Source organism: Rhinichthys klamathensis, unplaced genomic scaffold (assembly GCF_029890125.1).
Source record: "Rhinichthys klamathensis goyatoka isolate OS25496 unplaced genomic scaffold, OSU_Roscu_1.1 h1tg000098l_1, whole genome shotgun sequence".
NCBI lineage: Eukaryota > Metazoa > Chordata > Actinopteri > Cypriniformes > Leuciscidae > Rhinichthys > Rhinichthys klamathensis.
Window position 1 is genome coordinate 6,474,545 of NW_026606637.1, and position 288,358 is coordinate 6,762,902.

The 288,358-nt window shown below is 39.7% G+C and overlaps 7 protein-coding genes across 14 annotated transcripts; 4 read left to right on the plus strand and 3 right to left on the minus strand.

The window, feature by feature from the left end:
* Positions 1 to 224: 224 nt before the first annotated feature.
* Positions 225 to 30,746, plus strand: si:ch211-247n2.1 (calcium-activated potassium channel subunit beta-2). 5 transcript variants are annotated; one of them, XM_056252818.1, is made up of 6 exons: positions 225 to 430; positions 25,764 to 25,880; positions 27,004 to 27,177; positions 28,148 to 28,343; positions 29,869 to 30,149; positions 30,235 to 30,746. In XM_056252818.1, exons 2-6 carry the CDS (start codon positions 25,828 to 25,830, stop codon positions 30,317 to 30,319), a joined length of 789 nt encoding a protein of 262 aa, XP_056108793.1. In that variant the 5' UTR covers positions 225 to 430; positions 25,764 to 25,827; the 3' UTR covers positions 30,320 to 30,746. The 5 variants fall into 5 exon arrangements, with proteins under 5 accessions (XP_056108793.1, XP_056108791.1, XP_056108792.1 ...); XM_056252814.1 differs by lacking the exon at positions 225 to 430 and adding an exon at positions 14,750 to 14,912; XM_056252815.1 differs by lacking the exon at positions 225 to 430 and adding an exon at positions 14,751 to 14,912 and having other exon boundaries at positions 27,007 to 27,177.
* A 31,463-nt stretch (positions 30,747 to 62,209) lies between these two features.
* On the minus strand, positions 62,210 to 66,177 carry arpc4l (actin related protein 2/3 complex, subunit 4, like). The gene is made up of 6 exons (XM_056252824.1): positions 66,070 to 66,177; positions 65,049 to 65,167; positions 64,845 to 64,956; positions 64,662 to 64,757; positions 62,902 to 63,072; positions 62,210 to 62,800 (listed from the first exon to the last, which is right to left on the minus strand). The coding sequence occupies exons 1-6, from the start codon at positions 66,070 to 66,072 to the stop codon at positions 62,795 to 62,797; spliced, it is 507 nt and encodes a 168-aa protein (XP_056108799.1). The 5' UTR covers positions 66,073 to 66,177; the 3' UTR covers positions 62,210 to 62,794.
* A 558-nt stretch (positions 66,178 to 66,735) lies between these two features.
* tada3l (transcriptional adaptor 3 (NGG1 homolog, yeast)-like) lies at positions 66,736 to 72,928 on the plus strand. The gene is made up of 10 exons (XM_056252811.1): positions 66,736 to 66,830; positions 67,346 to 67,579; positions 67,666 to 67,916; positions 69,551 to 69,656; positions 69,820 to 69,952; positions 70,050 to 70,153; positions 70,275 to 70,375; positions 71,515 to 71,706; positions 72,029 to 72,767; positions 72,800 to 72,928. The coding sequence occupies exons 2-9, from the start codon at positions 67,370 to 67,372 to the stop codon at positions 72,219 to 72,221; spliced, it is 1,290 nt and encodes a 429-aa protein (XP_056108786.1). The 5' UTR covers positions 66,736 to 66,830; positions 67,346 to 67,369; the 3' UTR covers positions 72,222 to 72,767; positions 72,800 to 72,928.
* Positions 72,929 to 74,215: 1,287 nt separating this feature from the next.
* Positions 74,216 to 78,810, plus strand: hmces (5-hydroxymethylcytosine binding, ES cell specific). 2 transcript variants are annotated; one of them, XM_056252813.1, is made up of 6 exons: positions 74,216 to 74,404; positions 74,482 to 74,625; positions 75,643 to 75,822; positions 75,910 to 76,064; positions 76,171 to 76,363; positions 78,019 to 78,810. In XM_056252813.1, the coding sequence occupies exons 1-6, from the start codon at positions 74,216 to 74,218 to the stop codon at positions 78,217 to 78,219; spliced, it is 1,062 nt and encodes a 353-aa protein (XP_056108788.1). In that variant the 3' UTR covers positions 78,220 to 78,810. The 2 variants fall into 2 exon arrangements, with proteins under 2 accessions (XP_056108788.1, XP_056108787.1); XM_056252812.1 differs by having other exon boundaries at positions 75,643 to 76,064.
* Positions 78,811 to 79,547: 737 nt separating this feature from the next.
* Positions 79,548 to 96,276, minus strand: rab7a (RAB7a, member RAS oncogene family). 3 transcript variants are annotated; one of them, XM_056252823.1, is made up of 6 exons: positions 96,201 to 96,276; positions 86,806 to 86,868; positions 84,956 to 85,082; positions 83,919 to 84,137; positions 81,233 to 81,361; positions 79,548 to 79,708 (listed from the first exon to the last, which is right to left on the minus strand). In XM_056252823.1, the coding sequence occupies exons 2-6, from the start codon at positions 86,856 to 86,858 to the stop codon at positions 79,613 to 79,615; spliced, it is 624 nt and encodes a 207-aa protein (XP_056108798.1). In that variant the 5' UTR covers positions 86,859 to 86,868; positions 96,201 to 96,276; the 3' UTR covers positions 79,548 to 79,612. The 3 variants fall into 3 exon arrangements, with proteins under 3 accessions (XP_056108798.1, XP_056108797.1, XP_056108796.1); XM_056252822.1 differs by having other exon boundaries at positions 95,960 to 96,268; XM_056252821.1 differs by lacking the exon at positions 96,201 to 96,276 and adding an exon at positions 90,414 to 90,556.
* A 1,195-nt stretch (positions 96,277 to 97,471) lies between these two features.
* Positions 97,472 to 161,245, plus strand: slc25a26 (solute carrier family 25 member 26). The gene is given in 11 exon segments (XM_056252819.1): positions 97,472 to 97,625; positions 98,662 to 98,818; positions 105,153 to 105,262; positions 112,818 to 112,922; positions 113,112 to 113,159; positions 142,768 to 142,812; positions 149,832 to 149,901; positions 152,325 to 152,389; positions 156,191 to 156,218; positions 156,221 to 156,263; positions 161,096 to 161,245. Coding segments are annotated over 11 exon segments (801 nt in total). The 5' UTR covers positions 97,472 to 97,592; the 3' UTR covers positions 161,193 to 161,245.
* Positions 161,246 to 163,614: 2,369 nt separating this feature from the next.
* Positions 163,615 to 201,991, minus strand: lrig1 (leucine-rich repeats and immunoglobulin-like domains 1). The gene is made up of 18 exons (XM_056252825.1): positions 200,878 to 201,991; positions 189,857 to 189,928; positions 189,001 to 189,075; positions 183,235 to 183,372; positions 182,980 to 183,123; positions 180,954 to 181,097; positions 180,638 to 180,781; positions 177,342 to 177,485; positions 174,290 to 174,370; positions 171,615 to 171,686; positions 171,160 to 171,231; positions 170,272 to 170,435; positions 169,847 to 170,167; positions 168,540 to 168,821; positions 166,961 to 167,392; positions 166,729 to 166,860; positions 164,769 to 165,026; positions 163,615 to 164,535 (listed from the first exon to the last, which is right to left on the minus strand). The coding sequence occupies exons 1-18, from the start codon at positions 201,066 to 201,068 to the stop codon at positions 164,348 to 164,350; spliced, it is 3,054 nt and encodes a 1,017-aa protein (XP_056108800.1). The 5' UTR covers positions 201,069 to 201,991; the 3' UTR covers positions 163,615 to 164,347.
* Positions 201,992 to 288,358: the final 86,367 nt, after the last annotated feature.

The following is a 288,358-nucleotide window of genomic DNA, read 5'->3' on the forward strand; positions in this document are numbered from 1 at the left end:
TACTATAGTATTTGAATTTGGCAATCATTCAGTACCATGTTATTATAAATCACAGTAGTCTTGCCATCTAATGCACGGTATCACCATGCAAGGAATATTATAATCTACTTACAGAAATGTTCACTTTCAAGACAACTACTTGTTTCTTGGGCATCAGAGTGTCTATGTTCACATACAGACATTGGTTGAGAGAGCAAGTGAGTCTATTGTGCCTGTCACTCTTGTTGCACCAGCAGCTATCTGAAACATTTTGAGCACACAGGCTTACGCTCAGGGTTAGCACGTCTCTCTCACTAATAATGCTCCTCACAAACGGGCTTAACCAATGGAACACCTGCAGAAAAGTTTAAACTGCCACCGACAGACACAATCGCCTGCTGGGAATGGGATTATCGGCCAGGTAACCCAGAAAGAACAAAGACACCTGAAGGTAAATACAATTTATGTTTGTCAAACGCTTAAAGGAGTTTGGTTCGATTCATGATGCCAGTGCTTTATCTAGGATAAGTTTAACTTTTGACTTTCTTTTAACATCTATAAATGGATTTGTTTAAGTGGGCAGCAGTTCGTTTGAGGGGCAATAACGGTTAGCCGGTTACTGAAAAGGGAAAAAGAGAGAGAGAGAGAGAAATAATGCACTTGAGTAAACATCCACAGAAATTGAACTTCTAGCCTCAAGACACTGAGGCGTTATCCTTTTCATTTTTAAGTCGTGTCTTGTTTGTTAATCGAACTTTATCGAGTCTTTGAAAACAGCTAGGATTGCTTGACTATTACAGCAGACCCTTCGAGCTGATTTAATAAAATTACCATCAACAAATCCAAACATACTATTTTATCATATAAAACAGATGACTCTATACTGTTACGTTGGTTTATTTGTGTGTAGTTTATCATCCAGCTGTAGCAGCAGGGTATGTGAATTCCTGCCCTGACCTCTTGACCTGTATTTGGTGAAGCCCCACCGACCGACCTTCAGCGAGAGCCCGCAGCCTCTCTGGTGCCGCTGTTTTCAGACACCATATCAGATCCCAAGCCAGCAGGCAGCAAAGCCACGTCCCATTAGCACTTCACACACATGGGAGTCAGAGGCGCTCGCTGAGGGGTGTGTCAGGGCTCCATCATGCTTTCTAACTGGCTGTGAATCAATGTAACTTTAAAGACAACAGATGCACCATGGGTGTAGATTTTAATTTGGATGACCCTGGCAAAGTTGAGGGACTACTGAATAATACTAATATAACAATTGTAGTTATATATAGTGATTAATCAGACAGACAGACAGATAAAAAGACTGATTAATAGATAGATAGACAGAATGACAGGCAGAATGACATATTATATAACAATTGATAGAATAGAAGGAAATGATAGACACAAAGACAGACAGGCGGAATGGAACATTAAGGCCCCGACATACTCACGCAAAGATCTTTTTCGTTCTTCATTTAGGGGTAGAACGAAGTTCGAAATACGTGAGCAGCGATATACTGTTGTTAGCGAACATCCAACGCCCCCCACACTGCTGAAAGCGACGTTTAGATGAATATGTAAATATGCCTTTCTCTCAAGAACAAAATAAACACACAAAATTGAGAAAACAGCAAACATTTTTTAATAAGGCATAAGAAAAGCATCTGATCATAGCAACGTGGATATATTTGCATGAGCTCTGCAATTCGCCACTCTAATAGCCACGTCACGTTTATTTTTATAGCACTTTATCCACTAGATTGCTTAAAATCAAGCAGATTTACTGTATTAAACATGAAAAACAGTGTCAGTGTCTCCTTTCACCAGAAGTACAACTTCATTTTCTACTATAAAGCAGCTCCTCCAGTGTGTTCATGTTTTTACTCGTGGACGTCTGAACTCCACGGATTGAACAGAAGAAATGGAAGGGAAAAGACGTCTACGTGAAAGAAGGCGGAGCCTCCGCGCACACTTACCTATTACATAATCCCCACGGACCAATGGTAGCACAAAGGTGTTTACCAGCCGGAGCAAACTTTTCCGGAAAATGCGCTGTTGGCAAGCTGTTTCGAACTCCCAAAACAAACCTTTGTTCGAAATGATGTCATATCAGTTCTTTCTTCGATTTCGCTTGAAGTATATCAGGGCCTTTAGAACAACAGACTGACAGAACATTGGAACGACAGAAAGAAAAGTATGACGACAGACAACATTAGAACGAAAGACAGACAAAACATTAGAACGAAAGACAGACGGACAGAACATGAGAACAGACACAACATTAGACATCTAATGTTCTGTTCTAATGTTCTTTTGAAGGAAAGAGACAGAGCATTAGAACAACAAACAGAACATTAGAACAACAGACAGAACATTAGAACGACAGACAAAATATTAGAACAAACAGAACATTAGAACAACAAACAGAACATTAGAACAACAGACAGAACATTAGAACGACAGACAAAATATTAGAACAAACAGAACATTAGAACAACAAACAGAACATTAGAACAACAGACAGAACATTAGAACAACAGACAGAACATTAGAACAACAGACAGAACATTAGAACAACAGACAGAAGATTAGAACAGCAGACAGAACATTAGAACAACAGACAGAACATTAGAACAACAAACAGAACATTAGAACAACAAACAGAAGATTAGAACAGCAGACAGAACATTAGAACAACAGACAGAACATTAGAACAACAAACAGAACATTAGAACAACAGACAGAAGATTAGAACAGCAGACAGAACATTAGAACAACAGACAGAACATTAGAACAACAAACAAAACATTAGAACAAACAGAACATTAGAACAACAAACAGAATATTAGAACAACAGACAGAACATTAGAACAACAGACAGAACATTAGAACAACAGACAAAACATTAAAACAACAGACAGAACATTAGAACAACAAACAGAACATTAGAACAACAGACAGAACATTAGAACAACAGACAAAACATTAAAACAACAGACAGAACATTAGAACAACAAACAGAACATTAGAACAACAGACAGAACATTAGAACAACAGACAGAACATTAGAACAACAGACAGAACATTAGAACAAACAGAACATTAGAACAACAAACAGAACAACAAACAGAACATTAGAACAGCAAACAGAACATTAGAACAACAGACAGAACATTAGAACGACAGACAGAACATTAGAACAACAGACAGAACATTAGAACAACAGACAGAACATTAGAACGACAGACAGGACTTTAGAACAACAAACAGAACATTAGAACAACAAACAGAACATTAGAACAACAAACAGAACATTAGAACAACAGACAGAACATTAGAACAACAAACAGAACATTAGAACAACAGACAGAACATTAGAACGACAGACAGAACATTAGAACAACAGACAGAACATTAGAACGACAGACAGGACTTTAGAACGACAGACAGGACTTTAGAACAACAAACAGAACATTAGAACAACAAACAGAACATTAGAACAACAGACAGAACATTAGAACGACAGACAGGACTTTAGAACAACAAACAGAACATTAGAACAACAAACAGAACATTAGAACAACAAACAGAACATTAGAACAACAGACAGAACATTAGAACAACAAACAGAACATTAGAACAACAAACAGAACATTAGAACAACAGACAGAACATTAGAACAACAGACAGAACATTAGAACAACAGACAGAACATTAGAACAACAAACAGAATATTAGAACAACAGACAGAACATTAGAACAACAAACAGAACATTAGAACAACAGACAGAACATTAGAACAACAAACAGAACATTAGAACAACAGACAGAACATTAGAACAAACAGAACATTAGAACAACAAACAGAACAAAAAACAGAACATTAGAACAGCAAACAGAACATTAGAACAACAAACAGAACATTAGAACAACAGACAGAACATTAGAACAAACAGAACATTAGAACAACAAACAGAACAACAAACAGAACATTAGAACAGCAAACAGAACATTAGAACAACAGACAGAACATTAGAACAAACAGAACATTAGAACAACAAACAGAACAACAAAAGAACATTAGAACAACAAACAGAACATTAGAACAACAGACAGAACATTAGAACAAACAGAACATTAGAACAACAAACAGAACAACAAACAGAACATTAGAACAGCAAACAGAACATTAGAACAACAGACAGAACATTAAAACGACAGACAGAACATTAGAACAACAAACAGAACATTAGAACAGCAAACAGAACATTAGAACAACAGACAGAACATTAGAACAACAGACAGAACATTAGAACAACAAACAGAACATTAGAACAACAAACAGAACATTAGAACAACAGACAGAACATTAGAACAACAAACAGAACATTAGAACAACAGACAGAACATTAGAACAACAAACAGAACATTAGAACAACAGACAGAACATTAGAACAACAAACAGAACATTAGAACAACATACAGAACATTAGAACAACAGACAGAACATTAGAACAACAGACAGAACATTAGAACGACAGACAGAACATTAGAACAAACAGAACATTAGAACAACAGACAGAACATTAGAACGACAGACAGAACAACAAACAGAACATTAGAACGACAGACAGAACATTAGAACAAACAGAACATTAGAACAACAAACAGAACATTAGAACGACAGACAGAACATTAGAACAAACAGAACATTAGAACAACAAACAGAACATTAGAACAACAAACAGAACATTAGAACAACAGACAGAACATTAGAACAACAAACAGAACATTAGAACAACAGACAGAACATTAGAACAACAGACAGAACATTAGAACAACAGACAGAACATTAGAAAGACAGACAGAACATTAGAACAACAGACAGAACATTAGAACAACAGACAGAACATTAGAACAACAGACAGAACATTAGAACAACAGACAGAACATTAGAACAACAGACAGAACATTAGAAAGACAGACAGAACATTAGAACAACAGACAGAACATTAGAACAACAGACAGAACATTAGAACAACAAACAGAACATTAGAACAACAGACAGAACATTAGAACAACAGACAGAACATTAGAACAACAGACAGAACATTAGAACAACAAACAGAACATTAGAACAACAGACAGAACATTAGAACAACAGACAGAACATTAGAACAACAAACAGAACATTAGAACAACAAACAGAACATTAGAACAACAGACAGAACATTAGAACAACAAACAGAACATTAGAACAACAAACAGAACATTAGAACAACAGACAGAACATTAGAACAACAAACAGAACATTAGAACTTACTGTATTTTTGATCAAATAAATGCCACAAAGAAAAAACATTGTGCATTTGTATAGTTTGATATTAAAATGTCGCTCATTCTTTTGAGGAACAGGCTCTCGTGACAAGCACACAGTGTGCTGCATCTTCAAGTGGTGCAAACTCACAATATTGTGACCTTACCCTCCTCATCATAATAAAAAGTCACAAATTTAAATAAGCAGAGCCTTTTTATTACAGCCAATGCTTTGTCTGGATGGACACAGGCCGCTTTGAAGTGCCAGCTGATCCCAAGACTCTCTGTTCACACAACACGGCTACTCATTCACACACTTTGTCGCTTTATTTGGTTTGGGGAACATTTGGGGATAAAGTCCATCTGTAAACATCTAAACAAGGTTAAAAAAAAAGAAGTACAAATAACCCTCAACTGGTTGACTAAAGGTTATTTTCTACAGTCACAGCGACGTCAAGGAACTTTGACAAATGGCATTGTTTGACCATGCGACATGGTGCTTTCAACATCACAAGCTCAACTGATATTGTTTTGCTTGAAGCTGGCACTGTTATTGAGTTTTTAAGCCGTGTAATTTTCCATACCCCAGTGCATTTGCAAGCTCATACGGAGACCCATTGATCAACAGAATGCTATAATTATTTTGACCTTGGGCCAAAATGTTGGAACATAAAAAGCTAAGTGTGTACTCAGTCAGAAATTTCCACCTGACCCAGCCAGGGCTTGTCAGTAGAGGTCTGCTAGGCATTGACACACTACTCTTTGCAGCATGTATAGCTGGAAGTTTCCAGATTCTGACAGCACCAGAAAGCCCAGCATGACACATAACGTACCATGACTTCCTAGAAATCCTCTGGGTTCTTATGAGAAAGCAAGTGCACAGGCTCATTTATTCATCTTAGGTTACATGAGCCGGGTGTTTCTAGTCCCCTAGAAAAGCACCCTAAACCTGCACAAAGCAGATGAGCATTCTTTACAACGTATGCACTTTTCGCCTGCCGTTGTTGGTCCAGACATGAGGAGAATTGTTTTAATAACACACATATGGCTACAATGTTACCTTCACCCGATGCGATGAAGTGACCTTGACTGGGGTCAAAATGTTTTTGAATGAAGAGTGACTGCTAAAATAAACAGGGCTGTTACGTAACGTAATAACAGTCCGGTTGGCTGATGTGAAACAATGGGTTGGTGATGTTATGGAGTGTTTTTTGTTCATACGTGTGGCTGCGACAATAATTCAGAAAGGGATATGAACCTTGTGTGTGTTTTGACATAAGCTCATGGCTATGTTTACACAAGGTTTTTACACTTTGGCATCTCTCTTTTGTCCGTTATGCAGACATATTGAACAGTATTGTAAGGGAGTAACTGTAGTAACATTACAAAAAGTGTTAGTCTGTTAGACCACAATTTAGCATGTTTTTTTTTTTCAATGAATGTAAAACATACCTGGCAATAAAGAGATGCTTATTGTAGGGAATGTTAAAATTTAACTTAAAAGAATGGTGCACTCCAAAATGACAATTCTGTCATCATTTACCCACCCTTGTGCCATTCCAAAACTGTTGGGAAAAGTTTTCTTTTCAATGAAATGAAAGCATATTTTGACACGGGACTGTTAAGCTAAAAAAGGCACCATATGGTTTGGGATGTTCAGTGAGTAAATACTTCCATTTCAGTCTTTTCTCCATCATATTTAGAAGATTTGGAATACAGCACCCAAGTCACATACACTGAACAAAATTATAAACGCAACACTTTTGTTTTTGCCCCCATTTTTCATGAGCTGAACTCAAAGATCTAAGACTTTTTCTATGTACACAAAAGGCCTATTTCTCTCAAATATTGTTCACAAATCTGTCTAAATCTGTGTTAGTGAGCACTTCTCCTTTGCCGAGATAATCCATCCACCTCACAGGTGTGGCATATCAAGATGCTGATTAGACAGCATGATTATTGCACAGGTGTGCCTTAGGCTGGCCACAATGAAAGGCCACTCTAAAATGTGAAGTTTTACTGTATTGGGGGGTCTGGGGGGGAGATAAAAAAAAAAAAGGTTGTTGATTGTGGCCTGTGGAATGTTGGTCCACTCCTCTTCAATGGCTGTGTGAAGTTGCTGGATATTGGCAGGACCTGGAACACGCTGTCGTATATGCCGTAGGGGTGGGAATCTTTGGTCACCTCACGATCCGATTCGATTTCGATTCTGGGAGTCACGATCCGATTCCAGAACGATTCTTTATCTACCCCCCCTCCCCCCCCCCCCCCCCTCCCTCCTTATTAATTCATTAGTTTACATAAGTAATTAAGAACTTTTTAAAAAATAATTACAAATTAATTGTTTTTTATTAAAACAGTTGTATGTTAAGAATTTTAAACTAATATAGGCTAACTAATATAACAAATAATAAAGAGGAGCATAGAAAAATATAACAAACAACTAACAAAAAGTGCTTTCAGTAGCCTATAGATTATCTGAACGTTTTCCATTCAAGAACTGTGAGTGATTTTTCTTCATCTTTACTGTTGTTTTTTACTATGACATCATAGACTGCGGGAGATCTATTAGGCTGCATTCACGCACGCATCTCTTTTGAAATAAAAGTAGTAATGCGGTGTGTCCTGTCCGTTTAATCCCTTAAGACATAACTGGCTGTGTTTACGTTAATTTTGCACAAGTAGGCTACATTAAACCACTACACGGAGTCGCGGAGTCGCATGCGCGAGCAGTCTCACAAACAAAGCGCGCGTCAGCATTTGAAATTGAAAGCAGCCTTCTGTTAGTGAGGTTCATATTTTAAATATAAAGTCCACTGCATTCCAAACCACATAAATGATGACTTCGTAGAGCATTTGTAAGGAAAATACCGACGGGCGAGACAGCACACTTCAAGTGTAACATCAGAGAAAGCGCGCGTCTCTCACAGCGTATCCTGTGCAGTGAAGCCTGTGAATGTCCTTGTAATTCGCTTCAACCTTTCCGAACTTTATGAAAGATTATTTACGGAAGGTTCGAGTGGTGTATGTGTGTGAGGAATTGGAAGCAAGCAGAATACGGGTGTTTCTAAAGCAAACTCAACGTCATCGCACATCTGGTTAAAAACTAAGCTCAGAATCGATTCTGGAATTCTCAGAATCGATCCAGAATCGTTGGAGAGAGAATCGCGATGCATCGATAGATCGATTTTTTCTCCCACCCCTAATATGCCGACCCAGAGCATCCCAAACATGCACAATGGGTGACATGTCCGGTGAGTATGCTGGCCATGCAAGAACGTGGATGTTTTCAGCTTCCAGGAATTGTGAACAGATCCTTGCAACATGGGGCCGTGCAGAGCCGATCCTGACCTCCCTGGGGCCCTAAGCAAAAATCTGTTAAGGGGCCCTCCTACCTGACCCATGAGCCATGTAAACCATTTGCCATTGCCACACAGTCACACCTAACACCCCAGTTCTCCCACTACAATCCTCCCTCTTTAAGTTAGTACTAATGAAAATGTAATTCCTGATATCAGAAATAGACATATTTTATATAAATATCAATTTCACATTTTAAATAGTACAAATTTTATTATTGATATCAAAAATGCATCCTGTGAATTAATAAAAGCTAAAATGGCTTGCCGTTGCATGTCACTGTTTTAAATGATAAAAGCAATAATTGATAATTGATGGTTATTATTTACTGAGGGATGTGCATCCATATTGACCAGTATGTCCAGCCAATCAACATTTTAAATGCAATATAGTCAATAGATTGCTTTCCGTCTTGCTTTATTGCAGAGTTGTAACTAAACTGACTTGGAGACTAGATAATCATTGTCTTGTTTTAAAAGTATAAGCGCCTAATGAGTGCCATAACGCCCATATTGTACTGGTAACTGGTCCCCATAGATGTTTTACTGGAAAGTGTGCGTTTCATTTCGTGCACGCGCATATGAACTCATGTTAACGCGCGACGCGGTTATCTTTTCTGAGCTGCAGTTTATAAACAAACACCGTTGCCCTTTGTATTATCAAACGTAATCTCATGAAAGTGCATATCTATACCACGAATTTAATTTCTCGTGCTATTTATACGCCAAAAATGTTTTTTGCGTGCATATGCTACGCACTGTAAATCTCTTGGGTAGGATTAGGGGTGTGGAGTGCGTGCATATTACACGCCAAAAAGTGCGTATCATATGCACGCGAAAACTGCGTAGGCCTATCGTTTGCACGCAAAAACTATTTTTGCCGTATAAATGGCACGAGAAATTCGTGGTATAGTTACGCGCTTTCATGAGATCGGGCTGGTTAGATAGACAGATAGAGAGAGATGCACATCAACTTAACTTTACTGTTCTTTGCTGACGTCAAACTTGGAGAGGAGAGAACACAAGTCTGCCTGATCGCTGTTCCCGCAATTCACTCTAACGGTGTTTTTCTCTCAGTCTCTCTTTTCGTGACCAGAAGGATAGTTCCGCTTAATTATCTCATCGATGTTGTAAACTTTGACGCCCTTTGACACGAAGGGGAGGCGGGGCCTTGAGTAATTTGCGTGGCCCTACCCAATTTGCGTAGTGTGCGTATAGGGAGGATCGGCTCTGGGGCCGTGCATTATCATGCTGCAACATGAGGTGATGGTCGTGGTTGAATGGCACAACAATGGGCCTCAGGATCTCGTCACGGTATCTATGTGCATTCAAAATGCCATCAAAAAAATGCACCTGTGTTCGTTGTCCATAACATACGCCTGCCCATACCACTGCCGCTCACCCACACGACGCTGTCTACCATCTGCCCTGTACAGTGAAAACCGGGATTCATCCGTGAAGAGAACACCTCTCCAAAGTGCCAGACGCCATTGAATGTGAGCATTTGCCCACTCAAGTTGGTTACGACGACAAATTGCAGTCAGGTCGAGGCAAAGGAGAAGTGCTCACTAACACAGATTTAGACAGATTTGTGAACAATATTTGAGAGAAATAGGCCTTTTGTGTACATAGAAAAAGTCTTAGATCTTTGAGTTCAGCTCATGAAAAATGGGGGCAAAAACAAAAGTGTAGCGTTTATAATTTTGTTCAGTGTATGGCTTTTATCATGTTTTTTTTTTTGTCCTTTTTGGACAGTAACAGTCCCAAAAAGAGCAGCTCAGACATTCTTCAAAGTATATTTTGTTTTCTACAGAAGAAAGAACGTCATTCAAGTTTGGAACAAAGTGAGGGATATGAAAGAATTTTAAACTCTCTCTAACTCTCTCTTTAAACGAACTCTCTCTTTTTCTGTTTTGCACTGTCATTTAATGGCTCATCTAAAGGATTGGTCTCACTAAACCAGCTTTTACATTATAAAAACTCTCTAAAGTCCAAATAGGGCCAGAGGACAAACAGAACGTCCACTACAGCAGAGAAGAGTTGGAGCTTCATTTTAAGATAACATTGGGGTTTTGGCAGCTACATGTACAATAATAGTTACAGAAACATTGTGTGTACAGAACTTATGCAAGACTCTGAAAAGCTGTTGACAGTTAAATGTGATGATTCTATTTTAGACTTTAGCTTGATTGTTCAGAAAAAGAGCAAAAAGTTAGTGGACAAATATGTTTTTTGACTGTAGGCGAACTCTGATTGCATTAATCAGCATGTGTTCTGACACGTATCAAATCAGACAATCAAAACTCTGAAACCTCCTAGCTAAAAGGTGCACTCAGTATTTTATTATTAAAAGTCCATATTACCGTACTTTTAGATAAAAGTACTATGGACTTTTGACATGGATCAATCACTTCATGGAGGCGGACAATTAAATGACCAACAGAATTCTTGACCAAATGAACAAATATTTGGGTTGTCAATTTAACATGTTCATTTAGTATTAATTATAAATAAAACTCTGCATCTGCAAAAATCATAATGCATAAAATAATGTATTAAGATCAATAATGCTTTTTGGACTACATAAAAATTCTCTAATAATTTTGTTAATTGTCTATACACACACATACCAAAACATTCAAAAGTTTGGGGCAAGTAAGGTTTTTTTTTTTTCAACTTTTGATCAATTTAAAGACTTTCGAACTCCTAAAAAGTTCACTGCACTGCTTTTTAGAACTTTCTATTCTTTCAAAAAAAAAAAAATTAAGCAGCACAACTGTTTATGATAATAACATTGATAATAATAAGAAATGTTTATTGAGCACCAAATCCGCATATTCAAATGATTTCTGAACAATCTTGAAGACTGGAGTAATGATGCTGAAAAATCAGCTTTGCCATCATAGTTGTTACATGTGTGTCCTGTGTTTCCCCCCGTCATTGTGATTTGGTTTAGTCCTGTGTTAGTTTTCCCGCTCCTCGTTTGTGTTCAGTTCCTTCACCTGTGTCTAGTTAATTTGCCCCAGCTGTGTCTTGTTCCCTTGATCCGTTCTCTGTGTATGTAAACCCTGTGTTCTCCCTCACTCCTTGTCGGTTCTCGTTCGTATGTACGTTTGTATTTGGTGTGGTAAATGTTTCCTGGATTCCTGTGTTAAGTTTTATTCAGTAAAGATTATTGAGTTTGATCTGCTGACTGCTGCCTCTCCTTCAACCTGCACCACACCCGTAACAGAAGAACCGACCTTAACATCGATGGATGCAGCAGTCCAAATCCTTCTCCTGTCTCAGGAGGATCAGTCCCTCGAGGCCCACACACAGAGGTATTTGGACTTGGTTCCTCTAGTTCATTTTGATGACACCAGCCTCTGTGTGTTCTTCCGGGCAGGCCTCAACGCTGAGACCAAAGCATGCCTGCCTGGAGATGGGCCTCGGGGGAACTTTGCTGCCTTTGTGGAGTGGGTATTGGCGAGCTGTGGCTCTCCCTTCACCATCGGTCCAGGGGAAGAGGAGGAGCTTATTGACTGGGACACAGAGCTTCCGCCACTGATCCCAGCCAGGCCAGCCAAGCCCTCACCGCTGGTTCCGTCCAGCCCAGCCAAGCCCTCACCGCTGGTTCCGTCCAGTCCAGCCAAGCCCGCACCGCTGGTTCCGTCCAGCCCAGCCGAGCCTTCACAGCTGGTTCCGTCCAGCCCTGCCGAGCCTGAGCTTCCCTGCAGCCCTGCCGAGCCTGAGCTTCCCTGCAGCCCTGCCGAGCCTGAGCTTCCCTGCAGCCCTGCCGAGCCTGAGCTTCCCTGCAGCCCTGCCGAGCCTGAGCTTCCCTGCAGCCCTGCCGAGCCTGAGCTTCCCTGCAGCCCTGCCGAGCCTGAGCTTCCCTGCACGCCTGCCGAGCCTGAGCTTCCCTGCACGCCTGCCGAGCCTGAGCTTCCCTGCACGCCTGCCGAGCCTGAGCTTCCCTGCACGCCTGCCGAGCCTGAGCTTCCCTGCACGCCTGCCGAGCCTGAGCTTCCCTGCACGCCTGCCGAGCCTGAGCTTCCCTGCACGCCTGCCGAGCCTGAGCTTCCCTGCACGCCTGCCGAGCCTGAGCTTCCCTGCACGCCTGCCGAGCCTGAGCTTCCCTGCACGCCTGCCGAGCCTGAGCTTCCCTGCACGCCTGCCGAGCCAGAGCTTACCTGCACGCCTGCCGGGCCGGAGCTTCGCGTCATGCCGGCCGAACCAGAGCCTTCTCCGCTGGTCCCGTCCAGCCCTTCAGAGCCTTCTCCGCTGGTCCCGTCCAGCCCTTCAGAGCCTTCTCCGCTGGTCCCGTCCAGCCCTTCAGAGCCTTCTCCGCTGGTCCCGTCCAGCCCTTCAGAGCCTTCTCCGCTGGTCCCGTCCAGCCCTTCAGAGCCTTCTCCGCTGGTCCCGTCCAGCCCTTCAGAGCCTTCTCCGCTGGTCCCGTCCAGCCCTTCAGAGCCTTCTCCGCTGGTCCCGTCCAGCCCTTCTGAGCCTTCACCGCTGGTTCCATCCAGCATAGCCGGGCCTTCACTGCTAGCCCAGCCAGAGACTTTCCACGTCCCGTCTGCCCACCCAGAGACTGTCCACGTCCCAGAGCCTGTCCTAGAGCCTGTGATTCCCCCCCAAGAAAGTTTTGGGGGGGGGATATAGGCCACCTGAAGGTGCGTCTCCGCCATGGCCGCCCGAAGGTGCGTCTCCACCATGGCCACCTGAAGTGGCCTCTCCACCATGGCCACCTGAAGTGGCCTCTCCACCATGGCCACCCGAGGGACAGTCTCCACCCTGGCCACCTGAAGTGGCCTCTCCACCCTGGCCACCTGAAGTGGCCTCTCCACCCTGGCCACCTGAAGTGGCCTCTCCACCCTGGCCGCCCGAGGGAAAGTCTCCACCCTGGCCGCCCGAGGGAAAGTCTCCACCCTGGCCGCCCGAGGGAGAGTCTCCACCCTGGCCGCCCGAGGGAAAGTCTCCACCCTGGCCGCCCGAGGGAAAGTGTCCGCCCTGGCCTCCTGCACATCCTGCTCCGCCCTGGAGGCTTCCTGCTCAGGGTAGGCCACGCCCTCGTCAGCCTCCAGGGCGCCCGCCCCCCCACCCCTTTTGAAGTTATACGGCGCGAGGACGCGCCTTTTTGGAGGGGGCGTTATGTTACATGTGTGTCCTGTGTTTCCCCCCGTCATTGTGATTTGGTTTAGTCCTGTGTTAGTTTTCCCGCTCCTCGTTTGTGTTCAGTTCCTTCACCTGTGTCTAGTTAATTTGCCCCAGCTGTGTCTTGTTCCCTTGATCCGTTCTCTGTGTATGTAAACCCTGTGTTCTCCCTCACTCCTTGTCGGTTCTCGTTCGTATGTACGTTTGTATTTGGTGTGGTAAATGTTTCCTGGATTCCTGTGTTAAGTTTTATTCAGTAAAGATTATTGAGTTTGATCTGCTGACTGCTGCCTCTCCTTCAACCTGCACCACACCCGTAACAATAGTAATAAATGACAATTAAATTAAATTGTAATTAAATTTCAAAATATATTAAACTAGAAAACAGTTCTTTTTATTTGTAATAATATTTCAGACTGTTATTACTGTATTTTTGATCACATAAATGCCACCTTGAAATAAAATAAAATCTTACCAACACCAACATTTTGAACGGCAGTATACACATGTATACACAATAAAGCACAAGCTTTTTGCAACATCTATTCTTTTTCAGGCATTTCAGAACAAATATTGATATGTGTTATGAATTATGCAATTAGTTATGATTCAATTGATTACTTAATCAGCATATCACTTAATTCACAGTCCAAGTAATAATGTTTGCATTAATGTTACAACCACATCTGAGTGTGCCACTGCTGTAATGGAGTGCAAACAGTAAAACAGATGTCCTATCGGTTCCTGGTTTGTTCAAATTTAGCAGCATGACTTGTTTCCTGTGCTCGTGATTTATTCCTGTTGTTTAGGTGTCATTACCCTGCGGCTGGGGCTTGAGTGAGTGTGATTAACAGTCTGCTGACTGGATCTCTGACCAGTGGCAGAGCTGGAGGAAAACAGCAAGTTTTACATTCACCAATTGATGGCTGCTGTCGAGAGCTCTCCGCTTTCTCACACCAAATGGTATTGACAAACGGACGGGCTGCGCTCTCCCTGAGTGGCATGTCAACCTCTCGCGGCCAGTCAGTCTGCTTTGTTAAATAATCTACTGGCACATGACTGGCCCCATGTTATGGCTGATGCTGAATGCGACGGTTGTCATACCTGCCGGCGAAGCCTTTGTGATTTCAGGTACTTCTAAACGCAGCGCAGCAGACAAACAGCTTGAAACACAGACGAAGGATTTATAGTCTTGATGTGGAAAAAGGAAATTAGCTTTGGTGGCCACTCGTTCAATGCTGAGCAAATATTTGCAACCTGACCTGAAGCTGATGTCTTTGGTGGTAGGTAGAGTGTGGTGTAGTCATCTATGATGAATTTTATTTGCTAAGCTAACAGGGAGATCAGAATAAAATACAATGTACAACATGGGCACCATCATTTCTTCTTGATGTGCAAATTCTGTATGAGAGAACTGATTCATCCATTAACACACTTAATGTGTGAGAGATAAAGTGAGACATTGTGCATTTAAGAACTTAAGCCCTATACGCACGGGGTAAGTATTACCTGGTGACCTCTAGTCATTTGTAATAATTGCGGAGTTTATCTGTGATGTTAATCCCGTGCGAATCGGCCATGTCTGTAACTTGTAAAGTAAAAATTCCCACGCAAATAACCTACCATATTTCGCCGGACACCGAGGTCCTGTGATAATATTAGTCCCGTGCGAATCGGCATCTCTGTGATTTGGCGGGGTCGTTTATAATTTTTTCAAGGTTTTTGTTTCCTGTGCGCTTTTTTATCCATCTTTTACGAAGAATGGAGGCAGCCTCCATTCTTCGTAAAAGATGGATAAAAAAGCGCACAGTGTTTTGATAGTATTTTCAGTAGTTGGAGTGTTTTGATAGTATTTTCAGTAGTTGGAGTGTTTTGATAGTATTTTCAGCCCATTCTCATCCCAAGGCGTCATCTAACTGACGCTTTTGACCATGCGTCAACATGCCGACCCACATGGTACCCCTTAAGCGGCAATATGAGACGGGCCTCCTAGTGGTCTAACCCTAACCCTACCCCAGACCTAAACCTACCCATAACGGAAGCGTCATTTAACTGACGCTAAAGGGTGCCATGTGCGTCGGATTTAGACGCATGGTCAAAAGCGTCAGTTAGATGACGCCCGAGGATAAGCGTCTCATATTGACGCTTAAGGGGTACCATGTGCGTCGGCATGTTGACGCATGGTCAAAAGTGTCAGTTAGATGACGCCTTGGGATGAGAATGTGTCGGTATTTTGGGTACTGGGTCATATCGGTATACACCATACAAATACAATTTGCAGAAAGAGAAAGCTGAAAACCATCATAAGAGCAAAAACAAAAAGAATGATTAGATGGAGATGAATGACATGTATAGCAGCATGTGGTAAGGAACATTCTTCTGTTTATAATATATCATACAGCTGAACCTATAACTACAAGACATTTCCAAGCAATAGCCTATTGACATAATATCCGGGAGATAAGTCAGTAAATTTGAGTAAAATCACAAGCTTTGCTTATTCCGTGCGAATGTGTGGGGGTGGGGGGGGGGTAATTTCAGAGAGTAGGGTGGCCGATATAAAGCCGATATTTCATATATATATACACACACTTTATGTATTTTAATCAATTTTTAATAAATTAGAAATAAATTAGAAAACAAATCTTTAAAATAAACATGCTTATAGGCTACTTTAGATGGCAAGTTCTTGAATCTCCAATCCTATAACACTATTTTTCACAAATAAAGTAATTGTTTAAAAATATATGAATATGTGAATAAAAAGGAAGTAAACACTGTAACAGGGCACTCAGTAATTTGGAGCGCACTGGTAATCATATTATTTCAAATAAAGACAAGGCAACGATATTTTACATACAGCACACAGTGAAAACAATATGAATATGAGACAGTGGACAACTGGATATAGCACAGCATATTTTAAAATGAAGAATTTAAAGTTTTTCGATCACGTCTTCTGTGAAGCTGATCGTCTGTTCGCATTCACTCACTTCGCGCGGACCGACCGTCACTCGCAGTAACACGTTTATGCAGGCTACAAATGCACACTTCACAAGATATCACAGCTAGATTCGATTAAATCTGCAAGGTTTGTGAAATTAAATGTTTATTAGATGTTAAGAGATTTGTTTAAATTATGTAAATGCGCATTTGCTGAATGTTGACGGTAAATGAGAAAGTATTTTAGCCTGATTGTTTGCCTTTTCTGTAACAAATAATATAAAAGCAAACGCTTTACTTTTTCACATACCGTTTACTTTCCTTGTTTACCAGTTCTGTCTAAGAAAGTATTAGAGATATGACCATAGACTGTAAGGGATATGACTGAGTGACAGAGATCGTAAACTAATGAAGACGGAGAATGTGAGTGAGCGCTGTGTTATCCAAGTACTCCTCGCTGCAGACTGTAGCGCGGTGACGTCACGTATATACAATACGTCACGTACGTACGTCACGTATGTGTTACCACGCATGCGCCATATCGCGGCGACAGCGCATGCGCGTTACGCGGTTACGTCACGTGTTTTGACGTCCCGCGTCAATTTGACATAATATTTAACAAAAATGTTATATAAGTAATAATGAAAGCAGCAAAAAGAAGTAAAACACACATCCATAGTTTTAACTATGCCTGATTTAAGGTAAACTTATAAGAAATTTTAGAATGTATTATTGTGTAATATCTGTGTAGTATTTTATTTAAAGTTTATTTTCGAGATGGTGTTAAAAAAAAAAAAAAAAAATTATATATATATATATATATATATATATTTAAGAAGTCTCTTATGCTCACCAAGGCGGTATTTATTTGATGGGGAAAAACAGTAGAAACAGTAATATTGTGGTATATTATTATAATTTAAAATAATCAGTTTTCTATTTAAACATATATTTTAAAATGTAATTTATTTCTGATGGCAAAGCTGAATTTTTAGCAGCCATTACTCCAGTCTTCACAGTATTTTTAGAGCATTTATTTGAAAAAGGAGCATTTATTTATTTTGAAACAAAAGTATAAAAGTGTTTATGGTTACTTTTGACCTATTAATGCATCCTTGCTGAAAAAAAGTATTAATTGTTTTTTTTAACTCTTACTGACCCCAAACATTTGTATGTGTCAGGTTAATGTTCAGTTTGTTGGTGTTTTATGGTGCGTTTACACGACAACAATATACTAAAAACTGAAAAGTTTTTCCTTTGTGTTTTTTCGCCTACAGGCAACAACATTATCAAAATGATTCCCGTTCACACGGATCTGCGAAAACCACTAAAAACGCTGTATTATGCTGCCAGGCCAGTAGATGGCGATGTCACTTTGTAAAGAAACTATGCGACTCTAGACTGAACACGTAATGTGCATCACCTTTTTCACAAATTCGTGTTTTTGTACTTTACACTGCGTTTTCAGGCCCCCAAAACATTGTTGTCATGTAAATGACTGACCAAAACCCATAAAACGTTTTCCGTTTTTAGTTGAAAACGGTGTCATGTAAATGGCCCCTTTGATTTGGTTTTCCCTGCCTGTAGTCCCTTGTTAGTCCCTTTGGTTACTGATTAAGTTATGCACCTGTTTCAGTTTTCTGTTGAACTAGTTTCACCAGCGTATTTAAAGTCCTGAGTTTGGTTCTGTTCTTTGTCGGGTATTGTCTTGTATATTTTAGTACAAGCTGTTACGCTATCACTTCCTGGATTGTGTTGTTTATTTGGATTAAAAGACTTTTGCTTCATCATTGCCTTAAACGTGACAGAACAATAGTGTATGTTAAAATATTAAGTAAATAATCTAATTAAAAAATAATATTATAATTAGAACATTTGATTCAAAAAGTGAATGTAAAAAATTAAAGTTAAAACCTTAAGCATTAATAACTTAGAAAAAGGTCAATAATTGGGATTCAGTAATTCATTAAATGCATAGCAACATTATAAGCGTACAGTATAAACAATAGACAATCACTTTGAAAAAATGATATATCGAATATTGACTGATAAACTCTATCACTTGGCAATAAATCTACAATCTAGTTTTGGCCAACAATAGAAAGTTGAACATGGTGATCTGTGTTTAACTCTGGGTCCATATTGGTAAAATTACTTAAAGATCTGTAAATATATTTAAGGACCTCCTTAATAAAAGGCATGTTCAAATAATTACACTTATCACAATGTTCATCTAAATTCTGCTCTTCTTGAATCAGGATCCTAAAATAGCATCCAGCTGGTGTCACACTTGAAATACCACGTTCCTAAAGTGAGTAAGGCAGTTACTTGGATGTGTTTACTGGGGTAATAAATGTTATCATCTAGACACCATCTTTTCAACACGCAGCTCTGCAAATGACCCATTTGCCCTGTTGTGACACAATAACAATGAACCCAAGTGAATACACAGTTTCTATTTTGTTCTTTCAACCTCAACCACACTTCTCAACCAATATTTACAACCCAACAGAGAGTTCAGCAGAACTCGCTCGTCAAACACGCCCACCGGCACCGGATTCCAGACCCCCCTCCTTCTTCCCACTCATACTTTTAAAGCTAATTGTGGCGGCGATGGCTGTAAATTTCACACAGTAAAATGTGAAGCATGTCTCTGTATTGCTGTGGTGATGTCAGACTCCAGCTGCTGTGGAGCCTCGAAAGAGACGCTGACCTTCTAACACCAAAGTCTTCAGGATACGCACCCTGTTCATACACAAGGCAGTAATATTCTCAGTTGCTCAGACTTTAAATTTCAACGCTAACACACCTAATACTGAAAAGTGCATTGAACTGACATGTTCCCTATCAGTGGAGAAATATTCTACTGTATGAGCCTTACATTCATGTACTGTTGGCCATTTAATGACTTAAGTGACACCTCCTATTTAGACTGTGCATTGTGTTTTCATGCAGTAAACAGAGCCTTGTCACAGACTGTGATGATACTAGGGATTTTAACTCCTTCCCCACTAGTGTTTTTCAAAAGTTGCCAGCCACCGCCGGCGTTTTTGATAATTTTCACAAAAATTTCATGGCCCCCAGAATATTTTATTGTATGAATATCTGAACATGCAATATATATATATATATATATATATATATATATATATATATATACAAGAACATACCCTCTGCTTAAAAAAAAAAAAAACTGTTTTATCCAAGCTTCATGCATCATTTTATCAACACTTGAATGTGGTTAAGTTTCATAAAGAAGCAAAATTTTGAGCAAAAAGCTGAGAAAATTTTATTTTTGTCAAAGACTACATTCAGATCAGATTCAGTACGATGATCAAAACATAGATGGAGTAGATCAACACCCCCAATGCTTCACAGTCCTATAGCTCGTTCTGGGTCGACATTTCATTCAGTAACAGGCAGTTTTGATTTATATGCTGTTCAATTTTACGCATATGATTGCATATGGTATTGCTTGTTTCGGCATCTTCTTCGCATGTGTTTTGATCAGGAGATTCAGTAATCTTTCAGAGTATGCCTAATAGCGCCCCCTATCGTATAACAGTGAAAACACAGAAAGCCAGAAAATTCAGTCAATGGTGGGGAAAGAGTTAAGAGTCGAGAAATCGACTCCCCATTAGTCATTCACTTAAAGTGTCCGGCCAACTGGCTGATAATAGATTTATTCACTTGCCACGTCAAATTTAACTCCCGTTTGGCATTGATAGGTGTAAATTTTGGACTCTTAATACAGCAATTACACCGCAGAGACATCAAAATCATATTCACTGTCTCTCCAAAACAATCAGCATGAACATCTACAGAGTCAATTTCTGGAACTCTTCATTAGACTTGAAGCTTTGGGATTTTATTTTCTCTGACGATCTATGATGAGGGTTGAATGGACAATTAAAACTACAACTGTGGCCGTTATCCAGGACAATTATCCGATGTGTCATGCCAGAAGATCCAATACTAATTTTCGAGAAAGGCACTCTCCAAATAAACCTTATTTACCCCTGAACAGTTTTATTGACCCCATATAAAACATCTTTATATCCCTGGTAGTTCTTAATGTAAATGGTGAGGGAATTTCCTCAGGAGCCATTTACATGTAGTAAATTATTCATTCAGCTTTATAAATAGACTTGGGTGCTTTGGATAGTCACCAAATCTTGTTATAGCAAGCGAAAGTTGTTTCCATAAAGCCTAGGTTTTTTGGATTCAGTTCACAATCACATATTTATGTCATAAACTTACACAGTTTGAGGAGTAACGTGATGTTGTTCGTTTTTTAGTTGCCTTCATCAATCACTTGTCGCTATCCCTGACTATCTCTCCAGTTCGTCTGCATGTATTCGCATCTGCTGTGCAAAGTAAAGCATATTTATATTCCAACGTTCGTATTCTGGCCAGCAGCACTGAAAGATTCCAAAATAAAAATCTCATTAGAGTAATAGACCTGAAAATGCTCCATTAAAAGATAATTATGTTTGCTTGATGAGAGCAGTAAATTAGCACAAAAAGAAACACAGTTGTCAAGATCTGAAACAATAACTGAATGGAGTTTTCAGCACAAACAGAGATCTATCCAACCCTGTAAATGGCCAATGATTAACCAGCCGTGATTTTTTGACATGTTTGGGTCGCGATCCTTCAACCTAATTTAGTTTCTAAACATCAACACAAAAGAATGTGACTGATTTGCTAACTTTAAAATGAGTTTGATCCCTCCCAGAATGCACCATTAAAATACATTTGATTGTATTTTATAATAAGTCAAGTCATTATCTCAAAAATTAACCCCAATAAGCATGATCAGGACCCATACAAATCTGCCTATCAACACGAACATTGCAGTAATATTACAGTAATACAATTCTGAAGTTCAGCAATCGATAACTGAGACGCAAGAAGGCACCAGCTGCGTTAGTGTGATACGAGAGAAATGAGCCTGATATCCAGCGTTGCCATGGACGAAGGTGAATATTTGGAAATATTACACTGCTGAATGTCGCAATCAGAAGAGTATTCCATAGAGGTGTATAATAGGAATTTAGATGATCCTGTCACTCCACACACAGTATATACAAATACACATTTAGCTGAAAATACTCTATATTAGTTTATGTTATTATTGTCTTTCCGATCTTAATTTAACAAATTATGGCATATCTACATGGGCTTGATGACTGACACATTGTTTCAGTCAACTCTGAACATTTAATTTAGCTTGTCTTTAACCTTATCGGTAACGTCGTCCTTTGGAGTTTACCTCTGTTTTTGTCATTAGAGCCATAATTTCATGCAACATTAGGTGTGTAATTGTGTGTTAAATAACAAGGGTGAACAGAGATCATTTTGCTAATGAATGCAACATGGAGAATGATACACAACACACAAAAAAGCAACTTGGACAGTACCGCTCATTCTCTTAATGGTAATGAAGGAAATTAAGCCCTATAATACCACCTTAAAGATTTAGAAATAACTGTTTGAAACGCATTTGTAAAATGTTTGCTATAAATAGAAGAAAGCAATTGAATAAAGTGCTTTAATTCTGGTTTTAGTTGTAGTTGTTTAGCACTGAGACACCTGGGCTTCATCCAGGCAGTTGTGAAGTGAAAGAGCAATAATTATTTATCATTTTCATATGTCAGGCCTCCAGAAGGCAGCATTAGCAAGTCATTTAGCTAAAGGCAGAGGAGCAGCCCACCCTCAAACAACACATTCACATATTGCTCTACCATGCTAAATGGCTTAAAAATATCATCTCATAAAATATAAAAATCCTTAAATGTGTCGCACGGACTTGAATAAGTGATTCTAATCTAAGCTAATTCATTATCAAACCAATTAATAAATAACTACTAAAAACTACAATTATTTATGTAAACTAAATATAATTGAGATGAAAAGCAGTAGCAGTGTTTAACTAAATATTTATAACTAAATGCTATAAAACTTAATTCTTCAAAAGGCACCTGAATCAGTGAATCATTTTCTGAACAAACTGATTCATTAGTGAACCAACTAAAAAAAAATAGAATCATTCTTGTAAACATGTTTAATTGAGATGAAAACAGCAAAAAAATTTAGCAACTTTTAACTAAATATTTAGCTACAAAAAGACCTAAATGCTGCAATGGCACCTGATTCAGTGAATAATAATCTCATTTGATCTCATTTTCAAGACTGATTCACTAACGAACCAATTTATAAATGACTAAAAAAATAATTTCATAAACATTTTAATTGAGATGAAAACAGTTACAAATAGCAATGTTTAACTAAATATTTTGCTATAAAAAAGCGCAAATGCTTGATTCAGTGAATCATTTTCTGAACAAATTCCCCATACCTAAAAATACAACTAGAATTCAATGAAACGTCATAAATAGCAGTGTTTGACTAAATATTGCGCTGCAAAAAAGATAAATACAAAGCAGCACAGGGACTTCGGGAATTCAGAAAATCATTTTCTGAGCAAACAGATTCACTATAGCATAGGACCTCCACATACAATATAAAAAATCCTACATTGCTATTGGGAGTAGTTTGTTACTAGACAAACTTCTGTTTTGAAAACCGGTAAACTTTTATCAACATACTGAAAAATCACAACTTTTAGTTATTTGCTCTCCAACACTGCTTGAGCCAGCCTGTTCTTTCTGATTTTATTCCAACCAAACTAATGTAGAGTATCAACAATGCCTCATAAATCACTGCGGTGACAATATGGGTTTAGTAAATCCCATCATGCGTGGACACATTGGATGAACATTCCTGCTGTTTTGGGTGAATGCCAGATGTCTGTGTTTTTTGCAACAAAAAAGGCCCCTGTAAGGCATTACTTACCCAGCTAAGGTGACCGGAAGGTCAAATACCAACAACTGTCCAGGACATACCAAGCTTTTTAAAGACAGCCATATGAAAAATACAAAAAAATTATCCTAGTGCTATTTTGCCCTGGGATTTTTTAGCAGGTGTTTTATTGGGTGAGGTGGGGACAATGGGTTTCCTTGGGTCAGTGTTTCCTGTCTGCCTCAGCCTCATATCTAGTTCATCATCCTGTGTCCCGCCTCACTCAGCATAGGAAAGAGAGTCAACATGCACAAATATGATATGTGGAATATTCCCATCATTGACGTTTACAGCTCTCCACTGCAGAGCAGAGATTTGCTCACTGTTGCTTTTCAGACTTTCATTTGAGATAAAATGTTGCAGTGCACCTTTGAGGGCAGGTCAGGCAGAGAGTGGAAATTGCTGCAGTCAGTCAACTGAGCGCTAATAAAACATACCACAGTTTACCACAGTACTACAATTTGTTTTGACATGGTACGTTTTGACATGACATTATTTTTTCTGCTTTGTACAGCACTTTGGTCAGCCCTGGCTGTTTTTAAACGTGCTCTATAAATAAATATTATTATTATTACGTTTTAGGCTAGTAGGCTACAAAAAAAGAGTGATCAATATCTTAATTCATTTACAAAGTAAGTAAATGTTTCAATGTGCTTGCGTGACCTGTTGAAATACATCAGTGAATTCATAAAAGTAGTCTCAAATGTTTTATTTTTAAAATAATTTAGTCACACTAATGTGGTCACAATATTGATAAAGTAAATAAATCCACATAATAGAAAACTAGACTATATCACTGTTCCCATTTTGACCCATCTAAAAATCCACCTTTTCTTTCATTTTACCTCATGTAATAATCTAAAATACTGACTAGTACTGTACAGTGAAAGCACACTTCATGCACTGCCTTCACTTTAATATTTCACTAAGCACTTATATGATAAATAATTAGCCAAGATTAAATGATACTATATTACCATTATTCTTATTACTACTACCCGTAATTTTTTTCATTATTTTATCTTCATTTACAAGTAAAAATGTTTTGCAAAACAAAAGGAACACAGTAAGTAAAAAAGTAAAAGAAGTAAAACATTATACAGTCTTACAAGGCTGTTCCAGGTCACACAGGAAACACAACTGCTGTGAATGCAGGAACATATAGTTCACTTTTTGACCAAGTGATGATTTAAAAGAATAAGTTGTCCAAAAATTAATATCCTGAAGAATTGTCAAGCAGCTGCACTCATATATAATGCTTTCAAAGGCTGCATGTATTTGATCAAAAATACAGTGGAAACAGTCATACAGTGAAACAAAAAATATGGTTTTGGAACGACATGAGGCTAAGCAAACAGAATTGTATCTTTTGAGTGAATTAAAAATCAATAGAGACCAGATCCCAACATGTGCTGGACTATAACATCAGCTCTTCACAAGCTCAGTTCTTCGAATCACATTTATATTTCCAGTTAAACGCTTGTTAGACTCTGGGTACATTCAACGACACACATGAGCCATGGACTGGATAGCATATGAGGGCAGGAGTGTGCAGTCAGTCAGTCACAAACGTGTGGCCCAAAACACCTGTGTCACCTTGATGCTACAGGACTCTCCATCAATACCAATCATCAACAGCGTGCAGGGGAGGAGGCGGCTTTGAACGCCACTGCCTCTCCCTTTCCTCTCTCTCTCACTCACTCTCTCCGCCATGGCAGGAGGAAGGGATCAATGCCGTGAATGGTCCTCCTCTCCTTGCTCACTACTCTCATTATTATAGCCCATGAATAGTCAATAACAAACCAACAGGCAGAAAATGAAGGAGAAGATGCTTAGTTCAATGCCTGGTGTGAGTTATTTTTATGGAGAACTGGTTCTTACCATGTGAGACGGACTTATTTCGTTGCTGAGGATTATAGAAACTTACTTTTCCTCTATTTGGATTCTCTTTTTGGACTTACTATGTTTATCAACAACCATGGAGCCATTGGTTTAATACTGCAGTTGTAAAATTTCACCAACCTGTGAGGAGCTGAAACTCAGTGGGGAAGCCAGAACATTCTCCGAAGGCTGTGTTATAAATATAAGACCCAGCTTTTCGTTCAGGAACAGTGTGCAGATGAACCGGTGTGGAGGGAAGCACATGGTCAACTAAGAGTGTGTTTTTTCCATCAGGTCGTCCCTGCAGTCTTTTGCGAGTGCTTCGGAGAGAGCTGCACACAGTGGAATAGCTGGGAGAATGTTTCTGTGGGCTGGAAGCAAAGGAGCTCAAGGATCTGGAAGTGAGAGAAGGTAAAGTACAATGACTCAACTAGCTAACTAAACCACATGTGACAACACTATGCTAACCTTTAATTATCTAGAGTCTCTGTGAGGACAGGAGGTTGCATGTTTGATTTCATGTTGATTTTAAGTACAGAGTGAAAAAATATTATACAAATAATTAGGAAAAAACACTTCAATTCTGATTATAAATGTATATCATAATATATTATATTATAAATATATTTTTTTTTACTTAAAAATGTGTAGATATTAAATTATTTCATTTTACAGCCGATAACCGATAAATGGCTGATCTAAAAATGTGTCTAAAAAAAGTAAAACAATAAAACTAAAACCTAAAGTCAATTGTTTAAAAGTGTTACTTAAATATTAACTATAAGTGAATAATGGATGTCGTCACAAAAGCAATATAAATGAAAAAAAAAACATTAAAAAAAATTTACATGCACAATTAAATAGTGACTGATACATTTACAACAACAGCAACAATAATAATACAAATAATTATTAATTATTAAACAACAACTAATATTTACCAACAATTGCATCCCTAGAAAATGTGCAACATTTATGAAAAGAATACATTAGAACCAATACATCATAGTTTATTTAATGCAAAGAAATTCACTCACCATTATTTATCACGTTTAACTTCTGTTTTGCACTGATTTAGCAGAAAACATACATTTTAATAATCAAACTAATCTTGGATTCTGACGTAAACTGATGACAGGAAGTGTGTTATTATGACTTTGTAACGCTTTTGACCACTGTACTCACAGTAATTATCAAAAGGTCACTGATAAAGATAGACAGGTTAGACAGCTTGCCTTCACACCCATGCATAATCTTCAAAAGCAATGACTGCTGTCAAAACATGATTAAAGAATCATGAGCTAAATATTTGGAAAGGAACTAACTATGCATATGTAATAGGACAGTAGCACGTATCTGTGTCATGGGCTAAGTTTCTGAACCAAACCTAATTCATTCTGGCCCTCCAACCTTTTTTAAGTGATAAGGACCAGTAAAATGATTCTTGAAGCAACATTTTGTTACATTAGGTTTGGCACAGACCTAGTCTTCATTAATCCTTGTGTCTTGTGACTCTTATGTTATGTAATTTAAGCAGGACCATTTATCAGAAGATTCGTGGGTATGATATTTTGGAGAAGAGGAGGACGGTCACAGCGCTGAAGGCTGGAGAGGACAGAGCCATTCTCTTAGGCCTCAGCATGATCCTTTGCTCTGCCATGATGTACTTTGTGTTGGGCATCACAATGGTGCGCTCTTACTCAGACAGGTAAAAATAACCAGACACCCTCACAGGAACAAAACTGTACAAAAGTACATTGAAACCATAGAATTAAAGGTACACTCAGTAATTTATCCCCATTCAAAAGTTGAGTTAAAATGATATTGTTCTCCTCAGCTGGTTATGAAATGTTGACCATCAATGAGTAAAACACTAATTCTACTGTCCACCCTGATACCACGCATTAACAGATTCCATCCTTGTTTGACCGTAAATTGCAGATTGGCTAACATTACAACTTAATCTTCCAAATACCACTGACCTACGATAGATTGCACACAGATAAGAGCTGGCACACACTGCAGTCAAAGGCAATTAGAGGCAGCTGAGCCTTTGGAACAGCCAAAGAACACAAGGCCTGTTATTCATAGAGTAGGAGACAAGAGCCCTGGCACAAAGACAACTACTAACATGCAATCGGCCGCCACATCAGAGGGCCAAATTCAGCCAAATCACCAATATGTACCCTAGTGCAAAGGGTGTCCCTGGTGTTCAAATACTGTGCTTAATGTGAAACAGCTAAATATAAAAGCAGCTTTAACTACAGAACTTGTTGCAAAGGGCAGTTTACATGTTTAAAAGTATATTAGCAAAACCGTGAAGACTTTGACAGCTGTGTCCATTTTAGTAGCATTTCCGTCTGGAAATATTGCCTGCTTTGATGGAATGGTGACTTTAACTCAGATATGCCATTTAACAACTCACCTTTCACCGGTCACAACTCTCCACAGGTTAAGGTTCACATTAAGTCAAGTGTGCTCCATCCTTCTCCTGGAGATCTACCTCCCTTTCCGTTTCATTTCAACTGTAGTCAAACACACTTGAACTAGCTAATTAAGGTCTTCGAACATATGAAGACATCCTGTCTTGGCACATCCTGTGTGATAAATGCATTTAATGCAATTACAAATGATTTCTGGACTTTTTTCCACTTCTGTCCCTATTTATTCTCTCTCAGCGTTTGGACAGAGGAGTCAAACTGCACAGTACTGAACTCCGGTATAGATGCTGAGATTAACTGCAGCTACAGTTGCGGCTCAGAGTGCCGGAAGAGCTCCAGGTATCCCTGTCTTCAGGTATACGTCAGTCTGAACTCCACCGGGAAAGTTCTGCGACTGTCATACAACGAGGAGGCCTATGAGGCCAACCCTGAGGTACAGCACCTCTAGTCATTAACTATAGGGATATATCACATTATCCTGCATGGGCAGTTCTTCTGTGACACTATGTTGTAAAAGCACACATTTGTCTAAAGTATCTATTTACCTAATTTGAATTTAAAAAAATTTGTTGGCGTAACCCAATGTGGTCAGGCTGATTGTCCTTGAATAAAACCAGTTTATTTAGATAAGTTACCAAATAAATATATTGTTTAGGTTACTCAAACAAAACATTGTGTACAAACCACAATGTCAAAAAAAAATAGCACATAAAAAACACTGTTAAAGTGTACAGCACCTTGTCACTGGTAGCCTCAAAAGGTATACCGGTCAGTAAGAGTTTCAAATTATTGAAATGTATTCTTTGCATGTTTATAAAAATGTGTAAAAATCTGATGTGATCATTAAGTACCATCAACCAACATATTGTGGCCTTACACATTATGAAACATGCAAGAGCACACATCTCTATTATTTAAAAAAAAAGTTTTAAAATAAATAAAAGATTATAACAAACTACTTAATACAATAATAACAATAATAATGTTTAATTAATAATATTGATGCTTATTTCTTTGTTAAGATAAGCAACTGCATCACCCTGATATTTGTAACTTGATCAGAAGTCCTTGTGAATTTAACCAAGAAAAGTAAATGGGTAAGGTGCTCTTTGACATCAATCCTGACTTCTCTTAGCTTATATATGGATAAACTAGTACTGAACCTTACAAATCATCAGTTAATGCCATTTTAATGTAATTATCTAATGCTGCCTCCCAATTTGCCTACTTCTATTACACGCCAAAAGTATTTACTCGTTTTGTGAATAAAAAGTAGATACGTTTGAGAGTAGCAGAAGGCAAGCTTTTGTTGAGGGTCTTTCATGCGGAGAACATTGCAAATCATTTATGCATTTTGATACATTTAATATAATGGCCAAACATATCCATTTAACTAATGTTCTATTTGTACCTTTATAAAATTTCACAATAGGGGCTTTCACACCATTGGTGGCTAGTTCCTATAACTGAGTTATAGCTACCCGGTGCCAAATCCCCTAATGTTGTTGCAGATGGAATATAACATAAATAACAAAATTTCACCAGGTTATATATTGATTATTAATAACTCAAACCCCTTTCAGGGCGTTGGTCTCACACACATCCGGCATGTCTTTTCTATTCACGTTTGTATTTCTGACCTGAATTCTTCCCCAAAACACAATGTGTTGTGGGGAATATTAGCCATTAGTGTGCACAGATCCACACTTATTGAAAATCTACCGGAAATGGTAGACCATCCATGGGGCCTTTTCGCATAGTCTTTCCAACATACTTTGCTTTGGGACATACTTATTCTAATCTCACATATTTAGGATGCAGGGTAAAATGATCAAATCACAATTTATCCCCAAGAAGATATGACAGTGTACTTTCTCAGCATGATAAATGTAGTACACAAATTGAACTGGGCTGAACTGAATTGTTTCAAGTAAATGCATTTCTTTCTTTCCCATCAGTGTTTTTACATCCCAAAGTGCCGCAAGAATCACACGCTGATGCACACTATTGTGATGAACATCTCCGAGCGACTGAAGACGCACACACAGGTTTTGTGTTACTACGACCCCTCAGAGCAGCAGGACAGCGTCCTCCTGACACGTCTCTATGGCCGCGGGGCCATCATTAGCTCCCTCCTCTGGCCCACGTGCACGCTGGTGGGGGGCACGCTCATCATCGGAATGGTCAAGCTCACTCAGTACCTGTCCTTCTTGTGCGAGCAGATCGGCCGCATTAAAAGGTGAGACTGACGGTGTGCAGACGGATACCTCAGACCAGTGAGGCCGGTGCTTTTGAGAGAGATCTAATCGCTGTGTTCCTTGCAGGATGGGGCTCTACCCCCTAACGAGAGCTTCTCACAACAAGGTCTGCACTCGGAAGTATAATGGCGGGATCCAGGATGGGGTTTGAAAGTGAATGGAGAAAGCAATGTGCGAATTCGTCAATGGACCTGTTTTCTACCATTCTGTATGCAGCAACAGTGTTTTCGCTTTCATGTGCTCTTCCTCTGATGCTCCATCCGCCTTGTTGTCCTTTCCTGGTTGTGTTGACAAGGCTCAAGTAATGTTGTGAATGAGAACTTCCTGTAACATTGAGAGATCAATAGAGCCTCTAGTGGTCGTAGTTGGATCTTCCTACAATCAGACTGGGTCAAGTCCAATCCTGATGCTCAAGGGTCAAAATACACAGTCATGTTGTGGGGTCTCGATTACACTTTCTGACCACCGGATCGCAGAGACTCCATTCCAAGATGCTACTGTGTAGTGAATGATATGTCTCAACCATCTGACACTTATGTAATTACAGAAATTAAAAGTAGTATACACTACTTCCTTCAGCGGAGACTGCTGTCATTTATGGCTCTTTGACAAACACCTGTGGAGCAACTCAAAGCCAAAGCTCATTTGTTGATTGTTACTATACTGTATCTCTTAAAGGGGTAAATCACCCAAAAATGAAAATACTGTCATCATTTACTCACCCTCATGTTAAACCTGTATGAATTTCTTTCTTCTGTGGAACTCAAAAGATATTTTGAAGAACGTTGGGGTCCAACAACACTGGACCCCTTAGACTTTAGACAAAAAACAGTTCTACCAGAAAGACTCGGGAGAATAAATACTGTAACAATAAATACATTTATTGATAGCCCAGCAAGCAATAAAGTTCTTTGGCGTAGGCCCCGTCCATAGCTCGCAATCCGAGGGTCCGGACTCTGCATTTCCTGCCTGAAGACGAAGGCAGGGGCGCAGCCGACCCCCTGTGAGGTATAGGAAGGGACCATCCTGGTGGTGGTGGGGAGGATGGAGGGGAAGGGACCATCCTGGTGGTGGTGGGGAGGATGGAGGTGAATGAAAGCGTCAGCATCTGCGAACTCAGACATGTGTAAGTACTGGTCTTTTATACCGCAAGTATTAGACACGATTGGATAGATGAGAAGGTAATAAGTGACGTAGCAATTGAGTCTTCCCGGCAGAACTTAACGCTAAAGCTTCCATATACATTTTTCAAAACGTCCTCTTATGTGTTCCACAGAAGAAAATACTTGTACTATTCTGAATGATTTGTGTTTATTTCCACTTTAAGATGAATTACTTGTTGTATTCCTAATATGTATATCGCTTTAGATAAAAGCATCTGCTAAATTAATAAATATCAAGAAAGTAATGCAGGTTTGGAACGCCATGAAGGTGAGCAAATGATGACAAAACTTTCATTTTTGGGTAAACTGTCCCTTTAACTGTTGAGTTTTTTTTTCAGATGAAATTCAGTCTAGTCCTATAGTACACCATTTTTAGCAGACCCAAAAGTTGTGTAACAAAATCGTCTCGGTTACGTATGTAACCCTCGTTCCCTGAGTAGGGAACGGAGACGTTACGTCGAAATGACGACGAAATGGGGGTTTCGCTTAGAAGCCTATCACCTTCGAGTGTTAAAAAACGAGCCAATGGCAAAGAAATGCCATGGGTCTGTGGAATTTGTATAGCGTAACTCCGCCCCACATTGTGGGTATATAAGGAAGAACGCTGGCAGAATGCAGACATGTTTCCCTGCTGAGGTGCCAAGACTGAGCTCGGCGTTCCAGCGGAACAGCGGAAGTGGCAGGAAGACGTAACGTCTCCGTTCCCTACTCAGGGAACGAGGGTTACATACGTAACCGAGACGTTCCCTTTCGTAGTCACTTCGAGTTACGTCGAAATGACGACGAAATGGGGGTACCAGTCTAATCACGCCACCTCTCGGCTGTCTTCCAGTGCCCTGCGTAAATGTGAGCTCCCTGTCGTGAGACTGGCACGGACGAAGGACTCCCACTTAACACAGGAATACCAAGGTACACTAGGGAGCATTTCTCAGTGGAAATATGCAAACCATGCCTGCCCGAAGGGAGGTCTTAGGAATACACGGATGGCCCGAGAGAGGGTAGCATACGGAAGAACACTGGAGTGTCCAGCCCGTAGGGTGGAATCTTTCAACTCCAGGGGTGGCAAGGGGCTTGCCAAGGGAAAGACACATGCTCAAGGAGGCTTACAGTGGAAATACACATGTGGGGGTCACCCAGCGGGGGAACCATGCACAAGGAGGCACCTAGCCAACTGCGAAAGCTGCCGGGGGCATAACCTTGGCGTTGATGTCAACAGTGGGGGAGGAACTCAGGGCTTCTCGGGGAAACTCATCTGAGGAGAATATCGCACGTATCCAGTTCGTGGAGTGGAATGGCGAGCAAGCGAAGACACCTGAGCGTATTCTGGTTACTGGCTAGTTGAAGCGAGTACACGAGAGGACACTGGCTCCACTCGGAGATTATAGAATCTCGCGAATGTGTTAGGTGTCGCCCAGCCTGCAGCTCTGCAGATGTCTGTTAGCGAGGCGCCATGCGCTAGAGCCCAAGAGAAAGCCACACTCCGGGTGGAGTGGGCTTTCACACCAAGGGGGCACGGTCGACCTTGCTGCTGATATGCCAAAGATATGGCGTCCACTATCCAGTGAGACAACCTTTGCATGGAGAGAGCCTTTCCCTTCAGCTTCCCACCATGACAGACAAAGAGCCTGAAACACTGCGTCCTGTCTACGTAAGCACGGAGAGCGCGTACTGGACAGATCAGTGCCAAGGCTGGGTCTGCCTCTTCCGAGGGCAGCGCTTGCAGGTTCACCACCTGGTCCTGAAAGGGAGTGGTAGGAACCTTGGGCACATATCCAGGCCAGGGTCTCAGGATCATGTGAGAGTTAGCCGGCCCGAATTCCAGGCACGCTTCGTCAATGGAAAATGCCTGCAGGTCCCCTACCCTCTTGACGGAGGCCAATGCAACCAGGAGCGCTGTCTTCATCGACAGGTACTTAAGCTCCACTGATTGCAAGGGCTCGAAGGGAGCACTCCGCAGGGCAGTTAAAACCACTGAGAGGTCCCAAAAGGTTACGAGAGGAGGACGAGGAGAATTCAGTCTCCTCTCTCCTCTCAGGAACCTGATGACCAGGTCGTGCTTCCCAATGGACTTACCCTCAACTGCAACATGATGTGCAGCGATAGCGGCAACATAAACTTTCAGGGTGGAGGGAGACAGCCTTCGCTCCAACCCTTCTTGCAGGAAGGAAAGCAAGACACTGATCGGGCATATCGTGGGGTCTTCTCGGTGAGAAGAGCACCAGTTGACGAAGAGGTTCCACTTCAACGCTTAGGCATGTCTCGTGGACGATGGTCTAACGGAAGTGATGGTAGCCACCAACGCTGGTGGTAGGGTACTCAAACCTACCTCGTCCCATCCAGGAGCCACACGTGGAGGTTCCAAAGATCGGGTTGAGGGTGCCATAGGGTGCCGCGTCCCTGAGAAAGGAGGTCCTTCCTCAGAGGAATTGGCCAGGGAGGTGCTGTCGCGAGGAGTACAAGTTCGAAGAACCAGGTCCGGGTGGGCCAGTGGGGCGCAACCAAAATTACCTGCTCCTCGTCCTCCCTGATCTAGCACAGGGTCTGTGCGAGAAGGCTCACTGGGGGAAACGCATACTTGCGGAGGCCCTGCGGCCAGCTGAGCGCCAGTGCATCCGTGCCGAGCGTGCCCTCGGTCAGGGAATAAAACAGGCTGCAATGGGAAGAGTCGTGGGAGGCAAACAGATCTACCTGAGCGCCCTCGAACTGTTCCCAAATCAGCTGAACCGACTGGGGATGGAGTCGCCATTCGCCGGAGAGAGGCTGAATCCATGAGAGCTTGTTGGCTGCACAGTTCAGGTCTCCTGGAATGTAAATAGTATGAAGCGACCTCAGATGCTTCTGACTCCATAAGAGGAGGTGGCGAGCGAGTTGCGACATACGGGGGGAGCGTAGACCACCCTGACGGTTGATGTACGCTACTGACGCGGTATTGTCTGGATGGACTAGTACGTGCTGGTCTTAGAGCAATGCATGGAAGCGGTGCAGAACCAATTGTACTGCCAGCAACTCGAGGCAATTGACATGCAGAAGGCGCTGGGGTCCTGTCCAGGAGCCCGCGGCAGCATGTCAACTGCACATGGCACCCCAACCCGTGGTGGAGGCATCTGTTGAGACAACAACATGCCTGGAAACTCGATCTAGGGGCACACCGGCCCGTAGGAAGCTGAGGTTCAACCATGGGGTGAAGGTTCGACGGCAGGTCGGAGTAACTGGTACTCGGAGCGTGCCCTGTTGCCATCCCCACCTCGGGCAATATGCCCCAGGAGCCTCTGAAATAGTTTCAGTGGAACCGCACTCTTGCTCTGGATTTGACGCAGGCAAGTCAGCAGTGAAGGCCCAGACGAGCTAGGTGCCGAAGCACTAGGTCCCTGTGTTCGCAAACCTGGTCTCGAGAGTGTGCTAGGATTAGCCAGTCGTCGAGATAGTTCAGGACGCGAACCCCGTGTAGCCGAAGCGGCACAAGGGCTGCCTCGACGACCTTCGTAAAGACGCGAGGAGACAGGGCTAGCCCGAAGGGGAGAACCACGTACTGATATGCCTTCCCCTCTAAAGCAAACCAACGAAACGGTCTGTGTCGAGGAAGGAGGAAGAATGGAGACATGAAAGTAGGCGTCCTTCAGGTCGATCGCTGTAAACCAATCCTGTGGCTGAACACATTCGAAAATGCGTTTGGCCGTGAGCATTTTGAACGGAAGCCTGTGAAGGGATCGGTTCAAAACGCGCAGGTCCAAGATTGGCCGTAACCCACCGGATTTCTTCGGTACAATGAAGTAGGGGCTGTAGAACCCGGACTTCATTCCGTCTGGAGGGACAATCTCGACCGCACCTTTTGCCAACAAGGTTGCGACTTCCGCACGCATGACAGGAGCATTGCCACTGACCACAGAGTAGCGGACTCCCCGGAAGTGGGGAGGAGATTGTGCGAACTGAATCGCATAGCCGAGACTGATGGTCCTGGCAACCCAGCGGGACAGTTTGAGAAGCTGAAGCCAGGTTCCCAGAAACTGTACCAGCGGGGTCATGGGGTCACGTACGGGGTCACAGACGTACCCTCGGTGAGACAGCGAGGCGGTATGACTGGTTCGGACTGGGGAGGCATAGCGTCCCTGTGTGGGAGCACAATCATAGACCACGTCCTGACAGAGGAGACCAGGGAAGGACGTGTGTTCCACTGGGGTCTTGTCTGACAGGGGTCTGGCGATAGAGGGGGACGCAAGTGGTGAGGCTCGTAAGCGGCACGCACTGTCATCCAAGAACTCTGTGACAGAGGGGAACGAGAGTGGTGAGGCTCGTAAGCGGCACACACTGTCATTCGCGCACTCTGGGGGCTCAGAGATGGGGGTGTTAGTTCTGTCCTTAGCCACATAAGGGTGCCGCTGACCGGCCGGCCAGCGGCAAGGAGAGTTTCTCCCCCGGCCCTCCACCAGGGGAAGGAGTGGCCCTGCTACCACCTCCTTGGCAGAACTGTAGGCCATCTCTCTGAGCTGTCCGCATCAGGAAGCGGACTGGGGTGGCTTCCTGCGACCACCTCCGCGGCGCGGCCCGGTAAAGGCTGCTGCTGAGGGATGGAAGACACAGGGGGGCGCCCTCGGCGGCGAACAGACTGAGTGAACTGAACCGGCGGCTGGGTAGAGGCAGTAGCTGGCCGCCGGGGCAGTATGTGCTTAATAGCCTCAGTCTGTCTCTGGGTGGCCGAGAACTTTTGGGCGAAGTCCTTGACCGCGCCGCCGAAAAGGCCTGCCTGGGATATAGGGGAGTCGAGTAGACGGGTCCGCTCGGCATCCCGCATATTGGCCAGGTTAAGCTAGAGGTGTCTTTCCTGGACCACAGCTGTGGACATCACCTGACCAAGGGAGCATGCGGTTACCTTCGTCGCTCGGAGAGCAAGGTCGGTGGTGGCGCGCAGCTCATCAAAGAGCTCTTGGTCAGCTCTGCCCTAGTGCATGTCCCTGAGCATCCTGGACTGGTAGACCTGGAGGATGGCCATGGCATGCAGTGAGGCGGCGGCCTGCCCCGCAGCTCTGTAGGAATTCGCCACCAAAGTAGACGAAAACCTACAGGCTTTGGAGGGGTGCTTTGGGTCACCACGCCACATCGAAGCACTCTGCGGACACAGTTGCATCGCAACAGAGCGTTCGACAGGGGGAACCCCAGTATACCCTTTCACCGCGGCCTCATCAAGGGCAGAGAAGGCGGAGGAGGTCGCAGAGCGATCACGGGAAGACAACGGGGACTTCCAGGAGCTCGTGACCTCCTCATGCACTTCCGGGAAGAAAGGAACTGGGGGGGTGCGCCGACGAGTGTCAGCGCGTGCAGCCCCCAAGAACCAATCATCCAACCGCGAGCGCTCAGGAGAGGGTGGAGTGTACCACGCTAACCCGACACTCGCGGCGGCCCGGGAAAGCATAGCTGTCAGTTCCGGGTCGGACTCGGACAATGCCGCGACCCTGGGGGGCGGCAGCACATCCGAATCCTCATCCACAGAAAATACCAGCTCGCCATGTGATGCGGCGATCGACATCGCCTCATCATCTGGAGCACCAAATGAGACACGAGGCACATCCGAAGCCGGCCCCGTGGCTGCACTCGAGGTGCTCGCGGGTTGCTGCACTGGAGAGGGGGGTGTGGCCCGATGATGCATCGTCGGGACAGAGTTCCACACCATAACCCTCTGATCACCCTGGCCACCAACCGAAGTACCAGATCTCGAGGAGGGGGTAGAACAGGATGTGGCAGAGGGGACTCTACCTTTAATAAGGTCACGGAGTCTCGATCTTAGCGCAGCGATGGTCATGTTCCCGCAGTGAGAACATGACTCATCCATGAAAGCTGCCTTTGCGTGTTCTAAGCCCAAACACGCCAGACAACGATCATGCCCATCAGATAATGAGACGGAACGATTGCACCCAGAAATACACGGGCGAAACATCTTGAAAAAGATGTGCCCGTGCAAGCTCTTTTGTGAAAGGACGCTCAGCAGCCTGTGCTGAAGCGGCCAGGGAGAAACACACCTGCTGGATGCAGACCACTGCACAGATCAGCAGGCAGGAATGTGAAACTCGCTGGAAATCGCCTTTTCACCAACACAGACTGGAGAGCTGCTCGTCTCAAAGGATACTCGATGACACTCAGAGAGAATTCAGGCTGTAGGAGTGAAGAGGACCTCTTGGGTCCGAAGCAGAAACATGTCTGCATTCTGCCAGCGTTCTTCCTTATACTGTATACCCACGAGGTGGGGCGGAGTTAAGCTATGCAAATTCCGCAGACCCATGGCATTTCTTTGCCATTGGCTCGTTTTTTAACACTCGAAGGTGATAGGCTTCTAAGCGAAACCCCCATTTCGTCGTCATTTCGACGTAACTTGAAGTGACTACGAAAGGGAACTAGTGTTCTCTCTAGTTAGTCAGCATTAAGTCATTATATACACAAAGTGAAGGCTGTTCTAAAAGGTAGATGTTGTAGTAATCCCAAATTGTAATGGGTTGTTCAGACAGGAAGTGATCTAAACCAGCTAGACACAAGACAGTGGTATTGAACAGAATGCAACATGCATTTTAAAACTTGAACTTCTTAAAGCTTCTTTGAAAAAACATGACACAAATATTCAAATCATCCATCTCTTACATTCATATAGACAAGTAAAAAAAATGGTGCAAAGGGGAAACAAACACTGTGTGTGTGAATGGCACCCAAGGCAGTATTTCAGGGACATTGCTACAGCGTTTCTATTGAATCACTTATACTGTAACTTCAGTTAAGCACTGCATTTTGTATTTGTTTACATTGTTTTTTTCCCCAGAGAGAAATCATTTTTGTTGGCCATTAACCGGGAAATCATGTATTGTCAGTTGTAGATGTATGGATGTAATTCCTCACTTGTACTGAATGATGGTGGACTGAATGATTTGTAGGTTTTTGCACAGAGAGAGAAACAACAGTGCCTCATTTTTTAGATGCGATCTACAGTGAATTAATAAATTCAGTAGCAGTCCTCCAACATATCTATCATCTGATATTATTCTTTGAATAGGGGAAACTGGGGCTAGTTGTCCCGAGGGTTATTCATTTACACAGATGCTTGTATTCTGTATCAGTGGTTTTGTATGTTGGTTTCAAACATCTTGTTTAAAACCCTCCAAAGATAAAAAAAAAAAAAAAATTGTAATGTTTGTAGAACAAAATTGTATATTTCTTATAGTTATTGGGTAAACAACTAAACAATAAAAACATAATATTTTAAGGCAAGATATAATAGATTTTTAACAAAAAGTTTAACCAATGATGTTTGATTGGGGCAAGATGTCATGTTTTAAAAATGTAAAAAATAAATATATATATATATATTTTATTTTTTAGCAAAAACAGCAGTTTGATATTTTATAATTGTCATATTATTATTATTATTATTATTATTATTTTAAAGCCTATAAGTTGGCAGGTTCCAATGTGACAACATGCCCCATAGAATCAAGAAAAAAAATAAACGTTCCCTAGGAAAACAAGACATTTCTTTTAACATGCATTGTAACGTGCCTGTAAAACAATGAATCTCTTTTACTGGCCATCAACAATGAATAACCGTTTTGTAGACACTATTTTAAGTATTCAGGTAAATATTTACTGGAGTAAATAGTGTGAAAACTAGCCTCTGTCTCCTATATAAAACATACCTACCATCCGCATTGCCAATCATAAACATCAATGTTGTTTTTAAAAGCGATGAATATGTCGAAAGATGTCAACATAACACATGGATACTGATCGATATAGGCTGTTTTTATTACACCTTCAGCCACAAATGAGATGTGTTTTATGCTCATTGTTGTCTAACTTAATTCATGTCGATTAGTTTTTCTCAAGACAATCTAAGTTGGTGAAATGTGTTTCGGTGTCAATATGTTTGAACGGATATTAAGATTTACAAGGAAAGCAGCAGAAACTGTCAATACCCTTGGACTTTGCTGGATTATTAGCATACAGTCTCCAGGTCATCTTGTGTGAGTTTGTAACCAGCACATGGAGCAGCGGAGGAACTGATTTGACTGTCCTTGGGAGATGGATTTGGCCTGAATAGCTTCTTGAGAGGAGCACCTTTTTAAAGTGCAATCAGGTGACTGGCTGTGATGAATCAGACTCAGTCTGAAATTAATCAGTCCACAGCCCTCCTCAACCCCCTACCCGCACACACTTACACACACACACACACACACACACACACACCTTTCAACCCTCGCTGACGAAATCCTCATAAATAGAGCCTTCTAATGTCGTTTACCCACCAAAGGAGGGGTTTTTCCTTTTAAATAGATTTAATTTTTAGGAAGAGATCAAAGGCGTGATTGAACACCATCATGGCGTCTATTTTTTGTGTCCTATATGCTGTTTTCTAAGAGAATGAATGATCCATTAGGGACAAATAAGCCAGTGTGGTAAAACCCAGATTATGGCCGTGTGTTTTTTTTTCCTTTGTCTGATTTGGTTTGCAGTGACACACTATTGGTTCTCCTCGGCCCAGGCTGATGGGATGTGTCTGGTGGAGAGTTTTATTGGTAATGTAAAATGAGATATCGCTCATAACGCCAGATTAACTGCCAGTCAAAATGATGGGATATGGAGATGAAATTCACTAGGTCATTAGCTGCTTTGAAGATGACACATTGTTTTAAAGCCTCCTGTCAAACATTTCCACATTATACATCAAATGAAAATTTATCATTTTAAAGTCGACATGAAACACGAGTTGTTATAGTCTTTTCTTCCCTATTTTGACGTATATTCGAGTGTAACGGCTTCTCGAACAAGAAAAAATGTAGGTTGGGAACTGCTTGGATCGTAGGAAGTTGGGCGTTATACTAACTAAATGGAGGCAGATCTGAATGTCAGTTTGCAGTCAGTTGTGGAGGATATTTAGTCCCACCCTCCGTCGAGACAAACGTAAAGAAGATAACAGACGTCGTTTTGAGGGGGAGGGGAGGTGGTACGAGTGCACGTGGATTTAAAAAAATAAAAATGTGCACAGATAAATCATTTATGAAATGTTTACATTCTGTAAAAATAGTAAGAATTGTCAGTTTTAATTTCATCGTGACTTTAAAGGGCCTTAATAAAATGATCAATTATATAATTTTACCTTTTTAAATACAACTTATTTGTGCAGTATGCAGCCATTTGTAATTGTCTATTTTTGGTAGCACATTGTTTGTATATTGTATTTAAACACAATCTTAATTATTTACAGATTTATCATAATTGTAATTAGGAATGCACCAATATTATTCTGGCTGACACGGATAAGCAAATGTCTAATATTAAAACTACATAATATTTTTTCTTAATAATATCAATCAAACACTAAAGAATTAATAAAATATTTTTTTTAAATAAATGCTACAAGTGAATTTAAGCATTGTGACATTATAATGTACAGTATGAGATGTACAAAAATTTTCAAAAATATAATAAAAGATTTATTTCAATATAAGCTTAATGTTACATTGAACATTGTTAAATTGTTTTTTTTTGTTATTATATTTATATTTAAGTGAGTATTAGATGATGGTAAAATGTAATCTTAATGTAAAAATAGGGGAAATGAGCATATATACAATTAAATTGTAAGATATTGATAAATGAAAGATAAATCTCCAATATCGATAATATGCAATATATCATGCACCCCTAGTCATAATTATTTCTATTTCTGTTCCAGCATTCAACTTAGGGTTATTGAATGAGGCTCACACCTGTGCTACAGACATGAATGATACCTCAAACCATGTGGCATGTGGAATATTGTGGTTGGAAGATGCTATTATTATATGTTATTACTATTGCTTTTCAAAGTGATCAGACTTATTATTTGTGCTTGGCTGAGCATAAAACAGGCGGGGTAAAAAATCCCTAATCAATATAATGGCATAAAAGGCCAGCCACATCAGTACATCAGTAGATCAATAGCATCCAGGTATGATGGGTCATCTAATGTAAAGTGTGATTTAGAGAAGCCATTCAAACAACAAAAGAGAAAATGAGCCTGTTCTTAGTGTTCCAACTGCCCTCTTTCACCTCAGCACTCAACAAAAAGGGTCTCTCTTTCTCTCCCCCCTCTCTGGGAACAGGAAACCCCACTTCCAACTGTTCCCCTGGCAACAGTACATAGTCCTGACCTGACGGACACTTCCTGTGCTCAGGCCAGACAGCTGTGCTGTTTGTTAAAAAGGACATCTGTGGGTTTTCTTATGAAGAGCTGAGGACACAAAAGGAGGAAACAGAACTCAATAAAACGGGTGGTGGATTTACATTGATGGAGGATCCTGAGCAATATCTAGGGAAGGGATAAATATCATAATTTTGGGATGGGATGTTTTCATTGGGCCAGTCACTTAGCAATACCCTAGCAACAGCATAGCAACACACTCATACAAATACGGACCCCGCACATGACATGTGAACAAAAATAAACAGATTGTGACCACAAATTGAGAATTCATGCCTTCTCTCATTTCATTAAGTCGTGTCCACAATTTACTTATTTGTTCTCTCGTTTTAGTTCAATTGTGGCCACAAATTAAAAAATAATTTCAATGACTATTAATTTGTTCTCTCGTTTTGATTTAACTGAAACAAGGGAACAAATTACTACAACATGGCCACTATTTACGAAAACAAGGGAACAAACATATTGTGAATGTGCGCACAAATTACTTAAGAGGGAACGAATTAGTAAAACGTGCTGACAGTCGAGGGGACAAACTTTGTTCCTGGGAACAATTGAAATCCCTAAAGGAAGTCAAAACAGAAGTGTGTGTGTGTCACTCAATAATAAGAAATATTGCCACTGGCCATGCTTTATGATAAAAATCCTACTGGACAGATTAATAACAGATTATACGATTGCAGTAATGTGTACACAAACTTTTGGTAAGTGTCTATGACTGTGCTACTGTGCTACATCTAGTATTGCGTTTCTATCCCACAGTGCATCACCTCTGTCCTCTGTGGTTAGTTAGCGCCCTCTGCTGTCTGAGATTTGTACTTCAGCGGCAGTATTGAAAACCTGAGCATATTGACACTTCTGTTTTCTTTCACTTTCTGATTCAACTTACCCATTACAAAAAATGAATAATGCTCATTTTAGTTGTTTTTTAAAATATATGAAGGCACATTTTTAATATTTTTTTTAAAAGTATGAACCTTTAGATTTAAAGTAAAAAAAGTATTTTTTTTTTTTATTAAAAAAAGATTAGAATCAGAAACAATTAGTAATGTGTATGTAACTTTTGACTGGAAGTGTGAATGGATCTTAGTCAGCTAGCTCCATATTCATTTTTTGACAGGAATGAAAATGAGGCTGTGAAGGATTCAATTTTAATGCGTTCAATACTGTTGACCTATACAACAGACCTGTCACAATTCCCTCATGTCTCTGTTTAAGGACTCTTATTTTGATGTTCTTTTGTCTTGATGAGCCTGTGTTCAGCTCTAGTGGTTTGGTTCCCTTGTCTCCATTGTAATCTTGTTAGTTTCCATAGTTACCCTTGTTTATCACCATGTCAACTAATCGTGACCACATGTCCTTCATTTAGCCCCTTGTTATCTTGTGTATTTAAACCTTCAGTCTTTATCTGTTCTTGGTATTGCGTTAAAGTTTTGTGCTGGTATCTATCTCTGTTTGGTTCCTAGTGTTCAGTGTTTATTAAATGTTATTTCGTGATTCTTCTGCATCATTGTTGTGGATAACCAAGTAAAGCCAGCGCGTGACAAAACCAGATTATTCAGCCAACGAAACGTCTTTCCAGGGAGAGGAACTTTCAGTTGACAAAAACTCCATAAAACAGTTTTAAAGTGCATGCCATTGAAAAAGATTAAGTCCATCCCTAACAGCCTCATTTTCATTTGACTAATTTCTATGAAGTACATATATGATATATAGCTACAGATATAATACAGATATTGACAAAACCAAACAATGCCTTGGGGTCTATGTGTGGACTGGGAATGAATATTAAAATGTGTGCATAGGAAAATGTCATCTAGATTTTTTTTTTTCCCTTTTATTTTAAAGGTAGGCCTAAGTTCTGGCATGAAACTCTATGGTACAGGCTAATAGGTCCCTTTATTCACCTGTTCATAATCACATCGTTATCTATATGGCGCAGTTGATTGGTTCCTGCCGTATCAGTAGCCAATGAGCTTGCTGCTCAACCTTCAAATACTTGGCATTTGCCTTAGCAGTGCTGCGCGCTTTCAGAAAATCTCCACCTGTATAAATCTTGCTACGGGTAATTCATGTAGGCTGTATTGTACAGCAGCAGCATGTCTTTCTTGCCCACAGCAGAGTGTCGTGTATGTATTGACAGTAGCAAGTCCCATACTTGCTCTGCCACAGCAGCATAGCAGATCTATTCCGCCAAGACCAAACATACAACATTGTCATATCCATTACCATGCCATTGCCCAATCACTCCGAAAGTTGTCATGGCAGAAATAAGTTTCAGCCGTCCAGTGGTTAAAAAACGTGCAACATGCGACAAATCACCAGATTTGTACCGTAAATCATTTTAAGCCTATGCCAACACAGGACAATACGTCATATGCAAATGTTGTTCATCACGATTTCAAAACAAAAGTTTGTTCTTGTTCAAGAAATTACAGTGGCTGCTGCAGCATTTATCTCATACAAAAGTGGCCAAATATTAAAGATTAAGTGGACATTTGTGTTAAATGTTGCCAATATTAAGCAATGATTTTATCTGCTGTATAGTGTAACAACAACAATCACCAGGCCATTGGCGCTATCATAAGTTGATTAAGTTTATATTATGTATATTACATCATATATTTTAACAGGGCCGTTCAATAAAACCAAATGATTACATTCTTTTGATACTTTATTGTATTTCCTCATTTTTATTACGTATTTATATGTACTTAAAGGCTATCGTTCACCTAGGTCTATTTTTATTACCACACACAAATTATCCGATATAATTAATACTCGTTTAATCATACAAATTATCGCCCAATTACTCAATTAAAATAATCATTAATGACAGCCCTCGATTAGTTAAAACATTCCAAAATGCACCTGCATTGTTTTGCATTTTGTGACTTTCGGACAATTAAAATACTATTGTTCCAGTCATATAATTTGTCATTGAAGATTTCTTAAAATTCTGAAATAGTGTTAAAATATCATCTCGTTCTTGTGAAACCAATATCATCTCATCTTGTGAGCAACAATTTGCGCCCAAAATAGGGTCTGTACACAAACAAACTACATTTACAATACATCTATACGTCATTTTGGGAGCAGATGACCCTGGCAATAAGGGAAAATCAGCCTTCCCTAAAACAGCACTTGGATGACATTTCCACAGTTTCTGGAAAATAAATCAATTTATAAACTGCAAAAGATAACTGTGAAGAATAGATGTACGTGAAGGCATCTGTAGTGAAGGGCATGTGAGCGGGATGAGATGGGTGACGTTCAAAAGCCTGAGATGGAGTATTGACCATAGACTGTAAAAAAAGGTATTGATTTACAAACACCAAAGCCTTGGCCAGAGCCATGCATTTAGAAAAACTACCACAATGCGGTACATTAATACAAGCTTTCTTTCAGACCAGCACATACTCGCCAACCGCTGAAACACAAATAAACCGTTCACATAATAATACCACATCAGATAACAGCAGTAAATGCAAGATGAAAGCTAGATACAAAACTTTAGTAGGCCAAGTAGGCTACTCATATGAGCAATCTCAATTTTTATATACAATCTTATTTTATAATGTTTATTTAAAAAATACAATATTTAAGTTGTTAATAAATAAATATAAAAATAATATAAGATGAATGAATGCATGTATGTTAGGGTTTTAGTTATATATAGCAAGAGTTTCCTTTCTTTCTTTTTGGTTTGTTTTCATGGCCAAAGATCTTTATGTCTTTTAACTCACTCAAAAGAACAAAAATAAGCTGCCCACCGAAACCACCTGCAAAGTATCTCCCTAGGCCTACGTTAATCCTCCATGTGGATTTCTGTGGGGTCAGCTGTGGAATCCCTTTGCACTGATAAGAGAGCAGATTTACCCAGCCCTTGACCTTCATAAGTGCAGACATGATATTTGAACAGTATAATAATAATGCATTGTCAACCAGGATGGAATGATATTCTGTGTTAGTGCGTGACAGACTCACAAGCACGTGGCATCCTGCTGTGTCTGTCGCAGTCTCTTGGCAGGATTCTTTCTCTGGTGACTCTGTGTCACAGAAGAGGAAATAAGTATCACACAACTCAAACGCGGATAGGTGCGAAGATTTAGAATAGAAACTATGGATTCCTGTGGAGCAACTGACTTAGTTTCGACGTTAACAATTTCCCCCCTAGAATGCGAAGTAGGCCATTTTTTTTCTTCGGCGAGTTTCGATTTTTTCGGAATCCGTTCGGCGACTAAATGAGCGCCGACCAATAAGATTTGAGCTGTGGATCACATGACTGGAGCTGCTGAAGAAACACAAAGTTTGGTGGCATGTTTTACAATTGTGATGAAACAAACTAGGGATGTCAAAAGAAAAAAAAAATCATTTACCAATAATTTGTGTTGCTGTTAATGCATAGTTCCTTTTAAAAGTAAAAGAAACTAACGAAACAATCTGAGTAGGAAAACTGTAAAGTATGTAAAGTCACCATAAAATCAAAATTGACAATTCTTGTTTTTTATGGAATATTGAAATATTTATTATAAATTATTTATTCATATGTAACGACAGAGACCAGCTAGTGAGACCTGTGCAACTAAACCTCACTCACACACACGGTGCACAGAGACTGATGCTAGAGTAGAGACTGTGGTCTTTAGCGTCCTTGTTAGCATAAGCATGCCCATGTTGTAGATTTTTCCCTAAACCTAACTACGTACGTGGAATCTTCTGATTACCTGCGTCTACAATCGACACTTAAAGGGCACCTATTATGCCCCTTTTTACAAGATGTAATATTGGTCTCGGGTGTCCCCAGAATGTATTTGTGAAGTTTCAGCACAAAATACCCCACAGTTAATTAATTATAACCATTTGAAAATGTCATTTTTGGGGGCCGTTTTAAAAAGAGCTGTTTTGGTGTGTACCACCTTAAATGTAAATGAGCTGCATATCCCCGCCCTGCCTTTGGATGAGGGCGTAACTTGCAGTCGGTCTAAGCAGAATGAGAGAGACCCGCTCTTTTGACTGCGGTCACGCCATCTGTGCTTCAGAAAAGCGCGGTCACGCCATCTACGCTTAAAAATAAATTGCGCGTCTACACGAGGTTGCGTGGTAGGCTCAAGGTGTATGCGCTTGGTGTCGGCAGACTTTTAAAAAAATATTCATAATAAAATAAATAAAATCAAATTGTTTTCTGCAAATTCCACCAGATTATTGTTCTACATCTCACAGACTACCACTGTGGTGATTTTCATGTTGATCTACTGTTTTATTATTTAATAATTAACTGCCAAAGTCCTATACTGTATACCTGGCTATATAGGCATATTTGATAAATTCATAAAAAATTAAAATCAAATTGTTTTCTGCAAATTCCACCAGATTATTGTTCTTCATCTCACTGACTACAACTGTGGTGATTTTCATGTTGATCTACTGTTTTATTATTTAATAATTAACTGCCAAAACCCCTAGACTGTATACCTTTTTATACAGCAATATTTAATAAATTCATAAAATATTTAAATCAAATTGTTTTCTGCAAATTCCACCAGAATATTGTTCTTCATCTCACTGACTACCACTGTGGTGATTTTCATGTTGATCTACTGTTTTATTATTGAATAATTGCCTGCCAAAGTCCTATACTGTTGTCATGAACTGCTCGGTGGAAACAGACAGTGGTGATCCAAATGCAGGCTTTATTGAGAGGACAATCCAGAAACAGGTACGAGAGAACAGGCAGAGGTCTGAACCAGGTAAGCAGTCCAGATCAGCAAACATATAATGCAAGGATGAGGCAAACGGGAAGACCAGAAACAGGCAGGGAGTCCAGGAACCGTGAAACTAGGAAACACTAAGGAACTAGGAAACACTAAGGAACTAGGAAACACTAAGGAACTAGGAAAACGCTTAGGATGCAGTGAGACACATACAATACTGAGCAATGAACCAAGGGAAAACTCAGGCTTAAGACAGGTGCGCTAAACAAGATAATCAAACACAGGTGCATGAAATCAACCAAAATCAGTCCAGGGTGAAACCTAAAGGAAACAAACTAGGAAGGAGTGCCCCCCAGAGGCTCAAGCGGGCACTCCAGCCGCAGATCGTCACATAACCCCCCCTCTAAGGAGCGGCTTCCAGACGCTCCTAAGAGCTCCGGAGGGAGGTCAACGGGGGATGGGATGGAGGGCCAGGCCCGTGGAGAGGCAGGGGGCCAGGCCCATGGAGTGACCTGGGGCCTGGAGACCAGAGCAGGGCAAGAGACCATGGGTGAGCACACTTGGAAGGGGACCAGGACGGAGCAGACTCGGACGGAGACGAGGGAGGAGCAGACTCAGACGAGGGCGGAGCAGACTCGGAGGGAGACGAGGGCGGAGCAGACTCAGACGAGGGCGGAGCAGACTCGGAAGGAGACGAGGGCGGAGCAGACTCAGATGAGGTCCATGTCAGCGTCACCTCCATGGCCCTCACAGAGTACCTACTGCCCCCCCCCCAAAAAATACTTGGGGAAATTCACAGGTTCAGGAAAGCCCTCCCGGAGCTTGAAGGGCGCAGGCAGGGCGAGGCGCAGAGGCGGAGCCGGCAGGGCGAGGCGCAGAGGCGGGGCCGGCAGGGCGAGGCGCAGAGGCGGGGCCGGCAGGGCGAGGCATCTGGGAACGCCCTCCGGAGCCTGGCGAGCCAAACGAGTCCTCCTCCTCCTGCGACGGCGCTTCACTGGGCTTGAAACTTTCACTTGGCTGGATTCACTTGACTTGGAACTTGACTCACTTGACTCACTTGACTCACTGGAAGACTCAGAAGACGATGCACTTGACCCACTGGAAGACTCAGAAGACGATGCACTTGACTCACTGGAAGACTCAGAAGATTCGGCTGGCACGCGCTCAGACTCAGTAGAAAACTCTTGAGGCAGGAATATAACGGAGCTTACGTGAAGTGTTAGAACGTCGGGATTCACATGTTGCGTGGATACGGCGGACCCTTTACGAAGCGCTGGTTCAAGTGGGCTTTCATGTAGCGCAAACTCGGCGGAGCACGTGTGAAGCGCTGATTCACCGGGAGACACTTGATGCGTGGATTCAGTGGGTACCTTGTACAATGGCGAATCGTCGGATCTTTTGTGAAGGAAAAGTTCCAAAAAATCCACAGTAAAAAGCGAACCGCTCATGGAAAAGGCCAGGTCAATATATTGAGTAAGAGTCCAGCTTGAACTCGGAAACGGTATAGCAGAGCCGAGTGGTTCAGACAGTCCTCCCCGAAAGAACATCATCAAACAGAAATCATTCAAGTAGCCTAAGACTGACGAGCGAGCTTCAAAAAATCTGTCACAAAAACCTTGAGAGGACGTTCTCCTTGACGGAGGCTTACGATCTGCGCTGTGGGATCCATAACGAGGTCCGTGTTCCTCTCAGCCGCTGGATCAGAATTGGCTCAGTATTCTGTCATGAACTGCTCGGTGGAAACAGACAGTGGTGATCCAAATGCAGGCTTTATTGAGAGGACAATCCAGAAACAGGTACGAGAGAACAGGCAGAGGTCTGAACCAGGTAAGCAGTCCAGATCAGCAAACATATAATGCAAGGATGAGGCAAACGGGAAGACCAGAAACAGGCAGGGAGTCCAGGAACCGTGAAATAGTGATGTTACATATGACACTGAAGCTTCGATGTGCGTATCGCGAAAGCGAAGCAATTTCTATTGAAGCCCCGTATCGGGGTGTGTATTGGTTTCCCAAAGGTCACGTGATCGATGACAAACGAAGCCTCACTTTCTGTCCAATCACGTGCGCGTCTCGCTTTGGGTGTCAGAAGCATCTATGGTCAGAAGGCTCGAAGGTCCTTGTTGGCTCAGTCTGGTTGATGGGTTTGTGAGGAGAGTGCTGTACTTTGAAAGTTAATCAATACATTACATTTAAATAACCAAAACTACTTATTATTTTGTTGTTGTTGTTGTGTCTTTTTGTTTTTGTAAGATCGTTGCACTTTTGGTGTTTTTTAGGTAATTTGGTGTTGGTATTTGGGTGTTTGTTGACGGGTTTGTATTTACAGCAATGGCAACAGCCAAAAAAAGGAAGACTTCCCCTAACTGGGAATATTTTGAGCTTATAGCTTCCAATGCATGAATGCATTTCTAAAAAAGAAATAAATAAATAAATATTTATTTATTTATTTAGTATTCTTTTATTTTTTATCATTGTATTGTATAATTGTTGACCGTTGATGTGTCTTATATTCATCAATGTACATGTACAGTCACTCCCAACAAAAAAAATGTATCCTCACACTTCTGAGGTGGAAACCTTTGTCTTCTGTTGGAAAGTGCTGTAGACCAGCGCAAACAAAGCTCAAATGCCACTTCTGATGCGATCGTAGAAGTGGATTAATACCTTACAGAGACAAACATACAAAGAGCTGAAGATCCACTTGGATACTGGAGAATGCAGAAACATGTCTACACCCCTCTATATTGGCATTACAGAATAATTTAAATCTTTATCACCTTTCTGTCATTCCTACAGTTACATAAGCACTATCACTGCCAAGTGTCAGATGAACAGATGATCCTATCACACAATGTCCTTATTCACTATATGTGTGTGAGTGTGTGAGTGTGTGTGTGTGTGTGAAGAGAGAGAGTAGGCCTACATTAGATCTTATTAAATCATATGCTCATTTTATATTTTATTGTCACACTTTATTGACAAATCAAACACAAACGTGTAAAGCTTTTTATTTCTACACATAACATTGAAATTATGCAGTGTGTTGTGGTTGCTTCATCTGCCAGAGCTTCTAACACAGGCTTCTGGCTGCTTTATTTTAAATAAGCACCAGATGGCGCTGTTCTCGACACTCTCGAAGCTTTGAATCTTTTCCCGGAACAGTCAGGGGAAAGCCTCATTGATTCACGAGGCTTCATTTCCCCATCCCTACCGTGAAACTAGGAAACACTAAGGAACTAGGAAACACTAAGGAACTAGGAAAACGCTTAGGATGCAGTGAGACACATACAATACTGAGCAATGAACCAAGGGAAAACTCAGGCTTAAGACAGGTGCGCTAAACAAGATAATCAAACACAGGTGCATGAAATCAACCATAATCAGTCCAGGGTAAAACCTAAAGGAAACAATAAACTAGGAAGGAGTGCCCCCCAGAGGCTCAAGCGGGCACTCCAGCCGCAGATCATCACAACTGTATACCTTGTTATACAGCAATATTTAATAAATTCATAAAAAATGCAAATCAAATTGTTTTCTGCAAACTCCACCAGATTATTGTTCTACATCTCACTGTCTACCACTGTGGTGATTTTGTTGTTGTACTGTTTTATTCTTTAATAATTAACTGCCAAACTCATGAATATTTACATTGCTATACAGCAATATTTAATAAATTAATAAAATATCGAAATCAAATTTTTTTCTGCAAACTCCAACGGATTATTGTTCTTCATCTCACTGACTACCACTGTGGTGATTTTCATATTGATCTACTGTTTTATTATTTAATAATTAACTGCCAAAGTCCTATACTGTATACCTTGTTATACAGCAATAATTCATAAATTCATAAAGTTTAATCAAATTGTTTTCTGCAAATTCCACCAGATTATTGTTCTACATCTCACTGACTACCACTGTGGTGATTTTCATGTTGTTCTACTGTTTTATTATTTAATAACTAACTGTCAAAGTCCTATACTGTATACCTTGTTATACAGCAATAATTCATAAATTCATAAAAAAGTTTAATCAAATTGTTTTCTGCAAATTCCACCAGATTATTGTTCTACATCTCACTGACTACCACTGTGGTGATTTTCATGTTGTTTTACTGTTTTATTATTTAATAATTGTCTGTCAAAGTCCTATACTGTATACCTTGTTATACAGCAATATTTTTAATAAATTCATAAAATGTTTAAATCAAACTGTTTTCTGCTAATTCCACCAGATTATTGTCCTTCATCTCACTGTCTACCACTGTGGTGATTTTCATGTTGTTTTACTGTTTTATTATTTAATAATTGTCTGTCAAAGTCCTATACTGTATACCTTGTCATACAGCAATATTTCATAAATTCATAAAAAATGCAAATCAAATTATTTTCTGCAAATTCCACCAGATTATTGTTCTTCATCTCACTGTCTACCACTGTGGTGATTTTTATGTTGATCTACTGTTTTATTATTTAATAATTGTCTGTCAAAGTCCTATACTGTATACCTTGTTATACAGCAATATTAATAAATTCATTTAAAAAAAATTGTTTTCTGCAAATTCCACCAGATTATTGTTCTACATCTCACTGTCTACCACTGTGGTGGTTTTCATGTTGTTCTACTGTTTTATTATTTAATAATTAACTGCCAAATAATAATAATAAATAATTATTCATATCCCCAAAAACACAGCATAAACATATAGATAGATGGGAAGTACAAAAAAAAAGGTATTTCATTTATATATTAAGAAATATATTTAAGTTGGCTTGAGAAAGCCAAGCTACTGAAATCCTATTTAAACGTATTATTATAAATTACGTACTTATACTTTTTAATATGAATTTATCAAATATGCCTATATGTCAAGGTATACAGAATAGGACTTTGGCAGTTAATTATTAAATAATAAAACAGTAGATCAACATGAAAATCACCACAGTTGTAGTCAGTGAGATGTAGAACAATAATCTGGTGGAATTAGCAGAAAACAATTTGATTTCAAATGTTTATGAATTTATCAAATATTGCTTTATAACAAGGTATACAGTATAGGACTTTGACAGACAATTATTAAATAATAAAACAGTAGAACAACATGAAAATCACCACAGTGGTAGTCAGTGAGATGAAGAACAATAATCTGGTGGAATTTGCAGAAAACAATTTGCTTTAAATTTTTTGTGAATTTATTAAATATTGCTTTATAACAAGGTATACAGTATAGGACTTTGACAGACAATTATTAAATAATAAAACAGTAGATCAACATGAAAATCACCACAGTGGTAGACAGTGAGATGTAGAACAATAATTTGGTGGAATTTGCAGAAAACAATTTGATTTAAAAAAATTATGAATTTATTAAATATTGCTTTATAACAAGGTATACAGTATGTGACTTTGACAGACAATTATTAAATAATAAAACAGTAGATCAACATGAAAATCACCACAGTGGTAGACAGTGAGATGAAGAACAATAATTTGGTGGAATTTGCAGAAAACAATTTGATTTAACATTTTTATGATCTTATGAAATATTGCTGTAGAACAAGGTATACAGTATAGGACTTTGGCAGTTAATTATTCAATAATAAAACAGTAGATCAACATGAAAATCACCACAGTGGTAGACAGTGAGATGTAGAACAATAATCTGGTGGAATTTGCAGAAAACAATTTGATTTAAATTTTTTATGAATTTATTAAATATTGCTTTATAACAAGGTATACAGTACAGGACTTTGACAGACAATTATTAAATAATAAAACAGTAGAACAACATGAAAATCACCACAGTGGTAGTCAGTGAGATGAAGAACAATAATCTGGTGGAATTTGCAGAAAATAATTTGATTTAAATTTTGTATGAATTTATTAAATATTGTTTTATAACAAGGTATACAGTGTAGGACTTTGACAGACAATTATTAAATAATAAAACAGTAGAACAACATGAAAATCACCACAGTGGTAGTCAGTGAGATGAAGAACAATAATCTGGTGGAATTTGCAGAAAATAATTTGATTTAAATTTTGTATGAATTTATTAAATATTGCTTTATAACAAGGTATACAGTATAGGACTTTGACAGACAATTATTAAATAATAAAACAGTAGATCAACATAAAAATCACCACAGTGGTAGTCAGTGAGATGAAGAACAATAATCTGGTGGAATTTGCAGAAAACAATTTGATTTAAATTTTTTATGAATTTATTAAATATTGCTTTATAACAAGGTATACAGTATAGGACTTTGACAGACAATTATTAAATAATAAAACAGTAGAACAACATGAAAATCACCACAGTGGTAGACAGTGAGATGTAGAACAATAATCTGGTGGAATTTGCAGAAAACAATTTGATTAAACTTTTTTATGAATTTATGAATTATTGCTGTATAACAAGGTATACAGTATAGGACTTTGACAGTTAGTTATTAAATAATAAAACAGTAGATCAATATGAAAATCACCACAGTGGTAGTCAGTGAGATGTAGAACAATAATCTGGTGGAATTTGCAGAAAACAGTTTGATTTAAACATTTTATGAATTTATTAAATATTGCTGTATAACAAGGTATACAGTATAGGACTTTGGCAGGCAATTATTAAATAATAAAACAGTAGATCAATATGAAAATCACCACAGTGGTAGTCAGTGAGATGAAGAACAATAATCTGTTGGAGTTTGCAGAAAACAATTTGATTTGCATTTTTATTAATTTATTAAATATTGCTGTATAACAAGGTATACAGTAGAGGACTTTGGCAGTTAATTATTAAATAATAAAACAGTAGAACAACATGAAAATCACCACAGTGGTAGACAGTGAGATGTAGAACAATAATCTGGTGGAGTTTGCAGAAAACAATTTGATTTGCATTTTTTATGAATTTATTAAATATTGCTGTATAACAAGGTATACAGTACAGGACTTTGACAGACAATTATTAAATAATAAAACAGTAGAACAATATGAAAATCACCACAGTGGTAGACAGTGAGATGAAGAACAATAATCTGGTGGAGTTTGCAGAAAACAATTTGATTTGCATTTTTATTAATTTATTAAATATTGCTGTATAGCAATGTAAATATTCATGAGTTTGGCAGACAATTATTAAAGAATAAAACAGTAAAGCAATATGAAAATCACCACAGTGGTAGTCAGTGAGATGTAGAACAATAATCTGGTGGAGTTTGCAGAAAATAATTTGATTTGATTTTTTTATGAATTTATCAAATATGCCTATATAGCCAGGTATACAGTATATGACTTTGGCAGGCAATTATTAAATAATAAAACAGTAGAACAACATGAAAATCACCACAGTGGTAGTCAGTGAGATGAAGAACAATAATCTGGTGGAGTTTGCAGAAAACAATTTGATTTGCATTTTTATTAATTTATTAAATATTGCTGTATAGCAATGTAAATATTCATGAGTTTGGCAGACAATTATTAAAGAATAAAACAGTAAAGCAATATGAAAATCACCACAGTGGTAGTCAGTGAGATGTAGAACAATAATCTGGTGGAGTTTGCAGAAAACAATTTGATTTGCATTTTTTATGAATTTATTAAATATTGCTTTATAACAAGGTATACAGTATAGGACTTTGACAGACAATTATTAAATAATAAAACAGTAGAACAACATGAAAATCACCACAGTGGTAGACAGTGAGATGTAGATCAATATTCTGGTGGAATTTGCAGAAAATAATTTGATTTGATTTTTTTATGAATTTATCAAATATGCCTATATAGCCAGGTATACAGTATAGGACTTTGGCAGGCAATTATTAAATAATAAAACAGTAGAACAACATGAAAATCACCACAGTGGTAGTCAGTGAGATGAAGAACAATAATCTGGTGGAGTTTGCAGAAAAAAATTTGATTTGCATTTTTATTAATTTATTAAATATTGCTGTATAGCAATGTAAATATTCATGAGTTTGGCAGACAATTATTAAAGAATAAAACAGTAAAGCAATATGAAAATCACCACAGTGGTAGTCAGTGAGATGTAGAACAATAATCTGGTGGAGTTTGCAGAAAACAATTTGATTGGCATTTTTTATGAATTTATTAAATATTGCTTTATAACAAGGTATACAGTATAGGACTTTGACAGACAATTATTAGTGTGTGTATCCATACCTGTGTGTTGACCCTCTCGTGAGTATCTAGTGAAGAACTCTGTCTTGTACAATCCTGATCTTGTTGCTGTTATTTGTCTAGTTACCTGTCAAGTCTTAGTCTAGTGTTGTTAGTCTTTGTTTTTGCCCTTCAGTCTTGTTTTACCCCATCGTGGGTTTTGTTTTCCCTTTTTGTCAAATAAACCTTGTGTGTTTTTGCAAACTGTCTGCAATTGGGTTCATCCTTACAAAACCCTCACAGAATGAACCGGCCCGAAAGGAACCCAGCAGACAGTTCGTCTTTCCCTGCCAAGCGACAACCTGATTCCCTTGAGCAGTGGTGGCTGACGACTGCCTGCGACATGAGGAGCGGCAAGGCACCGTTTTCTCCCCAGGGAGAGAGATCTCTGGGTGAGTACACCCAGGCCGTGGAAGAGAGCAGGAGGTTCCTGCCAGAGATCCTCCTCAACTCGTACTACATCGCGGGTCTCAATGGTCCTCCTCCTTTGTCGGAACGGGAGGGGCTGATCCGTCGTCCGTTTCGGGAGGTGGTGGACTGTTTGTGTCGGGAAGAGCTGCAGGACTCCTCCACAAGGTCTTCACCTGCTCGGCTGCCGGTTATCCCTGAGGGTCGCTGGATAGGCGTCGCCACGTTTGGGAGCCCGGTTGACTCTTCCACGACTCCTAAGACTCCATCCACCTCCTTCGGCCTTCGGGGAAAACGATGGAGGCGGACCTCATGGGAGTCCCCGTCAGAGGCATCAGCTACGGAGTCAACCCAGCCTGAGAGAACCGCTCGTCTTCCGCCTGTCACGGATCCTGCAGTGGTTCCCCAACCGAGCACAAATCCACTCATGGCCTCTGCTTCCCGCCCCAGGAGAAAGAGGAGAAAGAAGGGGCCTTCCCGTTCCCCGTCTCTTCCTTCCCTTGAGCCCACGACGGTCCCTGAACCTGCTGCTGAGGGCGCCGCTTCAGCCAGCGCTGCCTCCGACCCAGTCTCTGCCAGCGTGGTCCCCGAGCCTGTTTCTGACAGCATCGTTCCTGGATCTGTTTCCGTCAGCTCGGTTCCAGAGTCTGCTGCGGTCGTCACTGACTCAGACTCGGATATGGGGAGCGCCACTTCTGAGTCCGGTCTAGTCCGCACTGTTACTGGCTCAGTTACTGAGAACCCTGACCCCTTTCCTGCACCAGAGCCAGCCACAGTGTTGCCCACCTCCGTTCCCCAGTCGCCTACTTCTCCCTCTGTTTTTTGTCCTGTATCGCCATCTGCCCCGTCCCAGTCCAGTTTCCCCAACGCTTCTCCACGTGTCACCCCGTTCCAGTCTGGTTTCCCCAAGGTTTCCCCACGTGTCTCTCTGTCCAAACATGCCCGGATTCCTCGCCCTCAGTCCGCTCCTCGTAAACCCAAGTCTCCTACCCCACCTGTTCACCCTGGATCACCCGCTATGGACTCTGTTGTCCCACCACCCCTCCCTTGTTTGTTATTTTTATTGATGCACCCCAACCCTGTTGTTATGTATTCTTGTATGCCGTTGTTGTTGTTTGTCATGTTTTGTTGGTTTGTGTCTGTGTCACAGTCTGTCATGTCCCGTGTTTGACGTTCCCTTGAGGAGCGTCTGGAAGCCGCTCCTTAAGGGAGGCGTTCTGTCATGATTCTGCCATCTAGTTCTTGTTGTTCTTTAATTCTTGAGGCAGGATCATGACAGAACCATGTTTTGTGTGCAAGCACGTGGCCTTTGGTTTGGACCATGTGCTTGTGTTGTCTCGTCCTCTGGCCCCGCCCCCTTGTTATCCTCGTTTTGTCATTATTGCTTTACCTGTGTCACCTGTTGTTATCATTAGTCTCTCTATTTAACCCCCTTGTGTTTGCTGTCTTGTGCCGGTTCATTGTGATTCTCAGTGTGTGTATCCATACCTGTGTGTTGACCCTCTCGTGAGTATCTAGTGAAGAACTCTGTCTTGTACAATCCTGATCTTGTTGCTGTTATTTGTCTAGTTACCTGTCAAGTCTTAGTCTAGTGTTGTTAGTCTTTGTTTTTGCCCTTCAGTCTTGTTTTACCCCATCGTTGGTTTTGTTTTCCCTTTTTGTCAAATAAACCTTGTGTGTTTTTGCAAACTGTCTGCAATTGGGTTCATCCTTACAAAACCCTCACAGTAATATTTAAAGAAAAAAACATCTGCTTAGCATTTAGTATATGGAATATTTGTATTATTATAATAATTTTTTATAAAAACAAAAGTGGCATTATGTAAAGAAACCAGCGTTTAAAGGGTTAAAATTCTGAAAATTAATGTTTGGTAATTATGATTAGAACTGATGCTAGTAAAAAATCTAAGTCAGTGAAAGTGAAAAAAAACATTAATCTATAATATTTTTATGACACTTTTTTGACATGGACATTTTTGTCCTTTATGGGACTGAGTGGTAGTTTTTTTTTAAATCGGATACTGCATAAAAAATATGATTGCATCAAAATAAATATTATTGTTAATCATTGACATATCCAAGGCTGTAATATTTAAAGAAAAAAAATTCTGCTTAGAATTTAGTATATAGAATATTATTATTATAATTTGTATAAACATCAACAGTGGCATTATGTAAAGAAACCGGCATTTAAAGGGTTCAAATTCTGAAAATAAATTAATGTTTGGTAATTATGATTAGAACTGATGCTAGTAAAAAATCTAAGTCAGTGAAAGTGGAAAAAAATATTAATCTATAATATTTTTGACACTTTTTTGACATGGACATTTTTGTCCTTTATGGACCTGAGTGGTAGCTTTTTTTTAAATCTGATACTGCATAAAAAATATTAATGCGTCAAAATTAATATTGTTGTTAATCATTGACATATCCAAGGCTGTAATAATCAAAGAAAAAAAATTCTGCTTAGAATTTAGTAAATTGAAAATAATTACTATTTTTCTTTTTTTCATAAAAAAACAAGTGGCATTATGTAAAGAAACCGGCATTTAAAGGGTTAAAATTCTGAAAATAAATTAATGTTTGGTAATTATGATTAGAACTGATGCTAGTAAAAAATCTAAGTCAGTGAAAGTGGAAAAAAATATTAATCTATAATATTTTTATGACACTTTTTTGACATGGACATTTTTGTCCTTTATGGACCTGAGTGGTAGCTTTTTTTTAAATCTGATACTGCATAAAAAATATTAATGCATCAAAATGAATATTGTTGTTAATCATTGACATATCCAAGGCTGTAATAATCAAAGAAAAAAAATTCTGCTTAGAATTTAGTAAATTGAAAATAATTACTATTTTTCTTTTTTTCATAAAAAAACAAGTGGCATTATGTAAACAAACCAGCATTTTAAGGGTTAAAATTCTGAAAATTAATGAATGTTTGGTCATTATGATTAGAGCTGATGCTGGTTAAAAAAATAATGTCAAAAGAAAGTGGAAAAAAATATAAATATATAATGTTTTTATGACAGTTTTTGGACATGGACATTTTTGTCCTCTATTTACCTATGTGTAACTTTTTTTAATTGACGCACAAGGGTTAAACTTTTTTATGAATTTATGAATTATTGCTGTATAACAAGGTATACAGTATAGGACTTTGACAGACAATTATTAAATAATAAAACAGTAAAACAACATGAAAATCACCACAGTGGTAGTCAGTGAGATGTAGAACAATAATCTGGTGGAATTTGCAGAAAACAATTTGATTAAACTTTTTTATGAATTTATGAATTATTGCTGTATAACAAGGTATACAGTATAGGACTTTGACAGTTAGTTATTAAATAATAAAACAGTAGATCAATATGAAAATCACCACAGTGGTAGTCAGTGAGATGTAGAACAATAATCTGGTGGAATTTGCAGAAAACAGTTTGATTTAAACATTTTATGAATTTATTAAATATTGCTGTATAACAAGGTATACAGTATAGGACTTTGGCAGGCAATTATTAAATAATAAAACAGTAGAATATGAAAATCACCACAGTGGTAGTCAGTGAGATGAAGAACAATAATCTGGTGGAGTTTGCAGAAAACAATTTGATTTCGATTTTTTATTAATTTATTAAATATTGCTGTATAGCAATGTAAATATTCATGAGTTTGGCAGTTAATTATTAAAGAATAAAACAGTAAAACAACATGAAAATCACCACAGTGGTAGACAGTGAGATGTAGAACAATAATCTGTTGGAGTTTGCAGAAAACAATTTGATTTGCATTTTTTATGAATTTATTAAATATTGCTGTATAACAAGGTATACAGTAGAGGACTTTGACAGTTAATTATTAAATAATAAAACAGTAAAGCAATATGAAAATCACCACAGTGGTAGTCAGTGAGATGTAGAACAATAATCTGGTGGAGTTTGCAGAAAACAATTTGATTTGCATTTTTTATGAATTTATATTACACAGTGAGTCTATAGGAATACCAGACTTACATTTCACTGCTCGTTGTATGAACTATAACTGGTATGTGACAAATAAAGAGCAATTGCATAAACGTTAGGTGGCGTTACTCGGTTTAGAACGTAAGCTCCGCCCCTCACTTCCGGTCCTGGCGCTGGTGTTAGAACGTAAGCTCCGCCCCTACTTCCGGTTCTGGCGCTGGGGTTCTGAAACTGGTGGTGCTGCGGGTCTGCAGCTGGATACTATTGGAGGGAGGGGTCTGCCTCAACCACACTGTCAATCAAACCCCTTTCCCATGTTCTACGTCACAAAAAGCTGAATCTTGGAACAGCTCGTTCTGAGACCGTGCTTATGATTTATTGAGATTGTAAAAAAACCACTGGGTGGATTTTTATCATTCTAGGGTGGTTTTGCTCACACACTGCCAACACACATTTATGTTCAAACACCATGTAAAAGTGAATTTTGCATAATAGGTGCCCTTTAATATCTGGGGCGTCTACACATCGACACCCAATAATCTTTATACTCTAGTTCTTGCGTCTACACTCGACTGGTGACTGGTCTTGAGTTCCTTACCCTAACTTACTTGTTGCCTAGTCGCCTCAGAGGTCACGCCCACGGAACGTTGGCCGTCAGTCTGAAGGTCTGGCTACGCGAGACTACTTGTTGCCTAACCTGCTGATTAACCATTTTTCTTAACCATATTTTGTTAGCTTTTAATTTAAGCAGGCGATTGTTTTACTTAGATCTATTTAAGGACCTGTGTAATAAAATCTAACCAAAAAATGTTTGGAGAATCTTTCATTTCTATCCTTAACACAAATATCAATAGTTTTATTATTTTGTTTCAAACAATGTCATTATTTTAAAATTAACTCTGTTCAACCCAGCTCTTGCCATTATAGCCTTAGCTGCTGACATGCCATTTAATAATTTTGTTTAAATTTAACATGTTTGGGTCACATTTCTCTTGGTCTAGGTTTTTAACTTTGTGCCCCTTACATAATTTGTTTAATTTATGCTCTGGGCTGCATTAAAACATTAAAATCGTTAGTAATATGTTGGAAATTTGGTTATGCTCTTCAACTAATAATAATCCAGATATTAAATGTTTCCCAAAATCAATCTCCTTTTGAAAGTTTTTCGTTTGCTATTTCAGCAAATGGAAACACCTATTTAATGTAGTCATTCATTCATTGCTATATATCAGTTTTATTCATTAAAAAAAACCATCACACCCACCACCCATGCCAGCAACTTAATGTTGAACACGCCAAATAACTTCCTCCCCCTCTTACAGCGACAACTCTTCTTCTCTTCTCTGATGACGTGTTGGCGGGACACCCTGGCACATGAGATCTCATCTATAGCAAACCACAACAACCCGATCAATTACAAATTGACAAAATCAAGTTCCACCCTACAGACTTTAAAGTAATATAGTTATGTGCATATACAAAGAGACGACACAGGTAAATTTAGGAGAAAAAATAATATATACTTCACTACCTGTCCCCATTGAGAAAAAGGGCTGATGGCAGGTGTTGTAAATACAAATAACCCTGATAACACTGGCCTTTCTGACCCGAGGTTTGCAAGGTGTCATCACACAATCACAATGCATTTAAAGCCTTGGCTATTCCCCCAACAATCCATGAAAAAAGCACTTTTGTTCAATAAAAACAGCACAGCCGCAAAGAAAAAAAAAAGTAACCGAAAAAGTTGGCGTGGCTTAGGATTGCTTGATTACTTTACTGTAGTCTAACAGTTGTTATCTTTTAAAGATTTCAATAAACGGTGAACCCTACTAACCACAAAATCATTCTCTGCCTAACATTCATTCAATTCATCAAGCCAGGCTGCTTTGTTTCATATTTCTTGCAAATTAATTTGATCGTGTTGTTATTGTGTCCTCACAAGAGCAATTAACATAATAACAAACATTTATCACAGTCAGATTACAATTAATTGACTGGACATCCATTGTTAACAATCTTTTCAAGTCATCATGCTCAAAATGATAGGTCACAAAAGGACTTCTGTATTGATTTTTAAGCATTTTAGGATCAATATCCACTTCCATTCTCATTCTAGCTTTACGATTCTCATCAAATTTTAAGCACAGAATGCACGAGTAACACAATTGATCTAGCAATGTAATAACTTGGCTCAATACATGTCTCAGATGGCATTGTATAAGAAAAAAAAAAGCCGATAAATAAGAACTAACAAAAACTGCAGAAAGATCAATTAATATAAGTGGATTGAGCGCACAATCACAAGAGGAGTAATAACTACACGATAAAGTGCAATTTGAAAAAATGAGCAAGAAAAAGAAGTGAATGCAATTTAGAAATAAATCCAAAGAGGTACAGAAAGCACAATATATTTTTATTGAAATTTTGTTTGTTTTTACGCAGTTTTTTTTTGTATAGTTATCTTATTTGAGTTTTATAGCTGTGCCAACTTTTTATTTTTCCCCCCTCATGATCTCTTTAACATTAAATTGATTATTTTCTTTCTTTGTAACAAAAATTAAGCACATGAGTACATGTATATAAAAGACAACAGAAGAAGAAAAAAAAACTACAGTCCAACAACAAGATTCCTGTGCCCATCAATATTAATTACAGGTAATACTTTTAAGGACCTGCCTTGACTGTGCGTTTTCTTTTTTTTTCTAACATCAGAAAACGAGAGCTATAAATTCTTGACTAAATGTACAATTGTTAATATCCATGGGCACAAGGAGCACCTTGAACAGAAGGCAAAGGGGACTGCATATAGTGCTGCAGGACTGGCCAGTTGTTCCTGTAGATCTTCTTGCTTGGATGCTAACTAATAAACTCTTTTCCCTTTGCTCTGAGGAGATTTTAAAAACTTTGAATGTTTTTGTCCGCAGGAACCAAAGCAACACCAATCTCTGATGGGAATCAGGAATGTAGACAAGCATCCTCAGAACTAGAACAGAAAAAAAAAATATAAAGAGTCAATCTAAAAATGACTTTCTATTCTTCTAAATATGTCTGTTAAAAGATATACATGCAGCATCTCAAACATACGTTCTTGAGGAATTCCTCTGCGACAATTCGGGCCCGAGCGTTGACCGACAGCTTCATCTCGCTGACCTCCTTGTCGATCTCCTCCATGAAATGGATGACAAAGTCCACCAGCTTGTGTTTATACATCTGTTCTGTGTGGAAGTTGGTGATGAGGAAGCTGATGTCATAGCCCTGAAATGCACAAAAGAGGAAATGAGAAAACATGGTAATATCAGTTTGCGTGCGTCACTAACACATTATTTAGCATTTCAAAAATGATTCCATAATTTACAAAAATAGCCTGATGTAGGCATGTGCCGGTATCAAATTTTCATGCTGCGATTAATTGATTGAGCTTTTATCACGGTATACGGTATTATCACGATATTTTAATTGCACAAGAGAAACGGATGGATTGTGGGCATCTAAAAAAAACAACTTGCATCACAATGTGTAAATGTGATTCTCAAAACATTTGGTAACTAAACAGAATTTTATTAAGTTTAGTGACAACATGTTACAATGTTTACATGGTACAATGACTGGTAGGCTACTGTTTGTATTATTGCTTAACACAATTTTCACGGATTTCAATTCAATTCTTGGATTTGATTTCAATCTTGATTCAATATTGACTCATTTGGATAAATATTAGGTATATTATGTTCATTTTTCTCAAGAAAAAATATATCACATAAGCTAATGCTGTAAACATACAGAGAGAAATTAAATATATTGTGGTTTTCATTATAATAACAATTATGTAATGACACAAGTAAAAATATTATAAATATGTAATATAGTGCACATATTTAGCAAAATACTCCTCTTAATAGCTATTCTTTTCTAGTTAACTAATGTGCTGGTCATTAAATGGCTTTCCTGAGGTAAATGTAACGTTCTGTGACATAATTGTTCTCCTGCAGCTTTATTGACCTCTTTCCGTGGTTGAAAAACACTGATTGATCAATATTATATATGAGGCATATACCTTTTGGTAAGTTGTACTCTATCTTTAAATAAAAAGTAACGGATGATCGGTTTACTTGAACTGAGGCTCTACAGCGATCTGTCACGTCACATTTACACGCGCCAAAATTGTCTGAATTTCGTAATGGACAGAACCTGAGAGCTGATATTTTTTTTCATATCAAAAGTAACCTGCTCTGTCTAGTCTGTCGGTGTCAGTGTCCTCTTTGCTCTGCGATTTTTCTCTGCGTTAGAAAATGGATGTGTGGTGTGAGAGCATGTGGAAAGTGTCAATTGCGTGAGTCTCAAGCTGAATGCGTGAGAGTTGACAGCCCTGCTTTTAGAAGGGGGATAAATCGTCGGCAGCGTTCCTCCTTCCGCCATGCTTCTTCTCCATGTGAGGATAACATTAGACTAGAGTGCGCTCTGCGCCGCATGCACACAGTGCTTATACATGTGGGGATTGTTTACATCAGAGTGCGCACGTGTTTTGCGCAGCATATATACGCAGTGTTTTTTTAAGCGGTTGATGGAAAATAAGCTAATGCGCATTCTAAAAATCTAAATTCGGATCTATTATTTTTCACGGTATTTTGAAGTGGCCGCGATAACAATATCGTGCATATTCATTACAGCGATTTATCGCATTACCGAATACCAGCACATGTCTAGCCTGATGTGAAGCTACATTATGCAGCATTTGTTCCAAAATCCTACATGACTCCATCAAAAAGACTTGGATGTTATGCGTGTTTGGTTTAATAAATTGTATATTGCCCCATCCCTTGTTTGTTATTCACAACAGATCTTACCTCAACAGGTTTCCTCCGCAGGATGAAGAAGTTCTCTGCACGCATCATCATGAACCTCATAAATTTATGGCAGAGGATCTTCTCAATCTCATCGGCCTAAGAAGACCATGAATATCTTTAGAAGATGATGGCAAGAAAAAGACTTACATCACTACATCTGTCTTCAGCAGTTCATCTTCATACCTGTTTGACAGCAATGCTGACTCTCACTGAGTTTATAGACCCCTCGATCAGGACCTTCTCCTTGTCATTGCGGCTTATGACCACCGGCTGCAACAGAAGCTCTTTGCTGCTCCTGTATTGAAAGACATACATTGTACACGTTTATCAGTTAAAAACACATCATATATAGAGGGAGGACGTGGGGTTTATGAGTGATTTCCTCACCTAACCTCCACCTCAGGCTTGTTGTGTCGCTCCACCACCTGAGAGGAGAAGTTCTCCAGACACAGGGCTGCTTGAAGAGTGGCGCGCACTGCATTCAGGTAGGGTCGCAATGTTGCCGTCTACATATAAAAAATGGAATATTTAATTAAAGTCTGCATGAAAAGGAAGTTGCGAGTCTTTTCTTCTCTACTTTCTTCTATATCTGAGTGGAGCAGCTCAGCAAACAAGAAAAAAAAAAATGTAGGGCAGGACTTGATTTTGTCCATTAAAATAAATTGGATGGTTGTGGTTTGCTATTGCTTTGATATCATGTGATTGACAGGTTGTCCCGCCCTCGCGCCAGTAAACACGTCACCAGAGAAGAGAAATCGTTGCAAGTGGGAGAGGAAGTTATTTTGCTTAAAGATTACGAGGGCACATAATAAAAATTAAATAAAATAAAAACATTGATGTGCACGGATAAATCATTTAACAAATACTAAAATATTCCTCAAAAAACAAGAACTGTCCATTTCGATTTCATGGCAAGTTGCAACACTTCATTTTATAACCGCACCGACTTTAAAGGTGTCTAATTTGAATTATTAACACAGAAATATGATTGTCTGTGGGTGGAAGAGCTGGTTTGGTCTCGGGTCATTCCATTGACCTCGAGTCAATCATTTAGATGCTAAAGTGTCATTCATCTGCCTAAAATCACTTCTTAACAAGATTGGTTGGTCTGAATAAATAAAACACGCGTCATTTATTAAATATTTTATCTATACAGTGAAATGTGAGCAAAAAGTGCATTTAAATGTTTTGATTCTGCCAAAAAGAGGCTTTGCCTGCAAAACCACTGACGTTAGCCAGCTAGCATTAACCAAGACAGACTAACATCACTCGATCAAATGAACAACAAAAAAACACTGCTGTGATCGCTAGCAATTATTTTACGGATATGCTGTTTATTAGGTCATTTGACTGCTATTGCTATAATAAAAACAATCTAACCAACTTTCTAGAAATGTAAATCTCTTACCATTTTATATGAGGTCTGTGGAGGAAGACGGAAGTCCGCACGCCACGCCTAGAGATGAGAAATCACGCCTCCATTGCGTTCTCACATTTCCGTAATGTACCTATTAGAAGTGCAAACAGTTCAATTATCATACGCTCATGATTTGAATGTATACGAGTGAATGGTGGATGATCAAATGCATTTTCATGCAAATACACGTTCTTATATTTTCTATTTTAAGAAACGGTGAAATTGATCGAAAATGATAAAAAAAACACCAAAACGCCCATGCGAATTTTACATCTATTCTTATACTTACGGTCGAGCCCAGTAGCAATCTTACCTTGATTCGCTTTTTCTTCCTTATATGGCAAATAACACGAGAAGTCAAATACATTACAGCCAAAGAGGCGTTTGTCTAAAAATATTACTGTGCTGAAATAAACATTATTTCTTTTCTGGTTTGAAACAGCACGTAAGTCCCTAAAAAGAAATAATCTTTATTTATACTGCTTGGACGCGCTTCGGTAAGGAATGTACCATTCCATACGCTGCGCTGTAATGTTGTGGACGTTAACTGTCAAGTTTGAGTATTTATCTGATCTTGAATAATGATTTTACAGATGGTACACAAAACTGATCTTGACGTGTTAATTAAACACACGTTGATCATTACCAAAGTACCCGTAATACACATAACATTAAATAAAATGTAATCGGCGAATGTTCTCCCCCGTGCTGAGATAATGGTTTAGTTAGTAATGGATGCCCCTTTATCGGAGGTAAACAATTACATTTTATGAATAAATGCTTTGTACGAATTCAGGTTATCCTCCTGGTTTGACTTTTAACATAATTTTAAATTTTCGTTATAAGCTTTTCATTGCATGCAATGTGAATATGTATTGATAAATGTTACAATTGGCTCTCTGTGGTTTGAACAGCATGCAGCTGCATTAGCATATAGCCGTTAGCTTACAGTTGCTGCTCATGATCTCACACTGCTCTCATATGGTGCTCAATATTACATAACAGTGTGAGAGAGAATACAGGGGTGCAATACATGCAACATTGGCATTGTCACAGATAAAACCTTATGAATAACATCTACAGCAGTCCATCTCTAGCATTATCTCTCTGTAAATGTTTACTAGCAACCATGCCTTTACAACATAAAAAAATAATTTACAGTCTTGTGTTCCTCATTAATAGTAAGGAATTAATCAAACCCTGTTGGATACCTCGCACAACCCTGACTTTATTTATATATATATATATATATATATTTTTTTTTCAGATATAGGTTCCTGTTAATGAGAAGATGAGTGAACTGAAGGACTGTCCCCCTCTGAAGTACTATGACTTCAAACCTGTGGACCATGTGAAAGTGTGTCCACGCTACACCGCAGTACTCAGCCGCTCAGAAGATGACGGCATTGGCATTGAAGAGTTAGACACGCTTCAGCTTGAGCTGGAAACACTCCTATCCTCTGCAAGCCGACGTCTCAGAGCGCTGGAAGAACAGAGACAGGTGAAAAGTAATGTTTTTCTATCTGTCTTTTTCCCACCTACTGCCCCATGTCTAAAGTTATTTATGTTTTTTTTTCTCTGAAACAGATCCTTACAGACTGGCAGGACAAAAAAGGGGACAAAAGATTTCTGAAATTAGGGAAGGATCCAGATCTCGCAGCCTCTTCTCGCCACTCCAAGCCCAAAAAACAGAAGCTTGATGGAAAAGGAAGTCATGGTCCCGGACCTGGGCCTGGTAGACCGAAGTCTAAGAACATACAGACCAAGGTCCAGGACTTTGAATTTGAAGTGGACCCCCAAGATATACCCCGCAATCCTAAAAATGATGCTCCCAACAGGTTTGTTGATAGATTTAGGATACAGATCAGATTTTTGCCAATATAAACGTTAGGTATTAAATAAAATATCAATTCTTTCTCATTTCATGCTTTATTGATTTCAAAGTTATCAGTATCCAGCTAAAGCCTGAACTCAAATTCAGGAAGGATGTATTAAATTGATCAAAAGTGACAGTAAAGACATTTATGTTGTTTCAAAGATTTCTCTCCCAAATCAATGGTGTTCATTTGAACTTTCTATTAGGGATGCACCAATATGAAATTTTGGTCAATATCGATAACCAATAATTCTTTATATTTGAAAGCTTATAATTGATATATTCGCCAATAAATACAGTCAAACCAAAATTTATTCAGACACCTTCAACATTTCTCACATTATCACAGTTTATTCGCTATAGTGTAGAAAATGGTAATAAAATATGACAACTCAGAGTTATCAAATCAGTTAATATTTCTCTGGTTTTGGCCATCCATCTGTTAGACTGTCTCACAAATGAATTAGGTTAAATAGCTGTCAGCTGTTAAATATAAGTACACAATTAGATAATACCAATTTAGGTCGAACAATTACCAAGCAATGCTTGATTTTGTTCAGTCTGTGGTGTAAAAAGTTCGCATTAACAATTAAAGAAAAGACACATAAGCAAAACTTGGTCAGGTCAAACCGTCTGATTAATTTTTGGTCCCAAATTTTTATAAATTTTACTGTATGAAGAATTTTTGGGTATAATATGTAACAGTTTACTTAATTTTGCTATCCTCACTTACATAAATGCACTATTATGTCCTGCACCCACTAGTAAAAAAATATCAAAAATTATATCTGGTGTCTGAATAATTTTTGGTTTGACTGTATACTTCAGAATTTTTTATAATTATTGAAAGCCTGATAACAAAACAAAAGTCTCACCAATAAAAGCCATGTCCCAAGCACACAATTATAATGTTCTCATGATAATTGTGTGTAGCCTATATGACAGACTTGTGCTGCACACTTTACTGTATTTTCCTTTTTGAAGTGATTTCAATCATATTTCAAGCAATTCAAAACCATCATGGTGAACAGTACGCAACTGAAGTGTCTCAGCTGAAGGAAATAATCTATTATTTGTCATCTTTAATATATCGGCCACATTTTCTTATGGGGCCAGTAACAATAACATTAACAATGAACATATATTGACCGATACCGATATGGTGGCCGATATATTGTGCATCCCTAATTTCTATTTATTAAAGAACCCTGAAAACAAAACAAAAATGGTAATAAATATATAATACATATATATATTAAAGACATAAACATTATTAATAAGAAGAAGCACAACTGTTATTAACATTGATAATAATAAGAAGTGTTTCTTGAGCATCAAATCAGCATATTAGAATGATTTCTGAAGGATCATGTGATGCTGAAAGGTTTGCTTTTCCATCACAGGAATGAATTACATTTTAAAATATATTAAAATAGAAAGCAGTTATTTTAAATTGTATAATAACATTTCACAATATTACTGTTGTACTGTATTTTTGCTCAAATACATTTAGCCTTGTTGAGCATAAGAGACTCTTTCAAAATCATTTTTAAAAGAATCGTACCAACCAAGGGTTTTTTTATGTGTGTAAAACAGATTCTGGGCCTCAGTGGAGCCTTACTGTGCAGACATCACAAATGAAGAGATCAGAGTTCTGGATGAGCTGCTCAAACCCCCTGAAGATGAAGCTGAGTACTACAAGGTAAAGATCTCATCTTTTAGAATCCAGTTCCTGCTCTGCATTATTGCAGCTTTCTCGTTCCTTTCCTTCCCTTCAGCTGCTTCTGTATTCAGAGAAATGCCTGTTAAATGGATTTTGTGTTGATTGTTCACTTCTGAACCCTGACTGGGGGTTTTCCTTGCAGATCCCAGCTCTTGGAAAACATTATTCCCAACGCTGGGCTCAAGAGGACCTGTTAGAGGAGCAAAGAGAGGGAGCCAGAGCCAATGACAAGAAAAAAAGCATAATGGGTCCTCTTTCTGAACTGGATGCTAAAGGTAACCGTGTCATTAAAGATGTATCTTGATTCCGTTTGCAGCATTGATTTTTTTTTGTATCTGTTTCTTTAATCCTCTACTGTTCTGGATTGTGTAGATGTAGACGCCCTACTGAAGAAATCAGAGACTCAGCATGAACCTCCTGACGACGGCTGTCCCTTTGGCCCTCTCACTCAGCGGCTTCTACAAGCGCTTGTTGAGGTCAGTGACTCATCATTTGCTAAAATAAGTCATTATATTATTGTGCAACATTTAGTCCGCTTTGTTACAGCTCAGTTTATATCAGTGGTTTGTTTCAGTCATATCCTTTTCATGCATGTAGGAAAACATCATATCTCCTATGGAGGATTCCCCTATTCCAGACATTCCAGGGAAGGATGATGGGGCCGGTACGTCACCTCGTAGCCAGGGTAAAGCCTTCAGGTAAAAACAAAAAATAACATTAAAAGATTTAAATAAATGTTATTACTGTCACTTTTTATGAAATTGAATCTCTTTGCTAACCGACCCGAAACTTTTGAACAGTTGTTTTAACACCTCTTGACTCTCGCTCTGACACTCTAAACCATTTTGTTGTCCTCTGTCGAATGGTATTTGAATACAAGAACACGTCTTATGCAAACAGAAACGTTTCCAAGCGGGTGAACCAGTATAATTATATAGGGCCAGTTAAGATCGATTAGTTAGTTGCTTAGCCAAACAGTCGTATTTGTTCATTGTCTTTGACATTGAAACTGGACATTCGTTGACAGGAAAACAGGAAACTGTGGATTTGGGAATTGATCGGATGGTGAAAAGTGGACATGAACGGGATAACAAGATATTTAGCTATAAGATTATTCAATTGCCTCCATGGCCTGGGTGACATCATCCAAAATTGAAAGTTGTTTCAGAGGCAGAGAAAGCGATTACATTTTGATGAAAGGTTTTCTTTGTAATAATAACGTGCACAATAATTAAAGCTGTAGTCGGCAAGTCTGGCAGATTGAGTGGATTTAGGAAAATTTTGAATGTTAACAACTCTCATGGCCCTCCCCCACTATCAACGGATACCCTCCCACCGAGTTCATGCTCGTCAGTGCGTGTGCACCAGATTTTCAGTGAACGCGCCCGTCTCATCAGCATCCATCAACACCATGGAGTATTTGGAGGTATGCTGTCCTGGCTAATCTACCGATAGATTGCAATTGCTAACGTCATTTATACTCTAAATGAGCTTACTTGATTTTCCGCCATCACTCTTCGTTACTGCGCGAACTTCAGGCGTGTGCATGCCATGTGATTGTAACGTGCGCGAGGGGTGGCGTGTGCCCGATCTGTGATTGACAGTCAGATCTCACACCCCCCTGCGCTGATTGGACATGATGAACCGGGAGCTGTGGATTTTTGCAAAACAAATAACACGCTCCAGGTGGAGTTAGAAGCTCGGTTTTTTTTCTAAAACCACTTTATTTATGTTGTTCTGTCAGATTATAGTGTCGATTTCACTGAATATGATCAAAAAAATGTTGCCGACGGCAGCTTTAAGTTCACAGCATATTTTCTCATTCTGTTTTCCCCAGTGTGCCTCACACACGCTCTCTGGAGGCTCGTATAAGAGAGGAGCTGGTGTCTCAGGGGCTCCTGGACTCTGATGAGAGGCAAGGTGTCGGAGGAGAATCTGAAGACGAGGTGCTGGCTGAGCTGCAGAAAAGACAGGCTGAACTCAAAGCTCTGACTGCCCACAACCGCTCACGCAAGCAGGAGCTGCTCAAGTGAGTCTCACCCAAAGAGCTTCAGATCCAGATCAAGACTGCCGTCAGCACAAGATGAAATCTGGCTTATGAAAATAAGCCTGTAATCTTTCAAAGAGTTAGAGGGAGCAGTCTGATGTGACAAGTTGTGATTTTCTTTTCCATAGTTTTAGTCAGATGAAAACTGTATTGAAGCAGTCAGCTGTGTATGTTTTAGATGTCAAAGAGAATTTTAACTAGAAATATCGTGTGTTGTAGTTTTTTCCCCATATGCATGGTGAAATACAAGGCTTAATGTGATTTTCAAGAAAGTCACATTTCTCTTTTCATCCTGTTCATGCAGGTTGGCACGGGAAGAGATGCGAAAACAGGAGCTTCGACAGCGGGTTCGCGTGGCTGATAACGAGGTCATGGAGGCCTTCCGTCGCATCATGGCAGCCAGGCAAAAGAAACGCACTCCAACGAAAAAAGAGAAAGATCAGGCGTGGAAAGCTTTAAAAGAGAGAGAAAGTATTCTCAAACTCTTAGATGGATAAATATGACTGGCAGCTAAAATGTGATGTGTTTCAATTCATATGTTTGTTGGCTATGGACACTTCATTCAGACAACTTGAAGAACACGTAGATGGACATTTAATATAATTGTTCATATGTTATGAATACTCTCTATCCAAAATAAGACCTGACATGGCTAGTTGTAAATACAGGTGTTTGACACTATGGGTTTCAAGTCCCACTGACTTGCCAGAAGTATGGCACCTCGAGTTTACCATTTATTTTTTGTCTTTCTGTACAGTTCCAAATGCAACTGATTAATGGTTTTATATTGTGATAGGGACAGTTCTCCCAAAAATCACATTCTGTCGTCATTTACTCACCCTCATGTCGTTCTAAACCTGTTTAACTTTCTTTCTTCTTTGGAACATAAAGGAAGATATTTTGAAGAATGTTGGTAACCAAAAAGTTTTGGTGACAATTGACTTTCATTGTATGGACACAAACACTGAGACAATTCTTAAAATATATTATTTCGTGTTCCACAGAAGTGAGTGGAAGAGGGTGAGTAAAAGATGACAGAATTGGTTGAACTATCTCTTAAAAGCTGTTGTCATAGTGTTGATAGTATTTTGTTACTACATTGGATAGAGAAAGAACTCGTTATTTTTGAGTTTTTATATGAGTAAAAGGAAATAAAGCTTGTATAAAGGTATTGTAATTGGAAATATCAGCGTTTGTAAATTCATGATTATGTTGTCATTTGTTTCAGTTCATGTTGAATTTAGACGTATGTATCTGACATTTTATAAACTACTTCTAAACATTGTTGTTGCATGTATGCGTGTTTGAAAATAAAAACATTTTTTGTGTTAATAATTATTATGCAAAGCATTGATTTGAAGTGTTATAACCGGTTGTTCTGACAGAGGGCGCTATTTCGTGTTTACACCATGGTTTACACGCTTGTGAACATCCACATCGTTGCTCTTTCTGCTTTTACATTCTTTACCTCAAAATAAGGACTTCTTCTTGACTGGTGAGAATGTACCTTATGTTAGTAGTGTCTATTATGTGTTAATGCATCTGTATCGTGTTTGCCAGTTTAAAGACGGCAAACTCTGGGTGTACAGAAACCGTTAAAATGTAACTAACGTTAGCAGTCTAGCCGAATCACCTATAAAAAAGCTTTGATGTGAAGTCTTGAGGTAAAATTAAACGGCGTGCAACCTTTTAAGAATTTAAACTACGCATATTTAGAGTAAAATGAGGTAACGGTGATGTTACTGCAGTTTAAACGGCCTGACAGCTACCGTTAGTGCTAACTTTACTGCTTCACGAACGAATCGTTCTTGTGAGTCGGATCTTCTAAATAAAATGGTTGAACCATGAGAACCACTTTTTTTTAAATATGTACGAGCAGTTGTCGATTCAATAATTAAACCGAGAACATTTTTGCCCGATTTGAATCATTGGGTGAGCTAATAGTAACCGAGATTTATAAGAGAAGTAAGGAACTTCTTTCATAACCAAGACAAGAGACGATTCCCTGGGACGTCAGAAAAACGCGCGTTGACGTTTTACGTAATGACGTAAAAGAAACCGTGAATTACTTTTTGCAACAGTTTTTAGAAACGAACCAACTAACGTTAAATGAATCAAATAAAACATTGAGAAGAGATAATAATAAACGAACAAAAAAAGAAAGAACATAAGGGTATATCAGTATTCTGATAAACTAATAGCATATGTGTTGTGCATTGTAAATTAGTATTTTATCAGGTACTTTAAAACGAGTAAAAAGTATGTTTTTCTGTGATGCCCATTGACATTTGTGGATAAAGATTTTTTAAATATATAAATATAATCAAACAAAATATTTGTTTCTCGTTTCATCTTTGTATGTGAGTTGCATTTACTGTTTGTATTCTTTTTAACTAAGAAATGCCAAAGACCACAGTTATTTTGTTTAAGTCATTAAGTAAATGTACCATCTAATGTGTGGTGATGTCATACAGGTTTGGTAAACCCCAGGATGTGCGGGAGAACGGCTTGCACTCTTGCGCCGGATGAGATCAGTCGCGCCTCTCGGTATCGAGACCGAACAGGACAGCGACACCGGCCCCGGTGGAAAGATGGAGACACCGACAAATACCGGCCCTCATACAACAAGAGTCCTCAGTCCTTCAGTCCTGTGCTGCTGTCCAACAGACACTTCAACAAGGCATGTCAATTTGTCAAAACATATACACACAACTTTTGTTGCTGAAGAACAACTCTTAAATAAACCACTTTCCATAGGATGCTCCTGTAGATGAGTGTGTGCTGGCAGCGATGCGCTGGGGTCTTGTCCCGGCATGGTTCAAAGAGAATGACCCCAATAAGATGCAGTACAACACCTCTAACTGTCGCAGTGAGAGCCTGCTAGGAAAGAAGTCTTATAAGGTACATAAGACAACCTTATTTATTCTACATCAGCAGTGAAGCCCCGCTCACAGTGAAATGTTATTGGTCCAAAATTCAACTCTGCATAATAGAGTGTAACAGTGATGTTCCTAAAGAAAAAATCTAATAGATTTTATCTATAGGATACCTGATTTTTATTGTTTAACAGTAACTTATATGAACCATTTAATACAGAACTATTGTAAGCTACAATGTTGTTAAAGGGATAGTTCACCCAAAAATGAAAATTACCCCATGATTTACTCACCCTCAAGCCATCCTAGGTGTATGACATTCTTCTTTCAGACGAATACAATCAGAGTTATATTAAAAAAATGTCCTGGCTCTTCCAAGCTATAGAATGGCAGTAAATGGCCATTTATGTTTTGAAGTCCATAAAGGTGCATCCATTCATGATAAAAGTAATCCACACGGCTCCGGGGGTTAATAAAGGCCTTCTGAAGCAAAGCGATGCATTAGTGTAAGAAAAATATCCATATTTAAAACTTTATAGACTCAAATAACTAGCTTCCGGCAGACGGCCTACGCAAGTCGACTTACGCCAAAAGAGTAACACTTGACGATGTATGACGTAGGTCATAGGATGTAGGAGTAGCGTAAGCTTTGACGCCTCTCGCGGTTTAAATAAACAGGGCTGGGCAACACACTCGAGCTCCTCCGACATTTCTCTTTAAAAATTCTCGTTTTAGACTTCTAATTCGTGACTGGTGTTTTGTTTTGCTCTATCCTCTGCGCTTCCGCATTCGTCAATGCGTCGTGCGTTTTTTTTTTTAATAATATTTCACAATATTACTGTTTTACTGTATTTTTTATAAAATAAATGCGGTCTTGGTGAGCGTAAGAAAAAATAGGAACGATGTATGGGGAAAAATACTTCCAGAAACAAGGCTTCTAAAAAAGTGGGAGAGCACTGTTGCACTCTATTATTAAACATCAAATATCCTCTAATATGCTGTGGACAGACAAATGACTTGTTGCTGGAAATTTATTGTACAGGATCCTCTTTTGAAAGGCCAGCGTTGTGTCATTCTAGCTGACGGCTTCTATGAATGGAGACGACTGGAGAAAGAGAAACAGCCTTTCTTCATATATTTCCCTCAAAGCCAAGGAGGACAAGTGCCCAGTCCACAAAGTGCACAGGAACCGAAATGTGACCCAAGTTTGGACCAGGGCGAGGTTAGCCCAAGTTTGACAGTCATAAGAAGATCATTTGTTCGCTTATGCCAGTCTAACACATCTGTTTATTCCTCCACTTGTCTACAGAGTGATCAAGATGACAGTGACTGGACCGGGTGGAGACTGCTGACAATAGCAGGGCTCTTTGACTCCTGGACTCCTCCTGGTGGTGGAGAGGTGCTGTACACTTACACTGTTATTACTGTAGACGCCTCTCCAAATCTCCAAAGCATCCATGACAGGTTGAGCACATGAATATGATGACTCTTTTCACGTGACATCAAAACAGTGTTGTAAGCTTTATTGTAATGAGTCAAATAAATCTTGATTTAATGTACTTTGTAACAGGATGCCGGCTTTGCTGGATGGAGAGGATGAAGTAAGACGGTGGTTGGACTTTGGAGAAGTGAAATCACTGGAAGCCATGAAATTACTTCAGCCAAAGTCCTCTCTGACCTTTCACCCCGTCTCCTCACTGGTCAACAATTCCCGCAACAACTCCCAAGAGTGTCTGCAGCCTGTAGACCCCACGATTAAGAAGGTGAATAAAAAAACAACAACACTTTTCTCACAAGTTTATTTAACCCTTAAATACATGAATGTTTCACCAATCATTATTACATATTCGGGTCTTTAGCGACCCGGACTATATCTGACACGGATGGATCTCTACCTGTCACGATACTATACAACTCCTGATATTACAGTAACAATTACAGAAGAATAAAATAAAGCACATTTTGTTACCTTTTGGAGCTTGGAAGGGTTCTGTTTGAGCAGATGTTTTATACCATCATCAATTCCCTCATCAGAGCTTGGGCGTTTTCACACCTGAACGTCCGCACCAAGGTCCGAATCAAAGTTCACGTTTTGATACATTTTATACTTTCAGAAAGTTTTGGTTTGGTTTCACACTGCAATTATGCGAGCGCACTAAAGAACTTTACGTGACATACTTGCGTCCTGTCGTCATCATCTATGTGGGCTGCATCTTGACATTGATTGATTTTGTAAATGGACGTGCGTCTGACGTCAGCGTGTTGTCAATTCGGCGGGTAACTTTGACAACATGAATGAACAGACGCATATCGTTGCAACTATACTATATTGTTATTTTTATGGCGTAATTACCTGCAGCACCAACTATACACAAGGCTAGTTCAAATTCGCCAAATGAACGTCCTCGTCGTGCGAACATTTTATCGTCGCTGGCAGGAAAGGAGGAGAAGACTGCAAGTTGACTTCTTATTATGTCATCAGACCATACTTCAATTAAAAACCTCGTCTCCTCCTCTCCCCATGTGCTACCATAGCTCATTTTTCCTGCCACCTTCTGTTTTTTTGGCTATGCGGGAACCACCGGAACTTCCTGTAAAAGGTCTGAAAGTCCGATCCATACAGAAATGCTTTCACACTAGAAACGAACCAAACCTTTGTTCAGTTTGATCCGGACCGAGACTACCTCTTTTCGTCGGACCAAATTTCATCTGTTTGGTCCGGACCGTGGTCCGGGGTAGGTTTCACACCTGTAATTTTGATTCGGACCAAACTAAAAAGTCCGAAAGTCCGGACCAAACAAGGTAGGTGTGAAAGGGCCCTTAAACATACTCTCCTATTCAAAAGTTTGGGGTCTGTAGGATTTTTAATCTCTTATGCTCACCAACTTTGTTTTTTTAAATTTTGTGAAATATTATTACAATTTAAATGAACAGTTTAACAGTAATTTAAAATGTATTTTCAGCAGCCATTACTCCAGTAAATAGTTTTAAGGTTTATAGTCTGGGTCTATACATTGGAGATATTTGAAAAGTGGCAAAAATAAATGAAGGCACAATAAAAACACAGTTATGATCTTCGTTATGAAATTGAAATCTGTTAGATGTGTTTTGATCTTCGTTATGAAATTGAAATCTGTTAGATGTAATAAAAATCAAGCAATGGGAAAAGTGCGTACAGTTAAAAAAACACCTTATATATTGCTTTAACTGTGAATGATAGAGACAATACTGTGTTCTAAATCACTGCAGTTATGAGTTATCACAATAATTAATCTCAGTATTTGTGAAAAATTGGATGCACTAAACGGAAAAATCTAAATCTTTTGACATAGGAATGCAAACTGCTATATAGAGATGCTTATATGTATCATATCTTAATAGATATTCCTATTGATTTAAATCCTTCTGCCCTGTCCAGACCGTTCAACCAACAGCCAGCAGCAAAATGATGATGAGCTGGCTGAAAACTGCCTCGCCAACTAAGAGGAAGAATCCTGATGAAGAGACTACAGCTAAAGGACCTGAAGGAAAACTTGCAGCAGAGAAGCAGACCAAGCCGACCGGGTCTCTCCAACAATGGCTTCTGGGAACGGGTTCCAGCAAGAAACCCAAAATTTGAAAAAAAGAATTACAATGTATTGACATACTGTAGAAGTCCCATCTCTTCAGAATGACCAAAGCGGACTAGTTTAAAGATTGAAAATGCCTGTTAAGACAGATACGTATTCATTGTGTAGATGTGTTCCTTTTTTCATGACAGAAATAAACATTTACATTTAATAGCTGATTTGTGGACACATTTCATTTGTTCATTTCAAACAGTTCCAGTTGATACCACTTCTCCAAAACAAACACTCAGTGCACAACACATTTATTCAACAACTTAATTTTATTTCCATTATTACTTTGAAATACATTTATCTTGAACAATGTATATGCTGTGCATTTTGTTTCATTGATGGTCATGAACAATTCAGTTTTCCCCAAATGTTGTCTAGTTGTGTTTATTTGTATATAATGCAACAAAGATAATAATAATTACAATAATAATGAACAGACAGGAAAAGATCTGAGTGATACTGAGCACTTAAACTCTCTACCATCCTGAGCTACTGGTAGAGTTCAGGCAAGATATGAAATGAAAAAAACAACAACAAAAAATGTTCATGGCAGACTCGCGGTGATTCTTTCATGCTGACATGAGGATTGATGACAAACTAAAAAAGATACAGAGAAATACTAATTGTCAATAGTATGAATTGTAGATAATTTAAATGTAATATCTAAATTTCCCATCACTTGGTTGGGAATTCATGTTTTCGTTTTCCATTTTGAGGACAGCTATTGGGCGTACACTGGATTAATTGCAGTTCTCAGATGTAACAGTGGGGGCAGTGTTAGACCTCCAGTGCTTCGGGACCTCGCCAACTGAAGAGCGTTTTCAGGTTCACGACTTTGAGAGGAAAATGTAGCATGCTTTATGCCAGGCCACCATTTTATTTCGAGCAGAATGATGAAGAACATGGCGGGTAGTTTTGGTTCCAACATACGGCTTTAATGCTCTGATACACACCCCCCCCATCTATCTTTCAGCGTTCACGTCACACATTTTTTCAATTGCACTGCGGGGTGGGATCATATAAAAAGTCTCAAGAGCCATTCAAGTGTTGAGAAGACTTTTTATGTGGGCGAGGTGATGATTCTGCAGAACCGGTGCGAGGTGTCAGGATCCGCGTACGGAAATGGGTGTCAGATTGAGCATATGTGGGTGTGTGTGTTGTGTTGTGTTGTGTCTAAGGCTGTGAATGCGAACTGTGTAGGATACTGAATGAGAGGAAGTCTGCTCGTCTACAAAGGCCAGTGATTATATTGAGGAAAGGGAGGGAGGGAGGGGAGGGGGAGGGAGGGGTGAAAAAGAACGCGATAGAGAGAGAGTGAGGCAGAGGAGAGGGAGTGAGGCAGAGACAAGGCCAGAGAGGCTGAGCATGAAACGTATCGCCCCCTGGAGGTCCTCAGCAGCTACAAGTCTCTGCTGATTGCTTGGCTCTATCGTTCCGGTCTAGTTTAATTGGCTCCGGAAACTCGTTGTATAACTCCACTTCGGTTTCCTAAAAAAAAAAAAAAAACAGGGGTACAGTTAAGCACAAAGTATACTTTGTTTTGACGTGAACGCTTAAGTCCCGTTCACACAAAGGACGATAATTATATTTGCGTCCAGAGCAACCGAAGTTAAGTTTCTGTTTATCAGCGCAGATTACAGTAGTCATCTGCCCCTTTAAAGTCCGCGTGAACAGGAAGTTGCGATCGACTTTACGTCACAGAGTTGTGACGTATTTTTTGAGTGAATCAGAATGATTGAATAAAAAATACAGGGTGTGGCTTGTTTTTTTCTGCTGGGAATTGATTGGATCTAGAAAAGTAGGTGTTCCGTTCAGCTGGCTCGCTGCAGAAGAGAGTTGGAAGGGATGTTCTACCCAAGCCGTCAAACTGACGTCATCAGAGAAGGAAGACCATTCCAGAGGGGAAGTATAATTTCATGCTTTGACTCATTTTTTCTTCGTGAATTAACCTGCACGGATGAGCTGTTCACCACAAGCCTAGTAGTGTGCACTTACAACGTAAATAGGGTTTAATTTTGATTTCATGCCGACTTAAAATGCTCAAGTAGCCTGGGAAAACACAGACAACTTCCTGCAAATTTAGATTTGCTCTGAAAGTTAGTCTGGCAAAGAGCTCATTCAAGCCCATTTCCAATCTGTCGAAATCGAGGCACCAATCAGAAACGTTGGGGCGGGCTTTACACGATGACGACAGCGCTGGGATTTTGAAGCAGATTTTGTGGCCTACATTACAAAGATGGATGCCGCCGTCGAACATCACTCGTTCGAATCAGCTATCGCGTCTGTTTTAAGCGATTTGAACGTTTCCTTTTTGTTAAAAACCGAGCAAAGAACAACACTCGGAGATGTTTCTCGCCGCTCTGCGTACGTCATCTCCTTCATCGCTCTGATTGGTTTTAGGTCTATCCGCGACGTCCGTTGGTGACGCCCCTCTGGAAATGATTTGTCTATGACGCTTTGCCAGACCATAACTCAGTTACAACTGAGAATGGTCTGGTTTTAACCAGGCTAATGCTCAAGCTCTCTAAAGCCTGATTTATTCTGATTGGCTGTCAATCTTCCTATTGTTCATCAGCCGTTATCGTTATAGTTGTGAACTTCACTATTGTCACTATACTAAATGATTATTGAAACTTGATAGTTATCGATAAATCGATTATAGAACCGATAAAATGTATTAAAACTAGAGTTGCTATTATCTGTTATTGATTATCCGTCTATCGTTGCTGCATCTCAGATAGTTTGTTGTTGTTCAATCTCATCGGTTTCTTTTTCGGCAGTGAAACTACAGGCCTGGGTATTGTTGCCCAGTGTAAGCTGAAAGTACATTATATGTGCAGTCAGAAAAATCAGACTGTGCGCGTACTATGTTGATGATGAGATTTGGGTCACATGCACTGTAAGCATATCCTAGCGTACATGTAAAACCCTAAGCATACTTTGCATACAATACAAGGCTTTATCTCTTGGTTTCCACACCTAACGCAACACACATTTCAACAACACATATACCTGTTTGAGTGCATTGCGTGCGATGGTCTGGAAAGCCTGCTCTACGTTGATGGCCTCCTTTGCACTGGTCTCAAAATACGGGATGTTGTTCTTACTCTGACACCAAGCTTGCGCCCGCTTGGTTGTTACCTGAGGGTGAACGTGAAATAAAGAAGGAAAAATCAAAACGCGGACTTCACAGAGGTACTGAGACTGTGAATAAGGTTGTAGGTCACTGATTATATTCAAAACGAGAAAGCGAGTAGAGTTAAAAAATCTCCACCATGATACTAGGCAATATCGCTTAGGTCCTTTAATGCACACTACAATTCAAGAGTTTGGGATCAGTAAGGATGCCTTAATTTGATCAAAAGAGACAGTAAAGACATTTACAGTTCTGCTCATACGTTTACATACACATTGTAGAATATGCAAGATGTTATTTGGTTTATACAATATAAGAAGGATAATAAAAATTGCATGTTATTTTTTACTCATTGCTCTCCTGAACAGTCAAACTGCCCATTGTCCTTCAAAAAGAAATCCTATGATTTTGAACTCCATGTTTTCACACTCGGGATAATTGAGGGACTAGAACACAGCTATTACAAAAGGTGAAACAATTCACTTGTGCAAAAAATGCATAAGGAGGAAACACAATGGCCCTCATTTATCAAAAGTGCGTACACCAAATCTCCAGCGTACACCCAAAACCACGGTGACTGAGATTTATCAATATGGACGTTGGCGTAAGGCACGCTCAAATCCTACGCCAGCTCAGGAGGTGTTGTATGCAGTTTTGAGTTAGTGCGGAAATGCGCAGAAAAACAATTCCTAACACCACAAAACGCACTGACAAACTAAAAGATATTATATATTATGACCAACAACAACAACATAGTAATTATAAACTTCAGTGTTTATTTTTGTGCAACATGGACTTCAATGTTTAATTTGTGTGACTTTACCAAAGCATTTGATTTGTAGCCATATGTATTCCTTCAGTTGCGAGCCTGTGCGCTTTACCCTGACGTTTCATGGTTAGGCCCGGCAGGTGCGCACGGACTGGGTTCGGTAATGAAAGGCTTTCAATGACCAAAAAATAATTCAGACTGACAAAATAATAAAAAATACATTATTCTTCTTTTAAATAATAATACAAATAATAATAACGACGTTCTTCTTCTAAATAACAATAAGCGTCATTAATAATAAAAATCATAATAATGAGAATATTACAAATTGTCATGCAATTATTAATGTGAATGAATGGTACTCCACATCACATCATCATCATCACTATTGTACACCCCAATACATGTGACGTGATTCGAAATTGAATGCTAATTGTTTCAAAAGACGTGCTGTAAAATAATGCATTGTGATAGATCATTTCGGCTCCACGTCGGAGAAGTTTCTCTTCTGTGCCGTCTTCCGTGTGTAAATGGCGTAAAATGAGGGCGTGGGGGAAGCGGAGACTTGAATATATAGGGGCGTGTTATTCTAATGACGATCGTTTTCAGCCACGGGATTTATCAAGGGCAGGTATTACGTACACCTGGATTTCAAAGGTACGCACAGCTTCATAAATCAGGCGGTGAGAGGAGTGTAAGCATAATCTTACGCCAACATATACGCCCGTTTCTACGCAAGAATGATAAATGAGGGCCAATGTATTAAGAGCTGGGGGTGTAAACTTTTTTTGGAAAAATTGTGGAAGAATTGGATGATCAGTATAAATTGTGTTTATTTTATCTTCTGGTAAATGTCTTATGTAGCTTTTGTAGGTTTTGAGTTGTTTTCATCAAATCATAAGTTCAATCATGACAACTCTCGGAATAGTTTTAGCATGTTATTGAATATGGCAATGTTAATGTATTTGGTCTTGGTGGACTTGCTACTGCTAATAGATACACAGACACGCTGCTGTGAGCATGTGAGATATGATGCTGCTGCATAAATAGACTTACATAAATCCCATAGCTAGAACTAGGCAGGTGGAGCTGGGGGAGGTGGAGGTTTTCAGAGCAAACACTGAACCAGACTATTTGGATGTTAAGAAAGCAATCTCATTGGCTGCAGGATCAGCAGAGGCCAATCAGCTTCTGCCATGTGGTAATGATGTGATTGCTTGCAGATTGCATGTAAAGGATCTATCAGCCTGCACCCTTCATGACTGAATTATAAATTTATTTGAAGTATCATTCACTGGAAGTTCAGGGACTTTAAACCTCTCCAAGACACTTTACATGTATATGGAGAGGGTGCAGCTGGTTCTAAATTAGTACCCTTGGCCTCTTAGAATGTGACATGATCTTGATATATACTCCGTACCCATTTCTATACGTACACTAGAATAGTCAATGAATTATTTGTACAGATCTATTAATTTATTCTAAAATACACAAACAATGCAATTCATACGCACAATGATATGAATGCACAATTTATGAGCATGTTTTTAATTGAACTAATTTTCAAAAATATCAGGGTGATGCAACTGTCCTGATATAATAATGAAGACAAATATGTTAAAAAGTAAACCTTAAGTAGTTGTCATGATCTTTTATTATGTACATTACTATAGATAACTAAAATATTAAAAACTAAGAATGAATATGAATTTTTCTAAAAAAAATCCATGTCATAGAGAGGACCCCTTGCAAATAAACCCTCATGAAAGGAATCACTGCACCATAGCACCCACCTGCCTATTCTCCAGATCAATTTTGTTGCCCAGCACCACGAAGGGGAAGTTCTCTGGGTCGCGTGGGCTGGCCTGGATCAGAAACTCGTCCCTCCAGCTGTCCAGTGTCTTGAAGGTGTTGGGGGCAGTGACGTCAAACACCAGCACACAGCAGTCAGCACCGCGGTAGAAAGCCACACCCAGAGACTGGAACCGCTCTTGACCTGCTGTATCCCATATCTGAATGAAAGAAACCATATAGAATATTCACACAAACGTTCATTTTCTGTCAAGCTCTTATTCTGTCTCACAACAGCTGTGTTTCCACCCAAAGTTGCGAATTTAACCTGTGCAAAACTGGAATGTCACATGAATATAATGTAATAAAGGTTGCTGCAATCGGGGAAGCCACTGTTTCGGGACGCAATCATGCGAGACATTTCTGGCAGGTCATTATACCAAATCATTCTGATGATAGACTTTGACATTTCAGAATGACCATGCCAACATTTGAGATGCTGTGCAATGAAAGTTGTCCTCTGGTTAGTCCAGATATCCAATCACATCCTCTGTTGAGCCAAATCACACAAGTTCTTTTGCACAGAGGGATTTATTTGTTAAATGAGTTTCGATCGTAGTTTATGCGCATGTCTACTTATTGTATAAAAAAAATTAAAATAATTATCCACCTCAATTGAGCACATTTTGGCATATCCACCCAGTGTTTTTTTTTATGCAATATCCTGAAATTTGAATAAAAATAGGTGGATGGAAACATAGCTAGTAACATTTGTTATTATTTTTTTTTAAATATTTAAAGAAAGTCAAACAGGTTTAAAATGACATGAGGGTGAGTAAACGACAGAAATCACATTTTTAGCTATTTTCTTTAAAGCCTGCTCTGAGTTTATAAGAAATTGAAAATGAAGATAAAACAAAAATGTAAAACTAGTTGAAGTAATGAGATGACACTCATTGGAATGGGGAAAAGAAAAATGCTTTTCATTTTTGTTTCAAAGCATCATGTGCTTTCAGTAAAAAATATCTGTCATCTCTACCTGCATTGTGACAAGTCGGTCATCAACCATCACTTCTTTTGTCAGGAAATCTGCTCCTATAGTAGCTTTGTACTGATTACTGAACTTCTTATTCACATACTGGTTCATCAGAGATGTCTTCCCAACCCTGTTGGGAAAAAGAACATTTAAACCAGCACCTGGCAGGGAGAAAGGAGAACTAACACTATTTGTGATTGTGCAGAACTACGAGTCATACAAAAAACATTACATAAACAGTAATAATCTAGGCTATAACAAAATGTACATTCCCTTTATGAAACTGAAACCATTTTCTTGAGAATTTATATCCCACCCACAAGCTTTTCCATCTGAAAAGCTCATAAGAGACTACGAGGAAATAAAAGATTGAATATTTGGAGGTTTTGTGTTTGGGTGGTTGACATGACACAACATTTATATGCCCGGTGTGTCATGAACATGTGTTTATATTGTAGGTCAAACAGTGCAATGGTAGGGTGTAACTGAATGTTTTTATAAGAGTGTATTTATAGCATTGTTTGCACTTTTCGATCCACGATTTTGAGCTGAACATCTAAACGCTCTTGTGGAATGACTCTGTGGGAGCCGGGACACGGTTCATTTTTCACTTAATGACAATTGGTCACACTCTTGCCTTGCAGTTTGAGTAATCTTACAATTAACTAGTTTAATTTGAAAATAATAATAATGAAAAAAAAAAAAAACACTCAAATGTGCTCATTCTGAGCATAGCAGGTACAGTACAAAACAGTGAGATTATTATTGCTTTTAGATTTATAAAAAAAGAATTTACAATTTACAATAATGCCACAAAAGAAATGTTTCTTGAGCATCAAATCAGCATATTAAAATGATTTCTGAAAGATCATGTTACACTGAAGACTGACAATTCATCTTTGGCATCACAGGAATAAATTATATTTTTAATATATGAAAATAGAGAACACCTCATTTAAATAAGTAATAACATTTCACATTCTTTGAATTATTTACTGGATTTTTTTATTAAATAAATGTAGGCTTATTGAGCATAAAACAAAAACATTTAAAAAAAAAAATCTTACCAAAACCAAACTTTTCATTTTTTGTCATATAAACATCCTTTTATTGAATAAGTCATATGTTTGTTCGGATTCAGAGAGCCGTTTCAAACAGAGTATGTTTGACTGAGTCATTAAAAGAACTGGCTCATATGTTCTGTTGAAACAGACTTCACAGATCATGATTTATGTTTGTCATCCAACAAAATCAGCAAGTTGCAACAGAACAATGTTTTGTCTATTTACAGGGGTTTTTTTTTTGCGGGAGGGGGACCACACCTTTTTAACGGTACCGCACCTTTTCAACTTCACAACTCAGGCAATACACGTACAAAATAAGTTCTTTCTACACTGCATTGAGTTCAAATCTTTTGGAATCTTTAAAGTTGCCATGAAATGGAAGATTGCAATAATTTTTGATTCCCTATTGTGAGTGAAACAGCTTCTCGAACAAGGTTTGCCATTACAGTGATGTCATGTGATTGACAGGTTTTCTCGCCCTCGAGCCAGTAAACATCATCAGAGAAGAGATGTCGTTGAAAGAGGGAGCGGGGGGAAGTTATTTTGATGGAAGATTACGAGAGCACATGGATGTAAAAAAAGAAGAAATAATGTTGTGCACAGGTAAATCATTTATAATAAATACTGCAATATTCCATTAAAAAAGGTCTATTTTGATTTGATTTCATGGCAACTTTAATCTATACTACTACCATTATTTAACAGAATGCTCTATAATTTTATCCTTTAAAACTGAATGAAATTGGCAGTAGCTCTGACTTTGTTTCCGTGTTGAATGTGGAAACTCACCCGGAGTCTCCAAGGATGATCACCTTCAGAAGAACTTTCTTCCTTGATGTCATAGTGTCACAGCTGAGGGAGAAGGAAGCATAAAGCATGAAGCAAAGATTTCAACATCACGGCTCATACGAATAAAAAAGGAAGTGAAAGCAAAAACTTTGTACTCAGATTAAGCAGGAGCGTTGTAGTATGTAGCAAGCTACAACTACAACAGTACATGCTAAAACCACAATCACCCATTTGATTGAACTTACACACTCTAAGGGGCTATAAAAGCCTTTTTTGTTTCAATGACAAAACCCATGATTCTGCTTGCACTCTCAAATTGGTCATGTGCACTCTAACTACCAGTCACGAGAAACGCAATTTCAGAGATGACATGTACTGTTGACCGGCAAATATTTAACACACAGACTTCCCTTTTTAAGAGGGGGGCTTGAACACATCGTTCACTACACGCTTTCCATCTTTCAAATAATAAGGGTCCATCTGCTGAGGTACTGTTGTTTATCCAGGCCATGAAAGAGAACACAGGGCATTGATCACTGCTAAACACTTCAGATGTTTAGCAGTGATTTTCTCAGTGGCCTGGTTAAACTGACCATTAAAGTTATTCAGTCAAGAGAAGAGAGTATTTTTTTCTTTCTTTTGTCGTTTGATTAACATTAAAAACACAGCGAGCAGGTTTATTAGGCTGCTGTCACTTTAAGCGTTGCACGGATCAAATTTACTGTTACACATGCGTTTTATTTCTCTTCGGTTTACATTCACTTAAGACATAACATAATATGTTGTTTACTACGATACTCACCAATACGGGCGTTTTGAGATAATTTTGCGTGAATATCCGCTTAAACACGAGATGACGTGAAAGTGAATTCATTTCAGTTTTCACTCGCTGTCTGAGACTTGGCTTTATGGGCGCGCGCTTCGGAAGTGTATTATTACACACAAAACCTCTCACACAGCGAGTACCGAATTGGAGTTATCTTATGTGTCTTCTTGCACTTGAACTTTAAATTAGCATTGGCTTAAAAACACATGCAATTAGTTAACTTTCGTGACGATGCAGGACTGGCCCGGTCGGGCAAGTGACAGTTCCGTGTCCCGGGCGTCGTTTACGCTGGCCCCGGGCCGTCCTTATTGTCGAGTCCTGATGTACAGTATGAAAAATGGATATTCATTTTCAGATTTGCTACAGATTACACTTAACAGGTAGTACTAATTATTACCATTTTAATGATTAAATTATTAGAGTTTTTAAGGATAACTTTAAGGGCGCGTTAGATGACAAAGGTAATAAAAAAAATAGTAGGAAAGCATGCACAAGTATCAATATTGACTGATATTAAAAATAATTAAATAAATAAAATCTCCAAAATTATACCAATAGCCTATATTATGTATACGCAATGGTAACATCAGAAATATAAAATTCAAAATGCAAAGTATGGTAGACTGTCACTGCTAAAAGACTAATATTATACAAGTAGGGTTGGGTGTATTGACATGCCTTGACATCATAATTTAAATCATGGCATAGTTAAATAAAGTTGGATGTATCTTTTCAGCAATTATCTAAAAAATGTGAAGAATCTTATCGGCTTCAAAGACAAAGGCTGAGTATATCAAGACCATCTCTTATTCAAGCATTGTGTTTTCTTATCACCTGAACTTTGATGGTCACCAATGTAACAACGATATGTACTACTACTGTATAAGATCATACTAAACTACTAAAGGAAAAAAGTTCATTTGACTTTCTTGATCTAAATCAGTCTCCAGACTTGTACAAAAACGTACAAACTAGCAACAGAATCCGGATGCCAACATTAAATGGAGAAATATCTCAGAAGAATCAGCTTTTAAGTAAACAATAATATAGCCTATTATGTCCAGACAATGTACACCCACCTATCCTGCCACTATACTGGAGGGATACAACGTGCAGTTTAAACATAAGCTGTGAAAATAAGCCATGAAACACTTTGTAAAACCTCTAACATGGTATAATAGGTTCAAGCGGCTTTGAATCAGGCCATTTGAAACGTAGAGACCCATTAGTACCTTTTAACTGCTCATTTTCATATTACATAACAGCAGCATACTCCAACAACTTGGCTAAAATCAGGCAGATAAATCAAAATTGGTGGATTATGTAAATAGACCTTCATTTAGTGAAAAACAGCATCCGACTGTATGGTCACAAAGGTCTTAAAGGATAGATGTTGAAAGACAACTTTTCAGCTTATCTTGGTGAATCAAGGCTTCCCATGTCATATATATTGATGTATAATCCATGGAAGAGAATGATTAACCTGATATCATGGGAAAATGTAACTGTTACGAGGCGGCGATTTTGCGTGAATTTGTAGAATGTAAATTGTACAAAAACATGATTATTAGAAAAAAAGCATGAAGGTCGTAAGCAGATCGTGCAAATATGTATGAATGAATTCGTACAAATTAGGGGTGTAAAGTTACCCTCAAGTTCACGATTCGATACATATCACAAAACTGAACTCACGATACGATATTATTGCGATACTCCAAGACATATGGTAAAAGGTTAACACATTTTTTACTGTTGATTAAAATGCTAAATTTGGTATTACAATGGGGGTGTAAATGAATAGCCTAGGCTTAGACTTAGGCTAGTGCTGGTAACCCAATGCACAGGACAATAGTGCCACCAAAATAAAAATTGTCATGATTTTTAAGCTGAAAATACAGAATTATTTTAGACGAATATGCACTGTCACTGACTAGGCATATTTAAAATAATGTAGGCCACTTTTTACTGGTAACATAAGACATTTGGCATTATTGGGACACAAATATTCCCCCATTGCATTATCATAAATTATATTCAACCTTATAATATAGTTTAATGTAGTACTGATACTAAAACTCTATGAACTTAAATTTCTTTCCCACACAGTCATTTTTTATTTTGGGTGAACTATACACAAATTGTCACCATCCACGATACATATTGTTGCATTTTTGTATTGCGATATGACTCGATATATTGTTACACTCCTAGTACGAATTAGCCAACAATTCGCCAAAACATAAAATAGTCATGAATTGCCATAAGATTGTGTTGGAAGGAATGATTCATACTTCATAGTATTTATATGGTTCTTCAAAGAATGTCATGTATTACCATAGTATATGTATAAAATACAGCAGACTTTGTCAGCTTTAATAAATGTGAGGTGTAATTTTTCCACTTCAAATCCAAACTAATGGAAAATAAATAAGTAACCATTTCCTACATATCCCTCAAACCTTGCAAAATGCTTTTTTCTACACCAAAATTAGCATGAATGTCAAAAGCCAACATATTATTTATTATTATGCCCTCAAAGAGCTCCTAACATGAAAGCTTACCTTATGTTATTTGACAATATCCTCAGGATCCTAATAAGCAAAGAATCATGAAATGACCCTCAGGAACAAAACAAATATGATTATCTTGATTATGATTTGTCTTGTTTTAAATTAGTTACTAAAAATACCAAAGCCAGCAGAGCTTTGAACAATGAATGTGGTGGTGCTGAACTACAAGAAGTAGAAAACACTAAAAGGTTTATGAGAAAAAAAAACCTCACCACGCTTCAGTCGAATCCACAAGTGAACTAAAGAGCTCCTCCACACAAGCATCATAACTTAAAGTCACAATCCTGGAACACTTACGGTCTCTTAAAATGCACTGTAGTACATCACATTGTTTCAACATAAGCACGAGGGAGAGAAGCAATCACCAATAAACTAAAGTAGTACATGAAAGATAGGAAAACCCCAGAAAATAAATAGGATATTGTAAAATTCCTGATGTATTTTCTATGATTATCCCATGTTCATGTTTCAAAAAGCTTATCTCAATTTCAGACGCAAGCAGATGAGCCTGGATTGGAGCAAATTTAAAATGGGAGTAATCTCAGATCTGACATATCCTCCCTTAACAGCACATAAATCACTATAACAGACAACTATATCTATATCTAATCTAAAACTATAATCACTATAAGCTTCTTTATTGTTTCCCTTTATCAAAATAATTGATTTTAATATTTTGGCTTTTCTAGATATATTTTGCAGGTTATTTTTTTATATATTTCTTTTATAAAATGGTTACTCCATAAAAAATATTCATTTTAATATTTATTTTATTAATAAAATAAACATCAGCAACAAAAAATATAACGTTATTATAACACATTAATTTCTCCCCCAAGCAATGTAGTTTTAAAGAGTTTGCCAAACAACACATGCAGAAACAAAGAATCACAAACTGCAGTTGCGCAGTAATACTAATGTAATGCGGTCACAGGTGTACCGGTATGTTTGTTGAGTTTTTTTACAACGGCTTCGAACGCGGCTCAACCAATCAGAATCAAGGACCAGAACTATCCGTTTTATAAATATTTTATATATATATATATATATATATATCAATAAATGTTTTTTTTTTCTGGTGAAAGAAATACATAAAAGAAGAAAGCCAAAATATTAAATAAAAATCTTTTTTTTTTAATTTGATTGGACTGTCAAAATATGTTTGGGCAATTCCGTGTCAACTCAAACCAGAGGTCCCCAGCTACATTTGGATTTACAGCAGGGGACCTCTGGTTGAGTTGACACAGAATAAATATATAAATAATATATATATATATATAAAATATATATATATAATTTAAAGAAATCTAAAAATAGTTCATAATAATTAGTTAACCCAAAATGTGCAGTCCATTTCATGGGCAAAAAAGGTCCCTTGTCGGTTGTAAATAGTGCAGCGATGTTTGAAGCACAACTCACACAGAAGTCACTTTCAAACCAAGCAACCTTCTGTTGGTCAACCCATTGTGAAATCTGTATGGAAAAATCTCTTCGGCAAAAACATTTTGCCCTTGAAAATTTGGTAAATGTGGCCGCACCTTTACCCTGTAGTAGAAACACATTCCCGGACACACTACTGTACATCTGTCATGTCGGCATTGTCCTTTGACCCTCATGTTCCAATGACGCATTTACGACAATTGCGGAAAAATGTGTTAAACAAGTACAAATGAACTATGGAACAACTTGCAGCGCGATCACATTTACCGTTTTTCAGCAAGTTTTTGAGGACGAAATACAATAATTTCAATAAGAATCTAAGTGATCGGGAATTTTGTGTGAGAGCAAACAATTTTCCCAAGCAGGTAATGCAAATTTCGTGTGTTGACTAGTGTTGCACGGTGCACCGATACTTCAAAAGTATCGCGATACTCGGAAATTAAAAACTTCACGATACCTACATTTATTAGTATCGATACTTCTAAGAATGACCGCGTTCCAGATTTGTAAGAGAGTATTGCATGTTGGTGTGTGCAACGCACGCTTCCAGTGCCTCCCTATGGACGTCTGTGTTTTTCTCCTCATGCGCGTGTGACAGGGCGCGTGAACTGAACGAGCACAGTGAGAGAGAGAGCCCCGGTCGCGCGCGCGCGCACAGGCTTCACCGTCTCTAAACTAAGCTCTCTCTAAACTAAGCTCTCTCTCTCTCTCTCTCTCTCTCTCTCTCTCTCTCTCTCTCTCTCTCTCTCTCTCTCTCTCTCTCTCTCTCTCTCTCTCCTCTCTCTCTCTCTCTCTCTCTCTCTCTCTTCTCTCTCTCTCTCTCTCTCTCTCTCATCTCTCTCTCTCTCTCTCTCTCATCTCTCTCTCTCTCTCTCTCTCTCTCTCTCTCTCTCTCTCTCTCTCTCTCTCTCTCTCTCTCTCTCTCATTAATCAAAATAAATCGACACGATGGTAAGGTCGGGTGACTAAAATTTCATGTGGAGTCTTCTTCATGTCTTCTCTGAAAAGCGTTCCGCACATTCAGCTGACACAAACCACACTTTAAATAAACGAAAAAAACTATCCAGTCATGATATGTTTTCTGTGATGACACAAATCTTGTGGGATGTCCTAACCGCCGGGATAATCACACAACGCGCACACGTCCGATAATGACACATCCAATTCGCGAACTAATGACTCATTTGAACCGATTCATTTTAATGAATGGTTAAAACAACTGATCTGTCTGAATCGGTGTATAACTAATCGCTAACACTTTGTAATAAGGTTTCATAAATTACATAAAAAGTAGGCTACAGTTTGCTTACTCAAGTGTAAGTATAACCCCCCCCCCCCCCCCCCCCCCCCCGACTACTTTTTTCCACACAGTGCTATCAGGAATCGATAAGAGAATCGTTAAAGAATCGGATCAATAAGCAGAATCGTCAGTGGCATTGATATTGATAAAATCTTATGTTTCTTATGATAACTGAGATAATGCTACTATATTCATTTATTTTTTTACCTTGAATGTCATTGCTCTAATTTATTTTTTATATTTTTCATATTTCATATTTTGTTCAAATGGTTAATATAGCCTATATGCTGTTCATATGTTCATTTATTAGTGTGTTATATGATTAGAATGTTGTCCCAGTTTTAAAATAAAGCACAGCAATGATATTTGAGTGTTTCTCCCTTTTCAGGAAAAGTATCGAAAAAGTATCGAAATCGCAATTCTTGACTTGGTATTGGTATCGAAACAATAATTTTGGTATCGTGACAACACTAGTGTTGACCAAGAGAAAGCTGCTTGGTTTGAAAGTGACTTCTGTGTGAGCTGTGCTTCATACGTCACTACACTGTATAGATTATAGACAACGGACCTTTTCTTCTGACCATGACATTTCACAGAAAATTTGCTAATACAAGTAAATAACTCGCATATGCGAACAAGTTTCACGCTAGGCGACAAAAAACTGCCAATGGTTAGTAAATTGTACGATTTCAGTCACCTGTGATTCAGTTAGAGGCAAAAAACAAGCTTAGCGCAGATTTAATTTTATTGCCTGCTGAGCTTTACGCACCGTTGCTCGGCTGAGACCGCCCTCTGTTGCTTCGTACACACACATAAAGACTAAAGAGTGAGAAAGAGAGCCATACACAAATGCAGAATTGTCGGTCAGAAATGTCTTAAGTGAATGTAAACAGTCGAGAAAGACCGCATATGTAACAGTTGCGTTCACGCTCTGTAGTCACTACCGTAGGCTCGAGATGACAACAACACGTGATGTTCTATTCGGAGCTGTTCACGTCCTCGGACTGGGTTATTATGCGTTTCTATGACGACATTATCAACTCCTAAATGAATCTGCAGCGGTCAGGTGGTTACAAGTTACAAGCTGTAATTACGAGTTCTACAAGGACGTGAACGCTTTTTACAAGTTGAAACCTTGAAATTAAGGTAATCTCAACATGGCGTGAACACACTTTTCATCAGTATACTGAATCCGTGCATTATGTCTTAAAGTGACAGCAGCCTAATATTCCTGCTGCTGTCCGTTTTCAATGTTAATCAAACAACAAAAGACTCACTGCTCTTGTCTGAATAACTTTTGTAACTTTAATAAGGATTAATCTATTCTTAATTTATACAGTGAAGACTATGCAGTGTTAATTACATTTGATTATTTAATTTCTGTACCTAATCTTTATCCTACTACTGTTAGATCTACCTGAAAAACAGTTTTTAGTTCATTTGTATTGTTATTCTGTTGTGTTCATTTGTGCTATTGCTTGCAGTTTGATAATTTATTTTGCTCATATTTTATTACAGACTGCATACTTGTCTTTAATAATGTTTACAGTTTATATAGATTTTTTCCTTATTTGCATTGGTCTTGCATTCCATTTAAACAGTCTGGCGAGTAAAATATAAAATTGAATAGCCAGTGGCGACTCAAGCTTTAATGTGTTCATAGAGGATTGTAATGTGATCTTAAAAGTGCCACCAGACTCATATTTTCTGCCATATTTTTTTTACTTAATCTTATGGGATAGCAAAGATTGTTCCACATTTTAAAATTGCAGATACACTGCATCAACCGAGAACTACAGCTAATTTGGACTAATTTGACTAAGCGTGGTCTGGTTGTATACTGCACATTTTGCCAAAATATAATAAGTTAACTTAAAGTAAGTGTTTATCATGCCTTAAAATGTTACGTTTAGTCAACTCAAATATCCAAGTTGTAACTTAGTACAACTTCACATTTCAAGTTAACTAAACTTACACTTTAAAAAGGTAGCACGGACACTTACTTTTTTAAGTTGAAACATTTTTTTTACAGTGTGGATTTAAATACAAATTTTTTTTCTGAAAATATATGCATACTGTGCACACTACAGTATGTAGTGCAGATATAGTATGACATTCCAAATAGCCGCTGTATAGTAGGCAGCTCGCTAGATTTTGGGAGACAGCTCATGACTGCAAACAGTTTTACGACTCCATATTTAATCTGGAACCCATGACACTCGGTAAAGTCGGATCACATGGTGGAGCACTTTCCTTTAGCATGCATAATAATAGCAGATAAGCAGAATGCCATCCATTTCAACAGCACATCGCAACAAATAATCAAGTGCATACTCTCATACTGACATACGAGTGGGTTATAAGTTTACGATACTTCTGAACAATAAAGGCACTCGGGTTATAGTGTAATGGAGGCTTTAGTCTAATAGTAAATTGTTCTTTATTTAAAATGGCTTGTTTCGCAATAGTCCACATCTGTTTTTATGTGTAGTAAACATACAAGCAGAAAGTGAATGTGTTTAATGCGCTGCTGGTTGAGCAATCAGCTGATTTCAGATGAAAGCAAGACAGCGTTGTAAAAAACACATTTCTGATCGATTGTTATTTTATTAGTGACATTATATCAAAGTCTTCTCGTGTATATTAATTCATTACAACGATCTGAGATAAAAATGAGGCGTTTCTTTTAACATAAATAAAAAGTAAAACGACACAATCCAGCGCGACTGTCAGGCCTGTCAGGGTAACTAAAAACACCTGATCATTCAAGGGCCTGGATAGAGATCAACATCATCGCGTGCAAATGGCTGATTTGAACTAGAAATGAAGCGCATACACAGAAAATACATGTTACAAAGGGTGATTGGATCATCTCCGTGTCCTTTAACAGCATAACAAATGAGCTCGTTTGCTAACGTCAGTTAGTTCACATGTCAATTACACCATCTCTCTTGACACATCCACGATAAGTCTCTGGATTTAACATGTACAAGCATACATCTTGATTTCATAACTCACCTGGTTTATAAAACAGAAGTTCTAGCGAATATCAGTCTGTATCTGCGCTGTGGTGTAGCCTGTGAGCTAAATCGCTACCGTGTCCTTACACAAGCCTGATGTTTATGAGAAAAAACAAACAATAACTCCAGCCTCTGTCGCCAGCGGAAGACTGGATCGCTTAGGCTAGAGTGTGAGTGAACCAATCCTGAATCGGAGATACCGATACGGGTGCTGTAACCACTATTGGCCCCCCTGTTACCTGACGGGTCTTTTTCTGTTTCGGGATCTGCTTTAACTTCCTCCAAAACAACCCTGTGAAAGCCAGGATGTCATCACGCAGGTGGCGTCATCGCGCAGGACACGCCCTAAAAGCGGACTGGATCGTCGCACTTTTTACTCCAGTGAATGTTTATCAGGGTGTGTTTTTTAAAGACACGTTCTGTATTTTATTGACTATAAAAATATAAAATATTTCACAAAAATAAATGGAAAAAACTATTGCTAAATGTAAACTGTTTTAAAAATGAATTTCGTATGTTTTTATCCTCCTTGAACCTTGTAAAAAATTCTAAACAAACTTTAGAAGCTATTTGTTATGCTGCTGAAATATTTTTGATTCTGTAACACATATTATTTATTTGAGAACAATGCCTTATTTTATTCATTTATTTATTTTTATTTATTTTTTCATTGTCAATCTGCATTTTGTTGATGGCTTGCCTGTTTTTTTGCTGTTGTCTCCACGAGAGTTTGTAATAAACATTAATAATATATATATATATATATATATATATATATATATATATATAAGATATGGAAGCCCATTTTTACCACATCATTAAATTATAAATTCTTAATTAAAATATAAAATCATAATTATGACATAAAATAATAATTTAATTTAAAATAATAATAATTACTTTTTATGTCATAATAATGACTTTTATTTACCATAACATTTGTTCTTATGTGGAGGAAATGGGTATCAATAATAATGTGAAAGGTTACGTACAAAAATAATCATTGTTAATAATCACCAACAAATACATTTAATACCAATTATAATGTTAATATATGTAATTTAACATTGGACTTTAACTCATTTTGCGTTTCCATTATTGTACATAGATAAGCTCAAATGTTTTTATATTTTTAAAAATACACTAATTTGAATTGAAAATGAAAAATTGAAACAATCTGAGAAGATTCTTATATAATAGGAACAAATTAAAAAAAAATTATTTTCACTTCATCCCGGTTATAACGCATTGTTCTGTAGAAAACATTGTATTGTTTTATTATATATATATATAGCCTATAAATCAATTTACTACTTGTTTTTTTCCCTCGTGAAATTGGAACCTTAAATTAAAATACATTTAAATTATAATAATAATGTTGTATTCAACGTTATTGATAATGCATTGAACAAAATATATTCTACGTCAATAGAACGTAGATAATATATAATGAAATTATTTTTTTCTGCTGAAAATGAAGAGCGATGTTGCTGTCGTCACGTGACGTCATTTAAAACCCCCGCCTTAAACATGGCAGCGCCCTTGATGAACGTGTAGTAGTTGTTGCAGAGTGTAGAAAATGAACCACTTCACAAAGTCATCTGCTAAAAACTGAGGTCCTCGCGTGCAGTATGAACAGACAAGAGTTCGCAGCCTGCCTTGTGGTAATGCACATTTCATGTCTATTACACGTGCTAAAAGCAGAGGCATCATTCCTCATGACATTAACTCTGCTTGTGAATTAAATTCAGTGTACAGTGTTAGTACGGTAATAGAGTATTTACGCGGATGTGTCAATGTACACTTTTAAGAGGCTTTCTTCTTTGAATCATTTCAGGCTAGTCCTTTTGAAAGTTATTTTTTTTAATCATGGTTATGATAACAGTGACAAGATAATGAAAGTAATGAAGATAATGTAAGTCATTATAAAGTTGATTGTCTGTTTTTTGTAAGTAAATAAAACAGTAAACAAACCTTGCCCAGATGTAGTATTTGTGTTTTCTTAGTTCAAGCAGTTTTTTTGTGCCTTATTTACTTAAATTTTAGCTTTTATTTTTCTTAACATTTTTAGGGATTTAATAAAAAGGTTTTTAGGAAAATAAGGCACTCTTTATTCCATTTGTTTCTACAGCCTAATCATGAATTAGTTGGACTATAGCGCTTCATAATAATAATTATAATACAGTTAATAACTCTTCTTGTATCTGACAGCTTCAACTTGGCCTGGACTAAAACAGTACTTGGACTAAAACTTATTTTCAAACACTTTTTTTCTTTTTTTTTAAGAGTAATAATAAATAAATAAATAATAGTGTTTGCATTTTCTAGCATTGAAATACTGACAAAAGGTACATTTGTTTTTGTTACAGATCCATATGCACGGTATTGCTTATTGTTTGTCAGAAATGTCCTAAAAACACAGTGGATGAAAAATGTGGTTAATAAAGATGAATAATGAATTAGATGAAAAGTGTTCTGTATCTCTGATTTATGTTTTAGTAACTATATTAAGCGCAAACTTGACACTTCTCCTTGAAGCTTTGAGTCATTTGCCTTTTACTGCATATAAGCATATTTGCATTATTATGGGGTAAAATATATGTATATGGTACTACAGTGACTAATTACATTGCACCAGAATTTGTTTAAAGTACCTAATTATACTGCAATACAACTTTATCCATGCTCTCCGTCCCTTAGGCAGGCGGCTGTGCGGGAATGTGTGTAGATCTCACTCTCTTCCCTCTGGACACCATAAAGACAAGGTTGCAGAGCCAGCAGGGCTTCTACAAGGCGGGAGGTTTTCGTGGGATCTATGCAGGGGTCCCGTCTGCTGCTATAGGCTCCTTTCCCAATGGTAAGTTTATATATATTATAAAAATGAACATGAAAAATGGCTGCATGTTTAAAAGCACGCTTTAGAAGAGTTATATAAATGCCTACTGCCAAAACGCTGGACTTCTGATTATGATAAATAGCATATATTTAAACCCCAAAAAACTAGGCTCTCTAGCTCTATGTCAGAGAGTGGATGCAGTTTAAAGTCGCCGTGAAATCAAAATGGACCATTCTTGTTTTTTTATGAACTTATTGCAGTATTTATTCTTAATATATATATATATATTTTTTTATGTGCTCTCATAATCTTTAATCAAAGAAACTTCACCTCCCACCTGCGACGACATCTCTTCTTTTCTCTGATGTCGTGTTTTGCGGGTTGAGGGCGGGACAACCTGTCACTCACATGACATCACAGCAATAGCAAACCGATCCAATCAGTTCCCCTTCCCCTATGGACAAAATCGAGTCCCATCCAACATTTTTTCTTGTTCAAGAAGATGTTTCACTTCGGTATACACTGATTAGTCAAAACATTATGACCAGTCACAGGTGAAGCGAATATTGTTGATCAAGGCCACATATTGTTTTCTGGGTAGATTAGATGGTAAGCAAACTTAGACTGGAACGGTGTGTTGATGTAATCGATTACGTTGATTACACAATGTCTATGTTCATCCCTAATCCCCTGTCATGTTTCACACAAAACAAAACTGTAGAGCAGATATTAATGGCTAGTATGGCAGCGCTGCTTAATATATGTGTTCATACAGCGTTTTGTTTTTTTACGAGCGCGACAACCCCATTCTATAACCAAACTGACACCTGCACATTTTCAGGACACACAACCGCATTCTCGTCTGGTCTGAGCCAACAGAAGGTCTACTGTGGCACAAGTTTCACACACTTTTAATGATGGCTAAGGTAGGAGTGTGTCACAACACACAGTACACCGCACCCGGCTGTGTATGGGGCTGCATAGCCACAGACCAATCAGAGTGCTTATGATGACCTCTGTCCACCGTCGAAAGCACCTACATTGGGCACACTGGCAATGGAACTGGACCGTGGAGAAGTGGAAGAAGGTCGCCTGGTCCGATGAGTCCCGTTTTTTTTTTTACATCATGTGGACTGGCATGTTCGTATGTGTCATTTACCTGGGGAAGTGATGGCACCAGGATGCACTGTGGGACGACGACGACAAGCCTCTAGAGGGAGTGTGATGTTCTTGGCAATGTTCTGCTGCGAAACCCTGGGTCCGGCCATTCATGTGGACGTACATTTGACACATGCAACCTACCTAAACATTGTTGCAGACCAGGGACACCCCTTCAGGACAATGGTGTTCCCTCTCAATGGCATCTTTCAGCATTATAATGCACGCTGCCAAACTGCACAAATTGTTTTGGAATGGTTTGAGGAACATTATGAAGAGTTTAAGGTGTTGCCCTGGCTTTCAAATTCCCCAAATCTCAATTCAATTGAGAATCTGTGGGATGTGCTGGACCAGCAAGTCGATCTACGGTGGCTCTGACCTCGCAACCTACAGGACTTGAAGAATCTGCTGCTAACGTCTTGCTGTCAGATACTACGGGACACCTTCTTGTTGAGTCCATGCCTCATATTACATATTACTCGCCGTACAACATCCTAAAACATCACTTGCAGAGTTAAACTCCTCAACGAATATTCTACCATATTGATCATTTGTAGGCAGACGTTACAGTTATGTCATTTGCAACTTCTTGCATATTGTGGTGTCAGAAAAACAAGTGGAGGAAAATGGGCAACATCCATGGAATAAGAGTAAAACATTCTTGTTGTGCCTTTGGATGTCAGAAACGCAATGCAAAACCGATTGTCTTCATATTTATAGAATGATGTCGTGAAGACAGTGTGAATCTACGCACAGACATTTATGATTGCAAGCTACAAACTAGACTGATTAAACTTGCGATGATTATCTACTGTTAAAGTATGGATTTGATGTAAACAATAGATCTACATGATATTCACATATTCAGTTCATAGGGGCATAATAGCTTTACAGTTACAGCATGAAATAATATTTAAACCAATAACGTTTTATATAGGTGACATTTATTTTAAACATAACATTTTTAGGCCTATCTCACAATTCTGACTTTTTTCTTGCAATTGCGAGTTGATATAATTCTGTGGGGGAAAAAGTCAGAATTGGGGGATATAAACCCACAATTCTGAGGGGAAAAAGACAGAATTTTGAGGTAATTCTTGCAATTCTGATATTTCTTCTTAGAAAAAGTCAAAATTGTGAGATCTATAGTCGAAATTACCTTTATTTATTTATTTATTTATTGTTTTATTACTTGGCTTCCATAGAGTCCTACTGCAGAACTGTCATTTTCTAGGATCCGCCCACAAAACACATCATCGATGTTTGCAAACACCCAAACGGTCTATAAGACTGCGCAGTTAAACTGGACCAAATCAACAATCTTACCATTGAATATAAAGCCACATGACACTAGCAAACAGGACACACCATTCACAATAAATATTATTACATACTTGGGAATAAATATATCCCAAAACCTCTCTGACTTATTGAATCTCAATGTTATTCCACTTTAAAAAACAATAGAAGATGACCTAACTCGCTTTCCATTATAGGTATATATTATTATATATTCTATATTATAGTATTATATTGCAACATTTAAAATGTGTAAGTCCTTTATCTATTCACCATGACTCCTGTACAACCAACTAAGAAATGGTTTACATAATTAAGTTTAAAAAAAAAAAGAAAATTTTACTGAAAAAAAAAATAATGTTAAAAACAAGTTAACAAACACTTCAAAAAAATAAATAAAGCTCAATCAAGGTGGTCTAACAGCACCACATTTTCAGCCCTATTACTTAGCATCTTATCTACAATATCTTTGCAAATGGACCAAATGTGACCATTTCCAAAACCCATGCCTATAGTTAGAACAGGCAGAATGTAAAGAAATAACCATATCTGATCTTCCATCCATCCATTAAAGAATATGATGATCAAAACCACTCATTGCCAGGTGGCAAATCAATACATTGAACTCAATATGGCATAATCCTGATTTCACTATCAACCAATCACCACTTAACAATACTAAATGGAAAGAGAAAGGTATTGCTCATTTACATAATTTGTTTCCTGATAACACCTTCATTAAATTTACAGCATTAAGACAGACATTTGACTTGGGAGAAGAACTCTTTTTATTTCCTACAAATTAGAAATTCTAATAAATCCACAAATGGAAATAAAAATATTGCACATCAACCAACACTTATAAAGCATATCAACATAATTAGTAATTCAGTAAAGATACTTACTAAACTATACACTCTAATACGAATACAGCAGGACCAGTTAAACAATGAAAAACATCTCAATATCAATACAGATGGAAAACAGTCTGCAGGAATACTTTTATCTTAAAGCTGCAGTCCGTAGTTTTTCCTCTTTGTCGCCATCTCTGTTCGAAATCTGCAATTGCAGTTATTTGCGGTATTATCAACTTTACGTGGGTTGTGCCTCGGCACGGCACAGCGCGGATGAATCCAGTGTTTTGAGGAGAATGTGCGGCTGTCAGTCACCGCACCGGTGTGGATACTGTCTGTCAGAATCACAGATTCTACTTTTTGGAAGTATGACCAACATAAGAAATTAAGAAAGAAGAAGTAAGTAACATCCACTTTTGTTCTGACCAACTAAGGGAAAAAAAGTATTGCAGTAAATCGCGCTGAATAAATCTAATGATCGCTTATCATATCACGTCAAACTGTGCAAATTATACTTTGTTCTCAAATTGTTAAAGGGGTCATATGATGTTTTTTTTTGTTTTACATTTGGTTTAATGCAATGTTTACGCGATTTTAGGTTAAAAAAAGTAATTATTTTACACATACTGTACATTATTTTTGCTCCTCTATGCCCCGCCTTTCTGAAATGCGTCGAGTTTTTTGTTTTTTTTACAAAGCTAATCGTTGAGAAAAGTGAGGTGTGGGTGTGCTCTGATTGGCCAGCGATCCAGTCCATTGTGATTGGCCCAAAAACCTTAAGCGAGTGACAGAAATGTCACGCCCCTTACCATATTTGGAACATCAGCTCCCAAAGCAATAATGACAGGTGATAATGTCGGTTCTACCTTATCGATTCGAGCCCGATTCTGATCCAGAAAATGCAGATGTCCAAGCTGATCGATCAACTTTGCCAGCGCGACTGAATCAGATCGTATCAGATTGGTAAGGTTTTATTTCATTGGGGACATAATTACTGATTATATGACTTTACTGTCTTTTTACGCGTTGCGCCGCGCTACGGGTGTGAGAACACTGTAAACACAAAACTATGTCTACATTTGTGATTGTAGAAACGACAAGCAAGCGCTACTCTATACTGCTCAAAAGCAATCTACTCTTACTACTCTCTAGCGGCAACAATAATACAGCGAGAATAAAAGTTACGCCTTCTTTCTTTGCGTATACATTTGGGCGGTGTTATGAAACTCTGCCCCACACACACTGACGTAGATTTGTGGGGGTGTGTTTGAATGAAGCGTTTTAGGAATGCATGGCTGAGCCTTAAAGGTATAGCGGAGGATTTTCTTTTTCCGGGTTGATCATCAAGACCATTGGTTGTCAATCATTCTGGCGATATGTTTACGTAAGGCCGGCGTACGTGCTCTTCCCTAGGTAGTTTTCGCTTTCTGCGCATGCGCACTTTCAGGTGTATATGTGTGGTGAGCTACGGTTTCAGCCATTCATTGAAGCTCGCCATTCTCACCGGGTTTTTTCAAAATGTCTGAGGGTCCCAAGAGAAAAAATGTCTACGAATTGTATGACAAGAAGAGAAAGGCCTCTGAAAAAAGAAACAAGACCAGAGTGCATGCTCTCTCGTGCACACGTTTAATAGGCGTTCCCTCTCGGGAGCAAATTGAGTGTTGCGCATGTGCATTTTTAAAAAAATTGGAGAGGGCGGGTCTTCTCTAAAATTCGGAAAGATCCTCCGCTATTCCTTTAACTTTTGCAAAGAATATCTCTTTGGGTTTGAGACTTTGAGTTTTTGTAAATATGCAGATCTTATACTTGCACTAACAGCTACATAACACAATAAAGAAAAAGGTAAACAAGAAATCGCATCATATGAGCCCTTTAATGTTAACAACGTCAGCATTGCGTGACTACATTTAATGCCCTTCGAGTATTTATCCTTGTTTTTGCATGGGCCTGGTTGCAGTCTCTTTTTTTCTGTAGCCCCTCCGAAGTGAATCTCCAGTTGTCACTGGTGATAGTCGTTTGAACCTTTCTGGAGCCGCCATCAAATTGATAAGTTTACTTATATCAAGTGCTGTGAGAAAAGGCTATAATAAATCTCCACCTCCAACATCTTCACACGCAATATCTAGCTTATACTAGCCGAGACTCCTTCTTTATGTGTACAGATGTGACGTAATGACGCAAAGACATGCTCGAATCTCCCGCGGAAATCCACCAGTACCACTGGAATTAAAAACATTATTACAAGCTTACCGCTTTGAATCGAGCTAAGGCAAGCAGATAGTTTTGAACACTGGCTTGTTATGTACTTGCTCAATTTATTTTGGATAATTTTTAACCCAAAAAAGTTACGGACTGCAGCTTTACGTCAAATGTCAAATGAACCCTCCTCTTGAACACTTAACACCTCTGCTCATGTCTCTAGATATCTCCAGGAAAAATAAATATTACTCAAGTGGAAAAATAAATACCAAATATCAATTGCACAATGGCTACATCTCTTAAGAGACCATAGCATTAAAGAGAAACAGATCAACAATTAAAAATCAGTTTTACAAATTTGATACAATTTTAAGTCTACTTCTCTCCATAAATATTGATAAAAAGTAGCTGGTGAGTTGATGCCTCTAAGTATTATGGTACATCAATACAAATTACTTCTATAATTATATAAATAATGTCTGCTGAGTATTATACTAGTCTACAATTATTACTTATAGATTGATGTCATTTGTATATTATATTGTTATATATGTTGTATCTTGATTCGTATACATACGTGTGTGTGTGTGTGTGCGCGCACATATATATATATATATATATATATATATATATATATATATATATATATATATATATATATATATATAAAATCATATATATATATGCACGCATGCATGCAGAGGATCAACAGCGTATTAGGCAGGTGGTCATAATGTCTTGGCTCATCAGTGTACATCACAATAGGGAAGAAAAGACTATCTCAACCTGTTTCAAGCCAACTTTAAAAAGTTTTCCTCAAACAAAGTGTTTCTTCTTGTTTCCAGCTGCTGCGTTCTTTGTCACCTATGAAAGCACCAAGTCGTTCTTCGCTGGCTACACTGCTACAAGCTTGACCCCCTTCACTCACATGCTGGCTGCTTCACTAGGAGAAATCGTAGGTTTCCTGTTATTCTTCTTTCTTTCCTGTTGTTTTCATCCTTGTGTTTATCATCATTTACCCATTTCAGTCTGAATGAGCAGTGTGTCTATTTCAGAGACAAATATGCAGAAGGCTTAGAATGTGTTTTTTGTTGGATGTTTTTTGCTCTGGGTTAGAGCCGGGTCAAAGACGACCCTTTATTTTCCCACCAGCTGGCCAAATGGATCTTGTTGTTGTCTATTGACATAACTCCTTTTCATAGAGAGGAGTCTTGCAGTTTTGTCAAGGGAGATTTAGGTGTTGGAGCTGTAAGGAGCACCTTCATTTCCTCTGCTAGTGAAATTCTGTAAGCTCAGAGCTATGCAGTCCAGAACGATCCAACACACAAGCATTTAATCATTCCTTAGAGCATACTCCACCTTAAACAATTTAATGCAATCTTAATACATACACTACCATTCAAAAGTTTGGAATCATTTTGACATTTTATGTTTCTTTTATGTATTCAGTGATGCATTTAATTGATTAAAAAATTGCAATAGACATTTATTGGTTATGTCTTATGGCCATATTATGTGCTGTATGGATTACCTTTATCACTTAAAAGAACAGAAATGAACAGAAAAGACTAAAATGAGGGGCGTTTGAGTTTTTTGGCATGAAATGCCACTTTCGTTAAACTGGGGTCGGTACTTTTTTTTTTTTTTTTTTTTTCTAAATAAATGAACACTTTAATTGAGCAAGAATGTATTTAAACAATCACATGTAACGGTAAAGATATTTACAATGTTACAAATATTTTTATTTAAAAAAAATAGTGTTCTTTTTAACTTTCTATTCATCAAAGTATCCTGGAAAATGTTGGAGCACAACTGTTCTCAAATGATTTCCCAAAGATCATGTGACTGAAGACTGGAGTAATGATGCTGAAAATTCTGCTTTGTCATCACAGGAATAAATAACATTTTAAAATATATTCAAACAGAAAACAGTTATTTTAAATTGTTATATTCTACAATATTACCGTTTTTACAGTATTTTTGAAGAAATAAATGTAGTTTTGGTGAGCACAACAGATTTTTATTCACAATTTTTTTTGTAGAGCAAGTTTTTTTTTGTCATATGACATGATTAATTGTACTTTGGAATCAGCATAACATGTTGAAATCACAAGACTTCAGTCCTCTCAGCTCTGTTTAATATACACTCACCGGCCACTTTATTAGGTACACCTGTCCAACTGCTCGTTAACACTTAATTTCTAAGCAGCCAATCACATGGCGGCAACTCAGTGCATTTAGGCATGTAGACATGGTCAAGACAATCTCCTGCAGTTCAAACCGAGCATCAGTATGGGGAAGAAAGGTGATTTGAGTGACTTTGAACGTGGCATGATTGTTGGTGCCAGAAGGGCTGGTCTGAGTATTTCAGAAACTGCTAATCTACTGGGATTTTCACGCACAACCATCTCTAGGGTTTACAGAGAATGGTCCGAAAAAGAAAAAACATCCAGTGAGCGGCAGTTCTGTGGGCGGAAATGCCTTGTTGATGCCAGAGGTCAGAGGAGAATGGCCAGACTGGTTCGAGCTGATAGAAGGGCAACAGTGACTGAAATAACCACTCGTTACAACCGAGGTATGCAGCAAAGCATTTGTGAAGCCACAACACGCACAACCTTGAGGCGGATGGGCTACAACAGCAGAAGACTCCACCGGGTACCACTCATCTCCACTACAAATTGGAAAAAGAGGCTACAATTTGCAAGAGCTCACCAAAATTGAACAGTTGAAGACTGGAAAAATGTTGCCTGGTCTGATGAGTCTCGATTTCTGTTGAGACATTCAGATGTTAGAGTCAGAATTTGGCGTAAACAGAATGAGAACATGGAACCACCATGCCTTGTTACCACTGTGCAGGCTGGTGGTGGTGGTGTAATGGTGTGGGGGATGTTTTCCTGGCACACTTTAGGCCCCTTAGTGCCAATTGGGCATCGTTTAAATGCCACGGCCTACCTGAGCATTGTTTCTGACCATGTCCATCCCTTTATGGCCACCATGTACCCATCCTCTGATGGCTACTTCCACCATGTCACAAAGCTCTAATCATTTCAAATTGGTTTCTTGAACATGACAATGAGTTCACTGTACTAAAATGGCCTCCACAGTCACCAGATCTCAACCCAATAGAGCATCTTTGGGATGTGGTGGAACGGGAGATTCGCATCATGGATGTGCAGCCGACAAATCTGCGGCAACTGTGTGATGCCATCATGTCAATATGGACCAAACTCCCTGAGGAATGCTTCCAGCACCTTGTTGAATCTATGCCACGAAGAATTGAGGCAGTTCTGAAGGCAAAAGGGGGTCCAACCCGTTACTAGCATGGGGTACCTAATAAAGTGGCCGGTGAGTGTATATTTGACCATATTTAAAACTATTCAGTAGAATTTAGTAACAGATTTCCCTCAACATCATTAGAGCAGAAGAAATTCTACATGGACCTACTAATACTAAAACCATCCTATTCATCTCAATACGCAATTTCAACTAATGTAATTGGGTTGATCATTTCAGTTTATTACCCATTAAATGAACTTGCTGTTTTTCCATCTACTCTCTATACTGAGAAGGTGGCTTTTTGCATGGAAAATTAGAGCAAATATCATTACGTGCTAAACACTAACGTTAAACATAGCTCAACAAATAAGTCAAGTGAAAAGGTCAGCCTTCACCAATACCCAAGATAGTTGAATATAAGGTGAAGTTGAAGTCAGGTCTGTTGATAACCCTTTGCCTGGTGCGGCAGGATTTGCACACTTCAAAACAGGGATTTTTAACAGCAGAGCCCCAGCCGAATCCCAGTGTGTTGTGGGTACACGTTGCCCCGTTCAAAGCCCGTAATCCCGCAGCTTAGCCATGAAAGTCTTCCCTTCAGGCCGTCTGGAGCAGAAGACAAAGTCATCTTACTTACGTAACTTCTGCCATTATACAAGTTCTCGCTAATAGGTGTCCCGACTGGATATGATTAATGACTCATTAGTTTATAATTTGCTAGATTTTGAGTTTTCTGGCCCAGTTTTGCATCGAACCATTTTGTGCAATAATTGCTTGGAGTATTTCCTATTACTTTGTACTTTTCCCTATTACTTTTCAAGATGGAATAAAAGATTCTTCGCCACTGCTGTACTGTCATAGTTATCCGGTTGACCCTATAAGGTTAGCGCGAGCACACTAATCAAACGCAATGTGGATCCTGGAGTTTAAGCCCAGGGATTCAGACTTTGCCTTTGTAGCATCGGATCTGCAACCAGGAAGATTTAAATTGTCTGGAAATTTTATCCTCACTTTATTCACCTTTACCACTCTCTCTTAAGTCCAGCTTCTCTCTTCACACAATCATTATGAAAGGTTTCTATATTATTGTTGTGTAATAATAGCAGCAGTCATTTCTGTCTCTTCTTTCTCCGTCTGTGCTATAAAGAATGCAATAGCTGATGGTGTCTGTCAGGGCCAGAGTAGGCTGTTATCTAGCCATTATATCAGATTTATCTTCATTCCCATTTGCCCAACACTCTCTCCGAAAGCTCATTTGTCAAGCTGAAGGAGCACTTTTCCTACATTTATAAACCGTGTCTCTCCCTATGGCTGTTGGGTGAAAACAGCGTGTAGCATGACTAGAGGAGGGCGATTGGCACCCTGCTAAGCTTGGCACTGCAAATAATCCATTGCCGGTGAGAATACGGTTGCCTGTGATTTATTGTACAAATCAAGCCTGAGCATTGTACTGTGGCTCATTTTCAACCTTTCTCCACCCCCCTCTTCTTCTCACCTGGCAGGTCTTGAAATATCTAAAAGAAAAAAATAGGCAATCCAAAATTGAAGTGTTGGGTTAACAATGCTATCTCTGGACATGCATTGGTATTATTTAAGGAAGAGAATGGGGACGTGTCAGGCAGAGATTGGTCTGTGCAGATAGATTTTGGGAGGCATCGCTCCATAAGGACCCGAGGGGACTCTGTTGTTGTTTTTTTAAGGCACCTGTAGGATGATCTGTGGAAGATTGTTCCAGATGCCTGTTGTAATTCCAACTTCCTGAAACACTGCTGGGAGGCGTGTGCTCCGAGTTCATGGACTGTTTGGAATGTTCCAGCTGTGTCTATTGATGTCTGGAGCCACAGATGTGAGATTGACCTTGGTTTATTTTATGCTAATGGTAATTTGTTTTGTTGGGATTTAAAAAATGGCCTCAGGTTTGTGGGTAAAATGGCAAAAATGTTTTGAATTACTGTATAAATTTACATATACTACCAAGTTTCGGATCAGTACGATTTTTTAAAATGTTTTTGAAGTCTCTTATGAATTTATTTGATCAAAAATACAGTAGAAACAGTTATGAAATATTATTTTTATGATTTAATATAACTTAAAATGTAATTTATTCCTGAGATGGCAAAGCTGATTTTCCTGCATCATTACTCCAGTTTTCAGTGTCACACAATTCTTCAGAAATCATTCTAATATGCTGACTTGCTGCTCAAGAAACATTTCTTAGTATTATCAATGTTGAAAATAGTTGTGCTGCTTAATATTTTTGTGGAAACCGTGATACATTGTTTTTTTCAGGATACAAAGTTCAAAAGAACAGCATTTATTTGAAATAGAAATCTTTTGAAACATTATAAATTACGGTCACTTTTGATCAATGCAATGCATCCTTAATAAATTAATTAATAAATTAATAAATAAATAAAATAAAAATCTTACTGACCCCAAACTTTTAAGTGACAGTGCATAACACTTCTGGTAACACTTTACATTAAGCTGTAGGCTATGTGTAATTTAAATCATTATACAATTATTAAAATGAATTACTAATGCCTTATAATATGCATTCTAAAGTGTTATATATTTTCATTTTAACCAGTTAACCATAATAAATTACTATTACTATTATCTATTCTGTTACACCTTGAAAGAGTATAATGCAATTTAACACATGATATAACACATTAGTGTGTTGATCTTGTGTGCTAATTCATTACAGCCTTTAATGGCATAACCCTGAATAGATAAGTAGTGTAATGTATTATACGGTAATATAATTTTAAATATAGTTAAAATGGTTAATTAAAATATGACTTTTTACAATGCATAGTAGGCCTAATGCAGTGTTAGAATCATAACTGTTACATTTATGCAAACAACTGATTATTAGGTGTTATGCATATAATGCTTTTTTAATAGTGATTTCTATGAAACTTTAAAAAAGTTTCAGTTTTATTATAAGTGTCGAGTCAAATGGTCAGTGTGACATGCAGTATTCATTCGTCCCTTTAGTGTGTTGTAAAGAACAGCGCGACTGCGCGAGGACAAGACAAGCGGCCCTGAACTGATTCACCCAGTGCTAAAACAAGTTTTGTGCCAAGCTTTAATATCCCCTGCTTCTTCACCGACCTGTCCTGGCCTCTGGTCGTCGTGTTGCCCTGGAACTGAGAGTTTCCCCCTCAGAGGGGTTTGTTTTCCCGCCTCAGCAGCAGCAGTGTTCCGAGAGCGCCGGGAACGGGAAGCGCCAAGCGCGCGCTTGGATCAGAGGCAGCGACTAATTAACGCCACCTCCTCCAAATGACTCGCAAATTAAGATAAATGGTGATGTGAATGCAAACCAAAATGTATCTCACAATAATAAGTATAACCATAACTCTTTCAAATCAAACATATAACCAAACGTTAAGTAGCCTACAAAACTGCCTTTAAGTCAGTGCCTCTAATCGCCTGACTGGTCACACACAGGTGCGTCCATAAACACGGCGAAACTCTAAAGACTTCGACATCCACTTATTTAAAAAATGTCCTCAACCTAGTTTTCCTCCTCACTGCTCCCTGTAAATTACCCAGAAATGCACAATGTCGGTAATTGATCTGATATAATCTCTCGCCAGTCCTCCATCAACTCCCCTGCGAGATGATACGAAATTGCTGCGGCGCGCACTCGCTCCCACCAATTCAATTACTGCAAGAATTACTTGTCATATCCACTTCCCTCTCTATTTAGTGCTGTAATTTTGATCCTTTTGAGAATTACACGAGGGGACGTGATGTTTAGTGTTTCATAAATGTTAACCCAGCAAAAAGAGAATGTAATGAGCTCGGTAAAATGGGCCCTGTCAGTTTCAGTAAGAGACCGATGGTCGCAGGTCCCGGGTTTCACCGCTGGATGGCACTCTTGGTACACGCTTTTGGCTTGTTTAAAATTCGAGCCCTCCCCACTGATCCTACTTTTTTCAATGGAAATAACAAATACAGATTTCCTCAGCTGGATCTTGTATGTTTGTGTCATGCCATTCCGCAAAGTCTTGCATGCTGTTCTGTAAGCCAAGTGGCCATTCATTCGGCAACTTCAGTGTGCAAGAAGATGCTCTGCCGCCTGCCAGACTCATCTAGAGCGCAAACTCCCGTAGCTTGTTCACACACACCGTGCCTGTAGGGTGTCAGCTGGGCTCACAGTGAACCTAACCTCTCTCATAGTAGCACCCCACGCCCGCTCTGTCAGTGTCATTCAGAAGAGATTACTTCTATCCAGTGTGAGTCTGGGGGTCTGGTGGGGGGCCCGGTAAAACTCCCCGTGGTTGCGAAGATTGCTTTCCATCCTCGGTTCGCCCTGGTATTTCCGCCCTCAGCATGGAGAGGATCAGAAGTAATGCACCACAAGTGTAGTTTAGAGGGAGATGCGGGCTTGAAGAATGAGCTTGAATAATGCCACACTTCAGCTATCGACAATGCATGTTTGCTGGATTTCAGCTGCTGTGTGTGTGTGTGTGTGAGGGAGAAAGAGAGAGAGAAACAGTGTTTTGTGACTTGTATGATTCATAGGCAATTTGTTAGTCATTTGTAAGGGGTTTTTAAGTTACATGAACATTTAACTTATGAATGTTTTAATGTCAAATTTGTGTGTAACTGTTACATGTTGTGTTGTATTCTAATTAATACAAACATTGCTGTAGGCTCATTTGTCTGACAAATTAGTGGTTACATTTTCTGAAATCATATTCTTAATCAGTATTTTTGTAAATATTAGAAAAAAGTCTATGTAAAAGAAAACAAATTCAAATTTTCTCTCTCTCTCTCTCTCTCTCTCATGCAAAAACAAGAGAGAACCAATGAAATATTAATTACTGATTATGTTGTCAATGTATGCTTTTTTAATGCATTTTATTTACATAGAAATAAAACCTGTAGCTGTAGTTTGCCAAATGTTTTTTGCCAAATTTAGGGTTTTGTTCTTCCCTCATATTTATATGTATATGTATTTATATGTATGTATATGTGTGTGTGTATATATATTTTTTATTTTTATTTTTTCTTCCGTAATTTGATAAATATATTTATTTTATAAATTATAATTTATAATAATTGTAAAAATCTTATTCCATTTTTAAGATTTTTTCCCCCCAGTTGTTTTAAATATAAATATAAACAGCTATATTGTGCAGTGTACTTGAGTATTTCTATCCGTTTGTGTGACCAGTACTATTTGACGTGTTGATGAGTGTTCTTCTCTTCCTCTTACACAGGTCGCCTGTCTGTTTCGTGTGCCGACTGAAGTGGTGAAGCAGAGAACACAGGCCAATCCCTCCCTCAATACCTACCGGGTGCTGCTGAATACACTACAAGAAGAGGTGTGCGTATATCGTCAGCTTGACTTGCAGTGAACAATGCTCTTGAGTTCACTCGAGCTGTCCTGTTAAACACAGATGGACGGGTTGATTCATTGATAAATAAGTCGTTTTGTAAGGCAGTCAGTCATGAAAATGCCATGGCTTTTTGTTTGCACAAAGATGACAACTCTTTTTGATTTCTCATTGCAGGGTTTCAGAGGGTTGTACAGAGGTTATGGCAGCACAGTCCTTAGAGAGGTAGGCTGGCTTTTCTCCATAAAGCATTAATACTCCATTATTTTACTTAATTATAGCAATGCTGTGATATTGGCATTTGATTTGAATATATCAAGGGATAGATCACACTTTACTTTAAAGGGGTGGTATAATGCCCCTTTTTACAATATGTAAAATAAGTCTCTGTTGTCCCCAGAGTGCGTATGTGAAGTTTTAGCTTAAAATACCCCACAGATATCTTTTTACAGCATGTTAAAGTTGTCCCTTTTTGAAGGCTAGTAAAAACGCGTCGTTTCGTGTGTGTCCCTTTAAATGCAAATGAGCTGCTGCTCCCGGCACAGAGGGCGGAGCTTCAACAGCTCTTGTGTGTTAGCAGCTCAGATTACCTCATGCAGACAAGCACTAAAATGTCAGAACCTGTTCTACCTTTTATGTTTAAACTGGAGTCGGACAATGATGGAGAGACTAAAAAAGAAGTGACAACATGTAGAATGCAACAGGACGTTTCTGAATGGTTTGTTGATTAATTTATGTTGCTGATGTGGAGTTAACTATCTTCAAGGCATTGATTAGCATATTCTATCATGGCAATCTATAAATCGTTGTGTGGGAACTGTTGTAAAATGCCTACAGAGTGACACCCTATTGTATTTGTGTTACGTACTGTGTTGCATGTGAAAAGACTGATGCGACAGCTTGAGCAGACTCGCATATCATGTGCTTTACTACAACAACTCTTCCTCTTCTCAACATGGACTGTGGGGGCGGGGTTTATGTAAATTTTAGGGTTGGTGATGTCACTAACCCAGGAGGAATGTAGTGTAGTCCCTACCAGCTGCTTGTTGTAGTCCTTAAAAAACGATTTATTTAAAAGCAAATATCTTCCTTTGCTTTGAACTTTGAGTGTTGCAACTTTGCAGATGTTGTTTATGCTCAAACAGCAACATTACACACTAACTAAAGTTAGAAAAGTGAAATCATAATCAACCACCCCTTTAAGTGTTTAAGTACTAACAATTAAATTAATAATTTGATACAAAGCACGAATTGTGTACATTCATGTTTTTACATTGTACTTGTATTAAAAAGGTATGCATGTAAAATTGTAATTGCACCTTTTGACCCTTCCCTTGCACCTTAACCGACCCTTAACCAAATCATACCACCAAACCTGTCCTAACCTACCTGTATCCCACTTCAGCAGTCAGTGTTTCGCAATGCATCATGAATACAGTAAGTGCATAGTATTTTTAGATGTACAGTAAGTACATAGTAGGTAAAGACGCCTTATATAAAGAGACCAATAGTTCTAAAAGATTGTCATCATTTACTCGTCCTCATGTCATTTCTGTTTTTTGTCCATACAATGAAAGTTAAACGTACCTAGTTTTGTTTTTAACCTCCCTGACTTTCATCATTTGCATACATAAAAGCAGTCTCTTTTTATGTTTTCAACTAAAAACAGAAGACTTTTTATGCATTTTTGGCCGTTCGTTTACACAACAACGGTGTTTTGGGTGCCTGAAAAACTTTTGAAAACGGATTTCAAAGTGCAAGTTTTTGAAAACGGTCTCCGTGTAAACAACCAAAACTCTAATATAAAAAAAAAACGATGATGTCATGCACATGCGGATTACGTGCTCAATTTATAGTGTTTCATCGCCATCTACTGGCCTGGCAGCACAATACAGCGTTTTTAGTCGTTTTAGCGGATCCGTGTGAATGGGGGAAAAACGTCTCCGTTTTAAGCATATCGTTGTCGTGGTAATAATATACACTCAGTTTTCTCATTCAGTCAGCTTATTTTGTATTAGCAATTTATCTAGCTAATTAAACTAATTAGCAATGGAACAAGCGTCAGGCAGAGGAACCGCAAGGTGAAACACACCGTATCCCTCCAACCCAAGAGAAGATGCTTTCAAAGAAAATAGATCTCTCATTCTCGCCCTTTGATTAATCCTCTGCTTCCTCGCACACCTGCATTGCATGATAATTCTTATTGAGTTCAGGCAAAGCTCATATTTTTTCATTTGTTGTCCAAATTTATTTTCTCCTCCATGTCACGTACTGACAGAAGACGAAGATAAAAGGAGGGAAATATTCGAAATCAAAGAAAACCTGTTGTCTGCATGAAGGTGACACTCATTTTTTCGTGAGGTGATAGTCTCTCACCGGCGGGCAATCTTGTACTTATTTTCCGCCTCACTTAACTCACGTTATTCACGCAAACTCCATCTGGACATAAAGAAAAAAGAACAACCAGCTTTTTCTGATTTCTCCAAGGGCTTCTGAATAAATGAATACATTTTGGATGCGAGCGGGCGTCTCAGGCGGAATACTAAGGGCCAGATAAAATAGAGGTGCCGAGAGGTGGCCCGCTTCTTCCTTGGGATTGGCTTTGACGTGTGTCAGGAAGCTAATTCATTTTCTCGGCCCTCTATCTTATCCAGCGCTGCAACCCTGTCAGGGTAAGTTTGTTTACCCGGGATGCCGAGTCCTCCTCACGCAAGGATTTAATTGGGGTCTTCTCCATTATGCAGATTCATTAAAGAACCCCGGACAAGAGGTTGTGATGAGATGCAGCCTGCCGATATGCGCTAGTTGATCATGTAGAAGAGAGAAAGGATTGCAAGCAGTTAAATGACAAACAAAAAGGCTGGTGTAAAAAGGAACCCTGGATGCATGATGATGATAAATGAACAGTAGGTTTTTGTTTGAGTGTTACTTTTGTGACTAAAAATACAGATTGGGTATTAAAAATACTGTAAAAAATGGTAATATTGTGAAATATATTTGCAATTTAAAATAATTTTCTATTTGAGTATTTAGAATGCAATTAATTCCTGTGTAATTCCATTTTTGTTGTGGAAACCATTTTAAAAAAATGGAGGATTCTTTGATGAATAGAACTTTCAAAAGAACAGCGTTTATTTGAAATAGAATTTTTTTGTGACAATGTAAATGTCTTTACTATCACATTTGATCAATTGAATGCTTCCTTGCAGAACAAAAGTATTATTTTTTTTTAAATCAAAATCTGTGCTACTGTATTTTTAGCCATTAACCTCAAAATGAGTCTTTTCAAAGGTATTTTCCTCCTCATGTTGTTCCAGAAATTAGTTTTTATCTGTCAACATGAACTTCCCGATGGGTGGCTGCTGTTTTTACGATCAAAATCAAATATCGTAAAATTCACTGTGGATATCATAAAATTGGTTCATAAGACTCATTCACTACATTACAAGTCTTCTGAAGCCATTCGATAGCTTTGTGTGGGGAACAAGCCAAATTAAAAATCATTATTCACTAAATTTCTGACCGATTGCAGCTGTCTCTGTAGCTTTAGTAAGTCCTCAAATGTATGAGAAAAGTCAAAATCTTGAATTAATCTTTATTTTCAGCCGGCTCTTCTTAAATGATTTCCGAATGATCCATTTCTCAGGTGATCCTGTTGCAAACTGTTAACAGGAGAAGATTTTCAGTGAAAAATGACATAAGTTTGTCTCTGTTCCTCACACAAGGCCACCGACTGACTCCACAACCCTCAGAATATATATTACACTTATATTATCTTATAGTGTATTCTGGTTTCATCCACTAGAGGGCATAACAGGATTAGGGCAAATCTGATAACCATCTGCACGAAATCTGAAAAAAGACCACAGCACTAGGAAACATCAAAGAGCACAATTTTAAAGCCGAATGGAAGATAAAACCATTTCCTCTACCTAACACTATTGTAACCTATTCTTAAATATATAGGCCTATTTGCTGCAGTGAAACAGTAGTATTAAAAATAAATATGGAATTTGTTAGAAATGTTTCTGTCATGTTGATGGAGGGATCCGATCACAGCACTTTCTCATGGTCCTTGACACTCGCCCGAGAGAGAGCGTGAGAATGAGAGAGAGAGACAGACAGAAGAAGAGTGCTGTTGCATATATAGCTCACAGTACTGACAGTTCTCATTGTATATGAGCACAGATGTGAGAGAGGAGAGGAGAACTGGCAATCTTGTAAGAATGTAGTTATGAAACACCTACGCCTTGAGCTGCTCTCCTGTCAACTTCTGCATTAGTTATTACCGAGATGTCTGAAAATGTTTTTCCCTCGGCATTTGCTTATATTCAGATGCTGATTTTAAGTGAAATCAGCCCAAACAAACACACCCCCTCTCTTCATTGCTCCGCCCCCTAAAATGCACAAACACGCAATGCAAGAGATGTCTCTTTGTCACAATTCTTGCACCATTTACACGCCCTCACGTTGTTCCAAACCTCGTTTTGTTGGCATTTTATAACACCATAAATTTTGTGCTGTATATTAAAATTAAGGGTTTCAACTAAAAACGGGAAACTTTTAATGCGTTTTTGCCGTTCATTTACACAACAATGGCATTTCGAGGGCCTGAAAATACAAACTTTTGAAAACGTGTTTCAAAGTGCAAGTTTTTGAAAACGACAGTGTTATCGTCTGTGTAAATCATCTCTGGTTACTTGCGTAACCTATGTTCTCTGAATAGGGAACGAGACGCTGCGGAAAGCGCAGTGGGATATCCTCTGGATGTGCCGATTGCCTGAAGCCCCATAGAATCACGCCAATTCATTGGCTGATGGCGCTCGCGCAAAGCTGGCTCCGCCCCGACGCTCTTACGTCGTAGCATGATGAATGCGCGCGCGCCATCCTCTCCTCAGATTTCTCTGCCGAAAAGAAAAACTGTCGGCAGCGCGAGGAGCTTGGCAGCGAACGCAGCATCTCGTTCCCTATTCAGAGAACATAGGTTACGCAAGTAACCAGAGACGGTCTCTTTCATAGGTTCACTCAACGCTGCGGAAAGCGCAGTGGGAACGAAATCCCGAACTCGCCAAGCTAAGCGCTGCCATAACTGGTACCAGACCAAATAATAATAACCATGATCGGTTCAAGCAGATAGAACCTGGGAACCTGGAGTCATCTCAAGAGATAAATTATAGAACCTCACAAAGGTGTGCGGAGAGGACCAACCTGCCGCCACACAAATGTCTTCCAAGAGGGCCCCTCTAAAGAGAGCTTGAGAGGAAGCCACACTTCTGGTGGAATGTGCTCTGATGCTAAGAGGTGAAGGCAAACCACGCACCTCGTAAGCTAGCGAAATAGCGTCCGTTACCCAGTGGGAAATCCTCTGCTTTGATGCTGCAAGCCCGCGGCGGCCAGCACCAAAACATACCAAGAGCTGGTTTGATTTCCTCCAACCGCCTGACCGGTCTACACACAACTTCAAAGAACGGACCGGGCAGAGCAAGTTAAGTTTCCTTTCTTCCTTAGAGGCAAAAGGAGGAGGGTGGAAAGCGTTAAGGTTAACAACCTGAGAGCGGAATGCGGTGGAAAGAACCTTGGGTACATACCCCGACCTCGGCCTCAAGGTAACCCTAACCAGGCCAGGAGCGAAGTCCAAGCATGACTAACTAATAGAGAGAGCCTGCAAATCCCCCATCCGCTTTAGTGAAGATAAAGCCAAAAAAAGAGCAACCTTAAGAGTCAGAATCCGCTCAGGGGCTGACTCGAAGGGAGCCTCTGTCAAACCCTCCAGGACTACTGACAGGTCCCACGAGGGAACACTAGGGGGGCGAGCCGGTTTCAGGCGCCTAACCCCACGCATGAAGGCCGAAACCAACCTCAGTTTCCCCAAGGGAATCTCATCTGATTCTCTATGAGCGGCAATTGCTGCGACATATACTCTGAGAGTGGTAGCAGCCGCTCCGGAAGCAAACATTTCCTGCAGGAATTCCAGCACTGAGCCTACTGGGCAGCTAACTGGGTTCCTATCATGTGCTAAGCACCATGCCTCAAACACCCTCCACTTGGAGGAATACAGCCTCCTCGTAGAAGGGGCTCTAGCACTCGCAATGGTCCCCTGAACATCGGTTGGGAGATCAAAGCTAATGGCCTCAAAGCTAATGGCCTCTGATAGGACAAATGTACAGCTTCCAAATGTTGGGGCAAGGATGCCATACAGAGGGATCAGCTCCGACAACCATGGCTGGGACGGCCAGAATGGGGCTACCAGAAGGAGGCGGACTCCGCTCTCCCTCACTCTGGACAGAACCGCCTGGATCAGCTTGATGGGCGGGAAGGCATAGAGTTTCTGCATCGGCCAAGGGAGGGCGAATGCATCTATCCCCAACGGAGCTGTAGGGCTCAGGGAGAACCAAAGCGGGCATTGGGACGACTCCTGAGATGCAAAAAGGTCCACTTCTGCCTTCCCGAACATCTCCCAGATCAGGGCCACCGTCTGGCGGTTCAACATCCATTCCCCAGACCTGAGCTTCTGCCTCGACAGGAAATCTGCTGCGAGGTTCAGAATCCCTGGGACACGAACTGCTCTCAGAGAGAGGAACTTGTCCTGGGACCACAGGAGCCAAACGGGCCTGCATAAGAGTCCATGCGCACCCCCAAGAAAACCGTGCTCTGAGCTGAAGAAAGAACGCTCTTCTCTGTATTCAACCTCAAACCGAGAGACTGAATATGACGGAGGACAATGTCCCTGTGGTGAGTCACCAACTCTCTGGAGTGGGCTAAAATGAGCCAATCGTCCAGGTAGGTGAGTATATGGATGCCCTGGAGCCGCAGCGGGGCTAGAGCAGCATCCATACACTTTGTGAATGTCCTTGGCGCTAGAGCGAGGCCAAAGGGGAGGACCCTGTACTGGTACGCTTTTTCTCCAAAGGCGAACCTGAGAAACTTCCCGTGTCGCCGTACGACCTGGATGTGGAAATAAGCATCCTTGAGGTCTACTGTCACGAACCAGTCCCCCAGCCAGATATGAGATATGATGGCCTTCAGCGTCAACATTTTGAATTTCCCTTTGTAAAGAGAGAAATTCAACCGGCGAAGATCCAGTATCGGCCGCAAGCTGCCTCCCTTCTTCGGGACCAGGAAGTAACGGGTGTAGAATCTCTTCTATCGCCCCCTTCAGCAGAAGGGATGAAATCTCCTGCTGTAGTACAGAAGCCTGAGCGGCGCTGTCGACTACAGTAGAATCCAAGGCGATACCCCTGGTAAACGCTCCCATTATTGAACAAAATGTGATAGAGGGAGAGGAGTGTTGCAGTGCAAGGGACATACCTGAGGTAGGGTGTCGCGCTGGTTCCCTTGGGGAGGCGTGGTTGACCGTGGAGGAGAGCGCTTGGCGTCGTGACGCGTACTGGGGGGTACCACCACCTGGATAGAAGTAACTGGATCCGCCTGCTCCAGAGGAAAACGAACTGTGCCTCCGAGGAAGCGATTGGCGGGTGTAACGTGTACCGGGAGCGATGGGAGAAAGCAAGACGCGTCTCCTTCCTCCTGCGCCGGACTGTGTGAAGAGAGTGAAACAGGACCTTCACTTCGAAACACACTGGGTGGCGAAGGTGACAGGGTTGGAGGAGGAGAGCTGATTGGAGGAGGGCAGAAACGCTTGCGCGGTCTGTCCCAACCTCGTAGATCTGGTGAGGCTCTCCTCCTTCTGACCTGCGGGTCAGGAACGGCTTGAGGAGGCTGGAGCGGCCGATTTTTTGGACCGCTTCAGCTGAAGGCGCTTGTGAGGGCGCTGGCGGGGAAACGGACGACCTCGGGCTCCCCAGACCGTAGTTGGTGGGGGGTGAGCCGGGTCACTCCTTCTAGTAGGGAATTCAGCCCTATGAGCAGAGCGTTCTCGGGTTTGAGAAGGGGTAGGGTTGGAGTCTCTTGGCTCTCTAACCCTCCTGGGCATAAACTGCCTGAACGCGGCCGACTGAGACTTAGCGGCATGGAACTTTTCAACCACCATGTTGACCGCCTCCCCGAAAAGACCTGAGTGGGAGATAGGGGCGTCCAGGAGAAAACTCTTATCCTTGTCTCGGATCTCCATGAGATTCAACCAGAGGTGACGCTCTGCGGCAACCGAGCCCGCCAAAGAGCGACCCACAGCCCGAGCAGTGTGTTTGGTGGCTCTTAGGGCCAGATCTGTGGCTTTGCGAAGCTCTTTGACAGCTTCGGGCGTCAGTCCCTCTCCTTCATCCATGTCCTTTAAGACGTTCGCTTGGTAGGCTTGAAGGATGGCCATGGTATGCAGGGCCATGCCTGCTTGACCAGCCACCATGTAAGACTTCCCAATAAGGAAGGAAGTAGTCCTACAAGCCTTGGAAGGAAGGAGGGGACGTGACCTCCAGGACGGTGCAGACGATGGGGCGAGGTGGTTAGCCAGCGTGTCCTCGACCGCTGGAATAGCGGAATAACCCTGCTCCACAAAACCCACAAGGTTGGTGAAGTCAGCGGCTGCCACATTAGTTAAGCGTGCGGAGAAAGGCTGCTTCCAGGATCTGGAGATCTCGTGATGCAGATCGCTGAAAAAGGGCAGCTTTCTTCGCTCTGGCCTAGAATTAGGGCCACGTAGGAATCTCTCGTCGAGTTTGGACGATTGAGACTCGCGGGGCTCATCAGGCCAGTCTATAGAGAGCTTCTCTGTAGCGTGCGACAGCACGTCAGTAAGCTCAGTGTAGGCCGGAGTTGGCCGCGCGTCCTGGCCGCTAGGCGGGATAACGTCATCAGTCAAAGCAAGCCCGAAATCCTCGGAGTCGGAAGCCGCAGTGTAAATCACGTCATCCAGACCGAAAGAAACCGATTCGCGGGCTCCCGGGCTGGGGCATAAATAATCATGCGCGAATTCAACCGCGCCACATGCGTGCTCGGGAGAGGGAGGGAGAGAAAGGGCAAGGCCCGTCTGCTCGTACTCAATATCCTCGAGCTCAACATCCGAGCTCCAGGCCGCGGATCCACAAGAGGCCTCAGCAGTCTCGGGAGCGCGACGGGGGGGCCGAATGACTCCTCCTCAAAAACTGCGAGTCTAGAGCGGAGGGTTTTGAGAAGGAGAATGTCACAAAATTTACATTTTGACAATCCTAATACAGCCTCACGCGCATGCGAAAAACCCATACATTTAACACACTTACTGTGAGGGTCGTCGTTCGAATTTAAACGAACGCGTGGCGGAGAGCAGCGTCGATAATCCATTACACTTCCCTGTAAGGAGAACAGAGTTCCACTTATACCAGTCGCTGAAGTGTCGAGACGAAAGCTGTAGTTGAATTTAGAAATTCGGGCTAAGAAAAACCGAACGAAGGGCAAGATGTGACCGTTTCGTGAAGGCAGAGAAATCTGAGAGGATGGCGCGTGCGCATTCATCATGCTATGACGTAAGAGCGTCGGGGCGGAGCCAGCTTCGCGCGAGCGCCATCAGCCAATGAATTGGCGTGATTTCTATAGGGCTTCAGGCAATCGGCACATCCAGAGGATATCCCACTGCGCTTTCCGCAGCGTTGAGTGAACCTATGAAAGAGAACACACATTTGCGAAAACCGCAACGTCATGCGCATGCATACTACGTGATCAGTCTATATACCCATATTTCTTTACAGAGTGGAATCGCCATCTACTGGCCTGGCAGTATAATGCAGTGTTTTTAATTTATTTCGATCATTTTGACGACGTTGTTGTTTGTACGTGAAAACGCAAAGGAAAAACGTTTCCGTTTTAGTACATCATGTAAACCTATACTTAAACCAATTATTCAGTTTACCTGCTTTTTATTTTATTATTTTAGTCTTAATCAAATTGTGTTTTTAATTTAATTCATTTTAAGTCATCCTGCGGACCCATTAGAAGTTTGCTGAGGCCTTATGATTGAGAACCTTTGGTGTAGATAGAAGATTCTGGAAGAACATTATTCTGGAAGAATACTAGCTGAAGTGACACTGTTTTGAAACTGTTCAGTAAAATGCATGTTATGATGAAGAGGATTTTTCAGAGTGCGATTTCCTTCATTCTTTTGTTTATTGCATTGTGTCAGTGTTTGACAGAACATTTCAGGCATTTCTTATCAAATTAAATCAAACTCTTCTCAGATTCTTCCTCTCATTCACGCTCCACCCTTCTTGTGATCTCTAGTTGACACTGAAGCCAAAGAGCCCTCGAGGTCTTGGACCTGCTCGAGATCAATTTGTCTGACTTATCCCTGTGTTTATGTTGCTGTTGTCCATTGGTCACAGTGGGCTGTGCCGCTAACAGGTGGAAGTGTGTATGTTTGACCTGGAGTTCAGTGTGGATTTGCTTCTCTCTACTTTACAACGCAAGCAAAGAGAGGATAAGAGGCATGGGTGTGCGGTTTCTTTATGCTTGTCTGGTGCATTTATTCTTCAATCAATTTCCTGTCAATTTTTCACAGTACTTTGTTGAAAGGGTCAAAACAACATTCTCATTCTCAATTTATAAATGATTGGAAATGACAGTTGAAAGAAGTTAAATGGAGAGAACAAAGTCCCTTTAAACAGGGGCTTTGAATTATTCAACCCTCAGAAATACAGCATTAATATTGCAAGTCAGTAAGGGACTTTTGAGTATTTTAGATATTTTGGATATGTTAATGTCAAAACAGCCCTATACATTTTCAAGTATACTGTCGAAACTCATTTGTAATTTATCTATAATTTATTAATGACTGTTGCCAACTTTTGTATTAAATATATTAAAATAGAAAACCGTTTTAATTATAATAATATTTATTATTGGTGAGACTGCTCTTGGCAATATGCTTTAGCTATACTGCAGTGGGTCTCTGAGGGTAAAACTTTATTCTTCACGGCTGGATTTAATATAACTTGAATCAGATCTTTTCAGAGCTCAGCCATCCAGTTCGTTAGCCCTGTCTCATTACTCTGTGATCCATTTCATTGTCTATATTTGGTCTGATTAGCAGACATTAAACATGCTTGCCATGCACATTCCTCAGCATGTTTCACAATGATGTGTGTGTGGACGTGCATGCGTGACTACATTATGTATATAGTATGTGTGTTAGCGTTGATCCTCACCGGTTTGTATTTATTGTCTCTCAGCTAGTTGGCTAACTGGCAGAGTTTCTGTTTATTTTACCTGTGGCACATTCTGTATGAGTGAATGATTTATAGCACTCGTGTGAAGGCACGAAGGCTTCGTTTCTATCCTCCACCTGAGCACATCGTGCCTCCAGCTGAAATGTAAGAGTTTTGAATGTCAGGATAAAGGTGTTGTTCCCATACTGGCTGTATATTAGCAAGGGCTGGTGCTGGCATGGAGGGTTGCATGTCAACCGTGACGCGGCAGAGCAGCTGTTGCCGAGGCTGTTGGTGAGAAAAAAGTTTCAGCTCTCTCCAAACCTCAAACTAAACTGCTAATCCAGCCCCCGCTGGGTCAATGTTCCTCGTGTTCCATATCTACACCACTGATGACACTCGCACTCATTCAGATGACTTGTGCTTGCCAGGTTCAGCACCATTCACAACCGAGTAGAAAATGCCCATTTAGTTCAACTCATTTACGGAATTTGAACTATAGCAAACAGGATGTGGAATTAGAAGTTGAGTTGAAATTAAAACAAAAAAAAAAACACACCCATTAATATTATCCAAGAAAACATTGATATATTAAAAGGGTACACTATGTAACTTTTTCTTTTGGTCAAAATTAACATTTAAATTAGTCAATACAGCAATCCTTCTTCCAAAATGTGTTTTCGTCTTGATTCACTATGGTAAGCCTATTATAAGTGTTTATATTTTAGGCTTGTCGGGATGGTTTTCGCGGGAAATTGCATGCATACGTCACTTGCCCCCGTGTGTGTCACGTCATATCCGTAAATAGAGAAAAGTTGCTCCGGCTACTTTGATGCGTGTATGGTGTTGGAGTGGCATAAGTTAGTTGTCATAACGCACGATAAATGTTGAAATGGAGCACGTTAAATCTCGTTAAAAAAAAAAAGCTGAATAGAGGAGAGTCTGCTGTCAAAAAGAGGACGCAACAGAGCTCGTATAAAGCGAGAATCAACATTGGCTTGGCTTTTCAGAGAACTGAGGGACTTGAATTGTTGTAAAAGTGACAGAGATGGCGTTTTTATTACTGAACAAGTGAGTATAGTATTTTATTGAACAGATAAATTGCCATATGAAGCACTCTAACAGGGTTCATTATAAAGCATTATGTAGTGTGAAGGGTAATATTCATCCGCAGTCACGCAGAGCCGAAGCACAACCAAAACAACGTTCTTCCGCAAAATGCATGGTTTTTGTTTTTTAACTGCTAGAGGGCCAAAAGTTACAGAGTACCTTTAATAATGTTAATAAATCAATAACTTATAATAAATTAAATGAAACGCTGTATTAACCGTTTGAAATTAACAACATAATTTTTTTATAATCATTTTCTATTCGTTTTCCAGAATGCTCTAATTTACCCGAATTTCTTCAAAATAGAGCAAGACATCCATAACTAATGAGTAAAGTCATTTAAAATAGACATCAATATTACATTTTTATATAGTTAACTGAATACAATGTGGAGGACTTAAATGTTTTTGACTTAAAATGGCTTCGATTAGTGTATTTGTTGGACATTATTTAACATATTAAAATATATTAACTTAATAAGTAGGCAATATTAGTAAAAATGAGTGATACAATTAATTGTTTTGTTTGATATACTGTGTTGGACGAATTTAAGTCTATTTTTTTTTTTTTTTTTTTTTTTTATTCAGTAAATTCCACTCCAAAATGGTAAGGTCCAGTCTGATTGGCTGGCTTTATGCGAGTTGGCATGTACAGGTTTTATCTAAAGAGTAGTCATGACGTTTACAAAGTTTGTGGCACTGAATCTTTGTTTGAATCTAAGGAAAATTACATATTATTGAGCACACGTTTATATTTTGCTACATGTGTACATATATGATGTATTAACATAATGTACATTATGTTTTGTTCTCTACCTTTTGCCCAGTTTTTTACATGTTAGTCAGACATCTTGTCTAAGTGGGCGGCTCTTGACCAGGATAATTTGCAGTGTGGACCAGACTTTATGTCGACAGTCAGAAGTCTGGCTACGTGAGACTATTTGCAGCTTAAACAAAAAAATGACCCAAGAGAATTCTGTCTGGTGTGCAGATGGTCCTGATGTAGTGTAGGGATGTTTGGGCCAAGGTGTAGAGCGGTTCTGTGTGTGTATGTGTGTGTGTGTGTGTGTGTGTGTGAGAATGTGAGTAGACTCTGTATGAGCCTTGTCCACTCTTTCCTCTCTCCGAGGGACTATTTTTGGCGGGTCTTCTCACAAGGTTGTTGATCAGCATTAGAGGAATCCTCTTATGTGATAGCACTGAACAGGACACTTCATTTGTCAGGGTTTTCCTGAGGATTTGAATTGGATACAGACCTTTCCATGTGTAGAAAAATCCTGATACACACACACACACACACACACACACACACACACACACACACACACACACACACACACACACACACACACACACACACACACACACACACACACTCATGAACACTATAGGTATAGCTGCATAATATACAGAGATTGATGTATAGTTCATGTTGTTGGTGTGTAGTTCAGACTCTCATTCCTGCTCAACTCCATTCTGTCATGCTTTTGATTCATATCTCATGCTGGGACTCCTGTCTAGCACTGCTCTTAAATTAATCCTTTTACCCACAATCCACTGCTAGTTGATCGGTATGACGCTGGATAGATATATCAACATTTCAAGCCTTTCTGAGGGTCCCAGAGCTAGTATTGTGATTGTTACGCTATCAGTAAGAGTAACATGCACTATGTTACTCTTACTGATAGCGTAACAATCACAATACTAGCTCTGGGACCCTCAGAAAGGCTTGAAATGTTGATATATCTATCCAGCGTCATACCGATCAACTAAATCACTTCAAGCACATAGGCCTAATAGTTTTGTCGATAGATATAGTCTGCTTTACTCAGATGATTCTCCACCTGATACTCGGCAAGATTTCAAACATCCACATGTGCTGAATTTCATGAGTTACAGACAGCCGTGACGCTTCAGTCAGAAGTAATCACTCGATCTTGGCTATTTATATCACATGGATCTGATCACTGATTTTGAGCCTCATGATAGGATACATATCGTGTACGATACAAGTCGATTGGATTGCATTTGAAATCGCTGAAAATGCACAACAATGAATCTTAGGGATGCGTTTTGAACGGCATAAAAATACCTTTTAAATGTAACAATTAGATGTTTATATTGTCATTGCCAAAAGCCTAAATAATTGGATAAAATAATATCTGGTATATACCCTGTTAGATGTATAAACCAGATGAGTAACTTCCTATCATAAATTTAAATATATATATATATATATATATATATATATATATATATATATATATATATATTATATCTTTGATTTTTTTTTTTAATTCCATACTGTATGACTGTCAACAGATTAAAGTGTTTTTTATTTTATTTTATTGTGTAATATCTTAATTAGTTAATGCGTTAACTTTGACAGCCTTAATAAATACATTTTATTTATAAATAATGTTCTGGAAAGGAGTTAATGTTCTTATTCGGCAAGGACACAATAAATTGATCACAATTGACAATAGACATTGAGATTATTACAAAAGATTTCTATTTCAAATAAATGCTGTACTTTGAATCAAATTTCTATTCATCAAAGAATCCTGAAAAAGTATCATGATTTATACAAAAATATTAGGCAGCACAACTGTTTTCATCATTACTAAGAAATGTTTCTTCAGTATGAAATCAGCATATTAGAATGTGACACTGAAGACTGGAGTAATGATGCTGAAAATTTAATTTTGCCAGGAATAAATACATTTTTTTAAATAAATTCAATTAGAAACAACCATTTTAAATTTTAATTATATTTTTACAATAGTGCTTTTTTTATACACTATTTTCTCTTACATTTTCTGCTGTCCCCCTGAGGGCCCCTGGACCCCAATTCGAAATGTATATGATTTTATCTGCACAGCTATAAGTCAAATAAGACTTCTTTTTTTTCCAAGGGGACCTTTTGATATTCAGAGAAGCTAGTTTTTACTGTATTTATTTATTTTAACAGTACCAGTCAGGGTTTGTCGCTGTGGGTTTGTGTGCACGTTCGGTTTGCTGGTTAGGTTGTTTTAATTAGTGTATTTCGCTAGGTCTTGGGGTTATGTTTGCTTCCCACAATTTTCTGCATGTTTGCCTCAATCCGAGCAGAAAACCATCTCAGCCTCTCGCATATGGTTTCAATAAGGGCCGCCGGTCTGGCTGGGGACCGAGAGAGAGAGAAAGAAAGGGCTGGGATGGGGGGAGGAAAGGGGTCTTGTCCTTCTGCTGGCCCACAGACCTGTGACCTGAGCTTCAATATACCTCTGAGCAACAACCAACTAACATGTTCAGTTTATTTGATTCATATATTTGTGATCCTCTATGCTTTGATCCTCTGTAGTATGTGATAGCATGAAAAAAAAATGACACTAAATGAAATTGCTTCATGTTAAAACCTAATATAACGATAATCTAATAACACTTGCATCAGAAGGCAACAAGGGAAGGGAGTAAGTCATCCCTCCTAGAGGGTGATATGCATTGCCCTTTTCATGAAAGAGCGGTGCCCTTGTAAAACAAGTGTGAGGTTAACCTCTAATTGCAGGGTGAGTTTCGCTGTCTCATGCTGTGATTTATTTCCCTCGCGCCATCTCTCGCTCCGTCCTTCTCCAAACTCGTTTTCATCTTACTTCTCCCTCAAAACACTCCGTCTCTGCCTTTAACTCTGAAGACATCTTTTCCTTTTCTGGCTCTCCCCCACTCTCAGTAGTTTATCTCAGGGGCAGCGATGCTTATGTGTCCTGGAGTTGTGTACTTAACCCCAGTTGTCTCTGGAGAAAAATGGAGTCTGAGCACCGAGCTGCATGGTAATGGGAGGTTGAAGGTGAACGGCTTTACGGGACAGTTAATGTTATTATTACAGCTTGAGAGAGGCTCAGACCGGGAGCTTGTTCCGATCGATAATTATTACAGATTTGGTTGTAGCGTTGCATTTGAGGTTTTAACCAATTATCATGTCTCCGATGTGAAACATTAAATAGCCCGGTGATTTTCTTCCACATGTTTGTCCCAGCTATCAGCATTGACTTCACATTTCAGCATTTCCTGTGTCCAAATGTAAGGTCAACAGATGTTGAAGTAACACATGTCTCATGCCAGATTTTATCTGGCAGGACAATATAAATGAACTCCCATTGTTTTAGCACATAATATAAATCACAGAACACACAATGTCGTCTATTAGCGAACAAGTAATCATGGCCAATTCTACTTCACTATTGCTCTCCTGAGGGATAGTATTGGACTAAATTGAATGAAATCATGGTGATGTCATTTCAAACTGCATGCCAGGAAGGCCATAAATGTGACTGTGATTAGTTTGCTTGGTAGAAATTGTGTTTTTTCCTTATATATGTGTAAGATTCATCACAATTTCTACCCGCAACCATAACTAATATCGGATAAAAAGCATAAACCGATATCTGTGCAATGTAGAGGTTTGGTGGGTTGGGGGGACACACCTGCCGAAGCACTGACTGCTGAAAGCTGAAGACTGACTGTAATGTTTAGTTAAGCTCACATAACAGCGGCCCACGGCTGGAAACATCTGTAGGGAACCGTCAGGTTTGGGAGTGAGAGGATGATGTCACTGCTTCATGTCAAATACTGCACTTATTTAACCCTCAGAGTGAAGGAAAAGTCTTTCTGGAAGCCCTTGACATCTTCTGTGTCCATTCTCTGTAATTTGCTTATGCTTTGAAGAGGGTATGGACATGAATGATGTCTTAAATTGTGTGGCTCGTTGCACGATTTGACTGGCTTTGTTTCTTGTTTTAGGTGTGCTATACTTTTTTTAAGTGATTAGGCTTAAGATTTTCACCAGGTGGACAGTGTCAGCGCAAACCCTCTTTTGGCATTGAAAAACTACTGTAAGGATTTACTAAAGACACGCAGTGAAAAATTAGTGCTGAAAAGGCTTGAGCACAGTTATTTTTGCGGCTAACCTTATTGCATATGCATTTGTAAGAGTTTCCCTTTTAGATGCGAAATTTATGGGAGGAGAGTATTTAAATGAATATTGCAAGGTGGTTTACTAAGGTTTGCGCTAGTCAATTTACTGGTGTTTGCGCCATTTTTTTTACCTAAGCATGTCTTAAACCAGATGCTAATTGTTAGATTGCGTTGATCATTATAGAAATGATCCGGCTGTCTGTGTTCTTTAATTTGCACGTCCTCAGTAGATCGCAGGCAGAACTTTCCACTCCCATCTGCGCTTTTTTGGAATTGCGCTTCTACGCTGATTTGTATCTGTCCCGATAGACTTACATTGAAGGAGGGATTTGGGCCAGTAAGCAACCAACTAGTAAACGCTCATCATAGCGACATGTTAACAACCACTCAGAACACTTTAGCAACTCCATAACAACCACTCATTATAATAAAAAAAAGCATTGCTTCTGTAAAGTCACCCTCATTGAATGTATTTTAATATAATGCATGTTGTAAAAACAGTTCGGCTAGTGTGCTTTAATTCGTTCAGGAGAATGTTTGGCTTTGTATAGTTTACCAGTACCGTTATCATTCTGCATGTTGGCAAGTTGTTGATCTGTTTTTTATCTTGCAGTAATTATTATAAGCCCAATATCAAATATGCTTCAAGTCTTCGTCTGTCTCCTTTATCCAGATACTAAGAAGGCTTTGTAGAACAAGAACACTTTTACCAAAACTGGAGAAGTGTTTCATACACACCTTCTGCACAGTGTCTTCCAGATAAGGTTCCAAACATCTTTATCAGACTGAGGTCATTGAGTTTATACTCAGTATTTATGCTTGTTGGTTAATGTCAGTACGGTTCAACACCGTTCAGGGCTGGTTCATATGCCAGATTTTGTTGCCTGAAGATTTTATCTGTCATAACCCCCTCCCCCCACCCTGGCAGTGTAACCTAGGAGTTTTCAAATATTTGATGCCAAGGTCTTCCAAATACTTCCAAATGATCAGGCTTTCAAGGGACTTTCTTCCTATCTTATGTTTTTATGTATAATTTTTTTTTTAATAATTTGTAAGAAAATACTAAGTATACTATTATATTAAAGATACAACAGAATTAAAAAAAAAAGTTTCCAAAATGAAATAATTGCATATTATATTATATATTATATTATATTATATCAAATAGTTAATGTTATATGGACAATATTTGTTTCAAAAAAACGATATGCCGATTTTTTTTTTCTTCCCTTATTGTAAAAAAGGCTGTAAATAGAATAAAATAATCACAATTAATCTCTTGACTTTTGACCAATCTTTAGACTGCAAAATGTAGTAGTTATATTATAAATTGTTGGTAATGTAAAAAAACCAATAACAACAAAAAAACGTTAAACCTGTTTCGTGGACAAACTGTATTATATGTTAAAGGTGCATTGCGCAACTTTTCATGTTAAAAATACCTGTTTTCTATCCTATACATGCTTAAAGAACTGCCTGATGGGCTGAATGAGCCCTTCTCTGCGCACTGAGATTGCCTCTATAATCCTGTACAGTAAAATATATAAGAGGGATTCGGGCTCGAATTTGAGACTGGGCGTGACGTCATGCGCGTTCCCGCTCACCAGGCTATGTCTCGCAGGTTTGTGTATTCGCCGGCGCCGCCATTCTCCGCATCAGCGAAGACAACTCGTGCGTCAAAGGTAGAAGATGGATTCAAAGAGACCGGCTTGTAGTCTATTCTAAACCCCAACGCAAACTCCACGTAATGTAAAGAAAAGAAACATTTTGTCTAGTGCCACCAAAAGGTCCAAATTGAAGTCAGACAGGCGTCGGAGTAAGACGAGAGTCAACCTCGGGAAGGCTTTCAACAAATGGAGAGATCTCCGGTCTGCTCTAGGGCTCAAACGAGATTCACAGTTGGCTTTTTTCTTGATAAAACGGTAAGATATAGCACAGTCTCTAATGTTTGATACGGCCAATCTATGTATGACCACAAATGATGATGCGTAAAATGTGTAATGCTTTAGCGTAAGCTAGATAAATGTACAATCAGAATTGGTTGCAGTTTCGCTTGTCGCCAGAGGGGGCGTAGTTCTGCAAAAACTCAGAGACTTGCGTTTTGCACCTTTAAATTGTAAACATTTTTTTTTTCTTTTTGCATTACTCAAAGGACCTCCTTTCAGCCCTCTGGGGATAATTGGACCCCAGTTCGAAAACTTTTAGTAACCAATAGGAAAGCTCTGAATTTGAAAACCTTCTGTATCTCTCACTCTTTTCTGGCCCATCTTTAATTTTCCTTCATTTTCTGTCTGTCTAGCTCATACTTTCCGCGTTCCCCCAAGGACCTCTATCCATCTCGCTGCCGTTGTCAGCACCTAATTGGAGCGACCAAGGGGCATCCGATGTCATATACACACAGATTATAAATTGATTCACTAAAAGATTTCCTCTGACATCATGCCCCGCGTGTGAGGCCCCGCTCCACGCTTTGGTGCCTCGCGTGAAAGGGCCTCCATGCCAGTCGGACGAGTTTCTATGTTTGTTTGTGTGCACGCATGCACCTGTAGCTTACACTGGTCACTGTCGGACTTGAATTTCCTATTTTGTTGTCGGGGCATTCACCTGTGTGAATGTGAACAAAGGAAACAAACGGTTCGGCCATAGCCCGGTAGCTTGTTGATAGGGGTGCGGTCTATGTTTTCACTGTTCTTTTGTTCACTTGTTGCATCAGCCTGGCACACTTGCTGCGACGGCACAATGCAACTCCGGCCAGAAAATCCCCCCACAATGTAAATATTATGTGACGGTTCTGGGAAGCGTTTTCGCTCATGTCAATGGAATTACACTCTTGAATATTTGCCAGCTCACTGATTCCAAACAGTCCTTTACCACATAACCCCTCCCTCGCCTCTTCATTTCTTCTCCTTCTTCCCCCCTCCAGCCTTGAACAAGTCTTAATTTGTTTAGAATATTATTATCCAGAATTTTAACTTGCTTGTCCCTGCCGCTGATGGAAACCAGGGAGCTTCTGAAATCTGATTGGCTGGCCGCATCATTCCGCACCTTCTGATTGGTCGATCTGAGTATTCTAGCGCTCCAGGCTTTTATTCCAACCACAGTCAGTGAAAGTGTTCATGTGAAACATTCAGCCTGTCAGAATTCCACAGCAAGTGGATTCACATATCCAGACACAAGACTATTGAACTTTTTAGAACTGCTGATTCATGCTTTCTCCGTATTTATGAGCCAGAAATGCGCAAATACTGCCCAATGCTGCTTAGATTTACATTCAAAAACTTGAATCTACCTCTCTTAACTTTTAACTTTGAATTAACGCTGTGATGCCTGCGTTTATTCGTGGGAGCTACATGTGCATGTTTTCTGTATGAGGGAGCAGGCCTCTCTTTTCTCAGCCAAGATTATAACCACAGGGAAGCGTGAAACATAACACAGCTTTTCGCTCGCTCGCTCGCTCTTCTCTGATAAAGTGTTTGGGGCATTCCACTGGCTTACTTTCAACGTATTGATTTTCCCATTTATTTATGTGTTTATTTATTTTTTAAACTGGTTCCCAGAGGAGTTCTTATAGCACTGGAGTTTAAATCACATTTTCAAGCCTCACAAAAGATCATGATCCTGATCCTGCTCCGTTAATATCAACCTTGGATAAAAAGTTAGTGTAGTGTCCCCATCCTCCAACTGAATTAGGGGTACAAACTAGGTTTTTAACATTGTTTTATGGTACACTGTAAAAAATAAAATGCCATTTTTACGGTAAAATACCGGCAGCTGTGGTTGCTAGAACTTTACCATCAAAAATATGGTAGAGACTTTATTGGTTTTACAGACTTAACTTAAAATTTACAGTAATAAACCGTATTTCATTATCTGATATAATGTTATTTTACCAACCTATTTATGTATTAATATCTGTTTTGTACCATTGTAATATACTGATGAAAGTCACATGATAAATCAAGCTCATCACAAGCAGCTCTTCCATAAGAAAGTTAATACTATTATATAGAAGCTGCACAGTGTCATTCGCACAAACATTAAACACCATCATGGTAACACATGAAATTTTAAAAATGCAATAAACATTAATTTAACAACATTAAATGTAACACAAAACTCTAATGTACATAACTGATTAGAAAAGAACTAAGAAAACTAAGAAGAAACATAGTTATTTCAACAAAAATACATCAAATGTGAAATGTCACGCAGGGAATTGTGGGAATGTCAATTTACGTTTTTTCTTTTTCACTTTCAAAAACTGTAAATTTAACGGTATTTTACAGTAAAATTACATTTAAATGTACCGTTAGATCTATCACAGTTATTTACCGTATATAGTAAGGAAACTTTCTGTTAACCAATTAACAGTTTTGCACTGTAGCATTTTTAGTTTTGCACTGTAGTCTTTTACCGTTAAAATCACGATCATTTTTTACAGTGTAGGTTTTTAAATTATGTGGTCCAAGACAACATTTATTACATACATTTAATTCAAATGTTCATTTAAAAATGTAATTTAAAAATACTCAAAGTATGAGGATTCATTTTTTTTATGTTTTTGAAAGAAGTCTCTAATGCCAAGGGGGTACATTTTGTTAGGGGTGCAATGGACGTGTTTGTACTGAATTGTCCCTATCAATGGTTTTGATCACTTAAAATAAAGGTTACCCTTTGTGTATTACATTTCAGTACTGAGTAATGATAAATTAATTAATGTACTTACTATAGGGTTAGGGTTTGGTTTAGGGTTAGTTGCGTGCAATTATCCATAATTTATCGTTTTTACTACAATAACAACACATCTTGTTTTTTCATTGTCCTTGGAAATTGGTACATGTTGTCCATCCATCTTGTGTGTTTATATATATATATATATATATATATATATATATATATATATATATATATATATATATATATATATATAAACATACACACCTTTAACTAACCAGGAAAAGATTAACCGTCTCAGTAACACTTTCTATGAAGACCATGGTTATAATGAATTATAGCCCCATTTATACTTATTTATACAATAAGGTATTTATAAAGACTCATTAAGACCTATACGGCATTATAAGAACTGTTATAGTTATAAGTAATTCTAAAAAAAAGAATATAAATGTATAAATGAATTTTTTCATCTCAGGCTGGAAACAGTTACTGTATTCATGCATTTATTTCAACGTGACTGGACTACTGCAACTATTGCTCAATCTTGTTTATCTCGCCTTCAGCTGGTTCAAAATGCTGCGGCCAGACTCTTAACAGGGACTAGAAAAAGGGAAAGTATTACTCCTGTTTTGATTAGTTTGTATTGGCTTCCTATTGCGTTTAGAATTTAGTAGTTTGTGTACACGTCCCTGGTAGGCTTGGCACCATCCTACCTTTCTGATCAGACCAATAGGCCTTTAAGGTCATCGAATACTTTGTTGTTGTTGGTGACGCGCTTGAAACTCAAGGGGGATCGTGGATTTTCGGTGGCATCAACCAGATTGAGGAATAATTTGGCGTTGTAAATACGGTCGATCTGCCACTTCTTTTCATGTTTTTAAAGCATTGCTTAAGACATATCTTTTTAAAACGTCTTATGGGCTGGAGTAATTTCCAGTGTAATACTTAACTGTGTGAATCTTATTGTTGGGTAAATTTGTGTTTTGTTTTATTCTGTTTTATATTTCCATTTTACTTTTGTTTGTTCTACTGTCATTATTAAATGTCCTATATAAATCAATTAAACTCAACTTTGCAGATCATTTACTTTTATAAAATATCTAATATATATATTTTTTTAATTTATTTATGTTATATAATTTGTAACGGGGATATGTTTAGATCTAATGGTGAGTGAGAGAGTGGTTCAGATTGGTTTTAAGTTTATGTGTATTTTAGAAAGATTTTTCTGGATCCGTTCCATAATTAGAAAAGTAAAGATAATAGATCTTATGAGGGGCTTCGCACTTCTCTCATGTTTTGAATGCACACACACACACACACAAAGTATCGTGACAGTGGTGAGCAAACACGCCTGTACCAACACAATTGTGACACCCAAATCTACACCTGTGAAGAGGCTCATAAATCACTCAAGACATAAACAGGTTTAGCGACATGTTTGACTTTGGCAGATGGCTTTGCATAATATAACTCTCTTTCTCTCAAGTTGTCACCCCTCCTGCTCTCCGCCTCCCAATTTGTTCTTATTTGTTCCTCATCACACTTCAACAAGCTGTCAATTAAAAGCTTTGACTGATAAATATTCTTATGTTTAATGTTTGATGTGTGCACACTCACAGACAATCAGAGGTTTCTGTTTGTACTTGCAGATGGTTTCAGTATGCATTGCTACAGTATGTATTAGGCGTGTGTGTGTGTGTTTGGAAGGGCCTGTAAAATCGAGTGTTTTCCACATCTCTCAGTAATAAATGAGAGTTAGTCTGTGGGTTCCTCCAGTCCGTCTGCTGTTTTCATACCCAGCGCTGCTGAATCATGGCGATGCTGATGACATATCCATCTGGCCCTCATCTACTTCCTGTCACTCTGCCTCACTCTCTTTTCTTCTTTCGCTGAGTGTCTCTGGAGTGATCAGTATGTCGTCCCTCTAGGGTTGAGAAATATCCGCTTTCCAATGTGCTTTAATAATTCTTCTTTTTATTTCAGTACTGTGCAGATGCTGTCTTCCCTCACGTCATAGACAGAACTGGAATATCAAAACCGTTCTTTTTTTTTCACACAAAAAAAACCTTTCCATTGGACAGTATTTTTATTTTCTTCAAAATCGTATTTATCTTATAAATATTTTAACGGTTTCATTTTACAATGGCTATTTCTATTTTACCTGCATGTATCTCACTCTCCTTCACTTTCAATTGAATATTTATGCTTTTTCTGTGAATAAGCTGTTAGTCTACTGTCACATTAGGATTCTACTTACCAAATATATACATAAATGGATGAAATCAAATAGTTTAGCATAATTTTACAGCAAAAAAAATAGTGTGAATGAAGTGTATAATATTTATTAATATTTTATTATTATTATTAACATTATTAATCCATACATATTTTTTTTATCAACCAAGCTTCTGTTTTCTTGTGAAATAGTGTTTTTTAAAAGTGTACCTCTGTCGTTCTTTTAGTTTCCAATTAGTTTGATTTTAATTTAATGCAAATACATTTATACATTTGGTGTGGATGAAATGTCCAAACACTGTTTTTAATATTTATTTTCATTTTTATCAAACAAACTCCTGTTGTTTGTCCCTCTGCTGTCTTTTTTTAAAGGCCCCTCGGTTTGATATTAATTTAATGCAAAGACATTTATTAGTGTGTTTTAATATTTATTAGTAATATCATTTTATTTATTACATTCATTTTATTCCGTTTTTTCTTTAATGCTTCATAAAAGTTCATAAAAAGGTGACAGACAACACTATCAGATAGGCTTTCGTGCAAATTATAGATAGTCCAATATTTAATTAGCATTTTTAATTTAGATTGAAATGAAGTAAAACCCATTACATTGCATTTTAATCAAGACAAATTAAAATTGAATGCGATTTAAATGAATCCAATCGAACTGAATCCGGTTTCAGATTGATCTCTATCCCTTTCTCCTCTCATTAGTATTCATCCAGTACCGTCTGACCTATTAAAGCCATTTGTCAAATAGCATGCCGAGCGCCACCCTCCCAATCAAGCTTCATTTAAATGCATTTTGACATCTGTTTTCCCAGATATCACACTGGCGGCCAGGAGCCTGACAGTGAAGAACACAACAGAATACTAATATTCCCATGAGTAACCTCGTCACAAACACACAGCCAGCCCTATCTCTCAATGATAACGTACCTGACAGTTACACACCGTGATAGCGACACTGACAGCAGAGAAGAGTGTTTGATGCACATCGGTGTGTTGTTGTTTCTCTATAATCTCCAAATCGACAATACCACACAACACCGTTATGGTTTGTTTTTTGGTGCAGGAAACCTTAATCTACATTATAAATGCAATTCAGGGAAAAAGTGTGATGCAAATGTGCTTAAACTGATATCGGTACAGCTGGTCAGCATTCAGACCACACATGTTAAATCTGCCGTCATCCATTGGAACGACTCTTCCTTGTGAAGAAGCTTTCTGGCCTTTGGTCAAAAACCTGCTTTCTATCCTTCTGTCTTTCCATATCCGTCATCCGCTCTCTCTTCTCATCCATTACGGCCTTATCAATATAAATCTGACCATCTGTGTTGCTCAGGCGCCCCGTCTCTGCCAGAAGTGTTAAACTTATGTATAAATCAGCTGTGCCTCGTTTCTGTTTTAGCAGATTCCTCTAAGCGTTCCACTTCTCCTGAGCACCGAGGCGCTGAATTTATCACGTTGGTAATAAAAGACAGGTGGCTGATTTAGTTTTTGTAGAAAAACGCACAAAGACACACACTCCCCAGCATCGGGTCACATTGCACCAATCTGTTCTTTGTTTTGAAATCAGAGATGCAACGCTCTGGCAGTGTGCATGATGCCCACGCAGCGTTTACAGTGCTGCTTCATTGTGTTCGTTATGTTCATTTTTGTCAAAACTTGGACGTTTTTCCAACTAAAGCCAATGAGGGTTTTGTTTTCACAGTCAGACTTTTTTTGTATTAGATTAAACTCTATTGTTCCAATGAGATGTTTCCAATAAAGAGTTTTGTATGGAGCATAGTTTCTTATACTGATCTCAGTTTAAGGCCCTAGTAAGACACTGATCAGCTGGTTCAGGCGTATTTAATTGGGGTTGGAGCTAAACTCTGCAGGACGTGGTGTTTGGAGACCCCTGCCCTAAAACATCATAGACTTGAGGAACTGCCTAGTAATGCCCTAGCAACCACTCAGAACACCTTAGTAACTGCCAAGCAACACGCTAGTACTACTCTAGCAACACCTCTGTAACCACTCTGAACACTTTAGCAACAGACTAGCAATGCCCTGGACTCAGTTTAGCTACTGTCTGACAACACCCTAGCAACCAATCAGAACACTATAATAACTGCCTGCCCAAGACTCCTAACAAACACTTTAGCAACTGCCTAGAAACACACTAGCACCAGCTAGAATTCCCTAGCAACACCTTATCAACCACTCACAACACCTTAGCGACTGCCTGGCAACACCCTAACAACCACTCTGAACACATTACCAAATGTTTCGGAAAAAACCCTTAACAAATACTTTAACAACTGCCTAGAAACACACTAGTAACAGTGAATTAGCAACCCTAGCAACCCTAGCAACCACTCTAAACATCTTATTGAATACTTGGCAACCCCTTAACCATCACTTTTTTTAAAACCTTACCAACTGGCTAAAAAAAAAAGCAGCACCACCCAGAATTCCCTAGCATAACTGTATCAACCACTCACTCCACCGCAGTAATTGCCTGGCAACACCCTAGAAACCACTCAGGACACTGTAATAACTGCCTAGCAATGCCCTAGCTTAGAACACCTTAGCTCTGGCTTTATGCCAGTCACATGATTTTGGGATTTTGTCAATCCACGGTTCAGCAGGGCCATCGATTTCCTCTCTTTTTGCTCCGCTGTGCCTGATTGGGTGAACAGGAGGATTTCTGCCACCTCTCTCTCTCTTTTGTTCTCTCTATCTTTTTCTCTCTCTGTGACCACAGACTCTTCATTTATTTATCATCTCCCTCTGCGTCTTTCTCACACACACACGCACACACACACGCACACACACGCACACACACACACACACACACACACACACACACACACACACACACACACACACACACACACACACACACACACACACACACACACACACACACTCACTCACACACACACACACACACACACACACACACACACACACACACACACTCATATATACTTCACACTTCCAGACGTACAGACATCAGTATTAAAACAGTTTGACACATGAGATAAATGGCCAATGCTTGTGGTTGAACTTTATGGAAGCATATGGGTAGCAATATTCAATTTGAAATGTAATATGCAAAATGACAATGCAATATGTAAAATGGCATTGCATTCAATACAGAATGCAATGCCATTTTACATATTGCATTGTCATTTTGCATATTACATTTCAAATTGAATATTGCTACCCATATGCTTCCATAGTCTGGACTGTGGAGTGTATTTGACGATCACACTCTTACGTGACCATAGAGCGTATGTACGAAAAGTGCTCGTTTTGGCCAAAAATAAAAAAATAAAAAAAATAAAATGGGGTGACACCCGGCTTTACCTGCGGCTGCGGTCACACTACCGACCCCTTGTCTATTCTCTTTCTGCCAACTTACCCCGTGTCCTACCACTTCGATCCGGAGGCGTCATGCTTCCAAGTACCTGGTTCCATAGAGAGAAACAACACAACTTAAGCCCCGCCTTGATGCAGTGATTGACAGGGCAGGAGGGGGCGTGATCGGCTCGGAATGCATTTTCAATGTGCACATTGAATTTTGCTACATTCATTGCGGGACATTTCATGAAAATGCAATCGCAAGTGTCTTGACTGTGAGTGTAAATGCAATTAAGAAAAATAACATTTGAATGATCATTTTGCCACAGTTTTTGCTTGAACATGCTACACATGCTAATCATTTCTGTAATGCATTTTCATTTTAATTTTGCAACTTATAAAGCGTTTCAATATGCATATTAAAACTAGTGTATGAAATTGAAAATGAAATTACATAATTTACATTTGCCTTTTCATTTTGCACCAAACGTTGCTAGAATGGTAATGTAAAATGTAAATTTAAATACAGAATGCAATGCCATTTTACATATTGCATTGTCATTTTGCATATTACATTTCAAATTGAATATTGCTACCCATATGCTTCCATAGTTGCCAGAAGTAATCCATTTTCTTTTACAGAAGACTTCTGCGCTTTATTTTTTCTCTCCCCCCCCACATCATAATGGCATTATTTTGGTTGTTCTGAAGGCTGTTTTTTATTTATAACAACAACAACAAAAAAATCCCCAAAACTGTGTTCTATCTCACTGTACGACAGAGTTTGTATCCAGACTTAAGAGTATTATTAGTTCACCCAAAAAAAAAATGTTTTTCCTCATGTCGTTCCAAGCTGTATGAGTTTCTGTCTTCTGTGGAATACTAAAGGAAAAATCTTAACAAATGGTGGTGATACTTTTATGGAATCTTCATTCACTTTCATTGTGCAGCCAGGGGCGGACTGGCCATCTGTGTGATCTGGAGTATCACAGAACGGCCGGTACTCCAGGACGGCCGGCGGGCCGGCCCACCACCCGCCACACACGCAGTCATAACCTGTTTTTTCCCCCCACTAATCTGTTTCACACTCCAGTACTGTAGGTGGCAGCAATGCACCTTTAAGTTGGATGCCAGCGCCGAGCATTATCAGCTCGGCCCAAAAAAACTGCGATCGCGGCCGAAGCAGCTGTGCGGACTGATCTCGATCACGCGAACATTATTACACAGAGTTGCGCGATCCACTGAGAAGCATTTCAATTCAGCGCAGAATTCTCTATCTCTATTATAAACCCACAGATGGCTGTGATTTAAGCTAGTTAAAAGCCAGATTAAACAGCGTTGATATTCTCAACATCTTGACGCAAAAAAACAGGTGAAACATTGTTCCAAGAACAAACCAGTTAGAAGACATTTCACTCCACAACTTATGAATTAACTGTAACTTAGTAAAACAAACTTTTTTGGCAGAAATGTGCCTGTATTCATATTAAAAATGCTGTTATATTAATAGTCATGTAGGTTTATAAATGTAGGCTATTAAATGTAATGCAGTAATGTTTTTGTTTAGAAGTTATGGCAGTTTATTTATTTATTTTGCATTAAATATTTATACTAAATGTTTATGCTACAATAGGTTTTTAGAGAATAATATATATATATATATATATATATATTACAAATTTTTCAGGAATTGTTGAACCAGAATATCAAGATATTTTATTATTTCGCATATGATGGTGAAAAATAAAAAAGTTAAAAGTAAACGTAAAGGTAAAGGTAAGGTAAAAAACACCACCATGTTATATGTATAATAAATATTTTTGAGTATAGCCCTTCTAGATTATTTTATCCCTTGAGGTAGCCCTCACACACAAAAAGGTTGGAGACCCCTGGTATATAGTAACTAAATGTTTTATAATTACAAGTTTGTGTAATTAGGGTTTCTGTAGCCAGTGACATTTCATTATTTGTATTTTATTTTCAATGCAGATGTAATGGCATTGTACATTTTGTTGTTTTTATTTGAAGACTGAGGCTTCATTAATAAACAAAACCCCAATTGTCATCATTGTTTTTGAGATATTACTTGCTGTGAATACCTTGTCTGATATAGGTTACAGTATTGTGGCATAGTATCAGGACATCCTAGTGGCTAGGGGCGAATGGCTGGATGATGGGCCTATTTGGGAGAAAGTCCAGGGCTGTTTTTTAGCCCCAGTCCGTCCCTGTGTGCAGCTAGTATATTCTTCAACATTTATCCTTTTGTGTTCCACTGAAGAAAGAAGTCATACAGATTGGACCGACATACTATAAGGGAGAGTGATTTTGTTTTTGTTTGTTTTGATTTCGTTTTTTAGGTGAACTATCCCTTTAACGCAGTTAACATTTTCTGTTCTGTTCTATATAATAAAAAACTCTTTCTTTTAATTTCAGATTCCATTCTCGCTGGTGCAGTTTCCACTCTGGGAGTACCTAAAGGTATGAATCCACCTTTCACTTGCTGTAATTTGGCCTCATAATTTTGCTCAAATGAAGGAATAATGGCCTGGTAATGGTCTGACACATTTACAACCCAAACTACAAACACTTTGCCACCATATCGGTTAATAACTCTCTTTTTTTTTAGATGCTCTCAAAATGACGATGCATTTTATTGGTCGCCCTCACCGGTGGTTAAGCGGAATCGTAATTTCTCGCAAACATCGAGTCTTAGCCAAATGTCCATTTCCTTTTTCATTGTCTGGTCCGGGCCACATAAAAGTAATTTTTCTTCAAAAAAGGCCCCGTTTGTGAGGATGACGACATGTCTCCAGGGCGAGAGCAGAAAATTCCATTAGCGCTCTTGGCCTAGCGACCAGAGCGAAGCAGAGAAGGAGAGGCATCGGAGGACAATAGCACGTGCAGCTGTGGGCGAGCTTTAACCGCAATTCTCCACCGTAATAAGGAGTGTCATTCATGGCCGCCTCTTTGTGGCACTTTCAAAGGCATTTTCTCACTCCTTCATTCGTCCATGTTTTCGGCCTCTCCGGCCATCTGTGTGGAGCTGCTGGAATGTGAGTCTTTGCTAAACTGTCTTTCAAAAGAGCATGGCTTTGAAAAGCAAGAAAGCGTAGATGAGACAATGGCATGGGATGCCAGTGTTGGTTTTAAACGACTGCTTTCGCTTCATTGATTATTTCCAAGAATACCACATTCTTTCAAGGGTGCTTTCAGTTTTAAATGACACTGGAAACTAATTTTTGTGTAAAAAAAAGAAAAAGTGTAGGGTTAATTCAGCAATTTTTTTTTTTTTTTTACATTGGACATTGAGGGCCAACCAGGTACAGCACCAGTGGTTTCAGTGGTTTTATATGCTTGGCTATATGGAGTAGGACTGTCGATTAAAAAACAAAAATCAGTGTAGGGATAGTTCATCTGAAATTCTGTCATCATTTACATTTACACTTGTGTTGCTCCAAACCTGTGTTTTGACATTCTTTCCACTGTGGAAAGAAATGAAAGTCAGAGTTCACCAAAATTGCCAACATTCTTCAGAAAATCATCTTTTATGTTCCACAGAAGAAAACAAGTCATATAGGTTTGGAATAAATAAATGGAGTAAATGATGACAGAATTCTGGGTGAACTACAAAATAACCCCCCTTTTAAACGAACAGGTAATTGACATAAATGACACAATATTTAAACTATTTTTAATTAATGTAAAAAAAAAAGTAAAAAATGTAGTTCAATGTAGCTATAAATGACAAATTGATACTTTTTTCCAATTTTTAAAATAATTTAAAACCTTTTTACAAAGCATTTACAAATGTATTTTCTTTATCTTTCTGCCAAATGCTTTTTGTTTTTTTATTTGAAGGCATGTTAAAAAATTAACTGGTAGGGACAATCAATGAGCTTACATTAAAACATTTTAAGCACTACAATGAATAATTAAACAGTTTTGAATGCCTATTTATTTGGAAATTTGAAAAATAATTTACACATTTTTTGTCACATTTAACTACCTTTCTGAACTTGAATTTACTAAACCGTTTTAAACATGTCTATTTATTATGTCTATTCATTATATAAAAAGTGATTTATTTCTAAATGAATACATTGATAATTATTTTATTTGTAAAGTCCATTTCACGGCAAAAAAACTGCAATGATAACTATATTTGCCACACCAACGTACGATAACATTCTGTTTAGTATTATTAGTGTGTGCTGCCGTTATGCCATCTACCACCTTAAATGATCAAGGTCTTTAAAGTCATTTATTGTATTTATATGATATTTGTATTTTTTTGTACATTTTCTTTATTTTTTGTTACTTTTACAAAATATTAATTTTGTCGAGAGCATCATGACGAATGCGTGCTGTGTTGACTCGAGACCGGACGTTACGTTAACACGCGTTGTAGATTAATATTACTATATAAATAAAGTGTTTGCGCAAATAAACCTAACAATTTACCAAAGCACTGAGGTTAAATCACTGGATTACTTAAGGAAGTCTTTACTACCCTTCTGGGGCTTGAAAGTGGTAGTTGCGTAACTTGCGTAGCTGTCTATGTACGGACAGAAGGCTCCCAGATTTTATCAAAAAGATCTTCATTTGTGTTCCGAAGATGAACAAAAGTCTTGCTGGTTTGGAACGACGTGAGGGTGAGTAACTAATGACAGCATAAGTAGTAGTCAATTTAAGTGAGTCTCTTAGTCAACCATAAATAGTGAAAGTACAATGAATTTTCCGAACCGTGAGGAATTTCTACCGTTACACCTCTGTTTTATACCGCCATCCTTGCGTCTACGTGCGTGTATATTTTACACCTTTAGAGATTTTTGAGCAGCTGAATCGTATGCCAGAATTGTAATTGTAAAGCAGTGAAAAAATAATAATCCTTCACAGGAACATATCAGCATTTTCTTTTCCTTTTTTAAATGAAAAGATTTGATGTACTGTTTGTGTACTATGCGCATGTTTTTGTTTTTGAGCACATTGAGTGCAACAAAGTGCAGTGGGCCGCAGAGAACTTAAAAAATGCCTCAATCTACAATCCTGGCAAGCATTTCATGTTGGGAAATCAAACCTCAAGTATCACCAAACCAGTTCTCAAGTCATTCGCACCAAAAACAATTTAAGCCCCGGCATCCGAGTGGCAGGCCGCAGTAAACCATCTGTTCTCTCCAGCGTATCCCACAATTCCCAAAGTTTATCTACCAACAATCCCCTAAACTCAGCGCTGCTCTGTTACAAAACCACTGAGCAGCTGTGTCATTACATCAGCCGGCCATTTATTTCCCACCGTGCCCACTCAACTCGACATTTATGTGTCAGTGGATCAAACTTTTTCCCATGATTAAGTGCAAGTGTGTCATGAGCAAGTCTTAGTTTGCTTTGAGTAATTGAAGCTGATGCATACATTTGGAGTAATGCCTGGCCAAGGTGGTGTGTTCCGGAAAAGACTATAGTAAATAAATCTTACGTTTAGTGTTTAAGTATGATTAGAAAAAGGTCTATTTGTCCACATAGATGTTTTTAAATTGATCTCAGGCACTCGGTTAAATGAAAGAGTTAGTTGAGTCAGACTTTATAATACTTATTATCAGATGAAATGTTCAAGCTACGCCAGACTTAGATGTGGGTTTAACATTGTGAGTCAAGCAAATCAGGCTCTTTCTTTAGCCCTGAATAACCTAATTTCCCATTTTAGGCCCAAAATATTTCACAACTACCTGCAACTCGTCCACTGCCTACTGCTCTGAGCATGTTTAACCTCTAGAAATCCTCTCTCACTACACCTTTACTCACATCTCTTCAGTGGCTTCCAGTAGCTGCCAGAATCATATTAAACACACTGTTCCTGTCACACAAGGCTGCCAGTGCCTGGCTCGCTGCTTCTCACAGTGCTTTATTAAACCATACAGCCTACCCTGACCATGTCAGTTTATCAAGCTCCCCATCTTTCCACATGAAAGGAGTCCACCTGCTCACGTCTACAAATTTCTCCATCCATGACCTTTCAGTGGTGAAACAAACTCCAAGTCATTCATTTAAAGACACGTGCCAATTTTTGGTTCTTTTTTATTTGAATGTGACTAAACATGGTGTTGTTCACAACAAGTATAGTTTTTACATGTTGTTTTTCTTAAGATTTTTTGGTCACACTTTAGATTAGGATCCAATTCTCACTATTAACTAACTATTAACTATGACTTTTGCCTCAATCTCCTAATTACTGCTTATTAATAGTTAGTAAGCTAGTTAAGTTTAGGTATTGGGTAGGATTGAGGGATGTACAATATGGTCATGCAGAATAAGGCATTAAAGCTGCAGTCCGCAGTTTTTCCTCTTTGTCGCCATCTCTGTTCAAAATCTGCAATTGCAGTCATTCGCGGAAATATCAACTTAACGTGAGTTGTACTTTGACACGGCACAGCGCGGATGAACACAATGTTTGAGGAGAGTGTGCAGCTGTCAGTCGCCGCGCCGGTGTGGATACTGGCATTCAGAATCACAGATTATTCTTTTTGGAAGTATGACCAACATAATAATTTTCACTGGAAAATGTCATCTGAACAAGTAAGTAACATCCACTTTTGTTCTGGTTCTGACATTGCTGTAAATCGCGCTGATTAAATCTAACAATGGCTTATCATATCACGTAAAACCGTGCAAATTATACTTTGTTCTCAAATTGTTATTGTTAACAACGTCAGGATTGCGTGACTACATGTAATGTCCTTCCGATATGTATCCTTGTTTTCGCATGGGTCCGGTGTCGGTCTCTTTTTTTTCTGTAGCCACTCCGAAGTCCGAAAGAAATCTTTTGCATTTTACATCGGGTGAATCTGCAGTTGTCACTGGTGATTGTCGTTTGAACCTTTTTGGATCCGCCATCAAATTGATAAGTTTAATTATATCAAGTGCTGTGAGAAAAGGCTATAAATCTCCACCTCCAACATCTTCACACGCAATATCTAGCTTATACTAGCCGAGACTTCTTCTTTATGTGTACAGATGTGACGTAATGTTGCAAAGACATGCTCGAATCTCCCGCGGAAATCCACCAGTACCACTGGAATTAAAAACATTATTACAAGCTTTCCGCTTTGAATCGAGCTAAAGCAAGCAGATAGTTTTGAACACTGGCTGGTTATGTATTTTCTTAAATATGTATTTTGGATCATTTTTAACCCCAAAAAAGCTACAGACTGCACAGCTTTAATATGTGCTTTATAAGTACTAATACACAGCCAATATCCTAGTAATATGCATGCTAATAAGCAAGTTAATAGTGAGAATTGGACCCAAAAGTGTTACCCAAAGAATTGGACCCAAAGGTGTAAATGCATGTTGTTTTTTACCTCAATTTTTAATTGAAATACCTTAGTCTTATGATGAAATGACAGACTTCTCTCAGGTGGTGTATGCCAAAATTTTGTCCATTTAAACGTTTTTGAGTGCAACGGCGAAATCCAATCAACAACTGATGTATGATACCAAGTCCCTCTCTTTTTTTTATTATCTTTTTCTCTAATGCGTTACACTCAGATGTACGTCACAATATAGAAGAAAATCTGCCACTACCTCTGTTTAATCATGAGTTTTTGCATAAAATGTTTGTAAATGTTTTTTCATTTTAATCTTTTTCATCAACCAAAATCATAATTTTCATTTACTAAAATTATAGGTAAAACAGACTAAAATGGATCAACATTATGACTAAATATTTACTAAACTTAAAGGATATTTGCTTCAATATAGACTCTCAACAAGCTGGTTCTCTTCCATGACAGTAGTTGACATGAAAGAGAAAACTGATTATAGAAGACAGTAGACATGCTAAGAAGTCTAAGTAGACATGTAATCCACCATACTGCCCACATGTAGCAACACAGAAAATGCAGCACACACTGTACTTTCATTATAAAGGCATTCTGACATATTTTGGAAGGTAACAACGTTTTTTTTTATATGTCATTTTAATGATAAAACATAATTGCAGTTGAATGTAACACCTGTCTTTGTGTCAAATGTAGTTCATGTCAGGTTCATCCTGGCATGTAGATCAGTGGCCAATCAGTTTGTTTCGAGGGGAACTTGCTTCCAGTTTTTTTTTCCAGTGAGTTTGACGTGGAGGAATGGATGTTCTCCAGCACAAGCTCTTTGAACTTGAAAACAAAGATTCTTCCTTAATCTGACAGCTAATGAAACACACATGATGTACTGACGAAGAGAACATTTATGTGTGTGTGTGTTCTTGTGCACAGAGTTGAAGAGGATCATTCTAAATTACTTCATGCTGTGCTTCAATTGTTTTCCTTTCTTAGCCATCAGATGCTCCTGGTCTGAGGTCGTAGGAAAACTCCAGCAATTATTTGCAGCCTGGCTGCATAATAACTCCCACCAAACACAACATAAAACCAACAAACACGTGAACTCACTGAAACTCCCCCTCCTTTCTACAACAGTCCTCACACACACATTTCTCTTTAACTTACCACATTCCTTCCCTCCTACTTCACCTCTTTAAATACTATGAGTTCAAACTACAATTAGCCATCCTAAAATTAGTACAAATTGTGCAATTGACTGAGATCCCGTCAAACCTGCCTTACCTGTCTCAAAAACACAGTAGCGCTGTTCCAAAACCGAGTGTGCCGGCTGCTTAGACAGCATTATAAAAACTCTTCTAAAAGGGCGCAACATTATGTTGGCTTCTAAGATGTCTCATTATTGCCAAACATGAAGACAGCATTACATGTATGCTTTCCAGAGAAGACAATTCCAGAATGCATTGCAACTAGAGTATGCATACAGTATCATTCAAAGGTTTGATGTTTTCAAAAAACCAAAACAATTTAATATTTTTGTTCAGCATTAGATGTGTTAAATTGATCAAAAGTCACAGTAAAGACATATATAATGTTGAAAAATATTTTGATATTCTGTGTGCTGTGTACTTTAATAGTTGTTTAGAGTTTAATATTTTTGTTAGCTTAGCAACATGCTAACATCAAAGTTGATTGCATGCCACGTCATGCAATTTTTGTCAGTTTGGATACTTTAGTAGATAGAACAGAACAGAAATAAGCTGCACACTAGGTTTTGGAACAGATCTAATATCTTAGCCAGCACTAGTATTTCCCCTTTTCATCATAATCTTCCATCTGTGACACTCATCAAAGCTCAATATCGTTTTCCCCTCGTTTGTTGGAAAACTCTGAACCAGCATGAAAGAAGTGTTTTCCAGGGATTGATGGAGTTAGCATGTGTGTACACAAAAGCTGTGGAAGTAAGGGAAGATTTCTTTCTTTCAAATTTTGTCAACATTCCTTGTTGGGAAAATGAATCTCTTGACATCATACTGGAGATGTGGACATTTAAGATAGCTGTTCTGTTGAGTTCCCATACATACAAACCCAAGGGATTTTTTTTGTTTTTTTTTTAAATGTGACTGATAAATGTAATAATCCCTAATTCTCTCTCTCTCTCTCTCTCTGTAGGCCGTGTGGTGGAGGAGGCAGGGGGGACGACTGGACTCTTGGCAGGCAGCAGTGTGCGGAGCTCTCGCAGGTGTGTGGGATTAGCCTCGGCACAGAGGTCTGGGAAAGAGAGCGAAGGAGAACGAGATATAAGGAGTTGGGATGGGGTCCAATGCCAGGAATATCCAAAATTTACCCAGCTGCATTCTTGTTTAATTCCACACAGGTCAAGATGGTCATATCAGGTTGTTCATCAGCTGGTGTGCACCAAAAGAGAGGGAATGAAACAGCTAATTATAGGTGGAGAGTCAGTAGAGGAAGTGTGCAACATTGACCTTTTATTGCCCCTGCATCAAGCTCCGTAACTTTCGTAGCTATTGTCAGCAGTCATAGAGTTCACGAACTAGAGTCAGAGTTTACTCTAAAAGAGCTCAAGTCTGGCCCAGGAGCCCTTGCAGCTGCACCATCTCTGTCCAGAGTGATAATTCATCAGGTACTGGGACACAATGGAGGGACAAGGATGCTTCAGCCAAAGGGGAAATAACATGGCTGCCAGCCACACCACCTGGGGTGTGATGTTGGATTCGGATTGTGTGCACACATGTGCTGCTTTGGCACAGATGTATCGCTTTAGGTGGATTGCGGTTGTTAGAGTTGTTGTGAAATCACCCAAACAAATGTGAATAGTGATGCATTGTATGGTTGCGTTTGCTTGCCATCACTGCCACAGCTGCAAGCCTCTAGAGAACAAATGAGAAATGCTTTCTTTTCCCAATCTCTCTCCATCTCCAATATTGTTTCCTTTTACTTTTTAAGGAGTGTTGTTCTTGGTTTAGTACAAGATTGGGAATACAATACAATGTCACAACTTCAGTGGTAATCAACAGCAAGTCACGGATAAGTCAAGCAAAAGCAGCATCTACAGTAATTCAGTTACAATGGAAGAAGGCATTGCTTTTTTGAAAGTAGAGCCATGAAGCTTAAACATTATTCGGGGTGGCATGAATCTAATGACGTAGAAACGCGTGCTAACCTTGTTTGTCCAGAGTTATATCCTATTATAGATGCTCTTTCCATTACCGTGATCATGTAAAGCTGGTAAATCCGGTGACTACTTCCTTATACGCACAAGAAAACATGTAGAAGATGCTTTTGAATAGAGTTTAAGGGGAAAATGGGCTAGTATATTTAATAAAAAGAAAGAAATGGCGTAGGTAAAAAAAGTAATTTTTCTTTTATTCATTTAATTTAAAATTATTATTGATTATATTTAAATTGTATTTGTGTTTATATATATATATATATATATATATATATATATATATATATACGCATAAATACAATTTAAATATAATATATATATATATATATATAATATATATATATATATATATATAAAATACACAGCAAAAGACAATTGGAAGATACTTGGCTGTTTGGGTAGGATTGAGAAGATCCTTCAGCCAGCAAGGAACAAGAGAATTGATCTTAGTCAGCTCTTGTAGAATTTTTGACAGGAATAAAAATCAGGCTGTGCGGAATAGAATACAATATGTATTAATCTATAATAGAATAGAATAGTTCAATGGATTGTACTGTTGTTTGACAACATACCGACTGTTCAGCTGACGAAAAATTTGTAGACTAACTCCATAAAACGTTTTCAAAAGTTGTAAATATTACATGATCTAGGACCTTTATCCTATGCATAACCATTATAAAGACTCTATTTCCATCCCTCACAGCCTCATTTGCATCTGTGTTAAATTCAATATGTCGTCTAACCTGACTAATGTCTAAATCAGGGAGAAACTGTTGTTTACATAAAGAAAAACATCAGTTAGAAATTACGTTGGCAACATGTTACCATAATTTAGGCCAAAAAAATTAACCCAACTGCTACTAAAGGTAACAACTTTACTGCTCAAATTGAAATATTTTTGTATGGAAGAATTAATTTCCATTGTATACATGTAATTACATTGGAACCATTCATGTACTTACTTGTAATCTTTTTGTTTGTTTTTGCAATCTGAGGATTGAGTCAAAATTATATTCAGTGGTAATCGTCAGTCTGTTCCTGGAACATTTCTCTAAAAACACATCACTTGTGTTTGGGACATTTTTAATTGTTGGTTAGTGAAGTGAAATTAGGCATTATGGGAGAACTAATGGTTTATTTCAGCGTTGAGAAGAACGTTTAAAGCTTGATGCTGTTGTTTGTCCGATCCTCTATTAGAAAAGAGAGGGAACTTCTTTCTGTTCTCATTTACGCCAAAACAAGTTTATGAATGTGCATGAGTGTTTACGGGTGCGTGACAGTGCCAGGCTAGTTTTAAAAATTCATCTGCGTTCGCTCTTTTTCTCCAGAACGTTTCCATCGGGTGATCAGTGCTGATCTCATGGCACATATTTACATTTATTCTCGGTGGTAATTATAACATGATTACCACTGTAATTAGTGCTTGTTTGTGTTTGTGTGCTGATACATATGCACAAAACGTCTCTTTTCAGGTGGAGTAGCTGCGTTCGTCACGACTCCGCTAGATGTGGCGAAGACTTGGATAATGTTGGCTAAGGTGAGACTTTGAAACTGTTGTTTAAATCTGTGTCCTGATGCCTCCCAGATGGAGTGCAAGGTGAGCAAACAAACGGCCCTAATGTAGACAAAAGCAACAGAAGAGAGAGAGAGTGAAGAAAAAGCCTTAGTAAACACAGCTTGATCCAATAGCAGGGTTATCCAGGGACGCTACTGACGCACAAATGCACTCCCTCTTACTGTCCCCTGTCCAGTCGAGACTCAAAACAGACAGAGCCGTGTATGTGCATGTTAGATGTCAGAAGACGTTTGTATATTCAAGTGTAATTTCTAGTTGTCTATGGACTGGAACGGAACTGCACTTCAGAGCTGCAAGGCTGCAGACTTGGTTTCTGGTGCAGATGTTCTATTCCAAAATCTAGGCAGCATTATAAGTTTGATGCAAAGGCTATGCAACTTCAGCTTCTGCCAAATTTTCGCACAAATCGAAAGCCGTATTGTATGTAACAGAGAAGGCAATCCCAGAATGCACTGCTACAAATAATATACAGTGGGGAGAACAAGTATTTAATACACTGCTGATTTTAGACTAGTATGCAATATCTGGCGCAGTTTTAGATCATTGTGCCCTTAGCTTAGCAACGTGCTAACGATAAACAATGTAGAAATCAGTCGAGAACCTAGCCTGGGAAAACCCAGACAACTTCTGGCAAATTTAGATTTGTTCTGAAAGTTAGTTTGGCAAAGAGCTCATTCAAACCCATTTCCAATCCGTCGAAATCGAGGCACCAATCAGAAACGTTGGGGCGGGCTTTACACGATGACGACAGCGCTGGGATTTTGAAGCAGATTTTGTAGCCTACATTACAAAGATGGATGCCGCCGTCGAACATCACTCGTTCGAATCAGCTATCGCGTCTGTTTTAAGCGATTTGAACGTTTCCTTTTTGTTAAAAACCGAGCAAAGAACAACACTCGGAGATGTTTCTCGCCGCTCTGCGTACGTCATCTCCTTCATCGCTCTGATTGGTTTTAGGTCTATCCGCGACGTCCGTTGGTGACGCCCCTCTGGAAATGATTTGTCTATGACGCTTTGCCAGACCATAACTCAGTTACAACTGAGAATGGTCTGGTTTTAACCAGGCTATCGAGAACCGTTAATTGCTGCTTATTTTGTTCCTAATCTGTCACCTATGAGGTTCCATTGTTAGGATGCTGTCTTAGAAGTCAGCTGTCTATGTAGGTCACTAGGTTTTAGAACAGAGCTATAGTGATGGACCCAACAGTAGAGCCATGTTTAGCATTTGAATCATTAATGCGGGAATATATCATTAAACCAAGATTTACAAAAAATGGAAAGATGCGATGAATTGTGAAGATGCATATTGACACGTACATAGTCTTTGCAATGAAGGGAACCACACTCGGATAACCACCTGAGATGGTCTGAGTTTGTTTAGACTTGGCCCATCCTCTGTGAGTAAACAGACACCTTAAAAACACAGGTGGGCAAGAGAAAGACACATGATGAATCAAAGTTCATCACAGGTAGCTTTTCCACAACCTGAGCTAAATATTAAAGTTGCTCTATGTAGCTTTTCTTCTAAAATGAATCCTTTTTTTATTGCCTGTGTGTGAAGGGGTTGTAATCACACATTGCATTGATCCACTAGTCGGGTTTTGCTATTACCTCTGAAGGCCAATATTCATATTTATATGTGAAGTCTCCGGGTCGGATTTACCGCGAAATCCAACGGATGTGACGTGCATGCGCGGTCCCGAGCCTCTCTCTTTATATACAGTCTATGCGACCGACGGCACTTCAGCTGACGACATGGAGTCTGATAACACCCCAAAACAACACAAACACAAACTCCACAAATATATAAAAAACAAAAAAAAGTTTTATCTCCTGAAGCTTGTCAGGCCAAACGTGATTCTGATCGACTCAGGACGAAAACACGGATCAACATCGGCAGAGCTTTTGAATTATTAGTAAACAAGGTGAACTAAATGAGACATGAAATGAATACAAAAGACTGTTCCAGGATAAGAAAAAGTAGGTGCTTTAGGATGTATACTTGTTTTATGCACTAGATCTACTGTCTAACGTTACTCATCCCACTACTATCATATTGTTTATAATAAACATTTCCAGACACGTTCAGTACAGTAATGCTACTTCCTACTGTCTTACTGTTACACTGACATTGTTCAGTCTACATCACCACTAGAGGCTGCTAAAAATTACATAGAGCACCTTTAATATAAGAACATAATATAAGAATGTGCACAGTGTAATACATAAATACAAAACACCATCATGGTAACACATGACACTAAAATAATGCAATAAACATTAATCTAACAACATACAATATAACATAAAACCCTAATATACATGACTGATAATACTAAGAAGAGAAAGCATTAAATACGAGCTGTCACACAGAGATGTCTGGGAATGTCAATTTACAGTTTTTCACTGTGTATTACAAGCTGGTTTGTTCTTTTTCATTTCCAAAAACTACATTTCCCCGTACTTTGCTGTAAAATTTTGCATTTTTGCAGTCTTTTACTGTTAAAACTTTGATCATTTTTAGTTTACTCGCCCTCATGTTGTTCCAAACCTGTATGACTGACTATCTTCTGTGGACCATGAAGAAGATATTGTGAAGAATATTGGAAACCAAACAACATTGGACCCTATTGACTTCAAGGACAAAAAATGAACAAAACATTTCTCAAAATATCTTCTTTTGTGTTCCACAGAGGATAGAAAATACACATCCATTTTTGGGTGAACTGTCCCTTTACAAATAAAACCACGTGGACTACGCCAGTATGCAGTCATAACAGAGGTTGTTTACATATAGAATCTTAAAGGTACGGTAGCACAAACGTTTAATTATAATGGTCAGAGAGAGGATGGGAATGGTCAAGAAAAACTACATTTATACTTGTCAAACATTATAAATGGAGTTGATTTTGCATTTGAATAAAATGTTGGCCCCTTAAAGAAGTAGAAAAGTGAGTGAAGGGTCTTTTTTGCACCTGACTCCTCACGCCATTTGCTGACAGTGTGAAGTGTCATGCATGCTTCAGGTCACTTCAGGTTGCCTTGTATTTGCCCAAATCTCTCTCTCTCTCTCTCTCTCTCTCTCTCTCTCTCTCTCTCTCTCTCTCTCTCTCTCTCTCTCTCTCTCTCTCTCTCTCTCTCTCTCTCTCCTCTCTCTCTCTCTCTCTCTCTCTCTCTTCTCTCTCTCTCTCTCTCTCATCTCTCTCTCTCTCTCTCTCTCTCTCTCTCTCTCCTCTCTCTCTCTCTCTCTCTCTCTCTTTGGTCCATTTGACCAATCAAAGAAATTGAGACCTCATGTTCAGGCAGGTCTGCTGTACTGTGTGTGTTTTGGCCTACATGCACTCCAGGCGGTTTTCCAAGCCCTGTGGGGAACTGCAGTGTACCGGGCTGCTCAATGTACAGTCAACTCATCAACTTAAACTCTGAAATATGAAAAACGAACCGAGTCTAAATATAGAGCCATCGAAATTAGCCTCAGAAAGTGGTGTGCCAGTGTAAAACACACAGTTGTTACGTTAACTCTCCTTCACAGTTCCCTGATATAGATGGCTGTTTTGAAGATGGTAATGTGGGTTTGGAGAAAAGGGACTATAAATATAGAATGAGCAGAAAGGGGAGCTGTTGAACAGGTGGAGACGGTAGAGTATACCAGGAACAGAGCAGAATCGAAAGGAAGACAAAACACAGTGTGTGTTTACATGTTTGACAGGAAGCTTAAAGACGGATCATCCATCATTACTGTGTTTTGTCTCTTTTCGTCAGGCTGGGACGAGCACAGCCAATGGAAATATCCAGTGGTTTTGTATGAGGTGTGGAGGAGCCGAGGAATAGCTGGGTGAGTGTCCTGATACTGCATTCCTCAGTCAACATGTTTCCCCCCCCCCCCCATACATTATAAGCCCCTTTTAAGAAACACGACCACACTTCCTTTCCAAAACTTTTTTTTTTTTTTGTCAAGAAGTTAATACTTTTATTCAGCAAAGACCTTTGTCAAGAAGTTAATACTTTTATTCAGCAAAGACCCAATAAATTAGCAGTGAAGGTATTTGTAATATTACAAAAAATTCAAATACATTTTGCTATTTTGAAACTTCTATTCATCAAAGAATCAAGAATTGTTTTTAGCACCGCTTCCACAAATATATTAATCAGCACAACAGATTTCAGCATTAATATTATTAAGAAATGTTTCTTGAGCAGCAAATCAGCATATTAGAATAATTTCTTAAGGATCATGTGACACTGAAGACTGGAGAAATGATGCTGAAAATTCAGTATTGCCATTTCAGGAATAAATTATATTTTTAAATATATTTAAATAAAAAAAAATATTTTTGATTATAATATTTCACCATATTACTGTTTTACTGTGTTTTTGATCAAATAAATTCAGCCTTAGTGACCATAAGATACTACTTTCAAAATTCTTACTGACCCTTAAAATCTTTATTGTTAAATAATTTTGTATTTGATTACACAATTCGCATTGCTTCGTGGGACTGTAGGTCATTCATAAATATATTAATTTTTTTTTTTTTGGATGACAAATAATTAAAAGGTCTGTTGAAAAAGTGGACAATCATTATTGTTCCTTGCACAGATGCCCATTAAGTGATCATGTGAATCTCTCTCTTCATAATAATATTCTTTCTTCTCTCCAACTAAAACTTTTCAGAAATGTCTTCAGTTGATGATTAACTTTTTTTAGGCAGTACACACAATAGACTGTACGACTTCAAGGAATTCCTAAAATCCCTTCCCAGATTACAATATTTAAAACTCTAAGAGAAGCCGGGGCAAAAAAAAAAACCCAGAGAAGGCAAAGGGGTTTGCTTGCATAAAGGGCAACAACTCTGGCAGTTTCACTACTGCATGCCTTGTACAAATTGCCTGGCTTTAAAGCTGTAATTACTGTAATGGCTCCAATTGCAGACTAGTGAAGCCAGAAAGTGCTTCCATGTGTGTCAGACTCGGAGCTCTGCGGAAAGCTTCTAACCACACCAACCAAAACATCGGCAATCAATGCAACCATGCGCTTGTGAGCTAACCTTCTTCCAAGCTTTGAAGTGTTGCGACCCCAACCCAGGCTACAGCCGCATACGGGTGGACTAGGGTGATGCAGCAGCCCGCTGAGAGAGTAATGCTAGCAATGTTGCAATGACCTCATAATGACCTCCAGGTGCAGTGAAATCAATTGGAGCTTTGGTTAGATATAGTGTAAGTTGCCTCCTTTAGAGTGTTACAGTGATTTAAGACCTGCCTCTGATCAGAAATCTTCTTTAGTAAGCTTCTGGTAAGCATGCAGTGTTTATAGAGCCATTAATAGGGGTGTTATTAGACCCGTCCACCGCTGACTGACTGGAGATCAGGGCTGGGCGAGGCGATTTCGTCACAATGAGCTCATCTTCATTTCCTTTTGTAGCAGAATGGGATGGTTTGTGGTTTGATTGCAAGATAATAGAAATCAAAATGCATGGCATTAATACTTCATAATTAATACAATTATTGCAATTATTATTGGTGTTGCGATCAGGCTTATTTACATGCTGGATGATAAAACAGAAGAAAAAAATCTCCCAAAGTTCCCTGATTTATATTATTTATAATATTAATTTACTGTATGTAAAACAAAAAAAAAATCTCTCTGCTGATATTGTAAACTATACAGGGCAGTGTTTCAGACAGACTCATAAAGAGTCTTTTGTTGTTAGTGAATAAGACTGGTCATGTTGTATGTTTGTGGTTCACTAAAAAGAACCAGTCAATTTATTTGTGAATAATACTGCGTTCACACCATGCCGTAATTACCATACTAAATGACATCGTGGACTTTCTACAATCTGCGTAATTTGAGTTTGAATGTATTCTTTAAAAAATATATATATATTTGTAAAAAAAAAATTGGAATGTATCACAATCTACCTTGTAACCAATCACAGAAATGATGTGATCATCAACGAGTGGATCTCTGAGCTGGTGGGAGTGAGTGGAGGCGGGGCTAATTAGCATATTCATAGAACCGCGGATACTAAATGAGGCAAGGGTGTAGAGTTACATTCAAGCTATTTTAAGGCACGAAAAACTTTTTCTCAAGGAATTTTTTTTAATATATATGTCATTTTGGTGATAAACGTTTTAAGGAATAAAATTATTGACTTCATGGGGACTTTAGACATTAAGAATAGTCAGTTATATGAATAATAACACTGAATATCGCAAAATAACAGCTTAACTACATTTTACTGCTGGAGCCGAAGCCATTTTGAATGATCCTCTATGACATTGCAGTGGTCAGGTGGTATAAGGTAGAGCTCTCAAAAATTTTATTACAAGCTGTATAAAAGTGTGAACAAAATCTTGTAATTACAGTAATTCCGACATGGAGTGGATGCACCTTTCTACTAAATTGGTTGCTTTGAATGTTTTTATGCTATTTATCTGTATTTTTACTCCACTCTAAAGAAACATTGAGTGTTGCCTATACATTTAGTCTATACAAAGTTCCTGTGATGCATATTTGTGTTTTCCGTTGCCGAAGATAGGGTCAGAACTGACTCAAAGCATGCATGCGAGGTTTCACGTTTCTCTTTTAGCGCGTGGTCTGAAATGCCAACCCCACGCAGCACAGACAAACTGTCAGAATGCGTCCTTGCTAATTCGTTCCAGGATGAGTGTGTTTGCTCACAGGTCCGCACACACATGCTCACTGTGACATAGCATCTCTCTGTAAAACACATGATCCCAGCAGAAGCATGCTGAAACGTCGAGTTCTGCGAATCACTGGAATAGTCAAGAGATCCCTGACATGCTTGGCACCTTGTACAGCTTTGCAGTTGACAAAATTGATGTATTAGAGGTTACACCACCCGTGACCTTATTTCTAATTTTAGATCCGGCCCACCCCCACTTTCCGACCTCCATTATCCCCCACAGGTGTCACACTGAAGGACTCGAGGAGGCTGATTCCAAATCAGTCGGTTTGGATGGCTTGACAGGGCATGAATTTGGTGTGTTGGGTGAGCAAGACATGGATTTCAGCAACTTTCAAGAAAGACTAAAAAGAAGAAACCGTGAGAAGAGTTGAGCAAGATGAAACTGAACGAGAAAGGAAGCAGAAGGAGCCCAAGCACGAGTGCTGTGGGTGTGCTGGGAGCCGGAGGGACGTGTGTGGATGTCATCTGGCCATCAGTCATGCGGAGAGGCCCCCGGGGGCCCGTGCTTATACCAAAAGCAGCTGCGTGGAAAAGAGCCTTAGGAGACTACAGTACTTTCATGGCCTGTCGCATCCTCTAACCTCTCCAACATCAACAACCCCTACACTGCACATTCCTGCTCAAACGCTCCGTAATCCGTCAAACAACACACTGTCAGCTGAGAAATACCCAATGCTTGTGTTATCGAGCATGGCTAATGTTTTATTTTATGCTGCTCTTTGAATTTAATTTAATCTAAAAAGTTACGTCCAAGCTGGTGTTGCTGATGTAGCAGCTAGTTAACAAAATTAATATTGAATTGACAGGTAGTCATAGAACATTTTGTAAAGTATATACATAAACGGACATGCATATATACATACATATAGATGTATGCATTATATATATATATATATATATATATATATATACACTCACCGGCCACTTTATTAGGTACACCTGTCCAACTGCTCGTTAACACTTAATTTCTAAGCAGCCAATCACATGGCGGCAACTCAGTGCATTTAGGCATGTAGACATGGTCAAGACAATCTCCTGCAGTTCAAACCGAGCATCAGTATGGGGAAGAAAGGTGATTTGAGTGACTTTGAACGTGGCATGATTGTTGGTGCCAGAAGGGCTGGTCTGAGTATTTCAGAAACTGCTAATCTACTGGGATTTTCACGCACAACCATCTCTAGGGTTTACAGAGAATGGTCCGAAAAAGAAAAAAACATCCAGTGAGCGGCAGTTCTGTGGGCGGAAATGCCTTGTTGATGCCAGAGGTCAGAGGAGAATGGCCAGACTGGTTCGAGCTGATAGAAGGGCAACAGTGACTGAAATAACCACTCGTTACAACCGTGATGGTAAAGCTGATTTTTTCCAGCATCATTACTCCAGTCTTCAGTGTCACATGATCCTTCAGAAATCATTCTAATATGCTGATTTGATGCTCAAGAAACATTTATTTTTATTATAAATGTTGAAAACATTGTAGAAACCTATTGACAAACGATATCATTTTGATAATAAAATGAAAATTCTTGCAAAAGGTGTTTACAGAGATAAAAGCAGTCCAATAATTCGCCTTAACTATACATTTGATAACGGTGCTAAATGTGTTTACATATTTCATAATTTTTATCTTATTAAATTTCTACGACAAAACTCATTTTGTGTATCTTGAGATACATGTCATATGAACAACTAGTCATCTACGTCATTAAACAATGGTTTAAGTCTTAATAGACAACACAGTCAGTTGTGTAAGCATGTTTTTGACTACAGACTAAAGAGAACCGTTCATAAGAGTTGTTCGTTCAGGAATCAGTTGGCCAACACTATTCACGGACTATTCCGGTTGTGCTGTGTGTTTTCATTTAGTAAAAAAACGGTTTGTAAGAGTTCTTTGTTCAGGATTTTGACAGTTTTATTTCTAACTCTTGCTTTTATGTTTTTGTCGTCATGTCTAAAGGCTGTTCGCCGGCAGCATCCCGAGAGTGACGTTCATCAGCATGGGAGGCTTCATTTTCCTCGGCGCATATGAGAAAGTGCGCCGTACGCTTTTATAAACACCCTCTCCATGGAACAGTGTGGGTCGGATTCCTCAACCCAAACCCTGACCGTACGGCCAGAACTGCAAGACGAGGTCAGAGACCAGCACTGCAGATGAGTGGAGGTTGGTCAAATCTGACTGAGAAGCGCACCCTCTGTCCCAGTTTGAACCGCTGGTCTCGAGTCCACGGCTAGGACACCTGGTGTCTGGATAAAAAGATCACATAACACAGGGGTTTGCATTCCTGCTCAACGGTGCACAACAGATTGAGTTTAACAGCCTGAATTCCACTTATGTTGCACCACAGATCGGGTTCAAACTCAAATGTCATTTTTGCAAACCTATGTGAATCGATTAAAAAAGTTTTTTTTTTGCAAAAATGAATTGGCTATTTGTATTACAACATGACTGCGCCGGTCCTTTATGCGCTTCAGTCATGAATGCACTAATTGGTAACAAGTTCAAATGCGTAACCAATATTATTGCAGTGGATTATCATTACATGTCGAGTCTAGACTTTGATCCTTAAGCTTAAGATAGTTGCTCTACCTGCTTTACTATTATTAGCTGAAAAAACGGATTAGTCCACAGGTGTGAATGTTTGTCTGACCTGTCATGAAGCTTGGGGCACAAGTACAATACAATACTGAAACAGTGGGCAACCACCTTACACTGGTATGCGCTTTCTGTCCAAACAATACACAGGAATGAGTTCAACAAAATCATTACAGCGATTTCTGTGATTTAGTTGGTTTTGGGTTTCTTAAAACAAATGTGAGGGGGCACTAACTTAACCTATTCATGCGAAGTATTTTCAACCACTGCGTCAAAATAAAGACACAAACCAGAGGGAGTAAAAGAGCAACACGTGACTTTAATAAACACTTGTCATTTTGACACTTCAACAGTTTTAGCCATGTGGGTGAACAGCTGTGATTAGAGTTCATTTCAATAAATTAATCTGGTATGAGCCACACATCTGTAGAGTTAACAGATGTGAACTAGTGAGGTTCTTCGCAGAGCTAGATTACACAGTTCACCAGTTGCCCACAGTATCAAAGTACCGCTATGGTCAATTTCAACTTTTGGGGGTTAAACTGGCATTTGCTGTTATCGAACCTTACAAAACTTTCCCCTAGTTTAGTAGTAGAGATGTTTCATTATTTGGCCTAAAAACCTTGGCTGTTGGCATGAACCAGTTTGGCCCAGGCTAACCAACAAAGACAACATGTAGCTTAGCATTAGTTGCTTTAGTCCTGAGACTGTGAGAGCTTAGCTGATGAGGGGGTTCACTTATTCCCGTTTTTTTTTTCCTTTACATGTAGACATTCTGTGTGGTTGAAGGAAGACCCTGAAGCCCAGCACACGTAGCTTGAGTTTTTTTCCCTTTCGTGATTTGGCAGCATTCGGCTTTTCTGTTAGTTAAAAGTCAGTAAGAACAAATCTCTCTAAATGTTAATTGTTGGATAATTTGTTATTTTCCCAAATGTTAAAAAAAGGCGGTCAACAAATACATTTTAAAATTGGGTTTAAATACCACAGGTAGGTGAGTGAAGCAGCTTTAGGTGCCATGTACCTTTGATAACGGAAGAGCCTCGATTGCATTAGAATTTCAGGCTGTAAAAATGTTCAATTCATGTGTTATACGAGTCCTCAAAGTGCTTACATTTCCCATACGCCAATATTTGCCATTTCTGTACCACAACGGACCTGAAATTTCAATGCCGAGCTTTTCCTTCATCACAGACCAGAACATACATATAATCTGACAAAGGAATATTCCAGGTTAAACACCAGTTAGTGATGACAAATACAATACTTGTCTTTGTCTGCCCTTTTTGTGTACACATAGTTTTTGCAAACTGAAGTATGAATTGCAATTCATTTTGTGGTAAAGACACATAGCTGTGTTGTGGGGAGAAATTAACTTTCCCACACCTTTTATCAGTGAATTTCCATGATTTTGGTAAAAGGTGTGGGAAAGTTACCCACAACACAGCTTTGTGAAATCTATCATCATTACTCAAACATACAGTGTGTGTGTGTATATATATATATATATATATATATATATATATATATATATATATATATATATATATATAAATAATTCCCTCAAAAATATAAATTAAGACAAACTTAATCTACCGTTCAAAAGTTTGGGGTTCGTAATATTTTTTTGAATGTTATAAAATATTTAAATACAAGTCTCAATGCTTACCAAAGCACATAAATACAGTAAAATAGTTAAATACAGAAACTGTATTGTGAAATTGCAATTTGACTTCTCTTTTAATATATTTTGAAAGCTTGATACTTGTTTAAAGATTATATGATGAATAGAACCTTCAAATGAACAGCATTTAATTGAAAGGTCACTTGTTCAATTTAAAGCATCCTTGCTGAATAAAAGTATTAAAACCCCTAAGCCTAAAACTAAAATATTACAGACCCCCAAAACATTTGATCGTTTCTATGAATTTTGAAGATTTTGTAAAAATTCAATTACTTGTCTAGGCATCAAAAAGAAAAGAAAAGAAAGTCCCTGATATTTCCAGGTTTTCTGACCATGGGAACCCTGTATCTTATTAACCTAGAATATTCCTTTAAGACAGCCTATTATGATCATTGGGTTATTTAAACTTCAAGTGCATGACAAAATTCCCATTTGTGAAAGGAAAAATATACAGACATCTCCCAACAAAACATGTGGATTTTGATCTTGCAATAAGGCACTGCTTATAAAACTGGGAAAAGCAGGAGAGATCTGTAAAGAAATAGAAATAAAATAACCACTCTGATCTCACCATGCAGCGAATAGAGTTAAACACTCTTTTGTAAAAGTTCTAGAATACATACATTCATATATATGAAAACTCTTATGTACAGCTCAAAGCCCAACGTTATAGCACTCTGTCATACATTTTGCATGCGTCAAATGCAAGCCACATTTCTGAAGTGTGAACAAAGCCTCCCTGAGGAGGATTATATATATATATACATCATTAACGCTCGCACGGGACACCATCGTCCCACTCAAGCTTCGCCTTCAAACTCCGGACGCCCCTATTCTGCATTCAGATAGACGGGGGCAGCTTTGTCTGTGCCCCTCAGTGTGAGGTAGCAGTTCTCAGTGCAAAAGAATAAAAAAAAAAGAGTGATGGTGCGCTGTTAGTCACTGGCCCGCCCGAAGGATTCAGTCTCGCTTAGGGTGGCATCAGGCGTATATGCGTGTCCGTTGGGTAATAGAGTCTGTGTAAGCTCAGACCCAATGTCACAGTCCCCAGACAGGAGCTTTACTGGCCGATGGTAGGTCTCTTCAAGTGAGGGAGGTGTGTCTGACCGATTCACCAACAGTCCTGAAAGAGGATAGGAAAAACAAGAAATATTATCGCTGTATTAAGTCAATGTGAAGTCAATCATCAACATGACATAAATCAATCAAAACTAACATTTAAAAAAATGTGTTTTCGCTAAGTGATGGCAGTAGTAATGATTTATGGGACATGAGTGAGACTTCTTAAATTTATGGCCATCTAAAACACATCCACGGAGCAAAGGATTGATGAATCCGTTCCCTCATCATTCTCACCTTTTCGGTCGAACTGGTGCGATGAGGGCGATGTTGTCACCCTGTCGTGGTTGGTGGGAAAGATGGGAGTTTGACACTCTTTCCTGACCCCGTTGGGTGTGCCATTGCAGTGTGGTTCAGTGTTGTGGGTGGTGAATGATGTCTGGTGTGTCTGCTGATACTCCAGGCCTGAAGGGGGCGCTATCCCATGAGGGAGGTAGTTGCAGTGTTTGGAGTAACTTGTACCGTTTTCCAGGCAGTCTGTACACACATCATAGCCTGAAGCGAGAGAAGCTTGTTTAACTTATGATGTTATGCGAAGATCATTTAAACGGACACATTCAAAGTTGGCATGACATGACAATTCACATTTATTCATCTATTTTGTAAATGTGTGAACTATTAATCAATGCATATGTTTGTTTAATTTTTTTACCTTGTACTGTTTAATCAACTATCACCGGAACACCTCTCTAGTGACACATGCAGGACTTTTTAATCATTTATAGTGTATTCGCACCAGGAAAGTCCGATAGTTCACTTGCTTTGGTCCGGACCAAATTTTTTTTTTTTTGGTACGGTTCGCTTTCACACTGCGCTTTTTGCAAGTGAACCAAAATTTGTAAACAAAACCACACGTGTGCTAAGGTCGTCCATTCATTGGACAAGGATTCTCAAGTAGGGAAAACAGGAAGTGCAAAAAAGGCTCAGCATGGAGATATTTCGTACTGCAATATTTGTTATTTGACTAATTTTGTGTTATTCTGTACAAACGCAATATGAAGAAACTGCGCAGAAGACGGATAAGGTATAAAGTTTTCAGTCATATAGAGGGGCTATGTTCACACATTCAAATAATGAGATTCTTATGCTAACAAGTGCTGTCAATGTTAACGCTTGCGATTAAGTTTGTCCAGTTTAACGCAGCATCATCCTTGTATTGTAACTATCGTTACATTATATGAACTGCAAAAGCTTTTTTTTGCATCAATGCGTGATTAGACTAAAGAGAACGCTCTGTATGTGAATGTCCTGATGCACACACTCACTCATTCATTCCATTCCAATGATGCACACACGACGCGCAGAAAGACGCGCAACAGTATCGTGTGGCCAGACAGCGCGCCGGAATGGAATTCTCTTTCGCACTTGAACAACAACAACACAAACCATTATGCCAAAATCTCCGACTACGGAAGCCTGTTAACTCAAAGGCGCAGTGCTTTCTTGCAATTGGGTCGGTTCATGTTCACACCGTAAACGAACCGTACCAGAGTTCGTTTGGAACCGTACCGAGACCACCTCTTCAGCTGGGTCTCAGTTCGGTTGTTTGGTCCGCACCCGAGTTCGATTGCTGTATTCACACCTGCCCAAAAGGTCCGCACCAAGGGGGGAAACGAACTAGAGTTCGATTCAATCGAAACAAACAAGGCAGGTGTGAATACACCCTTAGTCGCTTAAACCCTCCCCTTTCTTACAATCCACTTCAAGCTCGCATTCATTTGAGTGCATCGCCCAAATCTCATAATCCAATCAACCCTGCACTACATTTTCTACCCTCATTTTATAGAAACTACATTCACAAGGACAAATGTCTAGTCATTAATATTTTAGAGACATGAAAATTTCCATGATTTTTCCGATTTTCAGTGATCATGGGAATCCTGTATTAATTATTATTATTATTATTATTGTATGTTTTAGCCAGAAAGCTAGAATCCCAAACGGAATCTGCAATAATAGAATCCCGCAGAAAGCTTCGCAAATTTCCGAAGAATACATTCCTAAAGTTCTACTTATTTTTGACTGAACTGATCATAATTTAAGCTGCCAAGTAGAATATATTACCATTGTCGTTACTCTCCATTTAACACATTTTGCGTAGTTGAAATATATTCCAAAGGTTTTTCTCTCTCAAAATTCGCTTAGAAAAGGTCAGAAGATTCTGTCTGGATCTACAAGAGAAGCGTGGATACTGTACCATTGTTTTCTATGTGTCCGTTGGGTTGAGATCCGCCATTGGACTCCACTCGTATACACACATCCTGTCTCTCTGATAAAGTGCCCTGAGAGGACAGGTAACTGGGGACATCAGGAGGGACAATTGTCTCGTCTATAAAAGGCAAGAGCAAAGGTTTTAAATAAAAGTCTTGTAAAAACAAAAACATTCTGAGCCCTAAACAAACAAACTAAATCTGTGTGAATATACGCACCTGTGTTTACACTGCACTCCTCGCTCTTCTTCCTCGTCTGGTAGATAATACACACCCAAACTAGTGATGTCACCACAATACTGGTCACCACAGCTATGACAATGATTCCAACAGTAACAGTGCTGGGACTTGTAAAAGGTGCGCAGTCCTCGTATCGCTGGTAAACACTGAGCTGGCAGTGAGCTCGCTCTGTGCCGAGGGTGTTGGACATGACACACGTGTAGCGTCCTGCATCCTCAAAGGTGGTGGTGCCGATCACCAAGAGCTGATTCCCTGGAGTGAAGTGGTGACGGTCGCTGGGACGAAGAGGCTCCTCCCCCTTTAGCCAGGTGATGCGAGGAGGTGGGCTGCCTAAAGCCTTGCACTGCAATGCAACAGTTTCGCCCACCACCACATTTCTATCCTCCATTTCCTGTGCCAGATGAGGGGTCTCTGCAGGAAGATTACAGGGAATAGTTATTGAATTACATACGGACATGAGTAAATTTGTCCAAGTACTTAAAATTCCTTAAATGCCTCGACATTGGGGATTAGTTCATGTCACAGCTGCGAATCGTAATTGTATTGGACAAAAAAAAATCTTTTTGGAAAACGTACATTTTAAATCTGCTTAAATTGTATTTTGACAACTTTAAGGACCACACTAGCATTATGGATATCAGTTCCATATAAAAAATAAAAAAAAGTCTGATTTCTGAACAAATGACTCGGCGAATTAGTTCATTTTTTTGTGAATAAATACAGCAGGACCCATTTGACTGATTTCTAAAAAAAAATATTCCTTTGAACTGGTTCTTTTCAGTGAAAAAACAACAACCACAAAGCAGAATCAGCATTGTCCAATTCCTGATGAATGAGTGATTTTCAGTTAATCAAAAATATACAGTGGGACCACTGTAGTCGGATTTCCAAATGAATGATGCTTCTGAACTGATTCGTTTTAGAGAATGAAAAGCATGTGTGACCAAGTGTAGTCCAAATCCTGAACAAATGACTCTTGTGAACTTTTTAGTGAATCAAAAACATACATCACCAGTGTAGTCGTATTTCCAAATGAATGACTTTCCAATGCGAGCAGTATGGGAAACAATTGACTCGAGTCAATTATTTTTAATGAATCAAAAACATACATCACCAGTGTAGTCTTATTACCAAATGAATGACTCTTGTGAACTGAATTTTTTTTCCAGTGCAAGCAGCATGAAGTCAGATTCATGAAACGATTGACTCTCGAGTCAATTCTTTTTAGTGAATCAAAAACAAAGCCCAGTTTAGGTCGATTATACCACATAATGTCCTCACTAAAATGAGCATTTCACTGTTTCTGTCAAGCAATTACTCAGTCGAGAGCTCAGAAACACTCCAAAATACCACTATGTGAGCCCTCAGCACTTCCTCTACTGCCTGTGACCTCTTTCCTGACCTTTCACCTTCAACCAGCACATAAAGCCCAGCTGCTTCAGACGGGGAAAGAAAAAAAACATTCCTAAGTAGAACTAAGCAGCGGTTGGCAAAACTCCAAACAGCTTAATAAACAAAACTAAATTCCATAATGTAAATATTACAAAAATGACCTTACCTAGCACTGTCAGAGTGACATTGGCGGAGATCATGCCCGCCGTGTTTTTGGCCGTGCAGCTGTACACGCCCATATCCTCAGGCTTCACGTCCATGATGAAGAAGACATCATCATCAGGCATCACACGCATGCGGCGCTCTCGGGCGGCAGGGAAATCCGTACCACCATCTTTCTGCCACGCCACCTGGGGAGTCGGATGCCCTTCGGCCGCGCACTCCAACCGCGCCTTCGTCCCCGTGCGGATCGTGATGTCGCGTGGGGTCTTGACGAATGAAGGCAGCACTGTGCGCATAGAAAAGCAAAGGGAAATTAGCCCTAGCAAGGATTATTCACATAATGTTGCTGCATCAGCACCAAACAAGCCTAGCATTCATAGCTGTGACTAACTCAATTGGTGATGGGAAATGGCTTGATTTGGACGGGCATGAAACCAAAAATGCCTCAGGACAATCAATTTGCATCTGTTGCTCCAACTGACAAGGCATGTAATCTAAGTGCACTGCTAGCAGCAGAGAAGCTAAAAACTTCCCAAGTTCTAGCGGCACAGTTTGGCCTGAATTGTACCAGCAAAATTGGGTTTGAACATTCAAACTATGCTTTCACTGAAAGAAAAGCTCCGAGAAAATGGTGCATGATGGGAACTGGTGTGATTTGTACGTTTAAAGAATTGCACGCAAGACAGCCTTAAAATTGCCTTTAAAAGTGAAGAATTTCAGACTGAATTATAAATTTATGTATAAAGTAATGTTTAAATATATAAACATTATTATATTATATAAATATATAAACATACATATATAACATTATATATTATAATAAGTATGTATAATATTATATAAATATTATGTACATTATATAAACAACTTTAATTCATAACATATTACTAAAATAATATATAATATTCAGGGTTTGGAAAAATCCATTATTACAAATGAAACTGAACTAAACTAGACCCAAAAATATTTATAAAACATTTAAAATAAAAATAATATAATTTTAAATATTTTAAATTATTATATTTATAAATTTAAATTATATGTATAATATGTATTATTAAACAAATATTTTAAGCCTTTAAAGAGATGATATATTTTTGTTAAGTTCAAAAGTTAATGAATGACTATTGTGTATTAAGCATACACTGACATTTAAAAAGCAATGAAATCATTAATTGCAATTATTTGTTTAACAATTAAATTCTTCCATTGGAACAAAAGATCTTTGCATGATGGGCATTTTGGGCAAATGGCATGACTGATGGTCAAACTGAAACGTACAGCTATGTAGTTTAGGTGTGTTAAATGTACCGTTTACGGTGACGCGGGCCTTGTTAGAGTAGGAAGAGCCGAAGTGGTTACTGATGATGCACTGGTAGCGGCCCTCATGGTTGAAGGTGACGTGCCGGAGGTGGAGGATAGTGGTGTACTCCATCACCCCTCCGTCACTGGCCCGCACATGGGCGAAGTTCTCCACCTCAGCTTGGCGTAGCGTCTCCTGGTCCTTGCGCCAGGTGAAGGTCATGGGTGAGCTGCTACTGCTGGCAGCCGTGCAGGTCAGACGCACGTCTTTGCCCAATACTGCTGCCGTGGTGACAGGGTGGACTGTGATCTTGGGTTTGGGAAGATCGTCTGGAAGGAAGTCGATGCATAGACACATTTGAACCCATCTCAAGATTAAGTTCTTTCTTGTTTGTTTGTCATAGACTATGGATGTAGGATATAGCACTGCTTACGACAAACAAAGCTCTGTGGTGGAGCCTGGTAGATGCTGGTGCCCTTTAAGTTCTCTGGGTGGGCACATGTGGCCTGAACGCCCGGCTGCAGCCCTCGTGTCACCAGCCACTCCGGAAACCAGTCCAGCTGGCAGTCGCACAGAAAACTATCACTCTGAATATGACTGCAGAAAGAGGGGACGAAAGAAAGAGCCTCAGCCTGATGGAGATGATTTGACAGAATTGAATTATTGTGCACATGTCGTCACATACCGGTAGTAGCATCCAAAAAAATGGCCAATTTAATACAAGCATAATGTCAAATATTAAAAAAAAATATATGTATAAATAAAGTTATTAAAAATCTCTGTTTAAGAACGGTATTCTGTTCAAAGGTTTGGGGTTGGTAAGATTTTTTGAAGTCACCAAGGCTGCATTTTATTTTTTCAAAAATACAGTAAATTTCTATATATCTTAAAATGTAATTTATTCCTGTGATGTCAAAGATGAATTTTCAGCGTCACATGATCATTTTAGAAATCATTCTAATATGCTGATTTGATGCTCAAAAAACATTTCTCATTATCATTAATGTTGAAAACAGTTGTGCTGCTTAATATTTTTGTGGAAACTGATCATTTCTTTTATAAAAGATAAAAATTTCTTTAAAAAAAAAAAAGTAAAGTGGACTTAAGTGCACTTAAAATAAATATTTAAATTGTCATTAGTGATGGCATTCTATGATTTCCCTGAAAGGAAACTAAACATTTCATCATGACTTGTATGTTCATGCATGTGTATTAAATCGCAATTATTTGACTGTTAACTGTCAGACAAACATTCATGATGTTGAGAAACATTCTGAGTGGTTGTGCGTGTGAAAAGGAGCACGTGTTTAATGGGACTCACAGGTAACGCAGGTTCTTCATCTTGCTGAATGCCTCGGGTTGGATGGAGCGGATGGCATTTTCCCCCAAGTTCCTGTTGAGAGATTAAACAGGGCCCTCAGGGGTGACGAAAAGAGGGCATGGACGTGTTCGCATACAGCTGCTGCACTCGCATGCAAATCTCTTGCCTATTTTTATACGGGATAACTCCGAACAAGGTGGAAAGACCCTAAAATCAGATGTGGAGTTACAGCGTCTGCAGAAATGCTTAAAAATTCCATTTCTTCTACGGAACTGACCATATGCTCCATAACTGTGTTCCTGTGCAAGTTAAAGCTGGCTCTAACGAGACGAGAGCAGCTGGCCTTGCAAACCACCCCGTCCTCTCCTTTTACAAAGACACTATTAAATTGCTAGCAGCCCTCTTAAGCATTTACTTTTGGCAGTAAGAGCAGAACGGCATTGTGGGATACTCACAGGTGCTCCAGAGCCTCCAGGCCCGAGAAGGCTTTCTTGGCCACCGACTTGATCTTGTTTCCAAACAGAGTTCTGCCGTTTCCAGACACGCAGGGCGAGATAAAGGAGTGGGAAGAGAGAAAGAGAGAGAGAGAGAGAGAGAGAGAGAGAGAGAGTGCACAATTAGTTGGGCTGAATCTGATAAGAGAGGGGGATTGTGGGATTGGAAATCCGAACTGTGTAGAGATTAGGAGGAGGGTGAGGAATCGGGGCCCAGCGCAGCTCTTCAAAGCGTACTTTTATCTTTATTAGAATTTAATAGCGATGACAAGGTGGAGCCCAGAGCTCGAGGTCACATGAAAAGCAGCTTCAGTGGCTGGAGGACGACACGGCTTGTAAAGTAATAAAAGTGGCCTTGTCAAGGCTGTGGTTCAAACCCCTTGTAGAGGCTAATCCCGCTCGCTCTTCAAAAGCAGCCGTACACACACACACACACACCGCGGGACGGCGAAGAGGAACGGGCTCCTTCGGGGATGTAACCCCCAACCCAGATGACACGATTTCCATTCTTAAGCATGTTGGACCAAAATCAAGCCCCTGATCAGTGCACTTCCTGTCCAAGAGGGTTTGAGACTCCTCAGTCAGCACCATGAAAGCCAGCACCTCCTCATATAAACCAGATTTGACACTTGACAATGTTGTCGTTTCAATCAGGGGATGATCTTCCTGACCTTGGATGGGCGGATATTGGCTCACAATCTTTAGACGTGTCTAGGGCTGTTGCATGCTGTGATAAACATGACCTTCACAGCAGCAGAGAAAAAGAGATGCACCGATATTAAGATTCCGGCTGATAATGATAGTCTGATCATTATTTTCATGTTATGGCTGATAGCCAATAAATGACCAATGTTAAAAATCTGTATAAATCTATAAAAAGCTTTAAAATTTACCTTAAATTAAAAATAAAGTAAAAATTAAAATTTTTAAATGCTACAAGGCATCATAGTACTCTTAGATTCGTTAAAAATCTGTAGATTTTTCACAGTGATTTGCTAAAGATTACAATGTTCCCTTTGTAATTAAATTATTAGTGAGAATAGAAATCAACGATGAAGGCAAAGGTAATCTAAATGTAAAAATAGGGGAAATGAACATGCAGAATTATTATTGATGGATACCAATAAAAAATAAATAAATTGGTAAACGCTTTACAATAAAGGTCCCATTAGTTAACACATTAACTATCAATGTGCAATACATTTGTTACAATATTTATTAATCTTTGTTAATAAAAATGCAACTGTTCATTGTTAGGTTATTTTAGCTCAGGTCCATTAAATAATATTAACAGATACAACTTTTGATTTTTAAAAATGTATTGGTAGATTTTGAAATTAACATCAATTAAGATTAAGAAATGCTTTAGAGCTATTATTCATTGTTAGTGCATGTTAACTAACATATATATGAACAAATTAAACCTTACTATAAAGTATTACCAAATAGTTTTATAAAGTATAAGAAATGTCATTATAAATGTGCAAAAAAATATTGTATCATAGTAAAGAGCCATTCAATAATGTCTCTTTATTAAATAAAGCATTGATTCAAAAATGATGATAACTATAGCCGTGAGATATTTTATTTTATTTCTATTTTTTAGTTTCCTGAGTCGCCTAGTTTATTCAATATGTGGCCAGAAAACCGTGGCTCTGCCGTGTCTGTCAGCGGCCTGATGGTCTGTGTGTGTGCGACAGCATCTGTCATCTCCTGAAAGACTAAGACATCACCTCCACTCATCTCCTCAGGCCCCCCCACCATTCCTGAAGCAGCCACCCATCTGCAGGTCATCCTCTGGGCAGCCTCGAGTCCTGGCCTTCCTTTCCAACCCTATCATTCAAAAGCTCTAGTATTCCAAATAGAAACCATTGAAATAGATGCTAACTGGATCCATTGACATCATGGGCAGGGTCACACACATTCGGAATCTGTGCGCAGATATTTGGAGCGTACAAATGATTCACAAGAAAATTATCAAAAAAAAGGTCAAAATTGTCCCTAAAATCCACTAAAACTTTTGAACTATAGAAATGGCCCCGTCTTGTAGAAAGAAAACAATGGAAACGACTTTGATGTTGTGTGCATCGATCTCTAATTCTCACTCGCATGTTCCCAGGTTGGGTGAATAGGCTTTCTGGCAGGGTGGCTGTCAGGATTTGGCGAGGGATGTGCATCAACAGGCGGCTTCCGCAGATTTGCGAACCTCCGCTCCCATAACAAAAGGCGCAGATCGGTGCGTTTGATGTGTGTGAGCACACCCCCCTCCTTCGCCTGCCTCCCTTTTTATGCCCTCGCTGATTCCATCACAACAGCAAAGCCAAGAGCTCATCTCCTATCGGTCAATGATGAAAAGCGTTCGCTCCAGTACTCAAACTCAAATGACCTCCATCACTAAGACTTCCCTTCCCAAAATGTGCACTGCATAAAATATAAGCCTCGTGCAAGATGCGGGTTGAGGTTACCTGCGCTTCCTCTTCTTTTTGAGTCAATAAACATGACATTTTCTTGGGAAAGTGTGGCCTGATGTTTATTGTGGAGCAGGATATTAGGGATTTCAATTGTCATGGTTGCAACTGGTTTAAGAATGTCCAAAAATGTAAGTGCAGAGGGAAAGGAAAGAGCATAACACTCACAGCTTGTTGAGGTTTTCGAGGCCAGTGAAGGCCCCATTGGTGTCCTCAATAGTGCCAGAGATGTCATTGTGATCCAACTCCCTGCAGAGAGAGAAAAAAAAAAAAAAGAGATTAGGAAAGACACAGAGAACATGGAACAATTTACATTTGCTAAGCTCCGCCCACCTTGGTTGCTGTTGTTAAAGTTTAGATCTTCCCCGAAATGTGCCGGAAACTTCCATGAACAGTGATTTTGAAAATATATACAGTGAAATACATACATTGGATAATATATATAGCCTATATTTCTGGAAAATATTCTTTTGTGAGCTGGAATGAAGTGCGAAGAATCACTTTTATCTGCCATTCTTTAAATAATTTTGTAAAAATGTACATATCTAAATGCATTTTTATATAACATTTTCAATTTATTTTAAATATATTTCATATGTATATAAAATAACATTGAATGAGTGTTTTAGCATCGTTTCAATCATTTCTGTAGAAAACAAATGAGGTAGGATTGGTCAGTAATGTTTTTAAGGCGGTGCTTAGCGGAGGGTCAATTCCTCGTCCATAAACCGCTGACAGATGTTCAGCAGTGGCACAAGCTGCCCTGGACACCTGGTTAAAAACAAGAACGTCCAACAAACACTCTCTTTCTTGCTTTCTCTCCCTCTCTTTCCCTCTGCCAACCAAGCACATTCTTTTCTTTGTGAATTGTGACATTAAGGAGCGCAGCAACGCACAGGCCAATGCATGAATAATGCATGACAGCTGAAAGCGTCTTGCACAAACACAACTCTTTCACACAGTTGCACACATATACTCACTCTGACAGCCGTTTGAATCAGTCACCGCACCAACCATGTTGGCAGGTAAAGGCATATGGGCATACGCATAAAACAGCTTCAGACGAATCTCAAACAAGCCTGGACAGTGCCAGCGGCCTGCCTAAAAGACCCTGACTTTCTGATGTAAATCTCTAAACATGACGGATGTGGCTGGCCTGTTCCTCGAATTTAAATAATCATGCTTTTGAACACATTTTTCACTGAAACGAAATGTTTCCCAAAGAATACAGTTTTTGCATGCACCTACTACAAACAATAGATGGCTGTTTGTATGAGGGGATGAAGAGATTCTCACATCGCAGACACTAAACAAGAATTCAACGTTCTAGTGCGCATGTGTTCGCGCACGCTCTCAAATGGAGTATACTTTGAAAGGCTGTGTGTTTGGCTGTACGCATACAAAACTCATGTATACTTTGGGCTTTAAATGGTATAAGGTGAGGTCACGTTTACCGTTGTTCTGTACATTTTCGTGGGTGAAATCCAGTCATTTCAATAGGAATCCACGCAATCGGGAATGTCACGTGAGTATGATTTAACATAGATTTTGTATTATAAATTTGCAAATGCGCCACATTGACCAACAGAAAGTTGCTTGGTTTGAAAGTGAATTCTGTGTGAGCTGTGCTTCATACATTGCTATACTAGTGATAGCACCTTTAAAGAATACCATTAAAAGCCCACCAAAACATTGTAAAAAACTATTGTTGATGAATAGTAATCATCTCATAGTACCATGGAATTACCATCTGATGCCATTTTTGTAAGGGGTCCCTGTGTTTCTATGCCATTAAAAAAAGACTGTTGTCGCTGAAAAAGAATAAATGTCTTTTTGAGGTGAGAGGGTGGAGGGATTGAGCCAGTTCCCTCCAGCCTGACGACCGCCCCCTTGGCTCTTTCTGTTACTTTCCCTCCATGCCTAGGCTTGGTTGCCAATTTCCTATTCTTTCTGGCTGGCTGCTTGTGAATGGACCCTGGCTTGTTAATGACAGTAAGGGCGGAGGCCCCCAGGCCTGACCCCCACCTCCTCGGCTCAAAGACGGTCCGGTTCTGGTCTCTCACACCCGACCAGGGCTTCTCTCGCCCGGCCAGAAGCGCGCACCAATTAAAACCTCCCCTGCTTCTTTTCAACCGGAGCCCCAGCAAGGCACTAAGGCCATGATTAGATTAGAACTGGCTCAGAGAGCTAGTGAGGGAGAGAGAGAACGATATAAAGGAAATCAAGCAAGTAAGACATAAAGGAACGACGGAACAAAAGAAAACAGAGGCCCTCACAATCGCACTTCACAGGCCCCTTCCCCCCACACTCTGCCCACTGCCAGCAGCGCTGAGGGCCGTGTTGTGCCTTGGCTTGTCACCCCACTGTGAAAAAGCCTTCAACTAAGAAAGTAAAGACAGAATTCTTCTCTCTTTTCTCTTCTGAGACACTGAAAGAGGGGGGCATGAAGTGGCGGTTGAGACTTTGTGTGTCTATAGAAGTCAGGCTGGAGAGTTGGTCTCCCATAATGCCTTTCACTGTGCGGGGGATAAAAAACAGAGGTTGCCTCTACTAGGAGGCCTTGAGCAGGGAGCATATGTGCATCCAACTTTGGTGGGAACCAACAAGGAAACAAAGAGGAAAAGAAACCAGAACGTTTTCTCACCAGACTTAATGGCTAACAGCTACTTTAGCAAATGCCACTAAATCATTCAACACGTTTTTCTGCCACAGTTTTAATTCATGTAGAAACTAAGACTGTTTTGTGTAACCATTTCATGAAGGGAAACACTGTCTAGAACGATTGATTTCAATGGGGAAGGTGTGTTACTGACACACGTGCATATGTAGGCTTTTTTTTTTTTATCATTTTTTGACAGGCAGGACTCTTATTTCTACGTATATTTTTACAATTTTTTATTATATTTTATCGGTTTTTCTTTAGTATTTTGTCATTTTTATTTATTTTATTTTCTGTGTTGGTTACCATTTTATTTTTTATTTAAAGACTTAAATTACTGGGTAGAAAAAAAGAGCAATGTGATCAGGGCAGAACGGACTTGAACCTGCTTCCCCCATACGAGCACCGTGACTCAGTGTGACAGAGCAGTGGCGTAATGGTTTGGCATGTAGACTTCCAAACCACTGTGCCACAGCTTTGACACTATCAAGTGTTTTTCACATGCAGGATTAGTCTTAGTTCAGGATCCCAGAGGTTTCCTCACAGGGTAAGAACACTTACAGCGTACGCAGGGAACTAAGGCCTCTGAACGCTCCCTCCGTGATGTGAATGATGGAATTGTGTCCCAAACGCAGCGAGATCAAATTCACCAGCTTGGCAAAACTACCCTCAGACAGCTTCGTCAGGTTATTATAGGACAGGTTCCTGAAAAAAAATGGAAAACAAACAAGAACTGTGTTCAACTTTTGCATGTCCATATTATAGTATCCTCGATTAGCTTTTTCAATGTTTATCACAGAAGGTTGATGTCTCATCAGGCAGTCTCGTCCACAATGCAATAACAGCCATGTCATAAACCTATCTGCAAAATCATGGCGGACCACTCAGCTGATACAACAGTCAACATGCCCTACCAATAAAGCCTGGTTACCCCCACAACGGACAAGAGTGTTAGCTAGAGGAAGATATCGCACAATACGCTTGACAGGACTGCGCAGTGTATACACACATTCACCCAGATAAGATCACTTTCACTCAGGTACAGATCTCTGTGTAACACTTGGCAGACATATACGTGGAGGATTACGCTGTTTTCTTTAACTAGCATCAGGAGAGATGAGTGAAAACGGTGCTGAGCTCCTAAGCGCTGGCAATCCCGTGCATCATTAGGGGATAAACAGAGCTTATCTACAGCAAGACGAGGAGTGCTGTGCGTTTAGTGCAGTAGGTGATACTGCGGACAAATGCATTCGTGTAATGTAAAGATTGGGTGCGATTACATGTTGTTGTTTTTTACCAGGCGTCAAATTTGAACAATAATCCTCTTGTAGATTATATTCTGTTATATACACTATCGTTCAAAAGTTTGGTGTAAGTTAGATTTTGTTTCACGAAATTAGATTTATTCAGCAAGGATGCATTAATCTGATCAAAAGTGACGGTAAAGACATTTACAATGTTACAAAAAATTTCCGTTTCAAATAAATGCTGTTCTTTTGATTTTTCTATTCATCAAGAATCCTGAAAAAAAAAAATTTATAATGTTTTCACAAAAATATGAAGCAGCACAACTGTTTTCAACATTGATAATAATAATAAAAAAAGTGTTACTTGAAGACCAAATCCGCATATTAGAATGATTTTTGAAGGATCATGAAGACAGGAGTAATGATGCTGAAAATTCAGCTTTGGCCAGGGTTTCTGCAGGTATCTTCAAATGAAATTAAATGCCTTTTTAATGCTTTTTTAATGCCATTTTTAAATGTTTTAATGCCATACACGACCCATGATTAACCACGTATATATATATATATATATATATCCTGGAACACATTGGCATAATTTGCGGGTGGGGCGGGTAGGACATGTCCCCACCACTTTTTGCCAGGTTCGATTGTGTCCCCACCATTTTTTAAACATCTCACGTCACAGATGTACCAATACAAATAAATAACATTTTTCCAGTTAAAGGGATAGTTCGGCCAAAAATGATATTTAACCTTGTTTCAGACGAACACATTTTCAGTTATTTTAGAAAATGTCTTAGACCCTTCAGTGGATATAATGTGAAGCAATGGGGTCCACCTCCTTCAAGTCCCAAAATGTGCATACATCCTTCACAAAAGTAATCAATCCGGCTCCAGGGGGATAAACGAAGGCCTTCTGAGGGTAATCCGTGCGGTTTTGTCGTAAAAATATACATATTTAAAACTTTATAAATGAAAATATCTGACTTCCGGCAACGATCGAAGCGCGTTCACGGGTGATGGAAGTCGGCGTATGAGGTAGGACGTAGCCTAGGAACCGTCGTGACGTAGACGTTGTTTTGCTCTGCTCTCTGGCTGCGCAGGCGCGTTCGTTCTACGTCACGACGGTTCCTGGAGGTGGACCCCATTGCTTCACATTGTATCCACTGAAGGGTCTAAGACATTTTCTAAAATAACTGAAAATGTGTTCGTCTGAAACAAGATTGACATATGCATCTCGAACGGCTTGAGGGTGAGTAATGGATGTGTTAAATATCATTTTTGGCCGAACTATCCCTTTAACTCTAGCAGAGCATTCATTTCGTTCGTTTGTTAAATAAGAGGCGATCTGAAATGAGTTATTTTTGAAATCAAGTGACCAAAGTGCTCGTCTATTCGTTACGGCGAAATCACAAAACATAATGCACACAAACGTGTCCCTGCTTGATATACAACCACTGATAAACAATCGGTTTTGATGAGGGGAAAAAACCTACTTCTTAGGGCGGATTAGAACCCAGGACCTCTGACACGCTTGGCAAAAGTTCTGACACTGGATTATTAAAGTACATACATAAAATAGTTGGATCTATGTATTTATTTACGTGAAAATTCTATTTAAATCGATTTTACGGCGCCGATTCCCATTGTCCCCAACTTAAACACTTTTTTACAAACCCTGCAACCATGTCTTACAATTTTCATTTTCCAGCCACTTTGGCTTGAATTTGCACTTTCCCATTTTCCCAAGGTTCAGACCGGTCAACCGCTGTACAAAATGCCCGCGTCACCTCCGCACCTCACGGCAATTTTGCTCTGGCCGGAAGCAATTACCATACTGGTTCCGATTGTTTATCACACTAACGTACATATTTTGCGACAACAAATAAAAATGATTAATTATGAAGGCTATATTCAAATAAATTGATATAAAATTCTCTTCAAAACTATCAACATTTTTAATGCCTGTAGGAATCAAATTTAATGCTTTTTAATGCCATTTAAGGCCTTAATTTTCACAGAATCCATTTAAGGACTTTTAATGCTTTTTAATGCCCCGCGGAAACCCTGTTTGGCATTACAGGAATAAATTACAATATATTAAAATAGAAAACTGTTATTTTAAATTGTAATAATATTTCACAGTACTGTTTTTACTGTATTTTTGATCAAATAAACGCAGCATTGGTGAGCATAAGAGACTTCTTTAAAAAAAACAAACATTTTTTTTAAATCGTACCAACCCCAAACCCTGAATGGTAGTCCATACATGTACAAATATCTGAAAAGCATCTTAAAAAGAGTAGATTTTTATAGATTCTAAATCATAAATGTCATTCTAACATTCATCAAGCAACATTGTAGCAATGCATTTCAGAGAAAAACTCTACATGAAATGCACACATATGTCTGCGCTATCAGCTATCTCAAACCATTAAAGTTACAATAATGCATTATATGATTCTTATTATTTTAAATAAATATATATAAATGTAATAATTAAATAAAATTGTATTATTCTTTAAAACAAGAAATAAATGTACATTATTATTTTCAGTTACATTTGTTGATTTTTATATGCTGAAGAAGAACGAGTAGTAGAAATCTCACAGTTCTCGGAGTCTCTCACAGAAGCCCCAGCCCTCAGGGTTAAAGTAAGAGATAGAGTTGTTGGAGAGGTAGAGCTGCAGGAGCGACTCCAGACCGTACAGAGAGCCGCTGTTCACCTCCCGCAGATTGTTATAGTCCAGGTGCCTACAGATGACAAATGCACACAATATAATAACTATATGATGCAAAGAGATTCACTATTGCAGGTCACTTTGATTAGAAATGTCAGTTAAAAAAATATGAAGTACTATCAATTGTGTACTATTCTGACAGCTATTAATAATTATGTACATGTGGTAACAAGATTCGGACTCACAGAACCCTCATCCGGGCCAGGCCCCAGAACGCCCCATCCGTCAGCTTGCTGATGTTGTTTCTCTGAAGCTTGAGAACTTCTAAACTGCTCAAACCTTGGAAGGTGAGTCCCTCGATCAACCGCAACCTGTTCCTGCTTAGCTCCCTACAAAACACAAAATTAGAATGGGATTAAAATAAATGACCAAAAAGGTACTAGAGGAAATGTCCACAGCATGATATTCTAAAGACATTAAAAATATAGGTCATTTATTGGGATCTATGCTTTCATATAGAACCTTTAACATCCATGGAACCTTTCCATTGGACAAAAAGTGGAAAAAGGTTCTTCAGATTATTAAAATATTTGTCACACTGGGACAAAATGGTTCTTTTAGGAACTGTTTACTCAAAGGTTCTTTGGAAACCCAAAATGATTCTTATATTTTTGAAAACTTAAGAGCGTAGAATTGTAAACAGATAGGCATGTCCAGCTGACCATCAGGTCAAATAAAGCAGCTCTGCTCCCTCTTTGATGCCATTACTAACTAACCTATTGTTCTCGCTCACCAACATAGCTGTGGCTTTGTGGTTGCTGAAATACACTCCAGGTGTGTGTGAGAGGTTTAATATGAGCTTATGTTGCCTCATTCATACATAGATTCAGTATCACTCTGTCCACCTGAAGAACAAAGCAAATTTTTGATGGAAGTCTGTTATGAGCAGAAACAAAGAGCTTAGGTACAGATGGTTAAGCTTGGGGCAAAGAGGGATCCATGCTCTGCAGTGGAGTGAAAGAATTGTTCTTCTCTGATGTTTACCAGTGGTCTTCTGTCATGAATGCTGATACGTTTAATATAACATCTGGAAACAAGTGTTGGGGGGAGGTACTTTAAACTGTAGCTTCCAAAGCTGCTGAATAAATTTAAAATATAGTTTAAACTACTCAACTACTCATACATTAAAAGTCGATTAACTACCCTTTTGAAAACGCAGTTGCACAATAACAACAACAACTGAATTTATACTAATGTGACCAAGTCAAAAACAGTAGTAGTATAGAGATGTAGAGTTTTGTCACATTACCCTTGGGTTTACCTTTAAAATGTTCTTGTGTTTGAAAACAGTTGGAAGAAGTGCAATTAAAAGGAGTAAAACCTGGGGGTCTTAGTTTAATTTTAACTTGACAGGCCATCTTTAAAACGCAGTGGAGCATGCCATGAAAAAAAAAACAGTGCGAATTGTGCTACAATTGAAACTAAATGCATTTAAAGAAGCAAATTCTGGTAAAAGGGTTTTACTATGTTGCCACTTTAATTGAAGCACAACAATAAAAACGAACAAAAATACAAAAAAATGGGGTCAGTAAAATGTTTTTTAAAGTATAAATATTAATTATTATAAATATAATTATTTAATATTATAAATAACTTTTTTATTTTAATATATTTTAAAATGTAATTTATTTCTGTTATGGCAAAGTTGAAATTTTAGTCTTCAGTGTCACGTGATCCTTCAGAAATCATTCTAATATACTGATTTGGTGCTCAAGAAACATTTATTATTATTATTATTATTATTAATGTCGAAAACAGTTGTGCTGCTTAAAGGTGCAGTAGGTGATTTCTGAAAAATGCTGTTGATATTTGAAAAATCACCAAAACACTCATACCCCTACCCATAAGGATCACACCCCTTGATAGCTCCGCCCCCAAATTTACAAACACACTATGCAACACAGGCACCTCCCCTCTAATGAGTGTATACAACCCTTACTGCTGATTGGCTACAAGTGTGTGTTGGCGCTAAGTCTGATCCATTTTCAACAGCGTTTCTCAGAAATCACTTTGGAAACTGTGATACTTTTTTTTTCAGGATTCTTCAATGAATAAAGTTCAAAAGAGCACCATTTAATAATTTTTTTTGTAACAATAAATGTCTTCAGTGTCACATTTGATCAACTAAATAAGTCCTTGTCCTTAGAAAGTATTCATTTCTTTGTTTCTGACCCCAAACCTTTGAGCGTGTGTATGGACCAGTGCACTCACAGTTGTGTAAGCTTGGGCAGCTCCAGGCCTTTAACAGGAAGGTGGGTCAGTCGGTTCCGGCTAAGTCTGAGGATCTGCAGACTCCCGGCGAGGTTCTTAAGCGCCCCGAACTCCAGATGAACAATCCTATTACTGCTCAGGTGCCTACAGAGATGAAATATCACGCTTCAGATTATGAAAGAATACAGTGTTACATGAACACAGATGTTCACAGTTACATCTATTTGAAAGAGAGAGAATGAGTGCGTTTCTTACAGGTCCTTGATTTGTAACCCCGGAGGGAAGCAGTGCTCTCTCAGCTCTGTGATGTCATTATTACTCAGATCTAGCGTCTCCAGAGCAGAGAAGTTCTGCAGCAGGCTCCCCTCCAGTCTGCGGATTTTATTATGGTGCCTAGAAGGGGAAAAAAGAACACATCTATTATAACTAACTCTATACACAGCTGTACAAACCTTCACTGAGTGTTTAATATGGCTTCATGTGACACTCTGGACAGATTACATACTAATCTATGTCTACACAGATCAGGCAAACAAATGGAATATCCTGACAAGTGTAGATCTACCCTTGGTTACTTTAGACTTATAATTCTCACGTCACGTTATAGCAGTGTTTTTCGGTTTATTAGTGCATAGGCAACCATGTTAAACTATATGTTGGCCCACATATCTGTGCTGATAGGCAGCTGGCTGCTCTAACCACATGAGGCTCTTTCGGAGAGAATGTGTCAATGGGGCTTTGAAGCCCAATGGAGGCTTGTTTCCACACACGCCTTCAGAAGTGCCAAGTGACTGTGGCTAGATACGGTAACTTGATTTGTCAACACACAGATGCAAACGCACAAACACATACAGGCCTGGAATCCCAAACAAAAACCCAGCAATGGTGACAAATATCAGTCAGATGAAAGATTCATCTAAACCGGTGTATGGCTGTTTCCGTACATAAAGCTTTGGGTGCAACAGAAGAGATTAACAACAGACTAAATATATTATGACTCAAATAACTTATAAGACAACTATATGCCTCTTTATTTCAGCTTTTAAAGCAAATTTTCACACCAAGTGAAAGACAAGATTTTAACCCGAAACAATGCATTTCTATGATATGCATTACACCTCATTTTTGCATTGGACTCTGTGTTAATACTTTTGATGCAAAAAAATGTGTTATGTTTGCGAATATTTTTAGTCAGAAAAGTGTGTAAAAAAATCTGACAATCAACCTTTTTTCCCCTCAAATCTTAAATCATGAATTGGATTTGGATTAGATTCGCTGTGAAGTTTTAGGGTTAGTTTGTGCATATTTTAACATTTTAGTTTCGTTTAGTCACACAAAGGTATAAAAAAATCCGGTATCCAATATTTTTTTAATGTTCTGCATTGTATTCGGATTAGATCGTGAACACTTGTTTTGTTTGCGAATATTTCAATCTCTTGTTTTGACCCAACTCAGTCAAAAGTAAAATTAATAAAAGTTCAAAAAAAAAAAGTGAACATGTTGTGTTTGTGAATATTTTGTGTTTTCTTGTCATTTAGTTAGTTAGGCTCGGTGTGAACGGTTGTTAACGTGGTAAAGACAAATCAATAACAGTTTTCTCTCAAGGGGGCTTTGGATTTCTGTCCTTCCCCCTTTTTTCTTTGCTTCTATTTCTCTTTAGGGTTGAGGCATGAGAAAGCAGCTGACTTAAGAATCACACTTGTTTTTGCCGGCCACGGAAGGAATGGCGAGGTCAAGCTCTCCACATCTGGAATTTGTTTTGGGGTAGTTTCAGAGTAAGCCATCCCCGCACTGGAGGATGGGACAGTACTAAAGAAAAAAAAAGAAAAGAAAATCTCCTTCTATTAAATTTGCTACTAAAAAACAAAAACAAAAAAGTAAGAGAGAGGGCTTAAGGAAATGAAGTTGCATAAGATGAAAGCTTAGGTTACAAGCTTTAGGGTAAAAACCGTGGGATATGAATATGGTTCATTCAACACAATACTATATATCAATGTCCCCTTGAATTACTATCTGCTACCATTGCTATATCATGGTACCGCCACAGTACTCTTTTTGCACGGATACAATGGGCCAACCTAACCTCATATTCAAATATTCTCCATACCAAATATGAGAGATGTTCGGTCGAACCTGAAACATCCTCCATTGAGGCTGGCTAGTCATGCTCAACGCTCCAGCACCTGCACTATGATCAATGCTAACAGGAAACCCTACAAAGACCAGGCAGACAGGCCCATACAGCGAAGACGAGTCTGTACTGGAACAACAAAGCCTCCTTATTCGGCTTCCCAATACTGAGTAAATCTCACGGTAAACACACGGTCCGCTGAGACCAAGAGGGGATTTCTGCTCTGGTTGTCTGCTGGCAGGTGTTCTGTGGGAGCCTAATAGACCAGCAAGGCCTTTCCCAGTGAAGACGGGACCCGGCAGACACGCAGATGCTCCCTGGGTTGACCGTTTAACTGGAATTCTGGGTGGGAATTGTGAGAAGAGGGGAAAAAGAAAGAGGAATGGAAGGACAGAAGAAAGAGCGAGCGAGAACGACGGAAGGAAAGAGAAAAGGAGGGAGTACCCCCACTGTCCCACCTGAATAAACAGACAGAGGGTATGGATGAGGACGTGTGCTGTGCTTACCGCCCTACAGGATGTTCCTGTGACTAACAGAGCACTGAGACTCCACTGAGTAGCAGGTCAGCAGCTGGTGACCTTCTCCGGGCAAAAAAAAACATGCTGACGTTAAACGAGAGAAACGGTCCAGTCTCATGCGCTGGCCATCCCAGGCCTGAATCCATTTTAAAGTGGTACTGCTGGGATCTGTACTCACCACATCCGGGTTACAGCAGATCCGAAACCGGACCCAAGGCAAAACGATACTTTACAAATAGTTTACAAAGACTTTGCTTGTGGTTTAGTTGTTTTTCTTACACTTGTTGGGGTTAAACTGAAATACTATAGCTGGATTCCAAATCAACGTCTGGATCAGTGTCGGAATCAGTTGTTGGGGGGAGAGAGAGAGTGTGGGAGCTGAATGTCTTAGCCAGTTAATCCAACCAAAGCAGCACCGCACAGAGGATAAGAAGGTTAGCTGCTTTAGGCAGCATTGATTGGCTTATCTGCTTGATGAACTCTGAAAGTAAGGAGGAGAAATGGTGTGGGAAGGTTTTTGAAGGGTGTTCTGAGCCCTCAAAGATTGTTTCAGGTAGGGTTGGATCGGAATGGTCGAGTAGACTAGTTAGTCCAACAACTAACAAGACCCATATTGTTTATTTGTTTTAAAGGGATAAATTCACCCAAATCGCCCATTATGTCATTCCAAATCTGTGTGACTTATTTGTTCAGCAGAACACCAGATTACATATTTTGAAGAATGGTGGTAACCAAATAGGTTTTATGACGATTAACTTTTATTGTATGAGAAAGAAAAAAAAAGAAATTTTCAGAATATCTTATTTTATGTTCCACAAAAGAAAAAAAGTCATACCGGTTTAGAATGACATGAAGGTGAGTAAATGATGGCAGAATTTTAATTTATAGGTGAACTATCCCTTTAATATTTATTTTTATATTATTTTAATTCCATACCCTTACAAGTACCACTGTAATATTACCAGCAAAACATTTTGCAACACATTTACTTTGTTGCAAAGTCTTCAATTATTAAATTTCAACAATTATCTAAAAAAGTCTAAATGAAGAGTTCTTCGGTTAGTCATTTAACACCACTTAGTCAAATTTAAAAAATATGTTTAATTTGTTTTGTTTTTCACAACCCTAACATTAGTCGGGGAAGCCAAACAATTAGTTATTGGTGGGTCCATAAAGCAGCAATAGTAACAGGTTTGTCCAAAACAACAAAAAAGGACACATGGTCGTTTGAGTGTTGTCACTATATGGCTGTGTGATATATGAAAGTTTCAATAAATTTTGGGCAATTTAATATTTAAGAATATTACTTTTGGCAACAAAACAACATTGTTAATATATCAGTGATTTATTGTGATTTTTATTTGGCTATTATATATCCTAAAAAGATATAAATATATAACTTCTTATATATATATATATATATTTTTTTTTTTTACTTCTCTTAAACATTGAGTCTAATTAGTAACAATGGCAAATGTATGCCATAGTGAAAAGTCGTTGAACAGATGAAAAATATTTATATTATATCAAGATCAATGTGACAATCAAGCGGTTTAACATAAATAAATGTAGGCTCCAGACCCCCGTCCCCCACCCCATGTCCTACCATACACCTTAAACACCCAGCAAGAGTAACATCTGTCAAACACTTCCCAACAGTCCACAATCACAATGAACTAAAACGCCACAATGTGCATGATCTGTACTATATGCTGTGGCAGTAAAAAGTGAGACCAGATGTCCAACATCAAACTGTTTGAATACGACTGTCATCAGTCAAAGGAAAAGATTAAAATCAGTAGAATGCCGACTCTGCTGTTTAAACACTTCACTAGAGAAAGAGGGAAAGAGAGCGCTACTGTTTAAATGCCGTACTCGGTTCAGATGAAACGGGGCATTGAGGAGTTTGGTGTTGGTGACAGACGAAGCAGTATTTTAGTGCTGGCTCTGTGGCCGTATCACAGGGGGCTGCTGTCCGACAGCATTCCAGCTGGTGAACTCAGAGGGAAGGAATTCTGCGAGCGTTCCTTCCGAACAAGAGCCACGAGCAGGAGTAGGGTCAGGTGTTCCTCACAGGTGGAAATCGAGAACTCTCGCTCTTTCTGTTCCTACCCCTTCATCCGTCCGTATCAGTAACCATCCGATCTCGCCCCCTTTCCGACTGACCCCTCCCCCATTTCTTTTACAGTAAACCATTTGATTGACAGCTACAGCTGGGCGTTCTACTACATTCAGCTGTGCGGCTCAAAAAAGACGAGCCCTTCCCGATATGCAGCGACCCTCTATAGCAACAGGCCTCGAACCAGGGCCAAAAAAAGAAGCACCCTTCCATTTGGACCTACATTCCCTGATCATCACCCCCCATTCCAACCTTTCCCGATATCCTCCAATCACAGCTCGGCAGTGTAATATCAAATGTTCCAATCCTGTGAATTGAACTGAGACGGTATTTCATCATTTCTGGGAGATGGTGATTAACTGTAAATTAATGAGGTCACACCATGACAGCACAATTGTCCGCTATAAAGACACCGATCGCTTTACCGCTCAAATGAACGACACATTTGGTAGTGGAAAGATATATTACAGATGGGAACATGATCCGTGCAGAAGACAGATTACTGCTGGGATATCAGTCGGTGTGAAGGAGATACAGGCAAACTGGTGCTCTGAAACAGGGATGTACAGACTGAACATGACTTAAGTCTATAACCAAGCATTATTTAAAGTGTGTAAAGGTAAACGATTTTGATAATTTGATGTAAAGAAATCACTGCTTGAAAACAGCATTGTTGTTTTTTTAATTCTTCAATCATTTTGCAGCTCTGTTTGGTGACACTTTATAGCACTGAAATTACAGACTTCACCTTTGATATTAGTTTAAATATAAACCTGATATTCATTACTAGCATTTGCATCTTGTGCAAAATCTGTCTATGTTACTATAATACTGTAAAAAAAAAAAAAAAAAATCTCATATTCACAAACCATAAATGCGTACCTGGATGCTGAGGAAGGAATGGGCTCAACCGCCAAGAAACAAACACAGATACACATTATCACCCCAAATAAGGTAGTAATTCTCCCAGGGTAACGCTAGTAAAAGTTTCACTAACACAGCCAACAACACTAAACACTGTCCAGAAGTGGGATTTTTTAGGCTTGCACAATCCGATTTAAAAACGACAAAAATATTAAACAAGTAACCAATGGAAGGGATTTACTTCAAGCCTGATTTGCAACAATTGAAATATTCCTTAAAGAAAATATGACTGTTCACACCATGCAAACAATAATTTGTGTCATATATAGAAAAGTGCCAACTCAGCAGCATGCGTCATCATAGCGCATCACACACTGATGTTTACTTACAAGAACAGTGTAACGACTGTTGCTGCTGCGTCTCCAAATGAAGGGATGGATGTCAGCTCATTGTGGTCAAGCCTCCTGTCAATCAAAAAAACAGGACAAAATGTTTTTAGAATATGTATTTTGATATAAATATATTCTGATATAAAAAAAATCTGATATAATATAATATAATAAATGCTTTTAACATGGTATATATGTATATATATATATATACACACACACTAACAGTGACCATCCACACACTGAGAGAGAAAGTAGGCCCGTCTGGCAGAGGGCCAGACACAGTCCCTCGATGTATTAAATATTTACAGCGCAGGTTAGTGGCTGGTGTCGGGTGATGATGGAAGGCGCTTATAATAGCAAACCTCTTTATTCCCAATCTCCGCCACTTTCAGGACAATAGCCACCAGCTAAAGTACTTAAATATCCAATAGCACTGACAGCACGCTTTAAAATGATTTATGACCGATTGTGGCTAATGGCTGTAATCAACATTATTACACCATTTAATGAACTTCATTCAATTGCCTCTCTCTGTGGGGCTTTAGCTGTGGGAATGTTTTCTAGCCAGGATCAGAAGTGGTTTGTATTTTACACGTAAAATTAACCAGCACTTCCACTCAGAAACAAAGAGTTGTCTTATAAATGATATGCTTAAAGATGCATCATTGTCCTTGAAACAAAAGTTGGCCGTAAAGTTTATGAAGCGCGACAACATCCTGTTACAGCTCTGGGAAAGTTGTTAGCATGCTAATTGATTTCGTTAAGCAGGGACAGATTTACAGCTGACATTGGGCCGATCTACAGGAGGTTTGGACTCCGAGACATGACGGGGACATGGGACTGTTCTACTCACACTTCTCTCAGGTTGGGCAGATTGGAGAGGATGTCCATATCGACTGCTGTCAGCTTGTTGTGGCTCAGATTTCTGAGTGAACAAAGAGAGGGAGGGGAAGAGAGAGAGAGAAATGTATTAAAACACTTTAGTCAGGCATCTCACAACCGTCGACAGACGCTACTCCTTCAGTAAAAAGCGGTGACATGAAAACGATCGCATCTCTCACGAGCAGACCCGTTCAAGCGCCCTAAATCTCTCGCCTCACTATATCTACTTTGCCAGCAGCAGCTTTCAACAACACACCGAACAGTCTATCAGTCCGGTGCATCACTGAAACGTGTCATATCGACACTTATGGCCCATAAATCAGAAACATCAACAGCCTCCTTTAGCGGGACGTCATCTTCATTTCAGCGCGGTTCAGGCGAGCACTCATCCAAGGGCTTCAGATCGAGCTTGGCAGAGCGCTGACCTCCTGCTCTCCCTGCTGAAATGTCAGAGATTGATGGCGCTGTGATCTATAAAGCTCCTGTCAGCTCTGTGGTTTCTTCCTTCGCTCCTCGGCTACTGCCTGCTCAGATTTTCCTTTCGGATGGGCTGCACCATTCTTGTATTGTTTATAGTTGGGAGTAAATGGTTTAAAAAGGGACTCTGACTGAATTTATATTCAATCTTAGGAGAGTATTGAAATTTTGTCAGTACTTTTTTTTTCCAATTTCTATTTATTTTTTAGAAAATGAGAGAGAACCGCAAATTATTAGCGAAGAAAGCAGGAATGGAAGGCGGGTGAATAAGCCATCTTAAATGCTTCATATATTTTGTATACAAATATTGACGGTTAAATATTGCATTATATTTTTTTTTAAAGGAATTTTCAGGTTAAATTCAAGTTAAACAACTAAAAGTTATGCATGTGCAATGGAAGTTGAGTGACTGGGCTTTTGGAAGTTCAGGCTAATAGAAAGTGTATAAGAAGTGTCCACATGTACAATCCGTTCAGAAAGCGGTTTGTTCCCGCAAACACAAACTATTGACTTTCGGATTATCTTCAACTCCCTGACTAACAGACTCAATGACGCACCCATCAAGGTCCACTTAGTAGAGTTAGCTAGCTGTTTTAACCGGCAGCTCATCTGCGCTTGTAAAGAAACAATTGGATGATTGTTTTTCCATCTGCTGAGTCGAACCCGAGTGAGGATTTGTGGAGCTAGCTGGTTGTAAAGAAGCAGAATTACACCTAATGTGCGTTTCTCACTCAGAGCTGTCAACCCCAGCCATACACAAGCAAACTTGAGATAGAACAGACATCGACTATAGCTAACATTTAAGATGGTTGTATACCATCTCAATTTAGCATTGTGCACCAAAGAAGGAATAAAAAAAAAGGAAATATATATTTTAATAATGCAGACATCATAATTTAATCATCACACTTTAAGTAGCTCAATCTGTCCCTATTCAAGAGGTAAAGTTGCACAAACTACCAAAGCAATTTACTCTAGTACCTTACTTGGTCTGAATAGAAAAAAAACTGTGACAATGCTTCTGTGGTTCGGCTCATGTGAGTGTTTGTGTGGAGATAATAACACAGGGTGAGCTGCCCTGAAGGCAATCATCTGACAGGGGTGAACACAGCGAAATTACAGTCCTGTACCATGAGGCAATTACCTAATTATACCGAAGCAAAGTGAAAAATTGCAGGCTTTCTTAAAAGAGCCTCACCAGGGGGCACAAATACTGTCGAGAAAAACCATCCACACCCGTGTGGAGCGGAGGTTGATAATCTGCTTTAGCCGTTTCCAACCTGCAAATTGCTGAAAATGAGCATAATGAAACCGTCAATCTTGTCATTTACACGCCGATTACTGACTGATGTTCTGTGGTGAATTTCCACTACAGAATTTTATGGGCTGAAATGGAGACCAAATACAGGGTTAAACAATACCACAATTGTCAACAGCTCTGTCAATCATTAGTGGGTGGAGCTAATAAAGAGGCGGGAAGTATTAGAGTCATTAAAATTTTTACTGCTATACAGCCAAGCAAGACAAAAAGCTCATGGGGACCTCATGTTTGGAGAACTGACCTACTCCTAACCAGCCAAAAAGGAAATGAGAGTGATAATATAATCACGGTGTATAATTCTCAGTCACTCCACTTTGTTTAAGCCGCTTTATCTTATCAGATAACACTAACTTTCACACTTTCAGGCTGACCTTTGGGGCATAAATCACATGGTCGTTATAAGCATACAGCAGGCTTAACTAACGCTCCAGTTTTCCAGTGAGGATTGATTTAAATGTAAAGTCCTTAAGACTTAAGTCTTTTGTGGTTTGTAAAGTCCAAATTGTGAGTTTTGTAGCTCTTAGGCCATGTCTGGCAATCTACGAAAGTTTGTAATCGGTAAAAATGTCTTAATATTTTTGAAAGACTATTTGATGAAAAATACAGAAAAAAAAGTAATATTAATGTATTTTAAAATAAATAAATGTAATTTATTCCTGTGATGGCAAATCTGGATTTTCAGCATCATTACTCCAGTCATCAGTCTCTCACATGATCTTTCAGAAATCATTATAATATGCTAATTTGCTGCTCAAAAAACATTTAGTAAAAAAGACATTTGCTCAAGAAAACTGTTGTGCTGCTTAATATTTTTGTGGAAACCATGAAAATAAATAAAAGAATGAGCCTTTTGAGATCCCACACCAACTTCTTGTTTGAATAACAAATATTTCAAGATAGACAAAACATCAAGTTGTATCATGGGCTCTTTAATGATAGAGTATTCTTAAAATGATTGAAAAAAGCTTAAATTCATGTAGAAATATTAGAGTTGAATAAAATAATAAAAATTATCATTGAAGTTTGACAAATAAAATCAATGATGATAAAGCTTTATGAATTCAGCTGTAATTTTTATATTGAAATTGTATATTTCTATATTAAACAACTATTATCTATTTGTGATTACCACTATTTTATTAGACAGTCACAAAGGCCAGAAAACCTAAGAAATTAGGCCTAATGAAGAAAAAAAGTAGCATATCAACTAACTCTACAAATAATTAACATCACTGAATATATCTACAAACTTTCTAGTCTTAACCCATTTGTTTTAATGCCTATTATGATTCAAACTATGAACAAACCCATTGCTCTTTACTCTGAACTAAACAAACACATCTCCCCTTCCTCAGAGAGTCCAGCTGGCCAACTAGACCTTTAAAGGAAACCAGAAACACTCTTTTGGATCACTAAGAAACTAGTTAGTGCAATTGAAGTTGGAGGTGAGCGCATTTGCTTTTGTGCCATCTATCTTCTATAATGCTATCTTCAGGAATTATCCAATCATCACTCTTTATGGCACAACTGCTCTCAGATCAGCTCAGAAACTTGCAACCAGTTCAGATTCAGAACAGAGCGTTTACACAATTCTGCATGCTATTGAACCATTTTATAGTCATGCAGACAATAATGACTTCCAACCTAACCGCGCTAGTACAGGCTAGTAAATTCAACTTCAACTAACAGGCACTGATGTCTATTTTTTCTCTTTTCCATTAAACCTGCAGGCCAACAGCTTCCTATGCCAGGAAACCAGGGTAAGAGAACATTCACACCTAACAAAGGTCAAAGTCATTTAGGAAATGACCAAAGAAAAAACACATTACCAATAACACACAGAATTGTGCAGCTTGTGATTTTAGGCCAGAATATGATCAAATATTATGTTTTATTTTGGTCACTCAATGACATTATTTGGTCACTGCTTTGAGTGTAAACAACAAGAACCTGTTCATATATTGAAACCAAGCCGAGTTCTGATGATATCCTGGTTCAGATATAGAAAATAATATCGATGTTATAGTTAACAATAAAAACAATACACAATTGAAATGTATTGTAAACAATAAAAACAACCGTTATATCAGTTTTTCCCCTCAAAGGGCCATATCATGAGTAGAACGCCAGAGAGGCGACCTTTATCTATCCGTCTATCTTTATCACTGATAAGCAGAGTGTGAACTTCGGTCTTTGGAAGTGTGAAATGATGTCAATGATGGAGCTTTATGATGCAGCTGGAAGACAGAAGCATCTTTAATGCACCCTGTTTTAGAGGGTCATAAACTAGTCAAAGAATAACTCTTCTGTCACAGCACTGAACGAAGGAGAGCGCGAGAGACCAGACGGACAGACACTTGCTTCTCTAAAGCCGCACAGCTTGTGCTCCTCTCTCTCTTTTTCCTGCCATAAAGACCATTTACAGCCGAGCAACACCACTGATAGTGAAGCCAGGAGCTTTTGCCGACAGTCCAAACAAAGCATAGAAAAGAGTGAAGATGAGATAAAGATCATCAGGAAGTGAACGCTACACGGTGGGAGAGAGAGAAATTAAATATGAGAAGAAAAAAAAAGCAACAAACAAAAGAATACGAAGTAACATGAAGCTTAAATCCAAGACAAACCAGACACATTTGAAAGACTATGAGAGAAATTGGCCTCACACTTGACTATGTACACATTTGTTTTTAATTGATAATTTTCTATCATTTAATGAAAACCCAGAGTTTAGACAGGGAGTGTAAATAAGTCCTGCATATAGTTACAGACCAGCCCGTGACAGATTGTTCCAGAAAACTTCAAAGTGAACAGAACAAGTGATCGTTAGATTACAGATTTACCCTGCATATGGTTTATTATCTTAACAGAAAGGAAAACGCTGGAGTAATTGCACTACTAGCTCAACGGAAACATCAGAGTGGTCAACATCAGCAGTATATTCATCATGTACAGTAGAAAGCGTATATCAAATTTAATTTTGTGGGACTGTATGACCAGCAGGGTCAAACTTGCACATGTATGGGAAAATTCAAACGCACAGAAGGGGAAATATTATATACATATATAACAACAACTAATATTATAACGAAATTAGGGCTGTAGCTATCGATTATTTAAGTAATTGAGTATTCTACAGATTATTCCATCGATTAATCGAGTAATCGGTTAAAAGAATTGTGGTAAAAAAAATAGATCCAAGTTAACAACAGCCTTTAAAATGACTTAAAATACAAATGTATAACAAGCAATAATAATTGGTTCAAATGAAGCATCAAAGTGGGTTTTATTAAACAACACTTAAAATACACCATGTAAAATAAATGATATAAACATAACTTATGTACATTCCTATAACAATGCCTGCAGAGGTCGCCAACGGCCTGGTGTTAGTTGTTGTTGCTCTACGGCATGATCAAATCCTTGTTTAATATTGGCCAAACAACATTTAATTCAAATGTCAACTTAACCTTTAAAGCAACACCAAGCAACTTTTCCTCTGCGGTCGCCCTACAGGTTGGAAGCGGAATTGCCCATTACTGCTGTCGTAAATAATTTAGCCTACCGCATCCTACTGTCGCACGCACATGCTCTGTTTATTCAGCACCGGCTTTGGAATCAACAATGGCCACAGATAAGGTAGAGTTTGATGCATGATTTTATGAAAGTTTGATGTAATGCTTGCCGTAAAGCAAGTCAAATTTGTAGTTTTCTTATGTCTCATTCGGACCACAAAAACACGACCCGATCTGGCAATCTTACATAGCGTGGATATATCAGATAAAGGACCGCAAAGCGGTGGCATAAGTGCATTTCACCATGTCACGACTTGATGAACCACTGAAACGATTTTGAAAACATTATTTTAAGGTAAAAATTCTTACTTAGTGTTGCTTTAATATTTGGTCACTTCTGTACGATAGAAATGCTACAGCTGCAGTAAGAACATGTGCACATCAAAACATGCAAACTCAAGAGCGAGAGTTTAAACTTTTATTTTGAAATACACCATGTATCAAATCGCATATTTCTCCTGTGCTGACGTAGATTTACAAATGAGTTACGTTACAAATCTTGTGAAATGGCGCACACGTGTTCCCCGTTATAAGCCACCTAAATTCACAGCATGTAGAGATAGTTTGAAAAAAACAGCGCATATATTTATTTAACTAAATCGCAGCCTTTGTGATTTCACAATAGCACTATGCTATATTATGATTGTAAATAGTTTAAAATATATCGCGTAGCCTTAGAAAACCTTAGTGTAATAATGCGGTTCATGGATTCTTGTCTGTGAAACGCGCCACTTCCGGTATTTTGCCGGTTACTCGACACGGGTAAATTGCAATCGAGGATTTTTTTAAATCGAGTACTCGACCTAAATCGAGGAATCGTTACAGCCCTAAACAAAATGCATTAAAATTACTAAAAATTTCAATTTCACTACAATTACTAACTAAAATTAAGTCTTCGCTGATATTGACCAATCTATTTTGACACAATGAGGTGTATATATTTGTATTATTATTACCATCATCATTATTACAACTACAAGACAGCAGCAGGGCAGTTAAACATGGAAACGTAAAAAAAAAACAAATTCGGGAACAAAACCCACACTACATTAATCCTCATGATCACAAAAATTGCTAAATCCTTGATCGACAGAATATATCTACATATATGCCTGCTCACTAAGGTATAATGCTATAAAACCTCTGCAAAGTATGCAGTTTGGGGTTAGAGGGGGTAGTTTGTCAGTAACGGTTCCACAGAATGTATAAATAGTGATTTTAGTCTCCAGACCAAATGTGCAGGGGGTGCTCTATAAGGCCTGTTTCTCTCCAATTCTCTCACCCCTCCCCTTTCTTTCACTCTTTTTTATGTCTTTTCCAGATCTCCAAACTCTTACCAGATGTACAGAATTCACAGATGAGTCATCCATCACTTCTTAGACACTTAAACAAAGGAGGGGAGAGAAGGAGGTGCTCAAATGTGTCTCAACAGAAAGAGAATCTGGAATATTTGTTTGATCCTGTTGGAATTTCGATTCTGTGGCTGCCATTCCCCTAACCGAGACATAACACTCATCTTCAACTAAACTAGTCCAAATTGCACTTACGCAGGGTTTTGGAAGATATCCCACTCGCAGTTCACCGTTAAATGGCTAGTCTTGTGTTTTAAGCACGTTAACAGACGAAAAATGACCAGGGCATAAATCAATGGATAAAAAGTCCTTGAATTCATGGAAAGTCCTCATGAGCAGTGCTAACGGAAGGTGCCGTTAACCTCTGTGCCATGCAGGCCAAGCTAAACACGGCAAGGCACTCCTTTAACTCACAATCCGATAACGCAAGCAAACTCCACTCCAGGCTACTGCACACACCTGGAGCAAACCAGCTCAGCTTTTACATATGTTTTGTGTTATGCTGTCAAAAATCTAGAATGCGAGTTGCTGTTTTTGAATGCAGCCCAAGTCTACAGCAACGGGATTAATAAAAGCATACTGCTCAGATAACGAAATGAACAAGCATCAAAAACGAGTTCGACTGCTGATGACATACTCTGACTGGTTTCCACACGTTGAAAGAATAAACAATGGGTCGGAGAAGCAGATCAAGATCTAGAAGTTTCGTCAATGGAACGCAATGGACCGTGACATTGAACTAACTCTTGTGGCCTGGCCAAAGACGCACCACTCCCTTCACATACAGGTTTACGCAGCGGCTCCACAACAGGTGACAGGGACCATAAAGAAAAGACCAGTACATAAATCCCCCTTCAGGGTGGTGAGAAAAATCTGGCGGGCTGTTTACCGACCCTAAAAGAGGGGGCCAAACTACACTCACACATGTGGCAACCCATGTTGCACATACAAACCAACCACCACCCCCTCCGCTTTCAAAACAATCAGGAGGGCCACCAAAGGGTCGTTGTAGTTTACTTTGAGAAATAAGACTCATATGGCTCGTTATATCGAGCCAAACTGTTTCCATCACCTCGGTCTTCACAGCAAGCACACTAAATAAACAGAGAAAATCAAAAAGCTATTTAATTAGAAATGTATCTCATTTATCCTGAATGCTGAAGGGTCAGTGCGAAATTGCTTAATTTTTTTTTTTTGCCATTCTTTACTTCAGATGGATCAGATGCAGGAAACATTTTTAATGGAAAATAATTCACAAGGAATTCAGACAACTTTTTCAAATTCGCAGATGGAGGACTGTGAAGCCAGTAAGATTACTCATAACATTCATCAGTTAATTCAACCGTCTCCACTCTCAGGTTAAAAGGATAGTTCATCCAAAAATGAAAACTGTCATCATTTACTCACACTCATGTTGTTTTAAACCTATAAGACTTACTTTTTTCTGTGGAACATAAAAGATGATGACTTGAGAAATCTCTCAGTGCTTTTTTTTTTTTTTTTTTTATCCATACAATAGTCAATAGTCACTAAAACTCTTTGGTTACCAACATTCTTCAAAATATGTGTTCTGCAAAAGAAAGAATGACAGGTTTGGAACAACTTGAGGGTGAGTAAATGACAGAATTTTCATTTTGGGTGAACTATCCCTTTAAGCCCCACCTTGAGTAACTCCATCAGCCTTTATCTTAATGGAGTCTTAAGGCCCATATCTCAAAGTTAACTTAAATCCACAAAGTCTTGTGTGCGAGATGGTGATGCCAACACCTCGCAGCTTCCTATTCGCCATCAAGGTCTCTGCAAGCCACAGGGGAACCATTAAATACTTTTTTTTTTAAATGGGCAGTATGGAGAAACTATTTGGACAACTGGAAGGTATTAATGCTTGATTTTATACTCAGGCTATGTCCTCAGGGTTTTTTCCAACCAAAGGTTTTTCTACTCTTGATTGATATATTGCAGATGGACAACCCCAAAAATCTCTCTAGCCTATAACTTTAAAATCCAGCTTCTGTTGGATCTGTCAACAGGAATGCAGACGATAAAGGGACATTAAGATGTTGGAAACGGTGTTTGACGCTCCTTGGACGGGTTTGTGCAGCATGGTTACGCAAGCAACAGGTTTGATGTCACAAGCGCCTTGACTACTTGTGAATTGCCAGAGAGGCGTACAAAAGCTCTAAACATGAATAGTGACATGTGAATAGGGACAGTTGTAGGGATTAATGAAGATAAATAATCAGCATTTATGAAAGACCACAGTTGCCCTAAGCTTTTGAGAGAAAAGCAGCCACTGGTTAACAACAACACAAGCCAGTTGTTTGGGGTTAATGCTGTTGTTGTTTGATCTAAAAAGTTATCATCTGCAAAAATAAAAGTGTTGTCTTTCAGTCAAAAGCGATTTAACCACTTCTGCTACTAGTTTAATAAACGTTAAGACATTTCAAATGGTTCAACATACCAATTTGCCAGTGTAATACAAAATTAATTAATTATTAAATGTGCTTTGTGCTAATCAGAAGTTTCCTGCAGTCGCACAATTGGTATCTGAAACAACAGTAAAAATCATCATGAAATCAAAATTGAGACCATACTCTCCTAGTACAAATTATTTTGATAATTCATTTGTGAAAAACATTCCTATTTTGCCAACGTCACCAAACCCTCTTATTTGTCAGCCTATTCCCTCCAACCACCTGTCAAATAGAGACCACTCTTTACCAATTTGCTCAGAAATATGTCACAACATTAGCTTTCCACTGAAATCGCTTTAAGCATTTTAATGGTATAGGGCCACGGACTAAAGCACTCACGCAGACCAGGTCAAATTACTCAGCAGTAGGTTAGACAGTCCTTGAGGCAGAACATCAACAGATCTACCTGCCCAATCATTCCCATCTAAAGCCTGATATCTTGTGTAATGAATGTTTCACGGTCCTATCAGACAAAGAACGATTATGCCAACAACCCTTGGTAGCCTTTTCATCTTCATAAAGTTATCCGTGGTTGTATTTGTCTCCGTTTATTTCAAATAAGGCTCAATGAAGTATCTAACGCACCAGGCCTGACTAAAATTTGACAAATTGGATCATATATAATGCAAAACAGGTAGCTTGTGACTTCAGTTGATGCTTCCGTGTTTAAACTTGTGTGATAACCATCTTTTAAACCTGACAAAAACAAGGGAGCTGCCTTTGTGAAATTGACAAAACGGATATCTTTGCAGCATTGAAACATGCAGTAAAGTAGTTAAAGATAATACTGGGGAGTAAAATATTCCCCTTTGAAAATGATATGATTGTGATCTCAATTCTCAAACATACGAACAGATAAAACCTTAGTGGCTGTCTAGAGATACATTACACTAAAACCAAACTTTCTCTTTAAAACTCCACCAATCTTTAAAAGTGATGTCAGGTTTGCAGAAAAATGTTGAAGACTTTTTACATTTGCTGCATGATGTTTCCAACAAATATTATATCTTCAAAATATAAACTTTAAAATATATCTGGGAGTTCTGTCAGATAACCATAAAACAGCTTCTGCCGCTGATCTACCATCTTAGTTAAACTTAATATAGGGTAATTTTGAGGGAAAACCAGACCAAATAAAATGTGATAAATCAATCACTTAATTGCATTATCAACGCCACATGACTAAACTGCAAAGTTTATGAAAAGTATATCTGAAGGGAACACCTTTCAGAGATATAGATAACTGAACATTTTAACTTTTAAGAAGATTTCAATCCTGTTTTCTCAGAAACATAAACTTTCTGAGCACAGCCATGGAGAGATATTGAATTATTATAAGCTTTATCATTTGTTTTTTCTTGTACACTAGTCCAACAATATTTAAAATGTGACTTCAATGTACATAATTACTTCCCAGCAAATGCACAACTGAATTCGTTGCTTCATGCCTTCGACTCATATCAGTCAGCAGGCCTCCCAAAACTGCCTGTCAGAGTTTCCAAACTTATGACAGTAACTAGTAGCAAGTCATAACCTGGCCGTTCACAACCAGGCCGGAGAATACTTATAACTAATACCTTGTTATGATTTTAATGCGAAGGAAAAACCTCTGGTATAACTTAAAAGTAATTGAAATAACTATGTAGCATGGTCATTTGTTATTCTGTGACTTTTGAGTCAGTTTCTTCCATGGACAACTTCAGTCACTGTTGTTAAAGAACTTAAATCTTGTTAGTTTGAAGAGAATGTGATTTTAACTAGTTATTTCGTTCGGACGGGACAGTTTGTGTACTTACAGATGCACAGTGCTCTTAGGCAAGTCTTGAGGGACATCGGTCATGTCCAAACGACTGCAGTCGGTCGTATCAAGCGTACACGTACAGTTTTGAGGACACGGTGCGCCATAATTGATTAGCAGTTCCAGTGTCAAAAGCCAATAAAACACATGATATGAAAGTGATCCCATCTGTCCCAGCCACGCCGCCATTTTGTATCCAGTTGTCTCAGCGCTTAACCACTGATCTCTCTCTCATCCACAAACGGACAGCTCGGGCTTATTGAGTTTCTCAGAGTTCGAGTAATTCGCCTTCATTAAGTTGTTTGTTTACCCAACGGTAATATCACATTATACTGCGTTGTTTTTGGGCAATGCATCAGTCCTGGACTTGAAAAAGGTCCCCAGTAAAATTTTATCTCCCCTGCTGCACCACGTAAGTAACGTTAAATCAAAGGTGAATCACGACGAGGCAATAGAAGAAACTTGTCCAGAAGCCAAAACTAAATGCAGTTGTCCTTAAAAGGTTGAAAAGTGGGTCTGGATGGGAGATAGACAGGCGCTTTGTTTTGGCAAGAGAGATCCACTGGATCAAATGTAGTTTGAGGAGTTTAATCGGCAATAGTGTTTCAAAAGTTCTTATAATGGTTCGATCCAAAGTGATTCATTATTATGAAAAGTAAAAACATGGTAGATCATGTCCATTAACTCCATACGAGCGCGCTGAAAGAAAATCTGGGATCATCGGCGCTTTAAAAAAAACTTTTCCTCAGGGAAAACCGCACTCTTTAAAAAGTTTGAGGCTCTCGCTTCTTCGCGGATTTGATATAAAGTTTCCGAACTGCGAATACAGGATTTTGGATCACTGTAATGAATTATAATAAACCACGTTTGAAACGTAACCGTTCCAGTAAATCCGTCCGACTGTTGTGAACTTTGCTGCTCTCGTTCGTTCGTTCGTTCGTTCACTCTCTCTCTCTCCAGCAGTCCTGCTCGCGGTTAAAGGAGCTGGGAAGCTTTTATCTTGATCTCGTTGTACGGTCCGAAAACTCCGATAATTCACAAATTCAGTTCGCACTTCTGACCGCTTCCACCGCTTGTTTTCCCCCTCCCGGACTTTACTTTCTTTTTAGACGTTCTTTCGTCCCACGTTGGATACATAATAAGTGATAAAGATTCCCTAATTTTGCTTCCCGATTGGTGCTTGGAGGATGATTGACGGCCGAGCTCTGGATCTCATTGGCTGCTTTGGCTCTGGGACGTGCCAGGGCCCAGCTGTCAGTCACCTCGTGTTAAGCCCCGCCCATCTTTCCCACCCAGAGTGCGAAACTGCACCGCCTTCTTTCACTCTCATCTCATCTTAAAGGGACAATGTTCAGGGCAAGATGTCTTTTATAATGTTATATAATCTTATCTAATATAATATATTATTTTAATATAATATTATATAGAATGTAAAGCATGAGAGTGAAACTTTTGTTTTGATCTATTTATTTATTTATTTATTTGTTATTAGGTCACATTTAAAATACTTTTCTTTTCTTGAATTAAGCTATTATTGTGTAAAACCTACTTTGTCACACCTTTTTACTATTTCATGTTGAATTTATTGTCAAATAGGCATCAATGAAGTTACCTCAGCAATAGTGACAAAATGAATAGGGCTTTCTTTTATGTAATAATGTGAATACCCTTACTTTAATCCGGATTGCTGATAAATATATCCATTCAAATAAGTGATTCTACATTTTGTCCTCTTTAACCTAAATGGTATTTGACAGGTATTTTGGCTTTCTATTTTGAGGGAGCTCTTGACATTGTTTTACATGATTTATCTGTCAGTGTGTCGACTGTAAATCATTTGCTTTACAAATAACTTGTAAGTGACACAAGTGTCAAGAGACCATAAAGAGTCATAAAGAGACACAGGTTAGGGCTTTGAAGGGTATCAGTAGCGTAAGTGCACTTGAAAAACACCAATACTGCTATATTTCAAATCTAAAAAGGAGAAAGACAATACCAATTTACAAATATATTGAATTGCATTGACACCTATACATTGAGAGCTATTTTTGTTTGTTTGTACCGATTTTATTGGACATAACTGTGAATTCTCTCCAATAATTTGATTCAAATAATTGGTCCAAACTACTGGACCCTTTATCATTTCATCCATTACAACTGATAATTCCAGCAAACGCTCTCTCTGGGATCTTTTTGGATCAGTTATAGTGGTGAGAATGTGTGCCAGTGAACTAATGTGCGTATCAGATGAGAGATCCTTACCTCTCTTGTTCACTCCCTCTCCATCCAGTGCTCATCCACAGCTGGAAAAAGATAAAAGACCTTGTGGTTTTGCACAGATGGTGCAACACATAAAGACATTGGATTTGGTTCTTCACAGAAAGAGAGAGAACGTGAAGTAGGCCTGGACCAGTTTTCCGTCAGTAGAAAATTCAAGGTTGGAAAGGATGCCGTTCCATCTGCGTGAGTTTGGTTTTGTGTGTTTTTTGTCAGTTTGTCTATGCGTGTTGCCAATTTATCACGCTGGCCGTGCAGGAATCTTCAAAGATAACGAGGACATCTGCTCAAGCTCTTCGTCAACAATAAAACAGAGAGGCGTGAAATGAAGCCAGCACGTTTGTGCTATCTCTGGATGTTTAACGGGTGTGCATAGCGAGGAAATGCCTGGGTTAATAGGAAGCAGAGACACTTGCACGTCTCATCATATCTCTCAGGCCTGGCTAAAAAGCGAGAATCCCTAAACCCAAAGGAGTCTCCGTTTCAGATGAGGCATGAAGAAAGGTTTCATGGACTGGTCCAAGTGTGCTGTAATTTAATGAGTATATTGAGCAGTACATTTTTAGATTGTAAAAGAAAAGTTTAAAAAAAAGTTTACACTGACAGCATTTTACATCGTCAAAGTGACGATAAGTCATTCATTTTTTAAAGACATGCACTGTAAAAATTGATATGATCAATAAGTTATGAAAACATATGTTTTTACATTGCTTTACCTCATCAAAATAAGTTAAGCAATTTTCAACTTTTTAGTTGAAAAAGTTATACGAGATTTAACTTAAGTCAGTTTGATGTAATTTAAGTTGAAATGACTTAAACATCCAACAAGTTGATTGTACTTAAAAATTTAAGCCAGCAACTTTTTTTTACAGTGTGGGCGACAACATGGGCTCAACAAATGTTCTTCTAGTAACGTTAGAACTTAATATTGTTTGTTTATTAATGTTCTCAAAACGTTAGCACAAAAACATTTTTTATACATTGTTAATGGAATGTTTTTTTAGTTGGATGTTTTTTTTTTTATGTAACTTGTTTCAAAATGTTTAGAGAACATTCAAAAGTAACGTTAATGTTTCGCAAAACGATAAAATGGAATGTTCATTTTACGTTTACATAACCAAGAATTTCTTTTTTTTTTACTTTTGAAAGTTCAGAGAACATTTAGAAATAACATTTTTATAACTTAATGGGAACGTTAGTAAAACATGTCGAAAGGAAAGGGAAAATCTAGTTTAAATTCTTAGTCAAATTCTTAGAAATGTTCTGTTTGTATTCATACTGGTTTAATTTAAAATGTAATACCATTTTCAAAAGAAACATTACAATTTTTCTATTATTAAGAACTAATAACAAAAAATTATGCCAAAATACTTTTTCATTCTTTTGATGTGGCTTTTTCTTTTATGACAGGGGATGAATTCAATGAATTGCATTTTTGAATAAATTATTAGAAAGAAAAATGTTGGAACGACTAATCAACATCAGAGACCCTGCAACCTCCAGCGATTTAAACGTTGTCCGTCTGAACGTTCCTTCAGAAACACCGTCTTCATCTCAGGCGAGTGGCATGAGTCAAGCAGACCTTTGCACAGCCTCTCTGCAGGTGTCCAAACAAGAAGATAGCTTCTTTTTTTTTACTGTGTGTACACTAACATTTACATTTCTCACTGTTGTTTGTTTAATAAAGTGAGTGGATCTCGCCCACTTCTGCCAAGTACCTTTCATTTTTCAACGCTCGACGACCGGCCAAAACCGTGCGTGTTGAAAGACGTCTCCTCCTTGACCTGTTCTTGAGTGTTGCACAGGGTGCCCATCACTTGATGTCATCCCTGGAGAAGGCATACCTTGTTGCAACAGCCTTGTGTTAACAGCTTGCTTCTCTTGAAGTGTTTACCTGGGCAACATCTCCCTAGTGTTTATACGTCCTCAATCAGCACACAAATTCAGGTGTGATGTAGCCTATAGATGCTGCCTCCCATATGCTGGCAGGGTGGAGAATACAAATCCTGCACAAACGCCGTGAAGCTCTTGTTTATTTGAGCAGGAGTGTTTTAATAGGGCCAAGTACAGAATATGTGATAAAAGAAGCAATGGTCTGGAACGGGCTTTTTGTGTGGTGTGGCGCAGGGCAGGAATGCAGCGTGTGAAAGGTGACTTTTGTATGGGCTAGCTTAAGAGGTGATGCATCTTTTGTTTAGGAGGATTCTTTTGTTATTTTTTTTTTTAGGTCCGCTTATAAAACCGGACAGGGTGAGATCTAGTTATTTTTAGTATTTTTAAATCATATTTTTGATCATATTTGTGCAGATAATCTTAAATAATATTTTAATTGAAATATTATGCTAAATATTTCAAAGTAATTTAAATATTTTTAAATGATCTTTTATTTTAATTAAAAAATATTTAAAATACAATATTTTAATTAATTGATAAAACACCAAGGTGAACTATAGCTTTCTCCCCCATGTAAATGCACAGTCAGGGAAATTGAGGATAAAATGTAATTTACGCAGCATATTGGAAGAAAAAGAGTCTAACTTGACACATATGGGTTGATGACAAAACTTTTAAACCTTACACCGTGTGTACATAATCTTATCAAGCTGGTAAATCTACAGAAACGCCAGTACGTATATTAAATTACGTCTGTTGAACATGGAAGCCCAGCTTGGGAAATTCAATTTATTTAAAGTTACATGATCCTCATTTCCATCCACCACAAATGAGCGCATGGCACATGCTCGGGGCACAGATTTATGGGTAATTTATCAACGTCATTACATTATCTTAAGTGGCTGATGAGCTGTGGGGAAGTGGTTATTATGTCTTTGCTGGGGGGAGGGGTAATGGTGAACAGGGGCACACTGATTTACTTAGACTAAGAGAGTCTCTAGAGATAAAACTGATAAAGTGGCCCGCTGGGGATTGAAATGTAGGCAAATTCAGACCTCACTTAAATTGGCAAACTTGTTTAGCTTCTCTCACAGTATTCGATTCACAGACAACAGTCCACAAAAAAACATATTTTTTAAAATTTCTAGTTCTGTCTAGGGCTGTCAAATGATTAATCGCGATTAATCGCATCCAAAATAAAAGTTTGTGTTTACATAATATATGTGTGTGTAGTGTGTATAATAATTTTGTATATATAAATACACACACATGCATGTATATATTTAAGAAATATTTGCATGTATATATTTTATATATACGTAATTAATATTATATATAAATATTTTATATATTAATAACACATTTTTTCTTAAATATATACATGCATGTGTGTGTATTTATATATACAAAATAATTATACACACTACACACACATATATTATGTAAACACAAACTTTTATTTTGGATGCGATTAATCGCGATTAATCGTTTGACAGCCCTAGTTCTGTCATGAAACTCTAGATGTCGCAGACTGATGGTTCCTTAATGCAACCTGATGACATTTACATTGTTTACTACATGACACAAGCTGATTGGTTCCTGTCACATCTGCAGCCAATGAGCTCGCTGCTCAACATTTAAATAGCTGGTTAGCGTTTACTATAAAAGTTTGCAGTGTTCTTGGTAGTTCCTCTGAACCCCTCATCTTCCCCAGCTCCACCTGTATAGATCTACGGGTAATTTTATTTGTGGAACAGCAGCATATCTTACATTCAGCGTGTCAGTGTTTGTATTGGCAGATTATTAAAAATAATCAACAGCAGAAACAATATCAGCAGCATAGCAGATCATTTCCGCCAAGACCATATACATTACATTAACATTTGATGTTGGGTGTCCTGGGGATTCGTGAACGACATTGGTAAGGCCAATCTAATTGGTTAGAATCTATCATTTTATTTAGTGTGTCATAATTGATGACAACCTACTGCACGTCTGCGATGCTTCATGACGTCACGAAAGAAAGACTAGCATGTTTAAGTTTTTTCCAGTCTTCCATGACGGGTTCGTCACATCTGTGACATTGACCAATAGGAGCACAGAAGTGTGCATTGTAGTATTGGTGCAATGGAGGAAAGATTCGTGGAGCTATGGCAGCACTTGTGCCTTTATGAGATTTCTTCGATGGACCATGACAGAGTCAAAAAAGATAAACGATAGTGGAGGCGCTTCAGCAACCTGGTGTGTGGGCTACGTTTATTTTTACTACTGGCTAAAAACAAACAAAAAAACTACGTTTACCTCAAGTTCTCTTTGGAGGATTCCATACTGTTCACTGTCAGGTTCTCTCTCTTTTGGCTGCTTTTCTGACAAGATATCCAGTGCAAAACCCAGTATAACGTGGAAAAGATTGACCGGCACATTTTTCAAAATGTCCTCTTTTGTGTTCCATAAAGAAAGAAAGTCATACAGGTTTGAAACAACATGAGGGTGAGTAAGAAAGTAATGACCGAGTTTTCTTGTCTTTTTGTGCGAACTATTCCTTTAAGATAAAGTTGAACTAAGAAAACCCCACCAGGAATATAACCCTATTCAAATGACCTAGAACACCATGTTTTTTGTTTTCTTCCTCTTCCTCCTGCCCTTTCTTCTCGTCCTTTATTAGGCACAATAAAGGAGGGAAGGTGAGAGAAAGAACGAAGACGGAGATGAGAAGCTGGGGCCAAAGCCCTTTAGAGGTCTGAAACCCACGCATGCCCAGCAATCCCAATCCCTGAGTTCAGCAGCTGCAGCTGTGAAACCTTTCTTTCTCGTCCTTTTTCTCCTCTCTCTTTCTTTCTTGCTGCCTCTTTCTTTTCCCAGACCTGAATAGAGCTGCGCTGAATAGATTGGGCCAGGTCGACTGAATAGTCGTACCGGAGGGAGGGGTGGGAGTGGAACCCAAATGAACCGGAACCCCTACAGAGAGCTCTGCTCCTGGCGACGGCTATGATAGGGAGGAGGAGGGAGCTGCGTTTAATCGCTCATAATAGAAATTAGCATGGTGTAATGAACCCGTTTCAAAAGTCCATTATTTGCGCAGTTCAAAGAGAGGGGTGACTTTGTAGTTGGAATCCGTGAGCCCAAGCCAAATATCAAAAGGAAAGCATTTGTCAAAACTTCGTACAACTTTGTCAAAGCAAACATTTTCTTTTTGCTCAGGAAAGAACATGTGCATTAATCTAGTTCGGGTCAAGGAAAGAAATCGAATTTTTTAAGTTCTGTGTTCACAAAAAACACTCGGTTACACTGACTAAGGAGAACATTGCTAAAGCAATCGCATCGCTCTGGCATGTACATCCGACATGATTCTACATATTTATTTAGCAATCAATCAAGTTGCACAAAGCATAGTTCAAGTTTGAGCTGTACGTTCTTTTGTCTCTCATCCAAGCAGAACTGTCATGACGCCACATGTGGGCAAAGAAATCAGTTTTGTTAGGCATGATTCTTTTAACCTTTTGACCCCGTTTACACCTGGCAATCAGATCACAAGTTGTGAGCTGAAACACATTGCTCTTTACACCTGGTATTTACATGCGACCAAATTGGGACAGCTTGTGAATGAATTTTGAGGAGAGGGTCTCTGTTTTTGTGACTCCAATGTTTTTGTGACCCCAATAACATTCATCAGGACAATTTTTCAAAATATCTTCTTTTGTGTTCCACAAAATAAACACATTTACATGTATGCATTTTTGCTGACTCTTTTATTCAAAGTGACTTTCATTGAAGGCAAAGGCCTAAATTTAATTTTTTATTTTAAATCAAATCATGCATTCATACAGTTTGGGAATGACATATAAGCAGAGCCATCCTTAGGGCGGTGCAGTGAGTAAAATCCCCGGTATACTTAATTTTTCGAGTTATGCTCCGTCTCGCGCACAGTCGAGATTGCGAGCCTTTCAAAGTATACTCCTTTAGCAGTGTGCTTAGAAAGACTCATTCGGTGTGTGTGCACTATCTAGTGAACTTTGTTTTCGAGTGCTCATGTCATTCGCACATGTGCTGTTGTAAAATTGGTCTGCACACGGATGGTGTGCACGGACATCCGCAAACCCTCCTGATGATGACAAATTACGTCACTCGGACAGTACGCGGACTGCCTTGGACCACAGATGGCCGAAGTATACTTTGGGCTCAAATGACGTTTGAACTTAAAAGCACAGATGAGAGTTGAAAGTTCTGCGGGTGATTTACTGACAATGCGCACATTAAAGAACAGAGATGCAGTTTGAGCATTTCCATAATGACCAACGCAATCTACATAGAACAGCGCAAATTAGCGTCTGGTTCAAGACGTGCTAAGAGTTTGTGGTGGCGCAAGCTACTAGTAAATCTGGCCCTTAATCTATGAAAAGATCCCTTTTAAAAAGCCTTAAAGCAGACATTTAAATGTAAAACATTTATAAAAAATAAGCATAAATAAACAAATTCGCAAAAAATCTAATAAGTAAATTATACATTTTTAAAAATAAAAGTTATTAAATAAATAAATGAATAAACAAACACACAGGTCTTGTATCTTTACAAGGAGTCATTCTTTTCAATTGAAAACATCTCCAGTTCTCAATGCAGGAGTGAAAGATATTTCCCAGAGTGCACTGCCTGTTCGAAAGCTTGACCTCTCCACCTCATAATCACCCTACCTCTGACAAAACAACAAGTTTTGCCCTCCCATTTCCACCAAACTGATCTGAGACCTGTTACCCTGTTGATACCAGCGATCTGGTAAAACACTCTCAATAGTGGTGATTTTGCCATTGATTGCTGCAGCTGCACAGCTTATGGCCGTTCACCCCTGAGGCTCCTGTTAGAGATAATGGGATAATGGTTGCCACCTTCTCAACCCTCGTGGCCCACAGCGGTGTCAGATACTGCACAGATCACAAACATTTGCTGAAAAATTGTAGGGATTATGTGTAGGTGTATTTTGAGTTTTTTATGAGAATGCACATGGATTTATAAGGTTCTTACAGAGGCGTTTTCTTACTATCCATAAAGGTTTAATTATATTATTTAATTATAAAGGAAAATAAATTTTCATTTATATTTTCATATATATATATATATATATGTATTTCAATCATGACAACTCAGAATGGTTTTACTAGCATGTTATCGAATATAGCAATGTTAATGTATTTGGTCTTGGCTGACTAGATCTGCTATGCTGCTGTTCATTATTTGCTGCTGCAGAGCAAGAATGGACATAAATATACAGATATAGATAAACAGATATGCTGTGAGCCTGTAAGATATGCTGCTGCCTGCTGCTGCATAACTTACTGACTTACTGTAGATCTAGGCAAGTGGAGCTGGGGGATGAGGGTTTCAGAGGAACTTTGATAAAGCGCTGCAGGATCAGCAGACGCCAATCAGCTTGTGCCATGTGGTAATGATGTGATTGCTTGTAGATTGCATGTAAAGGGCCTAGTAGCCTGCGACCCTCTAGAGTTTCATGACTCAACTGTGTTTTTATTTTTATTATATTAATTTATTTATTAAAAAAATGAAATTACAAAACCTTTAATAATAGTTCTCTTACGAGAGTATCTCTCGTACTGCGTAATAGCTTTACGCTAGGGGAAAAACTCTTTTCCGCGAGATATTGAAGGCAAAAATTATCCTTAATTTTTTATTAATGTAAAACGCTTTGCAGCAGCAAGCAGACATAGGCGAAACAGCTCGCGCGCCTATTGGTTGCTCTGCAGCAAATGCAGCAGCCTATCGAGAGAGACTCTGCGTGACGTAATGACCAATGGGGGCAATTCGCGCCCATATCGTCACGTCCCGCCAGAAGGGGCGTGGTCTCACCCTATAAATATGCTCGTTAGGCTGATACAAGCTTATTTTTACCTCTTCAGCGAAGCACACGCATCGCTGGATCCGGAGTGAGAAGCCGCGCCGTCGAAGCAAGCCTTTCAGCGGGACGAGCTCTGGAGTCGCTGGCCTCGCCGCCTTCAACTGCCGTACCTGCTGCGCTTTCCGGCGTTCTATATCCTTTTATACTCTGTGTGTATTTACTCTGTTGAGAGTGTTTGCTCGCTTACTTGACGCGACTCACACTTCTCTCACAAAAGAGCTGCGTCTTTTTAAAGATGCCTTCCTGTGGCTCGTGCCGCGCCCCGCTCAGCGATGGAGACCGGCACGTCATCTGTGTTTCCTGCCTGGGTGAGGATCACGCGGCTCTCGCGCTCGCTGACGGCGGATGCCCTCATTGCGAGTTTTTGCCCATGGTGACTCTGAGGACTCGCCTGGCATCATTCTCCGAGCCTTCACCGCAGCCCGCCGTGGTGCCGCGCCGCAAGAAGCGCCGCTCCCAGCGCGCTCCCGAGCTTTCTCCAGCCCGCCAAAGCTCGCCGGTTCGCCCGCCAGCTTCGCCGGCTTCGCTCGAGTCGCTCACTGACGGACAACGGCCGCCGCCTGCCGCCGCGTCCATCCACGAGTTTGACGAACCCACCGAGGCGTGTTCTCTTCTGGCATCCGATAGTGAGGATTGGGCGAGCTCCGTGGATCTCCCCTCCGCTAGCGTTTCCCGCCAGACCACTGGTAAGAGAGCCGGCATTGAGACTGAGCTGATGCGTCTGCTCTCTCAGGCCGTGGGAAGCATCGGCCTCGATTGGGAAGCGCCCGCGCAACCGCCGCGCAACAGGCGAGCTCTGTGGACCTCCGCCTTCTGTCCGCGAGTCGTCAAGGAAACGGGCCAGCATCAAGACCGCGAGCCCTAAAAACCGCGGCTAGCTTTCTTTACGTTATAAGAAATCTACCCCGCCCCCCATGGGCGTGCGTCACCGGCAAATGAGAAAAGAGTGTGTTTTAGTCCCCGCCGAGGCCGGACTAATCTCCATTTCTCAAACATTTCTCAGCTCCTAGTTTGAGCGGCTGAAAATGTCATTATTGCAGCAATGAGCCTGTTGTATAACACGCACACCTGCATACAAACGCCGACACACACAAAACTGTGATGACACTCTCTTATCTGCTTGCACTAGTGTAGTTCTCCCTGTGGCCCAGTGGCAGAACCTGAAGCTTTCACGCGAGAGACCCGTGTTTGATCCTGGCTCTCGCAGCAGATAAAAATTTAGTCTCGCCGCGGCCAGACTTCCACCGAAACTTTTCGCTCGTTCAGTTCCAGAAAATGCGACTGTTCCAGTGTATTTTGCAGTAAACAAGCTGGTACCACGGCCCGCTTGCCTGCACATAAAGGCCGTTTCCATGGCGACCCAGAAAAATAATGTAATCATTGTATTTCTGGTTTTCCGGCCACAGCCGATGGTGTTATAAGTGTAATAAAATGCTCACAGCCCAGTGTTCATTTCTACACACAAACACAGCCCGCCACGGTACAGGGCTCGCACAAATGAAATCGACGCATGTCAATTGTGCATTAAATGTAGTGAATGTGCCCACAACCCAGTGCCCACAAACACTACCACGGTTTCTGTAAAACGAAACCAACACAAGTCTTCCTAGCCTCCTAGGAAATCGACGGTGTTTCAGTCTCGCCGTGGCCAGACTTCCACTGAAATTGTCGCTCGTTCAGTTCCAGAAAATGTGACTGTTCCAGTGTATTTTGCAGTAAGCAAGCCAGTACCATGCCCGCTTGCCTGCACACAAATGCTGTTCCCACGGCGACCCAGATAAATCACATAAATGGTGTATTTTCTGGTATTCCGGCCACAGCCGATGGTGTTATGAGTGTATTGAAAATGCCTACAACCCAGGGCTCATTTCTACACACAAACACAGCCCGCAAAAATGCAGGGCTCGCAAAAACAATCCGGCCACGGCCGATGGTGTTATGAGTGTTGTAAGAATGCCCACCCAGTGCCCATTCCCACACCCAGACACAGCCCGCCACGGTGCAGGGCTAGCACAAATAAAATCGACTCAGGTCGATTGTGCAAACAATGTAGTAAACGCGCCCATGTCACCATGCCCGCTCACACTACATGCTGCGTGTCCCTTGGTTTCTGTAAAAACGAAACCAACACACATTCAGTCGGCCATGACCGACAATGTTTTCAGTGTAATAAATGTGCCCGCAGCCCCGCGCCCACATTTTCTCACAGACACGCCGATTCCTACGGGATCTCCCCCGCTCGCTTTTTCTGCACAATCTGCCATAAAAAAGCTGAGCGCGGCCAGGCCGCCCGCTGTGATCAGCGCGCCCCCCGCCTCGAACGCTGTAAACACGGTGTTGTGTTCCCAGTATGCCCGGGCTCTCGAGCTGCCGTTTTGTCGCGGCCGGAGCCCGGATTTCATTCTGCCTCTAGCTATTCACGCAGATGCGTGGTCAAAGCTTCCCGGGGTATCAGAATGGGTGCTGAACACTATAAAGAGTGGCTATTCGCTACAATTCGCTCAACGCCCGCGCCGTTAAACGGCGCGTGTCGAAACTACGGTGAAAAACGAAGTGTCTCATCTACTTCGTGCCGAGATAGCGAAACTACTGAGCAAAGGGGCTATAGAACCTTTATCTCAGGCTCAGAGCGAAGGGTACAGCAGATATTTTCTGGTACCGTAAAAGGATGGGGGTCTCAGACCCATTTTAGATCTACGACAGCTGAACAGAGTGCTTGTGAAACGCCAGTTCAGAATGCTTACGACCAGGAAAATCCTCGCGCAAGTGCGCCACGGGGACTGGTTTATGTCGATAGATCTGAAAGACGCCTATTTCTAAATACAAATAGTGTCCCATCACAGGCGATTCTTGAGATTCGCCTTCGAGGGCCAGGCATATCAATACACAGTCCTGCCGTTCGGCCTGTCCCTAGCACCTCGTACATTCACGAAGTGCATGGACGCGGCGCTCGCACCCCTGAGACTTCAGGGCATGCGAGTCCTGAACTGCTTGGACGATTGGCTGATTCTAGCTCGATCACGATCGGAGCTCATAGAACACAGGGCCGCATTACTCGAGCACCTCGAGGAGCTGGGCCTCACAGTCAATTGGGCGAAGAGCTCACTGTCTCCCAGTCAGAAAATTTCCTTTCTGGGAACCGTGTTGGACTCGCTGTCCATGACAGCACGCCTGTCACCAGAGCGCGGGCTAAATATTCAGCGCGGCGCGAAATCCTTCCGCCACGGCACGATAGTTCCGCTCAAAAGGTTTCAGAAAATGCTGGGGCTGATGGCCTCAGCAGCCTCTGTACTCCAGTTGGGCTTGCTCCGCATGCGCCCACTGCAGATGTGGCTGAAAGCGCGGGTTCCACCCAGGGCATGGACAGCGGGTCTGTTTCGCCTCAGGGTCGACCTTCAGTGTGTTTCAGCTCTGGAACCTTGGAAAATAACCGACTGGTATCAGTCAGGTGTGAGTCTGGGGACCGCTTCGAGTGTGAAGGTGGTGTCTACGGACGCCTCCACCTCGGGGTGGGGAGCGCTGCTCGAGGGCAGACCGCTAGCTGGCCTGTGGTCAGAACGGGAAAAGCTCCTTCACATAAACTGCTTGGAGATGATAGCAGTCGACAAAGCGCTACGGCGTTTTTGTCCCCAGGTAACAGGCCACCACGTCTTGGTCCGGTCGGACAACATGTCAGTGGTGGCATACATAAATCGCCAGGGCGGCGTCAGGTCACGAAACCTTCACAGGCTGACGGAACGCCTCCTGGTCTGGGCTCAGCACAACCTGCTCTCACTGAGAGCAGCGCACGTGCCTGGTCACCTGAATGTGGGACCAGACAGACTGTCCAGGAACAATGTTCCAGCAGGGGAATGGTCGCTGCACCCGCAGACGGTCCAGCTGCTGTGGAAAACGTTCGGCAGAGCACAGGTGGACCTATTCGCGTCCCACGAAAACGCTCATTGCCCGGAGTTTTTCTCGAAAAGCAAGGACGCGCTGGCTCATGTTTGGCCCCGCTGCCCCCTATATGCTTTTGACCAGCACTGCCCCATGGCCTGTACCATTGAGGAGAGACCTCCTCTCTCAGGCGGAGGGCTCGATTTGGCACCCTCGCCCGGAGTTGTGGTCCCTGCACGCATGGGCCATCAACGGGTACCCGCTAGCCTCCCAGAAGGAGTGTTAAACACGATCGCGCAGGCTAGAGCTCCGTCTACCAGGCGGCTCTACTCCTCGAAATGGTCTGTTTCTCTGCATGGTGTCAAGCCCAGAGCTTTTCACCTGTGGAATGCGGGGTTTCGGAAGTACTTTCCTTCCTTCAAGAGCTACTGGATAAGGGCAGGACCCCATCCACGCTCAAAGTATATGTGGCGGCCATAGCAACGTTTGCAAAACCGGTGTCTGGCCAGTCGCTGGGGAAAAACGACTTAGTCGTGCGTTTCCTTAGGGGAGCTCGGAGGCTGAACCCTCCCAGGCCCCCTTCAGTCCCGACGTGGGACCTTTCCACGGTCCTGGAGGCCATGAAAGGCGCCCCGTTCGAGCCAATCCAGCTGGTGGACATGAAACACCTGTCGTTCAAAACAGTGTTTCTCATGGCTCTCGCTTCAGTGAAGCGCATAGGGGACTTGCAGGCGCTTTCAGTAAGCGCGTCGTGTATGGAGTTTGGGCCTAATGACTCGAAGGTCATTCTCAAACCAAAGCACGGGTATGTCCCGAAATCCCTCAATACACCGTTCAGGGCCCAGGTAATTTCCCTGTCCGCCCTTCCGGTTCTCAGTGAGGAGGAGGATGCGAGTCTCCTTTGCCCCGTCAGGGCATTGAGAGCTTATGTGTCACGCTCGTCTGTTTCAGACAGACGGAGCAGCTTTTTGTTTTGTTTGGCGGGCGTTCCAAGGGACTCGCCGCCTCAAAACAGAGCCTATCCAGATGGATAGTGGATGCCATTGCGCTCGCTTACTCTGCAAAGGGCCTACAGTGCCCCTTGGGTGTCAGGGCGCACTCCACGAGAGGCGTGGCCTCTTCGTGGGCATGGTCGAGCGGGGTTTCCCTGTAAGATATCTGTACGGCCGCGGGCTGGGCCTCGCCGTCTACATTTATAAAATACTATAACCTGGAGGTACCCGCCTTACAAGCTAAGCTTTTGGCGGTCTAAAATTCAGTGCTATCTGCCCCGCTGTGCGGCCCAGATGCTGAGTTTACTGCAGCCCCATGAGTGTTGACACACGTATGGCCACCCAGATCAGGCTGAAAGCTTTCACCCTGGCTGCGCGTTTTATTGTCATATGATAGCCCCACTGGGTGCTTTTTTATAGGGAATGATGCTTCCAGCCTCTCTTCCTCCACTCTATGTGAGTTTATGGTGATTATGCACTACATGAGCCCTGGGCTTCGGCCCTCGGGACTTTGGTGTTGGATCCCTGTACGCATGGCGTGTTGCATTGTGTTCCCCTAGCGTAAAGCTATTACGCAGTACGAGAGATACTCTCGTAAGAGAACGTACTCGGTTACTAATGTAACCTCGGTTCTCTCTAGAGAGGGAACGAGTACTGCGTATCTTGCCGTGCTTGGAATACGCTCTGGTTCGCTTCAGCGATAAAAACCAGCTTGTATCAGCCTAACGAGCATATTTATAGGGTGAGACCACGCCCCTTCTGGCGGGACGTGACGATATGGGCGCGAATTGCCCCCATTGGTCATTACGTCACGCAGAGTCTCTCTCGATAGGCTGCTGCATTTGCTGCAGAGCAACCAATAGGCGCGCGAGCTGTTTCGCCTATGTCTGCTTGCTGCTGCAAAGCGTTTTACATTAATAAAAAATTAAGGATAATTTTTTGCTTCAATATCTCGCGGAAAAGAGTTTTTCCCCTAGCGTAAAGCTATTACGCAGTACTCGTTCCCTCTCTAGAGAGAACCGAGGTTACGTTAGTAACCGAGTACGTTTCCTGTATTTCCAATACAACAGAAAAAAACATTTGTGAAAAATGTAATATTTTTAAATGTATATGAAAATGAATGTATAGTATGTGTATATTATATCTATTAATTATATTATTATTCTTACTACAAAATAAAATAATACAATAATGGAACACACACGCATATTGATCCATGTTAAATATGATCACCAATTGGGGTTTTGTTTTATAATTATGTACGGACCACGAATATGTCAGAAAATTGTATTATTGCCTATGTATATCATTTTTATTTTTTATATATATATATATACAATTTGACACACACACAAAAAAAATATATATATATATATTTTTTTTGTCAAATTGTTATTATTATTACTATTGTTGTCTTGTATGTAATGTATGGTTAATTATTTAGGTGGAAAATATCTTCATGGAACACGATCTTTAGTTGATATCCTAATGATTTTTGGCATAAAAAAAAATCGATAATATTGACCCATACAGTGTGTGTGTGTGTGTAAATAAATGTATTAATTTAATTAAAGACTGAACTGTGGGAAACCAATCACAGCTAATTAATTTTTAACAATGCCAAAGAATATGACAAAGAATCAAGCAAATAACCAATTTCCAAGAATTGGATGAAAGGCTTTAGTCTTTCTTCATCCAGCCGTGCTCAGGTATGCATCTCAATTTGAGCTCAAACACAAGAGGTTCCAGTTCTGCGAGTAAATAAGGACAGAGGCCTATACAGCGAAGCCTATTCAGTCTCCTGACATGGCTTCAGTTCTCCAGTCTTCTAGAGCATCCAGCTGTGAGCACTTGAGACAGGCCAGGGCCTCACGCTGAATTCTCAATGCAGCAACTGCCAGAGGACTTTCCAGAAACTTCTATTCCTTTGGCTGACAGCACTCTGAAAGAGCCATTATCTCCAAACCCCCAATTAGGCGAACCATTTCATCCAGAATCCAGTGAATAACCTAAATAGAAATAACTATTTTGGCTGAGAAACACTCTTGTACTGATATTTTGATGCTTATCTCTCAGAATAATGGAGGTTATGTGAAATGGCATGCTTTAGTGTTTGGCTTAATTTGTTTTCCATGGAATACAAAGAAGATGGAAGAAAATTCATTTTTCCTCAGCAATACCTCGATAGGACTGCATGCTTGCCAGAGAGAGAGTTGGGTTTCTACGGTTTTTTTAAATTTAGTGTTGCATGAGTTAGTGTGTCTGTATATAAACAACAGACTGCCAAAGCGTGCTTATGTGAAGCGTCCGGTTTACTGGCCAAATTAAAGCTTCTGTGGATTCAGTTCTGTCAAAAATATGCTAACTCTACAAAACCACAAGGCAAATTGCCCCTCGTTTAATCAAGGGGGAAACTGAGCCACGTTCATTCATTCATGACAGAATAAAACAAACGTAGAGAAAAAGAGAGAGTCAGGGAGAGAGAGTGTCGCAGAAAAATAAATAATTCATCCCATCACCCACCCCCACCCACCCACTTGCTGAGTTTGTCATATTATTCTAATGTTGCTCATATTTCAAAATTCGCATTTAGGAGCTATAAGCATTCAAAACTTAAGCTGATGATACAGGGCAACTTTTTGAGCAATGTTGCTGGGCAATCTTGCCGAGCGATTGTTGCTTGGGTACTTTCCCATTGTGAATGGGCAAAACATTTCTATCTGGATAATTTAGATTGGTCGTGGGCCCTGTGTCTCAACTGGTTGCCCGTTGACGACAACATTGCCCAAAAAGTTGCCCTGTGTATCATCACCTTTACAGTCTCTCACTTCCGCTAAAATGGATCACGGATTTTTATGACCAAGTTGGAGATGTGTGTTCTAATAGATAGATAGATAGACGGACGGACGGACGGACGGACGGACGGACGGACAGACAGACAGACAGACAGACAGACAGACAGACAGACAGATAGATAGATAGATAGATAGATAGATAGATAGATAGATAGATAGATAGATAGATAGATAGATAGATAGATAGATAGATATATAGATAGATAGATAGATAGATAGATAGATAGATAGATACAATTAAAATGGAAAACATGTGACAATTGTGTTTTGGTCCCCTCTATAAATGTAATTATTGTTAAATATTCTTGTGAATGGTTGTGAAAGAATGACCTAAAAACACTTGAGATGTAAAAATAACAAGAACAAAATATGATATAGACACTGAAATTGTTTCCGTCCGAAGACATAAAACTTCTAGTTTTCCACAAATTAACCCTAGAAACAAAATTGCACTATAGAGCATGAGCAATGGACTGCTCAGTCACACAGGAAACACAGTAATCAAAAAATAATGACTCGTCTTACATGAACTGCACAGTAATGCCAGGTTTTGTTCTTACTAAAAAATGATTCCAGAATGATGCATCGACCGAAGCCAAAGCTGTGCTATAGCTGATTTACAAGGGCATGCTGTCAAACAAGAAATCTGGTGAATAATGGACCTTGTTCGTATACTTCCAAGAGAGCGGAAACATACAGACCAATAATTCAGCCGGGGTGTGAAGCACAAGTGTGATGCGTTATCTGGAGTCTGCGCTGAGTTTTCAGGGTGGGACAGTGGATTCGTTCAGGGTGTTCAGAGAGGGGCTGACTGACAGTACCGTGACAGGGTATATGCACTGCAGTTCTGCATGTCTAACTCCCAACAGCTGCTGGTGGGGCAGTCAAGACTGTACCGTCATCACTGTCATCATCTATGTGCTGGAGTCATTAATATTATCTGTATTGCAATATCATTCAGCATTATTCAACATTACTCAGCATTACTTCATTGTCAACATCATTGTCAGCATGAACAAAAGATCAGAAAGTTACTATCATCTAATCCAACCAACCAACCAACCATGTTGTATCTCAGAGCACTGCTGATCTTTTCATGGTAAATCATGATACAAACCTGTAACTTTTCATGACCAGTCACAGACATTGGCTTTTAATAAACTAACTTCATCTTTTAGTATTTTCAGAGTTTCAATGTATTTTCCAAACTTGTTTCACGTGGAGACTTTAGACAACTGTTAACATATGAAATGTCCAGGGTCATTGTTGGCTGGAGATGGCTTGTGTTTTTTGCAGCTTTGTCCTTGGAGATGGACATAAAGCTACATTTAAAACTGCTGACTTGTGGCTGCTTATTTATTGTCATAGTCTATCTTAAAAGCAGTAAAACGACAGATATGTGTTTGGGGACTTTTTGAATGTTGCAAGTTCCTTACCTGTGCAATCAATTTTATCCATAAGTGGTTTTTATATCAGTTCTCTTGTGTGAACAATAATGACAAATCCAGATATACTGTCCCGCAAACCTCCTACGTCTTTCACTCTCCCTGCCTTCCTTTAGCTTTTCATCTGGATCTTTTTTTTTTCATTTTATTTGAATTATACTATATTATTATATTATATTTATTATTTATAAGCTTTTTTTAAAGAGACTATATAAATACAGTGGCTCCAAAAATGCATTTTAACACTTAGAAATGTATGACTTTTTGCAATAACATACGTACCTTTTTAGTGTCCCACAATGTCTAGAAACTTTTGGGGCCACTTTAAATCATGCTGATGTATTCTTAATCATAATTATATACCCTTACTTGAATCAAAATAACACCTAAATATATAAATGATATAATTTATGTACAAATACAATAAATAAATTCTAGCACATGGGCAATGGCATGTGAAACAGTGTTTTGAAGTACTTGTACCAGCTGTGCAGATGAACAAACCTTTGCACAGATGGGAAGTCAGCCATTATTATATATTACTGCTCATTTATTTTCAAACTGCAGCATTTAAATGCAATTATCTCTAATGTTCACCAAGACAAAACATCTGCAGGCAGAGATGGAAAAACCTACATCCATGTCTTCATTTAAAACAGTCTTGTATAATTCATACATCCACCTTCAAAGATCAAATTACCCTTATTATGATAACACTGGGAAGTTGATTCAGACTCTATGTGTTTTGCAAAAGTTTTTTTGTTGTTGTTGCTGTAAGAAGTCTCTTATGCTCACCAAGACTGTCTATTTGTTCAAAGATAGAGTTGCTGTAATTTTGCGAAATATTATCAAAATTTTAAATAAATAGCTGTTTTCTATTTTAATATTTTTAAAAGATAATTAATTTCTGTGATGGCCAGGCTGAATTTTCAGCATCATTACTTCAGTGTCACATGCAGTGTTAGAGTATGGAGCCAGATCAGCCTCAAAAATAATACATTTACAGAACAAAATTCATAAATGCACAGCACAATTCACATTTACAAAATCCAATTCGTAAATTCAAAACTCAATTCATAAATAAGTAAAAGCATAATATTTCCCCAAATGCTCACACAAATGCATCTCACAAATGCAATTTACGAATCAGATTTTGTAAATGTGAATTGTGCTGTGCATTTATGAATTTTGTTTTGTAAATGTATCATTTTTTATGCTGATCTGGGTCCATATTGGGGAAGCACCTCTGAAACTGTAGTTTGACAAGCTACAAGATATAAGTTAAAATATAAGATATAGTCAAGCTACCCTTCTGAAAAAGTAGTTAGCTACACTACAAGTTACTATCAAAAAGTAGCTAGCTACATTTAAACTATAGTATTTACGCAGTATTTACAGTGAACGGAGAACGGAGATTACAGTGAATCATGAGCTGGTTGCGTGAACACTGCGCTTCATTCTGAAATACGGTGCAACCTATTTAATTAGATCACAGCCTTTTATGTGTGAAAAGTACGGTGACCGAGAGGGAACATGTTTGGTTCACTTAGGCTGTGTCCGAAATCGCCCTATATACCCTTAAATAGGGCACTATTTGAGGGGACAGCCATTTGTAGTGGTGTCTGAAACCATGGGCAAATTCCAAACTGAAGTGAGCATTCCTATGCCCTACTCCCTTCAGGAAGAGCCCTTGAAGTGGGGACTTTGGAGTAAGTAGAAAATTAATACATTTAAAAAGGCTATTATTCACCTGTATGTACTTGAAGTCTTCAATGAAGACAGCGTTTTAATCTGTGGTTTGCATAATACAAAAGTCTAGCCTTAGTCAATTCATGTGAAATATCAGCACACTCCTGTACGTCCTTTACATAATCATCAGTTGATCTCTTCTCAGTGAACTGTAAAGCCGCAAGATGCGTGAAATTTAACAATAGATGGCAATAATGCACAAGTTACTAACAAGAAAAAGACAAGAAAAAGTAGGAAACGAGTATTGCGTAGCTATACGCAGTGGGGGGAAACTCCTTTTCCTCAAAATTCTGAAGCTTAAAATGTAAAACGCATTTTGCAGCTGCACAGCTAGCACAGTGACTGTCTGGCTCACTCATTGGCTGTGCTGCGGCAACAGCACATCCAATGGCGCGGGCGCCTCCAACGTGTGAGCCAATGAGCTAGCATTATGACATACACGTCAGAGCCTGCCATAGGGGGCGTGGCCAGAGCCCATAAAAGCCCCCGAAATAGCCATTATAGCATCGACTGAAGCGACATACTGCCATGCTACTCAGTGTGGCCGGCTACGCAATACTCATTCCCTACTCTCAGGGAACCGAGGTTACGATAGTAACCGAGTATGTTCCCTTTCGAGAACGGTCACTTCGTATTGCGTAGCTATACGCAGTGGGGACGCCATGTAAAACGCCGCACAGAGTAGCTGGTTGAAACTGCGGCTCGAGAACTCTGAGCCCACAGAACCAGCAAGAAACCAATATATATTAAAAAGACCGGACACTGTCGGGCCTCATAATATACACATATATACATGTAATGCCCATACATCCATATTCAACCCAATAACCTAAGACCAGACACCGTCGGGTCTTTTATATAAAGGGATATCATAACCGGCCAGAGGCGGGTTTTATAATGAATGAATGTGTGCTTATGACATTGACATGTTATGTAGATAAGACCGGACACATGTCGGGTCCAAATCATACAGAGAGGACCCCTGCCTACAGGGAAGGTACCTCCATGTTATAGAATTTCACAAACGTAGAAGGCGAGGACCAACCGGCCGCCGCACAAATATTGTGAATGGGAAACACAGAAGACCAAGCCCAAGACGAGGCCATGCCTAGTCGAATGAGCTCTAGTCCCAATAGGGCAAACCTGACCCACTGAAGTATATGCTAGAGAAATAGCATCTACTATCCTTCTGGATATTCTTTGTTTTGAGACCCTTTGGACCGACCACCAAAGCAGACAAAGAGCTGTTCTGAATGTCTAAAAGACGCGGAACGCTCCAGATATATTCTCAGTGGTCTGACAAAACAGAGTAGATTAGCCTCCCCGTCCTCTGCGGAGGGGGCAAGAGCCAATAAAGTGATCACCTGTGCTCTTAACGGAGTTGAAAGCACTTTAGGCACATGGCACTTTACCCAGTGTCTGGGTTTGAGAACGACCTTTGAGTCGACGACACCAAACTCCAAACAAGAGGGGCTCACAGAGAGCGCCTCCAAATCTCCCACTTCGCTTGATAGATGGTTCAAATGGTGGGCCCTTCGGGGCCCGAAGGACCGTGGAGAGGTCCCAAGACAGAACAGACGGAGGTCTGTAGGGGTTCAACCTCCTGGCTCCTTTAAGAAACCGTACCACCAAGTCAATTCTTCCTAGCGATGGGCCAGCCACCGGAGCATAAGCTGCGATACCTGCCATGTACACTTTGAGCGTAGACGGGGTCCTACCCGCGTCTAGCAGCTCCTGTAGGAAGGAGAGCACCACTGGTACCTCGCATGACATGGGTTCAAAACGTTTCTCCAGACACCAGCTGGAAAACACTGACCATTTAGAATCATACAAGCGCCTAGTAGAAGGGGCCCTGGCCTCATTGACCGTGCTTAGGACCTTTTCAGGTAGGTCCCCGGGTACCCATTGAGGGGCCACACATGGAGAGCCCATAAATCGGGTCGTGGATGCCATATTGTCCCCTCCGCCTGCGTGAGGAGATCTTTCCTCAATGAAAGGCCAGGGGACTTTGTCCACCATCTGAACCAGCTCCGGAAACCACGGTCTGGATTTCCAGAGGGGGGCTACCAGGAGGACTGGGCATCCACTCTTCCTGACCCGTTCGATAACCTGGGGTATCATTGAGACGGGGGGAAATACATAGAGGGGGAGGTTGGGCCAACGATGGGCCAACGCATCCCAGTCCTTCAAGAAGAACACTGCACAATGAGGGTTGTTCCTTGAGGCGAATAGGTCGACTTCGGCCTCGCCAAACCTTTTCCATATCAGGCGCACCATCTGAGGATTCAAGGACCACTCGCCTAGGGGAGTGTTTCCCCGTGACAGCATATCCGCACCCGTGTTCAGGACGCCTGGGATATGTGCTGCTCTCAGAGAGCTCCGATTGACTTGTGCCCAAATAAGGAGGTCTCTCGCCAGGGCGTACAGGCTGCCCGACCTGACGCCACCCTGGCGATTTATGTACGACAACACAGATGTATTGTCCGTCCGGACTAACACCTGGTGCCCCCTGATGTTTGGCAGAAACGCTTTGAGGGCCAGGCACACTGCTTTCATTTCCAGGCAGTTGATGTGTAAGCTCTGCACCGCGCTTGACCAGAGGCTGGAGACAGGCTTGCCCTCGTGCAACGATCCCCAACCCTGGTTGGATGGGTCTGTGAAAACCACTTTACAAGTGGAAATCACACCCAGGCTTACGCCCTCGAGATACCAGTCTTGAGCCTGCCAGGGAATCAGAGCCCGTAGACAAACGTGATTCACCATGACATATAGGCTGCCTGACCGCGAAGCGCGGGCCAGTGTGCAGTGGGCGCATGCGCAGTAGTCCCATACGGAGTACTGACAATGTGGCTGCCACGAGACCAAGAAATCTCTGAAACATTTTCAGGCGTGAGCGTTCGCCTGCCTTGAAGGAGGCTGTGAGCTGTTGAACAGAGAGCGTGCACTCTGCTGTGAGGCACGCTCTCATAGTCATAGAGTCGATAACTGTGCCCAGAAAGATCACACTCTGGCTGGGACTCAGTTTGCTCTTGGATATATTGATTCTGAGACCCAGACATTGCAAATGATGTAACAGTTCGGTTCTCGACTGAGCTAGAATCAGCAAATCGTTAATTCATTAATGCACCTAATGAAGGGGGACCGTGAACCCGTGTGTTGTGTGCTTGAAACATACTCTTTTTGTGCTTTATTTGGGTCGCCGTAAAAAAGCTGTTTGTTTGTAAAGGCGTGCACAGTGTAGCGGGCCTGTTTACAGCAGTGAAATCTCCAGCCGACTGAACTAAACAGGGTGTGAGAATTGTTCTAGGCCTTTTGGAGGGTGGTCCGGCTAACGCAAGACACGAGCCCTCCCTTTTTCTCCCCGATGCTAGGAGGTAGCCGGAGGCCTGGGATCCGACGTGCCGCTGGAACGCTGGTCTCCCTCGAACAGAAAACGGAGACGGTGTCTGGGTAGGAGAAAGCGAAGCACGCGGGGACGTGGCCGGCGTGGGTTCGCTAACTTCCATACCCTCAGGTTGACGCTGGCTGCGGCGCTTATTTTTCCTAGGCCGAAGTAGGGCGGGAAAAGGAAGGACGGGGGAAGAGGCGTCGCCATCTTGTGAGAGAGCTAGCTGCGACAGCAGCGTCATGACGGGCATGCCTTCACAAACCAAGCATTCCCCGGCAGAAAGTGCAGCTTGAGCATGGGCGGTACCCAGACACGCGATGCACTTAGCATGTCCGTCGGGCTCGTGCAGAAGAGAGCCGCACGTGGCACATGAAGAGCAAAGCATTTGAAACAACGCCCGCGTTTCCTATAAGCAAGATAAGAAAGGATATGCGTAGGTCACCGTATAGCGACAGCAGAGAGGCGACAGGGGAACACGGCTTCTCAAACGAAGGCGAAATCCGCTGTAGAGATGCACACTCTAACTGTAGGGCTGGATTCGACGGCGAAGCTTTCAGAGGACTCAGAGACGTGAAGTATGTCGCTGAAGGAGATGAATCTGCTATAATGGCTATTTCGGGGGCTTTTATGGGCTCTGGCCACGCCCCCTATGGCTGTATGTCGTAATGCTAGCTCATTGGCTCACACGTTGGAGGCACCCGCGCCATTGGATGTGCAGTTGCCGCAGCACAGCCAATGAGTGAGCCAGACACTCACTTTGCTAGCTGTGCAGTTGCAAAATGCGTTTTACATTTTAAGCTTCAGAATTTTGAGGAAAAGTAGTTTGCCCTCACTGCGTATAGCTACGCAATACAAAGTGACCGTTCTCGAAAGGGAACAGTGTTGTGTAAACGTAGGGCCCTATGATTTCCGCGATGAGGAAAATGCGGAGGGAATCACGGAATCAATCATAAACACGTAATTTACTGTATAATGCAGAATTTCATTGAATTTGCCACATTTGATGAATAAATAAAAAGTAGGTCAGTGCACTTAAATCAAATCGTGATATAGACTAGTGTCTTTGAATATAAAACCGCAATAATACTATTTAAATATGAATGCTGCATCGTCTGCGTGTCTCAGTGTCAATGTGGTTGCGACAATGTTTCTTCCATGTTATAATTTTAACAGTAAAGCTCTGTTGTGCAGCACTTTGTTTAACAAAATTGTATTATGATTAAAATATTAAAAGATAAATTAAATTCAATTAATATTTTATGCCTTCATTTGATTACCAGACAAATTGAAATACACAACACAGAATTTCTGGGGGAAATTTAACGAGATGAAAATAAAAAAAAGACAAGCTTTCTGATTGCTACAATTTAATGTCCAAAAAAATTTTAATGGAAAAAAATAAAACGGAATTTCGGAAAAAGTAAAAAGGATTTAATAGGGCCCTAAGCAACCATAACGGTGACACCAAAAATTGTGACTCTTTCATTTAGTGATTCAGCTTGTTAACATCAGGTGTCTTCATTAATGATCAATCATCACTCAATTAATCCCTTAATTATATCATTAACTTTAACACTACTTCAGTGTTAATTTTAACACTCTTGAGTGTGGACTCAAAACTCAAGTTAAGTGTGTGACCTGTTCTTAAAAGTTTCCAGGAGGCATTGATGTTTTGAAAAGAATACAGAACAGTTCTCCACTGCAGGTGTGCTGCTCTGTGTACCCAACAAAAAATACAACACTGACAAGGAAAACAAACAAAGAAAAGAAAGAATGACAAATGTTATTTTCCTCATTCCATAGTTTTGGGCAAGGCCTCACTGGATGGACAAAAGCACTCACATGTGTATGTGGGCGCATTTGTGTTTCTGTGACAGCAGTGAATCATCAATAGTTGTTATGATATGTGTGTGTTGAGTGAACGTGTATTGTTGGAATGGCAGACATTTTTTCTTTTCTTTTTTTCTTTGTTTGTTGTTTTTTCTAGATGATATGCTTTCAGAAGATTCAGTGTTTCCCACCTTCACCTGTTAAGCTTTGACAACAAAACTAATCGGCCATCATTGAGGCTGCAGTTGACCTTTGACCTCAGCTGTCAGTTGCCCCCTGGAGATGTGGTTCGAGACTCTTGAGTTCAATAACACCTCTAACCAATTGGAGTGTGTACCCAACACACACACACACACACACACACACACACACACACACACACACACACACACACACACACACACCTGTGCGACAGTCTTCAACAAGCACATCCAGATACATGCTGGGACACGAGCACACAGAAACACAAGTTTACATAGCTTTCTAAAAGGGGACATGGCATGCTATTGACTTTATTGTTTTTGAATAAAGCTGATTTATAAATAGTTTTTACTTTTAAACATGTCAACCCGAAAGGTTGTCAGATTTTGTTCAAATCTAATTTCCAGAGATATATATAACCAAAATACTACTATTCAAAATGTTCTTATTCGTCTTATTTATTCTATTCATTTGATCAAAAAATCAGTTAACCACCAGTGACATTGTGAAATATTAAAATGTAAAATAGCTATTTTCTATTTGAATATCGTTATCAAGGTGCAGACAGATGGATGAAGATCAGGATCAAGTTCAAAATAGAATAAAAATAATCCACAGGGCTAACTCTAATCCACAGAAGATACTCCAACAGAATGCCAACACAAACATGACCGGACACTAAACACAAGGGGAACTTAATTACTGACACAATTAAGGTAAATTAACGATACACAGCTGAAAGGAACAAACTAATCATATATTTAACCATGGAAACAAAGAAGTGGCAGGAAATTCAAACAAAGGAATAGATGTGACTGATGAACAAATTTAAAATCCATGAAAACTGAAACTAACTGAACATAAGCGTGACATTACGCCACCTCCGAAAAGGCGCAACCTCGCGCCACAACAACAGAAAAATAGAGGGAAGGTGGGGGCTCTGGAGATGGTGACACGAGGACGACTAAACCCCGGCGGTGATGATGGTAAGGGCCTGATGAAGCCGACCCAGAGCTTAGTAATGATGACAGTCCATGGCAGAGGGAGGAGCAAAGATGTTGCTATGGCTGACGACATCTGGGGGACGAGTGACGGAGAAGGAGCCGATGGATCCTAGGGCACAGAGAGCCAATGGTACTGAGCGACTTCGCTTGCGCTGGAGACCTAGGCGAAGGCAAGGCGACAAGCGTCTGAGGCAGAGCCAGAGTGACCGAGGACTGAGGCGGAGCCAGAGGGAAGGAGGAACCTGCTGTAGCCATAGGGGTGGAGGGACTGAGTGCAGCGGAAGGCTCGAAAGTCCGTGGCGTAAGTAAAGTCACGACTGACCAAGGGGAGCCAGTGGGATGAGGGAACCCGGCGTAAGTAAAGTCACGACTGACCAAGGGGAGCCAGTGGGATGAGGGAACCCGGCGTAAGTAAAGTCACGACTGACCAAGGGGAGCCGGATGGATGAGGGAACCCGGCGTAAGTAAAGTCACGACTGACCAAGGGGAGCCGGATGGATGAGGGAACCCGGCGTAAGTAAAGTCACGACTGACCAAGGGGAGCCGGTGGGATGAGGGAACCCGGCGTAAGTAAAGTCACGACTGACCAAGGGGAGCCGGTGGGATGAGGGAACCCGGCGTAAGTAAAGTCACGACTGACCAAGTGGAGCCGGATGGATGAGGGAACCCGGCGTAAGTAAAGTCACGACTGAACAAGGGGAGCTGGTGGGATGAGGGAACCCGGCGTAAGTAAAGTCACGACTGACCAATGGGAGCCGGTGGGATGAGGGAACCCGGTGTAAGTAAAGTCACGACTGAACAAGGGGAGCTGGTGGGATGAGGGAACCCGGCGTAAGTAAAGTCACGACTGACCAAGTGGAGCCGGATGGATGAGGGAACCCGGTGTAAGTAAAGTCACGACTGAACAAGGGGAGCTGGTGGGATGAGGGAACCCGGCGTAAGTAAAGTCACGACTGACCAATGGGAGCCGGTGGGATGAGGGAACCCAGTGGAGCCGCAATTCTGAGGTTCTCTGGTGGAGCCGAAGGTGGGAGGAGCCAAGACAGGTGTAGCGAGGGGATTGGAGGATGGAGGCGGAGCCACACGATCCTCTCGCTTGGAGGACTGGCTGAGCGTTGTATATATATTATATATATACTGTATATATTATTTGTATTTATATATATATAAAACATAAAAAGTAGTTTATGCAACTCATGTGCTATGTTCTAAATCTATATTCTGAAGATAGATTCTGAAGCTATAATATAGATATAGAACTGAGCACATGAGTTGCATAAACTACTTTTTATGTTTTATATATATATATATATATATATATATACTCTGGAGTAATGGCATTTGAAATTCAGCATTTCTGTCTTTTCTGGAGCTTAATAGACTTGATCATTATGAACTAGTTTTGTAAAAATACCTGTGTGAAAATTCTTCGAAATATATAATTCTTTCTTCTACATTATAAAATCATATGGATTTGGCAAAAAGATAAATGAGAGTGCGTTAAAAAACATTTTGAATGATTTCATGAAATGTTCTTTGGTTCAAGTGTTTGAGGAAGTTAAGAGCACATATGGCTCAAATTGATCTCTCTCTGTTTTTCACTGTGACCCAGACCCCACTTCCTTACCGCTACCCAATGATCTGTGGAAGAGTAAACACATCCGGACTCAAGGTGCACGGCGTAATCAAACATGTGCTGTTCATCAGAGAGCCCCAAACCTACAGCTCTCTGAAGAGCACGGCTAACACACACAGGCACACACTCCATGTGTGAAGCCATAGCGGTAAATGCCCTCACTGCTCAATACCGTGAAGTGCTTGTTTGTGTTTGAATACGCCGATTTGTAAGGCCCCAAATCTCAACGTTAAGCAAATAAACGCAGCAGACACATCAGAAGCTTACAGTACGTTTTCATTTATCTCTGTTCCCCTTACCGTAGACACTAAAATACACACTTGAACTCAATCTCTAACAGCCAGTTTGTCTCACTCACACACACATACGGTAAACAAACCAGAATTTCACAGTTTGGCATAAGGACACAAACAAGGGCAGCTAAGCATTTTTGCTTAAATAAATGGTGCTGGAGAAGAGAGACTGGATGTGCTCTGAAATTTACAATAATACTTTCTTATGATTTATAAGTTATCTCTTTAAAGCAGCGGTTCCCAAACTTTTTTTCCTGCGCACCCCCTTCTATGTCCCAACCGGGTTGGCGCACCCCCAATCCCCACTTCAAACAAAAAAAATGCAACAAAGCTTTATAAAGACTCATGTTTAATCATGCACTAATAACCAGAACACGCATGACAATAACAACATCAACAAAGTTTCAATATAATGCAACAAAGCTACGCACAAGCTTCCACTTTTAACCATTTCACACGTAAGTTTAAAATATTTTAACTGACCCCCCAGCGTGAGTTTTTCAAGGCGACCGTTATTTAGAACTTGTCACTTTAATGTTTCCATGGGGACGCGTCATTCCTTGTCACGTGACACAGCGCAACCACAACACAGCGCTGAATGAATGATGATCTGCTTTTATGTCATTTTTCCTTTTTTATCAAAAATATTCACAAATGTATTAGCTATAGCATGAAACACTGATATTCCGATTGTCAAATATGTGCAAGTGGATGTGTTTTATTGTTCAAACACCTTCATAACGATCGTTAGTTTGTGCCACAGTTCAGAGAATCGGATCTGTTGGATTTAAAAGTGAAAGTAAGAGGCCGGTGAACTGGGAGAAGAATAGGGTAAAATGTGAAGCTCTTGTGTCGTCTTATTATAATGAAAAGGATTAATATTGCCGCTTCCATAGAAATCAGCAAAATCAAAATCATTGTTTTGCTAGTACTTATGTGTATTTAAATGTCTGAAACCTAAAATAAACATTATGTTGTTGAAAACACTCAATGGTTGTGATATATGACAGCACTGGCTCAGCGCCAGCCATCGCGCGAAAGCACATCTGTCACGTTACCGGCAGCAATGCAGAGCAGTGCGTAGAAGACAGCAGCTGTTTTCAACGTTTCTATCAAAAACTAATAAATTATAGGGTTTTTTTTAAAATAAAAGCGATTACAAAGGAAATGTTTACTGTTCATGGTTTTTATTTTATTGTATGGAAAAATCCCACTTACAAAACAGACCGCCATTACATTTTTCCTCTCGCGCACCCCCTGGTGGCAGCTCGCGTACCCCTGGGGGTGCGCGTACCACACTTTGGGAATCCCTGCTTTAAAGGAACAAACTACTTATTTATTTATAATTTGTATAATTTGTGTATTATGTTTAGGATTATTAATATACAATTATGTAAGTTTATTCAAATGATTGTATAAATTGTTTAAGCAATATCCCGATAAATTACACAACACCATTCGAATTTTTTGTGTCAGTAAGTTTTTTTTTGTAACACTTTATAAAAAGTATACAGCAATAAAGTACTTAAAAATCATTTGCGAACTAGTTAATTCATAGATTATATATCGTAGTCTGCTAATAGTAATAGGCTACAAATAGTGTGTTCTTCATTCCTTGTCACTGTAATTAACACAATAGTTTAATTAGCACCTAAGTAGAGTAAGATGATGATTTAAGCTTTAACAACTTAACCGTAAATAGTTTTCACTTTAGATTAGTTCACTGAAAAGCGTTAACCAACCTTTATTGGACATTAATTGCATTATTATTGCATACACAGTATCTATCTACACTCTCAGAAAATAAAGTACATAATTGTACCTTTAGGGGTACAATGGCTTGTCACTGGGGCTGTACCCTCAAGGGTACGGATTTTGTACCCTTGGCATAGGGTACATATTTGTACCTTTGTGCCAAAACTTTTATTTCCTTTATTTCAAGGTTATTTCAAGGCTACTCAAATATAGTGATAAGTTAAAACCTTTAAACAAAAACTTTAACAAAAAAAAGAAAAAAAGAAAAAAAGGCTTAGCAGCGTCTGTCTCTTGATATTGTACACAGCAAAAACGTCCCGGGTTACGTATGTAACCCTAGTTCCCCGAAGGGACGGACGCTGCGTGTAATCGCAGTGGGAACGCCCTCAGCGTGACGCGTCTGAAGCATGAATGAAATCAGTCAATGGAGAGAATGAGCGTACGGCGAGTGATGTCATCGACCAGGAAGCTATAAATATCCCCTGAGCACACAATACGCCAGCTTAAAAGCAGAGATGGGGACTCGAGTTTGAGACTCGGACTCGAGTGCGACTTAAGTCGCACACACAGTGACTTCAGACTCGACTTGAGACTCGTCCTCGAAAGACTTCAGACTCGACTCTGACTCGAGCTGCGGGACTCGTGAACAATGTTTATTTTTTGGAAACGTCTGATGAGCTCTCTGTTATTCCCCTCCCTCCGACCCGTTACCTAAAACCTGCCTACATAACACGTACTATGTGCGCGTGGCCACACATGAGAGGACAACAAACAAACATGTCGACTGCACCGGCCGCTGCCGCTACCATTCATCGTAAGCTTTGGGTTTAAAAACTTCAAACAAGACGGGCCAAATAAAAGAAGCGCTCAATGCAAAATATGCGGTATCTGCGCGCGTGCACCTCATGGTGTTCCATGAGGGAGAGAGAGCGCGAGAGGTATGGGTGAACGAGAGAGAGAGAGAGACGTGCGAGAGGTAGTGCGGCGCGAATGCGCTATGGCGCTCTGCATTGCAATCAAATACGATTTTAAATAGGCTTAGTAAAAATAAAATAAAAAATCGAAAATCAATGTGTGGCGGTCAGCCAGTGTTGATATTGTGGTGGGCCGCCACAAATATATGAACGTATGAGGAACCATGTATTTCACATCATTTGGTTCCAATAGTGTTTTGCATTTAGCTACACTGTGATGTTTTGCACTATGTCAATTTTAGTGCTGTGAGGTAGGCTATAACATTTTCTATATTTGGTCTTATGGCTCCAGCTCCACAGAGCCAGCACAATAGGAGCCAAGGCCTTTAATTATAATTCAGCAACAGACATGAGAGTCCTTTTTCTTCAGAACCTCAATTTTTACAGATGCAGATATTAACTTAAAAGTAAAGCATTCTTGGTGTTTTTGTCATGTTGAAATAGCCTGTTTACACTGATTATATACCTAAATCAAAGCTGATACTGTATGCTAATAGATAAAGGAGTCATAATAACATACATGCTTTGAATTCCTAATATATAGCTATGAAGAGTTCTAAGCAGCCTGGATGGGTCGCTGTACGTGATGCAACACTTATTATAACCACAAGAGACTTGAGACTTGACTTGGACTCTAGTTCAGAGACTTGAGACTTGACTTGGACTCTAGCTCAAAGACTTGAGACTTGACTGGGACTCTAGCTCAGAGACTTGAGACTTGACTTGGACTCTAGTTCAGAGACTCGTGAGCATCTCTGCTTAAAAGTTACTGAAGCAGCGACCCAAGGGGATGCCGAGAGTATGGCAGGACACGTAGCGTCCGTCCCTTCGGGGAACTAGGGTTACATACGTAACCCGGGACGTTCCCCTTCAGGGACTACCGCTGCGTGTAATCGCAGTGGGAACGCAATACCCACATCCCCATACAACCAAATCCCCGTCGTGTGTCATCAGGAGACACAAACCGACGAGAGAGCCTGAGCCCCTAGAGTGGACCTAAGGTCAAGGGAATAAAATCTGACGAAAGTGTGCGGTGAGGACCAGCCTGCCGCATCACAAACGTCCTGAAGAGAAGCTCCTGAAAGAAGAGCTGTAGAGGCAGCCATACTCCTGGTGGAATGAGCCCTTACAGCCAAAGGTGAAGGCTGATGGGCCGAACCGTAAGCAAGCGAGATGGCCTTGACCACCCACTTGCTCATCCTTTGCTTAGATGCAGGACACCCTTTCTTAGGTGACCCAAAACAGACAAACAGTTGTTCCGATCTCCTCCACAGGGCAGCTCTGTGGACATAAGCATCTAAAGCCCTAACAGGGCACAGCAAATTAAGTTTCCTCTGGTCTGACGTCAGAAAAGGCGGAGGACAGAAAGCCTGCAGAACTATAGGTCTAACAAAAGTAGTTGGCAGCTTAGGAACATAACCTGGTCTCGGACAGAGAAAGGCCTTAACCATACCAGGAGCAAATTCCAGGCACGAGGGAGCCACCGAAAGTGCTTGAATATCTCCAATTCTTTTTAGAGATGAGATAGCGAGAAAAAGGATAGTCTTTAGAGTAAGAAACTTTTCCGAAACTTCCTCGATGGGCTCGAAAGGACCAAGGGAGAGACCTTCTAAGATGATGGCCAGATCCCAAGCTGGTACCCTCGTGCGAACTGCAGGCCTCAGCCGCTAGGTGCCACGAAGGAAGCGAGAATAAGTGGGTGTTTCCCGAGGGAACCTCCACTTGAAGGGGTGTGGTAAGCAGCTAAGGCCTCCACATACACCTTCAGTGTGGAGTGGGATAACCCTGTGGAGAGACGGTACTGCAGGAAATCCAGCACTGTACCAACCGGGCAGTTAACTGGGTCCTGCTGGCGCTCTCCACACCAAGAGGTGAAAAGTTTCCACCTCGCGGCATATAACTTCCCCGTGGAGGGAGCTCTGGATCGGAGGATGGTCTCAACGACCTCAGCCGAGAGACCAGAATCTATGAGCTGGGCCCCCTCAGAGGCCAAGCCCACAGCCTCCATAGCTCTGGACGGGGGTGAAGGATCGACCCACTCGCCTGAGAGAGCAGATCTCTCCTGATCGGTATCTGAGCGGGGCTGGATGGCTGAGAGAGAACCACAGCGGGCAGTGTGATGTTTCTCGAGAAGCAAATAGGTCTACCTCGGCACGACCGAAATGTTTCCATAGGAGTTCCACCACCTCGGGGTGAAGACTCCATTCCCCGGGCCTCGGCCCCTGTCTTGACAGGATGTATGCCCCCTGATTTAAATATCCCGGGAGATAAATAGCTCTCGGAGAAAGAATTTTCCCCTGGGACCATAGAAGGATCTGACGTGCCAGTTTGTAAAGCGGGCGAGAACGCAGACCCCCCTGATGGTTGATATAAGAAACCACCGATGTGTTGTCTGTCCGGACAAGAACATGGTGGCCCCTTAGGTCTGGGAGGAAGTGTTTCAGAGCCTGAAACACCACCAACATCTCTAGGCAGTTTAAGTGCCACAGACGATGATGGTCCTCCCACAGACCCTGAGCCGGGTGACCATCCATGATCGCCCCCAACCCGTGAGAGAGGCATCTGTCGTTAGCATAACGCGACGACAAGGAGCTCCTAACACAGGGCCTTGGGACAGAAACCAAGGATCTTTCCACATGATCAGGGCGTGATGACACCGTCGCGAACTCACGATCATGCGAAGCGGATTTCCTCTCGGGGAGAATCCCTTGGTCCTGAGCCACCACTGTAACAGTCTCATGTGCAAGAGGCCAAGAGGTATCACGTTGGACGCAGCTGCCATGAGACCTAACAGTCTCTGGAACTGTTTTACAGTGGATGACTGGCCTAGCTTGACCTGATCTACTGCGGCGAGAATCAAAGCAATACGAGCAGGTGACAATCGTGCCTGCATCGTCGTTGAATCCCACACTACACCTAGAAAAGTGGTTCTCTGTAATGGAGAAAGAACACTCTTTTTGGCGTTGAGCCTCAGCCCCAGTCACTTGATATGAGCAAGAACGACATCTCGGTGCCGAACCGCCTGTTGTTCCGATTGAGCTAGAATCAAGCAATCGTCTATATAGTTCAGAATGCGGATGCCCTGTAACCTCAGCGGGGCTATAGCAGCATCCATACACTTCGTGAATGTTTGGGGTGACAGTGCTAGGCCGAACGGAAGAACCCGATATTGGTACGCTTCGCCCCCGAAAGCGAACCTCAGGAACTTCCTGTGTTGAGGGAGGATAGATACATGGAAGTAAACGTCCTTTAGATCTATCATGACAAACCAGTCCTCGGATCTGATTTGAACATCCCGAGTGACAGACACAGCCCCCTGTAACTTACTGGCAGGGAACAGCTGGTCTGGGCACTCCACAACCCTCCTCGGAGGGGGCGAGCGTCCCTCGGGAAATCGCTCGCCGAGTCTCTCTACGCCCTGTGAATGCAGGGTTAGTAGAGCAGACCCCTGAGGGCATCGGAAAAGACAGGGCACCGTGTTTTTGTGCAGTGAACTCAGGTCTTTCACGATGGGGACCACCCTCAGAGTCCTGACGTTCAGCACATCAGGATTCTTTTTTTCGATGAAGTACCGGCTGTAGTATCCTAACTCCCTGCTGGGTGGGGGAACCCGTTCTATTGCCCCTTTTTGCAGCAGAGTTTTTTTACCTCCTGTTCTAATACCAGAGCCTGCTCGGGGCCCACCACAGTGGGCAGAACCCCTCTGAACCGAGGTGGACGCGTTCTGAACTGAATAGCGTACCCGTTCTTTATAATATTCAGGACCCACTGAGAAACATTGGGAAGCATTTACCATTCCGCCAGGAACTCTACTAAGGTAACCAGCCTCTCGAGGCTGGCCTCTGGATGAACATCCCGAGTGACAGACACAGCGCCCTGTAACATACTGGCAGGAAACAGCTGGTCTGAGCACTCCACAACCCTCCTTGGAGGAGGCGAGCGTCCCTCGGGAAATCGCTCGCCGAGTTTCTCTACGCCCTGTATAGGCAGGGTTAGTAGAACAGACCCCTGAGGGCATCGAGAAAGACAGGGCACCGTGTTTTTGTGCGGTGAACTCAAGTTTTTCCCGATGGGGACCACCCTCAGAGTCCTGACGTTCAGCCCGTCAGGACTTTTTCGATGCGGCCATCGACAATGACTGTCCTCAGATCAGTCCTGCCCCGAGAAGGCCGCAACGGAGAGCGCCCCGCCTCGTCCCTCCAGTTTCTCTGCAGGGGGGCACGAGACGTGACACTCCGCTTCTGCTGTGCTCTTTTGGAAGACGAACTCGACGAAAGATTTTTCTCTGGTTGAACATTCTGCGTGACAGACACAGTGCCCTGTAACGGCGCACCAGCAGGGAATGACTGGTCTGAACACACTAGAACCCTCCTTAGAGGCGGCGAGCGTCCCTCGGGAAAGCACTCGCCAGACCCTTCTACGCCCTGTTTCGGCAGGGTTAGTAGGTCGGGCCCCTGAGGGCGCCGGGAGAGACAGGGCACCCTTAAGGGAGGTGAACGCAAGTCTCTCTCGGCGGGGACCCCCCTCAGATTCTCCTTTGAGCTGGTCGGCCTGAAAAGCCTGAATAAAAGCCATCGTATGCAAACATGCAGCCGCCTGCCCAGCCACCAAGTAAGCCTTCCCCACCAGCACAGAGGTATTTTTTTTTTTTTTGTGGAAGAGCCGGTGCTTTAAGTGAAGACGATGAAGCAGGAGAGAGATAGCTCGCGAGCGTCTCCTCCGCCTACAGCATCGTCACATAACCAGCAGATTTAGCACCAACAATGTTACCATAAGCATTGGACAGATTTGTGTAAATTCTGCTTGAAACCGGTCTAACCCAGGTCTTTGAAACCTCAGCATGAAGATCTGGGAAGAACGGTAAGCACCGGCGAGAAGGTTGAGGTCGTGCAGACAGAAATCTATCATCTAGTTTGCTTTTAATTCTAGAATCCTGTCTATCAGCTGGCCATTTGATACTGTTTTTTTTCAGCTTTTCAACAGCAATAACACATTCATCAAACCTTCTTCATTTGCAGTATAATGTGATAAACTAGTTTCCTCTGATGCAAAACTCCTCGAAGAGCGATCGCCGCGAGCGCAGAGTTCTCAAGGGAAAACGCTCGCAATGCTGACAATCGACTCCCTCGAGAGCCGACTGGGCATGCTGAACTCCCAAACAAGCCACACATAGCTCGTGTGAATCCCCACCCGTGATGTATCGAGTACAGGGGGGAACACACTTCTTATACTGCTCGCTAATATTGTTTTTTTTATATAAAATATATAGTGATAAACTCCTGACAAAACAGACAAACACAATCGATAGATTCAGACACACACAGAGCTGCTGAAGTAACTAAAAGCTGGCGTATTGTGTGCTCAGGGGATATTTATAGCTTCCTGGTCGATGACGTCACTCGCCGTACGCTCATTCTCTCCATTGACTGATTTCATTCATGCTTCAGACGCGTCACGCTGAGGGTGTTCCCACTGCGATTACACGCAGCGGTAGTCCCTGAAGGGGAACTCCAGTGTTAAATATGGCTCCAGACTCAAGAGTGTTAAAATGGTAAAATATGAGTGTTAAATTAACAATCAAGAGTATTAAAGTTAATGAGCTCATTAAGTGATTCATTGAGTGATGATTGACCAATTTTGAAGACACCTGAAGGAGAAAATCTATTTTTTTAAGACACAGTTATGGTGATCAGTGTTTGCTTTAGGTGGGCCTTAAACTGTTAACATTAGATTTTGTTTGGCTGTTGTATCTGAGTTATAACTGCCAGATGAACAAAGAGAAAAGTTGATCAGGTGGTGTTGATTATTTTTTAACATAATCATAATTTGTCCTGAATCACTGAACTCATTTAGAGTCTAATCTCTGACTTAAATGTATATTGTTGCTTCCAGCATCACTGTGATTCCACAGCATAAGATCCAGAATTTTCTAAATAATCTAAAAGATTTCTTTCTGAAAAAACAAAATCTTTCTTTTAGGCACACACAGACATCAAGATTCAGTGTATGAATCTCAACAATGGTGACAAACAGAATATGCCATTAGGGAAAGGAAATTACTAAGACAATTCAGATAATAATTTATTCATACCGCAATGCATGATGGGAGCAATGAATGAGTTTTGATTGGTGGCACCCAGAATGCACTGCAACATGCTTTATTATTGTCACCATTGTTGAGACTCACAGGCTGATTATTGATGTCAGTGTGTCTAAATAAAATACAATTTCAAAGTCTTCTGATCGGAACAACTTTTAAGAAATATTTTGGATTATATTAAAAACGTTGAAAACCATTTGCTGTAGAATCACAGTCTGCTGTAATCAACAAGGTAGACATAAAACTCTAAATGAGATTTGTGATTCAGATCAAATTATGATTATGTCAAAACATAACCAACACCATCTGATCAACTTTTCTCTTTGTTCATCTGGCAGTTATAACTCAGATACAACAGCCAAATAAAATCTAATGTGTAACAGTTTAAGAGTCAAGAGCCCAACTAAAGCAAACACTGATCACCATAATGGTGTCTTAAAAATTAGATTTTCTCCTTCAGTGATTCTGCTTGTTAACATCAGGTGTCTTCAATAATGGTCAATCATCACTCAATGATTCACTTAATTAGCTCAATAACTTTAACACACTTATATCTATCTATCTATCTATCTATCTATCTATCTATCTATCTATCTATCTATCTATCTATCTATCTATCTATCTATCTATCTATCTATCTGTCTGTCTGTCTGTAGAGCAGAAAGTAAAAAGTATAATAATAATAATACTCAATTATCGCTAAAGTGGCAAATTATGCTCAAAGTTAACACCCTCTGCACCTGTGTGCATGAGTAACGTGCAACTGGAAGCCAGAAAAGACATGATGCAGCAAGATGACACAGGCTCATATTGCACATACCAAGCATTAGTATGTGCAAAAAAATTTGAAACTGTTTAAAGTTTTGGCACATTTCCCACTGACCTGGGAACAGTTTCCCTAATTCCTGCATATTAAATTTCGCTTCTAAATCAGTGCAACCGTGCAACTTTAATCCATAATGTAGGTCGTTATGTTTAGGTTTAAGGGAAGTATTGGTTAGTTCTTGCAAAGTTAGGGCCGGTCAGAAAGTTAGATTAGTGTGTGTGTGTGTGTGTGTGTGTGTGTGTGTGTGTGTGTGTGTGTGTGTGTGTGTGTGTGTATTTTGAGAGTGTATGGGGAGTACACAGGGTAAATAAATATTTTATGACCATGTCACCTCTGCTCTAAGTTCTGGGCGGCACAAGCCAGATCATCGTCTGACCTTCACACACTGGGATGAATTATTCAAAATAAAATTGTCAATCATTCCGTCCGTTCCATGTGGAATAGAGAATGCAGCGCTACGTATTTATGTTTTCAAAAGGATCTAAACTCAAGAACGAGGATAATTAGGCAGGCCTCTGAACCGCTATTAAACACACACACACACACACAGTCTGATAATAATGTGACAAGCACAATCAAGTCTTTAAAAGCTAGAGAAAGGTGTCCATTAGTCTCCATGTTCATTTCAATAGGCCTGTTGTCTAGTCTGTTCTGTCTGTTGAGCTGACTTGTAATCAAACAAAAACAAATAAAGTACTTTGAATGAACGTTTAGAAATAGTATTTTCTAACAGGCTAATCGCCAAGTTGTATGCTAAAGCTAGTATGCTGACTAAGGAAAAAATTGCAACAAATTAATTTGTTTGCTTCTGGTAGATGTTTTATGTGACAAGTGTAAAATGCATAAAAGTTCATAATTTCTAATTAGGCACTAAATAGAGTACGTTTAAAATATTCTAATGTGAGTTTTAAAGCGACTGATATTTTAGAACGAATCACACTCCACTTTGCAACCACAATATGTGAATGATGTATCGGCTTTATTTCTTTTCTTTTATTTAAAATATTCACAACAATGTAAAAAAAAATATATGATCAATACGTTATGACAGCATGTTTTTCATTGCTTTAACTGATCAAAATAAGTTAAGTTTAAGTCATTTAAGTTGAAATTACTTAAACATCAAAGTTGTGTGTACTTAAAAATGTAAGGAAGCAACTTTTGTTTTTACAGTGAAACTTCTTAACAACATTATGAAATATTTAAAAATCTGATTCTTAATATGTGTGTGTAAATGTATTTTGTGTTTTAAACACTTTAAAAATGATCATGTTGTCAAATTATGTTTAAAAGGTTATTTTAGCCATTATTATTGCTACATCATAGACGTCATGTGTGTTTTCAAATGATTCATGTTTTTTTCCCCCGCTGGTACATGTTACAAATAATATAATCAATAAGTCATGACAACATATATTTGACTTTAACTCATTAAATTAATTTCAACCAATTTCATCTTCATTTTTAAGTTATAGAAGATTCAACTCGATTTTCAGTTCCAGTCAGTTTCATAATTTAAGATGAAATGACTTGTACATGATAGTGTACTTAAAAGTCTGAAAGAAAGATTATGTGGTTTAAAACACAACAATTGAGATATATGATGAGCACTGAGCGAACCGAACTCTGACTCGGTTCGAGCAAAAACAGATTTGAATTTAGCAGTTGATCACGTCATGCACTGAACGGTCTAATCACAGTACACATCAAAATACCTGCTTCATCACCGGAAATTGCATACTTCCCTATATAGGTGAAAAACAGTATGTCACAAAAGAAGTATGTCTGAATTCATAGTACTCATAAAAGAGTAGGCAAAAAGTACCCGGATGTCCTACCTCTTCTGAGATTCTATAGTGTGCATTCGATGGACACTTTAGTTTCCCATGAGGCCTCTTAAGAGGATTTGTGAAAAACAGTGACTGAGTAGCCAGGTCATGTGATAAGAGCGACATGGCTGATGTATTACGTCCAGACATTCAGTCCTACTCCCCTGCCTCTGTTACTGTACATATACGCATTAATATAAAACATACTTTTTCAGCAGTAAAAAGTGGGGGGTAATTACTTATTCACAATAAGTACCTAAGAGAGTATGTGATTTCGAATGCAAGCTCCAGACCCACATATTGAACTGATTGGTGTTCTGTATAAGTGTGTTTGGGTGGACCCTTCGATTAGACTGCTGAGCTCTTAAAGGCCTCTGTATTGACAGATTTACTGGCTGTGCTTGCTTGTGTGTGTGAAAGAGAGTCAGAGGAGAGAGACAGGTGAAGTCCAGTAGTCAGCTCTTCCTGCGTCCTGTGTGAGTATTACATGGGCCCTTACAGTGGTCTGCCGTAACCTTCTCACATTGGAGGTGTCACATACGATACTTCCTAACGCCCAGAGCCAAACATCATCTGATCGCCCTCTCGCTCCCCCCCCCCCATCCTCCCTCTCTATGTATCTTTCTCTCTCTGCTTTAGATGAATGATGGACCATTCTCCCCCTGTCTCCCTTCTCCTCTTCCACCTGATTGGCATTTTCTTATTAGAGCAGCTGGAACAAAATATTCAGTGCCAGTCACGGGTCCCAAATGGCATCAGTTTGTGTTTGCTGTTCTCTTTCATAACCATCTTGTGTTTTGATATACAAAGACAAAGGCTGTGTATCTGAAAGTAATGATACTCCGCAAGCCTTTGCTTGCATTATAAAGGTTAGTAGAAATAACAAAAATGGTGTCTGAAAGTGGTTGAGTGTATTTATAGATGTACTTTTTAATGAATATTTTATTCAACTTATGACTCAAATTCTATTGAGAAATAAGCATTGCAAAACGATGGCGGTTTGATCATTGACTGACTGAAGAGTGAGGTTTCAGACACAGCTGTAGTCTTCATCAGAAATGTAGTCATGTTGATTTGATGCACAGTTTGTATTACATGCACACCATATTGTGTGTGTTTCCTTCCAATCTTAACAGTCATTTGTCGTTCTGAAATCACTGGTTGTTTACTTGTGCTTGGTTATTGATAAAGTAATACTTGCATGGGGTGTTCATGTAGACCAGTGTTTGTGGACTAGATTTACTTTCACTATATTTACACGATACATATGTTTATTAGTTTATCAATATTCTGTTATTAATCTTGGTATGTAGCTGTATACACCAGAGATTTAAACTTCCAGAGATTATTTTATTTTATTTTATTTTATTTTATTTTATTTTGTTTTGTTTTATTTTATTTTATTTTATTTTATTTTATTTTATTTTATTTTTAAATACTGCTCAAAAGTTTGGGGTCAGAAAGATTTGTTCTATTAATTAGCAAGGATTGATCAAAATTGATTAAATGTGACATATATACATATAAAGTCTTTTATATATATATATATTTTTTAAATCTATGGTTACATTTTAGTTTAGGGTAAAATTCTCACTATTAACTAGTTGCATATTACTAGTATATTGGCTGTTTGTACTTGTAAAGCACAATTTTAATGCCTTATTCTACATCATTAATCTTACCCAATACCTAAACTTAACAACTACCTCACTAACTATTAATAAGCAGTAATTAGGAGTTTATTGAGGCAAAAGTCGTACAGTTAATAGTTCGTTAATTAAGAGAATTGGACCCTGATTTAAAGTGTGACCAAATCTATTTCAAATAATGCTGTTGTTTTGAGCTTTATATTCATTAAAGAAACATAAAAAATATATCATAATTTCCACAAAAATAATTAAGCAGCACAACTATTTTTAACATGGATAATAAGACATATTTCCTGAGTCTCAAATCAGCATATTACAATGATTCAAATATGTTTTATTAGATAGATAGATATATAAAATATATGAAAAAATATGTAAAATACCAAATTTGAAGCTTGATGATAGATATGGTGACATTTCAGTGACAATTGCGAGGGCTTTAATAAATTTGACTCAAAATGTTGTTCTACTAGTTTAGTTTTCTCTTATTGGACTTGGGGGAAAAAAAATCACTTTGCTGGCATTTAATGCTTGGATAAATCAGGCTCTTTTATTAGTAACTCTTTGATTTCAGATTATAGACTGTTCACAGCCCTCTTGTGTTTAAGTGTTAAAAGTGTGACAGGGCTGGAGGAGGATCATAGATGTGCCCCCCAGAGTAAAGTCAGCTTGAGGCCATTAGCCTTTATGCTTGCTAAGCTATCTTTCCTACTATCATCTGGGGAGGTAGTTTGTTTTGGCCTCTGCATTCTTCTGCTTCTCTTAAGTAGAAAGACAGTGTAGAGGGCCGCAAGTCTCACAAAGTTTCACTTGGAAAATTGATTTAACAGGGAAGGAAAACTTTAAGGCTACATAAGGCTAACTGGCTCCAAGTACACCACTGTAGTCTTTGTCAGGGATAAAGGACACTGTCCAAACAAGAGGGAATGAATCAAATTGTTTGTATGCTTTTGGCAGGATTCTGCCTTCCCTGATGTCTGTTAGTTATGGGACCCATCTTTGCTGCTACAGTGTGTTGCAATATTTTCCTGTACATATTGTATATCTACAACTATTTTCCTTATAACTGAACAGATTTTCCATGCAAAGAACAGTTGTTGAAAAAATAGTGAAGGGTATTTCAATCTGTCAATTCACTGATCATGGCACTGCCACAGTACTTAAGTTTATCAGATGGTTTATTAAATCTCAATGTGATTAAGATTCTGAGTAAGAATAGGCATTTTGAAATGAGAATCAGAAAGTGTTGAGTTCCATCGAAAGGGAACTTTGTGTTTAATTCTTATAATTCTTTAGCTGAATGATGAAATTTATTTGAATGATATAATTTACAGAGAAACAGGGTCAATCTTGGCATTATACAGAGCCTTTATGGTCACCTGGCCTCAAGGCCTTTTTTACACCAAAAGTGCCAAAATCACCAAATAGTCTACTGCACCAAGAGCCAATCAAATGTTCATTATGATGAATAAACACAAATCGGTTACACTTTGTTTCATTGTACTCACTCAGATAAGTTCTGAGTAATAATAATTAACCACAAGCACTTATACTACAGATTTATGGTTAGGGTAAAGTGGGTCGCACACCGGACGAGAAGCGCAGCGCCGCGTCGCGCCACGTCTAGGACAACTCCAGGTATCGCACACCGGACGCGCACATTCTATTCGCGCGAGGACAATTTTGAATCAACTCCTGGTAGAAGAGCTGCACGATGTGTGTTTTATCTTGATTAATTATTTATTTTTTTATGTTCATTGAATAATAGCTGATGTTTGAACGTTAATCAAGTAAAAGTGTCTATCACGTTGAGTCTGTTATTTTGTTGTAACGTTATCCGTTGTCTAGGCAAATATGTCACATAATACAATAGTATTTATTTAGCTAGCGTTTAGCTAACCCGAGTGAAAACAGCACAGGGTGAAGCCATGTACATTAACGACGATTTGAGACAAATAAATGTACATTTACTATAAAACTATGCAAATGGCGCTCTGTGGCGCGGCAGGGTTTTGAACAAGGTCCTGAGCCGTAGCTGGGCGCCGCGGACAGACGCCGAATGGCGCCGCCGGTGTGTGTACACTCATAGAGAATAATGTGTTCGAATTTTAAAGACCTGGCGCTGCGCGACGCGGCGCTGCGCTTCTCGTCCGGTGTGCGACCCCCTTAAGGGTTTGGTTTAGGGTTAGTTACTTGTAATTATGCATAATGTACTGTTATTACTATATTAAGTAGATGAACGGATAACTACGTGACCTTTTAATTAAAGTGTTACCCACAAATTTACTCCAGTACAATAGTTGACGCTGACGCTAATACAAAACATCGCTTTACACAGAGTTGAAGTTGGCATGACCCGAAAATTGCAACCAACTCTTCTTCCCTATTGTGACAAATTAAAAATAAAGGCTGCTCTGTGCCTTCTGAAAGTTCAGTGTTTCATGACCAAAATCTTAAATCTTAACGTTTGGCATGTTTTCATTGCCATCATTGTGAAGGATTAAAATTGCTCTGCTGGGCAAAAATTGGCCCTGATATAAATAGCTCAATATGAATGCATTGTTTCAGAATTTTGTTTGCATGTAATTTTTATGTTTGGTGTGAAAGGGCAAACATTTTTTTTTTTTTTTACAGTCATGTTCCCTATGTACATACTATGTACTTATTATTATTACAATAACTGTGTAATAACTACTAACCCTGAACCTACCCCTAAACCTATCCTTAACCCATGTAGTACTTTTTTAGTTAAGTACACGTAAGTGCACGTAATGTAAAATAAAGTGCAACACATTTTTTTTCTATAAAGACAAAGGACAGTGTTTCAGAGCGAGTTAATGTTTAGTTCATGTTAACTAATGTAATTAACTAATGTTAACAAATGGACAGTGTTACCGAGTTAATCGTTCATGTATGTTCATGTACAAAGAAGGTTCTTGGCATAATTGGATGGTGCACAGTCTTTTAATTTATTTTAAGAAAACATTGTTGCTTAAGCTTTGGGTAAATAATACCAGGGCAATTGCAGAATATACAAAACATTCCACGCCAGACTGCATGATTGCATTCCACCTCTAAATGGCCCTGTTTCCTTTCTCCTTGTTTTTCTCTGGTCTCTCTTCCAGCTGATATCACAAGCAATTGAAAACCTGTAAAAACCAGCCTGCCCAACGGCTCATTCCCTCCCCTCTCCTCTCTAATCAGAGCTTGAAAAAAAAAAAAAAATAGCTGACTGTATTTGCCTTTTGCATCCTGCCAAGATCCACCTCGCTCACAGACCCGTCTGCTGCACCTTAGGGGTTTCAAATTCCTGCGAGCTCGGGATGAAACACTCATTTCACAATTAAACTGACCCATCCCTATTAGCTCAAGCCCCCCGGGGGATCACTTTCCGCAAGGTGGTGACAAATTGCTCTTTTGAACCGAAGCCTGTGCCGTTATGGATGCCACATAGACTTTGTTTATCAATCTGCGCATACTAATAGAGGTCTGAATGGAGTCGGATTGAGTTGGGAATGTGGAGCCAGTAAGAGCAGCTGATAGTGTTGCACATGTGACACTGAGGAGGGCCTTTTCTATTTATTTTAATCTATCTATACTACTTTGTGTGTCAAATACATTTGCGAGTGTAGAATTTGTTTCTAGATATTTTGCTTAAAATGATGACATGAAATATTCAGGGTTATGTTAAAAGAATGTGTGCTTAGCCTTATACAGATGGTGGACTTTTCCCCATATGTGTCCCTTACAAGAACTCTTAAAGGGATACTTCAGGATTTAGCATTAAGCTTTGTATTAGTAGAGAACCTGTAGTATTTTCGAATTACCATGCTTTCTGATATCCCCCTGAGACGAGAGATTTATGTATTTTTTGTCTGGAAAAAATCCTCCGATGACGCAAAAATCGTCATTTTGCGTCATCGGCAGTAGCGGTTTTAGGCACGGGCGAACCGGGCAGTCGCCCGGGGCGGCATTTTTTCATGTCACATGGGGGGCGGCACGAGCAGTTAAAAAAAATCCTCTGCGCCGCGAAGGTTTTCTATTTTCTATCATTTCAATTCAATTATTGGCAATGGCGCCCCTGCTTGCTGAGAAGGTGCCGTGCACAGAAGCTATGTCAAGGGGGTCTCCAGATTGGAGGTAGCTCACCAAGGGGCCGTTCACATATCGCGTCTTTTGCGCGCTCGAGGTCGTTATTTCAAATGTAGGCGCACGGGAAGCGCGCTCATTATTGAAGCGACGCGCTCATTTTTTCCAGGAGCAGCGAGATGAACATTTTTAATCTTTTCAGTATGGGGGTGCACCCAAACACGTGGGTGTTTTTCTCTTCTCCGTAAATAAATCTTTTAGCAGAGCTACAGCAAGCGTTTTTCTGTGGTGGAAATCCATTAGCTACTAAAACTTCTTTGTCGTTGTGGAGAGCGCAGTGCATGTTTGTATAGCAACGACAGCCATGGGAAAATTGGACCGAATTTTACTATTAATAATAAAAAATAAGCTACTGTGCATTATAAATGTCAGGAATTTATCTTTATTGACCCATTCTTTTTATAAAGATAATTTAAAGGCTGAAATATGTGAGGTTTATCTTTTTATAAAACCTTTTTTGTCAAAAGTTTATTTGAACGTGTACATGTTATTAGATAACATAAAACACACTCCTTTAAAATTTGGCCATCATCTTTAATGTTATTAACTTGGTGAATAGATTTCATTGTGTATTAGGCCTACTTTTTGAACAAGATTCTGTGTTTAACCGTGATCATTTTGGTCACTATATTCATGAAATGAAAATAATTTTCATAATGATCAACTAAAATCAACTATAATTATGTGTTTTTACAGTAGCCTATAATATGCTAAGTACAATTTTCTATTAAAAAATAATCTCTGATTCTGTCCTTTTCTCTGACATTTAAGGCCTAAGCTATTTTAGGTCTAAAACAGTTTGGATAGTTGTTAATATTAGAGTTATAGAAATTATTTAAGAGATAAGTATTGTGTTACTACATAAGTATCTCTCGGCCACTTTCACTTTTTAAAAACTCTATTTCGTGACAAAGTATAGTTTAACAAGTCATAACTAAAAGTGTGCCATGCATAGAATTCGAGGCAGTAACCAATGAGCTAATGGTTCCTCCCTGAAAGTTAGATTAATATAGCAAAATAACTGGATTTTCTTACTGTTTTTTTTTTTCAAATGAACGGTATGTGATTTTATTGTTGTTGTTTTTTTTCCGAAGGGGGTCTCGCCCAGGGTGTAATTCAATGTAGAACCGCCACTGGTCATCGGAGGATTTTTTGGCCAGAGGCTAAAGACTACAGTCAGTAGTAAGGGCTGTTCCGCATGTTTTCAACCCGCCCATAGAGGGTGGGATCTCACTCACAGAATGTACACATAGTGTCAGCCATCTTTTTTTGGAAGCTAAGCTAGCAGGCTCTTGTTCTGTGGAGAAAGCCGAGTAGTAGGGGTTACCATCCTCTTTTTCCCGGACATGTCCGGCCAGCTAGAGCTGTCATAAGCTGACAATGTTTAAAAAGGCATTTTTATGGAAGCCCGCTATAGGATTGGTCTGAATGATAATCACTGGAATTAAAGTTTATTTAAACCTTGGGTAGCTTATGTAATCTCCCAAATAACTGTGGTGATGTTGTTACTTGCCATTTGGAAGATGCTTTTCATTCATCTTTAAGGACAGTCTCAGTGGAGCAACCAAGTGTTAAGCGTTTTGCTTTGTATCACAGTGATGATACAACAGGGTAATGGCAGTAAACCTTCTATTCCTGCGGCCAATCTATGGGTTAGTGTTATGTATAGGGCTTAGTTTCCAAAAGTGTACACGTGATCCTTAAGAAATCATTCTAATATGCTAATTTGGTCCTCAAGACACATTTCTTTTTATTATCAATGTTGAAAACAGTTGTGCTGCTTCATATATTTGTGGAAACAGTGATAAATTTTTTTAGGATTCTTTGAGGAATTGAAAGTTCAAAAGAACAGAATGGTTTGACATTTAAATCTTTTGTAACATTATAAATATATATATTTACCCATCCCAACTTGATCGCCTTGGGAATGGAGGATGAAGTGAATGATTGGGCTATCAAGGAAGGCAACGTTTGTGAGTAAAACTTTGAAAGAAAGAAAAAGGGAAGCGAATAAAACTGTTAGAGAGGACGAAAAAGGGAACGGTGAGGAAAAAGAAAACAGCGGAGAGAGTTGGCCTGCATCTGCAGTGGTCTCAGACTGCGCGGGGGGCAGATTTGGGGAACAGGAAGTGCAGCAGACACCTGCGATTCTCATTTCTGTTTCCATTTCAGCACGGCTGGAACAAAAAACCCTGAATCACACACACACACACACACACAGGCATGCAGCACCTCACCAGGTCCCTGTCTGACCCGGGGCTTTGAGCCCTTGTGCCAGCTAAACCTTTACTGACCCCTTAGAGCCCACTGTACGCTCACAGACCCACATAATCCAAACCACAGATAGAAGCCATAAATCCCCCCACCCCACTAAAGCGTTCCCTCGGCGTGCAGTTGCGATGGCAACCTGTAGGCCTTTTCCAGATGTTTCGGAGGCCCTAACTGAGCAAACTCCCTCTGTGCTTCTTTCTAGCTGTGAACACACAAACAACTCCCCTTTCACCCACCAGCTGCCCCCTAGAGCCACAGCGCACAGACCTGCAGCTGGGGGAAACATCATCACTAGTTTTTAGAGTAGGTGAGGATTTGGGATTAAGTATTGGGTTATACGCTAAGGGAAGTCTTGAATAGCCAAGGCTTCATGACAGTGAGTGGTGTACAGGGAGTTCATTGGGACAAAACCGTGGTCCGGGTTTTATGACAGAGGATATCAAGTTACAGCTGTGCGCTCATTTACACACCAGGGGAATTGTTGCCAGTCTTAAACCATTAGCTGTTGAAGTCAGTGTTGGATCAAATTCAGAATGTAAGAATCGGCTCCCTTTTGACTAGTTTTATCAATCATTTTATTCTTTCCATCCATCCATCCATCCATCCATGAATCAATCCACCCACCTATCTATCTATCTATCTATCTATCTATCTATCTATCTATCTATCTATCTATCTATCTATCTATCTATCTATCTATCTATCTATCTATCTATCTATCTATCTATCTATCTATCTATCTATCTATCTATCTATCTATCTATCTATCTATCTATCTGTCTGTCTATCTGTCTGTCTGTCTGTCTGTCCGTCCGTCCGTCTGTCCGTCCGTCCGTCCGTCCGTCCGTCCGTCCGTCCAGTTGAGCTTGTTGGGGTCTTAGATAATTCAAGATTCTTCATAGGTCTCGCAGTTGACACATGACATAACATAACTACAGCGCATAGATTTCCAAGGACACGGTTATATAGATTGATACCTCTGAGTACATAATTATCAGCATTTACGTTAACATATTTAATCATATCTTATCTGACGTAACTTGATAATATTGTGATCTAAGAGAGGGCCCTGAAGCCTCTCCAATGTTTATCTTGTGAAGGGCAGGATAAAGGCTCACTTATCACTCTCAGCAGCAAGTGTGTGCATTTGCTTTGTCTGGCTTTCCAGTTGTACGAACATCCATCATGGCACCTGCCAAAGTGCCGTGCGCTGGGTCCTTGACCAGGCCGTTCTAGAGGAGGGCCACGTGTCCCGGCCACCCCCTAATGGGACGACAACACCCCAGAGAGTGGAGCAGGGCAACAGGTGCATGTTTTTAATAGTGGCATGTAGAGCACCCCCCCCCCCCCCATATATCCTCAGAGACGCTAATGATGGACGTGATGTGACATGCTGAGGGACAGGAAGACAGAAGGAATGGCTGCTGGTGTTTACAGACTGCCTGAAGAGATCCTTTATAAATAGAAACTCAACACAGTTGTTGGAGTGCAGCATCAGAATGATCATTCTTGAAGTTGAACTGCCTCGATTATTTACTCCTGTGTTTTGAATCATTATCATGTGGCATGGTCCAACAGCTTGGTGGTTGCTTGCTGCATACAGTACACACTTCTTTGACCTTCTCTATACAAACATGTGTTTTTTAACTTGTACTTCTCATTGTCTTGAGTGATCTACAGGACATGTGGCAGTGTGTCGCTATCAGCACTGGTAACTGTCTTGTATCTTGACTCTGACACTGTAGTAGCATTCTTGCATTTCAGACTGCACAGTGCTTAACTTTGTAGCACCAAGTGTGGTGCTGAGTTTCCCGGTTTGTAAACTATCTGTCTGAATGTGGACTTATTCAGCCCCAGGCCTTTTCTTACATCTCCTTTCCAGGCTTGTAGGTTCAAGAATTGTACTTCTTGGATCTCTGGATCACACATCTTTCAAAACTCTATTACATCAAAATCTTGTGACTAAGCAGGCCAAACCCACACGTAAATTGACGTGGACTCTTTTCATTCTTCCTAAAGGCTTTATAGAGATTGTTTGTCAAGATGTTTATGTGATATTACTATGAATATTGGTTTTATAAAGATAAAACATTGTGAAATATGTTATTAGTACAGCCTGATCTCATTAGTATTCATACATAATGTTTAGACATACATTTTTGTATGTTAATTTGGATATAATGCTATTCAAAAATTTTAGGTTGGTAAGATTTAGATCTGTTTTAATGTAATTTATTCATGTGATGGCAAAGTCATCTTTTAAATGCTGATTTGGTGCCTAAGAAACATTTCTTGTTAGTTTAATGTTGAAAACAATTGTGCTACTTAATATTTTTGTGGAGATCGTGGTATTTATAATTCACTTTTTTTTAGGATTCTTTGATGAATAAAAAAGTCCAAAAGAACAGAATTTATTTGAAATAGAAATCTTTTGAAACATTGTATTTACTGTATTTACCATCACTTTTAATGCATTCTTGCTGAATAAAAGTATTAATTTAAAAATCGTACAGAGCCCAAAATTCTGAACGATAGTTTATGCCTAAACACAAGTATCACAGTGACAATAATTTTGTTACAATATATTTAATGTTTTGAAATTCTATCAAAATTATATAATTTTCATTCATTTAAGCAAGTTAAACCTTTTGTAAAGGGATGGAATCCTTCACAATTTGTGGAATATGGAATCAGAAATAGTGATAACGCTGAACATATTTAACTTATTTAATCTTTTTGATTCCATAAATTCAATGTCATATGAAACAAATATAATTTGTAAACATTTGAACATGTCTAGAGTTGTTCAAATGTAAAATGGTTATGTTTTAGAAGCTGTCAATAGGATAACAATGCATGTTTCAGTGTCTATGCAAGGGTTATGCTTTCACATGGATACCTACGATTGTAAAAAGTGATTGACTTAACCTAAAAAAAGGAAAAACAGGTGAGGAAACCTGTTACCTTAAAATTATTAAGTAAATACACCATGCGTAATTCCACATAACTTAATTTTCTCAATTACGCATGAAGTTTATTACTTAATCATTTTAAGGCAACGGGTTTCCTCACTTTTTTAAGTTAAGTCAACTATTTACTGTAATGAGTTTATATTGAATAGCAAATCATTTCAAAGACTTTTCCCATGAACCCAGTGTTCTTCCGTTGAGTCCAGGGAAAAGTGCAATCCAGGGCAGAGCGGTGTGTGAGAACCGGAGACACCTTTAGCAGGGCTGACCGGTTAAAAATGCGGCCACGGGTTTCGAGGGCCAGCGGTTCCATTATCCATTATCTGAACGCGAGGCTGCGGACATGGAAAGATTTTGCAGGGCTTTTTCACTGGCTGCGGCATCTCCTAACACCTGCGCCAATGCTCTTTTGTCTTGGTGCGCATATGCGCTACGCGGGAGCTGGCCCTACATCTAGGCCAAGCTGTAAAAGAGTAGCTGCCTTTGTGCGAGCGAGTTCAAGTAATGGACCGATAAGATCTTGATGACCTCCTCTCCGTGCTCTTTTCTCCATTCTTCTGTCTGTTTGTCTCTCTCTCATGTGAATAAGCGAGAACCAGTCCGATTTGGTTCCCCTGGCCTTCCGAGGACACCCCGCTCTGGCAGCCCCGCCGAGGCGCCTCACCTCGCCCCAGTGGCCTCCCCGCGGCCCGAACCCTTTATGTGCAAGGACTACCTCATGGTGAGGAGGGGTGCGTGTATGTGTGTGTGCTTCCCGCGGGGGTAATCAGGTCTTCGGGCCGCCCCGACAGCAGACATCATCTCTACACTCTTTCAGCATGTGAGAAGATCCCTGTCCCTTCGCCCTGAATGAAAGGAACCCTTTCTTTTCCCACCTCAATCATTCGAAAACCCAGTCTGGTAGGTCTACAGTAACCAGATACGTCCAGAGCCTCTGTCCCCCTCCGATAGGAACTATGGGTTCTTTTTCACCCGCCTCTCTCTCTTTCCTCTCGCTCTGGCTTTCTTTTCTTTTTTTCCTGAAGTCTACTGAGTGGCGATCATTTGCAGTGCAGGTGTCTGATTTTCATTAAAATTGCAAATTGAAGTGGATGCCTCATCTGATAAGAAGGGACAACCGGGACTCTCTCTTTCTGTCGCTTTCTGTTTCTCTCTCACTTTCTCTCTTTCTTTTACTCACTTTGTATCTCACCACACAACAGTGAACACTCTATCTTGATCAGAAAATGTTTAATCACTGATTAAAGGAACAGTTCAGCCATTTACTCATCCTCATGATGTTCCAAACCCGTGAGAGTTTCTTTCTTTTTTGGGACACAAAAAGGTGGGTTTTTGAAGAATATCCTGACCACTGTTTTTGATATAATGAAAGGGAATGGATTCATTTTTACATGATCGATAATATAATATATACTGTACTAGTACCCTTACACATTTGTTTTCATTCTGTATGCTATCATAATCAGTGGTGGGTAGATTTCTTACAAATTGTTGTCCATTATGCAAATTACATAACATAACTTAGTAGTTAGTACTTAGTAACGTAATCTATTACATTATACATTTTAGGTAATACAATCTGACTAACTATTGATTACGTTTGATTACTTTGGGCCTAACTTGTTTATGTAATTGATTTGAAAAGGATAATCTTGTACAATATTGATATAAAAATACAAAGAGAATGAAAATATCTTCTATCCTTCGATGTCAACAACATGAAGTGTACTAAACATTACATTATGTCAAGCTAACAATTAATTGAATTGTAAAAATGTAAAATTACAATAAATACATAAAACAAATAAAAACACTAAAATAAATATTTTATATTTACCTGCACGCCATGTGACCATTCACCGACATCCGAGAACCGTGAACATGCAAGTGTTGTTAATTTATTGACTTAAAATCTCAGGGTTTTTTCACGCTTTTTGTAATTCAAAGTTATTGAGTAAATGATGACTATTTCATTTTTGAGTGCACTTTTCTTTTCAGTATGATAAAAACCCATTAATCTGTCTGTAAATGAAGGTGAGACTGTGAGTGGGAGAGAATGGAGCTTATGTGAGATATCGTGTTGAAAATCTCAGCCAACATCTTTATCAAAATGAATGAGTGATTTTCCAAACCTCTCCCTCCAAACTCCTGGAAAAGAAAAGTCTCTTCTTCAGAATGTCACATTGCTGTGTGCGTTAGACTGTCCCTTTTTCAGTTTAGTTTTGAAGCTAAATGTGATATTTAGCAGTTTGGGGACTAATTAGAAACAAAGAAGAAAAGGAAAGAAAGAGAGGGAATCTCACACAAGCAGGAATGCTGTGACTGGAAACAACAGCTGTCCGTCCCGATCTCAGCCTGCAGTGAAATGTCACACCAAATTTCTTTGTCCAAGTCTCTAAATTAGCAAAGACATTTACTTAGCATGGAAAGCTTCTCTGTTTGAGAACACAAAATCACAACAGCTGTGGTCCATCTTTCTCATTTTCACCTTCATTCAGATCTCCATGTTTTGACAACGGAATGAACTGGACCGTTAATGCAACAGACAAACCACTTTCATGTGAAACTAAACTGAATTCTTCCTGCTATCAACACTTAGCTTAAAGCGCTAGGTGCACTTGATGGTCGTCACTCGTCATTCCAAGAGCATGTGTAAAAAATATAAAATAATAATTGTCTTACTAATATTGCATTGACTCTTACCACTTTAGGCTTGATTTATGGCTACACACAGCTGGTTTCAACCCATGTGGTCCGGTTGAACCTGACCTGTAGCCTTTATGGAGGTTTCCGGTTGGTTCTGGATGGTTTAGCACATGGATTCTCTACAGATGGACCTGTCCGCAGCGTGCAGCTGGCTAAGCAGGTCCTGACAGCCTGCAAGTTCTCAGGACATCGTGCCACTGCAGCGCACCTGTTAGTTACCAGGCAACACATGTGCATTCCAGCATAAAGCTGCAGTGAAATGAATCACGGACAGTGAGAATGAGGTTCACTAATGATTCAAAGTGTGAACTCGTGTCATCCTGTCATTACTTGTTTCATGTTTTAAAGAAAAGCATAGACATTACATGTACTAATACTACTATTTAAAGGGTTAGTTTACCCAAAAATGAAAACTGTCATCCTTTACTCAACCTCATGTCATTTCAAACCCCATAAGCCTTCAACACAAATGAAGATATTTTAATAAAATCTGAGAGATTTCTGTCCCTCCATTGACAGTGTACGCAACTACCAGTTTGACGCTTCAAAATGTTCATAAAGAGATTGTAAAACTTATCCATATTAATAGAGCGGTTTAGTCCAAAGTATCCGAAGAGACATGATCGCTTAATAAGATGACAGATGAGTAAATGATGACATAATTTTCATTTTTGGGTGAACTTGTGCTACCATTAAGACTTGATGTAGTTTTGCAATAAAATATCATTAATTAAAAGGAGATAACACGCTTTCCTTAAACCTTGAATGCATCTGTACTTATCTTAATCATTATTTTCAAATTGATGTTTTTTTTTTTTAAATATTAGGGGCTATTTTAAAACAAAATTAATTCAGTATTTAATAATAAAAGAACTACTTATTAAAGTTTTAAGGCTTGATCTTGGTTAAGTTATACCACCATATTTTTTACTTGATGCTCCATAATTTTTTTTCAAAAATTGCAATGAATATTAAATTGAGAACATGTTCACCATAAAAATGTTGTCATTCAAGTATTCAAGTCATTTAGACCAATATCCACATTTTCCTGAATGCAACAAATATTATTTTGGCAGTAACATAGCTCTAGAAGAAAGTCATTGTCCAGTTTACGTAAGTTTAGCGTGGATTAATTTCCGTTGTAAAAATCATTAGTTATTAAGTGAGACACACACGGTGCATAATGCCCCCAAACCACCAGGGGGCCCCCTTGCTCTCAATATTCGGGCTCAAATTTTTATCTATTAATTACATGATGTGACGATTAATCGAATTAATCGCAGATAAATCGCACATCAAATTTGGCTGAGAAATTACCCACAAAAGATCATTTAAAGTCATTATTGTGTTAAATGAAAAAATATTACAAAAAATTGCTTTAAAAAAAAATATGAACAGAATTTTCACATAAACTTCACCTCAGCTTTGAAAACAATGATACATTTTAAACACCCCAACACTTCTGTGATGCAATGGCGAAACTTTTCCTTAGCTGTTGACTTTTTTTTTTTTTTTTAAATTTAGGTTTCTGTGAATGGGTTTTAAATGAGTCTGGCTAAACCGGCGCGACCATGGCTTGTGAAGTGATGTGTATCCCCCGTCCCGTGCACAAACATAAACACAGACTTCATCTGTTTGGTGGCACGCTGTGGTCTGGGAAGCAGAGTGAAGCCGAAGAGTTCACACGCGGCACAAAGAGCCAATTATGGGAAGCCACTGGATGGAGAGACAGTGGGAGAGAGGAGAGCGAGAGAGAGATAATAGAGGCTTGTCTATTCCTGATCGACGGAGATGTTCTCCTTAAGTGTCACTCTCTTCTCACTGTATCCAAGACAAGCAGTCAATGTGTCCAACAGCCTGAATGAATACATACCCACAAGCACAAGATTGCATACAGCGGGCACATATTCGGTTAATTAAGTAAATGTTCTGTGTTAGAGGACTTGTTTAGGGGACTGTTTTTTTCCACGTAACTATACGTTTTTTTCCATAAAAAATTCTGAAAGATCAATAGAAAGTAAATGGTTGCATGCCACAAACTTGTAATATGAATGATTATGCAATGGGGTCTAAAAATCTGAGACCACATAGAAAACTTGGGATTGTTTTAAACAACATTTAACAAAGTTTTAAGATTTTAACCAAAGAAACATTATGAATAAGAACATTAAACATAGAAATGAATAAGAAATATTGTGCACTACAATATATATATATTTATTTATTGTTTTCGAATTTTGTTGTGCCAATAAAATAATTTGTAATGGAAAAATGGTAATACATTAATTTAAATTGACGTAGTTACACGTTATGTAGCCAACTTACTATAGTAATAACAGTAAAATATAAGTAATTACAAGTAACTAACCCTAAACCAAACCCGGTATCACTTTATTTTACAGTGTCCTTGTTAAATATGTTACATGTACTAACCATAGTAATAATAAAATTATTCATAATTACATGCAACTAACCCTCAACCAAACCCAGTAAGTACATGTTGTTAATTAATTACTCAGTACTTAAATATGTAATTACACTGTAACAATGATACCTTAAAATAAAGTGTAACCCCAAACCCTAACCTTAACTGTAACTCTGTAGTAAGTACATGTAGTGAATTAATATTACTCACTACTTATCTGTGTAAGTACAATGTAACTATGTCACCCTTAAATAAAGTGTATAAAAATTTTTTTTTGTAGTTTCTCTTGAAGTTCCGAAGCTTCACCATTATTTTTTCCCTTACTGGGCTAATAAGAGATGCTTAATTTCTCCGTTTGCAGTCCTGTCAGACGTCAAAGTTGTTTTTATCATCAATGATGATGGTGCCAGAACTTTTAAATACAACAAACGGAGGCCGAAATTTCGCTTTTGGCTTTGTAAATGCTCTCACATCCCTACCATGATTCCAGAGTTGGGCTACAATAGTGTTGAACATGGTTATAGTAAGAAAGATCTCATCATCATCATCATCATTTACCGTGTAATTGATGGAAAAACAAAGAGCCTGAATTCATTCAACCACAAATTCCTGTGATGTGTTCTGGCAATCAGCTCTCTGCTGGGAATCGCACTTGTCTGGAATATGAGCAAACAGGTCACACTCAAAGCATTCCAAGATTCAGAACTTGGGAGAGCTTTGGAAAATGTGCAGCTGTGTCCAGACGGTCATTAGATATGGACGCCTGCAGCAATGAACAAACTTAGATAGTTAGGAATCATGTCTTGATGCTTGATTCATCAAATATGAACATATTACAATAACAGCTATACAAAAATAAAAAATGTGTGTGTGTATATGCATGTCAAAAACATGCTCCTGCATACATTCATATTTGAATAAGAGCGTTTGCATATTGATTTACTGGCATTCAGAAATGTGTGTGTGTGTGTGTCTCTGTGTGTGTGTGGTCCTGTTAAACCTTACGTTATGGGGGCATAACAAAGATGGGAATATATGAAATCCTTGTCCTCGTTGGGATATTTGTTTTGTCCCCATGAGGAAAACAGCTTATAAAACATCAATGATGTTTTTTTTTTAAATGTAAAAGTGCAGAAGGTTTTCTGTGATTGGTAGGTACAGAATATACAGTTTGTACAGTAAAAATCATTATGTCTATGGAATGTCCCTATAAAACATGAAAACCCAGTATGTGTGTGTGTGTGTGTGTCCTGTTTCTGATACTAGATCATCAGCATCTGGTGAAGTCTTCTCACACACCAGGTGCGGCTGTAGCCCTCGTGCTGTATCAGCACATAGCATGGAAATATGAGAGCGTATAATATAAAACACACACACACACACACACACACACACACACACACACACACATAGATCTGAACGCCTATATGGCTCGGTCAAAGACATGGATTTTTTTTGTCTGGATTTATAAACTTTTATTTCTTAGTAAAAATTTATAAATGAATATAGTATTTTTTATTTAATATTAAATGTTATTTATATTATTACCAATAGTATTTAATAAATGTATTATAAATAGTATCTTAAAGTAAAACATAATTTGACCTTTTTATGACAAGTCGATGGTAGTTCAGGTTGTAAAATGTCATATGGTGTGATTTCCCTAAAAATATTTCACCTCTAAAAAATATGTTTACAAACGTTTTTATGTTTTTTGTACAAAATGTTTAACATGTGTTCACTACTATGCACTTAAAATGAAACTTTTTACCTGAGAGTTAAACAACATGACATTTTTAGAGTCATTAAATTACAATATGAAACTAACATGAATACAGAGACTGTATTTCTAAAAAAACACTTTTTTTTTAAACTTTCCAACCTTTTTTTATTTTTTTTTATTTTTTTAGATTTTTAAACTATATTTATTTATTTTAAATTTCCTCTTTATATCGTGAAATCTCTTATATGTCATTGACTCATCATCACTAACTCATTTTGAATCTCATAATTACATATTTACTTTGTGATGCTCAGAAGACAAGCTTTGCCTGGGGCTGAAAACACTTATAAGACTCTGATCAGTAATGAGAGAAACATTCTCAGGAAAGTGACTCGAGCAATAAATCGCATTTGGCTTCCACTTGTCATGGTTTTGACCATGAACGCCCCACTGACTGTATAACTACACAGCATGCTTTTCACCACAGTCCAGTCCCTGTCATTTCATCACCTTCCAAAATAGCTGGATTTGAGGTTAGCGGCATGTTTATGGTTAAGGAACTGTTTGTGGGGAGCCTGGACAGAGCCACTAACTGTACTTGGAATGTTTTACCACATATTTTTCATACACATGATAGATGTCACATGCCACATAACAACATCTACATATATGCGAAGTACACACGTCAGGACGAGTTACTGAAGTGGCTACTACTGTACTGGTAACTATTGTGTAGAATTTGACTTTATTATGCTTGAAAAGTCCAGCTGAGATTTGAATTAAGCAACATGCTACGTATTTGTTTCAACTCCAGCCCACGGAAACAATAATGAGAAGCAAATGTCAAGTGACAAATTCTGTCATCATTTAGCCTACTCACACTGTCATTTCAATATGACTTTCTTTTCCTTGTGAAACACGAAAGGAGATATTGTGAACAGTCTGTGCAGCTCTTGTCTATACATCGCATAGTGTCTGGGGTACTATTTTTATTTGAATTTACTTCACGATCACTAAAAAAGTGTGCTCTATATGGTATGAATATGGGTATTATGAATTAAATTCGGACGTACTACATCCGCCATGTTGTCATTATTACGTGACCTACCAGCATCAGTTGATCGCTTCACTTCCATTCATAAATCATCTCCCATGGCCTCATGGAATAGTAAACATCCATCGAATGCACTAACAGTCTCATCCCAAGAGTTAGATGACGCGGGTAGGTTTAGGTCTGGGGTAGGGTTAGGATTAGATAGCGTCATCTAACTGACGTTAAAGGGTACCCTAAAACGTCGGATGTTGATGTATGGTCAAAAGCGTCAGTCATATGATGTCTTGGGATGAGACTGGGCTAATGCACACTTCAAAGAATCTCGGCATAACTAGCCTAGTTGGTCATCCGGAGACTTTTTTCCTATATTTTCAAATACTATGTATTCTACTCTTTTGGCGTACTGTTACTCATACTATATAGTAGGGGAAGTATTCAATTTTGGATGCAGCGACACTTCAAAGCTTCTGAAGCCATTATTTAATGATATGTCAAAATTTTATCCAGATTAAAAATGGCACATTGGTGCCAAAATGGCATTGGTCGTCATACCAAGATTGAGTCAGTTGGTTTTTGTGAATTATCCCTTTAAAGCCAAGGTAGGGTAGAAACTCTCTGGTTAAAACTCTCTTCACATCCTGATAGCAATCAATAATAGAAGTGGTCTTAATATATAAAAAACAAAACAAAAAAAAAAACATATATTTTCTGTGGAAGTCTCAGGACCAAAACATTTTCATCCAATCATTGTATTTGGTCCGAATGCAATGATATGATGTCCTACCTGCCTGTCAGCGTATGTATTTCCAGACGTCAACACTATATCAATGCCGAAATTAATCTGCAGCAGTCAGGTGGTACAAGTATGAGCCCCATAAGTTGTTTACGTTCATTATTATTGTAATGTTATGTGCTTTGAGACATGAAGTAAGTAATTTAACAACGTCTCTCGTGACGCTTTGCTAAATCTGTGGTTTCATGTGTTTTGAAGGAGGCGTGGCTTTGGAGATGCTCTGAAGGGAGGGTGGGATTAATGCTTTCAAATCTAGCTTGCTATTGCTAATGCTACCCCACCTTTAAACTTTAGAAAACGGCCAGGACAGTTTAAAAAATTTAGACTATAGACACCTGTCCCAGATGTGTGGTCAAGCACTCAGTGTTATCCATTTTTCTGAGGTTCCTCTGACCTGGCAGAAACACCAGAAGAGGAAGTAGACAGAAAAAGCTATTTTTCTTCCGAGTAGATTATTCATTGCACTTTATACAAATAATTATTCTTCCAGCAGATGTTTGTATGGACATATGGCAGCTCTCACAGGGGGTGAAACTTCAGACACATGTAGATGAGATTCAAATGAAGAGTGTGATTGACTAATGTGTAGTGAGAGTTTGCCCCCTGGTGGACAGGAGTTGTGCTGACATGCTTGACAACACCACTCCATTCTGCTCGGGAGGTCCTTTAGGAAAACACTTCCAATCTTCTTCTGTAGTGAATCTCAGTTTGATTGAATATCAAATCTGAGTTTGTATATGCCTACACATGTACAGTATGTTTTAAAATCACACATTTATGGTGTTAGCGGGGCTTTCCAGTAAAACAGCATCTGATCATGGGTAGAATGATGGACTGTTGAGATGTTGAACAAGTTTGTGCGCATCTTGAAGGCAGGTTGGAGTTGGAAAGGGCTTGTTTTGAAGGAAAATCAATTGCCTTAGACTTTTCTTTTGCCCTTCCCTTGAGTTTGAATTCTCAGCTTCTGAAACGGGAAAGTTGTTGGCCTAACAGAATCACAGCCGCAGGGTGGTGCCTCAAAATGCTCACACACACATTCAAAATCCGTTAACATACCAAAGCACTTATCTTTTTTGGTATCTCTAATGGTAACTGACTACATCCATCTGTATGCAAAGACTTGCCAAACAACTGCAACTGGCCAGGCCAATTCTGTGAACAATTTGGAGAACGGAAAATAGACACTGTTCAAAAGTTTGGGGTTGATACAATGTTTTATACTCAACAAAATTGCATTTATTTGATCAAAAGAGTACAGTAAAAACACCAATATTGTGAAATATTCTTCCAATTTGAAATCGGTCTAACTGTTTTGTCATTTTATATAGGCTATTTTAAAATGTAATTTATTCCTGGGATAGCAAAGCTGAATTTTCAGCATCATTACTCCAGTCTTCAGTGTCACATGATCCTTCAGAAATTATTTTAATATGCTGAGTTGATGCTTAAGAAACATTTCTTATTATTATCATCAATGTTGAAAACTTATATTGCTTTGATGCTTAATATTAATGGATTACTTTGATGAAAAGAAAGTTCCAAGAACAGCATTTATTTGAAATTGAACTCTTATAAATGTGTTACATAACTGTCACTTTTGATTAATTTAATGCATCATTGCTGAATAAAAGTATTAATTTACTTAGGGGATGTACTTGAAACAAACAAAATGATGCATTTGGATGCAGTAAAGCTGTTGGTGAACATCTCTGTTTATTAAGTTTTTTTTGTGTGTGGTCTTTTTGCCCCAAAACAGCACTAAACCAGTTTGATTCACCCATATTTAATGAATTTAAGTTATTACTTGCTTACAATCTTCCCCTCATTCAAACATGTAGCCTTAAGACACCACAACCCAGGTTTGATATCAATGACCCCAAAAACCAATGGATCTTGTGCATCTCGTGACCGAACAAGACACAACACGTTTGAACTGAACACAGATCACAACTTCAACGGTCTTTTCCTCATGCAAACTAACTTTCTCCTTCAGATGTGCTTTACACTCCCAGGACCAATGCACTTTCATTTTATGGTAAAGAGCAGCTTGGACATTCTGCTAAACATCTCCTTTTTGTTTTCCACAGATGAAAGAAAATTTAGACTGGTTTTGAAGAATACGAAGGTGAATAAACGAGCACAGGATTTTTATTTTAACATCAGTTGAGACAGAATGTCAGCGTCCACCAGATGGCATTAGTGTTCCATGATTGATCGCTCTGTTTCCCATAATGTGAAGTAGCAAATATATATTATGTTTTGTTATATTTGAGGGCAATTAAAAGATCTAACTTACAGTTCAGCATTTTTTCATTTTACAATGTGATCCTTCTAGCTATTAATTGTCAAAGGCCGCATCTGGAATATGGTGACGTCACAATAATGTCCTTCATTACATTGAGAGTGGCCACTTGAGACAGCATGAATAACCATTTGACAGCACTTTAACAAGCTTTAATAATCTGAGACAGACACTTGTGGCAAAGTTAAACAACAAACTGCTTATTACAAGCGATCCTGCCTGAATCACTACATAGTGAAGGACATCCACGCTACAGGTCTCTTGTGATTATGCTGTGTGTGTTGCAGAATGCGAGACCACAGGCTTAAAATATGAAGGTTTATTAAGCCACATGATGTACTTGTCACATAGTGATGAGGTTATTGCTGTTCTAGACCAGGTGCTGTTACTGTGGCAACAGGCTGCTGTGATGGGTGTGTGTGTGTGTGTAACATCTGTTTGGGCCGAGCTGTTTAGGCCGTTGTACTGGCAGCAGATCTTCTTGTCCATATGGAAAGGGGGATTAGATGATAATCAACATCTTATCTCCATGCAATAATATTTAATTTACAGCATGCATATTTTGAAAAGCATTACACAATGGTTTCTGTAGAGTTGATGTATTTTTTTCTGTTGCTTTAACTAACAGATTAGTTTCATGTATTAAATTCACCAAGTGAATATATTCATACAGTAGTATTTTATTTATACTACAGATAGTTCTGGTTTTCTAATCCAGAAGTTCTCAACCTTTTTGACTTGACGGCTCCTGTGGCCCAACATAATATTCAAATTACCCTCATATCAGCTATAACATTTCGTCCAGTATATTCTGCTGTTATCATGACAAAGCTGCTTGTTCTCAAACTTTTTATTAACAGAAACTATGGATAGTGTGGGATATTTGGGATTTTTAATATATGAAATATGAATAAGTTATATTTTATATAATAGACTTTATAGACTGAACTCCGAGTGAAAACTATAGTCTATGACAGAGAGAGTTTGGGGTGGTCTGACCCGCAAATTAAGGCCAAGGACTAGACTGCCAGTAGCACAAAGTTTTATATATATATATATATATCCATCCATCCATCTTCTTCCGCTTATCCGGGGCCGGGTCGCGGGGGCAGCAGTCTGAGCAGAGATGCCCAGACTTCCCTCTCCCTGGACACTTCCTCCAGCTCTTCCGGGGGGGACACCGAGGCGTTCCCAGGCCAGCCGGGAGACATAGTCTCTCCAGCGTGTCCTAGGTCTTCCCCGGGGTCTCCTCCCAGTGGGACGTGCCCGGAACACCTCCCCGGGAAGGCGTCCAGGAGGCATCCGAAACAGATGCACGAGCCACCTCAGCTGACCCCTCTCGATGTGGAGGAGCAGCGGCTCTACTCTGAGCTCCTCCCGAGTGACCGAGCTTCTCACCCTATCTTTAAGGGATCGCCCAGCCACCCTGCGGAGAAAGCTCATTTCGGCCGCCTGTATCCGGGATCTTGTCCTTTCGGTCATGACCCAAAGCTCATGACCATAGGTGAGAGTAGGAACGTAGATTGACCGGTAAATCGAGAGCTTTGCCTTACGGCTCAGCTCTTTCTTCACCACAACAGACCGGTACATCGACCGCATTACTGCAGAAGCTGCACCGATCCGTCTGTCAATCTCCAGTTCCATCCTTCCCTCACTCGTGAACAAAACCCCAAGATACTTAAACTCCTCCACTTGAGGAAGGATCTCTCCACCAACCTGAAGTGAGCAGGCCACCCTTTTCCGACTGAGGACCATGGCCTCGGATTTGGAGGTGCTGATTCTCATCCCAGCCGCTTCACACTCGGCTGCAAACCGTCCCAGTGCATGCTGAAGGTCCCGGTGTGAAGGGGCCAACACGACAACATCATCCGCAAAAAGCAGCGACGAAATCGCGTGGTCCCCAAACCCGACACCCTCCGGCCCCTGGCTGCGCCTAGAAATTCTGTCCATAAAAACTATGAACAGAACCGGCGACAAAGGGCAGCCCTGCCGGAGTCCAACATGCACCGGGAAGAAGTCTGACTTACTACCGGCAATGCGAACCAAGCTCCTGCTTCGGTCATACAGGGACCGGACAGCCCTTAGCAAAGGACCCCGGACCCCATACTCCCGAAGCACCCTCCACAGGCCGCCGCGAGGGACACAGTCGAATGCCTTCTCCAAATCCACAAAGCACATGTGGACTGGTTGGGCAAACTCCCATGAACCCTCCAGCACCCTGTAGAGGGTATAGAGCTGGTCCAGTGTTCCACGGCCTGGACGAAAACCGCACTGTTCCTCCTGAATCCGAGGTTCCACTATCGGCCGTATTCTACTCTCCAGTACCCTGGCATAGACTTTCCCAGGGAGGCTGAGAAGTGTGATCCCCCTGTAGTTGGAACACACCCTCCGGTCCCCCTTCTTAAAAAGAGGGACCACCACCCCGGTCTGCCATCCCAGAGGCACTGTCCCCAACCGCCACGCGATGCTGCAGAGGCATGTCAGCCAAGACAGCCCCACAACATCCAGAGACTTGAGGTACTCAGGGCGGATCTCATCCACCCCCGGTGCCTTGCCACCGAGGAGTTTCTTGACTACCTCGGTGACCTCAGCTAGGGTGATGGACAAGTCCACCTCTGAGCCCTTAGCCTCTGCTTCCTCAATAGAAGACGTGACGGCGGGATTGAGGAGATCCTCGAAATATTCCTTCCACCGTCCGACGACATCCCCAGTTGAGGTCAACAGCCGCCCACCTCCACTGTAAACAGCGTTGGTAGGGCATTGTTTCCCTCTCCTGAGGCGCCGGACAGTTTGCCAGAATCTCTTCGAGGCCAGCCGACATTCCTTCTCCATGGCTATCACTATATAAAGGGTGAATTGCCCTAATGTGGGACATTTTTTGCACTTCAGACTTCTGTGACATATTGCGATGTGTAACCAAAACATTAAATCCACACCCAATACCATTTTAAAAAACCCAGTATGTGTCCTAATCAAATCAAAAGAGAAAATTCAGATAACCCATTCATAAGAGATATTATAGACATATTAGTGATCTTATTGCAAGTTGTCTGAAATAATCTGCAGCTTCCTAATGTGGGACAGTTGTGCCCCCAATATGGGACACTGAAAAATCTATGATAAAAGACCAAAAAATCACATTGATACATGTAGAATAGTAAAATCTTATTTTATTTTAGATTCTCTCTTAAATCTTAGTTAGTAATTTTCTTGGTTATGAATGGATGAAACATGTAAAATATTTTTTTTTTAGTTGTAATATCCATTTCCAATAAACCAGTATCACAATCCATAAACAAGACCATTATATCAGTTATAGTGATGAATTTATAAAACACCTAAAAAATAAACTTTGGACCAAAATAATTTACAACTAAAAAATAAATGTACAATTGTTTTCTGTTTCCTCTTTACAAAAACAGCATAATGGAGAAACCCCTTCTTTAAACTTACTGATAAAATCATTACATGGATAATATCTATTTATTATTTTAAAGTGAGTTTCTTTGACTTATTTTTTAGGAATTACATATTTATTAATATCTGACCACAGATTCTGAAAAAAGTCATGAAAATCCTGTTTCCATTTCATCAATGCCTTAGGTGAAACATTTTTTCTTTAGTTAAGATTTGTCTAATATAAATATTATTAATATTTGTATTACATTTAAAAAAAAAATGTTTAAACCATGCCCCACCACACATTTTTGACTCATTGAAGTACTGTCCCACATTAGGCTGATCATACTGTCCCGGATTTGGAAACCGCATTTCCTAATGTGGGACACTAGGAAATTTGATAAAAAATATAAAATATATAGTTTATACACATAAAGTTACACTATTTTTTGATGGACAAATCTTTGATGGACAAATCTAAATGTTCCGATCCAATCTGACTTGTAATGCTGTCCGAATCATGCACTGTTCCTTCGTTGGCCAGAGGAGAACTGGCCCCCCGACTGAGTCTGGTTTCTCCCAAGGTTTTTTTTTTTTTTTTTTTTTTTTTTCATTCTGTCACCTGATGGAGTTTTGGTTCCTTGCCACTGTTGCCTTGGCTTTTGGCTTGCTTAGTTGGGGACATTTAACATTTAATATTCAATAATATTATTGATCTGCCTTACTTAAGGTGGACGTTGACGCAATTTCTTTTAGAAACAAACTTTGTTATATTGTTTTCATGTTATCACTGTGAAGCGCTTTGATACAATCTGTATTGTAAAAAGCGCTATATAAATAAAGGTGACTTGACTTGACTTGACAAACATTTCATAAGCATATTAGGCTAAAACTAGCAGGATTGCTTTGTTTAAAATCTATTTAACTCCTTAACATCAAATTTGTTCAAACTCTATGTCATTAACCTTCGGATGGTTTTCACACAAGGTGTCTCCTGTTTGATGATTGCTCCACCCTCAAATATGATTGGACATTTGATAGGTCAGGCCATGTTTTTGTTTTAACTCTGAAATGGCACACCTGATTCAAGTAATTAAAGGCTTAATGAGTAATTAGAGTAGGAATAGTTCAATTAATCAATTAGTCAACTACTCATTAAGCCTTTAATGACTTGAATCAGGTGTGCCATTTCAGGGTTAAAACAGAAACATGGCCTGTCAGGGGGTCCCTGCAGGAGAGGTTGAGAAACACTGGTCTAACCCATAGTTTCACTGTCATTCATGTATTTCTGGGGGACCTACAAACACTAGACCTTAGGTGTCCCACATTAGGCAGTGTCCCACATTAGGGCAATTCACCCTACATATATATATATAGAAAAATAAATAAATATAATAATAATGCCAGTTAAAATATATATATATATATATATATATATATATATATATATATATATATATATATATATATATATATATATATATATATATATATGAATACACATGGGTCTGAGTGCACAAAATGTGTTTTTAGGCATGGCAAAATGATTTAAGTAAATATTAACTCAATAACTTAAGACTTAATTTACAGAATATTGTTAGATTCATTTAATTGCTTTTAAAAGGCTGGTTGGAAATTGTGATTTAATTGAGATTAATTGCATTATTATTATTATTTCTATATTTGGGGGTCAGACCACCCCAAACTCTCTCCGTCATAGTTCAGCTGGAGTCTGCAGCAAACAGCTCATTTACATGCAGGAATATTTGGATAATTACATGCAGTGTGAAATGACACTCACTGCAGTATTATTTCAGTGAACGTGATTTGACCAAGTACATGTTCCTGGATCTCTGTTGATCCTCGAACAACATTCCAATCAACCAATCAGATTTAAGGGACACGTTTACAGTTTGAGTTTAAGTTTAGACTTACAATCAGGGTTAGGTGCTTCTACATCAGTGTTATTCATTTCCTTTGATATTAGGGATAAGTTAAGGGTAGGGCTAGGGTTTTACGGGTTGGGATAGGGTTAGGACTACATTTTTGGACAGGAATGTTGTTCCAGGGTTGAACCAGGAACACGTCTTGTGACAGCAAGACCACATGTCAGTCTGACTGCAGTCTGATATTTCTGTCTGTTCTTCAGAACTATTCCTTTTTGAGACTCATTAAGATGTTTGTCATGGTTTGGAGAGCCATTCAGAAGAAGCACACTAGCTCTGCATTTCCCATCGATTGAGGCGTGTAGGAATCATTTGTCTGAATCACTGCTCCATATGATAGGATGTGTGTCTTATGGCAGACTTAGGGTTCCCCTCCTCTCCCATTCTCTATGACAGACATCTTATAAATGAGTCCTTCTCAAACTCCAGACTAAAAAAATCTTAAAAGCACTGTTCAACCAAAAGTTACAATTATGTCATTATTTACTCACCCTCATGATGTTCTAAACCTGCAAGACCTGCTTTCTTCTGTGGAAAAATAAAATATATTCTCCATATGATGAAAGTCACTGGGGTCTAAAACAACACTGGACTGAATTTTCATTTTTGGGTGAACTATCCCTTTAACCAAGGGAGTGTATTTCCCTGTGACACTCTTCACTCGGTTCTCTGCGTTCTGCCAGTGTGTTCTGACATTTATGCAATTCCATGCATAGCTGAGTAAATGTCATTTTGTGTGGATATAAACTGTTTTTCAGCATTGAATTACAGGGCACTCTGACATGTTCTGTACCTGACAGGCGAACGCTTTGAGAAAAACTTGTTTTCTTTGCTCATGTCAACAACTGAATACATGATGGAACTGTTTTATTAACCTCGGTATTGCTTTTGTCCCCTCAACTGATTTTTTTTAACCTGTCACGCATCTGAGATACATAGATATATCTAGTATAAATGATAACACATGTCCAATAAAGTGTGCTTTCAGTGGAAACATAAACTCATGTTACCTGATCTGACAGGTAGTATGACTAATACATTAATATAACTTGTCTTTATTTTGTGTATATGAGGTAATATGTGACCATGGGACCACAAAACCAGTCACATGGGTCAATTTTAAATTGAGAGAGACATTATCTGAAAGCTAAATATATAAACTTTCCATTGATGTATGGTTTGTTAGGATAAGACAATATTTGGCCGAGATACAACTATTTGAAAATCTGGAATCTGAGGGTGCAAAAAAAAAATCGAAACATTAAGAAAATCGCCTTTAAAGTTGTCCATTTATGTTCTCGATTGTGCTGCATTCACTCACAAAAATAAATGTTTTATATATTTACGGTAGGAAATTTACAAAATATCTTCATGGAGCATGATCTTTATCCTACTGATTTTTGGCAATAATTTTGACCCATACGATTGTTGGCTATTGCCACAAATACCCGTGCTATACTGACTGGTTTTGTAATCCAAGGTCACATATTATGAATATTATCATTTGTGCAACAGAATTGAATGCAGAATGCAGCATATACTGTATATTGTGAATGTATAGGCTATATCTATAACAGTTTTAAGTGAACATTATAGCTACTAACATGTATTAGACAGCTCTTTGGAGTACCCTTGATGGTATTGTGGTATTCAGTGGTGTAATATTTTGTATACGTCATGCCAAACTGTATTGACTTATTGCGATGTTTAGTTCCCTTTCGAGGGAACTCGAACTGCGTCGGTGACGACACTAGGGGAACGCCCTTCAGCGTAGCGCGTCTGAATTCATGAATGAAACCGAATCCAATCCTATTGGCGTTGCGTGATGACGTAGCGAGTGACGGCATACACGGATGTGTACAAAGGCACACCGGCACAAGCAAGGTAAGCTTTTTGCTATTCAGCAAGCGCTCTGTGTTTTGTGAGTCTTATTTGGTGTCGTTTGTCTGCTTTGAGAAAAACTTCAGTATGGCTGATCAGTTCAGGAAATGTGTGTTCCCGTGCCCTCGTTTTCTCTCGGCTGGGGATCCACATGAGATGTGTGTGTCATGTTTGGGAAGACAGCACGCTCAAGCAGCTTTCGAGGAAGCTGCTTGTGCTCATTGCGAGTCTCTTTCTGTGAGAGTGCTGCGATCTCGACTGGCTTTATTTTCGGAAGATGGCCAAATGCGTTCTCCCCGCGGTTCGGGTCCCGCATCTGCCGAGGCAATGCGGCGGCTTTCATCGTGGGGATCGCAGAGAGATCTGGTCGAGGGTGAGACTGCCGAGGCATATTCTCGTTCCTCTTCTGGTGAGTCTGATTCCCCCATTCCCCGTTCGGGAGCCCGCTCCGCGGCTTCTCCCGATCGGGAGGATGTTCCTGCTTTACAGCTGTCTAATCCTGAGGATTTAGACATACTGAGCGTTGGGGATGAGGATCATGTTGACACGCATCAGTCTGTTCAGCCGGCACCTAATTACAGTGAGTTGGTGGAGGTTTTGACGCGGGCTGTGGCCAAGCTGGATATTTCTTGGCCACAAGAGCGGCAGGAAGCGCGTCCGAAAAGCAAGCTTGACGAACGCTTCCTGCAGCACCGCACGCAACCTTCACGCCGGTCTCTCCCTTTCTTCCCGGATTTACACAATGAGTTGTGTAAATCCTGGAACAGGCCATTTTCATCACGCCTGTCTAATCCTCCAATGTTGAATTATAGTAATGTTGTGGGGGTTAGAGATAAGGGATACGGGATGATGCCTCGGGTTGAGGAAGCTTTAGCCAGCTACCTTTCACCCGACCTTGCGTCATCCCTGAAGTCGCCGGCGTTGCCTTCTAAACCTTGCCGCACCACATCTGATTTGGTGGGCAGGGCGTATATGGCGGCGGGTCGAGCTGGTGCGAGCCTGCACACAATGGCCATATTACAGGCGTACCAAGCCGACCTTTTGAAGGATATCGACCAGGGCGAGGGTCCATCCCCGGATGATATCGTTGAACTTCGCAGAGCCACGGACTTGTCTCTCCGGGTTACCAAGGAGACGGCCCGTGCCATCGGTCGCTCCATGTCGGCCCTGGTGACCACGGAGAGACATCTGTGGCTCAACCTGTCGGGCATGAAGGAGAAGGATAGGACCTTCCTTCTTGATGCACCCGTTTCAGCCTCAGGTCTATTTGGTGAGGCTGTTAGCACGGTGGTGGACAGGTTTGAGGATGCTAAGAAGCAGGGCGAAGCCTTCAAGCGATATCTCCCTCGCCGTTCTAGGTCTAGGAGGGCTGCTGCGAGAGAACAGCCACAGCAATCCTCCTCTTCCTCTTACCGCCAGGCACAGAAGGCGAGTGTCGCGTCCAGAGCTCCCCCTCGTAGAGCTTGGGACTCTGGTCGACGCTCACACCCTCAGCCTCCTGATAAGACGGATCTGAGGACCGTCATCCAGTATAGGAAGGCTAAGGGGAAGAGGTCCTAACTCCTTTGAGGCCTCAGAGGGCCGCCCCCCCCGAGAGAGCGACCGAGGTCCCCTCTCTCGTTGGGCCCTCAGGGAGTTGGCGTCAGTATCCCGCCGTCTCTGACGCTTCGGGACACGCTAGCTCCCAGCGAGCTCACACTGGTTGGCCTGCCCCAAAGGCTTGCAGGCGGTCAGTGTTCGGGTTCGCACAATGTAGGGCGTTGTCGGTTTTTCCCTGCCGGTCCTCCGCTTCAGGGCACCGTCAACATCCTGCACAAAACACTGGACACCAGCCCCGAGGGGCTGGTTCCTTTGGTGAATTTCGCAGAGGCATGGCAAAACCTCGCGAACATTTCTCCATGGGTCCTGCGCACTGTAAGAACTGGGTACAGACTGCAGTTCCAGGTCCGCCCACCAAAATTCAACGGGGTGGTCTGGACTTCAGTGCACCCAGAGCAGGGTCTAGTGTTGGAACAGGAAGTTCACTCACTGCTGGAAAAAGGGGCCATAGAGCATGTTCCCCCACCAGTCAGGGAGTCCGGGTTCTACAGCCGGTACTTCATAGTTCCCAAGAAGGATGGAGGGTTGCGTCCAATTTTAGATCTAAGGCACTTGAACCGGTCTCTGAGGAGATTCAGGTTCAAGATGCTTACCATTCCCATCATCGTGAGTCAAATCCAATCCGAGGATTGGTTTGTCACGATAGATCTAAAAGACGCTTATTTTCACATCTCCATTCTTCCATCTCACAGGAAGTTCCTGAGGTTTGCTTTCGGGGGCAAAGCTTACCAATATCGGGTTCTTCCATTTGGCCTGGCACTCTCCCCTCGCACTTTTACCAAGTGTATGGATGCAGCTCTAGCACCCCTGAGGCTCGAGGGCATCAGGGTGCTCAATTACATCGACGACTGGCTGATACTGGCGCAGTCGCGAGAGCTGGCGATTCGGCATCGAGATGTCGTCCTCGCCCACATCCAAAGCCTGGGGCTGAGACTCAACACAAAGAAAAGTGTGTTGGCACCAGCCCAGAGAACCCTGTTCCTGGGAGTGGTGTGGGACTCAGTCACGATGCGGGCACGACTGTCTCCTGCTCGGATCGAGTCCGTCCTGACTTCAGTGTCCAGGATAAAGCTAGGCCAAGCCATCACTGTCAAACACTTTCAGAGAGTGTTGGGTCTCATGGCAGCGGCGTCCAGCGTCATACCTTCTGGCCTGCTACACATGAGAGCTCTACAGTGGTGGTTAAGAGCCAAGGGGTTTTCCCCGAGGGGAAGTCCGTTCCGCTTGATAAGGGTTTCGCGCAGATGCCTTCGTTCCCTATCAATTTGGAAGAAGCCTTGGTTCTTGTCCCAGGGTCCCAGGCTGGGAGCGTCGTGTCACCGGATATCTATTTCGACAGACGCCTCCCTCACGGGCTGGGGCGCGGTCATGGACGGCCGTTTTACGAGAGGTCTTTGGCAGGACCAACATTCCTCTTGGCACATAAATTGCCTAGAAATGTTGGCGGTGTTCCGGGCTCTGAGGAGCTTTCTGCCAGACCTCCATGGTCGCCATGTCCTGGTAAGATCCGACAACATGTCGGTGGTATCTTACTTAAATCATCAGGGGGGTCTGAGGTCGCGCCCTCTGTGCAGACTGGCGCATCAGATCCTCCTGTGGTCCCAGCAGAGACTGTTGTCTCTCAGGGCGATGTATGTCCCGGGGGACCAGAATCAGGGAGCAGACATGCTGTCGAGGCAGGGGCTGAGGCCCGGGGAATGGAGACTCCACCCCGAGGTGGTGGAGTTAATATGCGAGAGGTTTGGCCCAGTGGAAGTGGACCTATTTGCGTCTCGAGAGACGACACACTGTCCACTGTGGTTCTCCCTCACACATCCAGCCCCGCTGGGGTTGGATGCCATTGTGCAGACGTGGCCGAGGCTGCGTCTGTACGCCTTTCCCCCAATCGCTCTGCTCCCAGCAGTTCTGGAGAGGGTCCGTCAGGACGGAGTCAGCCTACTATTAGTAGCCCCGTTTTGGCCGGCCCGAGTATGGTTCTCGGACATCATCTTGCTTCTGGCAGGCCCGCCATGGCAGATCCCTCTGAGGAGGGACCTGTTGTCTCAGGCGGGGGGCTCAGTTCTCCACCCTCGGCCCGAGCTGTGGAAACTGTGGGTCTGGCCCCTGAGGGGGCACAGTACCTAGAAGCCGGCCTGTCAGCAGAAGTAGTTGAGACTATACTAACTTCCAGAGCTCCCTCCACGAGGAAATTATACGGCCTTAAGTGGAATGTATTTTCCATTTGGTGCAGAGAGCGTGATTTGGACCCAGTTAACTGCCCAGTGGCTTCAGTACTGGAGTTTCTCCAAGACCGCTTTTCTGCCGGGCTTACCCCGTCCACACTCAAGGTTTATGTGGCTGCCATTGCGGCTTTCCACGCTCCTCTGGGTGATGGTCCTCTGGGGAGGCATCACCTGGTCGTACGCTTCCTCCGTGGAACCTGGAGGATGAGACCTGCGACTCGCACCAGGGTTCCCTCTTGGGACCTGGCAGTGGTGCTCGAAGGGCTGGCCGAGGCCCCCTTCGAACCATTGGAGTCGGCTGAGGCCAAGAACCTGACCTTCAAGGTGGTCTTTTTGTTGGCTATTACTTCTCTGAGGAGGGTAGGAGATCTCCAGGCGCTCTCTATTTCCAATGAGTGCTTGGAGTTTGCTCCCGGCAACATTAAGGCCATCCTTCACCCCAGGCCTGGCTATTTGCCCAAGGTGCCATCTAATGTGGCACGGCCTTTGGTTCTGCAGGCATTTCATCCTCTGCCTCATGTGACGGCGGATGAGGAGAGACTTCATCTACTCTGCCCTGTCAGAGCACTTCAGTATTACATCCAGAAGTCCTCCTCATGGCGGAAGTCGGACCAGTTGCTGGTGTGTTTTGGGTCTCCCAAGAAGGGGCTTCCCGCCTCTAAGCAGACCATCAGCAACTGGATCGTTCAGACTATTTCCCTGGCCTATCAGGTGCGCAATTTGCCTTCACCTATGGCCGTGAGGGCTCACTCCACCAGAGGCATGGCGTCCTCTAGAGCCCTCCTTTCAGGGGTTTCCATACATGACATATGTGAGGCGGCTGGCTGGGCCACTCCGCACACATTCATGAGGTTTTACAGTCTGGACCTTCCCTCTACACCCGGTGCACGAGTGCTTTCGTCCTAAGTTGTGCCTGAAGTCAGTTCACACTAGGATGAGCAGGGTTCGTTGTGGTATAGTGGGTATCTCGTTCCCCTAGTGTCGTCACCGACGCAGTTCGAGTTCCCTCGAAAGGGAACGTCTCGGGTTACGTATGTAACCCTTGTTCCCTGAGAAAGGGAACGAGACACTGCGTCGGTTCGCCACACCTCACCCTGCTTGGAGCACTTGCTTCATAGCAAAGAGCTTACCTTGCTTGTGCCGGTGTGCCTTTGTACACATCCGTGTATGCCGTCACTCGCTACGTCATCACGCAACGCCAATAGGATTGGATTCGGTTTCATTCATGAATTCAGACGCGCTACGCTGAAGGGCGTTCCCCTAGTGTCGTCACCGACGCAGTGTCTCGTTCCCTTTCTCAGGGAACAAGGGTTACATACGTAACCCGAGACGTTTGTTTTTAGTTATTGACTCACTAAGTTAACAATTAATAAGTGTAGATAGCAAGTGTCGACATGAAACATTGCGATAAATCTTTCTTAATGTGACGTATATCCGATTTTGATTAAAGATTATGAGGGAATACACACACAAAAAAAGATAGAGTATGGATAAATCATGTATAATAAATATTGCAATATTCCAGTAAAACAAGAATACACTGTAAAAAAGTACAGTATCTTATTTTTATTTTTAAGTACAACCAACTTGGCTGTTTAAGTCATTTCAACTTCAATTACATTAATCTGACATTAAAATGAGATGAATGTTGTATAAATAATGAAAAAGTTGTAAAATTGCTTAACTTATTTTGATGAGTTAGAGCAACGTTAAAACATATGTTGTCATAACTTATTGATTATCTATTTTTTTTAGTCCATTTTGCTTTAATGGTGACTTTAAGCCTTACACATATAGGCTACTCAACGCAGTTGCACACATTGAGTATTTTTTTAGACACTATATTCATTATTCATAACATGCTGCATCTACGTTCATGTCCTTAACCCCGAAGAGACATCAACAATGACAAAAATAACAGAATAAATGAAAAATCTGGTTTTAAGAGTGGCAGATATTGCTCTGACACAAAGGGAGAACCTGAATGGCAAGTGTATTTTAGACAGGTGAAAGGTGTGGAGAGAAAAAAGACGTGCTCGCTTGAATAATTAAACAGCCTCTTCTTTTCAGAGATCAATCGACGACTTTACATGACCTACAGGGTCTTCAGATCGTCTGAGTTTAAAATCAACCTATCGAAGGCAAAGGGAGGTCTAAAAGCAAAATCACATTGCGGGAAATAAAACAGCTCCCTCGGTTTTCATACAAAGCAATACTGCTGTGAGACAAAGAAAGCGTTCATAATAAGCGGCGTGGACTGTTCGGGCATCAGCTAGGGAGCCGGATTAAAGGTGTGCTTATTTCCTAAAAGGATTTTGACCTCTGTGTCTCTCTGACAGGAGGAATCATTAACCACTCGAAGCGCCGGCCGCTGCTTCAGCCCCTCTGATGCAAATTTCATGTCAAAACATCAAACGCGCTTCTGATCAAAGGTCATCTCCCCTTTGTGTAGGTGTTTGATAGCAAAATTTCTATTTCATCTCCAACTGTCATAGTGCGTTAGAGTGTGTGAGGAGACAAGGGAGGCTCTGTGCTCGGAGCGCGTTGAGCACGAGTTGGGAGGAAAGAGAAAATGGTCTTTTTGAGGTGTTTATGAGTAGTTTAAATTTTGAAATTTGTTTGCTTTTCCAGATACTAGACTTTCCATATGGAGGGCGGCAATTGGATGATAACTTACAAGGCAATATCTCTGCAATTTAGGCTGGGTAAATCCGTTTTTTCCTGTTGCAATATAGTCTTTGCAATAAACTCCTCATTTAGACTTTGTGTGTGTGTGTGTGTGTATGTGAGTGAGTGACTGTGAGAGAGAGAGAGAGAGAGAGAGAGAGAGAGAGAGAGAGAGAGAGAGAGAGAGAGAGAGAGAGAGAGAGAGAGAGAGAGAGAGAGCAACGCGAGAGAGAGAGAGAGAGAGAGAGAGAGAGAGAGAGAGAGAGAGAGAGAGAGAGAGAGAGAGAGAGAGAGAGAGAGAGAGAGAGAGAGAGAGAGAGAGAGAGAGAGAGAGAGAGGTTCAGGTAAACCTTATGTTATGAGGACAAAATATCTCCACAAAGATGGCAATATCCGAAATCTTTGTCCTTGTGGAAATATTTTTTGGTCCCCATGAGGAAAACAGCTTATAAATCATACTAAGTGATGTTTTTTTGAAAAGGTAAAAATGCAGAACGTTTTCTGTGATGGGTAGGTTTAGGATAAAAATCATTGTCTATGGAAATTCCCCATAAAACATGAAAACCCAACATGTGTGTGTGTGTGTGTGTGTGTGTGCATGTGTGTGCGTGTATTACCCACAACTCAAATCATACTGTCAGGTGTGTGTATGTGTATGTATGCAATGCATTGGGCCTAAAAGGTTTAATAGTTAACTCATACAAATTAATGATCGTCATATTTTAAATGAGAAATTTGTTTATTTGAGCAATTTTTCCTCCTTTATTTCATTTCTTTTCCTGAAGTTTATTAACTTTGTCAAATCAAAAATCAGTTAAAATAAAATCTAAATATTTAAAATCTTAAAACATTATTTCCAGGATATATACTATTTTGAAGTTGGAGGATCAGATACATTTTTTTTAATTAATAGCCTAGTTTTATTCTGAAAAGACAAATGAAAATTATCAAAAGTAACAGTTACGACATAAACAAAGTTTCAAAAGATTCCCATTTCAAATTAATGATGTTCTTTTGAACTTTCTATTCATCAAATAATCTGGAAAAAATTTGTCATGGTTTCCACAAAAATAGGCCTATTTGTGATAATAACAAATGTACGGAGCCCCTAAAGGGACATGGTGTCGGAGAAAATATGAGACGAGAGGAAAAATATATATTTTAAAATTGTTCGCATTCGCTCGCAAAACTTTTGCATTCCGCAGAGAAACTTTGCATTCGCTCGCAAAAGTTTGTGTTCTTTAAATGAACTCAAATCATTTGCAAGAGAACGCGAAAGCATTCACGCACATATTTTTTTTCCGTCACCATGTCCCTTTAGGGGCTCTATTGTATTGTGATAATAATAATAAATGTTTCTTGAGCAGCAAATCAACATATCAGAATGATTTCTGAAGGATCATGTGACACTGAAGACTGGAGTAATGATACTTATGGATTCATCTTGCCATCACAGGAATTAATTATTTTTAAAATACAATAAAAATCTAAACATATTTTGTTTTTTAAAACAATTATTTTAAATTGTACACTGTTTCACTGTATTTTTGACAAAATTTGAGACTTCTTTCAAAAACTCTAAATACTTATTCAAAGTGGTTTTAGACATTTTGGACCCCACTACTCTATATAAAGATATGCATAGAGTATGTATGTGAAGACTCTAATCTGCATACTTTCTATAACTGCCAGCATCTTTACTTCCGCACATTCACTATCCACATTCTCATCTTGACATACAAGAATCCCATCCCAGCATAGGCTACACCAGTTCCTCAGGCATAGGGGGTGGAATTAAGCAAGCGGGCGTGCTTTGGATACGTCAGGGCTTATTGCACTGCATTATCATTACTGCATTTTCTGCCGACCTCTTCCAGTTCTCAAATGCAAATGCTGTACCTGCGGTGGGAGGCTGTTCAAACAGGCCAGTGGAATAGATTTCACGGCTCATAATGCAAAGCCGGGGAGTAGGCTACAGGTATTGGAATGTGACACTGCAGTGCATGCAAATCGAGAAAGTACGAGCCACGTGATTGATAATAGTAAAAATGTCCTGGTCCATTTGCAGGTGGAAGCGTCCCTGTTAATGTTGATATTTTGAGCCGGAAGACATCCATCATTTTAACCTCACTCTTCTAGCTTGACGTATCAGTGCGTGTCAATCATCAGAGAACAAGTTACCTGTCAGTACGGTACGATAGCACGTGCACGGGCGAATCTCCCTTCACGATCACGCGCTAACAGAATGAGACGTTCGCGTATTGTTTATTTCACACGGGTGACTAAAGTGTGGAAGAAAAGAGATGGATCTGCCGAGACGCACGCCTATGGACGCACGCCTGCCGGTCTTTTCCAAACCCATAGATGGCACTCTTGCACTTCCGCTCAAAGGAAATTACATTTGCATTCTTAGCGCATCCACATATATATTCAGTCTTTGTGAATATGGTGTGTGTTGGTTTAACATGTTCACTTTTTGAAGGTGTTACTCTTAAATGAAGGCATCACGCTGTGACTTTGTTCCTGAGAGGATGTGTTAGATATTTTTGTTGCTGATTACTTGTAAAGTTCATAACGGAAATGTGAATGAACTATGCTATCACAGTCTGTGAGACGACTGAAAGTGGCTCGCTTAGGCTACAGCGGTATTTTTTTCCCCCATTAAAGTTCCTGTTTGCAAGTGGAAAAAAAAGTGTCTTTTATAAACCTGCCACTTGTTTAACCTGATGTTGGTCTTCTTGTGATCTAAAGCACTGGCTATCCTTTTGGACTCGGAAAGGCCATCAATGCCAAACACAATATTCGAAGGCCCCCTATATGATATTATTATTATAATTATAAACACCAGTAACAAATATGGATATTTTTCTTACAAAAACGCATCGCTTTGGTTCAGGCGGCCTTTATTAACCCGTGGCTTACTTTTATGATGGATGGATGCGCTTTTCTGGGCTTCAAAATATCAGTTACTATATTCACTCCCATTATAAAGCTTGGAAGAGCCAGGATATTGTTTAATATAACTCTGATTGTGTTTGGCTGAAAGAAGAAAGTTATATACACCTAGGATGGCTTGAGGATGAGTAAATTATGGGATTTTTGGGTGAACCAACCCTTAGTTCATCCAACGACCCCCTTGGAAGTATACTGAGTCCCTTTAGTGGATCCCGGCCCCACTTATCTAAAGGAATCTGATTTATATGCCATGCAGGTTTTCCAATATGAGAATATGATGTCTGAAAGACCATCAGTGTTAGAAAAACACAAAACTCATCTCCGTAACAGATTGCCTTGTCGTAACATGTCCAAAATGAGTCAATGGGAGATAGATAGATTCAATGGGCAATTTATTCTCTCCCAGCTGCATATTAAAGTCGAGCTTCAATGTCCATTGTTGGGCATAAGAGATTAAGACTTTCACCGCAGCTCTAATAGAGAGAGAGAGAGCGAGATTAGGAAAAGTTATTCAAGATTTATCCGCCGATATTTTTGAAGGACCATCAAAATGCCTGGTGCAGTCCCTTTGGTGCAGTTTAGGAGGCATATTTATTTCAGTCTTTGTGTCACTGCCATTAAATTGGCAATGTTTGCACGCTCTTTCTCTCCCCAGGTCAGAGCCTTTGCCACACAAAGACCCGTCATTAGTATTCTTTATACGACTTTGCGCCAGACAGCCAGCGCTGCTTATAAAAAGCTCCTCTTCTATCACAGAGAGACACCCCCCGTACACATATAGTGATGGGCTTATTTAAGCATGAGATATAGGTATATAAATGGAAAGAGAAAGCCGAAAACCTTTATCCAACAACACAAAACCTATCCTGACTAAATCTGTTCCATTTTTTTGTTTAGGTCGGATTCAAATGGAATATGTAAAGGGAGTCAAAACATCTTCACTTTCAGAAAAGATGGATTTTCATGCACGCACACTCACGCACATATGCATACGCGCACACACGCCCGCTCATAAATACGGAACAGTGGCCCCTGCTAACAGTTGTCATGTTGTCAGATGAAATGACCTTTACTTAAATCACTGCATGTCTCTTCACGCCACACTGAGTGGCTTTGCATCGGCAAACGGGCCGCTGTTGGACACTGTCACGTGTTTGTAGCTGCCTGACAAGATGCAATGAATTTGAAAGAAATGGACAAGAGTTTGCTGCAACAACACTGTAAAAAAAAGTTGCTGCCTTACATTTTTAAGTTCAATCAACTTGAATATTTAGGTCATTCAACTTAAATGACATTAAACTGACTTAAAACAATTAGTTGAATCTTGTATAACTTATAAAAAAGGTGAAAATTGCGTAACTTATTTTGACGAGTTAAAACAATGTAAAAACATGTTGTCATAACTTATTGATCATAAATATATTTACAGTGAAGGGAAATCCTGAAAATCCTCATAAAATAATCATCAGCACCTGGTTTTTAGCATTACAGTTATATTCCAGATTTTCACCAGGCGAACGGATCTGTTTATGAAATGTATGAATATTTATTTGGAATCTGAGAGGATATTACATTTTCAAACTGTTAATGCTCAGGTGAAAACAAACAGGTTCTTTTGATTTTTTATACATTTTTAAAATCACATAGGCCCTAATTGGCATTGTTTTTGCAGATAGCATCCGTGATGAATATACCAGCATGTATTTTCAGTTCCTTCTGAAGCGCAAACCCAGTTCAGCTCTACTAGTTTCCAGTCGATTCAGCTCAGTTCGCATTAACTCCAGCAGCAAACTCAGCTCAATTTTATTCAATCTGCTCAATTCTGTGCAGCCTAACTACAGTTTACAGAGCTTCTCAGCTCAATTGATTTCAAAACGAATAAACTCCATTCCTGCTTGATGCAAAATGCTCAATAAGCAGTATAACATCGGAAACTACTCTAATTCATTGCTTCAAATATCCAATAACATGAGAGTTTGTGCAGCATAATCTAAGATATGTTAATCAGGACATCCATATCGCTATAAAATTACAATATAGAAGCCATTTAGTTCCACTTACATTTGCATTGCAGTCTTAGAAGATGGTTTCTTACAAAAGCTGCTTAAAATAGAGGCTCTTACCTGACATGACAAAATACATTACAGGAGCATCATTTAGTTCCACTTACATTTACTTTGCATGTTTTTAGCAGATATTTTCTTACTAAAGTGACATATAGGAGAGACCGTGGCTAGTTGTCAAAACGTTTACTCTATAGTGAATAGTTTTTTTGGTAAGTCAAGGGGGGAAAAAAAGTTTAGTGAGCACATTGACCTTCTGTGACAACATGCCCCAATAGCACATTGTTACCGGGGTAAGTTGACCTGGAATTTATGAAACACACTCTTGTCTCACCATTGCAATCTCATTATATAGAGTTATGGCCTGAATTATTTCAAAATATGATGATACTAGACTTTTAGTGTGGAGGATACAATTATTCACTAAAATACAATTAATAATTACTAAGAGAGTTTTACACTCAACACTACTGCTACACATATTCATGTAATTGGATTTCTTGAATCTTCCGCGTGTGACAACTTACCCCAGTCTCCACTATATTGCTGTTTGCATAAAGTAAAAGTGTAGTACCTTTCTTCAACTGTTGCGTGTGAAAATCAATTGTTTTATACATTAGCTGTACACATTACTCATTACTCCTACTCGACCATTTAACAAATTTAGCTGAAACCTATAAAGAAATGCCACATTTTTCTTTGCACAATGTATGTGCAGAGTTATTGTTGAATAACGTATTGTGTTTGTTTTCATGGCAGTGACACACTGTTGCAAGGGCAGTAAAGCTACGGTGCCCTTGTTAAAGGAATGGATGCCTGAGGCTGGTTCAGATGCATCTATATCCAGGGTGTGATCTTAAGCTGGAACATTCTCATCTGACCCGGGATCAGTCCAGCCCCCTGGAAACACAGCCAGGGAATCAATCAAATAGTAATGCCGACCACCCTTTCCCTCAGAGCTTTCTAAAAAACACAGCCCTCCTTTCCCCCCTTCTCCGCTCTCTAGGTCAGAGTTTGTCTATGAATTTTTCTGTCTCACTCCCCCAAGGGCAGCTGGACACTTCAAGCCGTGCTCGCTGCGACTATTTGCTATGATGTGTTTTGGTCAAGATAATAAGGACACTTGTGTCATATTTATGAGGTTAGCTGTGGTGCTTTCAGGTATATAGTGAACGTAATTTAGCATTCCATGGGAGATTGAGTAGTGTTTAATGTTTTGCTAAGCTAATTTTGGAGAGTTTCTATTATGTTGTTTTTTTTGGGGGGTTATCATCATCATGGTGATGAGTGGAGCATTTGAGCTTGAGAACTGACATGTGTTAAATGTTCTATATTGCTGTACTTATTCAGCAATGCTATGCTAATTCTATCAAAGCATTGTGTTACCAACTAGCAAGTTAGCATTTACTGAATTAGCTAGATAAAGCTAGCCAAGTTTAGCCACTATTAAAACAAATTAAGTTGAGATTACATAGTCATTTTAAGTTAAATGTATGAATTAGCGTACTCAAATATTTCAAGCTAAGGGCAAATAAATGTATGAGTACAAAATAAAAATGTGTTCCATCTCCTTTACTAAAAATGTAAATTTCTTAACTTAAAAAAACAATTAATGTACTGATTACCACATTTTTTTGTGAGTTTGGCAATCAGTTGCCTCAAATTTTTTAAGTTAAGAAATTCAAAGTTTAAGTAAGCAGAACTGACATTTTTATTTTGTATTTGTACATTTGAATTGTTCTTAACTTGAAATGTTTGAGTACACTTACTCATACATTTAACTTAAAATTTCATGTAATCTCAATGTGAACACTTTTATTAGTATAAACTTAGCTAGCTTTAACAAGCTAGTTTGCTAACATACTATTTTGTTAACATCTTAACAATAGTATGCTATACAGTAACACTTGCAGCAATATAAAGGTTTTATTTGCTCTCAAATCAAGCTCATGCACCACTTGTCACCATGATGGTAACTATCCTAAAACCAACATTAACAGAAATTCTTCTAAATTAGCATAACGAAACATTAATCATTACTAAATCACCCGCTTAACATTAATCTTGCACAAAAAAACGTTGTATTACACTTAATTTTAGCATTTACTCTCCCTTTCGAGTGCCATCGGCAAAACATGCTGGGAAATATACATCCCAGCCGTTTCAGTTAAACTTAAGTTCGTCTAAATTAAAAGAAATAATTTCATAAAACTCAAAACAATGAAACAGTTCAGTTTACTTAAAATATATCCATTCTGTGAACTTGAAAGAAAAAGAAAGTGCTAAATACTCATACAGTTAATACAGTTAATTTGACTGAACTAATTAGTTTAATTTAAGTTTTTCCTACTCAAACCAATTAAGTATTTTGAGCGTTAGGGTTTACAGTGAGGTGTACGGTGTAAGTATATCTACTTGACCAGCTAATTACTTTTCGACAGCAATGCCATAGAAATATATAGAGCTTCCGCAAAAAACAGAAAAATATTTTAAAAAGCTGCATGCTTGTCATAAGATCTATAGCCTTGTGTGGGTTAATACAGGGGTTTTCAAACAGGCGCCAGTAAGAGATGCTTTGGGGTTAGTGGAAAATTACATCTAAATATTGAAAAAAAAATTGTATTATAAAATTTGAAACGTTATTATTGTCACGGAACAGAAGAGTGACATAAGGGACTTGAGCAGGTGAGTAATTGGATTGCAGATCAATATGGTGATACTGGCAGGAAAGTGACAGTTCTTTTCTGTTGCAGGCGGTGATGATGAATGAGAGGAAAACCGGAAGACTTGAAGATGAGATGATCACAGAAGATGGATGAACACAGAAGACTGGACAGTTCAGGAAAGGATTGCAGTTTAGTCAGGTATAGTGTTCAGTGTTGAACAATGAGACCAGACAAATTGTGAACTGACTGGTGAGTTTAAATAGAAAGGTGCCGATGAGGGTAATCACAGACAGACGTGGTTATTGTGGAGTTTGCGCAGGTGCAAGCCAGGGGGGATTCTGGGAAACGTAGTGTGCTGAGGTGACTGGACTGTTGACTGAGGATTGTGACAATTATTGGGTTACACTTTATTTAGATGCTCCACTTTAGACATTCTACTAACTATAATAGCTTTGCAACTAAGTACATGTCAACTCACTCTCATTAGAGTATTAGTTGGGTTATTAGGTGTTAGAGTTCGGGTTAGTAGAATAAGATACTTGCAAAATTACTTACAGTCATCTGATGGACCATCAAAATAAAGTGCTAGATATTAAGCAGACAGTCTACTAACAGTGGCGGCTCCAGACAATTTTGATTGGGGGGGCAATGGGGGGTCCTGGTCATTTCAAGGGGGGTCTCATGAAAACCAACAAAAAATACAGTGGACACGGCTAATAACTGCATATTGCTGCTACTTAACAACAAAAACAACACAGCATATCAACTACTTTGTTTTTAATCAATCAATTGCAGTTTGCAAACAATATGCTACTTAACAAATGGTAAATGGTAAATGGACTGCATTTATATAGCGCTTTCACAGACCCAATGGCCACCAAAGCGCTTTACATATTGCCTCACATTCACCCATTCACACACCGACGGTTTTTTGTTTTTAATTAATTAATCAATTGCAGTTTGCAAACAATATGCTCGAACTTTAATTGCCATAGCCACACCCATGACAGAAAACATATTTACAAAATAGTATCCTCCTCATCCTCCAATTCCTCGGTGTGGTGTCCTCTGTTTCCAGTCTTTACTAAGAAATCCTATGAAAAATTATTTACAAAATCTTCTGCAGGACAGTTCAATTCTTTACAATAATATAATATATTATGAAAGAAAATTAAGCTGTTACACTGAGATGGTTTAGGAAAACCATAAAGTGTTTTTGTACAGTCAATTAATTGTACAGGCAGCATTAAACCATCAAAGTTAAATGATTGTTTATAGCTTATGAATTTCCTAGCCTATATTTTTCTTTAGCAGGGGGTTTCAAACTTTTTAATGGCAATGAGCCCTAAACAATACCCTTGTGAGATTCTTTATTTAGGCTTATAATATAATAAAATATATGCCCAATATAATATAATATTAAAAAATGAATTGAAGTATTTGAAGTGATAGTTTAAATGCTTCAATTTGTTTTCATATTATATTATTATAATATGAAAACAAACTGAAGCATTTACTGTAAATAGCTAGATCTAATAGCTAAATATTTTCAAGAAAAGTCAATATGTGAACTCTTTTATAGTAGCCTAATCTAACCATGCCTGAAACTATTTAAATCTATGTAAACTAATGATGTATTTTGAGTTTGCACGCGGGTGGGTGTGTGTAATTGTTACCGTTCTGTGTCCATCATCCGTTATTTCCACCACTTTAATCAAACCACTCTTCTTTAAAACATGATATTGTGATTTTATTTCACATGTCTTAGCGTTTCTCGTCGCCTCTCGTATTGAGATAGGCTATTTGGTCCGCACACACGACTCACTGCCAATCACACGCGCTCACATCATTCTCTTTCTTTTAAACCTGTTAACTGCACTCACCAGTTTGAGCACTGCAATTATTTCTCACATACAATCAAATGGATTTCCCCACACATTTCGCGTCAGTCCTCTGCGTGGCATATTATTCTTTTCTGCGCGGCCGCGGCATCAGAAGTGCACGACCGCGCACGCGCGCAGCTTAGAGGGAACGTGATTCTTATGTTTATATATTTTGTACGTCGAATAAATTATTAATTATTATTGTTCTGCGTAGTTTGAAGATAAACATTTTTAAATATTTATCCCGGATATATATTTTTTTAATCAGGAAGGGGGTGGGGGGTCAAATGGGGGGTCAAAGCATTTTTTGGGAGGGTCTTGAGACCCCCCAAGACCCCCCCTGGCGCCGCCTCTGTCTACTAATACTTTAATGAGAGTTAGTTGACATGTAGTTGCAAAGCTACTTATAGATAGAATGTCTATTGTGGACTGGAAACAAAGTGTTACTTTTTTTAATATAAAATTAGACTAATAAAATATGTTGAAATTAGATTTTATTTCTGTTCTGATTCCTTAAGATGTCTGAAATTCGATTGACTTTATATTAGAGTATTTTTGAATAAGACATTCTTTTCCCATTAAACACAATAAGTGTTGTTATAAAGCCGTCATAATTTTTGTTTATAAATAAAAACAAATAACTTTCATTATTGCCAAGGCCGAAGTTTACGTATAGGTGGTTAAATTATGTGTGGAAAGGTAAATCCAGAAGGTATTGCTTTGTGTAGGAAAATCAGATGAAGCAACATATGAGAGACGGTCTATTGGATTGAATGGCATACCACTGTACGGCATGAAGATCAAATATACCGAAGTTACATTTTTTGCCTCCAGTCCTGAACTCGAGGACTATGTGATTGCTTCTTTGTGATACATTACATTGACATGATTGCTGAATATTCTCCCGAGGAATGAGATAAAAAATGAAGAAAGGCCATAGAAGTTTCTGCTGGGACCTCAGAATTCATGGCATGCAATTGGATTTGCTGAAGGATCTTTCCGTGTGGCTGCAGCGATATTGATGACAGCCAGAGCTTTCACACACGGTCGCTCACCGCTCGTGCTGAGGGACTTTCTCTAATCCGATTCTGCTATTAGTGCAGGAGACCTCTCAGCCGGGGGTCCGTCGCCCTCTCCCTCGCTCTCTGTTCTCAGAGCAAAGCAACCAAAGTGAGCTTCATGGGGCTTACTGCTGTTGAGAGGCCAGGCTGAACATAGAGAGAGAGAGAGAGAGAGAGAGAGAGAAAAGGAGAGAGAGAGAAACAATTAGAAGGATGCTAAAAAAAGCATGATTGTACAAAACTGGATCCATCAGCTTGACAGGTAGGA

Excerpts from the sequence above, each read along its gene's own strand:
- si:ch211-247n2.1 (XM_056252814.1), top strand. The coding sequence starts at position 14,854 with ATGGCTGATGCTGAATGCGACGGTTGTCATACCTGCCGGCGAAGCCTT. Across the intron at positions 25,881-27,003 it reads GGATCTGGAAGTGAGAGAAG|CAGGACCATTTATCAGAAGA; the intron begins GTAAAGTACAAT and ends ATGTAATTTAAG. Across the intron at positions 30,150-30,234 it reads CAGATCGGCCGCATTAAAAG|GATGGGGCTCTACCCCCTAA; the intron begins GTGAGACTGACG and ends TGTTCCTTGCAG.
- arpc4l (XM_056252824.1), bottom strand. Across the intron at positions 64,957-65,048 it reads AAGCCTGAGGTGGAGGTTAG|GAGCAGCAAAGAGCTTCTGT; the intron begins GTGAGGAAATCA and ends CTTTCAATACAG. Across the intron at positions 63,073-64,661 it reads TGCGGAGGAAACCTGTTGAG|GGCTATGACATCAGCTTCCT; the intron begins GTAAGATCTGTT and ends TGTGCATTTCAG.
- tada3l (XM_056252811.1), top strand. The coding sequence starts at position 67,370 with ATGAGTGAACTGAAGGACTGTCCCCCTCTGAAGTACTATGACTTCAAA. Across the intron at positions 67,917-69,550 it reads AAAAATGATGCTCCCAACAG|ATTCTGGGCCTCAGTGGAGC; the intron begins GTTTGTTGATAG and ends TGTGTAAAACAG. Across the intron at positions 69,657-69,819 it reads ATGAAGCTGAGTACTACAAG|ATCCCAGCTCTTGGAAAACA; the intron begins GTAAAGATCTCA and ends TTTTCCTTGCAG.
- hmces (XM_056252812.1), top strand. The coding sequence starts at position 74,216 with ATGTGCGGGAGAACGGCTTGCACTCTTGCGCCGGATGAGATCAGTCGC. Across the intron at positions 74,405-74,481 it reads CCAACAGACACTTCAACAAG|GATGCTCCTGTAGATGAGTG; the intron begins GCATGTCAATTT and ends CACTTTCCATAG. Across the intron at positions 76,364-78,018 it reads TAGACCCCACGATTAAGAAG|ACCGTTCAACCAACAGCCAG; the intron begins GTGAATAAAAAA and ends TGCCCTGTCCAG.
- rab7a (XM_056252821.1), bottom strand. The coding sequence starts at position 90,541 with ATGTTGAAACAATGTGATGTACTACAGTGCATTTTAAGAGACCGTAAG. Across the intron at positions 81,362-83,918 it reads TTGATCTGGAGAATAGGCAG|GTAACAACCAAGCGGGCGCA; the intron begins GTGGGTGCTATG and ends GTTCACCCTCAG. Across the intron at positions 79,709-81,232 it reads CACGCAATGCACTCAAACAG|GAAACCGAAGTGGAGTTATA; the intron begins GTATATGTGTTG and ends TTTTTTTTTTAG.
- lrig1 (XM_056252825.1), bottom strand. The coding sequence starts at position 201,068 with ATGGCGGCGTGGCTGGGACAGATGGGATCACTTTCATATCATGTGTTT. Across the intron at positions 171,232-171,614 it reads CTGGAGGCTCTGGAGCACCT|GAACTTGGGGGAAAATGCCA; the intron begins GTGAGTATCCCA and ends ATCTCTCAACAG. Across the intron at positions 170,436-171,159 it reads ATGAAGAACCTGCGTTACCT|TCATATTCAGAGTGATAGTT; the intron begins GTGAGTCCCATT and ends CTCTTTCTGCAG.